This window comes from Rhipicephalus microplus, chromosome X, assembly GCF_043290135.1.
Source record: "Rhipicephalus microplus isolate Deutch F79 chromosome X, USDA_Rmic, whole genome shotgun sequence".
Classification (NCBI taxonomy): Eukaryota; Metazoa; Arthropoda; class Arachnida; order Ixodida; family Ixodidae; genus Rhipicephalus; species Rhipicephalus microplus.
In genome coordinates, this window is record NC_134710.1 from 221523371 (window position 1) to 221811728 (window position 288358).

Below are 288358 nucleotides of genomic sequence, written 5' to 3' on the forward strand. Positions count from 1 at the left end.
CCTATAAATGGTGTGCACGTGTGCGTAACCTTAACAGTTCTTTTTTGAGACTTTGTTATTGAATGGTACATTTCTAATATCATAGCAGACATGTATAGATGGGAAGATTGAACTCCCACAACAAGTTTACAATTAAAATTTCACTTTTCAGTTACTATCTTTAGATCACACAGTTCTGATGCCGGAATTTAATTTGTTCATATTCAACGTCATTTTTTTCGGAGACAGGACTGCGCCGCAACATGCAGTTACATCAACCTCATTTCGGAAAAATTGGCGTCAAAGAAACTTTTGTTTTCTTCGTGATATTGTAATACCAGTGCACTGCACTAAATTACCTCTTGCCCGAATAGACAGTTTTTTATCATCCAATAGACTACACTGGAAAAGATATTGTACACACATTCTAAACGTCAAGTGAATTAATGTTGATCAGCGTTTCGCTGTTTTTTCACCGCATTCGTCAAGAATTCTCATCGCTGGGTGCATAACAACAAAATTAGGTAAACGTATTCGCACCTCTCCAGTGTATCTGCCTTTGCAATAGAACAATGTTGCGAAACCTCACGTTTCGCATAACGGTGTCCCAACAATCTTTTTTTTATCGGGTTTACCATGATCATATTAAATTATTGCGCTAACGTTACGCTATCGAGCTTTACCGGCGCTTTGGTCGAACACACCACAATAAAACGTTTAAGCAGCCATTTAGGCTCCTCAACATGCGCCATTGCTTCGTGCAATTGCATTACAGAACAAGTTATCAGAAGAAGCAATTCATGCTACCACAACACAATTGTTCCCTTATCCTTTAAATAGATTTTCTTTTTATTGTTAAAATTAGTACCAAAGTATGACATACTGGAGGTAATTTGTGAACTCGTCTCTGCATTTTCTGCATAAAGTTTTTAACTAGAATTTTTTTTTGTATATTTCTTAATGTAGCTAGCTATCACGTTGGCGTGGTGCATATTGTTTATTTGTTTTTTGTTATTTCTTTTGCGTTGCGCATTATATTTATTTTTTATTGTTCGTGCATTACTATTAATGTTACATTCATAAATGCTTATTTCAAATAATAACTTACCTGTATATTCTGTTTCTACGTTTGTTTACTTCCATTGACGTAGCCACTCGTGCATGGGCCCCTATAGAGCCTGCAGCACTTGTTAGTAAATAAACATAATCAAGACATTTCATTTGAGCACCGAGAAGACCGTTTACGAGATTTTCAGGTATAAATGAAAGTGAGACAACAGTTCAGCAAGAGTATAATATTTCTGTCAGGTAAGGTTGTTTTTTTTTGTAACATAAGGACAGAACAAAATGTGTTTATTGCGCAAGTCATGCGGTACATTTCCAATTATTCTCACATTCTTTCACTGTATACATAGACTATGTAGGTCGATACTTCTGTAGCCCATACAAGATGGTGGTATACTAGTTTGTTACCATGACGTAAGAAGCGCTCCTGGAATGTTATTGCCAGACAGCATGTATTAGTCTATCAGAGAACAGCTATTGCAAAGCCAGTTTCGATGTAAATAGTATTCTAGGAAAAAAATTATTATTCATAATTACACTCTCATAAATCAGTGTTGTCGCCCTTTATCCTGGAAAACCTCGCATATACTTTTTACCGGAATGTCGTTTACTTGTTTTCTTTCTTTTGATCTAAACGCTAGCCGTGAAAATTGTCGGTAAAGCCACACTGCGTAACATCGATAAACAAAAGTAACTTTTAGGATTGAACTAAATCATTTTTATAATCTCTGAACGGGCTACATTCAGTGATCTTGCATGTATTTTTCTGTGCTCTCGAAAGTATACGAGAAAAAATTTGTTTATGAATATCGCATATCTGCTATTGCTGAGTCTCAGTACTGTGTGGCATGTGTTGTCAAGCTGCTGCCCCCAATGCATACGTTCCGCGTAAATCCCGCCTTTTCCAGTTATTTTAAACTCAGCCATTTTAGAGATGGTAATGCTAGCAAGTTTAGCTATACATTAAGCAGTGTCATAAGCTTCTGTGCCCAGTGTGACCATAAAAAAAACGAAGGCGACAGGGAAATTCAAACGGTTATACGGTGCTATAGCAGCTTGATATCACTCAAAGGGATAGCGTCTTCTAAATTACATATTTGCTTCTAGTTTGTATACATTGCTAACGTGACGGAAAAATTGTAGTACTAACGAGTAACAAGTAGAAGCACGGCAGGGGTTTGGTACAGTCTAAGCTAGCGCGTACTGTGAGGACCTGCGACCAAAAATCGCTCTTACGCGTAACACCGAACGCCACATAAGTGACCGCATCATGCGAAAGGAGCCGCGCACTGCCAGAGAACATTATCTATCTATCTATCTATCTATCTATCTATCTATCTATCTATCTATCTATCTATCTATCTATCTATCTATATAGCTAGCTAGTTAGCTAGCTAGCTAGCTACCTCATTTATGTGTTTCAGCGTAAGGAGGCTGATTAAGATGTGTTGGTTAATCAATGTTCACTTAGAACACTGCAGTGCTCCGTAACAGTCACCAAAAGTAGTTTTATTCTAACATAATCCTAAGTAGCACGCTGCTGCAACAACAAAACTTGCCCAAAGCGAATTTTTGTCCACGTCGCCGAGAGGTGTGGAAATTTGTTATCCTGTATTCATGAGAAAACTTCGGAAGTGTTACACAAGAAAAAATTGACGATAGGCTAGTTGGGCAAACATGATCAACATTCCTTGCGCAAACTTACAGAACAAACTGCACACATCGAAGAAATACATACAAGATGTGTACGTATTAAGGCATACAAAACACATCTTGTATGTATTTCTTTGATGTGGGCAGTTCGTTTTGTAAGTTTGCGCAAGGAAAGCTGATCATGTAACATGAGACCCATCCTCAGTTTCGAATAAGTCTGATTTACATTAACGCGAGAGTCAACTATATATGAGCCACATGGGGAGCTTTTGCGATTTAGGTCAGTTACATGCAGTTAATTCTCAATATAGTTAGTTACGGTATAATTTCTTGATAGGATTGACATAAAAACTGCGTACAAAGTACGAACACGCAGGTCGTGAAATTTCAGTGCAGCTACATAAGACAACGCCTTCTGTCAGGCGTTCGTTTCACAGTTTCGAACTTGTCGGCAGCATGTTGCAACGCGACTCCCTTTCCTGAGATCTCACGCAATAACCATATGCGATAATTCGAAAGCGGGCTTCTCCACGCAGCTTTAACATTATGAGCAAGATGCTTTTTAAACATAACTTTACTTTGTTTTGCCCTCCTTTCACTGTATTTTTGCTGTAGCCGACAAAGCGACACCCAGAGTGAATTTCCACCACCAATGTTACAGTAACGTTCAGTAAGTTCAAGTGCTACAAGTTCCAAGCGACGGTGTGAGCGTGAGGGAGTGCATCGCTATTGGTACCAATGATACTCCATCAATGCGAGTGTGACACTCCGTAGTTTTATTACTCCGCCACACTAAGGGTTATGCTGTGGAAAAGGCCGCTTTCCGTGTGACGCTGATGTACTTGAGGGGCAGGTGTGACTTACTGGATGCCGTGTCTCTGTCTCTGACAGCATGGAGCGCAACGGCCAGTCATCGGAAAAGCCATGGCAGCGGTCCCTGAGCTTCCTTCGTCGGGGTAGCAGCCGGCGGCACCGGCCCCAGGCGGGGCCCCCGCCGCTGCCGCCCACCGCGCCGCCGCCGGCCACCGAGAAGGTGGGCGCCGGCCCTGCGGGCGCCGGCTTGCCTGCCGCCGTTGCACGCTGCATGCGCCGCACCTGCACGCCTCCCGGGGGGGCCTCAGCCGCGCCTCCGCCGCCGACGCCCCCAGGGCAGCACCCGCCGCACTGTGCACGCGAGCGCGAACTGCCTCCGCGCGAGCCCCCGCGCCTGACGCTGCGGCGCCGCGCGCAGGGTGACCGACCGCCGGCCCGCCTGAGGCCGGACTCCATCGCCCTGGGACCGTCGCCGCAGGGGAGCCGCTGTGCGTCGCCGCTGCGCCGGTCACCGTCGCCGCGACGATCAGCCGCGGGGTTCTCGGACGCTGTCAGCGACCTGGTCGACAAGGTCAAGTACGAGACGAGTCGCCGTGGCCGAGCCAGAGGTGCGTCGTCCCTCCTCGGCGTGCCAGTGCCTTCACCACAGCATATTCTAGTGGTGACATAGCAGTTCGAACAACTGTCGGTGCAATCGCATCGATGCGTGCTCGTATTTTTTTCTGTGTTAATTGCGTGAAATCTTGCCTTCATAGTGGTTATGGCAGTGGGGATACTGTTAAAAGCTTGTTTAGCCTAAAACAATCCTGGCTGGCAAAAGCTCCGCCTTAGCGTCACTTTTACGTCATATTTCACCACGAATCACTTGACGTCAGTATATCACGTAAAAGCTATAACCACGCTAGATATTTCCTTTAGAGCCATTCGAAGACCTGGAAAAACAATGTGTTTAGCGTACTCGTGAAATAGCACTCTTTTTGTGATGCCCATGAGCTTTTCAGGGCAAAAGGACTCGTAGGATAAGATGTAAGAGTAGAGATTACCTCCTTCATAGCACCAAATGCATCACGTAGAACCAGAACCACTCACTTTTCATGCAGAAACGCAGACCGTTTTGTTCGTAGTCCCTGTAGCAGGGTTGTCAAGGCCTAGCTGAATCCTCTTGTGACGGACGCGGTGATTTTTGTTAAAAGCGAAAATGGCTTCAAATTATTTCATGTGACAGTTGCTGAGTCACTGGAGCTCTTACTGCCTGCTGTCTTGATCGATCCAAGATGAAACAAACGAATACAATCGGGCCAGAATTTCCTATAACCTAATAACTGATGTTTGCATTATGAGACTTACAAGGCAAAGTGAATTAAAATAACCCGTTGATTTTTTAGATAAAATGGCTGCTTGTGGAGGCATTTTTTAAGGTGTAGTTTTGTAAAACAACGAAGTTGAAGGCTCAGCAAAAATTATGAACCTACATTTTGTCAAGGTTCATGCATATAGGCATTACTATAGATAAATGTCATTGAAAAAAATAAATTTATCACCAACAAATTCAATGTTTAAGTGCTAACAACACTGAGAAGCATTCTTGATAACGACATAGGCGCTGATAGCGCATCTGCATACACCATACAACTGTTTTAATGCGTTACTCTTTAAACACTTTACTTCTTTTCTCATTTTTCGCTTTGCATGTTAAGCAGCACCGCTGTTTTATTTGAACTGATCCACTAAGTGTCCCTTCGTAATGTTGGGTTGATTTTATCGTTATGTAAAAATGTAGGAGAAGGAGAAAACGAAAGGAAAGGGAGGTTATTGTACAAATGTGGAGGAGAGGAATAAGCGGAAAAACAGGGAAGTTAGCCAGTATACTCAGACTGGTTGGCTACACTGTGCTGGGAAAGGGGGAATCAAAGATGATAAAAAAAGAGATGTTACTAGAGAGAGAAAAGACGAAAGATAGTGAAAGAGGAAAAGGAAAATTAAAGAGAGTACGACACTAAAGTATGTCTCCCAGACCGCGAAAAATCGTAATGAAACTTTAAAAGCCTTCTGGGCTGAGGATGGACTCAGCCAATGACCCAGAATCCTTTGTTCCGACAAAGGCCGATTATATAGTCTATCTAGAGTTTTGGTAAGTTCTTGTCTTGGCGCGTTTAAAAGGGTACACTCGCTCACGAGATGGGGGATGGTTTTTCCGCAGCTGCAGTCATATCACGTTGAGGCTCTGACCATTCCTATAAGAAAGAAGTATGCGTTCATGAAGGACATGCCAAGTCACAGGCGGCACAGAAGAGTCTCTTCAGCTCAAGATATTCGTGAGGAAAGACGAAGCTTGAGATTGGAATCCAAGTTATGTAGGCAAATGTTTGTGACGTCCATCGAGTTCCACTGTGCCAATGTGAGGTCACGTGCAAGCGAACGAAGCTTTGTAGCTGTATCAGCTCTTGAGAACGGGATGGCTGTGTATTGCGTACCATCATGTGCAGATCTACCAGCCTCATCTGTGTGATCATTGCCATATCTACCGCAACCACCTGGTATCCATTGATACGATATGCTGGGTTTTCTCTCGATTGTTTGGTGGTGAAGAAGCCTTATATCGGCTACTAACTGTTCATTAGGTCCATGGCAAAAGACTGACATGAGACATTAAAAAACCGTCTTCAAGTCCGAGAAGATGGACCAAGTTTCCGAAGGTTCTTGAACTATACACCCCAGAGCTGCACGTGTGGCATCGAGTTCTGCAGCGATCGATGACGTCAAATGCGATGTCTTGAATTTAATTGTGACGGGCTTCGTGGAAATAACCACCACCCCTGTTGATCTTAGTGAAGAAACAGTCTTCCGTTAAATGTGAAGGCGTCCGTTGTGCTTCTCGTGCAAGAGCAGTTTCAGGGCTAGATGCGATTACTGTTTCTTCTTTTAGATTCCAGGAATGGTAAGAAGAGCTTTGAGCGGGTGCAGACATCACAATGGTAACGGCAGACGTATCGCATACGTTAAGTGCGATGGAAGCTTGGCGCAATGCTGAGCTACAGTTGCACTGAACGCTGAGTGGGGCCTAGAAGTTCGAAGGGAGGCGAGGTAATGCAATGGAATCCGAGCGAAATGTCCTAAGTGCATTCTCAAGGCATATACGGGTATGTATGTGTTGACTGAATAATCACGCGCAATGACGACGGTCACTGCTGTAGATGCGCTTATCGGAAGGCCAAGGCATATTCGCAGTGCTTCAGCTTGAAGCGACTGGAGGACGCGTATGTTCGATATTCGGATCCCGCAGAGTACAGGTAAGCTGTAGCGCATAAAACCGAGAAACAGAACAGTGTAGAGCGGAAGCATCGCCCGCACAGATGCACCCCACGTTCTCCAGCAACGATGGCACAACAACGCATCATTGCAAATGTCAGGGTGTGCGTCGAGGTGGTGTTCTTAGCCCCACACTTTTCAACCTAGCGCTCCTCAGCCTTGTTGACGTACTTCCACGATCAGTTCATCTATCAATACATGCAGATGACATGTGCATCTGTGCACCAGGCATAACACGCCTCCACGTGCGTGCCAGGCTTCAGAGAGCAGCTACAGTGGCGACAAAGTACTTTGAACAAAGGGGACTGAAGCTGTCATCAGAGAAGTTCCTGCTTATAGCATTTACGCATTAGACGATGAGCCCGTATGTCATTAAAATCAACGAACATGTGATCATCTACGTGAATACCCACCGAATTCTCGAAGTCATAGTCAAGTCGTGACCACTCCTGGAGCCTTCACTTCGCCTACATGAAAACGAAACTCACCATAATCACCTACACAATAGAATGTGTCAGAATAATATGTGCATGTAATTCGCATATATTGTGTTACATGTGCAATGCACTGCACTACACAGAGCACCCATTTATATGTATGTTACGTGTACAATGACACCAGGGTATTTTCATATGTATAAGACACTAAACTTTCGCATGAAGTAAGAAGTACATAGTGATGCATTCGTGCACTGGCGTTGCCTTGTTATCGCGTTAGTTAGAGAAATGCTGCCGTTACTAAAATCAGATACATCAAATTCATCTTGCTCATTTCATATGGTACTGTAGATTTTTTAGCAATTATTAGTTTATTGAACCACGCCATTGTTCCTAAAATTCAACTTATACGTGACCCATGCTGCTGATATTGTGTTCAACATGCGCCATCATGGTAGTGATGTGGCGATGTTTAAAGGTCCAAAGTCTTGACCTAGTGCGCATACTAATAAGCAAGAAAATGGACAGCAACACGGTGTTTGTAGTAGACCTATTGGTAGAACTTAAAAGACGCGAGGGTGGCGCACTCACCTTCGTCGACCATTTTTTACATGTTTTTCCCCTTCCCAATCTTTCTGTCACAGAAAATATGGTAGTATCTGGAGTTTACGTAGCAGACTACAATTTAGCACACTTGTCGTCAGATTGAAAAAAAGCAGAGTTCACAGTCAGTGAATTGCGCTTTCCTTTCTCTCTACAGTCTCTGCTTGCCATGTATCCAGATGCCTTAAGAGTCGCATGAACTGAAGCAAAACGATTGCGGATGCTATTGTCTTCGTTACTTTCTTTCCTCTTATACTGTGTCCAAAACAGTAGAAGTAGACATACTATGAACTGGTGCCTCTTTTTCTCACTTAGCAAATGTTGACAGGCTTTTGAAATTGTGATCTAACACCCCATAGATAGCAGAGTTGAATGCCTCTGACGTCTCTTGACAACCCGCTTCTTCTCACTTGCGGGGCTTTCTCCATGTACTGAACGGTGAAGCTATACAAAGCGTATGAGTTGTTAGTGACACTGATGAAAGTTTTCTCATGAACTTTGTCTATTCTTTGACATACTGTCAAGATATTCAGGGTCAGAAGCGATGACGTAGGCGCGTTAGTGTTTTCAGAGGCTTCTCGGCTGAATGTCTAACATTCTAACAAGTGAATGTCTAACAAGTTATCTGAGTAGAGCCGACGTGTGATTGGGACCTATTCGAATGCTCCGTCGTGTGTCGCCCCCGATTGACTCTGCTGTCTCTGTTTCCCAGCGCGTCTCCACGGCGATGAGTTCCTGCGAGATTCTCCGCTGCGCGGCCGCCGCGGGTCGGCAGAGTACCGAAGCAGCACGTGGTTGGGCCAACGGTCCCGCAGTCCCTCGCCCAGCCGCGCGGGCGCCGAGCGCCACTATGGTGGTGCGCGGTCCGCTAGTCCCGCGGCCTCGGCGCAGAGCCTGCCGGCCCAACGGCGCCGGCTACCGCCGACGCCGGCCAAGCCATCGCGGCTACGACTCGACGCTCGATCCATGGAGGCCGGCATCAACTTCCCCAGCGTGTCACAGTCACCCACGCTGCCGGGCGCCCGCTCGCCGGCCGCCATCAACTTCCCCAAAGTGAACGCCTCGCCAACCCACTGCCCCCGACAGCTGCCCTCGCCGCTGCTGCCCAACGGTTACAAGCCGCGCCGCACACCGCGCCGCCGGCGCAGTGGCGACACCGACGACGACGACTGGTGCTAGCCGCTGTTGCCGCCGCTCATGCCGCCGCCGCCGCCGAGCAACTCCCGATGCAACCAAAATATTGCCGCCGATATAAAAAAAGAAAAAAAAAGAAAAAAAAGTTTTATTACCTGAATGAAAATGAAAAACACTTTACTGCGCAAATAAACTAAACAAGTTACATATAACCCACTGGCTCATCTCTGAACATGATATATATATATATATATATATATATATATATATATATATATATATATATATATATATATATATATATATATATGCGTGAGTTTAGTTACCCAGTCTGTTTAAAAACGCCACCGTTCACAAGCCAGTTGAAAAAGACTGAGCGTTGGGCGTCCTGCACACAAAGTATTATTCAATTGCGAGAAAACCTGACATTGTGCAATACCTTTCATTTAGTGAAACGACCTATATATACATATATATATATATATATATATATATATATATATATATATATATATATATATATATATATATATATATATATATATATATATATATATATATATATATATATATATATATATGTGTGTGTGTGTGTGTGTGTGTGTGTGTGTGTGTGTGTGTGTGTGTGTGTGTGTGTGTGTGTGTGTGTGTGTGTGTGTGTGTGTGTGTGTGTGTGTGTGTGTGTGTGTGTGTGTGTGTGTGTGTGTGTGTGTGTGTGTGTGTGTGTGTGTGTGTGTGTGTGTTCTCACAATAGGTCGAAGTGGTTGTGCTTTTTCACTTGCTCTTTGTACTTTTCTCTCAGGCAAGAGGTGCACGTTTCAATTCGCTCTGCGCTAAGGAGCCAATCATATTATTATTATTATTATTATTATTATTATTATTATTATTATTATTATTATTATTATTATTATTATTATTATTATTATTATTATTATTATTATTATTATTATTATTAGCGAAAAGCGCTTAGCGAAACCCCCAGGTCTGGAACAATACCGGCGCAGAAAGAGGGATTAAAAACCAGGAGCGCACACCCGGGACCGTTCGAGGTGAGCTGGGCTGATGCCGTCTCCGGCAGACGCGCGAAGTTCGAAGCTGCTGCCTCCAATTCTAATGCCGAGACTAACAAAGAGTTGGTACAGATTAAGAAGATGCTTATGTAGCTTACTAAAGACAACGCTACCCTTCGAGACGAGATTAGTATTCTTAAGGATGAAAACGCTAGATTGAGAAACGCAGGCAATGACCGTAAAGACGTAGCACAAATAGGGGAGGTTCTGGAGGAAACAATGGATATTGAAGAGGTGACTGTACCCACAAAACATAAGGCTATAGACCTATAGATTCAGATTGCAGTGAAAGAAGAACGTACAGGCAGGAGAGTCAGACAAAACTGGTGCAGTAAGAGGTAGAACTCCGAATGGAGCAAGATAAGAAAGCACTTGAAAAGAAAATAGAGGACATGTTCGTTCAGATTACTAAACTGATGCAGCAACAGTTCACCACAATGCAACAGCAGCAACTGTTAGGCACCATGCAAACGGGAGTAGGTGAGGTTGAAGCGATATTATGGGTGGCAGTCAGTCTACCTAGCAGAGGTTCACAAGCAAGCAGTTGCGGGCCTATTAAAATGACTACAAAACCTTACAGCAGGCTTGCGGTAACAGAGACGAGCGAGGTCACTGGAAAGCCGTAATACCACCATGGCTACTCACAACACGTATTCAATGTGGCAATGGAATTGCAGCGGTTACACTAGGAAACAGTATCATTTGCAGCAATACCTGATCAACAAAGAAAATCCGGATATTATATTATTACAAGAAACTAACGGGAAGGCAAAACTGTCGGGCAGGCCTTACAGTGGCGCCATGCGAGAGAGATCAGCCGTTACTACGCTGGTCAGACGAAATCTTACGGCCGCCCAGCATGATACAGAATTTGAAGAAATCGAACATACTTTAATAGAAATAATACCGACTCAGAAGGTAGCTAGCAGCCCGTTCTTCCTCAATGTTTGCAGCAGTCCGCGACGCAAACAAAGATTCGGCACTCTGATTCGTAAAACGATCGCAATCGCGAACAAACACGTGGCCCTAATTGCCGGGCACATTAACGCTCAACACACCACGTGGGGCTACAAATTTGAAAATGTCAAGGGTAAGAACCTGTGGCTCGACGCCCAGCAAGAGGGGCTGACCCTCGTTACCGACCCCTCCTTGCCAACGCGAAGAGGTAACACCGTTAGCGTTGACACCATACCGGACTTAACCTTTAGGAAAAACATTGTTGATTCACAGTGGATGAACACGCAGCAAAATCTGGGTAGAGGTCATTTCATAATAGAAATTAAAGTCAGAGCAGGACCGGGCAAGACTAGAGGCAAACAGCTTAAATTGGTCGAGTGGGACAAATTCAGAAGAATCAGAGAGTTTAGAAAATCGGAGGAATGAATTACCGATATTGGTGCATAGACCCACTCGCTAAAGCGGATCATTGCCGCGACGACGCAATTAGTCCCGCCTGAGGCAGAACTTGAAATTTTTGACAGCAGACTCTTACATATGTGGGAGGCCAAACCCAGCCTGCAGGCAAGATGGAAAAGGCAGAGGCACAACAGACCACTAAGGAAAGCGATCGCAAAGCTCAATATGGACATTGAGTGTCATGCGCAGCAGCTGTGCAAGCATTAGTGGGAGAATACCTGCAGTCGCATGGAGAACAAACTAGGGTTCGCAAAGACGTGCAACTTACTTAGGTACCTGTTAGATCCGGATGAGACGAAAACTACTCACAGAGAGAACATCAACAGAATCATACATGCGTATGAAGGCTCCGAGCAGGAAATATTACGGGAGATTACGGAACGGTACATCAGTTCTGCCCGGTCGCATGTGCATCCTGATTATGGAGGTGCAGTCAACGAAGTCCTAGACAGACCGATCTGCAAGTCAGAGATCAGGGCAGTATTACAAAAACTTAACACCACATCGGCACCCGGACCCGACGGTATTACAAATAAAACCCTCAGAAGTCTAGACAATAAATAGATAAAAAAATCACGGTGTTTATGAATGCGTGCAGGGAAAAAGAAAAGGTGCCCCAACAATGGAAGACTGCTGACATCGTGCTGATACCGAAGCCGGGTAAGCGACTGCTGTTAGATAACCTCAGACCAATCTTGCTGACTTCATGCTTGGGAAAGGTAATGGAGCACGTGGTTCTTACCAGGCTGACCAACTACCTCGAGGACCACGACCTGCTCCCCCACACGATCTTGGGGTTCAGGCGAAACCTCTCCACGCAGGACGCGATGCTACATATAAAACGCCAAGTAATAGATAGCCCTACGAGGTCCACCAAGGCCATACTTGGCCTGGACCTGAAAAAGGCCTTTGATAACGTAACGCATGCAACCATACTGGCCAAAATGCAGGAACTATATCTCGGCTAACGAACGTACAACTACGTTCGAGATTTTCTCACGAACAGAAAAGCCAAGCTTACTTTCGGGCAGCTTAGTTTCGAGGAAATAGAATTGATAGAATTAGGTAGCGCCGGTACACCACTGGGATCGGTGATATCACCCATGCTTTTCAACATAGCTCTCGTGGGGTTGCCAGTTAAGTTACAATTAATCGAAGGGCCCTATCACAGCCCTTATGCCGACGACATTAGGTTGGGGGTTACGGAGGGCTGCGACGAGAACATAGAACAGACGTTGCAACGCGCGATCGAGACTGTTGAGCGATACATACAGAACACCGGCTTAAGCTGTTCTGCGGAAAAATCAGAACATTTAGTATACAAACCCACGCGAAGGGGCCGCAAGCCGAACGGTGAGGTAAATAATGATCCCGGTAGAGACATACGTCTAACGACATCCGACGTTCGACCTGTGCCTAGGATAGATAATATGCGTGTTCTCGGCTTACACATCGCGGCGAATGGCCACAATGGGGAGACAATCAGGAGACGAGAAGGCGCAGTTGCTCAGACCATCCGACTACTAAAACGCATAAGAAACCGACACAGTGGGATGAAAGAGGGCAGTATGATAAAGCTCGTTCAAGCCTTCGTAATGAGCTGAATAACGTACGTATAGCATCCTACCTCAAATGGCAGGTAGCGGAAAAGACAAAGATGGAAGGCATAATCAGGAAGGCGTACAAACAGGCGATAGGGCTGCCGATGAACACGAGCACGAGTAAATTACTCGATCTGGGTCTCCACAACACGCTGGAGGAATTGATAGAGGCATAGAGCATAGCACAGTACGAGCTCCTTTCCAAAAGCACAATGGGCAGACACATATTGGAGAGTTTAATAATTAGATATCAAGCTCAGCACGGTGTCAAACTCGACGTACCAAGCAACGTGAGAGACAGTCTGGTCATCCTTCCTTTGCCGAAGAACATGCACCCCGAATACCACAAGGGTAGACGGGAAAAGAGAGCACAGGACATACAGAAGAAGTATGGAAAATGTAAAGAGGCGGTGTTCGTGGACGTGGCCAGGTATGCGCGCAGGCGTGGCTTTGCGGCCGCTGTAGTAGATCACCAGAAGGTTTGCAAAAGTAGCGTCACGGTACGCATGGAGCACGTGGAGACAGCAGAGGAAGTGGCTATTGCGCTCGCAGTGGCAACCACTATGGCCGAAGTGGTTATCAGCGACTCTAAGACGGCAGCCCGCAACTTCGCCAGCGGCCGCGTCTCTCCCGAGGCGTTACGAATTTTACTTGCGGGCAAAATTGAAAATAGGGTGTTTACGTATTGTGGGCACCCGCCCACACTTCCTCGCTCGCCGGCAACGAGGCGGCGCACGGGGCGGCTAGAGCGCTTACGAACCGAGCCGCCACCATCACCACCACCGCCTCGGCCGCGACGTCGGATGAGGATTGGGAGTGGGAGGATCGCCTCACCAGTTTTGAAGATATTCCCCAGCATTACAGATTAGCCAGGTGCGAATTTCCGCCACCACACCAAAAAATGAACAAAAGGCAGGCGGTTACGTGGCGACAGCTGCAGACCAAAATGTTTCCGAACCCGCTGATCTTGAATCTCTGTTACCCAGAGCTTTATGCGTCTCGCTGCAAGTTTAGCGAGGCCAGTGCAACCCTGAAACACATGCTATGAGAGTGTGGCTGAGGTGGAGCTCCAGGCGGGGACACAGCCTCGAACCGAACGCGCTGGGAGAGTGCTCTGCTCAGCCATGCCCTCGAAGGCGAACTGTGGGCCGTCCAGCGGGCCGAGGCCGCCGCCAGAGCTCAAGGGCTCGTAGCCCATACCTAGGCGAGAATATCTGCCCGAATCCCTGAAGAACTTACCAGACATTTTTTTTTAATAAAGTTGCGTCTCTATCTCATTCCATCCATTTCTCGAACTGACTATAAATTGAATTGTCTGCCAAGTTCAGCATAACTGGACGCCTTATGTCAATTCAGGTTTACTCACGGCTACATACTCACATATATACAGAAAGAACTGGTGTTCATACGCCATTTCAATATTTATTGACTAGAGGCACCAGTGAGGGGGCTGCTGAGGCGTGAGTGATGGAGGGTCTTTGTTTCTTATCTTCCCTGGGGAAATCTTTGATAGGCAGTAATGTCCTTCAAAAAGAGTCCATACTGAATTACAACCATTGATAATTTGTATTTGAAGCTATGAGATCAAAAGGCGCCAAGTTGCGCACGAAAAGAGTTCGAGTCCGGGGGAGTATACGGCTGAAACAAGTTTTAGGGAGCCTGTGTCTGAGTGAGTCCGAAATAGGAATGGTTTGGCGAATGAGTCTAAGTGAGCCCTAAGAGCAAAATATATTTTTTCAGTGAGTGTAATGGCAAATTCTACTCGTGGAACGGGAGCACGTTTTTTTTTTTTTTTTTGGCTCCGTGGCCGAGAATCTGCATTCCACTGGTAGATTCGGAGCAAGTTCGCGTGTTCCATGGCAGATTAGAGCAACCCACTCTGTGAAGGAGCGTTCCGCGTGCTTCGTCTTGCAGAGAAAGATTTCGCCGGAACTCCGAGAATGCGTTGTCGTCATTTCCGGTAGAATCCGGCAGTGATGTTGCCTTCAGTGCTCTTTAACGCGATAGCGTTAAAGAGCTCGTGTCGCAGTAAACCCACCACCGACGTCGGCCCCGTTGGCTGTGAGTCAAAAATCGTCTGTGCGTCTGTGACCAAAAAATCAAGTTACCGAGATAGCCGCGGGAGGCTGCTACTTATCCACGCGTGCGCGCGCGATCACACTGAAACAGCCGCGCGTTCGAAGAAAATAAAGTGCTCAGCGTCACGAGGCGGGGTAGATTCTTTGCCCTGCCACCCTTCCTTGCTTAGCTATCAGTGCTTTCGTCGGGACGAGAGAAGAGATAATGCAATTGCAGCATGTGACGAAGCTTTGTAACCCCACTCGCACTGGACGGATTCCTGAAGCTTTTGCGGCGTTAAATTGGTGAGGCCATAAGCTCTTCGGGTGAACTCATTTTATGGTTACTTGAAAAAGTGTTTCAGGGCCCCTTTAACGCATTTTGTTCGACAGGTGTCACGAGGAAAACAAGCCCATTCGGCGATAATAGCGCACGCTGGTCCAATCTACTGTATGCGCGTTTGTGTGCGTGCTTGTGTACGTCTCTAAACATATTGATAAGTATGCATTTAACGGTTGAAGGGTACACTATGGGCTGGCTTTTACTATCGCGTTCAACTCTTAAAGGCGAAGCTTAAGGGTTCCCGCCATTTTTTTATTTTTTATATTTTGGGGCGGTGCCCTGTTCACTTCTTACGATTTCTATAATGGCATTGTTTGATGCTGCTGGATGGGCATGCAGCTCGTTTCCTTCTCACTTGGAGCGAGAGCGAGAGCACATAGTTCTGCTAGCAGTAGCACCAGCGGGGATGACGATCGATACGGTTATACGTGCTTTCCCACTGTGTGCACGGCTGGCTATGTCGAGGAAGTTTCCGGTACTGGTTTAGTTACGTATGTGCAAACAACTTCCGGCGTGACCTGGGGTGGGGAATTCACGTGCCCATTCGCGGATCTCGCTTGGCGCAATCCAAGTACTCGCTCCAGGATTTCGGTGGCCGCTCCGGATCTACCAGTAGAATTCGCTCCACATTTTTCGCCGGCCTTTGTCTGCCACACATAGAATGGATTTCCCTAAAGCTTTTCAATCACAAGCGTTCGTAACGCGTGGGTTGTTGACGCAAAACCTCAACCATATATGAATAACTTGGTGGAATACAAAAGACAATGACGCATATTCGGAATGATAGGGCCGATTCGTAGCACGCTATCCTAAAGGCGTGCGCTATAGGTGCGCGTATTGCCGTTTGTGACACACGAGACAAAGCTGTCTGCGCACATTCTTTAGCCACAGTGGCTGACCAGAAATTTGTTAAAATTTGTTTGATTACAGAAGCGAAACAAGCGCTGTGAGAGCTTTCCATTGAGACTGTTCGCCGGCGAGAGTACGAGACGACCACTCCGGCCCACGTTTCGCATCCCATTCGCTCTATTACCCGCTCACAACATGTGATTTTTCTTATTTTCGAAAGTCTGCTCTTAGGCATAATGTTTGATTCAAAAATACACGTGCAAATACACGAAGCTAATTTGCAAAACATGTGCTTGTGCGACATGTCTTTGTGTCAAAGGCCCTTTCGTTGTTGCACAGCCACCGACCCCTCCTTCTCCCTTGATGATGGCAACCCTTTAACAGCTATAGTGACGCGCAAGCCCTAAGGGCACGAAGTGCATGCCATTAAAGAAAAGAATGCAAGATACCATCTGTGTTTTGAGAATACAATATCCGTCGCGCCTGACGCCGTTTCAAATCGGTTCAAAACATGAAGATCAATCTTTATCAAGGTGGAAACAAAGGAAATATATATATATATATATATATATATATATATATATATATATATATATATATATATATATATATATATATATATATATATATATATATATATATATATATATATATAAATATATATATATATATATATATATATATAGTCACCCTCTAATAGTATTCTCATTTTATAACGTTGGTAATAGCAATGACAAAATTATTGAAACATCGCAAAATATTTTACATATTAGGAAAGCCTTAACAGAATTCAGATTAAAAGAGCAAATCTAGTTCACAAGAAAAAAAACTGGAACGAACACGGTGACAAAAGTCCAGGAAACGGGAAAAGCGTATAAAAAGGCCTGGCATTTATACGTAGCATACGGTGTAGTAAGTGGTTCCTTATATATATATATATATATATATATATATATATATATATATATATATATATATATATATATATATATATATATATATATATATATATATATATATATATATATATATATATATATATAGGTATGCACGTACGAGAAAACAGAAAACAAGAAGCAGTTCTTTTATAGATTTACGTGTCGGCCGTAGCACGGCTTTCGTCAGAGAATGAAGCTTTTTCATTCTCTGACGAAGGCCGTGCCACGGCCGAAACGTAACCCTATAAGGGAACTGCAGGCTTTCTCGTACGTGTACCAGCTTCTTTTGTTATACGTACGAGACCCACTGACTGAACTTTCCCACCGAATATATATATATATATATATATATATATATATATATATATATATATATATATATATATATATATATATATATATATATATATATATATATATATATATATATATATGGGAAAGAAGTATATACTTAAGGGCTCGTTTTTTTTCATGTTTTGACAACAATGTTAATGAGATCTAACAATGCCATGGATAGCATTAGGGAGGTTATTAAACCGAATTGTAAGGTAAATATGAAAAAGAAAAGTGGGTGAAAGGATAACTTGCCGTGGGCAGGAACCGAGCCTGCGACCTTCAAATACTGCGTTCGATATATATATATATATATATATATATATATATCTCGGATGTCGTACAGTCTCCCCCCTCCCCCCCCCCTGTTTTTTTTTCTCCTTCTGTAATTTTTAACGCACATTCTGTTCCTTCACTGACAAGGAGCCAATGCATATAATGAATATCGATGGCGGTGCCTCATTCACCGGCTTTTTCGCTCCTCCCGACGCCACCAGCATGCACTTAAAGCGCTTAAGCCCTCCCCATTACCTTTTCATACACTTCAAAGAGGAACGAGCCGCCAGCGGACTACACGGAAAGGTGAAATACAAAAACGGCGGCTCTCTGCCCACTTGGGGAAGTGTGGGTGCGGGGGAGGTATTGTTGACAATGATGACATTCCTCATCTACCTCTGCCCTACTCTGTTGAAATGCTGCCCCTTTCTAATTACGCCGTGTCGGTCTTGCTTCTTCTCCTAGATTTTCTATATTTTATTTAATGTTTGTCCTCCCGTTTCGCTGTTTCTTCTTCTTTTTTTTCTCTCTCTCTCTCAATTGACCCCTCCCCTCCTGTCTCGACAGGATATAAAAAGGCACGGAACATGTGTAAATAGTATTATGCCTTGAAAAAGACAGGGTTCCTGTCGATACGTCGGCACAATAAACAGTTGTTATGTGAAAGCGCATCTACTTTCATATATATATATATATATATATATATATATATATATATATATATATTACAGCAAATAAGAAAAGAAAAAATAATCAGCAGCGCTATGTACAAGAGCTCTCTCTGCATGGGCCTGGATTTTTGGCACCCGCCCAAGCCCGGCCTAGTGTCTGAAAACGAGACATGGGCGCCCATACCCACGCAAAAAAAGTTCACCTACCCGGCCCGGCCTAGCCTAACCGCATATCGGGCTCGACACAGGCCCGAGCCAATAATCTAAGTGGTCTTACGCAAACGCGCAATCGATGACAAGGTGTTTTAAATGGCAAAAATATCTACGCTTTAGTAGCTGCTGCTTCGCTAACAATTATTTCTGTAACATTTAACAATAATCTCTTGTTAAAAGCGGTTCACGGTGAAAACCGCTTAGCTGATATACTGGATGCAATGTGTTTTGATTGGCATTGGTACATTGTACCTACTTTTTCTGCAAATAATATGAGGATGCAATCAAGGCTTCGATGGACAGCTGTTTAGCCAGGAAAAATCGTTGAATAAAAGGATAAATAACCAAATCCCAACCACAATAGAATAAATATGTGTTGACGTTGCTTGCGAGATCCAGAATGAGAGCCTTGTTCCCAAGGATTGTGAACAAGGTTGCCGTACTCGGTGCCGGAACATCAGTGATAATGACCATCAACAGCGTTTCGCAACAGATATTGTAGCAAGGAAAGCGATTTGAAGCATGAGTTCAGCATCAATACAGAGCGCAATAACAACAGAGCACACTAGGAACAACGCTCTCTTCTCTTTGTTTACTTTGCAGTCTATTAAAATTTAAAGCATGCTTTAATATCAAAGCCAATCATACGCCCTTCTGGATATGTCACGTGAATCTTCAGCAATGTAGCACCCTGCCACAATAAGAGAGATGAAGAAAGAAAGCCAAACTCCTTATGTGGTTGTAACTACACAAACCTAAGCAAAAAAAAAAAAACGCCAGGCCTGCAATTAAGGCGCAGTGCAGTCAGGGCGAAAGCTATAGAAGAGCGGCCTTTCAGAGCCGTTTCTAAGCACTCATTGGGTGACTACTGCAAGCACACTTGCTTGATACCGACTACGGCATTATTAATAGAAATTTTTGGTAGAAGGCCGGCATTCGCTATGTTATTTCTCGTCATTCTTCTAAGAAGAATCCGCTAAACACTTGCAAGGAATTTTGTGCCAATTGTTCATGCAGTGGCTGACAACGATGAGGAATCATGCCTGAAGTGGGTGTGCGCCTCAGTTTAATAGGTAAACGAGAACAAGCTTTTGTAATGAATTGGAGCATTGGACGACCCACTCCTAACGCTATTCACACTGTGTGACCACGGGTTGTTGTTTTTTTCGCTGCTTTAAAACGCTTTATAGGTCGTATTAAGATTGCTTTTCCGACATAAAGCCTGGCTAAGGCAAGTTTACCAACGAGTACGAAGTACCGGTGTACGAAGTGTACCGGTGTACCGGTGTACCGGTGAGTACGAAGTGCCGGTTCAGCATTCTGCACTAGTGTTGATGAAGAGGGCAGGTATATATGCTGTGATTTTTTGTTGCAAGGAGTGCCATGGAGAATTATCAATCTATATGCGTTTAATGATGTTCCGAAACGACTTGAGTTATTTGAAAAAGTGCGTAATTTAATTGACGTCGACAGATGCACAGTACTTATGGGAGATTTCAACTGCGTGTGTGAAGCTATTGATCGTTATAATTCGTCTGGAAAGAGAGACAGGAGTGGTGAGCTTTTATCCGGTATTGTAGATAATGCAGGACTAATTGACATCGGGTCTCGAATCGGGCAACAGTATATACAAGAGTACAAGGAAGTTCTCATGCTCACCTTGACCGGATTTACGTGTTCTCATCACTCCTATCTCGTAAAATGTCCTGCAGCACCGAAGCTGTATTATTCTCAGACCATTGTATTGTCATAGCGCAAATTGATGAAAATCGTCGCAAACAATTCCATCCCCAGTGGGCCCTTTGGAAAATGAATGCGAAGCTCCTCTGTGATCAGGAATTCATGAATCGCGTCCAGATGGCATTAAAACAATCTTTTTCGATTGGTTTTCATATCTTCGCTGCTTGGGAGCCTTTTAAACAAGAAGTTCGTGCTATAGGTTTAGAAATTGGGGCTGTTAAGTCTTTCTATCGAAAGAATGATGAAAAGATACTTGTTAAAAGTCTTTGCAATTCTTATGAGATGGAATGCGAAATGCCGGGAAAGTACATCAAAGACATTGAGAATATTAAGTGCCAACTACAGAGACATGATGCTGCTCGCTACCAAGGGGCACGTATTAGATCTCGTATACCCAGCGCACTTTAAATTCTGAGCAACCGACGCGCCAAGCTATACTTGATGAGCAACGCCATGCGATTTCTAAAGTTATTCCAGACTTGTACTTTAACGATGTGCTCATAAAAGACAACGGAGACATTACTTTGGCGTTCGAAACGTACTATAACAGTTTATTTAGCTCTCCCTCTGATAATTTTGACGCTCACATCAAGGGCTAGTTTTGTTTCTCTTGTGAACCCCTTGAAGGACAATGATTGTGCAGTCATTAATGGGCCCATTACTATACAGGAAATCGAGCAAGCAATCGACAACTTGCCTTTATTGAAAACACCGGGCTCTGATGGCATCTCAGGGTAATTTTACAAAGCTTACAAGAAAACACTTGCTCCTATATTGCTGAATATTTTTCAGATGAGTTATGACATGGATACACTTCCACAATCTTTTTGCAAAAGCAACACTGTGTTAATACCGAAAACAACTGACAAGGAAAAACTTCGCTTCGTCGAGGGCTACAGACCAATATCGCTGTCAAACGTGGACTACAAAATTTTTGCAAAAGTATTAGCAAATAGGTTGCAATTTGCTATGTCGATCCTCATTGGGTCTCATCAGACATGTGGGATCAGAGGTCGATCCATACAAACCAATATACATGTCGCTCGAACAGTGCTTCAATACTGTCATGGTTCTCAAAAACATCTTGCAATGCTACAAGTAGACCTTGCAAAAGCTTTTGATCGTGTTCGTCATTCCTTCCTTTTTTCTCTTCTCGAACAAGCTAATGTTGTCAAAGTTGTTCTTAAAGGCGTTAAACTATGCTATAATGAATGCTCAACTCGTCTGATAGTTAATGGTCAACTCTCCAAGCCAGTTTCTATTCGCTCTTCTGTAAAACAGGGATGCCCGATGTCACCTCTTTTATTTGCACTTTATCTAGAACCACTGTGCTTAAGCATAATACAGTCGAGTTGCATTCGTGGCTTTAGTATATTAGGCAGTGAAGTTAAAGTATTGGCTTATGCAGACGATGTCGCATTCTTTTGCACAGATAAACTAAGTGTCGAAAATGTGGTATATACTATTGAAAAGTTTGGCGTAGTATCGGGAGCTCGTTTAAATGCCTCTAAAAGTTTAGGACTGCGGTTTGGCTTGTGGGGTAGCACAACGAACCACTTTGCAGGGATTAATTGGACAAGAACTCCTCCAACATACCTCGGTGTACCATTGCATGCATATAGATTCAGTGCGCATTACTGGAAGGAACGCGTCCCTAAGCTTGATTGACAGGCCCAAACATTTCTTCCCTATCTACTTTCGATATTTGGGAGAGCTGAAGCTTGCAATACTTTCTTAGCGACAAAGCTTTACTATGTATTGCAACTTATTCATTGCGCAAGATTCTATATACAACGCTTTCATCGTATTTTCGCTACTTTCATATGGTCTTCGACTTTTGAGCCCATGCGTCGTGATAATATATTCAAGCCAGTTAGTGAGGGTGGGTTAGGACTAAAACACCTTCATCTATGGCAAATAGTGTCCAGATTCTTCTTTTTTCGAGACAATTTCTATCCTGTAATCCGTTCCTTCTTGCAGGTTACACTTGTTGATTGCTTACCAGATTTAATTGTTTCATCCAACTTCTCCGAACGCCCATGCTTGTGGGGATTCATGCAGGAAGTTTACCTCGCAGTTCAGTTCCTTAAAGCTCTCTTTTCTGTAGAATACCTGTACACAGTATCGCGCAAGGTGCTGTATAAGGACCTACTGAGTACACTCTTCCCACCTCCATTGTACCGTTCACTGTACTCCAATCTTCCAGGCCACGATGTGTTGAAGCGAGTGCGCAAAATGTACATTCCACCGAATTCAAAAACATTCTTCTATAAACTCCACTCTGAAACATTGGCGGTAAACACGTGGTTCGAAAGAAAAGGTATTTTCATTCCGTCTGTTAACTGCCGTCTATGTGATGTGCCGGAAACGATTGAACATTGCTTTGTTAGCTGCAAAGATGCCATACTGTTTTGGGATGTCCTTCAGCGAGCACTGAAAAAACGTTTCATCATTAATTCTCACACAATACGTTATCTTCTGCCAGCAGCGCTTGATGAAGTACCATATGATATGTTTTTCCTCATGGGTATGCACAGCTTGTGGAAGACACGAATGCAAGACCGCAATGCAGAGCCCACCACCTCTTCAAGCGCACACTTCATTCAAATGGCTATCCACCTGAAAAACATTTACGACGAGCTAGACTTTAGACCGGACTGGTACTCCGTCTTAGAGAACTGTTTGACCTCACCCCTTTTTTGTTTGTATAACACGATGTGAAGAACTCTTCATGTGAGGAACTCACGCTGTGTTAGCCATTTAGTGTTTATGAGTAACGCTTGAGCGCTTACTTTGGCGATTTGATTGTACTTTTGTTCGCTTGATTTTGTCTTTATTGCGCAAGTACTTTATTAAATACCATGAAGAAAAAATACCGGTGTAGCTCAGTGGTAGAATACTGGGCTGGAACCCAGCGGACCGGGGTTCAAGCCTCACGGTGTCAGTGGCGCTAGGCATTTTTTTTTTCTAATTTCGTGCGATGCGGTTACGGACACAGGTGGCGATGGCGGCGGTGGGAGAGGCGGCGGCGGCGAACAACTACGGTGGCACGTGACCAGAGTTGTGATCTCATAACATCCTTCGCTGTAAAATTTTAATGAACCGCGTGCACCCGGTGTACTTTCAAAAATACGTGCAAGCAGTCGAAAGAAAAGAAATTATGACATGACATCATTTTCATCTATGACACCGCTGTTAATAATAACGCTCTAGCCAGGTTGTTGTTTTGTGTGTGTGTGTGGCACATACTACAGCTTGTTCCTTCGCATGAGGCATTTTTTTCTTTGAAAAGAGCTAAATGGAGAAACCGAAACTAGGTTAAATTTTTGTGAAGCGTAAAGCATGTATCTTTGATTTGTGGAAAAGGTATAATCAAAATGGGGCAATGTTTTATTGTAACACGAGCTCGCAAAGGCAGTTTCTAATTAAAAATGAGCCAAGTACTGCAACTGTTACAATCGGATTGAGCCACATTTTTCTTTAACCAACACTGTGCCAACAAGCATGATCAAAACAACCAACATATTTCCACTCAAAATGTTTCATTTGTGTCTTAGTTGCTTTGTTATTACATTTTTGTTCCACAATTAAGTTTTCTAGCACAAGTTGGCACTGTCTGAAGGGCATGATAATTATTGAGTCAAAACTTATTTGTAAGGAGAAAAAGACTGACTTGCCAACTTTTTTTTTGCATCTTAGTGATTCTTTTGGACCTTAGCGCAACAGTATCTTGTCCTCAATTCACTCCAACACGGTATACTTGGAATAAAATAGTCATGAAATAACGATATTGGGCTGCTATTTATTCCCTAATGAATAAGTAGTTGTCAGAAATGGTACGGTATAAAGCTAATTGGAACACGTCTCAAGGTCGTAAATAGATGCCATGAACAGGAAAACACTGATGACAGTCCAGAATAGTACGCCTTTTGCCACGAAGGACCACTCGCTATTTAGGTTTAGTAATCGCCAATACGCCCATGTGTCGAAGCACTTCTCCGGCGGAAGCACAAGTTTTATGTCACTTATATCGCAAAATATTGCTATGCGGGATATTATAACCATTTTGCACTTATTTTATCAGCTCATTCAGGTCCAAAAGAAATGTTTCAATCTATATGAGCCAAATACCAACTTTACTCCTAATATTGACGATATTTGGCTATGTAGATTTTAGCCACAATATAGATTTGGGGTATTTAGGGGAGAGGAATACACTGGAAAAAACTTGTTTGTGCAGTCCCAGTCGTATTGCCAGTAGAAAAAAAAGTAAGTTTTTCTCAGTTTCATTTAAGTGAATGTGGCTCTTTTAGTTTGGCTTGACAGGTCTAAGGAATTTTCTAGTGATCCATCCTATTCAGTGGCTCATCCAGAGTGGGTAGTGGTACAGGCTATCGCCCCCACCCCTAAAGGTCTGTGTCATCACCCCCCCCCCCTCCCTTCAGTGCTTGTAGTCCACCTCCTATCCCAAATTAGGACAAACGAGTGAAGCCTCTGTGAGCACACATTGAAAGAATTTATCCTACGAAGGGGTTTTTCTGCTAGTAAAAAACGCCAGGCACAGTCACAGCAAAAGCTGGAAGAGCCGCCTTTCAGAGCCTCTTTTTAACACTCTTTAGGCAACTGCTACAAGTCCACTGGTGGGTACCCAATATACCAGAAATAATTGTAATATTTGTGTAGTAGGCCAGAATTCACTATGCCATCCTTCGTCATTCTTTGGAGAAGTGTGGTATCCGCTACACACTTGTTAGAAATTTTGTGCAACTTTTTTATGCGACGGCTGACGACGATGAAGAGTTATGCCTGAAGTACGTATGGTGGGGCTTGGTTCGCCCGACATTTTTTTTGTCGTGCATCCTAAGGCGTTTCGTGGCACACGGCGTACGTAGGATCGGCCGAACGTGCCCCAGTTGAGCCTGCCGTCACCTTCATTCGGACACGGTCACCACTTCCTCTTTATTAGCGGTGTCTAAGTGCATCCTCCCGGGGGGTGGGGTCTGATCGGGCGGTGCTGAATTAGGCACCACGCAGTGATGTCTCTCTTTTCTCCCGGCCAGGCAAATGCTGCCTGGTCGGCTTCTCTAGCTCCCAGTGAGTTACCAATTGATCTTTTCTTACGCTGCGGTGTGAGCTGCGGTCTAGTGGCCCTGGTTCCCACTAACGGAGATTTCATTCGTATAAAAAATCCAAAAATCATTCAGGAAGAGCTCCGGAAGGTGACTGAACACTACCAGTTGATCACTGAGGTGCTGCAGTTCGGTCGCGGAGGTATCCTTTGCTGTTCGCCGGACCAGGCCTGTGTAGCAGATCTCCTCAAATGCACAACTTTTGCATCTCTAACGGTGATCTGTTTCATACCTCCACATTTGGCATGTGTCAAAGGTTCAGCCCGTAGGGTGGACTTGAGCCCAACTCCCCCAGAGATTTTAGAAATGTTTTCCGTAGCAGGAGCCGTACCAGTGTTCCGGTGCTCACGTATCGTCGACAAAAGGAAGATTCCGACTGAGTCGGTGATAGTTACTTTTGCCGGTACAACTCGACCAACCTAAATCAAAGCGTAGCCACTCATATGCCGGGTTGAATCGATAACCTCTCGTCCACTGCAATGTGCCAAATGCTGGCGTTACGGTCACAGCATAAAGGGGTGTAGATCGGTGGTCCGTTGTCAGATGTGTGCAGGGCAACATAACGCTAAAGAATGTACAGCACATGAAAGGCATTGTTGTCTGTGCAACGAGTCTCACGCAGCTGATGACAACAACTGTCCTGCAAGGGTGTAGAAAATTCAAATAATGGAAATCGATGAGCAAAAACGTAGTTCTAGACGCGAAGCTCAAATCATCATTGTAGAGCGGTCTCGGAGATATGCCAGTGCCACGAGTCGTCTCAATCAGTTGATAGATTCCTCTCTCCTACAAGTAATAGCATCAACTATTGAAAGGTCAGTGGCGAAGGCAGTGGCGAAGGCTATGGAAAATCCTTTTGTAACCTTCACCGAATCATTGGCACAAATAGTGAACGGGCAGATGACACAAATGGTGCAGAGCGTTATACAACCGGGTATAACTTCTTTGTCATTCTCACCACCTAAGGAGCTTAATGCGTGGTCGATAGAATCAGCTTCAACGGTAACCACCCGGAAGGAAATAATACCTGTCGATGAAGAGGTGTGTTCCCCAAAACCAGGTAACATGAACCGTAAGCTAATAATTCCAGGCGAGCAAGACTTGTATACGAGTACTGATTCAAGTTTCCATGAATTGCAAATTGACTCAGAATCTAGAAACATGAAACGGCGTGCGTCGCCTGTAACTCTGCGTTCTCCAGTGAATCACAAGGTCAAGAGTAAAAAATATCAGAACGCAAGCACTTCAAAAGAAGACTTTTTCAAAGATAGTATCTTGGAAAAGGCAGTGCATATTGCTGGTATTTCGTCAAAATATGTGTAATAAAATATTACAGTGGAACTGCTGGTCAATTTTTTCTGCAAGAACTAATTTATACTACCTTTGTAATCAATATTTTCCTGATGTAATTTTTTTGCAAGAAATTTGGCTTTCACAAGAAAAGAGTTTTTATATAAAAAATTACCGCATCTTTAGGTATGACCGCCTCTCTAGAGGTGGCGGCTTAGCCGTATTTATTACTTAAAAAATTCTCAACAAGTTAAAATTACAGATCAAGTAATGAATTTAGACAATGAAATTTTAGCGTTAGATATCTCTCTTTCGGAATGCCCCCCTTTTTCGTTAGTGAATGCCTATTTTCCAGCGGGTGTTCAAGATACTTGTGTGCTTAATTATGTAATTTCGTCATGTAGGAAACAAATAGTATTGGCGGGTGACTTCAATTCTCACCATACATCGTGGGGTTTCCGAACCGATATGAGTGGGAAGCGTTTGTGGGATCTGGTTTCACAGAATAACCTAACAAGCGTTAACACGCGAACACCCACGTTTGTTAGTAGCCGGTCTCGTTCCACGATTGACCTTACTTTCTATAGTACTAACCTCACTATCCTTACATGGTCTACTCTGAACTTGGTTACAAGTACTGACCACTTGCCTATATATTTTGAGATTGTATGTCTGGTGACCTCTGTAACCATTCACTCAATAACTCACGTAAATTTTAGTACATTTGAAAAATCACTACGGACCGCCTGGTCAAACCGAATAGTTGAAAGTGAAGAGCAAACTGCCATGAATTTAAGTAACGTGATAAAATAATCGGTAAATAAATTAAAATTCAACGTAAACATAAAGGGATCTAACAAAGGTCTTTCTGATCCTTGGTGGAATTCAGCTTGTGCACGCGATTACAAGCTAAGAAGAGCTGCGTGGCGTAAAATACTTTACAACCAATGCCCTAGAAATTGGAGTGATTACAAATATGCGGCTGCCATTTTCAAGAGAACAGTTGCCGCTGCGAAAGACAGCTATGATAGTCAGAGTTCTGAGTTTCTGTGAAAACCTAGCAAAAGGAAATCCCTCTTTAATTTCCTCAGAACCAAAAAGCTTATACCTTCATCCAACAACATTGAATCAGTGGTTTATACTCCAAGTGAACTCTGTAGTTTTCTCGAAGGTATTGCAAAAGGACTTGAAAGTCACTTTACGTCTGCCTTCTCAGACCACTCGCGATCTCCCGAGAAAAGTGATGTTTTTGAGGATATCACTGCTTCGGAGTTAGAACAAGTGGTAAGAAACTTGCCCAATACTGCGCCAGGTCCTGATGGCACTACTTCGTCAATAAAAATTATCCATAAAGTTCTACCCCATGCAGGAACTCCTGACATTGGTTAGACATTGCAACAGAAGGTGACAAAAGCTCTGTTGAAATTCTCACGCGACACGGACTTGAACAAGCGGCTGTAACAGCAGTGTCACACACCGCGAAAGACAAGACTGGACAATGACTGAGTGTGCGCGCGTGTGCTGCCGAATGTGCTGTGTTTATCTCCCTTCCCTCCCTGCTCTCTATCTTTCATCTCCCCCATCCCCCTCCCATGCGCAGGGTAGCGAACCGGCTGCCTATAGGCTGGCTAACCTCCCTGCCATTCTTTTCCTCCTATTTTCTTTCCTTCCTTTCCTTCCTTCCTGGCATTGGTTAACCACTCTATCAGAAACTCATGGATTCCACCTGATTGGTGAATTGCTAGGATAATTCCTTTATTAAAAAAACAAGGTTTTGGGTTTACCATAGATAACATCAGGCCTATAGCTCTTATATCTAATCTGGTAAAACGAATTGAAAGGATCTTACGCATTCGGATAGATAATTGGTTGAATGAAAACATGGTCTTGAGCCCATGCCAAATTAGCTTCAGGCGTGGTTGCTCAATTTGGTGTGCCCATGTCGATTTAGAAAGTAAAATACAGCTTGCCCACTCTAAGAAACCGTATGCCGCCTTAGTAACCCTAGACATCACAAAAGCTTATGACAGCGTGGAATATTCAAAACAAATAAATTCACTTAAAAACGCAGGTCTACCACAATACTTTGTAGCATGGGCAGATTCCTTCTTAAACGACAGGGAATTTTACTGTTCTCGATCTGCTTTGTCGTCTCTAAGGCACAAACAAATTAGAGGTCTCCCACAAGGATCGGTGTTATCGCCACTGTTATTTAATATTTTACTATGCGCTATCCCTGTACAGATGGTCGTGCAAGTGTATGTATATGCCGACGATATCACGTTTTTTGCTACAGCTGCAGGTACACATTCACTTTATAGAAGTCTGCAGACGTATATGAACGCTATAGATACGTGGTTAGAAAAAAAATAAATTTATCACTGAATGTCAAAAAAGTGCGATGGTAGTTTTTCCTCTGAGTATTCTGGTCCATGTCCCTTTGCATTACCGGCAAGACGTTATCCCGCAGGTAGAATCTGTTAAGTATTTAGGGATCACTTATAGTGAAAAACTTAATTGGAGTCCACATATAGAAAACATGGCTGCCAAAGAAACACGTGCGCTGGGGATGCTTCGTAGACTCAGCAACAAACGTTCAGGTTTACGCCGTGATGTTCTCATCATGATTTACTGCATGTATATTCACCCAATATTAAGGTTCGGCTACGTCTTGTTTCCTGGTGCACTTGCATAAAAACTACGACCACTGGTTCTTTTAGAACGTGAGTCATTATGATTATATCTTGGACTTCCAAAATTTGTATCAAATACTATTTTATACAAAGAAGCACGCCTGCCTTCTCTTCGTACTCGGTTAAACATCCTAACCGTGCGTACATTTCTAAAGATCTATGCATCGCCATCGAAGAGATCGCATTGTAATTTTCTTGAACATCCGACGGAATTTTTCGGCCATCAGTGGCAAAGATTACGGTGTCCCCAAGCCATTTTCGCACAGACACAATTGGAATCATTACAAGTGCAGCTCCTTGAGATACTAATCATAAGCAGGTCTGTACAAACAAGTCGAATAGAATTTGATGACACATTTCTAAAGAATTGCAAACATTTACCCAGTAGATACTTAAATTGCATTTTGGAGGACCATTTATCTAGATTAGAAAAAGGCTGCAGTGATAGCAACTGACGCTTCAGTTTGTGAAGAAAAGGCAGAGGTGGGAGTTGCATCATTATATTTAGATTGGTCTTTTCAATTCTATTACCTGACTTCACTCCTATTCATCATGCGGAATTACTTGTCATTATATTAGCTCTACAGAAATTACCTCTATCATGGCAGAAGCCGTCATTCTGACAGAGAGCCTATCCGTCTGTTCCTCTTTAACGGCGTCAATTTTTTTTCAATTTCTTTTAAAATATTTTATTTTCTCATTCCAAGACATATGTAGGTATTATGCGCTTGGTATGGGTACCTGGGCACAAATGTATAACTCTAAATGAACAAGCAGATGCACTCGTACTTCTATAATATAATGGTCCGATAATGTGTATTTTGCCGACGTTGGCGTTTGTAGCTGCGGCGCGTTTCGAAAACTTTGCCGTATCGGACAACTTCGCAAAGTCTGCGTTGTCAATTTCCGAGTTCCCTCACCTCAATTATCGTTAGAAGAATCGATGGTGTTCCTCCAGAAAGACCGAGATCGCAGTTACCAAAATGCGATGCCGAGTCCCCCCCCCCACCCCCACTGAATTTTTACCTACACAGGTCTGGTCAAGTACAGTCACCTTCATGCCTCCATTGCAATGAGTGTGAATCTCTTGATCATTTCTTTCTAACGTGCAGATTATTCACCAATAAGAGGAAAAGACTTCTAGACGAACCTATATTCGAAGGTTGAGATTAAATTTATCCCTTCCGGTTCTTCTTTCCTTTGGGGCTACCGTGCTGGGGTTTAGCCACAGGAACGTTCGCGAAGCCGTTTGCTATTTCCTTTGGGAGACGGGAAGAATAGAATGCTAAGTTCGTCGTTAAAAAATTACCAAAATCAAGCATATTAATTAAAAACTTAACACTTCGAAATTATGAACATGTCCTTTTAAATAGCAAGAAACCGTTCATTTCATGGCCGGTCCCCCTTGGTGGGTTGCGCCAGAATAAAAAAGACAAACAAGCAAACAAGTGTGTCACAGTTAATTAGGCCATCCCGTTCCGAGTAAGTAGCTGGTGTTCCTGCAGTAGCTGAGCCTGCCGTCATTTTCGTTCGGACACGGTCACCACTTCCCCTTCGTTAGCGGTGTCTTGGTGCATTCAGTTTCCCTTCAACAGCGGAGCAAAGTCTACCGGCGCGACCCTATCCTGGCATCTCAAGCCCAGGCCTGGCCCTAAGCCCAGAGCTTCAGTTCCGAGCCCAGCTCAGGTCAGCCATCATACCTACTTTGCTCGGCCCGGCCCGTGAGCCGGGCGAGGTCCGTGGTTTTCGGGTAGCCCTGATTCTATGCAGCGCTCTACTGTGTACAGCCGTGGTCACGTCTGTGCAGAGCACGCGAGCAGCCAGTTTTTGACCTAATACGTTACACCTTGAGGCGGTTAATGATTCTCAGCCTGAGTACTATATGCATGCTTTTTTTGACACACCACGTCAAAGTTCGAAACTGCCCCAAGAAGTTGAACCGCAAAGCAAAAACCTTAAAAAAACGGCTGCACGCTCGCGCACTCTACACAGGCGTGTCCGCGGCTTTATGTATTGTCACGGGGTCGTGACGTCAACGAATGGAGCAGGGTGTAGTAAGAAGATGAAACCATAGAGAAACGTACTTACTTAAAGAGCGGACACTCTCGTATGGCCCGGCGGCCGAGCTACTGCGCTGCTTTTAGCGCGAAGAGTGGCTGGTCAGACCCGATAATGTCTTCAGCATAAACAGAATAACAATGTTTCCTATCGGAAGCTGGGAGTTGAACCCGTATCCTCATGCTCCCAAAGCAAGCGTCTTTGCCACTAGGCTACACACCCACGCTTCCTCATAGGGAATACATGTACAGTACATCTAAGCCACATGAACCACGTCCAAAACAAATTCACAAAGACAACACTTTTAGTCAGCCTTTAGTCATTTTTGTGCTAAAGCATTAAATGTCCTTAGTAGAACACAATGTAGAGCGGATATGGAAAATTGAACAGATCAATAACATTTCTTTTTTGCGAAAAATTGATACCAAACTTCGGTTTCCAATGTCCTGCTGAGGTGGCTATAACATGTCTTGACCAAGAAGTACAAGCGAGCATGAGTACCCCATCAATCGATTGGTAAAACCCTTTCTTGCTCAGCTGTGAAAAAGCTTGAGTGGCCACTCTATGTATAGTATATTTCTCTATGATGAAACTGTTTATTCAGCCGAACGTTTATTCGGCACTGAGGCGGGCAGCTTAGGGACTCGAAGAGCCGAGATGTCTTCGGACGCTCTTCTCACTGACGCAAAGGTCGGCTGCTTGGCGACGATCCACTCGGCTTTTTTATAGGCCGGGGGGGGGGGGGAACCCTTACGTCATCAAAATCCAATCAGAAGCGCCACTGGCCTTGGTGTCAGAATCCTCCAGTCAACATCCGCTGCTGGGTTGCACCCACGCATGTACGAGTGATTTTCCACGCATTGCGTAAGGCTCGCCAGACTGGATGGCGCTGATTGCATCATGGGACTGCTATCGGGCCCGTGGGTTGAGAAAGCTCGCTGTGCGTTGCGTAAGACACCGGCGCCGCCGAGTTAGATGACGTCGTTGAGGTGATGGCGTCAGACAGGTTCACTCACTGGCCTTGACACAGATTGCCTTTGCCGAGGCAATGACGTTCGGTCTGCACTCCCAGGCGTAACAGCACCCCCACCGCCAGGCAATGCGCCGGAAAGACGAGCTGCTTCCACGTGGCTCGGATGTCGGGCGCGCTCGTTCGCCAGGTCCATCCCGGTTCGCCTCCAGGGCCATTGGGAGGATGTAGCTCTAGGCTCAGTGCCGTGAACACATCCTATTCTTGAGGACGGACCCCAGCTCCACTGGCTTGTCGCCACAATTTGTCGGCCAGCCTCGCTCGTCTCCTCTGACGATTTTTGGTCTCAGCCCTGGTCGATGGTTCTGCAACTTGTCCAGAACGGTCTGACAACAGACTACACACACCACAAGCAAGTGCCCTCGGTTACCCGACAGAACACCAGACAAAATATAGTACAACATATATCTAGCTACGTGTATATCGGAATTTCGTTTCCTCTACATCAATAGGCACATGTGGGACACAAGACTCTTAAAATAAGAACTCAAATTTTTACACGTACAACAACGTAATGAAATAGAATGCAACATAAAGTTGGCCCCTTCAGATCACTCCGGACGAGACAACTCAGCTAAGGCCGTGATGAGGACAAAATTTTGCCCCAACTCACCAGCGAAAGACCGAAAGGTGGAGAAGGTACTAAATGAAACGCATGATTCAATGCGTCTGCATTAGCGCTTGGCTTTCCTTTTTTGTAGCGAACGTCAAAGTTGTGTTGTTGAAGTATGATGCTCCACCTCAGTAACCGGCCACATTTAGGCGACGATACCTATGCGGTACCAAGAGCTGCTCATACTTGCGACGTTCCACATCTGTGTAACTCAGATACAGGAGCCCTGCCTTCTCGAAAAAAGAAACATTTTGTTTCTTTTTTCCAAAGTTTACGCTTGCCATTAGCGCTTTAATCGAGAGGTCCTCACGCTGCTCTCGAATGAGTGTTTCTCGATGAACCCTCGACAGCTCACTCCAACTTTACGCTACAGGCGAGAGCGTTGCACCCCTCTCGCTCTGACTCAATGGCGCCATGTCGTCTCCTCCGCCGACAGAGACAGCGCCAGTCGTTTCGGCGACGGGCCCCTCGAGGCCATGTAAACTAAGTTGGAGAAGAACTATTTACCCTGCTCTTTGAGAAGCTACTCTGAGTTATTGGAAAAAAGATGAGGAAAACAATCGGGAAGCGCGGCAGACACAGCCGCTTCTGTGCGAAGCTTACCGAGCGGGCCGTCAATTACAACCGTAGCGATTAGTAAGCAAGCACTCTGCTCATCGGTGACTTGTCTGATCCACACGCATTCTCCTGTAAAGTCGCCTGGAGACACCAACGAAGGATGGACAACGTCCATGGTTGCCGCTCAGTCTCGAAGTGCTCGACACGTTTTCCCATTGACACTAAGTTATTGGAGATACGGCTCTAAAAACCACATGTTCTTCTCTGATTCTCGGATCGTTGCGAAAGCAAACTTTCGCTTACAGATTATCGCGATGTGCCCTTCTTTTTTGGAGTTGTAGCAGATTAGTGGCTTCCGTGATTCAAACGCCCGTGTGGTATCAGTGCGTTGTTTAGGAACCTCCCTCGATTTCTCCGCTTTCGTTTGCCCTTCCCCTACAATGTCCTTCGTAAGAGACGGGTCCTTCCTAAAATTACAGTGTGGAATGGATTTCCGCTGATCAGTTTTCTTTGAAAAGCCTTCTTTTCTTTCATGCTTTTCAACGCACACTTTTCTACTATGCAACTTTCGGCTAGTGTATTACTCCTCAGCTAACTCTGCTGCCTTGTTTAGCTCTACTTCCCTAAGTTTGTCCTACAGCCAGAGTTTAACATCCTCCTGGATGCAGTGGTAGAATTTTTCTGATGCAATGCAATCCACCACTTTATCGCGATCGTCAGAAACACCTTCGCCCTTGGGCAATTAAATTAAATCGGTTTTAAGACGAAACTCGAAGTCAACGTGTGACTCATTTCCTTTTTTAACATACCGCAACCTTTGTCTGAAAGCCTCGGGTGACAACTTATAATGTCTCAAGAGCACTTCCTTAACTTCGTCATAGCTCTCAAATGCTTCCCTCGACAAGCGCGTTATGACGTTGGACACTTCACCGGGAAGAAGAGCCAACAGGTTCTGCGCCCAAAGAGACTGCTCCAAAGCATTTCGCTCACAGACGCGTTCAAACTTGACAAGATACTTCGCCGTGTCCTCGCCTACTACGAACGGTGGCAGTTGGTCCCAAATTCTATAACCGCTGACCTGAACTGTTGAAGAAGCTACGCTAGGCGCCTGAGAACGCTGTAGGATTGCCAATTCTATTCGTTTCAACTCGAGGCGCTCCTGTGTGTCGGCCTCCTCTCGCTCGCGACGTTCGCGCCTTTCAGCTTCTTCACGTTCGCGAACTTCTCGCCTTTCAGCTTCTTCGCGTTCGCGAACTTCGCGCTTTTCAGCCTCCTCGTGGCGTGCTTTATTATCCTCCCAGGCCTCATCGACTTCCTCAGCCGACACTCCTTCATCCTTCATAATCTCAAGGATTGCTTGCTTTCGTTTCTCACGGCCCAATGCAATGCCAAGTTCCTCACACATTTTGATAAATTCCTTCACTTTAAGGTTCTCCATCGTCCCCACTAGCCTCTTGCTGTTTGCCCCTGTTAAGAATCTACTTGCTATAACCACTATAAGTCTACTAGCAATACGCTGAAGCAATTTTTAACACTGCCGTGTTTACACCCTGTGAATTAACTTTCGTTTCAAAGCGCTCCAACGTGGCTTGAAACGATCAAAGCTCCCTCTAATGCTTCAAACAGCCCTTCTCTAAACTACTATAACCTGTGCTAGAGCAGTCTGGTGAACTGAGGGGAAAACGTCAGGCACTCACCGCATCGATGTCGCTGACGCCAGCCGATCCCGCAGCTGCCATCCACTGTTACGAAGGCGCGCCGCCGACGAGGTTACAAAGAACACCGGCCGCGCCGACAGCAAAAGGGGCTCGAAGCAACGAGATGTTTTCTTTCGCACGCATACGTCGGCTTCTCTTTGACGCATACGTCAACTTCTTTCTGACGCGTAGGTCAACTACTGGCGACGCGCCGCTTGGCTTTCTTTATTAGGCACCGGCTGGATCTTTGCGTCACCAACGTCCTACCAGAAGCGCCGCTGGCCGTGATGTCAGAATCCTCCAACGGGGACCCGCCGCTGCGCGTGGTTGCACCCAAGGACGAGGGATGTTGCCACGCATTGCGTAAGACTCCCAGACTGGAAGGCGCCGATTGCTTCATCGGGCTCGTGGGCTGAGGGAGCTCGCTGTGCGTTGCGTAAGACAGACCGGCGCCGCCGCTTGATGACGTCGTTGAGTTGATTGTGTCAGGCGGGCTCGATCGCTGGCCTTGACACAGACTGCCTTTGCAGAGGCATTGACGTTCTGTGTGGACTCCCAGGCGTAACAACGTGTGACTTATTGCCCTTTTTTGCATACCAGAACTTTTGCCGGAAAGCCTCGGGTGACAACTTATAACGTCTCAAGAGCTCTTTCTTAACCTCGTCATAGCTCTCAAACGCTTCCCTCGACAAGCACGTTATCCTGTCGGACACTTCACCATGAAGAAGAGCTAACAGGTTCTGCGCCCAAAGAGACCACTCCAAGGCATTTCGCTCACAGAGGTGTTCGAACTTGTCGAGACACTTCGTCATGTCCTCGACTACTACGAACGGTGGTAGTTGGCCCAGAATTATCTGACAGCTGACCTGAACCATCGCAGAAGCTACGCTAGGCGCCTGCGAACACTGTAGGATTGTCAATTCTATTCTTTTCAACTTGAGGTGCTCCTGTCTCTCGGCCTCTTCACGCTCGCGAACTTCTCGCCTTTCAGCCTCCTGGCGGCGTGCTCCGATATCCACCCAGGCTTCATCGACTTCCTCAGCGGTCACTCCTTCATCCTTCATGCTCTCAAGGATTCCTTGCTTTTGTTTCGCACGGCCCAAAGTTAGGCCAAGTTCCTCCCAAATTTCGATGAGTTCCTTCACTTTAAGGTTAATTATGGTTCACACTAGCCTCTTTCTGTTTGCCCCTGTTAAGATGCTACTTGCCGTACCCACTATAAGTCTACTAGCAAGACGCGCAAGTAATTTTTAACACTACCGTGTTTACACCCCCCCCCCCCCCGCATTAACTTTGGTTTCAAAGCACTCCCACTTGGCGCGAAACGATCAAAGCTTACTCTAATGCTTCACACAATCCTTCTCTGAACTACTATAACCTGTGCTAGAGCAGTCTGGTGAACTGAGGGGAAAACGTCAGGCACTCACCGCCTCGAGATCACTGACACCGGCCGATCCCGCAGCTTTTATCCACTGTTAGGAAACTCCGACGCCACGGTTCCGCACGGCGCCGCTGTTAAGAGCCCTCAAGGTTGTTCAGTAGCACGTTTCTCAGCTCGCGGCTGCTTCTGCGCAGAGCTGATAGACGAGCGGACAAGGCGACGGTGAGTTAAGGCAAGATTCATGTACAGCATAGAATAGAGGCGTTAAATATTCGGCACTGGGGCCGACAGCTTAGGGACTCGAAGAGCCGAGGTGTCTTCGGACGCTCTCCTCTCTGATGCAAAGGTCAACTGCTTGGTGACGTGCCGCTTGGCATCAGAAGCACCGCTGGCCCGCTGGCCGTGGTGTCAGAATCCTCCAGTTAGGAACCGCCACTGGGTTGCACCCATGGACTACTGATGTTGCCATGCATCGCGTAAGACTCGCCAGACTAGATGATGCCAATTGCATCATCGGGCTGCTATCGGGCCCGTGGGTTGAGGGGGCTCGCCATGTGTTGCGTAAGACACACCGGAACCACCGGGTTAGATGTCGTCGTTGAGGTGATGGCTTCAGGCGGGTTCGCTCATTGGTCTTGACACAGATTGCCTTTGCAGAGGCAATGACGTTCGGTCTGGACTCCCAGGCGTAACAACCTACTCACTCACATGAGGTTTTCTTCTTCGGTGACGTTGGGTAACACGGCGTCGAGTGTCGTTGCCGGGGTCCTTCCGTAAACCAGCTTGTACAGCGTTATCTGCGTCGCTTCTTGTATGGCGGGGTTGTGCGCGAAGCTCACGTATGGAAGGATGGCATCCCACGTTCTGTGTTGAACGTCAACGTACATATAGCTAGCATGTCAGCAATGGTCTTGTTTAGGCACTCGGTGAGGCCATTGGTCTGTGCGTGGTATACGCTGTCGTACGGCGGTGGCTTTTCTGGCTGTATGCCAAAATCGCTTGGGTCAGCTCAGCAGTCGGTGATGAAGACCTCCGGAGCACCGTGACGCAGGACAATGTTTTCGACGAAGAATTTGGTTACCTCCGATGTGCTACCTTTTGGCAGAGATTTTGTTTCGGCGTATAGGGTAATGTAGTCGGTAGCTACGATGATCCATTTGTTTCCAACAATCCACGTCAAGAACGACCCAATTAAGTTCATACCAATTTGCTGGAACGGTCGGTGAGGTGGTTTGATGGGCTGCAGAAGTCCTCCTGGCCTTGTCAGTGGTATCTTGCGTCGTTGGCAGTCCCGGCATTTCTTATGAGCGACGTTGGCGGCAAGGCATGGCAAGTAGTATTCGTCTTGTATTCCCACGAGCGTGCGGGAAAACCAAAGTGGCCAGCTGTTTGGTCCTCGTGCAGGGCCTGCGGGATTTCTGGTCGCATTGCCGAAGGTACTGCGATAAGGTAGCTTGATCGGGCCGGAGAGAAGTTCGTCTTTGCGAAGACATTTTTCAAAAACAATGACGCCAGTCCTCGCCTGAAGACTTTTAGGACGACACTGGTTTGGTGCTCTAGGTATTCCACTAGCCCTCTCAGTTCCAAATCGCCCCACTGTCACTTGGTGAAGTCGTCGGTACTTATGCTTCCTAAGAAGTACTCATCATTCTGATCGTCCTGCGATGGTGGATTGACGGGGGCAAGAGACAGGCAGTCGAAGTCGGAGTGCTTCCTTTCAAACTTGCACACGACGGTAAAGTGGAATTATTGAAGTCTTTGGTTCCCCCGTGCGAGGCGAGCTGAAGGGTCCTTCAAAGTAGCTAGCCAACACAGGGCATGGTGGCCACTCACAACATTGAAAGGCATGCCGTATAGAGATAAGACAGAAATTTCGACGGTGCCCAGATAATGGCAAAGCACTCCTTCTCTGTTGTGGAATAGTTGGCCTCGGCCTTAGATAGCGACCGGCTAGCATAACTGATAAATGATAACCTTTTCCAGGCCGTCGGTCTTTTCCACAAGAACGGCGCCGATTCCTACGCTGCTTGCATTGCTGTGTACTTCTGTTTCGGCGTATTCCTCAAAATACGCACGTAGCGGTGGTGTCTGCAAGCATCGTTTGTTTCTGAAATGCTTCCATTTGCGCCGTTTCTCATTGAAAAGCGACGTCGTGAGTCTTCATGAGTGGCGTTTGTGTCTCGGCGATCTGTGAAAAGTCCTTGACGAAGCGTCTGTAATAGGCGCACAAGCCGAGAAATCGGCGCACGTCCTCTTTGTCAGTGACTGGTGGGAAGGCAACAATAGCAGCTGTTTTCTGCTGGTCTGGGCACACTCCAGTTATGCTGATCACGTTGCCCAAAACAGGAACTCCTTGCACGCGAAGCTGCATTTCTGTGGCTTTAGGGTGAGTCCAAAGATCGCTTAAAAATGTATTCAAGGCGCTGGAGGTGTTCGTAGAAGCTGGACGAAAACACAACGACGCCATTCAAGTAAACGAGGCAAGTCTGTCACTTCAAGCCAGCCAGGACTGTATCCATTACTCGTTGGGAAGTCGCAAGTGTCGTCAAGAACCAAAGGGCATGACCTTTAACTCTAACAGGCCCTTCGGTGTTATGAAAGCCGTCTTCTTTCGGTCTCTCTCGTGAACTTCGATTTGCCAATAGCCGATCTTGAGGTCCATCGAAGAAAAATACCTCGCATTGTGAAGTAAATCTCGGGCGTCGTCTATCTGTGGGAGCGAGTACACGTGCTTCGTGATTTCGTTCAGGTGGTGATAGTCGACACAGAAGCGTAGAATTCCCTCCTTTACTAACACCCCCGGTGACGCTCATGGACTTTTTGAAAGCTAGATGATGTCGTCGCGTATATAGCATTTCGTCAACTTATTTCTTTAGAACCTCGCATTCTCGCGTCGAAACTCTGTACGGGCTCTGACGGAGTGGCCTGGCACATTATTCTGTTACGATACGGTGTTTCGCGACGGAGTTCTGTTGAATTCTTCCCGATGACGAAAAGCAGTTCTTGTACTTCAGGAGCAGGTTTCTGGGCTGTTCTTGTTCATGCGCCGGAAGGCTTAGATTCACGTCAAAAGTCAGTTGAAGGAATTGAGTCGTCTGAGTGCATTCGGCAGAATAGGTGATGGCGAAAGCGTTGCTTGCTTTCAGTATTTATTCGATGTAGGCAACCGTCGTACCTTTGCTCATGTGCTGGTACTTGTTGCTGAAGTTCGCGAGCATCACTCTTGCGCTATCTCCCCTCAGCTCGGCTACTGCTCTGGTAACGCAAATTTCACAGTTGTTCAACAGGTACTGGTCGCCTTCAATGACGCCTTGCATTTCTGTTGATTCTTGAGTGCCGACGGAAATACAGACGCTGGAGCAAGGAGTAACGGGGCTTGGTCTTCCAGCCCATTCAAGACATGCTTTCCTGACGGCGTGTGTGGTGGCAGTGCTTTTTCTGTGGATAGCGTTATTGCCTCAAACCTTAGGTCGATGACGGCACCGTGTTTACTTAAGAAGTCCATCCCAACTATCACATCCTTGGAGCAGTGCTCCAGGGAAAGCTAGCAGGATAAGTCCGGTTATTGATGGTGACTCTTGCTGTGCAAACACCAGCCGGCGTAATTAGATGACCCGCCGTGGTGTGGATTTCAGAGCCTTGCCAAACAGTCTTCACTTTTTTCAACTTTGTCGCGAAAGGCCCACTGACGATGGAATAGTCTACCCCGGTGTCGAAGAGCGCGGCGACGTTGTAGCTGTCGAATATGACGTCGAGGTCGGCCGTTCGTCGTCATGCGTTGCGGTTTGGTCATGGCGTCGGGCCACGGCTACGTCGGTTTGCTCCACTGCCAGGTCTCCTTCCGGCCGGAAAGTTTGTACTTCAGGGTTCTGTCCTGCTTGGGGCACGTTAACGTTTGGTCGCGTCGTCGGCGGTGGCGGAGGAGGGTCTTCGGTAGTTCGTCATACAGCAACCGCACATCCATCGGTTGCTGCCTTTAGTATTCCGAACATGGGCTCGTACAACGACCCCGTGTAGAGCCGGCGTACTGGTGGCGTTGCGGTGACATGTAGTGGCCTGGCGACGGTGAACTATAAGGTGGTCGGGGTCTCTGCAGTGCTCCTGCAAGGTAATGGGCGAGATCTTGAGGTCGTTCACCATGCTGTGGACGTGGTGCATTGACGTCGGAACTGCGTAGCCCCGTTTGCCGGTACTGGCAGTGGCGGTACATGTGCCCTGCTTCACCGCAGTGGTAGCACAGGGGGCGGTGGTCAGGGGTGTGCTAGACGTCAGTCTTCCTAGGATCGTAGCGCTGGCCGGCAGGTTGGCGGTATGGCATCGATGGTGGCGGTGTTTTGCAGCGGAATTGCGGTGAGGCAGCGTCCCGACACGGCCTTTGATGAGCGTCACGGTGGACTGGATTGGCGTAGCTCATATATCTTCCAGCTCAGGCTGCAGCGCTTCGGGGATTCCAAGAAATTGCCGACCTTCCTCGCGGACGATGTCGGTTATTGAATTCACTTGAGGCTGTGCAAAGGCAGCAGCTTGCACAGCTCCTCCCGCATGACCACTCGGATTGTATCGTGCAGGTCGTCGTTGCTGAGGGCATGAGCCTCGGAGTAGTTGACTTGAAGAGCGGCAGTTATATTTTCTAGTACGCATATCTAGTGCTATCTCCATTGTGATGGTTTCGCTGAGGAATTTTTCGACAGTCTTGGGTGGGTTGCGAACAAGACCCGCAAAAAACTCTTCATTGACACCTCGCATCAGCAATCGGAGCTTCTCCTCAGCCTTGGCGGGCTCAGCGTGACAAAACAGGCGGGTCGTCTCCTCGAAGAAGATAGTGACGTTTTCGTTGGGTAGGCGCGTACACATCTCCAAGATAATAGTGGCACGTTCCTTGCAAACAACGCTCATGAACGTGCTGAGGAACGTCGCCCGAAAGATATCAGCTTTGTAGCGTGGACACCAGGTTATCAGACTACATTTTCGCGGCATCTTTTAGATAATAGTAGACGCGGCGCAGTTTCTCATCGGGGTCCCAGCTGTTCAAGGCAGTGACTCGGTTGTACGTCTTCGAACAGCCAACTTTCTGGGTCTTCCAATGATCATCCGCAGAACGTTGGTGGCTCTTTGGGCTCCTGGTGCACAATTGGTGCAGGTGGCACGGCGGTGGTCGTTGTGCCTGTGGTCAAAGCTACGGTCTTGGTTTGCCTTGGTGTTCTCAGGTAGAAGCCTGAACTCTGGCGGTAGACATTGTTGTCTGCGGATTGTACGCTGCACGGGGTTATCGTCGATGTCTTCACGACTAATGCTGAACTCACGGCTTGACGGAGGCGTCCGGTACATGAAGAGAACAGCACCTCTACCAAATGTCACGGGGTCGTGAGGTCGACAAATAGAGCAGACTGTAGTTAAATAATCAAACTGTTTATTCGACCGAACTTGTGACCCGTGAACTTAAGGTCAAATTACAGCGATCCACTTGCACTCATAGCGGCGAACAGATCATCGGCCGTCAATCAACTGACAAGTGGTTATGCCCGTCGGCAGTTATACACGTTATACAGTTATACAGAATATTCTAGTGTTATCGCTAACGGCCACGTAGGTTCCAAAATAATCGGTAATGTTCATGAAGTAGGCGGAATCTTAAAGAAATGGTCTACTACAGTGCTCAAAGTTTGCGCTGAGAATTGCGTACAGTGTGACAAGGCAATAACAAAACTTGAGGAAGGAATGTGGCAATATACACATAATATATGAGGTGAATATAGCATGAGCACAGTCTATGGACATAGTCCAGTTCGTATACAGCATGGCGACATCATAGATAGAGTCCGTACAGGTAATTTTTATGTACTTGCATGTATCTTGACCATGAGATGTTTTCACGAAGTATTCAGCACTTTGAAAGAGAGCAATGTTGTTGTAGGGGCGGAAACATGTAGGTACAAATGTGCTTCACACAAAGGTGAATTCAGGAAGTGCAAGCTAAATGTGATTTTATATATATATATATATATATATATATATATATATATATATATATAGACGCAAAGAGCAGGTAGAGTGAGAGAGGATAAACCAAAAGTTGAATACTTACGCAGAAGGTCATAATATATAGCTTCGTTTAGGTATACGCGTGCAAGTCTGTGAAAGTCGGTGCAATGTTCCTCCCTGTTGTGACAAACAGTCATTGCTTGATATCGCCAGCCGATAGTAAAAAGGAAACCATTGTCATCTTTGTCACTGCCTTCGACCCATTGTCAGATTAAATGAGGAGTCCAGAAAAATTCATAAGCAATTATAATCATCGTTTCGCTACAAATGACTCTCGATCTCGTTCCAATTAACACTGCTAGATTATTATCATTGCCATTTGTTTGTACTGACGATGAACTCTCGTTGAGCTGTTATTCATTTACAAGCTACTACGGTAATATATTCTGGCCTTTACTTCTCAGTTGCATTAATTTTCGCACTCCACGTAAGTTGACCAGAGAGAATCTTGAAGGGTCAATTTGTCAGCTATTCGGCGCTTCGTGTATTGTGTGCGTGCCTGTCCTGGTTTTTCACGCTGTTTCTGTAAGACAGAGAGAATTGACCGTTTCAGGTACCTGCCAACTTCTTCTAACACTATAAAGTTCCCAAAATACAAAGTCTGTGTAACGTCAACGGTCTTGATCTTGATATTTTTCATAGTCCACAGTCATTTTATATATTCTAAACTTTGCACTGTCCTAACCTTGTTTTGCACACTGTACACATTCTTCCGTTACCGTCTTTTAGGAAGATTTGGGTGCACTTTAAAGAACACCAGGTGGTCGAAATTCCAGGAGTCCTCCACTACGGCGTCTCTCATAATCATATGGTGGTTTTGGGACATTAAACCTCACATATCAATTATTCCGCCGTCTTTCAGGAAGCCTTCTGCACAGTCGTGTATATTCCACAATATTTCTCGCTCCCATTTCATGATTGTCGTCTTGTCTTCTTATTGTTCCCATTTCACGTCGATTCATTTTTGTCTGTGCGTTATCACTCTTTTTAGATGATTTCTTTTTCTGAATACTTGTTTCTTGATATTATTTTATGTTCGCTTGCGCCTGCACGCAAAAGGTTGTTCCTGGGCACGTGAAATACATGAATGATTGGTAAATGTATTATTATTATTATTATCATTATTATTATTATTATTATTATTATTATTATTACACATGCATGACAAGTCCGATGATAATCTAGCTCGAATGTGCCGTGGTAGCGAGCATACGCGAAGCAGCGATTACACATTCGACGAACACCTCTCCCAAAGGTCATGCACCTGCAACTCTCCTCAGCCAGCGCGGACAACTTGAGCCCCATTGTCCCGAAAACCCACCTGACGTCGTATGCCGCTGCTTGCAAAGGGTGGGTATAGTAAAGAATCTGGAAGGGCATCCGTGTGAGACCTCTCCCCGTTTGAGAACAGTGACGTCTTTGCGAACACCATGCCCACCATTCCCTTCCTCGGCGCAGGGGCTGAGTGGTTGGCAAGACGACTCCGCCGATGGGATCTTTCTGCATTACACGGCTGCGTGTGTCTGCTTTCCTCAAGACAAAAATTTCGGCGATTGATTTTTTTAAGCCGCTATTCTGTTAGGTTCACATGCGGTGCCTTGCTCTTCATATATGGCAGCTATTAAAAAAAACCTTTCCTCTTCGAAAGCGAACGTTCTGCATTTTGACGGTGATGGATGCTTTGAGAAATACTGGCATGGTATGCACGTAATATATTGAATTTTCGTGCACTGCAGTTTTAATCGAGGCACATGATTGGCGGCAGCATAGCTTTTGTCTACCGTGCGAGATGTCACGGACAGATTTTGTTAGTACTGTCATAGCACGCATTTCGTGCCGGAAGCACGCATCACCCCACCCCCTTGGCACCCTTCTATGCGCATTTTGCTCGATGGAGGCGGCGGCGTGTTTCACGTCTGGAACCGCGACGCAAACCTCGGGCGCTTTCACACGTATGCATAACAACCGTCCCGCGGCATGATGTTGTCGACTAGGGCATTAACGGAAGATGAGGTTGACGCCGACGGCAAGAATGAGTCTTCAGTGTTCATGTATTTGCTATCCCAATCATGCACTACGTAATACCTGTCGAGAGACGCAGCAGTCACGAATATGGGCAAGGGGAATGGATAGGGTGGCCTTTTTTATTTTGTCAGAGAGATCCGACAATCATATGAAGCCAACAGATATGAGGCCAAGAAAAGGATGGGAGAGGGTTAGGTTTGGAGCGTTGTAGTATTTAATGCGAGTTGTCAGAATTGCACCCATAGTGCAACTTTTGCAGGTTCGCTTCCCACCGACATCACGTGATCATTGTTGATTTTTCGTCCGCTTTTACTTCTCTTTATTTTCTTACTTACTGCCCTTCAATTAGGTATTACAAATTAGACTATTATGTTTCAAAGACGAGTACGATACTACACGAGCTTCTACATCAAGTGCATCTGATCATAATCGTTTAGTATCTCTGTGTCGTATACATATATATTCACCGTAATATGGCCACGGTCTGTAGATGTTAAAGTGCTTCACATTTATAATAATAACTGTTAATGTTTAACGACCCCAGACCATAATACGATTGTGAGAGACGCCGTAGCAGAGAGATCCAGAAATTTCGAGCACATAAAGTTTTTTGACGTGCACCTAAATCTAAGAACACGGGCCTCGATCATTTTCACCTTCACCTAAAATGCGGCTGCCAGGGCCGAGATTCGATCTCGCGACACGCACGTCAACTGCATTATAGCTTTTGTATGGTGTTCTTTTAGACATTACAGGCTTTTTGTAAAAACAAAAAACAAAGACGTCCTGATCTGTCGGCTTCGCACGTGAACTCTACTTCGAGACGAAAACACATTGCTGCTCCTGCAGTTAACTTAAAAATTCCCATTAACAAAAGCTTTCTTCTTTCTTTATTGAACATACTTATCTTTATTTTGATCGTACCGGGCTTCACCAACAAAAATTGTTACACGTGTTGTCACAGGCCACTTATTAGTGCGAAGAAAACTCCTTTCATATTTTCGAATGCTGAATCCGATCATATATGACGCACACTACGCGCGGGAGGGAGTTCATTCTGGAACTGAAGCGAGTAGATAACGAACGCTGCGACGTGTACACACGAGCACACATCTATATTAAAAGCCGACAAGCTTCATCGACCATCAGATTATTGATGAGCGACTGTGTTTACCGCTATCGTTGTTTTGTGAGCGCTGCGTCTTTTGCAGGGCCCAAGTTCACCGAATGAAGGGTTTATAGTTAGTTGGCTTGTGTTCTGCGCGTTTCACCACCGTAATCACGTGGCCATATTCTTCGTCGAATTTCAAGGATGATGCAGGTGATATCAAAAACGATAGAGCGAGGAGCACAGTAAGGACTCGAGCTGGTTCTGTCACGTCAGACCAGAACTTCACGTGACGAAATTCAATTGGAACAGCTTCGCAGCAGAACAGCGTCGCAGCAGAAGCCACGAGTGCGATGACCCCAAGACCGCTGCTCTATACACGACAAACTCACTAGAAGCACGCAGTGGCGAGTCAATCGTTGAAAGAAAATAGAGTCATCAACGCAAACACAAAATGAAATAAACAAAAAAAACTGATCTCCATCAGAGATTCTGTAATTTTCTGTGGGCGACAAGGCGATTATAAGAAACGCCGTAGAGGGGTGCTCCGGAAATTTTACCACTTTGGGTCTTCACTTATATCACAAAGCACGGGTCTCAAGGATTTTTGCCTACATTGAAAATACGACAAGAATTCGATTCCGAGACCTGCGCCTCGGCACCATAACCACTAGACCACCGTGGCGGGTAGTAAAAAAAGATGGTTTGATTAAAATAACTATGCCCTACTTTTCATGCAGCTGTAAGGACGCAAGTTCAACTGATTGAGATATATTGCTGAAAATGACTTTTACATCGTGGCAGAGTGATTATGTTCTCTCTCATTGGCTACTCTTGCTTTTTAGTGGCACCTTTAGTTGCAGGCGTGGTTCACGGATACTAAAAATGTGAACGGCAATGCAACAACCCAAGTTTGCATGGAACAATTTTCTTGAATTTCGGGTAACATACGTGGCGCATAATGTAACATCTAATGTGCGCGATAATCTTCGTGTTCATTGAAAAAGGATAATCGACAGTATTCCTCTGTGTCATAGTGTATGTATTATGCGTGCAACGTTGCTTGAACAGAGCTTATTCTATTTCTTTTAAAACTTATGGTTACTATGTATGTTGCTGTTAATTTTACATAATGACATGTCCATTTATGTTCCTTCACTCGGTGTATTCCTTGTTGTGTGTAACGTTGCTAGTTGTAGAAATTGCTTGGTGTGCCCTTCTAGTCATTTCATTGTAAAGGGACGAACAGATGAAGCGAATCTATCAAAATACTTTAAATTCATCGTATATATCTCTTCAGCTTAATGTTACTTTTTCTTGCGCTTTTTGCCACGCTGTCGAACAATAAAACTTGTGCTCACTACAACTGCCCACACTGCATTTATCAATATGCTGCTTTAGGTTTATCTCCATCTTTTTATTTATCAGCTGTCATTTTATTCGAATGTCAGACGGAAGGCGTGGGTAGCGGAGAAGGTGACAGGCGGGGAGGAGCAGGTGAGAAGAGAGGTCAGGGGGGCGCAGTGTCTGGCCACAGCACGGAGGTTCCGAGACATACAGCTCGTTGGCGCGGCTGTCTTCGAGCAGGGCAGGAACACAGGGCACACGGCAGAGAGAGAAACAGGTGAAGCAAACAGGGGCGCCATCAAAAACAGGAAGCCAGCAACTGGAGTGTAGAAGGTTCCTAGTGGTGGGGGACTCTAACGTGGCCAGGGTTAGGGATGGCGTCTTCACGAGTGAAGGAAGATGAGAGAGTGAGGGTGGAGGCCCAGTCAGCGAAGAGCATGATGAATGCACTGACCAAAGTTCAGGAGGTTGCAGAGGACAGCATAGAGGGCGAAAATCTAGTCATTATTCATGCTGGGCTCAATGATGTGTTGAAGAGCAAGGATTGGAACCTTCAGAGACAGTTAGAGGATGGGATGCGTAAGCCCCGAGAAGCATCTGGGAGTGTGCATGTGACCATATGCACAATCCTAGAGGTCTGGGGGCAGTCTCGTGGGATTGAAAGGAATGTAGTGGAGGCCAACTGTGTGATCAAGCGTATGAGCCGGCAACTCGGATACAGCGTAATGGAAGTTAACCAAGACGTGTATGAGCCCGGCACTCGACCCATCGCACAGGATGACATCATTCACTACAGTGGTGCGACAGGCAGGAGGGCCGGTAATAGAATGGGTCGTTAAGCCACAACTTCTTTAGGGGGACCCAGAGCCCTGAGGCCAACAGTGTAGTTAAAGACAGTTCTCAAGGGCCACAAATATTCAAGCCACATGGAGTCCATAGGAGAAGAAATTGACCGAAGCACAAGGGCCGAACTAAGTCAGACTTTGGCAATATTAACATGCAGGGTTGCAGGAATAGGTTAAAGTGAGAAGAGATAGAAGAGCAGTTCAGGCAGGAGGAGCTGATGGTATATGGGATTGTGGAGACACATCTTCGAGACATGGAGCAACCACCTTGCAATCCGGACTACGTATGGGAATATTGCAATAGAACAGAAGGCAGCAAAAAGTGGGGTGGAATTGGTGCATTCATACATAAAAGTATGGATTGGCAAAGAGTCAAGCAGGGATGCATGAAACATTTATGGTTAAGAGGGAAAGCAGCTGGGCAGATGACACTCCTTGGTTGGGTGTACTTGTGGGCGGGAGCAAAGGCCAGAGAGAAAAACCAGGCGATGGTGGAGTGTATATCAAAGGACATTGAGGAATAAGAAGGAGAGTGTGACATAATTATACTCAGACATATGAATGCGCACGTAGAAGATATCGATAGGTATACTGACCCACCAGGCAAAATTATCATGGATATGTGTGAAAGGCATGGTTTGATCACTTGCAACAGTACTGAGAAGAGTGAAGGGCAAATAACATGGGAGGTAGGAAGCCTGCAGTCAACAATAGATTACGCAATGATGTCCCATAGGATGTATGATAGGCTCAGGGGAATGCACATTGATGAATGTGGCTCCAGAAGTTTGGGTAGTGTTCACAAATGTATCAAGCTAAGTTTTGGAAGAGCAGTGAAAATGGGAAGGAGACAAGATGAACAACTACAGGAAAATTTTTATTCATAAAGGCAAATAGAAATAGCTACTAAACAAATTGAGAAAGTAATCACTGAGGATAATAAAACAGTGTGGACATACACGAATATAATTAGACTGTTTGAGCTAGAGCTAGTTAAGGCACGTGACAAGTCACCCGGAAAAAGAAGACACAAGCCCAAGAGTTGGTGGAATGAGGAAGAGAGCCATAGCGAAATGTCAGGAAGCCTCTAGAGAACACAGACATGCTAAGCAGCGGGGTGAACCGACAGATGATGTTGAAAGAAAATGGGACATCTTTCTAAACTGTAGAAGGGAAGCATCCCTTCTGATCAATGAAAAGATTAGAACAAAGGGGGCTCAGTGGCTGGAAGAAGTACATAAAAAGTATAGAAAGACAGCTGCGAAATTTAAAAACCATCCAAACTCCCTAAGAAATGTGACAAGCCTAAAGCAGAGGTTTATAACTACAGCTCAAGGTGCTAGGCTAGAAGGGGGTGAAGCTATTGAATATATAAGAAGAAGGGTGACAGAAAAGTTTGAACAAAGAAGTGCCTTATGCACCACAATAGACAAGGATGAATCAAGTGGCACAATGGCTCCATTTTCACGAAAGTGGGAAAGGGCTGAAAAGAGGGTTCCTAGTAGTACATCAACAGACCCTGATGGCATCCCAATTACGCTGATAAAAAAATTAGGTCCCAAGTCTACGCAGACTTTGAGAGACGCAGTGAGCAAAACCATAATCGATGATGAAGTCCCCAATGAATGGAAACTTCGCAGGATGAGCATGATCTATAAAGGAAAAGGGGACAAAGCTGACATAAACAACTACCGTCCTATAACAGTGACATCAGTGGTCTACAGGCTGGCAATGTAGATTATAAAGGAAAGACTGCAGGCATGGATAGAGGATGAGGGGGTGCTGGGGGAACAGCAGAATGGGTTTCAGAAACACAGGAGGTTGAAAGACAATCTGTTCTCACTGATGCAGTGCATCGAAATAGCAGAAAAGGAACACAGGCTCCTGTGGCTGGCATTTTTGGATATCAAGGGAGGGTACGATAGGGTGGTTCAAGAGGACTTGAAGGGAATACTGGACACACTAGGTGTGGAAGATTAAGTCACTAATCTTTTAAAAGACATCTATAAAAGTAACACGATAGTTATAAAGTGGTAAAAACAGGTATCCAAGCCCACAGAGGTAGAACGGGGGCTTAGGCAGGGGTGTCCTATGTCACCCTTGTTATTGATGATGTACCTACAAGGATTAGAGGCCAAATTAAGGGGAAGTGGACTTGGCTTCAACCTATCTTTCGTCAAACAAGGAGAACTCATTAAACAGGCACTACCAGCATTTATGTACGCAGATGATATAGTGCTAATGGGCGACAACAAGGAAGATTTGCAGAGATTGATGGATATCTGCAGTAATGAGGCAGACAGGTTAGATTTCAGTTTCAGTAAGAAAACAGGATTAATATAGGGAGCCTAGGATAAAAGAGGTCACACTAGAGATAACAGATAAATACAAATATCGGGGGGGGGGGTGGGGGTATGAATAAGCAAGGGGATCGTGTACCTAAGGGAACATGAAATATACATAATGACTAAAGGTAACAGGAATACAGCGGTGATAAAAAATAGGGCACTTTGGAATTACAATAGGTGTGATGTTGTGAGGGGAATTTTGAAAGGGGTCATGGTTCCTTGTCTGATGTTCGGCAATGCGGTCTTGTGCATGAGATCAGAAGTTCAAGCAAGATTAGAAATTAAGCAACGTAGAATAGGTAGGCTTGCCTTAGGCACTCACGGGAATACACCAAATCAGAGTGTACAAGGTGATATGGGATGGACATCATTTGAGGGTAGGAAAGCTAGCAGCAAAATAAAATTTGAGAAGTGATTGAGAGAAGTGGGGGAGGAGCATTGGGCTAGGAAGGTTTTCAGCTACTTGTACATGAAGAATGTCGATACAAAATGGAGGAAGCGAACCATAAAACTGACGGGTAAATACTTAGGAAACAGCAGGGGGCCACACCAAAAAGAATTATCAGTTAAGAAGAAGGTGAAGGAAGCGGAGACTGATATGTGGAGAATTGACATGATTAAGAAGTCCGCACTAGAGATCTATCGAATTTTTAAGCAGGAAATTGCCAAGGAAAGGATCTATGATAATACTAGGGGTAGTTCTCTACTGTTTGAGGCGAGGACGGGAATATTGCGAACCAAGACATATCGGGCCAAATACGAAGGGGTAGACACGGGATGGAGTGCGTGTGGAGAGGAGGAGGAAACTGCCGAACACTTGATAATGTTTTGTAAAGGGCTTCACCCTATAGTTCAGGTTGATGGCGCAGAGTTTTTCAAAGCACTGGGGTTTAGGAACCAGGAGGGCAAAATAGACTTTAAGTGGGTAGAATTAACTAGAAGGAGGTTATCTGATTGGTGGCTAAAGTCAAGGCATGAGTGAAAATTAAACCCTTCAACCTCACTATTTAAAGGAAAAAAAATTTAGTTTTTGGTTCACTAAGTATCACAGCTTGGTGACGTTAGCCACCGCCCGATCTAAAGGGTACAGCCATATCAATCCATTCATCCATCCAGTGCACTATTGTTTTTCTTCGGGCAGCTCAGTGAACATCGCGCGAAGGGTGAACAGTAGTTCACTATCCTGGTCGTTCCACAAGTTTTTTTTTCAGTATAAGAGGAGGGAGTGATTCAGAATGTTGTAAAAAACGGCACAAAATACCTCACTTCGACATAGTAGCTCCCACTCACGTTATTGCGAATCCAGGCGTCAAACACAAGGTCTACATTAATTTGAAAACAGAAACAGCAACAACAGAGTGCGAGCTTCCCCTACATAGGCGCTTCCTATTTATTTCACTGGGACAGCCTTTCGACGTCATGGGCGAGTGAACTACAGTCAAATGACCCCGCAAAAACCGAATCGAGGGTCGGCATTCTTTTCTTGTATATTCAATTTTATAAGTCGAATAACTTGAGACTGCGTGCCGTTATCACTGCAGCTTTTACTGCATTAATCTGTCTGTACTTCAGCCTACACTACCGACGAATAAAACAAGGGGGGTTGAATGGTGTTGGAGGGCCCCTTCAAATGTGTTTTAACATATAATTCTGGTCAATGCATGAGTACTGCGTGTCGAGAAGTTTAAGAATTGACTTGTGCACATTGATTCTCTACCGAAGGCGAATGTCACAACAGCAGCCAACCACTTGCTTCAGTATGCAAACACAAAAAGTTGAAGCTGAATACAAACAATGCAATGACAGTTATAGAGTCAGCAGTAATTTTTGTTCTCCACCAAAACAAAGCACAACTACGATGCATTTCGCAAGTAGTACTACATGCATCATTTTTCTCACTTGACATTAATGGACATTAGTCAGCAAACAGAACAGCCAACAAGAATTTATTGTCGCAGTAAACAATAAAACACAGTCCAGAGCTAAGAAACAGTTTCATTGAAAACCTATGTGTCATGCCTGGCCACGACTCTTCTGCTGTTCCCAAACACGCACCAATAATTCAGGATCACTGAAGCCATGAGCAGCCACCAAGCCTTCAAAGTCTTGTGGGGACTCGGGCCTGCCCCAGAAACGGAATGCGTCGCTATGCAACGGCTGTAGGCCGGCTTTCCGTGCCACAATTGCTAGGAATATGTCGTCAAAACGGAATGGGCGCGTATACTGGGCCACTTGGTACAAATCTACCAGAGCTGGCTGGGACAGCACAAATGCGCCCGCTGTCACGTAAGGTGGAAATCGCGAAAAAGGGTACTCATCCAACGATAAATACCATTTGCTCCAACGATGCCGCATAGGTCGGGATCGGGCGAACACATAGCCTGCCCAAAGACGACCATCTCCAATAAATGATGCAGGTGTGTTCTCTTCTTCAGAGTCTACGGTCGACAAGCCCCACGGATTTCTGATAAATTTGAGCAGATTTTTCACGGAAACGTAGTAGTCATCGTCTACACACAACACGAATTCAGCTTTCCGACAGTGTTCAAATGCCCACCGGAGCCCCATCATAGTTTTGATAGTGTTGTTGAAATAGGCATCAATGAAATCTGCCTGAATGATGTCTCTATGACGCGCATACTCGGCGTCAACTTCGTCTTGTGTCTCCGGCTTGCCAGCACCAAGCATGAAAATGCGCCGTATGACGACGTCTGAAAAACGGGACTCGAAACCCCAACTCCGACGGATGGCATCCCGCTGTGCTCTGTGGTGCAGCGCAGACTTGACAAGTAAAAGCAGTCGCACAGTGCCGTTGACGTCCGCACACTTGCGGTCGTTGCGAATTTTGAAGCGGTAGCTTTCGTAGGAGTTGATAGGCCGGACAGCAGGCGCGCGACCATCCTCGAGAGCACGCAAGAGTTCGGGAACATCCACTTCAAGTGGGTACGTGAACTGCGAGTAGGGGGTTTCCCAACACATTGTGTACAGTCCAGTAATTTGGACGAGTAATACGATTGCAGACGCGATGATGAGCCATTTAAGTTTAGGCGACTGCAAAGCCCGAAACAACCTAGCACGTCGGATCATGGGCGTCATACACTCACTAATGGGTCCCGCAGTCACCGGCACCGTCTTGACATCGCCGCAGTTGAGTATCAAATATGCAAGTTGTTTCCGCACGGGCTTCACAAACGTAGAAACCGCTAAAATTGAAGCGCTTACAAGGCCAACGCGGTAACCCAACACAAAGACACCTCCGAACACAAAACACGCCAGAACTGAGCAACGCACACACGCATCCCATGTAAGCGTCATGCCGCATGCCGCGGCCGCACCTACGTGAAAGATAGGGGCACGGAGGAAGGATAGGGGCGCATGCTGGCAAAGTCTCATTATACTTTCTCCAGATGGCGCCACATCGACCCACAATTCCGTTTTGATGCCGACGACTGGTCACTGTGACGACCCTGCAACTTAATAACTCTGACTTTCGGTCAGCAAATTCAAAACGAGTATGTCTACAGATTGAGCTCGATCCGAGTACATGGCCACACAGGAGCGAGGTAAGACTGCACAAGCCGTTAACATTTGCCGCTTGTAGCAGACGCGCTTTTCCCTGTTATTAGGTTCACTGACCCAATAGTGTCGGGCTGATGTCCTTCAAGGGCGGCGGTCTATTGTTTACCAAAAGCGTTTACAGTAACTTGTAACATCACTTATCGCCACCGTATACTGAGACAATGGAGTGTGCGAGCAGCATATAAGTGTGGTTTCTCGAAATTTAGGAGCTGCGAGTACGCACATTGATTACAAGCAGCAAGTGTTAACGAGAACTCACTCGTACCCTTCATTGCAGGATCCCCAATCCCTTGCATGGAAATCCTTCCTTGCTTATGCCTGAAGTACGTCTGTGCGCACTCGGGTAAACGGAGTATTTGCGGCACGAGCGCGCGCGTGTGCAGAGAGCGGGCGTTTGTTAGTGGCGCTATGCTCGACAAGCCCGCCTCGCAGCGCGTTGCTGCCGCGCGTATTCACGGTCGAGGAGTCAAAGACGCGCGGTTTTCACCGCTGGGCCGCCGTTGCGTTCGTCACCTTTGGCGTGCCTCCCACGGGGGAGAGAGTCCGGACAGCTGCGCAGCGAGGGTCGGGTGTACTACCTGTACACGGTCGCCACTCAAGGACAACCGACTAGTCCCGAGCTGCGTCACTGCGCTTCCCCGGTGCGTGCGGCAGGCTGCCACTCATCGGCGACTAGTGGTCGCACAACTCTTGTGATTCAGTCGCGGTTGTGATCTCGTGAACCCCGGTCTCAAGGTCAAACCCGAGCGTCGTCGACGTGTGCTCGCGGCCAAGGCCGCCTCGTGGCGCCTCCCCAGCTTAGATCGCGCTACGGAGTGCAGCAGCCGGTTCTCGTGTGCGCACCTGTTGCCGTCGGCAGCATGTACAAGAAGGAGCGGCCGAAGCTTTCCGTAACTGCTCTGTTGTACGGCTCTGCGGGGCCTGCGGCCTCGTGGCCGACGCGACCGCTGCAACCGCCTGATGTTTCTCCCCCGGGCATTCGCACAGCGCCGGGCTTGAACGGCGGGACCTCCAACGGAGTCTCGAGCAGCCTTCCGCCGCAGCCGTCTTTCCTGCTGAGCGGCTACGGCGCACCCTCGGCCAGTCGATCCCCGTTGGACGGTCGTCAGCTGAACAACGGACCACCGGCCGCTCCGCAGCAAGCAGCCACGCGTTATCCTCCCAACCACCCGCTGAGTGGCTCCAAGCATCTCTGCTCCATTTGCGGAGATCGGGCTTCGGGAAAGCACTATGGCGTGTACAGGCGAGTGATTTCATGTGCATATTGTTCGCTTCAAGTTTGAAGTGCACAAAGGTTAATCTGTATGTGCCTTCAGTTTCGAAACCACTTGGTTGCCAGCTGAAAGCACCTGTTTCACTTCGATGGATTTAAAACTAGCGAGAAAGTAGCATATGCAAAACAATGCCTGCCGGTCAATTTATACCAAGTATCGCCTTTTGTGCTGCAGTGAACTTAAAGAGTGGCCACCTACTTCAGGCCAACTCTCCACTTGGATTGATTAATGGGAGAGTACCATACCATTAAAAGCTAGATATGTGAAACAAAATGTGGAGTGACCACAACCCCTTGAGCGGCACTGGCTACGTTTGTGTATGGAACATGTTTTTGCCAGTCATGTTGACTTGTGGCCAAAAAAGAGCAAGATACATTGCTCATTAGACAAATTGAACCCTCTGCGTAGTCATGTCTTGACTTCACCTCAGTGTGCCTCATATGGCTGCAGCCAATCGCTTTCCTGAAGGCACAGCGATGTTCGATAGGATGTTTGACATGCTGCGTTCTGGAACCAATGTTGAAATTCTTGAACTAATGCAGCCGAAAACTAACTGTGCACACATTCCGAGCCTATAATTTCATTCTTTTTTGTCAACATAGAACATAACTGTGCAATGATGAGGTATTTATTTATATGCTAATAACTATTAATTACTGAACTTGTACAAAACAATATATTACTTCATTTTCTTGTGTTGAAATCTTATAAAGTGCTTTGGAATTAGATAATGGAATTGGACACATTCGTTGACAGTGCATTATAATTAATTCATTCATTTAATAATACTGCTAGCCCTCAAAAGGGCAGTTACAGGGTGGAAGGTACACATAGTTTTTAGACAATATTTGCTGCAAAATTTTAGTGATGCTTAGCAGGGTTGAATACAAATGGCAGTAAATATATATACAAAAAAAGACAAAAGCATACAAGAGAATGTACAAAGAGCAGGGTAGAATGCATCACGTTTAAAAAAATGGGAAAAGCATAGGCAGCATCGAGCGACAGTTAAAAGCATATGTGCAGAATAAAAGCTATATGTAGCCACAACGTCATACATGGAAAAGTCATTTCACACTTTCTTCAAATGACATTAATGAAGATCATCTGATACTGGATTCAGGTAAAATATTTCATTCGTGCCTGACGGAAATAGTGTGAGGAGCTCACTTTAAACAGTTATGTTCCAGACTATCTGAATGATTCAGGTAGTCTGGAATATAACTTTTTCACAATAAAGGTGTGCAATAGCCCTACATCCTTGGGGCCCTGAAACTAATGATGGGTCAAAGTTGTGGGAGACATGGCATTTGAAGCATCTGTTGCTTCATATTGCATGTTTACTTTAACTTGCACTCTAACGTTTTGCATATTGTTTACAGAAAGGCTCATGCAAGTGACATTTCACTAAGTTATTCGAATAAATTTTTATTACTCAGAATTTACAAAGAGTATACGACATGCCACAGATTATAAACCTACTAATTGCTCGTTGTTATTATGATGTATTATTAGGAATAGCAGTGTGCCTATTCACTTGTGTTATCTACCAAGCTAGAATTAACTTACATATACCCTGCTCTTATCAAAGATTTTTATTGAGTCAGTTATTATTTGCATCACAGCTTTTGATATATTGTTCTATGTGAGGATATTCTTGTGCAATATATTTTTTAAGCTTTGTTGTCATGCAGCAAAAGACAAGGGCACCAGAAAAAAGATTGGCCCCGTATCTGCATGGTAATGTGCAAATGTCGTCGAAGGACGATAGTCATGTGTGAAGAGAGTGAACAAAGCATTAATTTGATGTTCTGTGCAAGAAAATCGGTGAATGGTATTCTGGAAGCGCTGCGTTAGAGTGTCTTGAGCGTGCAGCGAAGGGGAACGAGCGCATCCAGTCATGTCACACGTGAGACATGAGCGCTAGCTGGCAGTTTTCTTGGAAAACGTAGCGTGCAGCTCTGAGACGGGTGCGTGCCCATCTCATAGGCGATAAGGTGTAGAATGGAAGGCGACGGATAGGTGCCGCCACCGTATCGTCTTAGCAAAGCGTTGGAAACACTTGCTTCTTCGTGCAAGCGCAGCATGATAAGCACTATGGTCGTTAGAATTACTTATGTATGCCTGTTCTAGTAAAAGACGCACATACAGAATATATACATGTTGTTATGGTGCCTCAGATATGTGCAATAATTGCTTTTTATTTGACGATCGCACAAGTATGAACGCTCAGTCTTAAGCAACATTGGTGGGCGCTGCGGATGGGTTGGGCCGTTTGGGGCATTGGCTGCTGCCGTTCAGGGTACTCAATACCGTTAAGGGTGGACAAACATACAAATGTACAGACAGACAGACCGAAATTTCAGTATCGAAGGTCCCCAAGAAAGACAATCGTCTTTAAACATGGACGATACACAGCACTGTGTGTCTTCATTCTTTTCTTTCTGGTGTCCTCTACCTTGCAAGAAGCTTATGCTATGACCCACTACCAACAGTCCCACGTATCCACTCTTAATGCATAGTATATCTCCAAGGTTCTGACTAGGTAGGACAGCCAGACCTAATGAATCTGACTGGCTTATCACGTAAAGCAAATGATTTTATGCCCCTCAGTATTACTTCTGTGTATTTACCTTGTGTTGGCAAATTAGCTTCAGTTAAGTTACTCGTAAATTCTGATTTTGAGTTTTCATGCAGATACTTAAAGAAGTCACATTATGCCTCATTTTGTTATATTGATTGAGGGTGATTTCACACTTTATTAGTGTTTATTTTGCCCATTCTTTCTATTTACCTAATGATTGAAAAATTATTGCAAAGTGCTCACATTGAATATCAACTTAGCATTGTGAGAATTATTGTTGGTGCTTCGTTGTTTACAAATACTGATTGCATTGTTTTGCTTTCCTTCTCACGGACTTTGCTGTTGTTGTTGGTTTTTTTCACTGTATAGTTACTTAGGTGAGACGTTAACTCTCAAAGGATCATGGAATGCACGCGGTCTGCACCAGCTTCTGGTTCGACTCTCCTTCTGCTGTGTCACTCATTAGGTATCGGCAAATGGGTATTGGTGTCGCTCGTTTTCTTCATGGCAACCCAATGCGTATGCTGCAAATTTCCAGGACTTGTTAGCACAGTCGCACCTACGACTGACCACGAAAGGGAAGCATGCACTGTCATTGCCAAATAATATTTTCATTAGAAGCTGCAAACAACAGACTGTACGGGCTATCACGATTCTGTGTTTTTTCTGAATAATAAGTAGTATGGCCTTTGTTGTCGCATATTTCAACAAATTTTACACTTGCATGTTAACAAGATTGTCCACAACAAGCTCATTTTTACGGGTTTTCTTCTGTCGGACGCTCAGCCATTTTTGCATTCGTAGTTACACCGCTCTGTCGCCGTCTCGGATTGTTGCGTAAACAGTAGCTTGTATCAATGTTCATCATGTGCAAAGGGTATCCTGTGTTACTAAATCTACTTATTCAGCGGTGACAGCCTGGCTCAATGTTCAATTGTTCATTCGTTTACTAGACCAGTACTGAAAAAAATCTTTGAAAGCGGAATGTGTTGGCGGGACTTTTTTTTTTTTGGTATGTCGAGCTTGTTTGGCGTTTCCGTATTGCATCTCGTTGGTTAACAGGCTGGCCGAGACGACGCTCGCCTCCTAGGCAGGCATCGTGTTTGTTATGCGTAGTTACCTGTTTTGCTCACTTGTGCACCAAATCAGGTATGAATAAATTGATAACTATGAAAGAAATGCTTGGAGGAACACTTTGAATTACCAGCAACACATTGTATACCTGCTTGGAAAAGAGGGGCGCTTTTTCTTGTCTACATAGCGTTACTGACACATCATTTTCTCCCACTGGTGCGAGGTTGTTGCCTTCAGAACTACCGCATGACTGTGTATACGTGGCTGCAGTTGATGTAATTGACAAATGCTGTGTCTGTTGATTCCGTGGCGTCACTGCTAGCCTGATGTGCTGCTGATGACTGCTGTGTCGAGCTATTTTCAGTACCAGGGTCAGAGCAAGCTGCACGTTGCACGGCGGCCGTGAATTTTAGCATAAACATGGTATGCTTGTCTTAGCTGCGTAGATAGTGATTGTGGTTGTGCTGATGAAAAACTACACTTTAAATGTATTTCATGCTTCTGCCTTGACGCCTCAGTTCCTCTTTCGTCATGCCAAAATGTCAATAGCAGATCTCGGAATGGAATCTTGGTTGCGGCTGCTACATTTCCGATGGAAGCGAAAATGTTGTAGGCCCATGTGCTCAGATCTGGAGGCACGTCAAAGAACCCCAGGTGGTCGAAATTTCTGGAGCCCTCCACTACGACATCTCTCATAATCAAATGGTGGTTTCGGGACGTTAAACCCCACATATCAATCAAAATGTCAGTGGCACATAGTCAACCTACCCTAGTTTTTTTCTGGGAGCCCCTGTGCGTAAATACTGAATGTGTCACACAAACGAAACTATTCATGCAGGATTTAGGACAAATATCACCCATTTGACACTAGGCATCCAAAGGGTCTCTTTGTTGCTGCAAAACCCACTTAAATTTTCTATCTTCGTTCCAAGCGTATCTGAACATCTTTTCCCATTTGGTGCTCGAATTCGAGCAATTGACAGAAGCACTACCGACGATGATTGCACGAGTGATTAGATTGCAACAAAATCGAAAGAAAAGACGTGCGCACAGCTCCAAAAATGCGGCCAGCGAAACGGCACACCGCAGATATCTTGAACCGGAAACCGATGCAGACGGTGAATCTCATGAGCGTTTGTGGGTTTACACCTCATTTATTCCTTCATTCACTCATCTATGCTAGTGGTGCTTGTGTTTATCTTCTTTGGCATTGTTCTGTGCACAGCTGCGAGGGGTGCAAGGGCTTTTTCAAGCGCACGGTGCGGAAAGACCTGACATATGCCTGCCGAGAGGAGCGCAACTGCGTCATCGACAAGCGGCAGCGCAACCGATGTCAGTACTGTCGCTACCAGAAGTGCCTCTCCTGCGGCATGAAGCGGGAGGCTGTGCAAGAGGAACGACAGCGCACAAAGGACCGTGCCGACAGTGAAGTGGAGAGCACAAGTGGTGGCGCACCCCCAGAGATGCCCTTGGAACGCATACTGGAGGCAGAGTTGAGAGTTGAGCCGCACACCGGCACCCTCTCCGAGAACGCCCAACAGCAAGATCCTGTTAGCAGCATCTGCCAAGCAGCTGACCGACAGCTGCATCAGTTGGTCCAGTGGGCCAAGCACATTCCACATTTCGAGGAGCTTCCCATCGAGGACCGCATGGTGCTGCTTAAGGCTGGTTGGAATGAGCTACTTATTGCTGCTTTTTCACACCGCTCCATAGATGTGCGTGATGGCATTGTGCTCGCAACAGGCCTCGTGGTGCAGCGGCATAGTGCTCACAGCGCTGGCGTTGGAGCTATCTTCGACCGGGTTCTTACTGAATTGGTAGCAAAAATGCGCGAGATGAAGATGGACCGCACCGAGCTTGGCTGTCTGCGTGCAGTGGTCCTCTTCAATCCTGGTAAGCAGCACCTTTATTTTTCCTTTACTGTTGTGCTCTCCTATCACTGATGTGCATTCCGTTTCAATTGGTAAAAAACATGACTGATCCCTTCTTTATAGGAGTTGGTATAAACACGAAAGTGAAAACTGTTTTCACAGTAATAGTGCTTATTGTGTAGTGATTTCGATCGTTTGTACAAGATGCATGCACACCTAGTGGCACATCGTCATTGTGATGGCTAACACCCAGGATGATGATTTAATCGTTACGGAAGCTGAAGTTGTTAACTTATATCTGGACACACACCGTATCATGAATCCTGCTCAAAGATAGCATTACAAGCACAGCTGGTACGGGATGTGCTCTTCTTCAAAACGTTTGCTTTGATGTGCGCTTCTTCAAAGATGCGTGCCCCCGAGTAAGAGGGTAACCTACGCCTGTACTCATGCATACACTACTACGCTGTGCTTCAGCAACACAAGAAAAGATTCGTAGCCTGAGCCGTGAACGCATGCAGGCATTCCACGTCCTGCTGGCCTCTGTGTCGCCCCTACGAAGCCCCACATTCCCCCGTTGATATCGTTGCTTCTCTGCAGTGCTTACTGCAGCAGTTTTATTACTGGGGAGTAACGGTTGTTGACACGTCTAGAAGCGGTACTACTCCGGGAAAGAGTTATTGTATGCTAACACGAAGTAAAAGGCAAATAACATGACTGCATCTAGGGAGACTCCACAATACTAGTGAGCCCGTGTTTTTTTGCCATGGCCTTCGAGGTCGCGACCCGGCACACAATCTCGGATGCCATGCTTTAAGTATGTCATTAATGATTCATTCTCTATCACCACTATAAGTGTCATACCACATTACGTACTTCTTGTCACCGCTCACAGAGGGAAGCACCGCCCTTATAACTACCAGAGAGCAATGTGCAAGAGAGAATGGTCGAGCGATATAAGACATGTTAGTAGAGAGATGCTCATCTGCCTCATTAGCTCGACTGGTACAGCACAAGTCAGTTATTATGGCTGGCCAAGGAGTCTGAGGTTAGACTACTGGCGAAGGAAATTTTTATGCAGTTTTTTATTTCTCACTTAGTGACGTTCGTTTTAACAAAGATATATTCGTGAAGAAAATACAGTCGAACGCCATTTTATTATAAGAGACATTGATTTAAGAGAGAAATAGGTACAAGAGAAACCAGTTTGCTTATAGTAAAATACGGGTTGATAAGAAAATGCATACAAAGTACCTTGCTTATATGAGACATCTAATATAAAAGTCTAGAATTGCTGTCCAGAGCATGCCTCTGCACAGCAATTCTGTCCAGAGCATGCCTCTGGACAGAGGTTTAGCTGTACATCACTATATTCTTGGTGGACCCCGGCATAAAACACTGTTGTGTTTAAATAACATATTTTGGCTCTGTAAGAATAGATCTGTCGTGCACGCACTTTTCAGTGTGTTTGAATTACAGTTGAGCCCTGATTCACCGTCATCTGTAAGTATGCCTCATCACTTCTCAGTACAACTACGCTTCGCTAGTCATGACTGAAGGCTGCTGTTGACACTGTGAAGCTTAGTTAATACATACAGTATATGAAGAGTAATCGGTGTTTTGTAATAATGTTTATTTCTTAATATGACGCATGAGGTTGTAAATATGTGCTTTCATTTGTCACGCAATAAATATTGTCAATACTAACTGGTACTGAACTGAAAGCTGAGTAAAAGAATAAATGAGTGAATGAATAAATAAATGGCGTTTTTTTGGCACTGGTATTGTGCATTTCATAAGTCATATTTGTGATATAATGGTATTGTTACTAAGATATTTATAGGGGCCCTGAAACACTTTTTCAAGTAACCATGGAATGAATTCACTGGAAGAGTTTATTGCCTCACGAATTCAATGCCGCAAAAATTTTGAGAATCCGTCGAGTACGAGTGGAGTTACAAAAGTTTGTCGCATGCTGCAATTGCATTCTCTCTTCTTTCGTTCGGAGGAAAGCACTGGAAGCTAAGCAGTGAGGGATGACAGGGCTACAAAAAAACTTCTTCCGTACCTCGCGACCTTGAATGCTTGTTTCTTTTTTATTCTTCGAACGTGACTATCGACAGTAGTTTGAGCAGATTGTGTACATGTATATCAATCATGATACTCCACCCTCCCTCTTCTCATGCATATGCTTGTGAAGAGTGTAAGTAGAAGTAATCGCAGTAAAATACAGTATACGACAAGTAGAGTGACCGTTTGTAGAAACAACCTCTCGTCCCACCATGCAAAGCAGTGGATAGTTTGATATAGCCAAGTAATATTGAGCCTCTGTTCAAAAATGCAAATTTTTATAGTGGTCGTTAATCTGTAGCTTTGTACTACTGATCATTCTTTTTAAGCATAAGTTTGTGTGTTAGTTATGATGTACCTAGAGAAACAAAAGATGAAGATAGAGTGCATTTCTGTCACATGCACTCGTTTTACATCTTTCTTAGCCTTTTTGTGCCACAAATCTGAAACGGAAAAACAGTACCTTGGTACAATACCTTCGTACAATACCTTGGTCTGTGGGCGAGTTGGTCCATCACTAGAGGAAATTTAAAAGCACAAACCATTAAGACGAATTACATTTCTCTTGTATGGGTTTCCAGTCCAGTTGCATGTGTTTCATCTCTGTTGCGTACACTTTTTATGTTTCCGTTTTCTAATCATGTAGCAGAATAGAAATTTTCAGCACAGTGTTTTCAAATATAATGCATAATTAGATGTTGGATTTTCTGCTATTATAGAAGTAATTATTTAGGCAATCAGCTTTCACTAATCAAATAAACATTGCCAAAAAATAAATTTACTGGTATATGCAAGGTTACCACTAACAAAATGCTATTAGTTCCATCTTTTTGCCTCATTACTATTAATATTACCTTTGTCCCAGGTTTCTGGGAGACACTCCATTTGATTGCTCTGCTATTTATCTTAGATTTGTGCTGGAATAAGTGCTACTGCAAACTTCAATCATAATAGCAGAACCAGTCTAGTTGGAAACAATGCTGGGATAAGTATTCATCACCTAGTTTACAAAAGTACCTACTCTTTTTTTCAGCTTTCTAAAATCCACACCACATTATTGTTCGGACTTTTCAGTTATGCATCTGAATGAATTAAGGATGAGCTGTGGGGCTAAAGAACTGCCAGCACAGCAGCTATACTACTAAGCGATAAAGCATAAGTCTGAAGCAGCAAGTACAGAGGCTCATGCTTAATATGGGCAGAGATGAAATAGCTTAGTATATGATATAGACATCTGTTATCACATAAAACTTGAAATTGTCTTTACTCTGGTTACGTTGAATTGAAAAATTTGTACCTGCAATGATAATGTTAACAATGTGCCAGGAAAAAGAAAACTGTTCAATTGTATCTGTACAATATGCTCATAATGGTGGCTTTCATGATACTCCAACATTGGCTAGGTGGTGGTGTAGTCTGATGTGATAGCACATTCCCCCGATAACTGTTAGTAGCTGTTGAAGGCTATGTGCTCACACACTACATAGAAAGCTACTCACCTTTTTATATTCGAAGTGTCTGCAAGGGTGTGTAACAGACAATTTTGGAATTTTAAAATGCCAATGTAATAGACACCATGGCAATAGCAACGACCATGTGCGACTACCACAAGTATGTCAGCGTGGCGATATCATGACTAATAATAATGTATGTTTACTGATTTGAACATGTCCTGCATTCAATCTCGTGGTCTTTCAACTCCATTGTGTTTAAGGTGGTTGTTGTCATATTGTATCTTGTAATTAGTAATGCATTCTAATAGCAGGTGTCATTCTGTTTGCTAGTTTGTAGTCTAGTTGGAGTTTTCTATATTTCTTCCTGTATGGTGGAACTCCGTGGGATAGTCGTCCTCTCTCTGAATTTCTAGGGGTATGCAGATATTCTGCTGTGGGCACTATATGCGCAAAAAAAAAGGTCTTCTGTTTAATTCACTTTCTAAATGAATGGCTCATTTCTAGAACTACTAATTCATTACAAAAGTTGAAACAGTCGGTATATAAAATTTCCGAAGTTTCATGAGCCATTCTAAAATAATTATAAAATTGATATTTCACTCACTTGTGAATGTTCTATGAAAGTTTGGGATTTAAACAGAACTGATGGAGTGGTGGAATACAGGAAATGTGGTTACTACTGCAATCCTAAAGCAATCGGTGACATGTGAAAGCAGTCGGGGCCATATCTGGTTGCTCCTTTAAAAATAAAGGAAAACACGGCCTACATGTTTGCTCGTGGTAACAAGCAGAATCCTCTTTTTTGTTTCTGCGCCTTTGTCACATTCACGGGGGTGATTCTAATATATTGTAGGGAGTAATTTTGTTGCATTTGTTTTGTATCAATCTGCAGTTGTATGAGAACTGAATGCCAAATACACTAAAACCTCAATAATTCGATTTATTTCTGCGGCCCTGCATTTTTCAATATAAATTTGAGTAGATAATTTGAAGTGGCAGCCAGCACTAGTCTGGTTAATTCGAAAACTTTGGGTGTCATGAACCGATTCCGATTTTGCCCGTGTTTGTGGCAAAATTTGGCCCTGGTATTGCAGAAAAATATGACCCTTGGGGGAGGGGGGGAGCTGCGAATTAGACGGCACGAAAACGACCACTTTTAATTACTTTTAATAAATCAGTTTCTTGCATCCCACTTTTTGTATGTTTTGGTTATTCAAAAACCCACTCAATTCAAATATTCTTCACAGTCTTAGTGACTTCTAATTAATGAGATTTTACTGTATGTATAGTGTCAATTTTTATGAAAGGGAACGCGACAGCACGTGGCCTGCAAGATGATCCGAGAAGACACTGTGGTTGCTTTCGCTCCCGCTTGAGCGCGCTGCCAGCACCCGGGGGAGCGCGCAGGCCATGTGCTCCCGTGTTCCCTTTCATGAAAATTGACACTGTACACCTAAGGAACGGCAGAGAAAGTGCCCTTATGTGTCACTTTGTTCAGCTGTAGTAGCAATTTAGTTTGCTCTAAGAGCCACTGGTGCAAAGGTGTCGATAATTCTAACATATATGGTTCCACCTTCTAGGTATTTTATACATTAATCTTTTCCTATTCTTTTTTTTTTCATTAGAAACAACTTTGCAATGGGAAATGTTTTGTTACTTATTGTGGTTGAACAAAGCATCACAGGACGGGACTATTAGTACTGCTGATGCTGAATGCATGAATGTGTAGCCATTGGCTCTAACATGGTTATTGCATACAGATAGGCTAAAAACGCTTAAAATCACTTTTTGGTTCAAGTCGTGACAAGTATCTTCCACTGTGAGAATGTCTTATCTTTTCATATGCACTGGCACTTTTTGTGTGAAAGTCACCATGCAATTAATGTTGCTGAAGAAAGAGATAGAACACAAATTATTATTATTTAGAAATGCCTGCTTAATAAAAAGAGTAATTAGATCATAGGAGGTATTCGGTGACACAGTTTGTTTAATAAAGGTTGAAGAAAGGCGCAAGAGTATGCTAGCACAATTGACACCAAACCTGCAATTCTTATATGATAAATGTAGGGCTCTATGCTGCAGGCATCACTGCAGTAAGCATGGCAAGGCATGCGTACCCTCTAGCTGTCAAAATTGCCCAGTAATGAGAATTATATAAAAAAGAAAATTGCCACATTAAACTAATAAATTTTACGTCAAACACTGAAAGTGAAGCGCTCATCAGTTTAAATCTCAAATGGCACATTAAATTGCAGTATTGACCTGAAATGTGATGGTTGTTTCCACTTGTGGAATAAAAAAATTTGTGACTGTTATGAAGAGAAAGCAATTTGTATGGGAGCCCTTTCATCCTTGAATGTTTTTGTGGGACCTTGATGCAGTGTCCACTATCCTGTGTAACTAGGAAGAGTCTAGGCACTGTTTAGACGTAGACAAGGGTATAGTGTTTCCAGATGTCGAGGAATTTCGAATTAGTCTTTCTCTCAGATAGGGGTCGATAGAGTGAAGGAAGGCACAATGATGTGTCGGAAGGTTCCAGCGTCTCTTATTTTCTTCAAACGCAACTATTTTATCCATCTGAGCAGCATCTAACTTAGTGAAATAAGTTTGTCTGTAATTGTGGTGTCGAAGACCTTTGTGTGCTGCTTCATCTGCTTTTTCGTTGGCAGAATTGCCACAACAAGCCGGTATCCACGGAAATGTTATAGTTCTCTGCGGTAACAGCCAGGTGATGTGGGTATGCGATGTCGAAATAAATGGGGGGAGAATTCGTTATCTTTAAGAGGTTGAACAGTATCTGTATTGCTCATTTGGAGTCGGTGAAAATTACTGATCGGTCTGGCATTTGGCACAAGATGTAAAGGACAGCTTCTTTGATGCCATGAAGTTCTGCTGCTGTCGAGGATGTCTTCCGTTGCAGTCGACAGAATAGCATTTGTCTTGTAGAAGGGATATAAAGTGCATAAGCGGAAGTCTCCCGAGTGGTTGAGGCATCGGTGTAAATATGCGAGTGTTGAGCATAGTTCTTGGCTAAAAAGAGTAGTCTGCAACAGCGCAGCCTGTGACATTAGTCTCTTTGCCCTATTGATGCCAGGTACAACTTGTTTTATAGTTAGAGGCGAAAGTGTCCAGGGAGGAAATGTTGCAGGCATTAATTTTTGCTGCTGAACTAACGGAGGAGAGTTAAAGCAACGCACAGCTTGGCCGAACGCAGAATTGCTGTGCGTTAGGTGAACTCGGTACAGGAAATGCTTTTTACTTTCTAATGCATGTCGAAGATGAGTACGCTTGGGTTCTTAGATAGAGATGGCATCTAGTGGGAGACATCCTGCTTCCGTTACACTTCCCAATGCTGATGAGCTCTTTGGGAGCCCTAGACATTATCGTAGGCAGCTGTTGCGTGCGGCTTCTGAAATTCTCTTATTTACTCGGGATAATCAGTGAAGCACCGGTAGGCAATAGTGTAATGTTCCTTCAATGTATGCTTTCTCAAGCAGTATCATTGAGTGGCATCTACATCCCCATAGTGTTCCAGCCAAGTTCCTGCTACTATTCTAGTTCCAAGTTTCTTCACCTGAGGAGACCAGGAAAGATATCTGTCGATGATGATTTCCAGAAATCTTTGAGACCGTACATAGGTCAGCGGCCGTCCACGAGGAGTAGTGTATCTTGCTCATTTTCTTTCTCGTGAAAGCAATGGCTGTGCTCTTTTCTGGTGAAAGGTGCATGCCTCGAGGCGCTAGATATGTAAAGATGTTTTGTAAAACTTTTTGAAGTCGCTGTTTTTGTGATGTAACGTGACCTTGAAGCGCTTCAGATACAGATGTCATCGGCGTAAATTGTGATGTGTACTCCTCGAGGAAGTGACTTTGTTATGTGTATCAGGGTAAAGTTGAAAAGGGGCGGGCTGAGCACGGCACCCTGGGGTACACCCTTCTCGACTGTATAGAACTGTGTGTGGGACCATTTGGAGTGCTCATATATATTTTCCGCTCTTTTAGATAGTTCTCAATCCTTTTGTATAGATTCCCTCCTAGGCCAAGATCGTCCATGGTTGCGAGAAAGGCATGGTGAAAGACTGATTCGAAAGCTGCTTTGATGACGAGGAATACGGCTGTCGGGATTCGACCTGCTGAGAGGTCTTCTTTAAGGGCAGAGACAAGCGCGATGACATTGTCGATAGTCGACCTGCCTAGGCGGAACCCATTTGTTTCTTGCGGGAATTCATTGCGGTTTTCTAGGAACCATGTCAATCGTTTGTGAATCATTCACTCCATGAGTTTGCCAATGCAACTCAGTAGGGCGACAGGCCGGAAAAAGGTGTAGCTTGTTGGCTGCTTACCAGGTTTCAAAATGGGCACTATTTTAACCAGCTTCCACTCAGTGGGGACCACTCTAGACATCCGCGAGGAATTTTTTTACGCTCGGAGTCGTAGGCGGGATGCGTGGGGTAACTTTGCAATGGCTTCATAGGTTACTTTGTCATGGCCGGGTGATGTGCGCCTGTTTGACTTACTGATAGCAGTGTTCAGTTCCTCGATTGTAAAAGGTATGTCTAGTGCTAGCACTGCCAATGGAAAGGAAAATGATAGGTGTAATCCTAAGTTACAAGAAGAGAGCAGAGTGTATCAAGGAACAAAGGAGTGTTAAGGACATCATAGTGCAAATCAAGAAGACAAAATGGTTACGGACAGGTCACGTAGCATGAAGGCAAGATAACTGCTGGTCGTTAAGAATCACTGGCTGGATTCTAAGACAGGGCAAGCGGGTGATGAGGAGACAAAGTTACGTAGGCAGATGACATTAGAAGTTTGCAGGTATAAAGTGGCAGCAGCAAGCACAGGACCGAGTTGACTGCGGAACATGGGAGAGGCCTTTGTCCTGCAGTGGGCGTAGTCGGGCTAGTAATGATGATGAAAGTATTTGCATGTCTTCATATCTGTTGCCAACGTTAGATGTTCTACACGAACCTTCAGAGATCCCCCCAGAAAAAAAATATATATATATATATATATCCTGGGTAAGGCATATCCCTCTCGTTTCCGCCTCTTTAAAGACCTAATCTGGCAATTTTTTTTAGGTCAATGGATCTCAATGAAGTTCACTGGGTACGTTCATTTGCATGTTTGTGCAATTTGGGCCAAATTTCAGGCTTGAGAGTTTTGCGAATTCTCTTCAAAATTATTTATAGCTTGCCTCTAAACGCTCGCCTCGCTTGCCAGAATTAATGGCAACATTGTGTGTGTGATGTTGATTTTTGTCTGGCAGAATTGACGGAACTGATCTGCCACTGCAGCGTCTGCTTGTCTGCTATGGATTGTGGGGGTTTGGCCAGCAGTTCCTTGGTTGAGTGTGCGATTTCTTTTTCCGTGTTGGTGGGCATGCGATAGGTGGCTAGTGGTGTTGGGTTGTGGGCCGCACATGATTTGCCATATGGTCACCGTAACAGCGTGAGCGTTTTAGCCGATCACGTTAGGCGGTGTGGACACGTCGTACCATCTGTGGAAGGGCATTATGTGTGATCAGGCTGGCTCAGGCATGGTGTCCAAAATGGCGCATGCGCTGTGGGTTTCTCTCTGGCCTTCCCAATCGCACGGAGGCAGGGTTTTCCAGAAGTGGGCGTGGCCCGCTCTTTTCTCCGCACCGCAGTGCTCCTTCGTATGGTGGAAAAGGCTGTTGCGCTGTTGGCGAAACTTGCATGTGGCAAGAAAAAAAAATGATTCGGTGCTTTTATATAACTTCGTGCTCACTTTGGAATTTTGGGCCAAGTTTACCAGAGGCAAAGTCAATTAATTTTTTGACATATATATTCTTAAATGGGCTTTTTTGCTGTAAATTTTCGCCTCCCATATTGGAGCATTTATAACTGCGATGCGTACTTCGAAGTTTGGTGGCTGTATAGCATGGAGGGTGCTGGTGAAGAAAAAAAGTGGCAGTCAGATCAACAAGCGAAGTCAGAAGCGTGCTGCATTCTATGCTCACGTGTTACACTTGATTAAAAGGGTTGCTTTACTCTTTTCTTTTCAGTTTTATTGTAACCCTGTTTAAAGAATCCTCCCATAGAACCTAAGAAGCAAGATACAGGGTGGAGGTTGCAGGCTGTCGCCATGCATCTATACTATGTCTAGACTGAATGTCACTGGTTCAGTGATGACCACGGGTTGGTTACATACATGTTTTGCTTAGCTATAGTCACCCACTCGCAATGTGAACATAGAAAGGTTTTGCTTGTTCAACAAGTACGCAACACGCGTTCAGAGTTCTCTGTACCTGGTATGAAACACTGCAGGATTTCATAGCAGTGACAATTTGTACTTTTCCTTTCTTTAGTAGCCAATCTCGGCAAATATTCAGTTTTTATTAGAAAAGCGCTATCATGCTGTATGTGCGACTCTTTGATTTGGATGCAGTCTAGAGTACAGTAAATGAACCAGACACTGATATTGCCATTGTGCTACCAAAACATAATCAAAATTCAGATGCTGTAAAAGGAGACGGCCACAGCTCGGGCACTTTCACTGTGAAAGACGTGGGAGGTGAATGTAGGTCAGCTAATCGAAGCCTCATACAATATTCCGGCTAAATTACTTCACACGTACCTTAGTTCAATGACATGACCAGAACACCTAGTTATCTAGAGCGTAACTGCGCTTCGGTTGACCACATCGTAAATATTCGTACGCAATACAATATTGAAGTTACGAGTTAGGATAGGAAAGCAATACGATTCAATGATGATAATTAGTCCAGTTTCTTCCATAGAGAAGCCTACATATAGAATGCCTTCATATTTTTCAAATAGAGTTATTTAGCACCGAGAGAAAACGGACTGTAATGGAAAAAAAGGTAATACTTCCACAGACGCTATTGATACCTCCTTAAATTTTTCATCATGAAAATGCAGTAGTTGCCACGGTTTTTTTCATAAATTGGACCAAAGTAAATAGTTTCCTATAGTTATGCAGAAAAAAAGCATGCGCACACTGCAATCCCGTGCGCTCTGCTGTATGCCGCAGTCTCCACCACCATCAGAATCCGCGCCTTCTCACGGCAGCCGGGCGCGCGAGGCAATACTCTGTTTGCTGGCGAGCGTGGCGAATAGGAAGGCTGGAGAAAAACGCGCCACGCACCCACCATCTCGTATGTCATGGTTCGCGCAAAGGATTACAACACACATAGAAGCGCACTCTGTTAGGTTTCTGTATTACGGTTTTTTGCCCATTAAAAATTATTTTCGAATTTTTTGAGCATTTCAGCTATCGGGTGCATCACAAGAGTGTCTTGGGAACATAAAAACATCATTATCTTGACATGGTCAAAAAATCGTCGGTGTTGGCCCTCAAAGGAGTCCTCCAACACTATTCAACTCCCCATGTTTTATTCGTTGGTTGTGTAGACTGAAGTACAGACAGAGTAATGCATCAAAAACTGCAGTCATAACAGCATGCAATCTTAAGGTATTCAACTTAGAAAATTCAAAATACTAAATCAAAATGATTTGGTATACTAAATCATTTGATATCAGTGCTTAGACCTACGCTAAAATTATCTCCAGCTATTGGGCTACGCAAACCACAGATAAAAAAAATGGGTGCTTCAATAGTGTTAGAGGTCTCCGTTAGGTACAGAGCTAAAACTCGATTTGAAAAATTTATGACCATGCTGAACAAACTTCTTAATTCATGAAGTTTGTAAAATCAAGCGGCATTTTTTGGCCGGTTGAGATCTAGAATTTTAATGTAGCGATACATGAAAATTAACTCAGGCCTGCATGTGTGAAAAGTCCGTAAGGGCCGCTTGGACACAGAGCCGCCCATATAACTATGTCGATCTCAGTGTCCAGGCAATGCAGGCCAGGTAGATCTGGCTAATTTTATTACAGCTACATTGTCTACAGATTGCATTTGTTCATTCAACACTGAGTTCAAATGTGGGTTCCCTTTAATGAGTGAAGGAAGCAAAGGTGACATGTTTTCCTAGAAATCAAAGTACGATAAATGTAGTGCTCCATGCTGTAGGCATCACTGCACTAAGCATGGCAAGGCGTGCATACTCTATAGGTTTCAAAACCACCCAGTAATGAGAATCAATCTTTTTAGACATCATCTATGAAGGACTGTCGGTAAACGCGTCAAATCATTGCAGTGTTACTTCAAAGCACTCAATATTCGCTGACCCGCGTGTGCTGCAAGCTCCTTGAGCATGTTGTATATAAGTAAACTTACGCGTGCATCGAAAATGGCAACAAATTTTTTGCCTAACCAACATGGATTCAGGCAGTGCCTTTCCACAACACAGCTTCTTGAAACGGTTAATGAGTTTGCTATGAACTTAAACCAAAAGAAACAGATATATGCCATTTGTCTTGATCTGTCGAAAGCATTCGACAGAGGGCTACATGCAGAATTGCTTGTGAAGTTAAGAGTTATGGGAATAAATGAGAAAATGGGGAAATGGATAACCGCGTACCTTCAGAGCAGAATGCAATATGTAGAAGTGGAACATACTAAATCAGAACCGTTAAACGTGACGTCAGGTGTTGCACAGGGGTCTGTGTTAGGCCCGGTGCTATTCTTGGTCTATATTAATGACATTGCTTCTGATATAGATGAAAGAATCATGGTGCGACTTTTCACGGATGATTGTCTTCTGTGCAAAGAAATTAATAGCCCGGAAGATCAGCAATGGATCAGTGATGCTCCGAGGGCAGTAGAAAAATGGTGCGACCAATGGAAAATGAAAATAAATGAGAATAAAATTGATTTATTGTGCGTAACGAATAAAGTAAATCATGTCTTTGACTTCAATTGCGCCATGAATTCATCAGTACTTTTTATGGTTGATGTGCTGAAATACTTGGGTGTAAACATATCCTAGAAATTAAGCTGGTCCTATCATGTTTCAAAAGTATGTGAAACTGCAGAAAAGAAATTCTGGTTCTTGCTAAGAAAACTGCATTTAGCCTCGCAGTCAGTTAAGCTAACTGCATATTTAACCTATGTACGGCCCACGCTAGAGTATACCAGCCTAATATGGGACCCTTATCAGTCGGGGTTAATTCAGAAACTGGAAAGAGTTCAACATTGAGCAGCAAGGTTCATCTTATCGCAATACTCTTCTACAGATTCTGTCTCCGAAATGCTTAATTTGCTCAACTTGCCCACACTTGCTGAACGCAGGCGCATAGCAAGGCTAAAGTTCTTTTACTATGTCTCTAAAAACGAATTCAACATCAATACTTATCAGTACTTGATAGCACCAGAAGGTAGAATACTGTTAAGAGGAAAAGAGGGTACCTTCAAGGTGCCTCAAATGCACATAAACAGCTACGCGTTTTCTTTTTTCGCAAGAACCATAACAGAATGGAATTAATTGCCTCTACTAACGCGAGAAAGCACCAGTGCATATGAATTTCAAAATAACCTTGCACGAAATTAAGGAAGTATACGCATGTGCTCATGCTCTATCTATGGATGTCTCTGGGATCATTCTTAAGCATTCCGTCTTTAGTTTTGTATCATTCATGTATGTACGGAAAATTCTTCTTATGTCCAGCTGTGTATCCTTGTACTTAGTGCTCGGTTATGGATTGTACCACAGCTGGCGGACTTCGCATGTATGGTGTTTAATAATTTTATCAACCTATAAATGAACTATTTCTTTGTGTATGCCTATCTTTATTTTAATTTTATTTGTTTCTGTTCCTGTTTTATTGTTTACCAATACATTTCTTGCTATTTTTTAATTGCCTTTCGTTATTTATCATGTAATGTGTATCTTGCAAAGTGCTACTTCCGACCCACCCTGTAACAGCCGACAGGCCAACAGTATGAGTAAATAAATTATAGTGCAATGAGAATAATAAGATAAATGTTGCATTTATGTGTATTACAGTAAATCATCCTAATTAAGTTGTAATTAAATATCTCTTTACCTTGAAGTCATTGATATCTACTTTTGGCATAAACAGATTAAAATCTCAGTCTTGGAATGTAGTGCAGATTCATTTTTTACAATGTCCATTTTGAACAAAGAGATATATCTATCAGTACACTACAAAATGAAGTTCTATGAAGGCAAATTTATGATGTAAGCAATTTAATTCGTCCAGTGTATGGCATATCTTGCTCTTAACCTCTACTTGATCAATTATGAAAAACGAGTGGGGTACACAACTGTGTACATAGTGTGAGTGGTCACGTGAACCTGTGAAAGTTCACTGATATGCAGAGAATGAACGCAGTAACTGTGTAATACTGCTGAGCGAAAAATTCGTGAGGAGACGATCAATGTCGTCTGTTGCATAAACCACGAAATAGTGAAAGCAAGAGCTGCGGCTTCTTGTGCCATTTGGTATGTTCCCCAGATGATCAGAATTTTCGGAGCCCTCCACTATGGCATCTCTAACCATGTGGTGATTTTGGGACGTTAAACCCCACATATCAATCATTTGGTCTGTAAGAATTCTGCTGAGTGCTGAATGTATTATTCCATGCATTGTTGTAGCACTCGGTCTCGTCAAGCTAAAGCCAGGTTCGGGACAGAGACACTTGGATGTCTTAATGTGATAGTGCTAAAATGCAGACAGGTAGGAAAGCCTATGTGAAAATTAAAAAATAATTGCCACTTCTTTTCTTAATCATTTGTGGGAAAACTATAAATTGTTTTGGTGGTTAGCATTATTGAGGGGTGTAACATCTGTGCCAATTGGATATATTTTTGCGCCAGGCTGCGCCAAAGCCATGAAATTTGCAGAAATTGTATCACGTTGTGCCAAAGTGCCCCACCAGCCTCAAATTTTTTCAGTTGTGCTAATTTCAGCAAGAAATGTAGGCCACATTGGCCACCTGTAGTTTGCGTCATCAATCAATCCTGGGATTGATTGATGACGCAACCTTAACTTGAAACCATTGTGTAAGAGATATATATATACTCATTTGGCCAGGACAGTCTCAAAACACGATCAACCAGATTAAGTAACAACGCCGTGCGCTCATTGGTCCGCTGACCTCGGCGGATATTTAACGGTGGGACGACGCAACTTCAAGCCAAAAAATGTGTTGCCTTGGCCAGCAACACTTCGTGAGAAATATGAATTTCCTTGTCGGAAAATGCGGCTATAGCATGTTAGAAACTAAAGCTGGAAGCGTGTGCCGCTATTACTGCACGGGAACAAACGCGGCGTACTGTGAACGCGGGCATTGCCGGCGACCTTGTTAGTTGTCATAGTAACGGCACATGCGATAGATATCCGGTACCGTCACCATGCCCGTGGGCATGTGCCATTGCCACTTTATCTTGTGAAACGCGCCTTGCAAGCGAACTGAGAAGCGAGAGGTTGTGCCCTAAACCTAACCTCATTGTGAAAAAAAAAAGTGACTGTGGTGGCAGGGGATAGCGGTCCAAAAATTTCTTGGTCGTGTGCTTAACACTGAGTACTAATATGATCACTGCTGTCTAAAAAGTTATAATCACTTGGAGCACTGTATGACATTTCTGCATCTCTAAAAAATCAAACAAAATTGTGTCAGCTTTTTTTTTCCGCCACTTCTACTCCTGTAAAGTTGACTATTTCCCGAATCTCAAGGTCACCAGCTTGGCCGGTCTGCATATTAATTCTCGGAGTCTGTCAAAGGATTTGACCAGCGTGGTAAATGCTAATGTGGAGTTTATCATTGTTTGCTGAGTGAGGCGATTCAAAATACTACTTTTATTGAAAAAGCAGTGCTCGTGTTCACTCTGCACAATTTAGGGGATGTTGAGTGGTTTGTACAATTTTTTTTCTAAATCTATACCCTTTTCAGTGATGCAACACCTGCCTCGATTGTGCCAATTCGATACAATTCTCATTCGTTGTGCCGAGCTGCACCGAAACCACGAAATTTGCTGAAGTTGCACCACTCTATGCCAAAATGCTCGACCAGCCTCAAAATTATCTCACAGGCGTTAATTTTAGCGAGAAATGGAGGACACATTGGCCGCCTGCACTTTGCTTCATCAATACAATCAAGCGGCAGACCTCAAGCTTAAAACACGGTGCTAGTCGTATACTTGTTAGGTGAGGACACTTGCGAATCGCGATTGATCAGATAAAGTATGAGATAAAGTAAAAACCCCGTGCGCCTATTGGTCCGCGGATTGGCCATAGAGTCTATATTAACTCTATCCCCTTCAGACCTGCATTATGATGCCATTGTTAGAAACTCGTCAAATTGGTGTCGCATGGTGCTATGGCCTTCAGTATTACACTCCAGGAAAAAAAAAAAAGAAATGTTTTTTTTTCTGGGTTTCACTAATTTATGATAAGGAGTGTGCAATTGATTGTCTAATTATTCAGCAACCTGCCAGCTTCAGTACTTGCATAAAAAGAATCAACTATTAGGCACAAAATGCATGTATATTTAGTTTTTTGGTTGTATTCGTTTTAAAAAAGAGAAAAATATACTTTTCATGTTGGTCCTGGACCACGGCACTTCGAACGATTGTCGAACATGGTAGCGTCTCCAACAAAGTTATCGTCTGGAGCAATCGGAGCACAATTAAATTAAATGATCGCTAGTTTTGCACACAGGATGCTTACAGGAATATGCGCTCTGAGTTTCAAGCCATTTGAAGGAACGGGCGGCCAGTGAGACGTCTTTGAAGTTCACGTCCACAATTGTGGATGCCGTGACTGAAAGGGCTATGGGACCCGCCGATGCGCCCATGGGTCAGCAGACCATAGTGGACACCTATCCGCGAGTCGACAAAACATCTAGCCAAAAAAAAAAAAAGCGTTGTCACAGCCACCAACGATTTGCGGGAACTATGAATTTTTCAGTCAGTAAACGCAGGTATGGCATGTTAAGAATGTATGGCACGTTTTCTGCTTGCAAACAAGGTCGGCATTTTGCAAACGCCGTCATTTACAGCCTCCACATTTGTTGCCATAGCAATGACACATAATTTTTCTGGCTTGATATGTGGCAGCGTCCCAGCGATAGATATGTCTCCGGGCCAACAAGCACGCCGTTGTTACTTTATCTGGTCGAACGCGCCTAGAAGTTAGGCCCTAAAGCTAATCCCACTGTCAGGGGAAAAAAAAAAAAGTGGGGGTGGAGTAGTGGTGGTGTTGCGGTTCTTGTTTGGCCTTGTTTTAGCCCGTGCAGAATGCTGCTTAAGCTACCTTCACCGCAGTACACTGGTGTACGGCATAAAAGTGTCTTGGTATTTGGAAGGGGCTGTTAGCGCTATTCATTGAATGCAGCGTATTTTCTTAAGTTACTCATTCGTGTATGTCTCGCGTAATTTTGAATACTAGTGTGAATGCTGGGGTCTAAAAGAGTTGCTGAAAATCATTTGGAGCAGCGAATGACAGTTGTGCTGCCCCCTTCCCCCCCCAAAGAAAAACATTGTGTGCCAGTTTTTCTTTCGCGATTCCTACTCCTCGGTTTTACGAATCTCTCGAGTTTCAAGGTCGCCAGCTTGACAGAGCCACATTTGAATTCGCAGAGTCTGTCAAAGGATTCTGCAGGCACGGCAAATGCTAATGTGAACTTCATTGTTTACTCAGTCGGGTAATTCAAAACACTAGTTTAATTTAAATAGCAGTACTCATGTTCACTATGCACAATCTAAGTGTGTTGAATATTTGGTACATATATTTCTTTAGATGTAAGCCTTCGTTTTCGTACTGCTCCAGATTCGGTCTTTCATCAGAAATTTCTTTCCCACAACCTGCCCCAAATTCTATTTTGGCTGTTGCGCCCCTGGCTTTTCATACTGTTTCAAATTGGTTCTTCGGGATAAAAAATGAATGTTTTTTTCTGCTCAACCTGCTACAAAGTTAGCTTATCGTGCTAGAAAATAACAGTTTGCTGCTCCAAAAGTTGCTCCTAATTACACCCCTCATTGTTACTTCAGGTTGATGACAACATAGACCCCTATGGGGAAATGAGGGGAGGGAATGGTGATTTCTTCATTCGATTGTGAATTCCTTAAAATTGGGTTTCGGTAGGCTAAGTTTTAACTGTATTTATATGTGTTAATGAAGCTCCTCATAGCTTTGTGTGAATGGAAATGGACACTCCTAACTATGCATGTAATTTTTAGCAGCACTAAAATTTGGTGGCAGTCCTGCGCTATCAATATTGTAACTTGTCAGGGTTTGGCCTAAATTTGGTGATGCCTGCATAGATCAAGCTTTCTCGGTATGGCCTTTTTAAAAGCTTTTGGTTCTTTCAGAGTTGGGAGCACCAGTTTCAGTCACATTTGTTTGCATAAAATGTAAAAAAAAGTACTTTTAAGTTTAAGAATGCACAACTTAAAGCAGTGAACTTAAAGCACCAGTTTCAGTCACAATTGTTTGCATAAAATGTAAAAAAAAAGTACTTTTAAGTATAAGAATGCACAAATTAAAGCAGTGAAATAGTACACAGGCATCATAATTCTCGAAATTTAGTAAGGTGCGATTGGGCTTGGATCACTTGTAGGCTGCGGCGGCTGCATTTTCGATGAAGGCGAAAATGCTGTAGCCCCGTGTGCTCAGATTTGGGTGCACGTTAAAGAAGCCCAGGTGGTCAAAATTTCCAGAGTCCTCCACTACGGTGTCTCTCATAACCATATGGTGGTTTTGGGACGTTAAACCCTACATATCAAATCGCCATCAATAGCTTGTACTGAAAGTGGCTGTTTGTCCTTACTGGTCATGCAGAGGCAAAGGGTCTACGCAGCACTAACCAAGTGGAGGCTCTAAGGGAGAAAGTATACGCTGCCCTGGAAGACCACTGCCGACAACAGTACCCAGACCAACCAGGGCGCTTTGCCAAGCTACTTTTGCGGCTTCCAGCTCTGCGCAGCATCGGGCTGAAGTGCCTCGAGCACCTCTTTTTCTTCAAGCTCATTGGAGACACCCCCATTGACAATTTTCTCTTAACTATGCTGGAGACCTCATCTGATGCATGAGGAGCTGTGCTGCGTAAGCTCACCGACGGGATGGTATGCCTGTGCAGCTTGTTTGTTTAATGTTTGTCCAGTTACCTCGGGGTGACATCAGAGCCCTGGCTTCACTGCCACGTGTCTCAGTTGTGAGGGGGAAAGAGGCTATGTGATGCCGTTCTTTTTTAGCATGTTGACTATTGGCCTGCAAAAAAGAAAGCTCCCAACCACTCCTCTGCATATTAGAGGTAACATAAATGTGATACAATGTTTAATGGGCCTTGTTTTAAAAATTTAAAATATTTTAGATGTAAAAAACAAGAGTGGCATGCTTGTTATAGGCCTGTCACTCTTCAAGATCCACTTATAATAATGTAATAGTTGGATGTTGCTATAGGTTTTAGCATTGACAGGGTATTCATTTTAATTTGTTTTTGAGAGGGGAGGGGGGTGGCTATTGTCAGTTATGTTGCTGAATATACTTTTATTATAGTTCTAGTTGGAGCAAGTTGATTGTAGTGACACAGTTAAAACTAGTACATGATTAGAGCCAAAAGAGTAAGAGTGCTTACTGAATGTGTTAGCTTGCAGCAGTTCTTATTATTTGGAAGGAAATATATACAGAACCGTCTTGCAAGTGTGGTTGGCTTGCATCAAGATTAGAAATGTTGAGCTTAGCTCTTTCGAGAACAATGCAGTTGAGTGTTTAAAGCATGCAATGTTTGTAAGGCCTTGCTATATTTTTAGCTCTTTTAATCAACAGCAATTGTTGTATGCACTTCGTCCCTACAATGAGAGACTTAATTCAAGACTCTGGGCTACATGTAAGAAATTGAGGCATTCTTTTTTGGATCTTGTTTTACTGCTCTCTCATGCTGTCATTTGTTTATTGCAATTCAGCCAGCACATTGTGTATCACAAATCAGCACAACCATGTCATTGTTTCTTGTTGTTGAGTACTTTGAAAGGCTACCATTTTCATGGCTTGCTTGTTTTTGTTTTGTTTCTTTTTTCACTGTGAAGAGTGCAAATTTTTTTATTGTTAGCGCACTTGTTTTTTCTTGCACATGCTCTTAGTGTATGTTTGTCACCATGTTGGTTGCACATCATCATCATCAACCTGACTACGCTCACTGCAGGGCAAAGATCTGGCAATCAACCCGGTGTTGTGCTTTCTGTTGCCACTTACCTGCGAACTTTTTAATCTCATCGGCCCACCTAACTTTCTGCCTCCTCTTCGTGTGCTTGTCTTCTCTGGGAATCCAGTCAGTTATCCTTAATGAGCAGCGATTATTCTGCCGAAGTGCTGCGAGGCCGGCCCATGTCCATTCCTTCTTGATTTCAACTATGATATATTTAACCCCGGTTTGCTCCCTGACCAACTCTGCTCTCTTCTCGTCACTTAAGGTTATACCTATCATTTTCGTTTCCTTCGCTCGCGGCATTGTTTTCAATTTCAGCTAAACCCTTTTTGTAAAACTCCAGGTTTATGTTCTGTAAGTAAGTATTTGTGAGACGCAGCTGTTGTATACCTTCCTCTTGAGGGCTAGTGGCAGATTACCATTCATGATTTGAAAATGCTTGCGGAATGTAATCCACCCCATCCTTATTTTTCTAGTTATTTCACTCTCATGGTTTGGCTCCGCGATTAGTACCTGTCCTATGTACACTAGCTGTCTTTTACAACTTCCAGTGTGTCTCCACCTATCGCAAAGTGCTGTTTACGGCCGAGACTGTTGCTCAGTACTCTAGTTTTGGGCATATTATTTTCAGACCTACTTTTCTGCTTTCTTTCTGTGGCCAGTCAAATAATCATGAGCTGCAATTCGTCTCCCCCCCCCCCCCCCCCCCCGAGTTACTCATCCAGGCAATGTCATCAGTGAATCTCGGGTTAGTAAGATACTCTCCTTTAACTGTTATCCCTAACTCTTCCCAATCTAGGGTTCTAAAAACCTTCTGTAAACAGGCAGTGAATATCATTGGAGAAATTGTCTCTCTGTCTTACACCCTTCTTTATTGGGATTCTGTTGCTTTCCTTGTGGCTGTGAATCCACTGTAGATTTCTTTCAGTATGTTTCTGTAGGGTTCAACGATGCTCCGATTTTGTAGTGCCTGCATTACTGCTGATGTCTTGACTGAGTCAAACGCCTTTTCATAATGTATGAAAGCTATGTGTAGGGGTGGGTTGTATTTTGCGCATTTCTCTTTTACCTGATTGATAGTATGAATATGGTCTATTGTGGACTAGCCTGTACGAAATCCTGTTTGGTTAGCAAAGTGAGGTATTAGGCTGGTTGGTTTTTTATGACTGAAAAAATTGCGCTTCAGTTGCTGTGGAGAAAGAAGTTTGGTTGATTTAACTCTAATCTTGCCTTAACTCTATTAGCTATTATTTTTGTAAATAGTTTGTAAATAGTAAATAGTAGACAGTAAGCTAATCGGCCTGTAATTTTTCAAGTCCTTGACATCTCCTTTCTTATGGATTAAGGTTATGTTGGCATTCTTTCAAGATTGTAATACCCTTCCTGTCAAGAGACACTTAATATGTACGGTTTTTGTAACACTATTTCTCCACCCTCTTTCAGCAGGTTCGTTGTTACCTTATCCTCACCAGCGGCCTTGCCTCTTTGCATTCCTTTTAGGGCTTTCCTTACTTCCCCTGTCGGTACTGGTAAGATGTCGAATTCCTCTGGGCTATTATTGCGTCTTGCAATATTATTTTGGTTGTTTCAGCTACTCTACAACTCTCTGTAGAACTCTTCCACAACCTAAACTATCCTATTCATATTAATTATGACATTGCCTTCCTTGTCCCTTCTACATCCGATTTTCGCCTATGCACAACATTGCCTTCGCAGCTTTTAGGCTTCTGCCGGTTTTTACAGCCTGCTCGATTCTCTCCATGTTAGACCTTCTGATGTCGGCTATCTTGTGCCTATTGATTAACTTCGAAAGCTCCACTAGCTCTATATTGTCGGTTGCATGTGAGGCTTTCATGGTTTGTCATCTCTTAATGAGTTTTGCCGATTTCGAGTGGTCACACTGTCACTTAGACGTTTCCTGTCAGCTGACTAGTTCCACGCTCCTGTTTTGCGATCCAGTCAAAGCACATGTATATATGCAAATTATTGCCTTTGGTTAGCAATGCAGCAATAATAAACTTTGGTGAACCTTTCAACACCCGGTGAATGCTGTTGAAACAGAAAAGGTAGCATGGCTAAGTGGCCATTACGCATGTGCTTTCTCTTTTTCTAGTAGATTGGGTTATTCTGGGCTAACTGACCCAAATGATTACCACAGGCAATTCTTTTTATAATGACATTGTATTTGCCATAATTTCGCGTGCATAACCCACACCAAAAACCGTTAAATTTCAGTGGCCAAGTGGGGGTGCGAGTAATATCCGTTTTTTTTTATATAGTGCGGCTTCCTAGCAATGTGTGTTGTGCCGTGAGGCCTCTTAATAGTGTCGCGAAAACTACGGAGGCAGTTTCGGCAAATTCGTGTTGCTCCGCTCGTAGTATAGCAGCTTGTGGCCGATTTAGGTTTTGCTTCCTTGCATCGTTGAAGCGCCCTGCCGCAGTGGTCTAGTGGCTAAGGTGCTCGGCTGCTGACCCGCAGGTCGCGGGTTCGAATCCCGGCTGCGGCCGCTGCATTTCCAATGGTGGCGGAAATGTTGTAGACCCGTGTGCTCAGATTTGGGTGCACATTAATGAACCCCAGGTGGTCGAAATTTCTGGAGCCCTCCACTACAGCGTCTCTCATAACCATATGGTGGTTTTGGGACGTTAAACCTCACATATCAGTCAAATCGTTGAAGCATTTAGAAAAATGTTTGGGGAGAGACCATTCGTCGAGGAATATTTTCACGATGAACATGCACCAACTCGCCCAACTCGTAATTCTGCTTTAGCAAGAGGCCATTCGATTGTTCATTGTAAACCTCACTGTCACAATAGTATGTTTTTTGGACTTTTGCCGCCGCACAGGGATCCTTCACCACCCTCCACATTCTCCTACGTCAGGACGCCATCTTTACCTTGGAAAAGGGCTTGCCGAAAAGATGGTGCTGTCTAAGAAATAGAAAAGGAAAGCATATTTTCAATGTGAACAACACCTGCGTCTTACTTACAACTTCCTGCAACCGTTCGACATAATAAGTGAAGCAGTATTTATTTTAGCAAGGCAAATGAAATGGGATCAGTGAACTTAAGTACCGCTTTTGGAGCTGTGGCAGGCATGCATTTTGGTTCTGTTGGTTCCACGGCGCTGTCAAGCAAAGTTGTCACCGAGTGTAAGCTCTTTTTACCTCGCTGATACCGCAGCGTCCAGCGGCAGTACTTCACCACCCAGCAAAAGCTTAAGACGCCCCGCCGCGGTGGTCTAGTGGCTAAGGTACTCGGCTGATGACCCGCAGGTTGCAGGATCAAATCCTGGCTGTGGCGGCTGCATTTCCAATGGAGGCGGAAACGTTGTAGGCCCGTGTGCTCAGATTTGGGTGCACGTTAAAGAACCCCAAGTGGTCGAAATTTCCGGAGCCCTCCACTACGGCGTCTCTCATAATCATATGGTGGTTTTGGGACGTTAAACCCTACATATCAATTAATCAAGCTTAAGACCATCGCCGTCGCTGAGGAATTCAGTAACCACGAAGCGGGAAACCACGATGTAGATGACTCCTGCGTGCGCCAGTGGAGAAAGAAGATAGCCTATAAGCTGTGCACCGTGATTGTAGGTCTTTTCGTGGCCCCAAGACCAGCGCCTACCCTGAGCCAGAGGTGCAGCTAGTAAAGCTCATCAGAGATATGAGAAGCAGGGGTCACGTCGTATCGACCGAGATGGCCAAAGTGGAAGTGCGGCGACTGTCGAGGGAGCTAAGCCTACATCACAGATTCCATGCAAACCGCGGATGGCTGCATTGCTTTATGAAGCTACAAGGGCTCTCTACTGCTTGAGCAGTAGCTTTTGTACAGGCTTTTCTCTATATCCAATATGCGAACAATACGCAGAAGTTTTTTTTTTCTTTTTTGGTGAGCTGAAAGGGGGGGTGCGAATTGTGTGCAGGGGTGAGTTATATGGGCAAAAATACGATAAAAAAGTTAAATATCTCACATAAACATTCAGTAACAAAAAAGTGCTGTCGCAAGTGATGCGGCAAAATTATCTATACTGAGTCTCACCAACAGATGTCACTGCATGCACACAAAAACACAAACAGCATTTGGAAATAGTGAATAAATATAATTCCTGTAGTTTCGTGTGCTAGAGTCACAGTATGATTATGAGGCACACCATTGTGTAGGGCTTTAGAGATGTTGACCACCTGAAGTTCTACAAGTTCTATAATGTGCACCTAGGTCTAAGGACACAGTCCTCTAGCACTTTGCCTCCATCTAAGTATGACTGACGCATCTTTTATGTCAGCCAAGCACCATAACCACCATACCACTGCGGGGTCTAGGAAATAATTCAGTAAGACTTCTGGGTAGTTGGTGCATGTTACAAGAAAATTATATGACGCAATACAAGTCGACGCTTTTTCCTTTCTCCTATATTTCACCGGTGATTTGTGTTCTCTAATGTTCTTGTAACTAGAAAATATTCTTGGTGGTCTCATATTTACTTCGTTCTGTGTAGTCTCTAGAATCTACTTTTTCTTTGGAATGCAACAAATATAATGAAATTTTATTTCGTGATTGCCAAAAAAAACAATTTCTTTTCTTCCATGTATCTAGATAAGAGTTCCCTGACCAAATCTTTTTTATCCAAGACTTGTTACACGAGCAGTGCACTCCTCAGAAAATTTGGAAGTACGCTTTATTGTTTGGGACAGGATGAAATTATTGTGCATTGCCTTCTATTTCGCTTGCTATGCTTCGTTTCTTTGTGGATGCATCAGCCGTGCAGTGAGGGAAGGAATATCTGTGTGACAGTGGTCACTGTAAACTTCACTAGGACACTTGCCACAAGTACAGCTGTTGTTAAGTATCCTCTACACTATAAAAATATTCACGATTTTATGAAGCTGCAAAGTAGCTAATACGAGGCAATACAAGTGTCTGTCTAGCGGCACACTTTGTTGATGCTGTGGCTGATGATCAATCATTGCTGAGTCCTTTGTAATGAGTGGGCAGCCTTGACCTCCACACTCATGGTGCATTTTGCATGGGGGGATGACTGGTCCAATTCTATGCTTATTTGTTAATATTACTCCTTGCCTCATACACTGTATTTTTCTCTCCATGCAGAATTTCTGCACTTGATCCAAGCTTGAGCTCTGATTTTTATTTATTTTTTGCATTCATTGGGATTTTTAACTGATTAACAATGCTGATGACACAAGGGTTTTCTGCAACACGAGCTTCTTAATATTCTCATGTTAAAACACTTCTCCGTGTTTATAAAAGGGTCTATTGGTCTAGGAATTTATTCTTTGCTTCAAAAAGTTGATGGTAGCTTCTTTCAACCTCACGGTCATTGTAATCAAGATCTGTGGTTCGAATCAAGTAGCATCATTTTCTCGCCAGTTGAGATCACTTGTAAAACAAGAAAATGCAATGTGCCTTTGAGGCCACTTCTGCTTGTAACTTAGTGTACAGCAACAAAAACCCTCCAACTGAGGCACTGACGTCATGTACGTATATAATTAACTACTAGGCTGCATTCTTTTATTGTCCAATTAGTTTTCTGCAGAAATTTTCGAGGTGTGGAAAATTTGAAAGGGGTGTTTAAAAATCTTGCACCAACTGGTTGTTTTCATAACGCATCCATATTTGATTTTTGGTAGGGCGTTTCTCGTTGCCATGACACACATCTTTCACCTACAAGGCATAAGCATTGACTACATGATTAGCAAATAGAAAATGGAAGCAAAGGTGCTTGTGCTCGTACACTCGCACTAGTTCTGGCAATAATTGAGGCCACAAAAGCCACCTTTTCGGGCACCCCACTCCTCTTTTTTTTTAATGGTAACCAAGTGGTGAAAAGCATGGCCACTGTAAAAGAGCATACATAAAGACTACGTCATTAATACGAGTTCTTTATTGAGGCTTTCTACCTGCTAACCCAGGCCTATACACATATAGGCTGGCTAGTTCCTACACTGCACTTTCCAGCCTATGAGCACCTCAAAGATATAGCGATACTTCTGCCGAGAATGATGCTCTGTTTCGCGACATACATTGTATTTTGTAAACAGTCAGCATGTACTTAAGCCATGGTTATTAGCACATCTAGTAGTTTTAGTTGTCTGCAACTTTTTTTTGTAGCAGGAGTACAGCTGTACTATATTGAAATTGCACATATTAGATTGTCACACACTGTCTAAGAAGACGTGTTCTTAAGGCCTGGAGCTACTAAATGTTTAATACATTTTCCATAGAAAATTTTGTTTCGTTGAAGGTTGTCGCGATAAGATTACTACATTATTATGCGAATTTTGAGCATTTTTATGTCCATGCTAAAGTTGAATGCAACTTGATAAGTCTGGAGATGTCCTGCCCAGACGATGGAAGCGTAGCATCCGATCGCCTCCATGACTGGAGAAATAGTCCTGCACATGCACACAGCAATGTTCCAGGATGAATTCTGTCGTATTAAACTATAGGATCACTGACCATTGTGAGGTTATAACATCGGTCGGGATTGCTTGGCCATTGGCGCAGGCTTACATGCATCTACCTTTGAGGAGTAAATTCTGAAGCTGTTGCATTGCCATACCTGCCAAGTCTTGCGGATTTTTCAGAAGGCTCCCAGATTTCAACCACTTCATACGTTTGAACGGTTCTCAGGAAAAGCTCCCAGAAATGGAAATTTCTGCACGTGATCGGGCCCCATGTAGCCCAATCCGATCCAGGCCTTTTGTGAACCCGCAAACTCATTGCGTTTTATTGTAAACAAATTTAGGAGACGTTTTCTAAACACAGTAAAGTCTCAACGGTGCAAAACCGGCAGATGCAAATTTGTGAAATTCCCCTGCCGAATCCAACTATGTTCATTGGGCCAAAATTCGTATGTTCCGAACACTTTTTTTCATCAAGTGTCGTATGAACTTTAGTACTGAAATCGTTGAACGAAGGCCGAGAGCAGCCGACTCAAAGCTTCGAAAAGACGTGCGTGTCCAGTGTGAAAACCGTGGTTATCGTTTGCCGCAACCGCTGTGGACGAAAGGGCAGTCGCTCTTGACATGATCATGTATGACGACGTAAGTGACGGAACTCTGCAAGTGCACGCATGTCCAACGCTTGACCAATCAAATCGACATTGCTTCGACAAACTCTGCGGACAAAACCGTGGCAGATGGGATTATAGATAAAATGACTTGAGGCACGTGCGCAGCCACGGCACGCCGATCGAAAACGGAACTACCGTTTTACACAGCCGCCGTGTGTGAAACCACGGTAGTGGAGATGCTATTATCATTAGAGACTACTAGCTGAGGACACACAGCAGTACATTGAAAGCAGTGACGTATAATAAAGCTAGAAGTGTTTTACCGTTCCTATCCGAAAAATCTAGTAATGTTGTTCCTGCCGATTTGTGTACTCTGGCTATACTTTAGCATTCAGTCTTTAGTTCGCATCAAGTGAAGCTTCAACCGGCGCTTTCCTGACAGCCGGCTGCACCATCCTGTCCCTCCTCATATGTCGCTGGAAGACATACGCGAGTTTTTTTTGCATAAATAGATTTTGCTTGTTGTTTTAACGGCTGGAAATTTTGGGAGACACGAATATTTGCACACCCTCTTTGAGACTCGTACCGTCTACTGTTGGGAAACTCTATCGTCATGTGTTTGGCCATTTCAAGCCATTATAAGACTGCAACGCCGATGTTTACAACCCCCCCCCCCTCCCCCCCTCCATTTTTTAAATGCCAAGCATTTCTTAGCGAACTTCCACGACTTTGAGCATTGAGCATATCTATCTGTCTTATCTATCTATCTTATCTATCTATCTATCTATCTAGCCACCTACAACTTATGCCCTCCTGGCCGTTTAAATAATGGTATCGATACCAAAATTGGTATAGCATAACATAACTGTATGACAAACATAAGTGACTAGTCATAACTTGAAAATCCTTACAAGTGTATCATAAATGTCATGATTTGCATTTCATGGTCTTATTGCTCATACGGTGGTTTTGTTCACATCACATCGTAAAACTGGTATAGTATAGCATGACTGCATGGTGAACATGAGTGACAAACCTTAATGTGGAAGCCATGACATGCATTTCATGCAAGAACATGACTACATGCCGTGCTCATGATTCGCTCGAGGTCTTTTCGCTAGCTTCTCATACACCAAATTTAGGATTACGCGACGCGAAACGGACGATGAAGGTGACTGGTGCGAACATGATAGTCATGACATGCGCGTCATGTAAAGCATCACTGCACGCTAAACTCATGTTCTTGCAGCCGTTTCGCTAGCTTCACAAAGGCCACATGGTCATTCATTCACGCCTCGTAATACGAAAGCATACGACTGGTGGAAACATGAAAATAATCTGCCTTTTTTTTTTTGTGCAAGAAAAAGATGGGAAAATAAATTGGCAGGACCTTTTCCCTCCTTTCCCTGTTGCAGAAATCTCCTGAATTCAATCCTTGAACTTGGCAGGTATGCATTGCTAACACCGTCACCACCCTTTATTTCTCACCTACCAGTGGTAAATTTTTTTTTCTTCAAAATGCATTAGATGTGCAAATATTAAATCGCACAGATGTAAAATTTCCTCTAGCTTTTGATATAAGCAAGTTCTAAAAGCAAGTTAGTCAGTGCTGCACTACATAACGAAGTTATTGAAATGTGTGTACATGCCATTCTGGCTTACACTGCTCTTGTGTTTTACTGTGCGATGTCAGTGCACATTGAAGGAGCACTGACACAAAAACTCCCTTTCTTTTTTCAGTGGGTTCGGGTGAGTGGGCGATGGTTGTTCATTTAGAAAAGTCTTTAGAGCACCCAGTCGCAGTTTCGGTTTAAAAGAGCACCAAGCTAGGCAGGAGCACATCCGGTGGCTAGGTAAACACAGCTGGCCATGTGACGACACAAGATTGTGACATGGGCTCAAAACAACCAGCCAACACAGACTCGTGGCATGTTTGTTTACGCTAATATCATGTTGATAAAGGTATTGCGAGGCGCTGCACGTCTGACTCAGTCACGTGGTAGGCAGTTTAAAATTGATATTAAACATGTTCTAGTATATACGGGGGTGATCCATTAAGTACTTAGCCTTTGAAAGAAAAACCAAAGTTTGGGAATGGTATCTATTTCTCAACATAGTCCCCTTTCCACTCTATACACTTGACCCAGCGATCCTCCAACTTCTTGATTCCTTCATGAAAATAGGTTTTCTCCTGAGCTGCAAAGCAGGCTCTGTGGTGGCAAGTGACTTTTTCAAGTTGGGAAACAAGAAGGAATCATTGTGGGCGAAATCTCCAGAATACTCTGGATAGGGCACCACTTCGTAGCCCAGTTCGACCATCTTGGCCATGGCAATGGTGCAGGTGTGAGCTGGTGCATTGTCATGGTGGAAGAGCACTGTTTTCTTCACCAAGTGTGACCTTTTTTTTTCGTAATTCCGTGTCAAATCGGTGCAGTAATTTTGTGTAGTAGGGTCCTGTTACCGTTTTGTCCTTCTCAAGGTATTCAACGAAGATCAAGCCTTGAGAATCCCAGCAAGTGGTGGCCATTATCTTTCCGGCCGATGCAGTAGTCTTTCGCTTCTTCTGAGCAAGTTCTCCAGGCGTAGTCCTCTGCTTCGAGTGTTCTTTGGTTTCTGGTGTGCATAAGTGGATTCATGTTTCATCGAGGGTCACAAAACGACGCAGGAACTCTTTTGGATTACGCTTAAACAGCTTAAAACACTGCTCTGAAGTGGTCTCACGGACGTGCTTGTCCTGAGTGGGCAAATGCAGCACACATCGTGGAGACGGCTTTCTCGTGCCCAAAATTTCATGCAGGATACGACCCACGCGGTCTTTTGAGATGCCTACTGACTCTGCTATCTCGCGCACCCTTAGTCGGCGGTATGCCAATACAATGTCGTGGATTTTTGCCACGTTATCCGCCGTGGTAGCAGTTTGCAGGGCCCCTGGGCAAGGCTCACCAAAACCGACTTGCGATCTCGTTTCAACTCGAACCGATTTTTGATGGTTGCCATTGAAGGAAAGGACTCAGCGTAGTCGGCATCGAGTCGCTCCTTGATTGGGCTGCGCATTTTCTCTCCCAAAAACTAGAATCGAATCGCCGAACGATATTGGTCTCTTTCTATTGTCTAATGGACACACAAAAATAGTCTGCTTCCTCAAGCAGCCAAAACAAAACCATGGGCCCGATTCGTCGAGACCTTTGCATGTATCTTTCTAAGAGAGCATACTCAATGTTAGTATATGTCTCATGCGATAGCCTCGCGCTCTTACAGTCAGGCCAAGTACTTATCAGAACACTTTCGTATTTTCCCTTCATATATTGTAGATTATGTGTCTGTTCACATAAATCTAGCCGACTCATTATCTTGCCTTCAAAATTTTGTGTCAGTTTTTCTTTAAAAACAAACACAGTCGAAATTTCTGGAGCCTTCCACTACAGCGTCCCTCTTATCCATATTGTTTTCAAATGCGAAATTCTGACAATAATATGATGCTCTTGTATACTGTAGGCATATTATAATGAAAAATAAATGAAAGACATTCAAGTTGAAATGAAGCAGTCGAGGCATTGTAAACCATTTTATGTAAAAATAAACCAGCCCTTGCTTTTTCTTTTTCTCACGGTTTAATTTGGTCATATTTTATAGGTGTATGTTATGTTAGTATATAAACCTAACCTGTAATGGGGGCAGACTGTGACAAATTTTGTTAAGCAAGCTAGTTCCGTTTTCACGTGGCCATCCCAGGTTGACTGAATACGGGTATATAAGTTCTAAAATTGCTTGATGGAACTGTTTACCATTACCTCTAGATAAAAGTATTGGGCGTCTCGGTAGTATTGGGTGCCCTCCCTAAATAAATTGTTCTAATAATTGTAAAGCTATTTTTTCTTTAAGACAGTTTGCCTCTCAAGCATAGTTTGTTTCTATAATATTACATGCACGATACGGCTCTTGTGACTAAACCACGTGTAAGAGTCCCAGCATGTACAGAGAGCACATCTTTTTTTTTCGATGATTATTGCTGTCATTAGTTAGGCAAAGATGTGTTGCTGAGAAGCAAATATGCGAATTGTGAAATATTTTATTGCATGTTTTATGTGAGTGTGCACGGTTGGCCTTGACAGTAGGCAGCTAACACTGTCCACCAAAATAACGTCAAAAGACTAGCCTTCTCACCCCCCTCTCCTTCCCTTTTTTCCCACTTAATATGACGCAGAGAAAGAAGCTACATGTTTGCTCACTGCATACTAGGCATTATTTTATTTCCTGTCTTACTTTAATTAAATTGGCTTAAAAAGAAGCAATGGCACCTTATCAGTGAGGCGAGTGTGATTGCTGTGCACTTTATTTATGGGGAGTTTTTTCTCTTTGTAAAATTGGCATGTGTGTAAGAAGGCCATACATGTTTTCAAAACCAGTTTTCATTGTCAAAAAGTGTACAGAACAGGAACAGCCCTGCCGCGGTGGTCTAGTGGCTAAGGTATTCGGCTGCTGACCCGCAGGTCGCGGGATCGAATCGCGGCTGCGGCGGCTGCATTTTTGATGGAGGCGGAAATGTTGCAGGCCCGTGTTCTCGGATTTGGGTGCACGTTAAAAAACCCCAGGTGGTCGAAATTTCTGGAGCCCTCCACTACGGCGTCTCTAATCACATGGTGGTTTTGGGACGTTAAACCTCACATATCAATCAAACTGAACAGAAACACTATTTGCTTTTGTTAATGGTGCAGGAAAAAGTTTTCTGGGTTTATTCTAGTTTCAAAGCTTCAGTATGGTAAAGTTATGACACGGTTCCTTTTAGTCACTACAGAGGTTATATTCTGTATGAACAGAATATCGCTCTTTGAACATGCAAATTTTTTTTTTCTTTTGTATTGATGCTGATAACTGTAGGAAAGAAATGGAAAAAAGAAAAGAAAAAACACTGGACAAATAAAAGCTTACAGGACAAGTGCTTGTACCGTAAGCTTCTCTCCGCCTGTCCCTCTTTCTGTTCTTTTCTTTTCACTGTTATTATAAATGTATAGCAAGCAGCCCTTATCTTGATGTTTTACTATTAATTTTTTTTTATATGTTATTCATGGCAAGTTATGTACGCCATGGAATTCCTAGTTGCATGTGCATATGGGGGCTCGTGGTGCACTGCTTGCTTTTACTGTGTGTTTGCTTGAGTGTGTCTTAAGTACCTGGCTGTGAGAAAAGAAAGCACATAAATGTTGAAGGGGTCCTGAAAAGCTTTTTCATGTAATCATCAAATGACCTTCATACCAGGTTTTCGATAAACCTTGAAGTACGAACCAACTCGCCCAGCTACAAGTTTTAACTCGTGTGCATAAATAAAGACAGGGACACAGAAAGATTAAATTGGCGTTTATTGCGTCATGAATCAATTGCTGCAAAAATATATTGAATCCGTCACAATGAGCAGAGTTGCAAGAACTGGTTGCAGGCTTCAAGTGCTTTCTCTCTTCTTTTGTCCCTACGAGTGGGATGGAAGCTACAAAGGGGCGAAAGGCTACATCACTGCATGTCATGAACTCTTGCATTGGTCATGAAATGCATTCACTTACTCCCTGAGCAAGTTTAGTGTGTACAAGTGTTGCTGTTATGTAATTTTAGCACACTATAGAGTGTGGTGCCACCATATGCTGACACACCATGGCAAGAAACACAGCTAATTCAAACGCCGCTCTTGATTTCTGTTGGCTATCGACCATTAGCAACAATCTGATAATTCACAAAATATAGCAGACACTGGCAATTTAAAAAAGAGGACAAGTCTCTGTATGAAGAGAGGGCACTCAAAGAAGCGGCAACTTATCGCGCCGCTTATAAAATTTCATGCTGCAAACAACTACAAAATTCAATTGATTTGTTTATAGCAGTGTTGGTTGATATAGACTGCACTTTTACCAAGGCCTAGAGTGGTTCAGGACCCCTCAGAATGGGCATTTACTCTTTAGCATGTCTCATGTTGATCAGCCTTCATGAAGCAACTCTTCGTGGCACAACTGTCTTAGCACAATTTTTGTTTTAATTAGCATGTGTGGTAACTGGTGACATAGACATGTTGGTTTGTGTATTTTTACTAGTACTATTTTTGTTTGTTGTTGCTTATAGATTGTTGACTACTGGTTTAGCAGTCAGGATTGAGTGGAAGATAGTTGTATGCACTGCTAAGAGTTTTATACATTATTCTGCATTGTAGAGCAGTGACTTTTATAGGTGGATTTTCAGTGCATGCTTGACAGTCAAGTATGGGCAGCTTTAGGTTATTTGTCACAGCTGAAACTGTCTTGCAGACAATGTACTGTGTTGTTAAAATGCAAGTGTAGCCAGTTGTAATTTTTTCTCTTTACTGGCTCTTGCTTGTGTTTCATTGTTGTTGTTCGTATGACTTTCTAGAACTGTGATTTGTGGCCATCGTCAGTAATGTAGGTATATATATCTGTGTGCTAAACTGCTCTAGTAGATGCAAGTACCTCTGTGCAACTAAAAGCGTGGCAGTGTAGGAGTAGTTTTTGAGCACCTACTACTTGCTTTTCATCTGTATAAAATAGCTTCTACATTCTAAACAGTGTGAACTGAAGCAATTTATGCTTAAAGCTCTAGCTAGTTATAGGTGGTAAGTTGATGTATGCATTGCTAGAAGCAGAGAATCTCATTGCTTATCTTGTGGAGAACGGCTTAGGCTTTCCTCCTATATGTGGCATGTGTTACTGTATGTATGGACACTTCTTCATTCATGGTAACATTGATTTTATACAGCCCTTTGGTACGTCAATGTGTGCGCAGTTCCTCTCATTCACAAACCAGTGATTCACATGTTATACATAGACCATGTCATTCATGTGGTGTCCAGCACTTTAATGCTCTCATCTTTTATTCTTGATGCAAGTTATCTTCACACAATTACTATCAAACACCCAAAGGGGCAGACTGAGCTAGCATAACTGTCTCCTTACTATGCACCATATGGCTTCAATTATTTTCGACCCCTCCCTCCTTGTTTCTGTGAAGTGTATTGCTTTGCTCTGTCATGCTGCTACTTGCGTCGCTGTGTTTCTGTTGTACTCTTTAGATTTTTCTTTCTCTCCTTGAATCCAAAAAACATAAAAACGCAATATATTACACAACCACCACAACATAGTGGCTTTTTTCATGTGTAATCAACCCTTCCTTATTTTAGGCAAGTTTCTGGTGACACTTTCATCTAAGTCCTACTAACCGAATCAAATCGAACATAAAAAAGGGCAGAGTAGATGGAGGTATTTAATGCTACGCCTGTGGTTAACACGGCAGTTTTAACCATAGGAAATTTACAGGCCTAGTGGCCTACTTACTGAGAGCAATAAAAGTCTTTCACTTGTATCTACAAGACCTGTCAGAGTGAAAAATATATCTGCTTTCTGGCTAGCCTATGCCATGCAACATTTAATTACATGACTGCGTGGTGACATATATTATGATGCCCATTTTAACCTGTACACTGTTTGCCAGGCAATTTATATATATATATTTATATATATACAGTTTACTCTTATTAAATGGAACCTGAAGGGACCTGTAAATCATGTTACATTTAACAGGAGCTCCATTTACTGAGAGAGGAACAGAGGAGCAGAACATATGTACGAAACCAATCGTATCGGAGGCAGTTGTTTCACTTATGCAACAGTTCTGTTAACAGATTTCCATTTACTGAGAGTCTACTGTATATAAAGTGTAGCATGTTTCACTGTAAGAGACAGTTCTCAGTTTGTTCTTTTACACAATGTTGCTGCTCAAAGCTCTGCTCCTGAGCTCGTGTATGTATTCCATACTAGGCAGCCCTCATCAACCGTGATGGTTAGCTAGTTATCATATTGGTGAGACTCATCTTTTGTTTACCTTGCTTGTTCATGTTTCTTTGTTGCACTGCATATATGTGTGCTTTTATTTTTCATGCTCATGTACTTCATAAAGAAATAATGTTGCATGTTTTACACCAGCATGGAGTCATTGTGGTTGTCACCTTTTCACATAAGCATCTTGTAGATAGAACTGTTATGTTGTGTGGGTACTCTATTGAGGCCCTGCCTTGGAGCTTTCCACTTGTTAATTGTGTAGTATCAAAACTCTGTGCTTTTGTGTTATTTTTTGTTGTACTAGTAGATTTTACAGTAATATTCTTGTTCGACACTGCCCTGTAGAAGCCCATCTGATTGTGCCAGCACTCATGCACTGCAGAGCATTAATGCGGTGCTCAGTGGCAGCCAAGTCTGGCTCAAGTGATATGGCAGCCAAGCTGGCAGCGCTCTAGCAGAAGTGTCTTATGCCACGAAAAAAAAAAAAAGCTTCACAGTTCTTATCTCTCTGGCTTGTAACCCTTGCAAGCAATTTCTTGTCAGAGTTCTGCATAATTGTTTTGTATGCACAACAGCTATTAAAAGGATTTAAATATCTCAAAGTTGTGTGTGCTTCCCATTGTATTTTGACAGTAAAAGCAGCATTTTTTACTATCTCTTGACGCAGCACTCACACTGGCAGTTACGTGTATTTGTTCTTTAAAGGTACCATAGCACATATAGATCTCGTGGTGCCAGATTGTTCAATGAATAACAAATTCTTTGTCTAGTCCACAACTTATAGATAGTGCACAAGCTACCAAGCTTTAATGTTTAGTACCTTTGGGCTTGCAAGTAGCCTCGATACATTAGTGTGCTATGCAGCTCACATTAAGGGTGGCATTTCATGAGCGCACAACTGGAAGCACAGCCAACTCTCGTTGAATTTTTGTTTGTATGAAACTGTTTTATATTGGGTAGATACCTAGAAGCAGCATGGAAATTCTATTGTTAAAAATGGCGAGCAAAATCATTGCTAAAAAGTTGTGAAAAGCGTAGTGATGCAAAAGCATCAGGTAATGCATTGCACAAAAACTTTGCATCTTTACCAGCGAAACAGCATGTATTTTCTCATTGGCTTCGATGCGACCAGTGGCAGAGCCAGAATTTTCGTGCGTTGTTATACGCTGCCAATAATAAAATAAATAGAAAGAGCACCTGTGCCTCTTTGTTTTCGCTACTATGTTAGTAATTTTGCTTTATCAAAGCTGTAGAGTTTTTTCATTCTCTTCAATACCTGCATAGCTTTACGTGCAAAAGGGGAGTATGCAGCGTTCAGAAGATTTTGGGAGATGTTCTGACATCAAAGAACCCGCCCTCCTCCTCTCGCAATGGCAGCAAGAACAAAAATCGAGCTATGATGTGCTTTTCACAAAGCCCCACCACTGGCTCCCCACTTCTCAGGAGTAAAGGTGGCAAGTATAAACATGTTATGCAACATTAAGGCTTCTCGGCAGCCAATGTAATCAAACACACCCTGCACATTCAACAATGATGGGACAGGTATGCCTGACTGTAGATATGGGGCAGAATTAGAAGTTAAATAAAGGGGAGGGGGGTGGCACCCCCCTACCACCCACCTCCATGCATGCCATTGGGTCTGAATACATTTTTTAGTTTCTTGTACATTTGAATTTTAATTTAAGTTTCATCCAACTGTAGTATAATTGAGGCTGGATGTTTTTTTTTAACTAAAGGCGTGTACCTTCAGACCATCGTCGATTTTTAAGTTCACCCAATTTCAATAACACTCAATCTAACATTATTGAGGTCAAAAGTTAGCTAATGTTTCATCTCACTAATATTCTGGGTGGATTTCTTTTTTTTTTTTGCCAACAAGATAAAGCTATAATAGCCTTTGGAAATCTAAAGCTTCTGTTTCCTTCTATTTTTCAAAACATTCATTTCTAATTATATCGATTGTGGGGCGCATTTTCGGTCCAAAAATATAATCTTGCATTTCAGATTTGTGAAAGTTTTTATGGCATATTATAAAATTGATTGTGGGTGCATTTCTGACCAAGAAGGTGGGCCTATAGCTTTTGAAAATCTTGTACTTTTCATTTGCCTTCCTTTTTACGGAAGGCTGCCTTTATAAAACGCGTAAGCATTTCTTTGCTGATGGAACGATAGAACTGTGTTTCCGCCGGTCCGGGGTTCTGGCTTTGGAATCTAACGAGGGATAAAACAAGGCCAAGGTTTTCACTCCTGCAAACTAGTTATCACGTTGACAGGTACGTAGTGGCTTGACCTTGTAGAGACTGCATCCAGGTCGTGGCAGCTGCAGTAGCTTCGAGCGCAAAGCGAGCGCTGCCACGCGCAATTTCAGGGGCTTTCAAGGCGTGCCCCACGTATCCGGTGCAGTGCGTTGCTTTTTGACGCGGCGGCGCACCCTTCCCCTATGAAGGGAGAGGGTGCGCCAACTTCGCGTAGCCGTGTGCCCTTTCTCTCCATAGGGTGAGGCTGACGTACTGGAACGGTTTCGTCTGGCCTGACCACACGAAACCGTTGTAGCGCGTTGCTTTTTGACGCGAGCTTGCGCGCCCTCTCCACAGGTCTGCTCTGCGTACGCGCTCCGGGTGTCGCGCATGATGCGCATATGTCGTAAGCGCGCCTAAACCCTTTGCATACAACAGTGGCTGCGGCGATCTGATTTCGGCCTTGAGAAGGCGCGCGTCTAGCCGCGCTGGCCGTGCTGCTCCGCAGATACGGAACAATTCTATAGCTGTACTCAGACATAGACCTAGTGGCGTGTAGGAGCCAATGTAGATTACCTTTTTTAGATGCGGAGCATCTTATACTCGCGCCTTGTAGTGCGCCGTCCGCGCCATCCGCACCGCTTCTCGAACATTCGACAGCTGACGCGCGCGCATGCGCCGTCGCGCCGTCGCCCACTCTTCCACCATCTGTGCATCCCTTCCTCCTCTACACACCGCGCGTGCTTCACTCCTCCACCATCTGTGCACCCTTCCTCCTCTACACACCGCGTTCGACATCTACAATTCTCCTGATTCTCCAGTGGACGCGCATGTGGCGTCGCGCTTCGAGAACATTCAACAGCTGACAGTGCATGCGCCGTCGAGCTGTATATATACTCAAGGTCGGCGCTCGCTCGCTCAGTTGCCGCTCGTCGGTTGGTTTGTACGGCGCGTCGACGTCCAAGGTCGCGGTGAAATGAATTCCAACGAATCCACAAACACAATGATCGACGTCCCTTCGACCAGCGCCGCCCTTTCGCATACGTGTGTACGTGTTCACTCATTTAACACCCCCTCCTACAACCACGTTAACCAATTTAGCCATCGACCCAAGTAAGTCGCAATTTAACACCCCATTTCACAACCACGTTAACCAATTTAGCCATCGACCCAAGTAAGTCGCACTTTAACACCCCGTTAACCAATTATATGCTCCGCATCCTCCTCAGTGTTCCCCCGAGGGAAGCTGCGGGCAATTTTTTTTCGTGCACATTTTACATCCCTACATACAAAACATGTACACTCCCAGTCATATGTATTCATTTACGGGATCTATTCATACATGTTTTGTCACAAGTCTTTTTTAAAACAAAGACTGCGATGCGTAGTCGCCAGCAGCCCAACATCTCTGAGTGCTGCGCCGGTATCACGCTCACCATGTCCTCGATTTTCTCCGAACCAGACCTACGTTAATTATTGATGGCACCACATATTACGATGATAAATGCGCTGATGTCGTAGTCTGGCTCAGGGTCGAAGCCCGAGGCCTCACTGTGGGTGGCGTCGGCCTGTGCCGAGGCCGCCCACAGAGGCCTCGGCACAGGCCGACGCCACCCACGCCACAGGCCGACGCTTATCTTCTCGGTGTCTACGTCGTCGACAACAAAGGCTCCCCGATATGCAGTCCTTGGTCATCTCCGCAGAAGCGGTTACCGATGTCTTTCCTTCAGTCACAGGTGGTGCAGCCATGAAAAACTCTGGTTGGAGCAGGACCAATGATGCTGCAGATTCTGATTGTAAGAACTAGCTCGAGGGCCATGGAGGAACCTGTATGGCTGCGCTGCAGCTGTCCAGGCAGCTGGGTAATATCTTCAAGGATGATCACAGAAATGATGGCGTGGCCAGACCGAAAGCGTCATCTCTGGTCGCGATGTCGCTTCTCGCAAACCCAATGAGAAAGGGTATCGGAGGTGGCATTTGCATAAGAAGGAGCTTCGTTGAGGCATTTGGCAGAAAAGTTGGTCGGTTGGTCGGTTCCTCAACACCTTGGCGCAACCTACCTAGGGGGATAGGCCATTAATGGGACCGTGCCTTGCCTTTTAGATTAATTCACTTCTTGAAAGGGAGGGTTGGACTAATTAGGTAATATAAGTAATAATTTAAGGGTGTTAGATTTCCAAACAAACAACAAAGAAAACCTTGAAAAGAAAAACGTAATAAACACAAAAAAGAAAAAATTCTATACATAAAACAACTGAAGTTATCTATTTTTAGCAGTCCATTCTTTAAGATTTTCGTAGGTAATTTGTAACAGCGGTCAAAACGCTCCTGTGGCTGAATGCAAATGCGACCGCGCCAAATTAAAGAATCACCGGAAGTGTCAAGTTTAAGCCCAACTTTCGTAGGGGTTCTTCTAGTAGATTTTTCCTTTGACTTTTGAATTTTCGGCAAGACAAAAAGAAGTGCTCCAAAGATTCACTCTCATTACGATGAAGGCACAAAGGCGACTGTGCCAGACCCGACCTGTGAAGGTAAAAATTCAATGAAGGGACTCGAAAACGCAGCCTTGTAAATAGCTATTTCTTCCTTTCTTGATACACCACTTGTTCTTCCAAGGGAACTTTAGCTGTGAATAGTCTGATAAAAAGGAGATTTTTCGAAGTTATTTGCCGTTGTGCGTTTTTCAAAGCGTGCTGCTGTGATATATTCCGAAGTAGGCAAAATAGGTAAAACAGGACCATCAAGGGAAGATACAGCTAGTGCATCTGCATGCTCATTGAGAGCTAAACCTCTATGGCCTGGTACCCAAACTAGTCGAACGAGTCGCAGATATCTAGGAATGAGCGAGTAGAAAGTTCCTAAGGTACGCGAAAAGTTGGTGAGCTTAAGGCAGTACCGACCGAGAGACAGTCTGTTAGAACAATAACCGCTGATAGATCTTGGGGCACTTTACGCAATGCTAGGACTATTGCCAGTAGCTTAGCTTGGTAAATAGGGGTAAAGTCGGGTAATTGAATTGAGAAAGACAAATCTAGAGAGGATAATACGATTCCTACGCCAGCCTTCTCTTCATGAACAGAAGCGTCAGTCGCTATCACAATGAATGGTTCTGAATTGGCCAAATGATCTTCCAAAATGCCATTTATATACTGATATGATAATTTTTTTGCATTTTTGGTATATAATCAAATTCAATCCTAATTGCATCTACAGTGTTGAGTACAAGTATTTCCTAAAGGTTAACTCTTAAGGGGTCCAAAAGTTTTTGTGTAAATATTACTTGAGGGCACCGTTTTTAGACCATTGGTGGTTGAAAAATGAGGTCTGCTGGTTAATGAACACATACTGTGACCTCCGCTAAGGTGATGCATAGATTTTAAGGAATATTCGTACTTTTAGAATATGAAATCTTTTGATAAGAGAAGGCACGCGGGATTCTTCATATAGGATAATATTCGCAACATATTTAGGTAGCCCTAGGCATAAGCGTAAAGATTCGCGTTTTAACAGAATCAGTGGTCGAACTTTGTAAGCCGGAGCGCCAAAAAACAAAACACAGCCGAATTCTAATATCAGTCGAATGTACATGCAATATATAATGACGAGCACGTCCATACGCAAACCGGCATGATAATTGCTGAGCCTGCGCAGCATCCCTACGGCACGTGCTCCTTTAGCAGCCATGTTTTCTATGTGGGGACTTCAGTTAAGTGTTTCGGTGTAGGTTACCCCAAAGTACCTAACTGGCTCAACCTGAGGTATGGCGTCTTGTCGGTACATTAGTGAAATTCGCACTGGGGCATTGCGTGCGAAAACTATGATTGTGTTTTTGTTTATGTTGATGCATAGGTTGATATCCTCCAGCCACGTTTCCAGGCTATTCATGTATGTCTGCAGAACCAGATACAGTGTGTGAATGTCCGCCGACGCAGCAAAAAGTGCGATATCATCGGCATACACATAGACCTGTACATCTTGCTGTGTTGGAATGGTACATAGTAGTGTATTAAATAATAAGGGTGATAGTACTGAACCTTGCGGTAGACCTCTCGTTTGCCTATATATTGAAGAGTTGACACCAGATTGCGAGCAGTAAATTTCTCTGTCACCTAAGAAACCATGGATCCAGGCCACAAAGTATTAAGGCAGTCCTAAGTTCTGAAGCGAATCTAGCAGTTTCACATGCTCCACGCTATCATAGGCTTTTGTGATATCTAAGTTTACCAAAGCGGAGTATTGTTTCTGATATCGAGCAAGTTGAATTCTGCTTTCGAGATCCACGTGCGCACACCAAACGGAGCATCCACGTCTGAATCTAATTTGACATGGGCTCAGTGTCAATTTCGCTGACATCCATCGATCTATTTGTCTATATAAAATTCTTTCAACGAGTTTTACTAGGTTCGGTGTAAGTGCAATGGGCCTGATATTATCTAAGGTAAACGCGGCGCCTTCCTTTTTTAATAATGGAATCACTTTTGCCCTTCTCCAGTCGAGTGGAATCCAAGAGCTTCTAAGTGAGTGATTAATAATTTCGAGAAGGCCAAGGGGGTATATTTTATGTACTGATTTTATCACCGACGTCGTCATGCCATCAGGGCCAGGACCAGAATGGGGTTGTGTTCTGACTACGTTTGCTAGTTCTGCAGCTGTGACCTCTTCAAAATCATTGGCCCTATGGGGGGACTGGGCTTGGTATGAGAGAATTGTCGTAAAGCGACTTTTTAGACCCTGAGCTATATCTTCTAGAAAGGCCTTGAGTTCAACTGGTGATGATACTACAGATTCTATGTTTCTTAGTACCGGAAAAACTTTCTTATTTCTCAGAAAGCGAAAAAGTGCTTTTCTATGGACCGGCTTTGAAAGGAACTCACATCGGTTGTTAAATTTGTCCTTCGCATTAGTGATGGTTCTCTTTAAAAATAGCGGCCGCGTAATTATAATCATTCCAATTTCTGGGACACCGGTTGAAAATTAATTTTTTCCATGCAGCTTTTTTTAGTCTATAAGCCCGCGAACAGTCTGCATTCCACGAATGGTTGGTATAGAAGGTTTATAGCTTTCAATGTTGAATTTTGAATTATTCAACGACACTTTTAAAATGTCGCTTATTCTGATGGCGCCTAGTTCCGCATCATTCGTTCGGTTAGATAAAGCGCCTCGTAATGATTTCTCGAATGTAGTAAAGTTTACATGCGTAACCGATGATCTATTCTTGGAGGTTATTGGACATACCACCTCGAACAATATTTGCATATGGTCACTACTTGTTCCCGAGTTGATCGCAGACCATGATAAGATGGAGAGGTTAGCGTTAGAAAAAGTTAGATCGAGTACTGAGGAGGACTGATTACACATAAAAGTAGGAGTTTTTGTGTTTATGCATTAGTTATTATTGTTCACCCAATCCCATAAACGTTTGCCATTCAGATCAGTTTTAAAACCCCACGAAATATGATGAGAATTGAAGTCACCTACTGATACAGTATCTTTTTGGCAATAGTAATTTGCAGTATCTAGAACGGAAGAATTTAGAACACCCGCAGGAAAATAAGCATTAATAAATGAGAATGGGAGGAACCCAGGAATAGAAATGCTTAATGCTAAAATCTCACTTTCTGAAGTAATTGACTGATAGATAATTTTAGCTGTATGGGCGATTTTAGATGAGATAAATATTGCCAAACCTCCACCCTGAGTTGGGTGGTCTAGACGAAATGTGCGGTAATTTTTAGTTCTAAAATACTTACTTTCTGCAAGCCAAGTTTCTTGTAAAGCAACAATATCAGTGGAAGAATTATAGCAAAGATGAAGTATAAACTGTAGCTGCTGAAAAAATGGAGCGGCAATTCCACTGTTGTACTTTTGAATTCTCTATTTTGAAGAGATACCAGCAGCACTCACTGCTTTGTCTAAGATGCTATCCTTTAAAAAAAACAAAAACCTTTTTTGATGGATTTTCCTTCTGATATTTTTTATTTCTTGATTGAGGGCTAACTGAAGAGCGTTGTGCCTCAGGAGAAGCACGTCTTTTCATATTTCTTGAGTCAGAGTCCATTTGTTTTGGTTGTGAGACATGGGAATCGGAGTCCGAGCTCCAATCTAAGTCCTGCACAAGAGGCATAATTATTCTACGGCCAGAGTTCGGCGTGTCTGGCTTTAACTTCGAAGGGCCTGGTTCTGATTGAATATCAGTAACCTTAACTTGTGAAAGTAAAAAAGGGGGCACGGTAGGTTGGTGACCTCCCTGCAAGATTTGAGTCAACTGAGTGCTCACTATTTGTGCCAATGACTCCGTTAGGCACACGAATTGAGAATACATAAGCTTCGTCCTGGCCCTTGCCACCGTTTATGTTATTAAATCAGGCAACGACGACTCAAGCATCTGGTTTGCCCGGTTGGCAACGGTGACATAGCCACGTGAGCGCTCAGAGAGAATAGATCGGGCCTCACGCCGGGAGCATCGTTGTTGTTTGATGATCTCTAGGCAACTCATATGTCTTCATGGGGCAACTTTCATCGTCAGCCGCGTGATTTCCTCTGCATAGACAGCATCTCATGTCTTGGGTTGAACATTTATCGGGTTTATGTTGGTCAGTACATGTGCGACACCTCACGTCCGATCTACATCCCTTGATGGTATGCCCATACCATCAGCATTTTTTGCACTGCAGTGGGCGAGGGGATAGTGCATCTACACGATAAATTAGTGGCCATGCCTTAATTTTAGTTGGTCGAGCCGTGCCGGCAAAAGTCACGATTACTGATTGTGTGGGGACCTTTTTGTTCTCAACGTTTCGCGAGCATCGAAATACAGAGACTGCTCCTGCAGCCGCAAACATTTCAAGTATTTCAGGTGGTGTAAGGCTCAAGTGCACTCCTCGAACTAGTCCCTTCACACAGGCCAAATGGACAGGCACGAAACAGCTCACCGGATTTGAGGCAAACGTTGTGCATTTTAGGAGATCTGTGATGCAGGCCTGGTCCGGCGAGACGCACAGGATGCCTCCACGTCCAAATTGACGCACCACGGTAATCATTTGGTAATAATCGGAAATCTTCTGGAGTTCTTCCTGAATTAGTTTCGAATTTTTCATGCGAATGGACTCTCCGTTGGTTGGAACCAGGGCCACAGGAACACTCTTCAGACCACTGCGCAAAAACAGATTGATTGGCAAATCACTGTTAGGAAGGGAAGCCGACCAGGCAGAATATGCCTGGCCGGGAGAGGAGAGAGACATCGATAGTGCGCCTAAGCCGATAGGCTTTGGCGCACTATCGATGATGATGATAATGCCTCCGCTATTGCTCTTGCCCAATCAGGGAGATTGGCCAAGAATGGAGGATATGAAGTTTAAAGCCTTTCGAATGATACCTAATCCTAACAGGAGGAGGATAAAACACACGTAAATACAAAAAGAGTGCAATTTTTTTTGCCAGTTCGACCACACAGAATAATATATATCTCGAATTGAAATTGAAGTAATTTCGAACATGTTTAAAATTGATGTTTAGAGTTTGCTTAATAATATTATAATGACAAATATGCAAATTGGAATTTAGAGGCGTATTCGTTTTGTTTCACGTAGATAGCTGCAAACGGCATTAAAGGCATTGCTGTGGCTGTAGCCCAGAACTGAAGCACCAAAGGAGAGTATATTCTCAACGATGAAGGGCAGCCCAAGGTTAGCAAATGGGATGGCAAGGAGACGTTTTCTTAATAGACTGTAACGGCGACATGACAAAAAATAATGGTCTATTGATTCCAGATCTGTACAAAAGCTGCATAGGGGAGATATTCCCAGACCAGCCCTGTGTGAATATAGATTCAAAGGGGGCACACGACATCGCAGTCTTTTTAGCATGACTTCCAGTTGTCTAGTATGACACCAGCCGGATTTCCATCGATATTTCAGATGTCTAAATTCAGAGCATAATGTTACCGATTCTATGGCATCAGCTTGAGTGCAAACTTTCGATATCTTATAGCCGTTATACTGAGCAGCACCGGAATCACAGAAAGTATTGGGCCATTTAATGCCATTCGAGCTAATGAGTCCGCCATTTCATTTAACTCTAACCCGCAATGTCCAGGTACCCATAATAATTTTAAGAGCTTAAACTGTAGAGGAATTAGCGTAAGGATTGTCCTTAAGGCATCTGATTGAGATGAAGCTCTCAGTGACGCACATACGGACAGGGATTCTGTTTTTATTATTGCAGTGTGGGCGTCCAAAGTTAGTTTTTGTAGTGCTAGGACAATTGCCAAAATTTCAGCTTCAAAAATAGGTGTAAAGTCTGGTAGTCTTACTGAAAACGACCAGTCAAGTGACGTAGAGTAAATACCTACTCCTGCCTTCTCATCTATTACTGACCGACGTCAGCTCCTTCTCCTCTTCTGATGGCTCTTACCCAATGCCGAGTGTTAAGGGAGTTGTTAGGGGAGTTGACCGAGTGTTAGGGGAGTTTTTTTTGTGTGTGTTTTTTCGCATTACCACTCATGTAAGCTTGGGATAGGTGATATAACAAATTTAATTGCTGCATATAAATATTTAAATGGTTAAAAGCATGACGAATTCAGCGCAATATTTTTTTTTTCAGTCTGATAAATTCCTCAATGGCGTAGTAAACATCCCTGTGACTGTAGCCCAGTGTAGAGGCGCCAAATGATAGAACAACTGATTCGGATAGTTCCAGACCCAAGTTTTGAAGAGGTGGTGCTATGAATATTCTCCTCAATGAGGTGTACCGGCGACAACATAGAAAGTAATGACTGATTGTTTACTCCTCCTTACACAAGATGCACAAAGGAGACAGCGCTTGACTTGCTCTATGCATGTAAAAGTTGAGGGAGGTAACCCGGCAGCGAAGTTCGGCTATGTCCACTTCCATTATTCTCGACCGCGATAACCCAATGCACTACGGAAATAATAGGTGCTTATATTCTGGAGAAGCTGTCAAGACAGGGTCTGATAAGCATTTTTTGAAAGTTAGGGTGCGGAATCGTGCAATTGTAATGTATGTTGTCAGTAGGAAAACCGGAATGATTGGCACCAAAAGCGCCGCCTTTGCTAAATAATCAGCGCTTGCGTTAAAAAACAAACCATTGTGTCCTGGTACCCATAATAAGTGGAGACATCGTAGGTGCGCAGGAACTAGTATTCTGAAAAGCTTTAAAGACGTGTTTCCCCAGATGCAGAGAGAGAACACACAGATAATGAGTCAGTGATAATTGCTGCTACTGTATTTAAACTGGACAACTTTTCGAGAGCTAGTAATATGGCCATGAATTCAGCTATAAAAACTGGGATAAAATCCGGTAGTCGTAAAGAAAAAGACATGTCAAGTTGAGGGCAGAATATTCTTATGCCAGCTTTTTCTTCAGTCTGCGATGTATCTGTTGCAATAACCACATTCGTTGGCAGATTATTTAGATGCTCTTGTAGCAGTCTCTTTAAAATTCCGTGAGCTAATAATTTCGCGTTGTTCGCAAAGATGTCGTGGTAGACAATGCCTGTGATATTAGGTTGCATGGTTAAAAGACGCACATCGTGAATATGTACATTTAGGAAATCCAGTAATGTTTGTACAATTATGATTTGTGGCTTGCGGAATGTAGGCCAGTGCTTGTAGAAAAATATATCGGGATTGGAGATGAAAATTATTTGGGTGTAAGTAGACAGTGTTTTGTACAACCGTAAGAAACTCTGCACCGGAACTAGGTTAATTAAATCGGCTTAACAGGGCTGGTGTTCTCGCTTTCAGGTATAATACTGCGTCGTGGTCAAACGTCGTCTTCGTCATCCACGCACTAATACACGTGGCTTCATAATGTTGTCGAAGATATCTGATTTTCATAATGCATCATATCTGCCGGAATTTTCGTATTTTCTCTTTCATTTTTCTTATACTGGCAGATATGCGAAGTAAACCAGACTTTCATATCCTTGCTTTTATGGGTCTGATTGCCACATACGTCGATACGTTGTACGCGCATCACAACTATAAAAGAAGTAAGAAAAACTAGCGTCCTTCCGTTTAAGCCTAATAACTGCTTGTCTCGTACTTGATGCGTTGATTCTGCAAGTTTTCGGAAACGTGATCTGCAAAAAAGCAAATAAATAAATCTTAAAATTGTCTTTTTCGATCCTAAAAGCTGTATTTTATTTTCTTGTCATCGTCATCGTCGTCGTTGTTATGTGGTGGTGGTGGCGTTAGTGTTTTGCGCAAGTGGCTCATACCCATTAGGCGGTATTGACCAATACTCTGGTGATAAACATGCATGAATTTCTAGAATAAATAACACTCGTATGTTTTCTAAAATAATAAAATTTTTATAACGCATTCAAGACAATGAATACTTCAGTGTAAACAAATATTTCCTACATTCACAGTAGTCTTTCGGTATTTACTTGCACAGTGCTTGAGTGATGAACCCGCTGAGGACCAAGCCTTGTTCAAGCTTGTGGCAGATGTTGCTCTTCAGCTTTGCAGGCTTCTTCTTTATTTTTTTTGTCTGACTCATACTCCACGTAATATTCTCCCCTCGCAGACGATCCGCGCCGCGCGTTTCATGCAGCATCGGACCCACTAACAGGTTTAGGAGGGTCATATGCGCTACTTATGCATTGGTAGAGCATTTTTCATTTTTTTTTCACAAGAACAGTTCAGACTCTACTTGTTGCAGGGGGGGCTAACAAAGTACCGCGGTATGTAGCAGTGTGACAGTTAAAAACGAAATGTTTGGCACATTGGTTCTTCCCTTTAAAAGGTTACAATGTAAAGAAATTTAAAGGTTACAATGTAAAGAATAAGTTGCGGCAATAACAGATATCCGAGAACATCATGGTGTCACACACTGACCTCCACTAGGGAGCTGGATGGCGCACCGGCGCTACCCGAAGCGGGAGCTTGCGAAGCCACCGGAAGTGCCGCCGCTTGTCCCGGAAGGAGGTCGTCTGCTGCGCTACGCGGTACGCGCGACGCGAGTTATGCCGGCGTGCTGCTGTTCTTTGGACCGCGTTTTGTTAATTTCTTTTTTGTAAATACTTGCTCGTGGTTAGAAGAGTAAGCCAAGTAACAATAAGGGCTATGTAGGCGCAGATCAGGGTTTGTTTAATGCGCTTTTAATGAGACAGCGTATGCACGTAAAACTGCCTTTTTTATGACGCGCGTCCGTTTTCTTTTTCTCAAGATTCGGAGTGGCTGTCCGGTCTTGTACAAGGCGTGGGATCTAGCGACGCAGGCCGCGTTCATAGAAGCTTTTACGGCCGCTTGCCCGTGTCTCTGCGGGTTTCTGAGTGTTTGTTGTATTTGTTTGGTTTGCTCTCGATCTTTTCCTTTTTTTTTCTCGTGGTAGAGAGTGGCCCTCGCTTGAGGGTTACGGGGGGCGTTGCCAACAGTGTTTTCAGCCCGGATTTGGTAATCCACCAAATCAAGTCCCCAGGAGACAGTGATTGGTCTGTGTATCGGGGGTTGGAGCCTAAGTAACCCATCAAAACCACGACACAAGGTCATAGGGTCGAATCCTCAACTTACCTTAACCTTTACTGCACCTAAATGAGAACTTTAGCAACAAAGTTTCCTATAACTCAGACCAAGCTGTTCCCTGTTTCAGTATAACCAGTGTGTTTTATAATAAAAACCGTGTGAATAGAATTCACTCCACATAAGCTTGATATCGATTTATAGTAACAGAGAACATGAAACTGAAGAAAAGGACCTGAAGGCCGAATGGCCTGTTTATTGGAGCTGATGTAGAAGACACGTACTGGTCAATTTGTGTGAATGTTTTACTGGTGCTTGAATAGGATAAGCTTTGTCAGCTGCTTGCGGATGTTTGATTCAGTTATCTTGGCCGTCGCCGTCTTCGCGGTGTGATGCATCCTTATCTTTATATAGGAGGCGATCACACACTTTACCAGTCGCACAAAGCGGTTTGAGTCAGCCGCGGATTCGAACTTGTGATTATGTAACTCGGGGTATAGCTTCTCAAGGTGACCGGAAAGCTCTGTCATAACTGAAACTGTCAATGAATCGGAAAGATTCCCCTTCTTTGGAAGGCTTGTGTCATGCAAGTTGTCTTCTCTGCGTATCACTTTCTCTGTGGTCTGGCAGATGTAAATTGTAGATGATGACGGCTTCTGCAGACTACCACGGTTTTTCCGGTCAAAGAAGGCCGACGGACTTATCTCCGACACAGTTGCTGCGTGGCATGTAGCACAAGGGATCCTTCTGCGCACCATCAGGCACACAAAGCCCGCAATGTAGCCGGTGATGTTCCCGATGTACGGCGAGAGCGAAGGAAGACGCTCAGCCTCCCTTTCCAACTCGCTTTCCTCGGAAAGCTCGAGATCATGCTGGAGATCTCCACCACCATTCTGCTTTGCCACAGTCATGTCCAGCTCATCATGAGCCCCGATCCCGCTGCTTACATACAAAATCCGGGTTTCATCAAGAGCGTCACAATTTCCTCGTCCTCCTTTCACCTCAGTGTGCACAACTAGGCGTTTATAAGCTGCCACAAATTGCGCAACTGTGGGGTTGTTGTTCCACCCTCCTTCGCAGTTCTTATATTTCACAATTTATTTGTACCTCATTGTTAGCGCTTATCTGAAAGTAGTACCCGCCGCGGTGGCTCAGTGGCTAAGGCGTTGCGCTGCTGAGCACGAGGTTGCGGTTTTGATTCCCGGCCGCGGCGGCCGTTTTTCTGATGGAGGCGAAAAGCAAGTACGCGCGTGAGTACGACATTTCGGCGCACAATAAAGATCCCCAGGTGGTCAAAATTAATCCTGAGCCCTCCAGTACGGCGTGCCTCATCATCTGCGTTGTGTCGGCGCGTTAAACTCTTCAATCAATCAATCAATCAATAATCTGAAAGTAAGCTTACACTTCCTGATGGCTCAGGAGGCGGTGCTGGTGGGCTGCTGGGTGCCTCATCTGACGTGGATAAGTCAGGAATTGGGGCTCTATCCTTGGGTGGTTTTCGTTTCGGAGTTTTCTGAAAAATGGCATGATTTTCGTTATAGTGACCATCACAACTCAACCATCAATTTATGCACAAACAACAGCAAATCTTATAAAATAAACTTATTTGCATACATGAAGGAAGCTGCAGTTACAGGTGACACATCCAGGCATGAAAAAGTACTTGTGTATACAAAACACCGCAATAATGCAAGAAAAAGAAGACTTTTCCAGAAGACTTTTCTGGCCTGCTTGTGCAATTAACAGCACAGCAGGCAGGCATTCTTTTGAGAGAAGTCCAGAAAACACGCACGCCGGCAGCAGTCAGGCGAGAGCAAGCACCGGCTTCCGGGACAAGGCCGCCGACTTCCGGTGGCTTCAAGCCGGCGCGCTCTAAGCGCCATCCAGCTCCCTAGTGGAGGTCAGTGGTGCCACATTCCTGCTAAGTGACGTGAGCGACGAAGACGAGGTCTGCCCCCTGAGCGTTTACGAGCCATGTTAGAGGCTACAGCTACAACTTAGGAGGCAGATAAAGGTGACGTCCCAAACAGTATGCTGCGCCCCTTTCCGTTTCAAATGTTTCATTCTGTTCCCAAAGCTGCTCGGGCCGCACATGGCAATTCAAGCGCTCGAAACGGCAGACCAGCAACAATCAAGCTGCCTTCGATACAGCGGCAACACCACCATGATCTTTCTGGAAGATATCCTCTTCCTACCTGTACCACGGCACTGCTGTCATGGAGGTTTCTCCTTTGGCCTCCACAGAATTGCTTCAGCAAGATCCTATGGCATCGTTTGCCATGTTGCAGTCCGAGCTTGTAGCCTATACGCCACCTGCGACTCAAGCAATGCTACCAGTAACCGTAGCTGTGGAGCCCGCCTGTATTGGCCGAGCGACCGGGTAGGCTTGGTTTTCGACAATGTTGACACCACCACTATGACTCCGCGGCAACGGCCGAAGACACTTGCAGCGAACTCTCAATCATTGAGCAGGCTCGCAGTTAGCAAATTCATCGCCTTTCCTATCTACTCGGCCACCGTGTAGCCGACGGCGTTGTGAGGGCAGGCAGATGCTGTCGAGTAAAGCCGCTCTCAGTGCGCCCTGCTGCCTGAATTCGCCGGCGAAGGTACTACAACGTTCTCTTTCTCCATTAGGACGCCGGCGCTGCCGGTTGCCTTGGAGACGCCATCGACTGTGACGGCGTTTGTGAAAAGGGCGGGTGCCTTCAACTTCTTGTGCGTATCACTCTACAGCTGTGCCGAGTAAGGCATGGGGCTGTTGAAGTGCTTGTCGCAGACCAGGCAACAGAATCCTGACGAAGCCATGCCGATGCGAAAGTGATGCTGCGCTGAGAGACTGAAGCTTGATCAATCAGTGTGCTCCCTATCGAAGCCAAGGAGAGGGTGATGAGCGACCCCTAGTCGCCTTTTCGCGGAGACTGCGATGTTGGCGTGGGCCCTCGGACTGAAATAACTGCAGTGCATATTGCATTTACGGTTACGAGTCCCCATAGTGTCTTGAGAAATCGTGACTGAAGCCGCAGCGTTGTCCTTTGTGTTTGTAATATTTGACTGCGTCTGAATGTCATGTTTAACAATGCCTGCAAATGTTAGTAATTAAAAGACTAGAAACGAACGTGTGTCGGTTTTGGCACCTCAGTTCGCTTTTTACCCTCATTTTCTTTTCCCTCCTCTTGTTCTTTTATGAATGGCTATGATGTACTTTACCTTCTGCTTTCTCTTCTCTTCCTCCTCACGTAACCGTTCTTGCCGCCTTGCGATGTTGTACCGTACATGGCTATGATGTATGCTCTGCTCTATACCTTGCTCCTTTCCTTCTCCTCACCCAAACATCACTCTTCGCTTCCTTTACCCCTCCCCCCATCCCGTCATGATAACTATAACAGACATGTACATGTGCTATGCTAGGAGGTGCGTAGCACATACCTGGTAGGTTAAGTAAAAACGCCCTCTTCGCGTTTTGTGAAGTGATTAGTCGATCTTGGCCGATTTCCGGGGCACATACCCGCTTCGTTATAGTACGAACAAGACCGACTGCGTTCAAGCCTGCCTATAACACGCCTGTTGTAAAATATATAACATTTTTTTTATTGAGCCGCTTGAAAAACTAGTGAATTCTTTTTTTTTCGCAGTGCTGCTTTGCCATACCCACACGTTGATGAGAAGGACGTTTCCTTGAGCTTAGCTTACTTGGTGGAGCGAATACCCATGAAGGTGCGTCCTGGGTTCGAACCCCGGACCGGGACGAATTTTTCGGCAACTAAGAAGGTTTTCTTTATGAGAAGTTCGTACGGATGTCCTTCTGGCTTTGTGCTATAATCGGGTGGTTGTATATTTTCTTATTAACATTTCATTCGAGCCCCACCGCGGTGGTCTAGTAGATAAGGTACTCAGCTGCTAACCCGCCGGTCGTGGGATCGAATTCCGGCTGTGGCGGCTGCATTTCCGATGGAGAAAATGTTGTAGGCCCGTGTTCTCAAATTTGGGTGCACGTTAAATAACTCCAGGTGGTTGAAATTTCCGGAGCCCTCAACTACGGCGTCTCTCATAATCATACGGTGGTTTGGGGACGTTAAACCCCACTTATCAACCAGATCGACGTTAGCCAGGCCGTGGACCGCATGCACCCGGACGCTCTCGAGTTCCTCCTGAGAGACTGCACCAATGTGTCTAAGTTCTTCCAAAGACAAGGCCTACCTGACGTCCTGAGCCCCAAGGATCTGTTCACGCGCGTCTGTGGCCTCAACCTGCCTGGCGAAGAGGCTGAACTGCTTTCCCAGATTCAGAATTATGAGAAGAACAAGGAGCTGCTGACAAAGAAAAACCAGCGGAGAGCAGATCTCTTCAACACACTGTTCGAGAAGGGGAAAAAATCAAGGATAGGCAACGAATCTACTGCCAAGCCATTTCAGTTGATAGTCGTGGTTTGTGTTCTGTTCATACCCAATCTTGCGTCCGCGTCTCCACACCTACCTTCTTTTATAAGAAATTCGTAACAACTAACTTTGCCTGCAGCTATTATAGGTACTCACATGCCGTGGCAACTTTCGCCTCCCAATCAAATCAATACCACGCGAATATGATCCTCAGCATTGAAATGTGGTATTTTTAATACGGTGACGCATGTTTGCCAGTTGTTGGTGATGTGTGCAGAATTTATTACCGCGTTATTTAAATCATTATCACCTTTTATCAATAACGCTTGTCATAGCCGACGCTGGGTTTTAGCCGACACGGTGCGAGTCTCATCATCATCATCATCATCATCATCATCATCATCATCATCATTTATATGTGCCCCCATTGAGTTCAGCTTTTAGCAGCGCTCATACCTGAAGGCGTGATGCACGAGCCGTACATCATATGACTGTACACAGACGCCGGCAAGACAAGGCGCAGAGACCGCCACAACTCCGCTTCGCCTTTCGCAGCGTATGATGTAAGAAGAATGGAGAGACCACTTTCTGGACCATGGCGCGTTGTTCCACTGCGCATTTTTCTACTTGGGCAATGTTGGTCTATAATTATGACAGTGGTGATATATTTGAAATAAGTCTAATAACCGATAAGGGCAAGCGGTTTATCAATAGATATTATTAGGGCACTTTTGAGCGACAGCAGTAAAACTCACGGTAGAATCCTAAAAAAACGCCTCTGTGCGATCATTTGACATTTGAGCTCAGCCTAGGTCAGCACCGGCGTGCTGTTCCTCACCAAACAATGTAAAACAGAGCTATCGCTCGAAAAAACTCGCCTCACTACGTTCAATTACGGCTAAATTTTTACTCAAAAAATAGAATTCAAGTTGTGTAAAATGTGCTTCCCATGCTGTCCGGTAGCTCCTATGAAGAGTATACGGTGAGGCAAAGTGAAAGAACGCGCAAAACTCGACATCTTGACTTTGCCGGCTTTTGTAGGTAATACGAAAAGTACTTTTCTTTGTTTCTCTATTTCACCATGAGGTGCTTGTAGTTGTCCATCTTTTTATTAGTAAATGTTTATCATTGTTCACAGCGTTCGCGTCAGAAAAATTACACGACTAGTGTCGGTGTGTCCGTGACCAGTCATAAAAGGGGCGAACTTCTTAGCGGTTAAGTTTTTGGATATGCGCATTAAGCTACTCCGAGTCAGTGCAACTTACGTATTATGCTGCAGGCCCGTGGGCTCAGATTTTAGGTGCACGCAAAGAACCCCAGGTGGTGGAAATTCCCGGACCCCTTCACTATGGCTTCTTTCATAACCACATGGTAATTTGTCGGCGTTAAACCTGCACATGTCTATAAACAGCTTTATGGCCATTATATATTTATCTATCAGCTTAAGCTGCATGCTGAGTATGTTAGTAGGTTTTTCTTATGTTATGATTGGCCTGCACGTTTACCTGTGCTGCACATTCGTCATTAGACACTTTGGAGTGCCTTTAGCCATTAAGACATAGAATATTGTAGTGTCGAATATGTTGTACACTCGGGTATACAAGAGAAGTTTGGTGTATCAGCCAAATATTTAGTCGCGCGTGCGTGTGTGTGCGTGTGTATTTAGAAGTTAGCAGAACCTGCGAAGGTTCAATATAAATGTTATTCTCTGGCTTAGGAATTTCTTAGCTCATGTACGAAGAGTCACACTGTAATATCAGACCTTGCCTGTGTCAGGCTTTCACCATTAAAACGAATCTCTGCCTAGTGAAAATTATCGTAGCGATCGACCCCAGCGAGATCTGTTCCGACGGGTACTCGTATGACCACTACTGAATACACTCTAACCGCTGCAGCTTTAATCCCGTCGCTGAGCCAACTTACTGTGCTCGCGGCTGAGATTCCATCCTAAAATCTCCCAGAGTGCCGAAAACATTGACGAACACCTTGACACATTTTCCTATGTGCAGATAGATTCACTGCAAAAGCGCCCAGGAATGATATCGTGATTAGTCATCATCATCATCATCGTCATCATCATCATCAGCCTGACTACGTCCACTGCTGCGCAAAGGCCTCTCCCATGTTCAGCCAGTTAACCCGGTCCTGTTCTTGCTGCCGCTAATTAATACCCGCAAACTTCTTATTCTCATCTGCGCACCTAATCTTCTGTCTCCCCATAACCCGCTTGCCTTCTCTGGGAATCCACTTAGTTACAATTAATAACCAGCGGTTATCCTGTCTATGCGCTACATGCCCGGCCCATGTCTGTTTCCTCTTCTTGATTTCTACTCTGATATCCTTAACCCCCGTTTGTTCCCTAATCCGCTCTGCTCTCTTCTTGTCTCGTAAGGTTATACCTACCGTTTTTCTTTCCATTGCTCGCTGCGTCGTACTCAATTTAAGCTTAACCCTCTTTGTAAGTCTCCAGGTTTCTGCTCCGTAGCTAAGTACCGGCAAGATACAGCTGTTATATACCTTCCTCTTGAGGCATAGTGGCAATCTACCTGTCATTATTTGAGAGTGCTTGCCAAATGTGCTCCACCCCATTCTTATTCGTATAGTTACTTCAATCTCGTGGTTTGACTCCGCGGTCATTACCTGCCCTAAGCAGACATAGTCTTTTACAATTTGAAGTGCACTATTACCCATCTCGAAGCGCTGCTCTTTTCCGAGGTTGTTGTACATTACTTTCGTTTTCTGCAGATTAATTTTAAGACCCACCTTTCTGCTTTCCTTGTCTAATTCCGTAATCATGAGCTGCAATTCGTCCCCTGATTTACTGAGCAATGCAATGTCATCGGCGAAGCGCAGGTTACTAAAGTACTCTCCATTAACTCTTATCCCTAACTGTTCCCATTATAGGCTTCTGAAAACCTCCTGTAAGCATGCGGTAAATAGCAGTGGGGAGATTGTGTCCCCCTGCCTTACACCCTTCTTGATTGGTATTCTGTTGCTTTCTTTATGAAGCACTATGGTAGCAGTTGATCCCCTGTAGATTTCTTCCAGGATATTTATATATACTTCATCGACGCCCTGATTCCGCAGTGTCTGTATGACGGCTGATATTTCTACTGAATCAAACGCCTTCTCGTAATCTATGAAGGCTATGTATAGTGGTTGGTTGTATACTCTGTCCATTTCTCTATTACCTGATTTATAGTATGAATGTGGTCGATTGTTGAGTAGCCTGTTCGAAATTGTGCTTGTTCCTTCGGTTGATTGAATGCCAATGTTTTCTTTACTCTGTTAGCAAATACTTTTGTAAATAGCTTGTATACTCCGAGAGCAAGCTTATCGGCCTGTAATTCTTCAAGTCCTTGTCATCTCCTTTCTTCTGTATTAAGATGATGTTAGCGTTCTTCCAAGACTCTGGTACTCTTCCCGTCAGGAGACACCTCGTAAACGGGGTGGTTAGTTTTTCTAACACAATCTGTCCTCCATCTTTCAGCAGATCTGATGTTACCTGATCCTCCTCAGCAGCTTTGCCTCTTTGCATGCCCTCCAAAGCTTTTCTGACTTCTTCTATCGTTACTGGTGGGGTGTCATCTGGGTTACTCCTAGTTTTTATAGTAATTAGGTCGTGGTTGTCTACTGTACAGATCTCTGTAAAACTCCTCCGCTATTTTAACTATCATATCCATATTGGTAGTGATTCTGCCTTCTTTGTCCCTTAGTGCACACATCCGATTTTTGCCTATCCCAAGTTTCCTCTTCTCTGCTGTGACGCTTCCTTCGTTTTTCAGAGCGTGTTCAATTCTCTGCATGTTATACCTTCTTCCATCGTATGCCTTACGCCTATTAATCAACTGCGAAAGCTCTGCCAGTTCTATTTTGTCTGTTGCACTTGAGGCTTTCATGATTGGACGCTTCTTACTGAAATTCGTCGTTTCCTGGAAAAGCTTGCCAGTGGCCTGTCTAACTACCCTGCCTCCAATTTCCACTGCACACTCCGTAATGATACTCGTCAGATTATTATTCACTGTATCTACGCTAAGGTTGGTTTCCTCACTAAGAGCCGAGTACCTGTTCTGAAGCGAGATTCTGAATTCCTGTACTTTCCCTCTCAGTCCTAGCTGATTGATTGGCTTATTGCGTATCAGTTTCTGTCGTTCCTTCTTCAAGTCTAGGCGAACTCGAGACCTTACCATTCTATGGTCACTGCATCGTACCTCAGGAAGCATCGATGTTGTATTACATAAATGACTACTCCACATCAGACGGAAGACCCCTGTTAAACAGAAGTTGCACGGAGTCCTCAATAGTAGCCACCTTTGCTGACTGCAGATTCGTCTTCACGGTTGCCATTGGGCGGGACACGGTGACGAAGGCGCTGGCGCAGCACTGGCGCGCAGGCCCGACGCCGTGACATTTACAGAAGGCGCCTTCCACGTAGGCCGAAGCGATCGAGAAAAATTACTGGCTTCAGCATCGTCGAAAACGAGGCCGAGTCGATGTAGCTCACACGGGTAGCGGGCTGGGTAGCTCCACAGCCGCGGTCACCGATGCCATTGGTTTAGTCGCAGGTGAAGGAACATCGACAGACTCGAGATGAAACAGGACCAACCAACGGTGCTGCGGATCTTGGCGGGAACAACTCGGTCGAGGCCAGTAAAGGAACACCCGTCGTAGCTGTAGAACGTGCCAGGCAGCAGGATGATGTCCTCCCCAGGGGCGGGTAACGGAGATCCATAGCTACTCGGCTGTTGTCGATGTACCTCGACCGAAACGCGGAACATCGCCAATAAGGAAGGCCACGCGATTCGGCATCTGAACCCGAAGCAGCTCTTCTGTGGAAGTGGGAACGTGCAGAAGAAAACGTAGCGCAGCGTTCCATGGCGAACTTCCCCTTCTTCTTCATCATCTTCTGATGGCTCTTACCCAATGCAGGGAATTGGGTGAGTATTAGGTGAACTTTTTTTTGGTTGTTTCTTCGCATTACTCCTCTTAAAAGCTTGGGATAGGCAGTACAACAAATTTAATTACTATATATTAATATTGAAATAGTTAGAAGGATGAAAAGTCTAGCTCGATATACTTTTATTCTGACTGATAAATTCATCCATGACTTCCCCTTCACTTGCCACGTGAGGCGACATCGTCTTCATCGTTCGCGTTCCATTGTAACAACAAAAGAGGCGCCATCAAATTGCCGGATATCCGTGATTGTCACAGTACTGATTCTTGTATTTTTTTAGGTCGCTGGTAGGGAGGTAAACTATGTGCAAACATGTGTGTATGTGGTGGTTCTTGGGCCCTCAGACGCAGAAACCCAAGACAAGGACAAGAGAAACATTTATTGACTTCACACACAAAACGATCACAACACGGTGGCTATCTGTACAACACACTGGCTCCATAATTCAGTCATACAGTCCTTATGTCTACGCGCCCGCGAGTAACCCACGCGTCCTCACTACTCGGAAGTCTAATTCCGTCGGGTGCCACTCATGCTCCCGCTGAAGACGATGGCGTCGATGACGCAACCTCGCCACGCGAAGGTTGCCAAGTGCACGGGAGCTCACGAGCAGACCATCAGCTGCTCGTGCTGGACCAGGCGGCCCCACGCTGCGGCCGACGCAACACCGAGGTCGCACCTTCAATTGGCGGTTGTGCCGGACCGGCTCCGACGTGGCACCGTGAACACGATCTCGGTGACTGGTTGTGCCGGACCCGAGTCTGGACAGAATCAGCCGCTTGCCCTGGCCCGCACGCTCGTCCGCCACAGGAACAGCATGTCAGGCCCGGCCCGGAACCGCCACTCGCCTCAGGAACATGCCACGCTCGTCCCGGTTGGGTTGGTGACACCCGCTCGTTGGTTCGGTCCCCTGAGGCCCAACGCCTAGCGCTCTTGCTAGCTGGCCGCGTTCTTCCTCTGCCCGTCGCTGTTCCGAAACTCACGCGCTCACGTTCGTCTGACCCCGTGCACACTTTCGTCTTCGTCGGTTATTTTCCGCTGTTGGTTTCACTTCCAGTTTCAATTTTGGTTGTGAGAAGCACTCTTATTACACTCCCCCCAACTTCCAGTACGTTGTACACACGTAACACACAGTTCCCGAATATAACAAAGGTTCCGCACACTTTAAATATCACAGTTTAGATGTAAAGAAAAAACCTATTGCACTATGATGACAACATGATAAAAAAAATTGTGTACAACGGCAATAAGTCTCTGCTCGGTAAAAGCCGCACGACTTATATAGTCGGCACCAACGTTGTTCACACCACGAATGTGTTCCACGTGAAAGTCATATTCCATAAGAAGGAGACTCCACCGCAGGACTCGATTATTTAGGTGCCTAGCTGACTGAATATAAGTCAATGGCTGGTGGTCACATTGCAACGTGAACGGCTTGCCATAGAGAAAAATGTGGTATTTGCGAACAGCCCAGACTACGGCAAGGCCTTCTCTTTCAATTGTGGAGTAGGCTGCTTCGCGGGGTAGTAATTTACGGCTCGCGTAGGAAACTGGGTGCAGACGGCCTTGGTGTTCCTGGAGCAATACTGCTCCTAAGCTCCGCGAAGACGCATCCGTGCGCAGAACAAATGGCTTATGCAAGTCGGGTGACTTCAGCACAGGCTGCGTGGACAATATATTCTGCACTTGTCGAAACGCTCTCTCATGTTCTTCACCCCATAATAACTTATTGGGGTGGCCTTTCTTTGTAAGTTCTGTGAGCGGAAATGTCAACTCAGCGTAATTGGGCAAAAAGTCGCGGTAATAACCTGATAGGCCGAGAAAGGCTTTCAATTCCTTCTTGGTGCTTGGCGGCACAGCTGCTTGTATCTTATCAGTAATGCTCTTACTCGTCTGCAGCATACCTTGCCCAACAGTGTGGCCCAAAAAAGTGGTAGTCGGACAGCCGACCGCACATTTCGCTGGTTTTATAGTTAGACGAGCCGCTCTGACGCGCTCAAACAATCTCTTTAGGGTTACCAAGTGTTCTTCCCAAGTTTCAGTAGCGACGAGCACATCGTCAAAGTAATGTAGCACATTGGGAATCCCCTCGGTGACGACTCGCATTAACCGATTAAATACTTCCGGCGCAGTCTTGATGCCGAAGGGCATAAAGTTGAAGTGGTACAAGCCAGATTCACATGAGAAAGCCGTGAGCTCTTTCGACTGACTGGCCATAGGTACCTGCCAGTATCCTTTAGTAAAATCAAAGCGCGAGAAGTAGTTGCATCCCGTAAGCTTAGCTAACATCGTATCTGTGCGAGGGATCGGCTCACAATCCGGAAGTATGACCTTGTTCAGTTGTCGGAAGTCAATACACAAACGCATGGTGCCATCTTTCTTCTTGACGACCACTATTGGTGAGTGATAGGCTGACGTTGACCTTTCAATGACACCTAACTGCAGCATGTCCTTCACTTCCTCCTCGACGGCACCTTTGACAGTAAAAGGTAGCGGGTACTGTCGGACCTGTATGGGAGCCTCTGATGTAAGCTTCAACTCACAGTGAACAATGTCAGTCTTCCCAGGTACATCTGAGAAAACGTCTCTGAATTCTTTAAGAACCGCTGTGGCTTCCTGTCGTGCATCAGCGTTGAGCTCCGATGCTATGGTAACATTCGTCCAGTCCTGTGTCTGTTCTAGTGTGATATGGGGCACTTCGTCGGACTGAACCTCGTCTGTGTCACTTGGCAACGTCGTGGTAACGCCTGCAACCGTTCGTTGGCTTAGTGGCTTGCGCTCCTCATACTTCTTTAACATGTTGATGTGAAAGAGTGTAACCTTGTGGCCCAGGTTTACTAGGTAGTCCAGTTCGCTGCGTTTCTCAATAACAGGGAAGGGGCCCTTCCAGGAAAGCACCAGCTTGTTAGCATCGGCTGGTAACAACACCAGCACCTGGTCACCAGGTACAAGTTCGCGCTGTCTCGCTTTCTTATCGTAGTACCCTTTCTGCAGCTTCTTCGCCTTCATCAGTTCTTCGTGTGCGAGCGCACAGGTGCGTTCTAAACGTTGCCGCAGCTTCATCATATGCGTGTATGTCCTCTTGGTCTCGTCATCGAGGCGAGGGTTTGTCCAGAGCTCCTTGAGAACAGCCATTGGCCCTCGCACGTATCTACCATATAATAATTCAAAAGGAGAGAATCCAGTGCTACATTGGGGAAGCTCTCGGTAGGCGAACAGTAACGGACCAATGTAACGGTCCCAGGTTTTCGGACGCTCTTGACACATTCGCCCTATCATGCGTTTTAATGTCCCATTAAAACGTTCAATCAAACCATTGGCCATCGGATGGTATGGCGTAGTAGGCAGTTGTTTGAATGAAAGCAGTCGGCTGAATTCCTTCATAACTGCTGACATGAAAGACGTGCCGCGATCACTGATGATCTCTTTAGGTATGCCAACGCGAGAGAACATTTCCAGGAGACCTTCCGCAACCTGTCTCGCTTCAATGGAGGGAAGTGCTACCGCGTCGGGGTATCGCGTCGCAAAATCTATCATTGTCAGTATGTAGCGATTTCCCTGTTCAGATGTTGGTGACAATGGGCCGATAATAACAATGCCAACTCTCGTAAACGGTGTCTCGATGATAGGCGTGGTGCCCAAGGGAGCGCGTCCCACCAGGTGGCGTGGCACCATCCGTTGACAGATGTCGCAAGATTTCACGAAGCGTTTTGTGTCGGATTGGACACCCGGCCAGTAGAACTCTCCAGTGACCCTGCTTACTGTCTTCGTGATACCTTGATGGCCGGCTAAGATGCCTTCGTGGGCTAGTTTTAGCACCAACTCACGCAACTGTCGTGGTACAACAAGTTGCTCCAAATTAGTTCCATCTGGCAAGTTGTGCTTGCGGAATAAGGTTCCGTCCCGAATGAAAAACACCGTTTCTCGATCGTTCGACATGATTTTCTTGCCAACCGCCTCGAAACACTTTCGCAAAGTTTCGTCATCCACTTGATATTTTTTAAGCGCCTCACTTCCCACTTGTAAAGCAGGCAGAGTCATCACAGGTAAAGAAGTGTGCTTCTTCGTTTCTCCTGCTTTTCCCACGAGGACTTCTTCAGGTAGGGGCCACTTTTTCATGGCTTCATGCGGTGGCTCATACGCTTCCTATGCATTCGATCTTGGTTGGGTTGCGTGTGAATTGCCAGATACATCCTGCTCACCATTGACAGCATTCCCTTTGCTAGAGTCTGTGCATGGTGCACGCCTTGTTTCCACATGGCCATGGTCATGCTGTGGTGCTGACTCATTCATAGGTAACGTATCTGGCAATGCCGCGCCCTTGATGTTGCCCAAAATTACGTCGTATAATGGGTCGGTCATACACTTAACGAGTACTTCCCCAGTAAACAATGTACATTGCAAAAGGACTTTTGCGTCCTTTTGCCTCTGGGAGGTATCGCACAGTACGGTCCAGTAAGTACACTGGGCTCGTCGTTCCCGTGAACTTCTCCTTCGGAACCAAGGATTGCCGCACGACGACCGTGTTGCAGCCGGTGTCTCGAAGCACATGCACTGGTCTGTCCTCTAGGAACCCCTCCACAACAGGCATGTCAGCGACTCCAACGTTCGCGGATCGTCGGCTTGATGTGGCATAGACGATGGGTATTGTTCCGCCGTCTTGGAGAACATAGTAGCCACTCTTATGGTGTTCAGGTGTCAAGTCTTCGCGTTTTCCGATAGCATACATGATGCCTGGTCTTTGCCAAATTTTCTACCAGGGCATCTGTCACTGCTGTGTCCACTTTGTTTGCATACTCCGCATCGGCTGAAAGTATTCCCTTTCGTGCAGGACCAGCAGTCGGCTGCGCGATGGCCTGCCTTGTCACAAAAGAAACAGCGACTTGCAGGCTTCTCCGTCTTCTTCGCGGACTCCAGCTTGGACACCGAAGGTCCCGGATTCTTGGGAATCCGTTCTCTTCCTATGTTTGTGAGCGCCTGTGCTTCCATGAAGTTATCGGCAGTCTCGCAAAGCGAACTCAGGGTTTTGCAACTTCTCTCCTTGAGAAAGATCCTGAGTGCCGGAGAACAACCCTTCATGAATTGCTCACTTATCATCAGATCTCGCAGGCTAGCAAAGCTTATCTCCGTTTTTCCCACTTCAAGCCAACGGTCAAAGTAGCCGGAAAGTCTTGCAGCATACTGCAGATCAGTCTCGTTTTCTTCGGGCTTCGCTTTACGAAATTTTTCGCGGTAGCCTTCCGCAGTATAGCGGAACCTCTGAAGAAGCGCCGCTTTCAGCTGATCATAATTCAGCACAGCTGTTGGATCTAACCGGCCTATGACTGTTAGCGCTTCTCCTGTCATGCATAGGCTAAGCGAAAGAGCCCACTTTTCACGTGGCCACCCTTGACATGTGGCGACCCGTTCAAATCGCTGCAGGTACGCGTCGAGGTCGTCCCGAGCCTCATTGAAGGGCGGAATCAGTTTATGAGGACTGCAGACCTCTGTTATTCCTCTGACGCTCATGCTGGATCCTCCTTGTTCGTCAGCCACCATTGGCTGTACCCTGCTTGCGCTCTCCTGAAGTCGAAGCTTCAGTTCGAGGATCTTCAGCTCTTGTTCCTGCACCTTCTGCTGCTGCTCTAACAGCTTCTGCTGCCTCTCAGCGTTTTTTTTCGCGATCTCGCGCTCCCTAGCACGCTCATCTCGAGCTTCAACGCACTCTCGCTCAACCAACTCTCTGAGCTCCTCGTTCTCCAACCCTAGCTGTCAGCCAAGTGCAATAAAATTCTCCCTGTCCATGACAAAGGCTGCGTCTGAGTAATGGCTTTAGATTTTAATAAGCCATCCTGGAATCTTCTGATCCTGGCAGGCTCGCCAATTGTGGTGGTTCTTGGGCCCTCAGACGCAGAAACCCAAGACAAGGACAAGAGAAACATTTATTGACTTCACACACAAAACGATCACAACACGGTGGCTATCTGTACAACACACTGGCTCCATAATTCAGTCATACAGTCCTTATGTCTACGCGCCCGCGAGTAACCCACGCGTCCTCACTACTCGGAAGTCTAATTCCGTCGGGTGCCACTCATGCTCCCGCTGAAGACGATGGCGTCGACGACGCAACCTCGCCACGGGAAGGTTGCCAAGTGCACGGGAGCTCACGAGCAGACCATCAGCTGCTCGTGCTCGACCAGGCGGCCCCACGCTGCGGCCGACGCAACACCGAGGTCGCACCTTCAATTGGCGGTTGTGCCGGACCGGCTCCGACGTGGCACCGTGGCCACGATCTCGGTGACTGGTTGTGCCGGACCCGAGTCTGGACAGGATCAGCCGCTTGCCCTGGCCCGCACGCTCGTCCGCCACAGGAACAGCATGTCAGGCCCGGCCCGGAATCGCCACTCGCCTCAGGAACATGCCACGCTCGTCCCGGTTGGGTTGGTGACACCCGCTCGTTGGTTCGGTCCCCTGAGGCCCAACGCCTAGCGCTCTTGCTAGCTGGCCGCGTTCTTCCTCTGCCCGTCGCTGTTCCGAAACTCACGCGCTCACGTTCGTCTGACCCCGTCCACACTTTCGTCTTCGTCGGTTATTTGCCGCTGTCGGTTTCACTTCCAGTTTCGATTTTGGTTGTCAGAAGCACACTTACCACAGTGTATATTATTATATGAATATTCTTACGGAACCGTATGGTGATGGTAGTGATTTGACCAGAATTTATTACCGCGGTATTTAAATCATTATTACTTTTTATCAATAACGCTCGTCATAGCCGACGCTGAGTTTTAGCCGACACGGTGCGAGTCTCATCATAATCATAATCATCATCATCATCATCATCATCATCATTGATATGTGCCCCCTTTGAGTTCAGCCTTTAGCAGCGCTCATACCTGATGGCGTGATGCACGAGCCGTACATCATATGACTGTACACAGACGCCGGCAAAACAAGGCGCAGTAACCGCCACAACTCCGCTTCGCCTTTCGCAGCGTATGATGTAGGAAGAATGGAGAGCCCACTTTCTTGACCATGGCGCGTTGTTCCACTACGCATTTTTCTACTTGGGCAATGTTGGTCTATAATTATGACAGTGGTGATAGAGTTGAAATAAGTCTAATAACCGATAAGGGCAAGCGGTTTATCAATAGATAATACTAGGGCACTTTTGAGCGACAGCAGTAAAACTCCTGGTAGAATCCTAAGAAAACGCCTCTGTGTGATCGTTTGACATTTGAGCTCAGCCTAGGTCAGCACCGGCGTGCTGTCCCTCACCAAACAATGTAAAACAGAGCTATCGCTCGAAAAAACTCGCCTCACTGCGTTCAATTACGGCTAAATTTTTTCTCAAAAAATAGAATTCAAATTGCGTAAAATGTGCTTCCCATGCTGTCCGGTAGCTCGTATGAAGAGTTGACGGTGAGGCAAAATAAAAGAACGCGCAAATTTCGACATCTTGACTTTGCCGACTTTTGTAGGTAATACGAAAAGTACTTTTTTTTTGTTTCTCTATTTCAGCATGAGGTGCTTGTAGTTGTCCATCTTTTTATGAGTAAATGATTATCATTGCTCACAGTGTTCGCGTCAGAAAAATTACACGACTGGTGTCGGTGTGCCCGTGACCAGTCATAAAAGGGGCGAACTTCTTATCGGTAAAGTTTTTGGATATGCGCATTAAGCTACTCCGAGTCAGTGACACTCACGTATTATGCTGCAGGCCCGTGAGCTCACATTTTAGGTGCATGCAAAGGACCCCAGGTGGTAGAAATTCCCGGACGCCTTCACCACGGCTTCTCTCATAACCACATGGTCATTTGTCGGCGCTAAACCTGCACATGTCTATCGAACAGCTTTATGGCTATTATATATTTATCTATCAGCTTAAGTTGCATGCTGAGTATGTTAGTAGGGTTTTCTAATGTTCTGATTGGCCTGCACGTGTACCTGTGCTGCACATTCGTCATTAAACACTTTGGAGTGCCTTTAGCCATTAGGGCATAGAATATTGTAGTGTCCAATATGTTGTACACTCGGGTATACAACAGAAGTTTGGTGTATATGCCAAATATTTAATCGCGCGTGCGTGTGTGTGCGTGTGTATTTAGAAGTTAACAGAACCTGCTAAGGTTCAATAGAAATGTCATTCTCTGGCTTCAGTATTTCTCAGCTCATGTACGAGGAGTCACACTGTAATATCAGACCATGCCTGTGTCAGGCTTTCACCATTAGAACAAATCTCTGCCTAGTGAAAATTATCGTAGCGATCGACCCCAGCGAGATCTGTTCCGACGGGTACTCCTATGACCACTACTGAGTTTACTCTAACCGCTGCAGCTTTAATCCCTTCGCTGAGCCAACTTACAGTGCTCGCGGCTGAGATTCCATCCTAAAATCTCCCAGAGTGCCGAAAACATTGACAAACACCTTGACACATTTTCCCATGTGCAGATAGATTCACTGCAAAAGCGCCCAGGAATGATATCGTGATTAGTCGTCATCATCATCATCATCATCGTCATCATCATCATCAGCCTGACTACGTCCACTGCAGGACAAAGGCCTCTGCCATGTTCAGGCAGTGAACCCGGTCCTGTGCTTGCTGCCGCCAATTAATACCCGCAAACTTCTTATTCTCATCTGCCCACCTAATCTTCTGTCTCCCCATAACCAGCTTGCCTTCTCTGGGAATCCAGTTAGTTACCCTTAATTATTAGCGGTTATCCTGTCTTCGCGCTACATGCCCGGCCCATGTCCGTTTCCTCTTCTTGATTTCAACTATGATATCCTTAACCCCCGTTTGTTCCCTAATCCACTCTGCTCTCTTCTTGTCTCTTAAGGTTATACCTACCATTTTTCTTTCCATTGCTCGCTGCGTCGTCCTCAATTCAAGCTGAACCCTCTTTGTAAGTCTCCAGGTTTCTGTTCCGTAGCTAAGTACCGGCAAGATACAGCTGTTATATACCTTCCTCTTGAGGGATAGTGGCAATCTACCTGTCATATTTTGAGAGTGCTTGCCAAATGTGCTCCACCCCATTCTTATTCGTATAGCTACTTCAATCTCGTGGTCTGGCTCCGCGGTTATTACCTGCCCTAAGCAGACATAGTCTTTTACAATCTGAAGTGCACTATTACCTATCTCGAAGCGCTGATCTTTTCCGAGGTTGTTGTACATTACTTTTGTTTTCTGCAGATTAATTTTATGACCCACCTTTCTGCTCTCCTCCTCTATTTCCGTAATCATGAGCTGCAATTCGTCCCCTGATTTACTGAGCAATGCAATGTCATCGGCGAAGCGCAGGTTACTAAAGTACTCTCCATTAACTCTTATCCCTAACTCTTCCCATTCTAGGCTTCTTAAAACCTCCTGTAAGCATGCTGTAAATAGCAGTGGGGAGATTGTGTCCCTCTGCCTTACACCCTTCTTGATTGGTATTCTGTTGCTTTCTTTATGAAGCACTATGGTAGCAGTTGATCCCCTGTAGATTTCTTCCAGGATATTTATATATACTTCATCGACGCCCTGATTCCGCAGTGTCTGCATGACGGCTGATATTTCTACTGAATCAAGCGCCTTCTCGTAATCTATGAAGGCTATGTATAGTGGTTGGTTGTATACCCTGTGCATTTCTCTATAACCTGATTGATAGTATGAATGCGGCCGATTGTTGAGTAGCCTGTTCGAAATTGTGCTTGTTCTTTCGGTTGATTGAATTCCAATGTTTTCTTTACTCTGTTAGCAAATACTTTTGTAAATAGCTTGTATACTCCGAGAGCAAGCTTATCGGCCTGTAATTCTTCTAGGTCTTGTCATCTCCTTTCTTATGTATTAAGAAGATGTTAGCGTTCTTCTAAGACTCTGGTACTCTTCCCGTCAGGAGATACCTCGTAAACGGGGTGGTTAGTTTTTCTAACACAATCTGTCCATCATCTTTCAGCAGATCTGATGTTACCTGAACCTCCTCAGTAGCTTTGCCTCTTTGCATGCTCTAAAAGCTTTTCTGACTTCTTCTATCATTACTGGTGGGGTGTCATCTGGGTTACTGCTAGTTTTTATAGTATTTAGGTGGCGGTTGTCTACTGTACAGATCTCTGTAAAACTCCTCCGCTATTTTAACTATGATATCGATATTGGTAGTGATTCCGCCTTCTTTGTCCCTTAGTGCATACATCCGATTTTTGCCTATCCCAAGTTTCCTCTTCTCTGCTTTTACGCTTCCTCTGTTTTTCAGAGCGTGTTCAATTCTCTGCATGTTATACCTTCTTACATCGTATGCCTTACGCCTATTAATCAACTTCGAAAGCTCTGCCAGTTCTATTTTGTCTGTTGTACTTGAGGCTTTCATGATTTGACGCTTCTTAATGAAATTCGTCGTTTCCTGGGAAAGCTTGCTAGTGCCCTGTCTAACTACCCTGCCTCCAATTTCCACTGCACAGTCCGTAATGATACTCGTCAGGTTATTATTCACTGTATCTACGCTAAGGTTGGTTTCCTCACTAAGAGCCGAGTACCTGTTCTGAAGCGAGATTCTGAATTCCTGTACTTTCCCTCTCAGTCCTAGCTGATTGATTGGCTTATTGCGTATCAGTTTCTGTCGTTCCTTCTTCAAGTGTAGGCGAATTCGAGACCTTACCATTCTATGGTCACTGCATTGTACCTTGCCAACCACTTCCACATCCTGCACTATGCCTGGGTGTGTGCTCATTATAAAGTCTATTTCGTTCTTATTTTCGCCATTAGGGCTCCTCCCTGTCCACTTGCGGTTTTCTCGTTTTTGGTAGAAGGTATTCCAAATCCGCAAATTATTGCGTTCTGCGAATTCTACTAGTAGCTCTCTTCTGGCGTTTCTAGTACCGATGCCATAATCGTGATAGTAGCACCGCTCAATTTGTAAATCACACCAGCGTGTTGGAATGAAAAGGGGCATGTAAGTGGCAGAGTGGGGGGTCACTTAATAATTTAATCTTCGGGGAAGGTATTAACCCCCACCCCCCTGGCTACGCCACTATGCAACATCGTGGCATGCATGACATTTCACGTCTCCAGCAGAATAACTTGAAAAATAAATATTTAAGTAAATTAAATTACCAATTACCGGTGTGGCATACTTTTCTTCTTCTTCTGGCATGACACACTTGGGACATAAGCTAGTAGCGGGTAGTCTGCTGAGAAGAGAAAAGGAGTTGGAACAATGGCGGAGATGCATTAATAAACCACGCTGTGTTTTCGGAACCGCGTTTCAGAGTGCTATATTTATTGGTGACCCTAACGTGATTTGTTTGTTTGTGTTCGTTTGCTTTGTATCTTTACTCGTAAACAATGTCGACAAGCAATCTTCGATTACAATATTTATGCATAGGTGTGAACGTAAATTCCTTGTATTTTCGGTTCTTGAAGCTATGTGTTTAAATTTAGGTGCAGGTTAAGATTCTCCCGGTGGTCAAAATTCGCAAACCGCATGTCTTCAGCGTGTCATTATCATACGGTCTGTTTTTGTGACGTTAAATACCAATGATTACAATTATCTGTGTTCTAGTGCTACAGAACAAACACAGTCTTGGATCAGTGGGAGAGTATAGAAGGGTAGCACTTTGAGCACACACCTACCTTTGGGGATAGGTTATGAACAAGGTAGTGTTTTTAAGTTGTTATACTGAGTGTCTTCTTTTTGAAGATCCGGTTGTTCATTTTTCTGTTTTCCCGTGAAAGAGGGAATGGCGTTCTTGATCAAATGTGAACTGTAATTATTGTTTCAATATATTTATGAATTCGTTTGTTTTACACACATTGGCTTTACAGTGAAGAAGAAATGTGGGTATGTAGCTAATAAAGAAAAACATGCAACATCATGGTCACGGCATATTCACGTCTCCAGCAGAATATACTAAAAAATAAATATATATATGTATAGATAGATAAAGATACCTAACACCGACGCTGTCTATGCAGTCCGAGCTTACCGTGCACAGTATTCAGAAAAGTGCAATCTACATGCAGAGGTGTGTGCATGTAAACAGTTGAGGTTGCAACTTTACCAAAGACAAATGCAAGACAGGTTCGCTAATAACGTTTTAATTAGTAACATATCTACAAACTGCTAAAGAGAACTGTGAAAATTACTCCAACAATAAACATGTCAAGTCACACCACTGCGCCTTCCGTCGAAATCATTCGGGACTATAGCGCGAAAATAAAATCTTCGGAGCCAGCCCTCAGGAAGCATCGATGTTGTATTGCATAACTAACTACTCGACATCAGACGGAAGACCCCTGTTAAGCAGAAGTTGCACGGAGTCCTCAATAGTAGCCACCTTTTCTGACTGCAGATTCGTATTCACGGTTGCCATTGGGTGGGACACGGTGACGAAGGCGCTGGCGCAGCACTGGCACCCACGCCCGACGCCGTGACATTCACAGAAGGCGCCTTCCACGTAGGCCGAAGCGGTCGAGGAAAATTACTTGCTTCGGTATCGTCGAAAGCGAGGCCGAGTCGATGTAGCTCACACGGGTAGCGGGAAGGGTAGCTCCACAGCCGTGGTCACCGATGCCATTGGTTGAGTCGCAGGTGAAAGAACGTCGACAGACTCGGGATGAAAGAGGACCAACCAACGGTGCTGCGGATCTTGGCGGGAACAACTCGGTCGAGGCCAGTAAAGGAACACCCGTCGTAGCTGTAGAACGTGCCAGGCAGCAAGATGATGTCCTCCCCAGGTGCTGGTAACGGAGATCCAAAGCTACTCGGCTGGTGTCGATGTACCTCGACCGAAACGCGGAGCATCGCCAATAAAGAAGGCCACGTGATTCGGCATCTGAACCCGAAGCAGTTCTTCTGTGGAAGTGGGAACGTGCAGAAGAAAACGTAGCGCAGCGTTCCATGGCGAACGTCCCCTTCTTCTTCGTCTTCTTCTTCTGATGGCTCTTACCCAATGCTGGGAATTGGGTGAGTTTTAGGTGATCCTTTTTTGGTTGTTTCTTCGCATTACTTCTCCTAAAAGCTTGCGATAGGCAATACAATAAATTTATTTACTAAATCTTAATATTGAAATAGAAGGATGAAAGTCTAGCTCGATATACTTTTATTCTGACTGATAAATTCCTCCATGACTTCCCCTTCACTTGCCACGTGAGGCGACGTCGTCTTCATCGTTCGCGTTCCATTATAAGAACAAATGAGGCGCCATCAAATTGCCGGATATCCGTGATTGTCACCGTACTGATTCTTGTATTTTTTTAGGTCACTGGTAGGGAGGAAAACTATGTGCAAACTTGTGTGTATATTATTATATGAATATTCTTACGGAACCATATGGTGATGGTAGTGATTGGTCCAGAATTTATTACCGCGGTATTTAAATCATTATTACTTTTTATCAATAACGCTCGTCATAGCCGACGCTGGGTTTTAGCCGATACGCAGCGAGTCCCATAATCATCATCAACACCATCATCATCATTGATATGTGCTCCCATTGAGTTCAGCCTTTAGCAGCGCTCTTACCTGATGGCGTGATGCACGAGCCGTACATCATATCACTGCACACAGACGCCGGCAAAACAAGGCGCAGTAACCGCCACAACCCCGCTTCGCCTTTCGCAGCGTATGATGTAGGAAGAATGGAGAGGCCACTTTCTTGACCATGGCGCGTTGTTCCACTGCGCATTTTTCTACAGGGGCAATATTGGTCTATAAGTATGACAGTGGTGATAGAGTTGAAATAAGTGTAATAACCGATAAGGACAGGCGGTTTATCAGTATATATTATTACGGCACTTTTGAGCGACAGCAGTAAAACTCCCGGTAGAATCCTAAGAAAACGCCTCTGTGCGATCATTTGACATTTGAGCTCAGCCTAGGTCAGCACCGGCGTGCTGTTCCTCACCAAACAATGTAAAGCAGAGCTATCGCTCGAAAAAACTCGCCTCACTGCGTTCAATTACGGCAAACGTTTTTCTCAAAGAATAGAATTCAAGTTGTGTAAAATGTGCTTCCCATGCTGTCCGGTAGCTCCTATGAAGAGTTGACGGTGAGGCAAAATAAAAGAACGCGCAAAACTCGACATCTTGACTTTGCCGACTTTTGTAGGTAATACGAAAAGTACTTTTTTTTGTTTCTCTATTTCAGCATGAGGTGCTTGTAGTTGTCCATCTTTTTATGAGTAAATGTTTATTATTGTTCACAGCGTTCGAGTCAAAAAAATTACACGATTGGTGTCGGTGTGTCCGTGACCAGTCATAAAAAGGGCGAAATTCTTGTCGGTTAAGTTTTTGGCTATGCGCATTAAGCTACTCCGAGTCAGTGCAACTTACGTATTATGCTGCAGGCCTGTGTGCTCAAATTTCAGGTGCACGCAAAGAACCCCAGGTGGTAGAAATTCCCGGACCCCTTCACTACGGCTTCTCTCATAACCATATGGTAATTTTGCGGTGTTAAATCTGCACATGTCTATCAAACAGCTTTATGACCATTATATATTTATCTATCAGCTTAAGTTGCATGCTGAGTATGTTAGTAGGTTTTTCTAATATTATGATTGGCCTGCACGTTTACATGTGTTGTGTGACGTCCCCGCAAACACGGACTGAACCCCACTCCTTTCAAGATGTGTGCGCTCGTTTCTCAAACCCACGCATAATAAAAAGGAAAAGAGAAACCTTCGGTGTAACGAATGGGCATTCCGAAGTGAAGTACCAGAAGGATTATTTCTACTATTGTCGCGGGCTCCCCCGCGCAAACATGAGGACCGGGCGGCGCCTTGTCGTCTACAGACCGTGGGACAGTGTACGGTGGAGATAATCGGCGCGCACCCTTCAGATCTGTGGCATGGGGGAGCAGAAGAGCACCTTTTGTTGATTCGGGGAATGCGACCTTTGCGGCAAGCGCCTGTGCCGGGTCCGGTATGCCTTTCCGTCAGCATCCGCGGCTCCAGGGCTCATTACTGCGTTCTGCGCGGATGGCCGCCCGCGGCGGTGAACGACGAAGAAGCGGCGGCTACGGGGAATTTCCCCGAAGACACCGAGCTGCATGGAAACATTGAGACTTGGTCTGGACATCGGCTCGCCAAGTACCGAAAGCATCGGGACCATTGTTCGCCCGTAATTAAAGTGTCTTCGGATGGCTCGCCTATCACTATCCCTGAGGCTTGAGTTTGTACATTGTTACTTGTTCGGCTTTGTGGGAGAGGGTTTTCTACTGGTGTAGGCCGCGGGGGCGGCCGCTGAAGACGATACACTCGGAATGAGAAGAAAAGATATGCCGCGTTGAGTGGCGACTAGTTTGGTGCCCAGGTAGGGTGGAGTCAGGTTCTACAAAATAGGGACTACGAGACGTTACGAGGGGGTCAGAGATACGATGCGAAGAGAGTCGAAGAGATAGCGATGAGGAGCGATGAGATGATGACTGGGGCAAAGACTGTACGATGAGGAATGAAAGTTGGGGATAGGAGGCGAGTGAATGGAGCATTCTGAGAGGCACGACGAAGGCGACGATGACGAAGCGATGAAGGCGCCGACGAATCGGACAATGACACCAGGAAGAAGCCCGGAGCCCCAACTCGAACAGCCAGCTCCGAGGCCCCCGTCAACATGGACAGTCTGTGAGACGAACTTCATCTCTCTTACTTAAATGAGCTTTGCGGGTAGGGATGCGGCATATTGAGACATTGCGCGGTTTTATTCATTGAAAACTTCATCATTTGTGTCGTCGTGTGTTTATTCTGTATTATTCTGTATTCTGTCACCATTACTTCGCTTATGTATCCTGTTTCGCGTGTCGCGAGTATTTGCTGATGTGTTACAATTTTGTGTAACAGAGATGTCGTTCACGGGCAATATGTGTGTACGCCATTTGCACTTAGTATTCAATTAAAAGCGTCCATGATTAAGAAAAAATCGTGACGTCTCTTACTTCCCGGCCCCAGCACGAATCCCCGTATGTGGAAAGTGATTGAGACACGTAGCCAAGAGGGAACTGGATAAAAAGGGGTTGAGTGGTCTTTCCTCTCTTTGGCAATCGGTGGCGTAGCGGGGGACGTCTCAAGTGGTGGCAGCGGTGGGATTACTGCTGGGGCAACGGTGCGAGATTTCACCCTCGTACTAGGGAAGGAGAGGCGGAAAAATGAACGAGCAGGCTACCAAGATGACCGACAGAGACGACCCACTAGAAATGAGCGCGTTAATTTTAGCGGACATGTTTCCGTCGTTTACAGGAGGTGATACGGTTCCGGATATTGGGGTTTTCTTGAAAATTTTGGAGCAGGTTGGTTGCTTGGGTGGATGGCGGGATAATGAGCTGATCTGCATAGCACGATGCAAGATGGTAGGCGCGGCGCACGATTTTGCGTGGCGGGATGATGGCGTTGCTGCGGCTTCAAAATTTTCTGAGTTCAAATATTTGGCCCTCAAGAGATTCGATACGGAACCACTTATCTTTAAAACGAAACGGTTTTTAAACGCGAGGCAGAAGGCAGATGAGGAGGTGAGGTCATTTGCAAGTCGCTTGCGCATCCTCGGGACCGCCACCCTGGCGAGCTCCGATAGTCAGGATCCTGTGAAAGCTTCACTTCGCCGTGAAATTCTAGCCGAACAATTGCACCAGCAATTTTTATGAGGCCTAAGGAATCCGGTCCGCAGATTTGTCCTCTCTCGAAACCCAAAGACGTTTGACGAGGCCATTGCCATAGCGGTCAAGGAGAAACAGAATGAGAAAGTGTCCAGCAGCCATTCGTTACCCATTCGATACGTAGAAGAGGACACGGATGTTCATGAGATGCATAACCGCCTTGACCGCCTCGAAAAACTTGTTGAGAGCTTGGCAGTACACAAAAAGGTGACACAAAATTGGCAGGAATTACCGAACCAGCTCCCTTATCCCGGCATGTGCTCTAACTGTGGCAGGTTTGGTCACATTCGGCGAGAATGCCACCGGTACCGGCGACGAAATCGGAATCCGATGGGTGACAGCCACATTCACAAAGACAAGGAGATGGTGACAAAAATTGAATCTGAAAACCTAGACGCAACTCCTCCTCATGACGGTGACGCACAGAGGTCAATCGCGACCGTAAATATTCGCGAGGAAAGAAGCTCCGTAAAAACGAGTCGCGGTTCACCGTGTATGGGTTTGGTTAGTGTAGCTTCCGTGATCGAGGAGGATGTTCCGCCATTGGGTGAGTGTGTGTTTGGGGGGAACGCTGGCACACCGGTGCCACTGGGTGAAAGAAAAGTTGTCGAGGTTGCTGGAGCAGATACAGACGGTTTAGCTGTGGTTTCTACCACGAAAATCCCACGAGACGATGAGGCATGACCAGTAGGAGTAGCAGATACGGAGTTTGATGAGAATGGGTTTTCTGAGGATGCAGCTGTCGGAGTCTTGGTCGACACGGTCGTAGACTGAACGTTAGAGGGAGAAGATAAGATTGAGGAATGCCTAGATCGCAACGGGGTGGTTTTTGTGGGGCCAAAGTGGAACTGCAGCACACTCGATGTACACCGCACCAAACCCGGGCATGCGCATCGGTGGCCTTATAAGATAGCTTCGCATATGCCCCAGTCCGTGACTGAGTTGAGTAGGTTGAAGTTCGCACCATCTAATGAGGGTCCGAATCTCGGAGTCGGGGAAGAGGTCTGCATACGGGTAGACGCTGAGCGCTCGGGGATCGGCTAGGTTCATAAGAGTCCGCAATGTTGCATGCCATTTTATGTCCTATAATTTCTACTGGTCATTGTGCATGTGTGTAATGAAAGCGTATTGAAATGTGTGTATCTTCTGTTTGGTTGTGCCGAGAGTGGACAGTGCAGGCGAAGTGTGTGTTGTGCTCGCATGGTAGTGAACCTTCCGCACACATGACTGAACGTTATGTGCCAAACCATCTGACGAGCAGCTGTGACCAGTGTGCGTTTTGTCCACGCGTCATCCACGAATTTCTGCAGTGATTCTGAAGGTTTCAAGTGTGTTGTGCGCAGTATAAATACGGAATCAAACTGCTTCGTGGTGGGTGATGATTCAGCGACAATCACAGATTGGTTCCTCTCAGCGACGCGCCACCACCACGGCTGAATCACAAGTGTACTGTATTCGCATATCGTATTCCTAAGACTGCCGCAATGTCTCAATTTCGCTACGCAACCCGAAGGCGTTATGCGCCCGCATTTCTCGTGTTTGAATTTCCCCGCTGGGAAAATTCTGCAAGATGAAGGGATTGTAACGTCCCCGCAAACACGGACTGAACCCCACTCCTTTCAAGATGTGTACGCTCGTTTCTCAAACCCACGCATAAAAAAGGAATAGAAAAACCTTCGGTGTAACGAACGGGCATTCCGAAGTGAAGTACCAGAAGGATTATTTCTACTATTCTCGCGGGCTCCCCCGCGCAAACACGAGGACCGGGCGGCGCCTTGTCGTCTACAGACCATGGGACAGTGTACGATGGAGATAGTCGGCGCGCACCCTTCAGATCTGTGGCATGGGGGAGCAGCCGAGCACCTTTTGTTGATTCGGGGAATGCGACCTTTGCGGCAAGCGCCTGTGCTGGGTCCGGTATGCCTTTCCGTCAGCCTCAGTGGCTCCAGGGCTCATTACTGCGTTCTGCGCGGATGGCCGCCCGCGGCGGTGAACGACGAAGAAGCGGCGGCTACGGGGAATTTCTCGGGAGACACCGAGCTGCATGGAAACATTGAGACTTGGTCTGGACATTGGCTCGCCAAGTACCGAAAGCATCGGGACCATTGTTCGCCCGTAATTAAAGTGTCTTCGGATGGCTCGCCTATCACTATCCCTGAGGCTTGAGTTTGTACATTGTTACTTGTTCGGCTTTGTGGGAGAGGGTTTTCTACTGGTGTAGGCCGCGGGGGCGGCCGCCGAAGACGATACACTCGGAATGAGAAGAAAAGATATGCCGCGTGGAGTGGCGACTGGTTTGGTTCCCCGGTAGGGCGGAGTCGGGTCCTACAAAAAAGGGACTACGAGACCTTACGAGGGGGTCAGAGATACGATGCGAAGAGAGTCGAAGAGATAGCGATGAGGAGCGATGAGATGATGACTGGGGCAAAGACTGTACGATGAGGAATGAAAGTTGGGGATAGGAGGCGAGTGAATGGAGCATTCTGAGAGGCACGACGAAGGCGACGATGACGAAGACGATGAAGGCACCGACGAATCGGACAATGACACCAGGAAGAAGCCCTGAGCCCCAACTCGAACAGCCAGCTCCGAGGCCCCCGTCAACATCGACAGTCTTTGAGACGAACTTCATCTCCCTTACTTAAATGAGCTTTGCGGGTAGGGATGCGGTATATTGAGACATTGCGCGGTTTTATTCATTGAAAACTTTATCATTTGTGTCGTCGTGTGTTTATTCTGTATTATTCTGTATTCTGTCACCATTACTTCGCTTATGTATCCTGTTTCGCGTGTCGCGAGTATCTGCTGATGTGTTACAATTTTGTGTAACAGAGATGTCGTTCACGGGCAATATGTGTGTACGCCATTTGCACTTAGTATTCAATTAAATGCGTCCATGATTAAGAAAAGATCGTGACGTCTCTTACTTCCCGGCCCCAGCACGAATCCCTGTATGTGAAAAGTGATTGAGACACGTAGCCAAGAGGGAACGGGATAAAAAGGGGTTGAGTGGTCTTCCCTCTCTTTGGCAATCGGTGGCGTGGCGGGGGACGTGTCAGTTGCACATTCGTCATTAGACACTTTGGAGTGCATTTAGCCATTAGGGCATAGAATATTGTAGTGTGCAATATGTTGTACACTCGGGTATACAAGAGAAGTTTCGTGCATAAGCCAAATATTTAGTCGCGCGTGCGTGTGTGTGCGTGTGTATTTAGCAGTTAGCAGAACCTGCGAACGTTCAATAGAAATGTTATTCTCTGGCTTCAGTATAACTTAGCTCATGTACGAAGAGTCACACTGTAAAATCAGACCTTGCCTGTGTCAGGCTTTCACCAATAAAACGAATCTCTGCCTAGTGAAAACTATCGTAGCGATCGACCCCAGCAAGATCTGTTCCGGCGGGTACTCGTATGACCACTACTGGGTACACTCTAACCGCTGCAGCTTTAATCCCGTCGCTCAGCCAAGTTACAGTGCTCGCGGCTGAGATTCCATCCTAAAGTCTCTTAGAGTGCCGAAAACAATGACAAACACCTTGACACATTTTCCCATGTGCAGATAGATTCACTGCAAAAGCGCCCAGGAATGATATCGTGATTAGTCATCTTCATCATCATCATCAGCCTGACTACGTCCACTGCAGGACAAAGGCCTCTCCCATGTCCCGCCAGTTTACCCGGTCCTGTGCTTGCTGCCGCTAATTAATACCCGCAAACTTCTTAATCTCATCTGCCCATCTAATCTTCTGTCTCCCCCTAACCCACTTGCCTTCTCTGGGAATCCAGTAATCCAGTTAGTTACCCTTAATGACCAGCGGTTATCCTGTCTACGCGCTACATGCCCGGCCCATGTTCATTTCCTCTTCTTGATTTCAACTATGATATCCTTATCCCCCGTTTGTTCTCTAATCCACTCTGCTTTCTTCTTGTCTCTTAAGGTTACACCTACCATTTTTCTTTCCATTGCTCGCTGCGTCGTCCTCAATTTAAGCTGAACCCTCTTTGTAAGTCTCCAGGTTTCTGCTCCGTAGCTAAGTACCGGCAAGATACAGCTGTTCCTCTGGAAGGATACACCTTCCTCTTGAGGGATAGTGGCAATCTACCTGTCACAATATGAGAGTGCTTGCCAAATGTGCTCCACCCCATTCTTATTCGTATAGTTACTTCAACCTCGTGGTTTGGCTCCACGGTTATTACCTGACCTAAGCAGACATAGTCTTTTTACAATTTGAAGTGCTATATTACCTGTCTAGAAGCGCTGCTCTTTTCAGAGGTTGTTGTACATTACTTTCGTTTTCTGCAGATCAATTTTAAGACCCACCTTTCTGCTCTCCTTGTCTAATTCCGTAATCATGAGCTGCAATTCGTCCCCTGATTTACTGAGCAATGCAATGTCATCGGCGAAGCACAGGTTACTAAAGTACTCTCCATCAACTCTTATCCTTAACTGTTCCCATTCTAGGCTTCTTAAAACCTCCTGTAAGCATGCTGTAAATAGCAGTGGGGAGATTGTGTCCCTCTGCCTTACACCCTTCTTGATTGGTATTCTGTTGCTTTCTTTATGAAGCACTATGGTAGCAGTTGATCCCCTGTAGATTTCTTCCAGGATATTTATATATACTTCATCGACGCCCTGATTCCGCAGTGTCTGCATGACGGCTGATATTTCTACTGAATCAAGCGCCTTCTCGTAATCTATGAAGGCTATGTATAGTGGTTGGTTGTATACCCTGTGCATTTCTCTATAACCTGATTGATAGTATGAATGTGGCCGATTGTTGAGTAGCCTGTTCGAAATTGTGCTTGTTCTTTCGGTTGATTGAATTCCAATGTTTTCTTTACTCTGTTAGCAAATACTTTTGTAAATAGCTTGTATACTCCGAGAGCAAGCTTATCGGCCTGTAATTCTTCTAGGTCTTGTCATCTCCTTTCTTATGTATTAAGAAGATGTTAGCGTTCTTCTAAGACTCTGGTACTCTTCCCGTCAGGAGATACCTCGTAAACGGGGTGGTTAGTTTTTCTAACACAATCTGTCCACCATCTTTCAGCAGATCTGATGTTACCTGAACCTCCTCAGTAGCTTTGCCTCTTTGCATGCTCTAAAAGCTTTTCTGACTTCTTCTATCATTACTGGTGGGGTGTCATCTGGGTTACTGCTAGTTTTTATAGTATTTAGGTGGCGGTTGTCTACTGTACAGATCTCTGTAAAACTCCTCCGCTATTTTAACTATCATATCCACATTGGTAGTGATTCTGCTTTCTTTGTTCCTTAGTGCATACATGTGATTTTTGCCTATCCCAAGTGTACTCTTCTCTGCTTTGAAGCTTCCTCCATTTTTCAGAGCGTGTTCAATTCTCTACATGTTATACCTTCTCACATTGTATGCCTTACGCCTATTAATCAACTTCGAAAGCTCTGCCAGTTCTATTTTTTCTGTTGTACTTGAGGCTTTCATGATTTGATGCTTCTTAATGAAATTCGTCGTTTCCTGGGAAAGCTTGCCAGTGCCCTGTCTAATTACCCTGCCTCCAATTTGCGCTGCACACTCCGTGATTATACTCGTCAGATTATTATTCATTGTATCTACGCTAAGGTTGGTTTCCTCACTAAGAGCCGAGTACCTGTTCTGAAGCGAGATTCTGAATTCCTGTACTTTCCCTCTCAGTCCTAGCTGATTGATTGGCTTATTGCGTATTAGTTTCTGTTGTTCCTTCTTCAAGTCTAGGCGAATTCGAGACCTTACCATTCTATGGTCACTGCATCGTACCTTGCACATCCTGCACGATGCCTGGGTGTGCACTCATTATAAAGCCTATTTCGTTCTTAATTTCGCCATTAGGGATCCTCCATCGTTTCGGTTCTCTCATTTTTGGTAGAAGCTATTCCCAATCCGTAAATAATTGCGTTCTGCGTATTCTCCTAGTACCTCTCCTCTGGAGTTTCTAGTACTGATGCCATAATCGTGATAGTAGTACCGCTCCATTTGTTAATCATACCAGTGTGATGGGATGAAAAAGGGCATGTAAGTGGCAGAGTGGGGGGTCACTTAAAAATTTATTCTTCGGGGAAAGTATTAACCCCCAGCCCCTGGCTACGCCACTATGCAACATCGTGGCATGCATGACATTTCACGTCTCCAGCAGAATAACTTGAAAAATAAATATATAAATAAATTAAATTAGCAATTACCGGTGTGGCATACTTTTCTTGTTCTGACACGACACACTTGGGACATTGCAGGTCAGTGGTTGCTCACATGTTTGGGGACTCGCATACTTTTCTTCTTCTTCTGGCACGACACACTTGGGACATAAGCTAGTAGTGGGTAGTCTGCTGAGGAGAGAAGAGGAGTTGGAACAATGGCGGAGATGCATTAATCAACCACGCTGTGTTTTCGGAACCGCGTTTCAGAGTGCTATATTTATTGGTGACCCGGATGTAGTTTGTTTGTTTGTGTTGATTTGCTTTGTATCTTTACTCGTAAACAATGTCGACAAGCAATCTTCGGTTACAATATTTATGCATAGGTGTGAACGTAAATTCTTTGTATTTTTTGGCTCTTGAAGCTATGTGTTTAAATTTAGGTGCAGGTTAAAATTTTACTGGTGGTTAAAATTCGCAAACCGCATGTCTTCAGCGTGTCATTATCATACGGTCTGTTTTTGTGACGTTAAATACCAATGATTACAATTATCTGTGTTCTAGTGCTACAGAACAAACTCAGTCTTGGTTCAGTGGAAGAGTATAGAAGGGTAGCACTTTGAGCACACACCTTCTTTTGGGGATAGGTTATGAACCAGGTAGTTTATTGTTTCTAGTTGTTATACTGGGTGTCTTCTTTTTGAAGATCTGGTTGTTCATTTTTCTGTTTTCCCATGAAATAGGGAATGGCGTTTCTTCATCAAATGTGAACTGTAAATATTACTTCAATATATTTATAAATTCGTTTGTTTTACACACATTGGCTTTACAGTAAAGAAGAAATGTGGGTATGTAGATAATAAAGAAAAACATGCAACATCATGGTCACGACATATTCACGTCTCCAGCAGAATATACGAAAAAATAAATATATATATTGTGAAGAAGAAAGAGCATCGTTGGCAAGCAACATCGCCACCGCTTGGGTACTGGGTGCTGGGCTTCGCTCGCTCGGCTCGTGCTGATCATCGCCGGCATCTGCTGGACCGTTGCTCTTGCACATTCGTGTTTCTTCGTAGGACCACCATCGCAACAGTCGCCAATAAACCCTTTTTCAATTGGTGGACGGTGCTGACATTCCCCGTCGCCTGAACCTGGGTGCTGCCATTCGCCGTCGCCTGAACCTGGAGCTGCGCAACCGAACGCTACCTCCCATCATGGCTACCAACAACGCGCAACCTGGCTCTTCCACTCCATCCCCCAGCAACCCCGGCGTTCTTCGTTTGCGAGAGCCCAAGGTCTTTAGCGGAGCTGATGAGACCGACGTGGAAGACTGGTTCGCTAACTACGAACTGGTGAGCGCAAACAACAAGTGGGCTGACGCGGACAAATTGACTAACGTCATCTTTTACGTCACTGACGTGGCCGAAATGTGGTATAACAACCACAGAAACGACATTACGACGTGGTCCATCTTTAAAACCTTGTTTGCTGACGTTTTTGACCGACCCGCAGTCCGCAAGTCCAGAGCCGGACAACGCTTGCGGACTCGCGCACAAAAGCCAACGGAATCTTTCACCAGCTACATCGAAGACATTATTGGTCTTTGCAACCGTGTGAACACCACCATGCCCGAGTCGGAGAAGATTCAACACATCCTCAAAGGGATAAATGACGGTGCATATCAGCTGCTCCTGGCTCGTAATCCTGCTACGGTTGCGGAACTTGCCACTTTGTGTCAAAGTTTCGACGAGTTGAGCAAGCAGCGCGCCCTGACTCGGCCATTTTCCTCACATGCCGACTCGCTATCCAGTCTCACTTCTGTTCCCGACCACTCACCAACCCTGCAAGAGATTAAAGACTTCGTGCGTGAAGAAGTAGCTCGGCAACTGTCGTTGATTCTCTTCACGCAGCAGCCGCCGTCCTCTCGTCTGCCCTCACCACTCCGCGACGTTATTGCCGAAGAGGTAGCTCAGGCTGTTCCCCTCGCTGCCCACCAGCAGCCTGTGGCCAGGCCTGTTGCCCATGCGCCGGCTATGCAGCCCGTGGCCGCGCCTCTTACGTATGCCCAGGTGGTACGCAGCAGACCCCGCCAGCAGCATTTGCCACCCATGTCTTCAGTCGCTCCCCACTCCGCCCCTTTTTCGACACCTTGGGCCGCACCACGAGTCAGCGATTCCTGGCGCACTCCTGACAATCGACCGATCTGCTACGCCTGCGGTACTCCAGGACACGTGGCACGATATTGTCGCCGTCGCTTCCAACCACTCCACGACGCTACTCGGCCGTTACCGTATGACCCACAGCCCATGCACATACCTGCTCCCTATCCCTCACCGCAGTATGGATACACTAACCTTCCTGAGTCTCGGTCACCCCAGCCCTCACCTCAAACTCACTCTCTCCGCTCCCCATCTCCTCGCAGGCGATCACTGTCCCCAATGCGTCCTAGACCCGCTTCCTCCAACCGGGAAAACTGAACGCCGCAGTTCCAGAAGCAAGAACTGCGCCATCGTCGAAATGCTCAAGTCCTCGCACTTCACCAGCTAACGTCGTCGCTATATCTGTCAATGGTGTTTCTACCTTTGCCCTCGTCGACACAGGTGCTGCCGTTTCTGTTATAGCCGCCCAGCTCTGCCGCTCCCTACGCAAAGTGACCACGCCGCTCTCTGGAATATCGCTTCGTACAGCTAGCGCACAACAAGTTCGACCTCTCTGCACCTGTACGGCCCGCATATTCATCCAAGGCTCTATGTACGTTGTCGACTTCATCGTCCTTTCGGTGTGCTCGCATGACGTTATCCTCGGGTGGGACTTTCTGTCAAATCATCATGCCATCATCGACTGCGCACGCGCTGAAGTTCAATTTTCGCACCTGTGTGACGAACCTTTGCACGAAACCCTTGAGCGGTCGCCAAAACTTGTCGTGCGTGAGAACACTGAAATTCCGCCAGCCTCTCTTGCCGTTGTCCCGGTTTGCTGCGATGACTATAATGATGCTACAGTAATGTTTACACCTTCCGACATTTTCATGAGCCGCAGAGCCGTTTCCTTGCCTTTCGCTACACTCGACGTCACTGCGGGCCGAAGCAATATTTTCGTCCACAACCCCCTTTCTGCACCGCTTACGCTACTTGCCGGCGAATGTCTCGGTCGAGTGGAGTACCTCGATTCCTCTTTATTCCTTAACATGCCAGACGAATCGTGCAGTAGCGCCTCGACCGAACTTCATGCCCTTTCCCCACTGGAATGCTCATCGAGTGACACCTTCTCGAGTTCCATCGCCGACACCTGAAGTGCCCATGAACGCGCCGAGCTTCTTAATCTCCTCCAGCACTTCGCGAAGTCATTCGACGTTTCTCAGCCGCAATGGGGTCGGACTTCCGCAGTGCACCACTACAATGACACCTGTTCGCACCAGCCATTGCGTCAAAGACCGTACCGTGTCTCTGCTGCAGAACGTCACGTCATCAACGACCAGGTCGAAGAGATGCTACGCCGTCGCGTTATTCAACCATCGCACAGTCCTTGGGCATCTCCTGTCGTTCTAGTTCGAAAGAAAGATGGATCGATTCGATTTTGCGTCGACTACCGGCGATTAAACAAGGTGACGCGGAAAGACGTCTATCCATTAGCGCGCATAGACGACGCCCTTGACAACCTCCAAGGAGTCGAATTCTTCTCCTCCTTAGACTTAAGATCTGGATACTGGCAGGTTCCTATGGCAGAAGCTGATCGCCAGAAAACTGCGTTCATTACACCAGATGGCCTGTACGAATTTAACGTAATGCCATTTGGTCTTTGTAATGCTCCTGCCACGTTTGAACGACTCATGGACAACACACTGCGTGGACTGAAGTGGTCTGTGTGTCTATGCTACCTCGACGACATTGTCGTTTTCTCTCCCGATTTTCCTACGCATCTGCTTCGGCTCCAACTGGTTCTGACGTGTTTAACCAACGCTGGGCTCCAACTGAACCTTAAAAAGTGCCGCTTCGCCGCGCGAGAGCTGTCCACCTTAGGGCACATCGTCTCCAAGCATGGTGTTCGACCCGACCCTGCAAAACTGCGAGCTGTCGCTGAGTTCTCGAAACCTACTACACTGAAAGAATTACACAGTTTTGTCGGACTATGCTCGTACTTCCGGCGCTTCATGCGAAATTTTGCATCGATCATGTCACCACTGACCAACCTCCTACGCGGTGATGCAGACCTTTCATCCTGGTCTTCTGACTGCGACGTCGCGTTTGCCACGCTCCGTAGTCTGCTAACATCTCCTCCAATTCTTCGGCATTTCGACCCAACAGCTGCAACGGAAGTTCACACAGATGCTAGTGGGGTTGGTCTAGGCGCCGTCCTCGCCCAACGCAAGCCGGGCTACTCCGAATACGTCGTCGCTTATGCGAGTCACACACTTACTAAAGCTGAGGCCAATTACAGCGTCACTGAAAAAGAGTGCTTGGCGCTAGTGTGGGCGCTTCGCAAGTTCCGCCCTAATTTGTACGGTCGCCCATTCGACCTGGTAACGGACCACCATGCACTTTGTTGGCTCGCCACATTGAAAGACCCTTCTGGCCGCCTAGCTCGGTGGGCACTGCAAATTCAGGAGTACGACATTCGTGTCATCTATCGCAGTGGACGCAAGCATTCTGACGCCGAGGCCCTGTCGCGTTCGCCTTTACCTCCCGACTCGGCCTGCGGAACCACTGGTACCAACTCCATCGCATCTCTCGACCTCGACTCCTTTACCAGTGAACAACACAAGGACCCGTGGATCGCTTCCCTTTTTAACTGTCTTTCTGGATCGTCAACCACTGCGGTACCACGATCTCTCCGACGTCAAGCTGCTCATTTCGCCATTCGTGATCGGCTGCTACACCGACGCAACTACGCCCCCGAAGGTCGTAAGTGGCTCTTGGTTGTCCCGCGCAGCTTGCGATCACAAATCTGCGCCTCCTTTCACGACGATCCCCAATGTGGTCATGCCGGAGTTTTAAAAATTTACGAACGCATTCGCCATCGCTTCTACTGGCGCGGAATGTATAATTTCGTTCGAAAATTCGTTATGGGCTGTCCTGACTGTCAACGCCGCAAATCACCGCCTTTCCACTCGTCCGGTGCGCTTCAACCGCTTCCGTGCCCTGCCAAACCTTTCGATCGGATCGGAATTGATCTCTATGGCCCTCTACCGACAACATCAGATGAAAATCGGTAGATCATAGTCGCTGTGGACCATTTAACACACTACGCTGAGACCGCGGTCCTTCCAAGTGCCACTGCGTGGGACGTAGCATCCTTCATCCTTCATCGCTTCATACTACGACATGGTGCACCTCGAGAACTACTAAGCAACCGAGGTCGAGCCTTCCTATCAGAAGTCGTCACGTCTCTGCTTTCTGAATGCCATGTTGTTCATCGCAAGACCACGGCATACCACCCGCAGACTAACGGGCTCACGGAAAGATTAACCGCACCCTTGGCGATATGCTCGCCATGTATGTGACATCCGATCATACTAACTGGGATCGCATTCTTCCATTCATCACGTTCACATATAACACCGCGACACAGTCTACCACTGGATTTTCACCTTTCTTTCTTCTTTATGGACGCGAACCATCCCACACCATCGATACTCTCCTTCCATACCGTCCTGACGCATCCGAATGCCCATCTGTGTCCGAAGCTGCCCGAAATGTGGAAGAGTGCCGTGAACTCGCACGCACCTTTACGTCACAAGAACAACAGCGCCAGAAAGAAAACAACGCCAAATCTTCACAAAGCCCCAGCTATTCCCCGGAATCACTTGTATGGCTGGCTGTTTCTTACCGAACCCCCGGCATTTCCTCAAAACTCGTTCCAAAGTACTAGGGCCCATACCGCGTTTTGGAGCAAACCTCGCCGGTGAATTTTCTCATCGAGCCACTTTCCCCATCTGACGACATGCGCAGCCGTGGACGTGACATCGTCCACGTCGCCCGCCTTAAGCCATATCATAGCCCTCTGCTTCCAGACTCTTAGGTCGCCAGGATGGCTCTTTTTCGGCGGAGGCAAATTGTGAAGAAGAAAGAGCATCGTTGGCAAGCAACATCACCACCGCTTGGGTACTTGATCATCGCCGGCATCTGCTTGACCGTTGCTCTTGCACGATCGTGTTTCTTCGTAGGACCACCGTCGCAACAGACGCACATCAACCCCTTTTTATATATATATATATATATATATATATATATATATATATATATATATATATATATATATATATATATATATATATATATATATATATATAAAGATACCTAACACCAACGCTGTCTATGCAGTCCAAGTTTACCGTGCACAGTATTCTGAAAAATGCAATCTACATGCAGAGGTGTGTGCATGTAAACAGTTGAGGTTGCAACTTTACCAAAGACAAACGCAAGACAGATTCGCTAATAACGTTTTAATTAGTAACATATCTACAAACTGCTAAAGAGAACTGTGAAAATTACTCCAACAATAAACATGTCAAGTCACACCGCTGCGCCTTCCGTCGAAATCATTCGGGACTATAGCGCGAAAATAAAATCTTCGGAGCCAGCCCTCAGGAATCATCGATGTTGTATTACATAAATAACTACTCGACATCAGACGGAAGACCCCTGTTAAGCAGAAGTTGCACGGAGTCCTCAATAGTAGCCACCTTTTCTGACTGCAGATTCGTCTTCGCGGTTGCCATTGGGCGGGACACGGTGACGAAGGCGCTGGCGCCGCACTGGCGCCCTTGCCCGACGCCATGACATTCACAGAAGGCGCCTTCCACGTAGGCCGAAGCGATCGAGCAAAATTACTTGCTTCAGCATCGTCGAAAACAAGGCCGAGTCGATGTAGCTCACACTGGTAGCGGGAAGGGTAGCTCCACAGCCGTGGTCACCGATGCCATTGGTTGAGTCACAAGTGAAAGAACGTCGACACACTCGGGATGAAACAGGACCAACCAACGGTGCTGCGGATCTTGGCGGGAACAACTCGGCCGAGGCCAGTAAAGGAACACCCGTCGTAGCTGTAGAACGTGCCAGGCAGCAGGATGATGTCCTCCCCAGGGGCTGGTAATGGAGATCCAAAGCTACTCGGCTGGTGTCGATGTACCTCGACCGAAACGCGGAACATCGCCAATAAGGAAGGCCACGCGATTCGGCATCTGAACTCGAAGCAGCTCTTCTGTGGAAGTGGGAACGTGCAGAAGAAAACGTAGCGCAGCGTTTCATGGCGAACGTCCCCTTCTTCTTCATCTTCTTCTTCTGATGGCTCTTACCCAATGGAGGGAATTGGGTGAGTATTAGGTGAACGTTTTTTGGTTGTTTCTTCGCATTACTCCTCTTAAAAGCTTGGGATAGGCAATACAACAAATTTATTTACTATATAATAATATTGAAATAGTTGGATGAAAAGTCTAATTGGATATACTTTTATTCTGACTGATAAATTCCTCCATGCTTTCCCCTTCACTTGCCACGTGAGGCGACGTCGTCTTCATCGTTCGCCTTCCATTGTAAGAACAAATGAGGCGCCATCAAATTGCCGGATATCCGTGATTGTCACAGTACTGATTCTTGTATTTTTTTAGGTCGCTGGTAGGGAGGTAAACTATGTGCAAACATGTGGGTATATTATTATATGAATATTCTTACGGAAACGTATGGTGATGGTAGTGATTTGTCCAGAATTTATTACCGCGGTATTTAAATCATTATTACTTTTTATCAATAACGCTCGTCATAGCCTGCGCTGGGTTTTAGCCGATACGGTGCGAGTCTCATCAGCATCACATTATCATCATTGATATGTGCCCCCATTGAGTTCAGCCTTTAGCAGCGCTCATACCTGATGGCGTGATGCACGAGCCGTACATCATATGACTGTACACACACGCCGGCAAAACAAGGCGCAGCAACCGCCACAACTCCGCTTCGGCTTTCGCAACGTATGATATAGGAAGAATGAAGAGGCCACTTTCTTGACCATGGCGCGTTGTTCCACTGCGCATTTTTCTACTTGGGCAATGTTGGTCTATATTTATGACAGTAGTGATAGAGTTGAAATAAGTCTAATAACCGATAAGGGCAAGCGGTTTATCAGTAGATATTTTTAGGGCACTTTTGAGTGACAGCAGTAAAACTCCCGGTAGATTCCTAAAAAAACGCCTCTGTGCGATCATTTGACATTTGAGCTCAGCCTAGGTCAGCACCGGCGTGCTGTTCCTCACCAAACAATGTAAAACAGAGCTATCGCTCGAAAAAACTCGCCTCACTACGTTCAATTACGGCTAAATTTTTACTCAAAAAATAGAATTCAAGTTGTGTAAAATGTGCTTCCCATGCTGTCCGGTAGCTCGTATGAAGAGTTGACGGTGAGGCAAAATAAAAGAACGCGCAAAACTCGACATCTTGACTTTGCCGACTTTTTTAGGTAATACGAAAAGTACTTTTCTTTGTTTCTCTATTTCAGCATGAGGTGCTTGTAGTTGTCCATCTTTTTATGAGTAAATGTTTATCATTGTTCACAGCGTTCGCGTCAGAAAAATTACACGACTGGTGTCGGTGTGTCCGTGACCAGTCATAACAGGGGCGAACTCCTTATCGGTTAAGTTTTTGGATATGCGCATTAAGCTACTCCGAGTCAGTACAACCTACGTATTATGCTGCAGGCCCGTGTGCTCACATTTTAGGTGCATGCAAAGAACCCCAGGTGGTAGAAATTCCCGGACCCCTTCACTACGGCTTCTCTCATAACCACATGGTAATTTGTCGGTGTTAAACCTGCACATGTCTATCAAACAGCTTTATGGCCATTATATATTTATCTATCAGCTTAAGTTGCATGCTGAGTATGTTAGTAGGTTTTTCTAATGTCATGATTGGCCTGCACGTTTACCTGTGCTGCACATTCGTCATTAGACACTTTGGAGTGCCTTTAGCCATTAGGGCATAAAATATTGTAGTGTGCAATAAGTTGTACACTCGGGTATACAGAGGAGTTTGGTGTATAAGCCAAATATTTAGTCGCGCGTGCGTGTGTGTGAGTGTGTATTTAGAAGTTAGCAGAACCTACGAAGGTTCAATGGAAACGTTATTCTCTGGCTTCAGTATTTCTTAGCTCATGTACGAAGAGTCACACTGTAATATCAGACCTTGCCTTTGTCAGGCTTTCACTATTAACACGAATCTCTGCCTAGTGAAAATTATCGTAAAGATCGACCCCAGCGAGATCTGTTCCGACGGGTACTCCTATGACCACTACTGAGTACACTCTAACCGCTGCAGCTTTAATCCCGTCGCTGAGCCAACTTACAGTGCTCGCGGCTGAGATTCCATCCTAAAATCTCCCAGAGTGCCGAAAACATTGACAAACACCTTGACACATTTTCCCATGTGCACATAGATTCACTGCAAAAGCGCCCAGAAATGATATCGTGATTAGTCATCATCATCATCAGCCTGACTACGTCCACTGAAGGACAAAGGCCTCTCCCGTGTTCAGCCAGTTAACCCGGTCCTGTGCTTGCTGCCGCCAAATAATACCCGCAAACTACTTATTCTCATCTGCCCACCTAATCTTCTGTCTCCCCACAACCCGCTGGCCTTCTCTGGGAATCCAGTTAGTTACCCTTAATGACCAGCGGTTATTCTGTCTACGCGCTACATGCCCGGCCCATCCCCATTTCCTCCTCTTGATTTCAACTATGATATCCTTAACCACCGTTTGTTCCCTAATCCACTCTGCTCTCTTCTTGTCTCTTAAGGTTATACCTACCATTTTTCTTTCCATTGCTCGCTGCGTCGTCCTCAATTTAAGCTGAACCCTCTTTGTAGGTCTTGAGGTTTCTGCTCTGTAGCTAAGTACCGGCAAGATACAGCTGTTATATACCTTCCTCTTGGGGGATAGTGGCAGTCTACCTGTCATAATTTGAGAGTGCTTGCCAAATGTGCTTCACACCATTCTTATTCGTATAGTTACTTCAACGTCGTGGTTTGGCTCCGCGGTTATTACCTTCCCTAAGCAGACATAGTCTTTTACAATTTGAAGTGCTCTATTACCTGTCTAGAAGCGCTGCTCTTTTCAGAGGTTGTTGTACATTACTTTCGTTTTCTGCAGATTAATTTTAAGACCCACCTTTCTGCTCTCCTTGTCTAATTCCGTAATCTTGAGCTGCAATTTGTTCCCTGATTTAATGAGCAATGCAAGGTCATCGGCGAAGCGCAGGTTACTAAAGTACTCTCCATTAGCTCTTATCCCTAACTGTTCCCAATCTAGGCTTCTGAAAACCTCCTGTAAGCATGCGGTAAATAGCAGTGGGAAGATTGTGTCCACCTGCCTTACACCCTTCTTGATTGGTATTCTGTTGCTTTCTTTATGAAGCACTATGGTAGCAGTTGATCCCCTGTAGATTTCTTCCAGGATATTTATATATACTTCATCGACGCCCTGATTCCGCAGTGTCTGCATGACGACTGATATTTCTACTGAATCAAGCGCCTTCTCGTAATCTATGAAGGCTATGTATAGTGGTTGGTTGTATAATCTGTGCATTTCTCTATTACCTGATTGATAGTATGAATGTGGTCGATTGTTGAGTTGCCTGTTCGAATTTGTGCTTGTTCCTTCGGTTGACTGAATTCCAATGTTTTCTTTATTCTGTTAGCAAATACTTTTGTAAAGAGCTTGTATACTCCGAGAGCAAGCTTATCGGCCTGTAATTCTTCAAGTCCTTGTCATCTCCTTTGTTATGTAATAAGAAGATGTTAGCGTTCTTCCAAGACTCTGGTACTCTTCCCGTCAGGAGACACCTCGTAAACGGGGTGGTTAGTTTTTCTAACACAATCTGTCCTACATCCTTCAGCAGATCTGATGTTACCTGAACCTCCTCAGCAGCTTTGCCTCTTTGCATGCTCTCCAAAGCTTTTCTGACTTCTTCTATCATTACTGGTGGGGTGTCATCTGGGTTACTGCTAGTTTTTATAGTATTTAGGTCGTGGTTGTCTACTGTACAGATCTCTGTAAATCTCCTCCGCTATTTTAACTATCATATCCACATTGGTAGTGATTCTGCCATCTTTGTCCCTGAGTGCATACATCCGATTTTTGCCTATCCCAAGTTTCCTCTTCTCTGCTTTGACGCTTCCTCCGTTTTTCAGAGCGTGTTCAATTCTCTGCATGTTATACCTTCTTACATCGTATGCCTTACGCCTATTAATCAACTTCGAAAGCTCTGCCAGTTCTATTTTTTCTGTTGTACTTGAGGCTTTCATGATTTGATGCTTCTTAATGAAATTCGTCGTTTCCTGGGAAAGCTTGCCAGTGCCCTGTCTAACTACCCTGCCTCCAATATCCACTGCCACTCCGTAATGATACTCGTCAGATTATTATTCACTGTATCTACGCTAAGGTTGGTTTCCTCACTAAGAGCCGAGTACCTGTTCTGAAGCGAGATTCTGCATTTCTGTACTTTCCCTCTCAGTCCTAGCTGATTGATTGGCTTATTGCGTATCAGTTTCTGTCGTTCCTTCTTCAAGTCTAGGCGAATTCGAGACCTTACCATTCTATGGTCACTGCATCGTACCTTGCCAACCACTTCAACATCTTGCACGATGCCTGGGTGTGTGCTGATTATAAAGTCTATTTCGTTCTTATTTTTGCCATTAGGGCTCCTCCCTGTCCACTTGCGGTTTTCTCGTTTTTGGTAGAAGGTATTCCAAATCCGCAAATTATTGCGTTCTGCGAATTCTACTAGTAGCTCTCTTCTGGCGTTTTTAGTACCAATGCCATAATCGTGATAGTAGCACCGCTCAATTTGTAAATCATACCAGCGTGATGGGATGAAAAGGGGCATGTAAGTGGCAGAACGGGGGTCACTTAATAATTTAATCTTTCTGGGAATGTATTAACCCCCACCCCCCTGGCTACGCCACTATTCAACATCGTGGCATGCATGACATTTCACGTCTCCAGCAGAATAACTCGAAAAATAAATATTTAAATAAATTAAATCACCAATTACCGGTGTGGTATACTTTTCTTCTTCTTCTGGCACGACACACTTGGGACATTGCAGGTCAGTGGTTGCTCACATGGTTGGGGACTAGCATACTTTTCTTCTTATTCTGGCACGACACACTTGGGACATAAGCTAGTAGTGGGTAGTCTGCTGAGAAGAGAATAGGAGTTGGAACAATGGCGGAGATGCATTAATAAACCACGCTGTGTTTTCGGAACCGCGTTTCAGAGTGCTATATATATTGGTGACCCGGACGTGATTTGTTTGTTTGTGTTCGTTTGCTTTGTATCTTTACTCGTAAACATTGTCGACAAGCAATCTTCGGTTACAATATTTATGCATAGGTGTGAACGTAAATTCTTTGTATTTTCGGCTCTTGAAGCTATGTGTTTAAATTTAGGTGCAGGTTAAGATTCTACCGGTGGTTAAAATTCGCAAACCGCATGTCTTCAGCGTGTCATTATCATACGGTCTGTTTTTGTGACGTTAAATACCAATGATTACAATTATCTGCGTTCTAGTGCTACAGAAGAAACTCAGTCTTGGTTCAGTGGGAGAGTATAGAAGGGTAGCCCTTTGAGCACACACCTACCTTTGGGGATAGGTTATGAACCAGGTAGTTTTTTTTTTTAAGTTGTTATACTGGGTGTCTTCTTTTTGAAGATCTGTTTGTTCATTCTTCTGTTTTCCCGTGAAAGAGGGAATGGCGTTCTTGATCAAATGTGAACTGTAAATATTACTTCAATATATTTATAAATTCGTTTGTTTTACACACATTGGCTTTACAGTGAAGAAGAAATGTGGGTATGTAGCTAATAAAGAAAAACATGCAACATCATGGTCACGACATATTCACGTCTCCAGCAGAATATACTAAATATATATATATATATATATATATATATATATATATATATATATATATATATATATATATATATATATATATATATATATATATATATATATATATATATATATATATATATATATATATATATATATATATATATATATATATATATAACTCATCCCCTGATGAAGGGAGGTCCCCTCCCGAAACTGTTGGGAAATAAATATATTTTTCCTTGTTGACAACGCTCCCGTTGTGCCATATCCCATACCTTCACGAAGACTAACTGGCCCATTGAATTATTACTCCCACTATATATATATATATATATATATATATATATATATTAATTTATTTATTTAGGTACCCTAAGGGCCCAAATGGGCATTACATAGGGGGGGAATGGGTTGAAAGCCGACACAACATACAATATTGTAAAACGAAAGAATCAACACAACAAAAGTGACATACAATATCATAAAGGCAGCAAAAGTACACAATTGCAAAGTACAGCGTGAAACATATAAAAAAAGTGTAAAAGTGACAGAAAATCTGGTATTTGGAAGGCAGGAACACAAATTTACAGCCTATAAAAGATGAACATGATGAAGACAAGTTACAGGGTATTTAAATAGCTAGAAAAGCGAGGAGTGCGGTTTGAAAAGAAGAGGTGTCTGTTTGGTCCACTAGGCTACTAGGTAAAGAATTCCATTCATTGATTGCCAGAACAAGGGGCGAGTTCTGATATTTGTTTGTTCGGGCAAAAATGGGGCCAACTTTGTGAGCGTGGTCAGCGCGTGCGGACGTATAGGGTGCCGGGAGTATAAATTTGCGAGCGAATGGTGTTGGATGATGGTACAGGGTGTGAAAAAAAGTTAATCTTGACAACTTCCTGCGTTGGGTGAGAGGGGGTAGATTAAGTTCGTCCTTCAAGGCAGATACACTCTGGTATCCTGAGTACGATGACAGAATGAAGCGCGCGGCCTTGTTTTGTACGGATTCAAGCATGTTAGTCAGACACATCTGATGTGGATGCCAGATGATTTGCGCGTATTCTAGTGAAGAGCGGATAAGAGCATTATACGCGTGAAGTCGTGTCTCTGAATTAGCTAAATAAAGGTGACGCTTGAGCAGGCCGAGCTTTTTACACGCCTTCGTAGTGATTTTTTCTATATGGGGGGTCCAGCTTAAATCGGAGGTGAATGTAACTCCCAGATATTTGAAAGATGAAACTGTTTCTATTTTGGCATTATTTATTAGGTAATTATATGTTTCGGATCTTGTCGTAGAAGAAAATTGCACATGCTTAGTATTTTCTACGTTTATTTTCATCAGCCATTTTTCGCACCATTCAGTTAGAGTAAATAAATCATGCTGGAGTGTAGAAACATCATCGGAAGTTACTATTTCTCTAAATATCACACAGTCGTCGGCAAAGAGACGAATTGACGAGGAAATGTTACATGCGAGGTCGTTTATATAAATCAGAAACAGTAAAGGGCCAAGTACTGACCCCTGGGGGACTCCTGATGAGACACCCACTGGGTCAGAAACGTGGTCATTTAATTTTACAGATTGAAAACGGTATGTTAAAAAACTACGAATCCAGTGGGTTGTTTTGTCATCCAGATTAAGGTTACAAATTTTAGCCATTAGACGCTGATGTGGAACCCGATCGAACGCCTTCGACAAATCGACAAAAATGGCATCGGTACAAAGCAACCTGTGCTGCGAAACGTGGAGGTCAGTGACCAGCTAAAAAAGTTGTGTCTGACATGAGAAATGTTTCCGAAATCCGTGTTGATTGCTAATGAAGAAGTTATTCTGATTAAGGTGGGTTACAACATGTGTGAAAAGAATATGTTCCAGCAACTTGCAGCTGATTGAAGTGAGTGAAATGGGCCTATAGTTAAGGGGATCAGACCGGTCGCCAGATTTGAAAAATGGTAGGGTATGGGCAAATTTCCAATCGTCCGGCAAGCAACCTGAATCTAGGGATTGCTGAAGTAACAACGAAAGCAGGTAAGCTGAGTAAGGAGAAGTTATTTTCAAGAGCTTCGCTGTTATACCGTCAGGCCCGGGGCTAGTCTTGGAAGCTAGGTGGTCGATAGCGCATGCCACGCCATGGGCTGTAATTACAATGGGCGTAAAACTGGAATCTATGTTTGGTTTCGACGGATCAAAAGAGTCATTTAAAGGTAGCTCGGTAGTGAAAACTTTGGCAAAGGTTTTGTTAAAATGTTCGGCACATTCTTGCAAGGATAACTTAACCCCGGTTGCATTGGTTAGGACGGGTACCGTGTTTTTCTTCTTGGGGTTTATAATACTCCAGAATTTGCTTGGGTCGGTTTTCATAATACTTGGGAGCGTAATATTAAAATACTTATGTTTTGTCTCACGTATTGTTTGTTCAGTTAAAGTAGAAATCTGTTTGTAGTTTTGCCAGTCATCAGGATCGTTGGTTCGAGTTGACTTTCTGTAGGCCCTTTTTTTCCTGTTTAAAAGCCGTTTGACGTCACGGGTAAACCATGGGTCGTTAGTCCTAGAGGTTATTACCGTTTTTGGAATACAAGATGCCTGAATTTCTTTGAGCTTGTCGCGAAATAGACACCAGTTTTCATTCATTGTACGATCCTGCAACCCAGTTTCAAGATTAACAGTTAAGGTTTCCAGCATATCGTTAATTTTTTGTAAGTCAGCGCGTCCGTAGTTGAAGATTTGTTTTTCTGTTTTAGTTTTGATAGTGCGTGCCACTGATAGTGTGCAGTGTATGGCCTTATGGTCACTTATTTCGTCAATGACGTGTGTGTTAGTAATTTCGGGTTGATTTGTGAGAATGAGGTCAAGCAAATGTGCGCTCCGCGTTGGTTCGCATACTATCTGCGTAAGTTGGTGGTAATCAATACATTGAATGAAGCTAAGGCATTCGAGGCGATTATTTTGCGCAGTGACGGAGTTTGTTGGCCAGTCGATACCCGAGTAGTTAAAATCACCACCTATAACTAACAATCTACTTGGAAATTCGTGCAAGATGGTGCCAATTGTATCGTTTAAACTGTCGACGAAATCTGCGGGACCATCGGGGGGACGGTAACAAGCGCCTAAGACACAAGGTGTATGGCCAATGTGAACGCTGACCCAGATAATTTCTAATGGTGAATCGATGTCTATTTGTAATGGGCGATACTCTTCTTTAACTGCGATCATTACGCCGCCCCCGCGAGAGCCGCACCTGTCCTTGCGAAAAACTTCGAAGTTTGAAGGAAGGGTAAGATGTTTATTATATATATATATATATATATATATATATATATATATATATATATATATATATATATATATATATATATATATATATATATATATATATATATATATATATGCATGCAGTCCGAGTTTACCGTGCACAGTATTCTGAAAAGTGCAATCTACATGCAGAGGTGTGTGCATGTAAACAGTTGAGGTTGCAACTTTACCAAAGACAAACGCAAAACAGGTTCGCTAATAACGTTTTAATTAGTAACGTATATACAAACTGCTAAAGAGAGCTGTGAAAATTACTCCAACAATAAACATGTCAAGTCACACCACTGCGCCTTCCGTCGAAATCATTCGGGACTATAGCGCGAAAATAAAATCTGCGGAGCCAGCCCTCAGGAAGCATCCACGGTGTATTGCATTAATGACTACTCGACATCAGATGGAAGACTCCTGTAAAACTGAAGTTGCACGAAGTCCTCAACAGTAGCCACCTTTTCTGGCTGTAGATTCGGCTTCACGGGTGCCATTGGGCGGGACACGGTGACGAAGGCGCTGGCGCAGCACTGGCACCCAGGCCCGATGCCGTGACATTCACAGAAGGCGCCTTCCACGTAGGCCGAAGCGATCGAGCAAAATTACTGGCTTCAGCATCGTCGAAAACGAGGCCTAGTCGATGTAGCTCACACGGGTAGCGGGAAGGGTAGCTCCACAGCCGTGGTCACCGATGCCATTGGTTGAGTCGCAGGTGAAAGAACGTCGACAGACTCGGGATGAAAGAGGACCAACCAACGGTGCTGCGGATTTAGGCGGGAACAACTCGGTCGAGGCCAGTAAAGGAACACCCGTCGTAGCTGTAGAACGTGCCAGGCAGCAGGTTGATGTCCTCCCCAGGGGTTGGTAACGGAGATCCAAAGCTACTCGGCTTGTGTCGATGTACCTCGACCGAAACGCGGAACATCGCCAATAAGGAAGGCCACGCGATTCGGCATCTGAACCCGAAGCAGCTCTTCTGTGGAAGTGGGAACGTGCAGAAGAAAACGTAGCGCAGCGTTCCATGGCGAACGTCCCCTTCTTCTTCTTCATCTTCCTCTGATAGCTCTTACCCAATCCAGGGAATTGGGTGAGTGTTAGGTGAACTTTTTTTGGGTGTTCACATTACTCCTCTCAAAACCTTAGGATAGGGAATACAACAAATTTAATTACTAAATATAATATTGAAACGGATAGAAGGATGAAAAGTCTAACACGATATACTTTTAGTCTGACTGATAAATTCCTCCATGACTGGCCCTTCACTTGCCACGTGAGGCGACGTCGTCTTCATCGTTCGCGTTCCATTGTAAGAACAAACGAGGCGCCATCAAGTTGCCGGATATCCGTGATTGTCACAGTACTCATTCTTGTATTTCCTTTTTAGTCGCTGGTAGGGAGCAAACAATGTATAAATCTGTGTGTATTCTATTATATGAATATTCTCAGGCAACCGTATGGCATAATACCATTCGTCAAGACAGCGAATTGAAAACTACGCAAAGTTATTTTTTACCTCTTATCCCTGATTTGTCGCACGCTAAAATTGTCGCATTCAATCTTGATTACTGCAGGTTATTGCCGTTGTTCTTCTCGTCGTCATTTTTATTGGTGATGATGGCATTCACTTCAAATTAGTGGAACGTGCCCTCTATAGGGCACCGGTGGATAAAGCGCTATCAGAGTATAAGAAGATGTTCCATTTTTACATTTTGGAAAACATGCACAACAAATGCAAGACAATGAGTGGGTAATCTTAAACTGAACAGTATGGCTTTGTGTTTCTTTCTTTTTGTTTGCATTTATTATTATTATTATTATTATTATTATTATTATTATTATTATTATTATTATTATTATTATTATTATTATTATTATTATTATTATTATTATTATTATTATTATTATTATTATTATTATTATTATTATTATTATTATTATTAAAGGCAGTACGTTTAAACAGACATCTTGTATGCACATAATTTGCCTCCTGAAAATGTCAGTGAAAAAATATGCGTAAATTTGCGATGAGAGAAAAAGACAAATTTGAAAAAATAAACACTTTCCCGTTTTTCCTGCGTAGGCATTTATTTTTCACTTACATTAACCGCCAGATTCTTGCCCAATCCCCCTTAGTTGGTAAGGGCAAGAAACTAGGTGCAACCAAGCAAGGTGGCGTCGATCACGAATTGCTGTGTTCCGTTCTCTTATTCGCGATTCGTGAGACACGCTGCTTCTTATTAAGATGTCGACACGTGCTTACTTTCTTCAGGTCTGCGACTGAAAACATTGCCGCCAGTCGAGCTGCTCTCAATCCGGCCGACCTATCTGCACGATCTTCCAGGGATATAACCTCCTGCTACATAGAACGTTGCACTGCTGCCATGAGGGTCGCTCCGTTCACATAGAAATAGTTGTTCTATGAGGATTCCACAGCATCATTGGCTATGTTCCTGCCCGAAAGCATCGCCGTTATACGCAACCTTTGGCTCAATAAATGTCATCGAAAACCACTGCGTTGGTGTCAACTTAATGCTGCACACCAGTTGCTTTAGGTTTTCGATGACGTCAGCACCAGCCTTTTCATATCATCGCCTCGGCCAAAGCCACCTGCTGTAAAGCCTGCGGCTACGGAACCTGCACCGCACTGCTATGCCGGCCTATTTGACGGTCTTTCTCGCCCCGCGGAACCCTCGAAGCGTACTAGCGGCCTGGGCAGGACTGTGCCTTTGAGCACCCGGTGCAGCCTTTATGTTTTAGCAGAATTCTATCTCATGTAGAACCGCAGTGAGAGCTTTTCTGGCTACGAAGATTTAACACAGTGTCCCGAAGCATGGCTACGAAAAGCGCCGCGGTAAAGTTATTTGTTGGTGTCATTTACTTGTATTAAACTATTTTCTGTTACTTTACGTATAAATGTTGGCAAATAAAAAGTTAGACTGAGTGGACTTACAACCTCCATTTTCATCGGCATGTACGTCAGTTTCTGGTGACGTGTATAGCTTACTCGGTTAAAATACGGTGCACTGTGAACTCTGAACGAATCAGAAAACGCCCAGAAACATAACACACAGCGTACAGGATATTGGAGTTTTTATTATTTTCTTATTTTTTTCCAGGAGAGGTGGGTGGGGCAAGACTATTGTGTCACAGTGGGCTAGACCCTGTATAGAATATCTAAAGGCATGGTTTTCGTTTCGCTGCCATGAATGTCAGTGCAGGATACTGATTTACAATGCGACCTCAAGCTCAAAGGCGCTCCCTTGTTTACTTGTGCTGCTCGGATACGAAGTAAGTAAAGGCATTGCTTACACCTGTTCACACTCTGTGTTGCAAGAATATTTCTTGCCATCAATCTCGAGGTGCATTACACTTCTCCAGTGAGCATCTTGTAGACGCGTTTATTTTTGCGCTGTTTTAAGCTATGAATATGTCACAATTGACTTGCATTCAGACGTTATTCATCTGCCAGGGTACACCCTATACATAAACCTTGATTTTAGGCAGATGATAGCGTCATCAGCGGAGTTTCCAGAACTAAGCCGCAGCTTTTCGCTAGACTGCAAATCACTACAATGATTATATAAACTCAGTTCATCGTAAATGGCCACCGATTGCTACAAGTAAATCATCTTAAACATGAAACTTGCATCGATGTAACACATGACTAAATGTATTGAACGCTATCACCAGCAGCATCCACCGACAATGAAACCACTTTCAATTATTCGCCAGCCTACTGTATTATGAAAGTGTATATACCTCGTAATCAACACAAGAATGCGCTGTTCTGCTTTCTGCGCACATTAGTTGCTCACATTCTACGTCATGGAGAATACGATTCATGTCGACTACAGGATGAGGCATTCATTATCGAGACAGCGCGGCGAGCGAGCAACCAAGCAGGAATAGGTTTCAAATGATGAATGAGAAGTTTCTCAACTCACATATATCTCGGCTGAATGAGGCAAAGTTTGCAAAAGAATGGTGTGTGTGTGCATTCAGCAGCCATGCTCATACACAACTTCCGGTAAGAACCCTGCCAGTAAATCATATGCACTTGAAAACGCTGCATTAACACCTGACAAAGTTGCGAGCAACGTTCTTTCACAGAGAACATATACCAAGAGGGGCATAATAGGAATAGAAAAGTGACACTGTGCGTGGAAGGTGTCCTAGCCAAGTCAACGCTTTATGTACAGTTTCTGAAAAGAGCCATACAGAGCTACCATGTAGTACCATATAGGAGTTGTGTTAACGTGTAACCTAATATTACATGGCGGAAGCGTGGCTCGCCCCAGTCGCCCCACCACGTGAAATGCGCAACCAACGCGTGGCTTAAAGCTGTACCACTTACAAAGTGCCTAAGCGTATTTGAAAATCCTTATCAGTCACGGGATCAACAAATTGTGGAGCTGTGCAGCTCACGGACGCCTGGGTGCTTCGGCACTTACCAAACGATGAACTGTGCGCACAGACCGTGGCGAAACGAGCGGCCGCGGCTATCTAGGCATCACCTTCACCGTACGTCAGCATTTTTGGCGCCACACATGGCAACGAACCGCTGTTATTTCTGATAAGCGATAGTTGACGTTCTGCACGCAAGGTAGTTCCACTCGAAGCAGAGTTGAGAATGGTTGAGTACAATAGCGCGTAATAGTATTTATCAAAATATTAATTTTGTAACACTGCGATATCAGTATTAGAAACACCGTAGTAGAAGACTCCGTAAATTTCGACCGCCAGGGGTTCTTTCACGTGCACCTAAATCCCAATACACGGGCCTCAAACATTTTCGCCTGAATGAAAAATGCAGCCGCCGCAGCAGGGACTCGATCCTGCAATCTTCGAGTCAACATTCGAGCACCATTAAAACTAGACCACCGCGGCGAGGCTAACACGCATACCGCCGCGCATGAGTGCATTCACGGGGTATTGAACAGACTCACATGAGCATCCGCAGCAGCTATGTGGACGCATTCAGGATAGAAATCGCTGCTATCGTACGTCGGCAGAGCCGCTGCGCACGTCCAGTTAAAACGGTCGGTGCTACTTTTTAGCACACAAAAAAACGAATTAAACGAAGCATATACGCCAGAAATTAAAAAAAAAAATGGGATTGGTTGGTGACGCATGCTCTGTATAACGAAAGAAACGCACTTGGTCAAAGCGTTACATATAAAAAATCGAATATTATTTCTAAGTAATGAGCTCGTGAGCTTTTAAAAATGGCCGAAGGATGGCCACATGACGGCAAACCCAAATAGGGCACTGCTTCAAAGGGAAGCTGACGGGATTTTAGAATTCTATCAAACTTCGTGTTTAGAAAGGACCGACATTATTGTGTACGATGTCATAATTGTTTTCGCGTTTGTTGGAGCAGGAGCTTTAGCACAGGCGGAATAATAGCTTGCCTTGCTCCGCCCCAGCGAGCGCGATGAAAGACTGGGCGTGGAAACCTACGTCATCTTCGTTTCCTCTGGCCCGGAGCAGGTGTTCTTTTTTATCTTCGAGCACGGCCTCCGTGACTAACCCATGACATGCCGTTGCCGGAACTAATCGAAGAGGCCACAGTTCAGCAGTGCTGCAGTTGCAGATGACGTGGCATGCCGAGAATGACGTCACCGTGTTTGCTCGGCGTCTCAAGAAGCCTGGTGGCCACAGCCACTGTTTTTTCACCAAAAAGTGCTATTGGCGTTCAATTTTGAGAACTCACACATCGCTTTTCTAATTCAGCAAAGATCAGGTTGTCCTTACACGTTCCTAAGTAATTTTTTTAGAAACGTGCTTCAGCATCCTTTTAATCAAGTGCATCAAATACGTGTTTTAATGCTTGTTTAGAGTTAGGTGAAACATCCTGTGTAATTTTGTGTTTACAGAGACAAAAAACAATTTTGTATTAAGTTCCTCTCCTCTACAAAATAATACACAGGTAATATTACAGCCTACTTGGTTGAAGAGTGCCAGGTGGATAGCTCATCGCATGAGCAATAACAATCGTGGATTGGTTAATTCTCTTAAAGTGGAGGGGCCTAGTAATTTTTCATATCCTTTTTTCCATGCTTGTCCTTCAAACGTGTTTCAAACCTGGCAAACATGATTGATGGGAAGCGACGTCGTGCACAATTCCATGATTGTTCTCTACCAACTTATTCAGCATTGGGCCATCGGGAAATTCTTTAAAGTGGGAATGTGCGACGTTACTTTCCCATCATAATCATCATCATAGAATGTTGTGTTCCGTTATCTTCTGCGAGATTCCTGAGAGAAACTGGTTAACCTGTGAAATCTGACTGGTGTTCCTTTGGGGGTTAGACTAGCCGCAATATTCACGACTACCGATCGAGTTATATTCGAACCATCCTGGCAAGATCGTCCTACCAGCGGCATTGGACGATTATCTCCTGCTGCATAGAACACTCCACTGTTGCCGTGCAGCTTCCCTCATTGGCCTTGACCGATTTTTTCTTGCCAAATTTTGAAGCACCGCCTGTTCTCTTCCAGCCCGGCTGCGTCACCGCTACACCACCTGCGACTCAACCAATGGCATCGGTTACCGCTGCTGTAGAGCTACACAGTCCGTCATCTAAGAACACCGGGCCCGATTTGCCAATTGCTTTCAAAAATGATGACACTGGGGTCCTCGCTCTACGCCCGCTGTCTCGGCCCAAGCCGCCTGCCGAGAATATTTGGTCTTCAAGCATACCCGGCATTGCGACAATAACGTTTTTCCTATAAAGAACTATATCATAAACGAGAAACGTTATGTAAGTTTTCAGAAAATGCACAACTCTGGACAGTGATTTCGATGGGGCAGCGGGGAGCATTTGCAGTTAGTTGCGAAGCTGTTAAGTTGTATCGCTCCGCAGAGCAACGGGCGCGAGCGTTCAGCTGGAGCCAAGGCCAACGGTACTGCCGAGGAGCCCAAAACGAAAAAAGCGAGGACAGCCTCCGAGGTACGACAGCCAGCAGAGGAGGAGACGCAGCAACGTAGCTTTGATCGGGAGCTAGAGGCAGAGTGGGTCATATATGCTACAGACTCCCATGGGGAACTCATATTCCTGATAAAATAAAAAACAGCGATGAGGCAGACGTGGTTCCATGTCGGCTGGCCAATGTCAAGTGTCCCCAAGAGGTGATCCAATTCAATATACACGCAGAAGTTGACCTGCGCCACAAGCTCAATGACGGCCAGGTCCGAAGACGCCGAGGAAGCTTCGTTGGGGACACAGTGGGTCCTGATCTTTTCCGGTCGTCCATCCACGGTCCACGAATAGGCTTTAATCATGTGGTGACCTCCCCAGCGAAGATGATGGACCTGACAACAGTAGCCTTGGGACGACAGCATTGAACGGACGAATTCGGCAATGTCTCTGCTGGTGGTGAAATGCATAATTAGCCACTTGGAGCCTCGACACGGGCCGCAAACAGCGATATCTTGAGTAGCACTATTTTGCCTCTGGTAGCATCATCTTGAGGTAAAGCGAGTGGCCGTAACTTTATTGACCACTAATGCGCAGAAAGCTGGACGTATTGTTACGTGGAAAATAACAGTTGTCACTCCGCAGCCCCAACGCAGCTCACCGACAACGTCCACTTCTTCACTCTCAGTCTGAGGCACCTTTCTTGGGTATGCCCCACTATGGCCTCTTTCAGTAATACGAAATCACGTAACACGACCCCCGGCGGCCAAAGCGCCGACCCGGCGAGTTTACGGGGCCACAGCAGGAGCAGTGTGGTAACGCTTGAGCCTTGATACGTGGACAATGTCGCTTGACAGCAGAGCGGAACAGGTTGATGAATTATCAGGGACAATTTCATATGTGTTGTCGGTCACTCGTCTGAGCACGCGGTATGGGCCCGTGAAACGAGAGAGAAGTTTTTCTGAAAGGCCTGCATGTCGCGTAGGGGACCAAGGAAGAACGAGGGAACCTGTTGGAAAGTGTTCGTCGCGATGCCGCTCGTCGTAACGTTGCTTCCGCGAGTCTTGGGACGCCATTAATCTGCTGCGGGCAAGCTGACGAGCGTGGTCAGCTCGGGTAGTAGCGTCGCGTGCATATTCAGAAGTAGACTGCGCAGCGGCTGGCAGGAAGGTATCCAACGGCAATGTTGGTTCGCGTCCAAACAGAAGGTAAAATGGCGAGTACCCAGCAGTGTCATGCCGGGAGGAATTGTATACGAACGTCACGTAGGGTAGTGCAAGGTACCAATCACGATGGTCGGCCGAGACGTATTTCGATAGCATGTCTGTCAGGGTGCGGTTTAAACGTTCTGTAAGCCCGTTTGTCTGGGGGTGGTAAGATTTCGTGAGCTTATGTTGGGTAGAGCAGGAACGCAGGATATCGTCAACCACTTTCGAAAGGAGCGTACGGCCTCGGTCTGTCAGCAGTTGACGAGGGGCTCCATGCACTAAAATGAGATCGCGTAGTAGAAAATCAGCGACGTCTGTAGCGCAGCTTGTTGGCATGGCTCGCGTAACTGCATAACGGGTCGCGTAATTAGTAGCCACCGCGACCCACTTGTTTCCGGAGGCGGATGCTGGGAAGGGACCGAGAAGGTCCAAACCAACACAGAAGAATGGCTCCGATGGGATGTCGATGGGCTGAAGATATCCGGAAGGTAGGTCCGACGGCTTTTTGCGACACTGGCAAATCTCACAAGCGTTGACATAGCGACGTACCGAGCGTGAAAGGCCAGGCCAGTAGAAGCGGCGGCGCACACGGTCATATGTGCGAGAGACACCAAGGTGACCCGCGGTTGGCGCGTCATGGAGCTCGCGTAGGACTGTGGAACGCAGGTGCTTTGGTATGACCAGAAGTAGGTCGTGACCATTTGGCGATAAATTACGCCGATATAATGTGCGGTCCTTTAAGGTAAACATGCGAACAGAAGCGTCTTGCGGTGAAGATTCGAGCTGATGTATTAGGCGGCTGATATCCGGATCGCGACGCTGCTCGTCCCCGAGATGAAGCAGCTGGGAGATGGAAAGGACGCAGCCCACAGAATCAATGCTCGTAGGATCGCAGTCGGCCACAGGGTAGCGTGACAGACAATCCACATCTTTGTGCAGTTTTCCTGATTTATACACTACGGTGTAAGAATACTCCTGGAGGCGGAGTGCCCAGCGGGTGAGACGACCTGTGGGATCTTTGAGGGAGGCGAGCCAGCAGAGAGCGTGGTGGTCGGTGAGAACTATAAATGGTCGGCCGTATAAGTAAGGGCGAAATTTCGCGACTGCCCACACCAGCGCTAGGCATTCGCGCTCAGTGATGGAATAATTACGCTCCGAGGTGGACAGCAGCCTGCTGGCATAAGCTATCACGCAATGCTGCCCACGTTGTCGCTGAGCCAACACAGCGCCTATTCCGTAACCGCTGGCATCGGTGCGCACTTCGGTCGGTGCCGTAGGATCGAAGTGAGCCAGCACAGGAGAAGAAGTGAGCAAAGTGGTCAGGTCGGAAAATGCTGCTGCTTGCGAGGGACCCCAGGTAAGCGTCTCATCTGGTTTGAGTAAATCTGTTAGGGGCCGAGAGATTTCCGCGTAGTTCTTGATGAACGGCCGAAAATAGGAGCAGAGCCCCACAAAGCTGTGGACATCTTTGGCGGTTTTTGGCACAGGAAAGTCCTTCACAGCTCGAACTTTTTCTGGGTCAGGCTGTACGCCGTAAGCGTCAACAATATGTCCAAGTATTGTAATGCGACGGCGACCAAACCGGCACTTGGATGAATTCAGCTGAAGGCCGGCGAGACGGAATACATCAAGAATTTTCGACAGTCTCTCAAGGTGCGCTTCAAAAGTGGGAGCAAACACAATCGCGTCATCCAGATAACAAAGACACGTAGACCACTTGAATCCATAGAGCAGAGAGTCCATCTTTCGTTCAAAGGTGGCGGGGGCATCACATAAGCCGAAAGGCATGACTTTGAATTGGTAGAGGCCATCGGGTGTTACAAAAGCCGTCTTCTCTCGGTCCATGGGGTCCACGGCAATCTGCCAATAACCAGAACGAAGATCGATGGAAGAAAAGTAGGCGGCACCATGGAGGCAATCAAGGGCGTCGTCAATGCGGGGCAGAGGGTATGCGTCTTTCTTGGTGATGTTGTTAAGGTGGCGATAGTCCACACAAAATCGGCACGATCCATCCTTCTTTTTAACTAATACCACCGGGGATGCCCAGGGACTGGAGGATGGTTCAATAATGTCCTTCGCTAGCATCTTGTTCACCTCCTACTGAATTATGCTCCGCTCAAAAGCAGAGACTCTGTAGGAACGGCGGTGAACAGGGCTGGCATCACCTGTGTGTATGCGATGCTGGACAAAGGACGTCTGCCCAAGAGGGCGGTCGCCAAAATCGAAAATATCCTGGTAGGCCTCGAGAAGATGTTGTAGGGCTTCAACTTGCGGAGGCGGAAGATCAGTGGCGATCATGTCTACAAGTTGACGGCTGCCCGAATGTGTTGCGAGTGATGTGCGTTGCGGTGAAACAAGTGTGTCTAAGGCAAGCACTTTAATTTGTGAATCGAACAACGCACACAGGTGGGCCACAGAAATGCCTTGTGGAAGCACGTGATTCATGTAGCCGAAATTGACAAGAGGTAGGGCAGTTTTGTTATCTGTGATGCTGAGCACCGTATAGGGCACTGCAACATTGTGCGCAAGGAGTACGTCGGTGAGAGGCATAGCGTAATAGTCACCGTCGGGCACAGCTGGTGAGCACAGAAAATCGACGTACGTCACAGTTTTAGAGGGCAGGCGAACAAAGTCGCTGCATTGTAATCGGCATGTAGGCTGGTACGGGGCGGCACTGATTTGTGGCAGTTCAAGGCGGAGCACACCAGCGGAGCAATCAATCAGAGCAGAATTGGCGGCAAGAAAATCGAGGCCTAGTATGAGGTCGTGGGGACATGTTGCAAGCACGGTAAAAAGGACGACCACTTGATGACCGGATACGGTAAGTTGAGCTGTGCACATACCGACGACAGGGACTGTTGCACCATCTGCAACTTGGACGACACTGGTCAAGGGGGGCGGGAGGACCTTCTTCATGCGACGACGAAAACGCAAACTCATGATACAGACGTGAGCACCCGTATCTATCAAAGCTTCAACAAGTGTGCCATCAACATATACTTCTAGGGTGTTCCGGTTCAAACGTAAGGGCAACAGAGGATTTTTGGGTAAGGTCGACAGGGCAGCTTCACCTCCAGAAGCTGCGCAGCCTAGTTTTCCGGGGACATGCGGCGGTTAAACGATGGTGAGGGAGAACGGCGACGCGTATTTGAACGAGAAGGGCGGCTTTGAGGCAGTGGCGACGACGGGACAAGGTGGCCGTAGTCCTCAGGGGCCGTAAATGCTGTAGACTCAGTGCGGGTCGGATAACGGTGGTTTGGTGGACGGAATGAGTTACTGTAAGCGGGATACGAGCTAGAAGACATAGATGGCCATTGGCTGCGGCAGTAACGAGCGAAGTGTCCAGCGCGACTACAGCGGAAGCAGATTGGCTTATCATCAGCTGTTCTCCATTCAGCCGGGTTCCTGGTTAGAATAGAGTACGGACGGCGACGTCTCATGTCCACAGAAGCTATCGAGGGACCAGTATTATCCAGGGTGGGTGCAGTGGACAGGATACCAAGGTTAGCGAATTCCTGGTGGACAACAGCCTGGGTCAAGGCGGCAGCTGGCGTTGAGGCGTCGGGCAACGTCGGTTTGTTGGCAGCCGGGTAAGCGGCCTCGAGTTCACGTCGGACAACGCGTCACGTCTTCGGTTGTAGACGGATGACAAGGAGGGGCTTCGCAAGACGACGTTGCCGCGGTGTTGGGTAGGCGCTGAAACTGCTGCAAAATGCGTCGACTTTTCGCCTGCTCGAGACGGCGGCACTCTTTGATCACGGCGTCGATGGTCGTTACCTAGGTAAATACAAGCAGGTTGAACGCATCGTCGGCGATTCCTTTTAAAACGTGCGAAATCTTGTCGGCCTCAGTCATGTTGGGATCGGCCCTTTGACACAACGCTAAGACGTCTTGAATATAAGTCAAGTAGGGCTCAGTGGACGTCTGTGTACGTACAGCCAATTGCTTTCGGGCATCAAGCTGTTGACCAAACGGGTTGCCAAAGAGGTCGCGGAGCTGTTGTTTAAACATTTCCCAGCTTGTGATTTTGTGCTCATGGGTCTCAAACCAGATAAGAGGGGTCTTGTCAAGATAGAAAATGACATTCGCAAGCATAACGGTTGGGTCCGAGCCATATTGCTTGCTGACGCGCTCGTACGTGCTAAGCCATTTGTCCACAATCGCGTTGTCCTCTCCAGTAAAGGTACCGGGATCACGAGGTTGCGTTAGGGCGACGTACCGGGTTTCTGTCGTTGCTGAGGTAGGTGGCGAAGCCGTATCCTCACCCGGAGCCATAGTAGCAGGCTTAAGGAGGCGTCCACTGCGTAGCTCCATTGTCAGAAGAGCACCCAGCACTTCCACCAAAAATGTTACGTGGAAAATACCAGTTGTCAGTCCGCAGCCCCAACGCAGCTCACCGAAAACGACCACTTCTTCACTCTAAGTCTGAGGCACCTTTCTTGGGTATGCCCCACTATGCCCTCTTTCAGTCAGACGAAATCACGTAACAGTATAGTGCTGCATTGGGCAGGGACACGTGCTGGGGTCCATTGGCCTACTTCGTAGTGGATGCGGTGGCTTTCAACTTACAACTGGCTGTCGAAATGCGGGAACCCGTTGATGATTGTCATTGCAATCTTTCGTTTTCATTATTCTGGGGACAAATAATGTATACGAGAAGACAAATAGTATGAAAATAAAAAACCAGATGAATACAGTTTCTTCTCGGCATTTTCGAACATTTTACCTTCCCCTTTCTTGTCCACTGTAAGCAGGCTTCCAGTGTGTCTGCGAAAAGTCAAACCACGTGTTTCTTTTTATACATTCATCCTGTTTCATTTCGTCATATCACGCTCATTTATGTGCTATAGTTTTAGCGATGGTTGCCGCTGCTTCTTTAGGCCATATCCAGAGAGTACGAACGAGGCTGCGTTCCGTTAGGCCACCTTTCATTCCATGTAATTGTATTGTACTTTTTCTTTTTGTGCTTCATCTCACGTTGGTTCCATCTCGTTCGTTGACATAAGCAGTTCGGCGTCCGCGTCGGCCTTGCTCTCGTCCGTTGCTCTGTGGCACGATATAACAAGTATTTTGCGTGAATAGAACATATTGATCCACAATTTGCTTTGTTAGATGAAGGAGCACAAGCAGGTTCGTTTTTGTAACTGCTCTATAGCTTTACTTCTAAACCATGTTGAAAATACAAACTTTCTAAAAAAAGTGAAACATTCTGAATAACTGTCAGCGTGGCAAAATAATTGAAACAGTATGGGTCCCTGATCACTCGGGGAAGACTGGAAACGAGGCGCACAGCGTAGCCTTAGATATCTAATAAACCAGAAGGCACGTCTCTCGAACCCGGTCTTCCTTGGTTAGGCACAGATTTCATGTACTGAAAGATATCTGTAAAATAATGGTTTCTGTGTCTACTTATCACCCAGTAAAAACCTCACAAAAATGCAGACCACGATCATTTGCTGCATTCAAACTTACTCGTTTCCTCTTTCTCTCCGGTTGGCTTTTACTACATGCGGGAAGGTTAGCCCAATCTGCCAAAGTTGTAACGCAAAAAAAGTGGCGCCTCAAAATCACGTGGCACTGTGAAGGACTTACTTCCCCGACAGTGATCTTGTCAGCTCACTCACGTTCAGCCTGGGAAAGACTTGCTAAAACTCCCACTAAAAGGCCACTCCCCAGGTTCCCAAAATACCAAAAAAGAGCGCAATATTCCTTTCTAATATTCCTCGTCCTTGGCGCACTACTGCGACGCAGACAGTAGTTTCCGTGACATTTACAGCATACATGCTCTCGATTGGTTGATGTTTGCGAAATATAACATGTGATTTGTCTCTTGCACTGCTTTGCCATCCAGCCACCCATCCGTTCTTCTTTGTCTTGAATGAATATTGTCCAGAATCAACTGATCAAACTTCATTTTGTGTGTGCAAAACTGTGCAAGCGGCGATAACTGCATGCAGCCGAGAAGCGCTAAATCATAGGCTCGAATGTTTAGTGCTGATATTGCTCACGTACATTCAAGAACTAAGGGGCGTGGAGGATGCAACGTGTATATGAAGGAGAGGCGAAAACCACCCCCTCGTCTTTAAACGCGGATTTGTGAGTGGTCCTATAAGGCACAGCAGTCAGCGATCGCTACCAGGGTCGAAAGGATCCCTGCCCAAGTGAGGCCGCACTGAAACCCGCATGTGGTGTATGAATAGTTTTTTTCCTCCTCAACAATACTCTAAAAAAGCTCGGTTCACATCGGCGGACAATTCAAGTTGAGCGTTTATTAACGTGATTTCGTTGCACTATCTTTTGAGCATACCACTCTACTACTTTATGCACCACGAGTTTTATGGAGAAAGTGAACCCTAAAATTGCCATTTGCACCCTTAATGGCCACAGTTATATTCGTGTTTCTTTCGTTGTGATTGTTGGTGGTGGTTATTTGAACAAGTATAAATGCTTGAAGAATGCCTATAAGTGGGATTTCCCAAAACTTGAGTGTCGATAGCTGCGTCCAGATGGAGAATTAAGATTTCCTTGTATACCTACAAACACGTCCTCATTCATTGTAATAGGTTCCATGCAATAAATTATCAATCTTTAAATTAGGCACACTACTTTTTTTGATGACAAGAACAGTGCTAGTAATGCACGTTAACTGTATGCAAACATCAGACCCATAAATGTCATGATTTTAAACAATTGCCTTGTTTATCTATAGTTTGCTCCTTTAAAATCTATTAAGGAGTAAACACGGAAATTTCGACAGATGCCATGCACTTCGATATTCGGAGGCTACATGAAGAATGCGACGTGATGATGCGAGAACGACAAAGATGACGTCCGATCACGAGGGAGATGAAGGTGACGTCAGCCATGGGATGTTGGGCTCCGATCTTTTCAGCACCACTTCCGAGAAAAGCTGGATTCGCCTGTGAATTGCGACTTGTGTTCCCTTGCGGGTTGGATTCGCCGAGAAATTCACGACTACCAATCCAGGTGCCTTCAATTCAGTGGTACCACTGACACGGTCGTTCTGCCAGCGGCTTTGAACAATGTCCTCCTGCTGCATGGAACACTCCACGGCTGCCATTCAGGTTCGGTCTTTGGCCTCGATCGAAGCTCAGCTGGTCCCGTTCCAGCCCGGGTCCGTCGCCGCTACACCTCCCGTGAATCAACCAATGGCGTCAGTAATCGCTGCTGTGGAGCTCTATACGCAACCTTTCATCCGAGACAGCCAGGCCTGGCCACCAATTTCTTTCAATAATGATGACACTGTGACCCTGAACCATGCCCTTTGTCCATGCCAAACCGTCTTCCGTGAAAGTTCGGGCATCGAGGATGGCCAGTAGTAGACACCAGAGTTTTTTTTTTATGATGAACAATTTGGTAAGCGAAAATCCTAGTGACCAGTACAAGGAGTGCCTCAAGCACCAGATCCTGGAGAGTGGCCTCGCCTCCCACATGGAGAAGCTGATGGTCGACACGCCTGACAAGACCGCGGTGACCGGCGTGGTTGCCGTCGGGCATGAGGCGTTTACAATCAACCACGACGTAGAGGGGCCCGTCAACCTCGTCTTCAGCATTTGGAGCCTGGGCTGTTACCAGATGGTCTTCAAAGTTCTGGCTCTCAAAGTTCTGGGTGCATGACAAAGCATCAAGCGCCGTTCGGCATCGTACCCGGTAGTGGCGTTCGAGATGCGCCAGCGAATGATGCACTTTGTGAAGAACCTGCAGTATTTCCTCACCGTAGAAGTCATCGAACCCAGCTGGCACATATTGCAGGTTCCTACGCAGAAAATCCAGACGCTAGACGAGGTGCATGAGTTGCACACGGACCTGATAGACTCGTTTGTCAACCTCGGCATGCTGACCGACTACCCGGTGTTTAAGCTCATCCACGAAACGCTGCGGCAGTGCCTTCGGTTCGTTTCGCCAAGACGCAGTATATTTCTAAGTCGTATTGTGTGTGATTAGAACATATTTTGCAAAATTCGTCTTTGTTACTAAACCACACGTGTGTGGCGCAGCTTCACGCACGTTTGTGTACGTATGCCTTGTATCTTTTCTCGTAAACAATGTGAACAAGGAATCTTCGGTTACACTGTTTATGCATAGGTGTGAACGGAAATTCTTTGTATTTTTCGGCTCTTTAAGCTATGTGTTTATATTTCGGTGCAGTTTAAGACACTACCGGTGGTTAAAATTCGCAAGCTCCAAGACTTCCACTTGTCATTATCATAGGCTGTTTTTTGTGACGTTAATTACCAATGATTACAATTATTGGTGTTCTAGTACTACAGAACAAACTCAGTCTTGGTTCAGCGGGAGAGTATAGAAGGGTAGCACTTTGAGCTCGGTTCACATCGGCGGACAATTCAAGTTGAGCGTTTATTAACGTGATTTCGTTGCACTATCTTTTGAGCATACCACTCTACTACTTTATGCACCACGAGTTTTATGGAGAAAGTGAACCCTAAAATTGCCATTTGCACCCTTAATGGCCACAGTTATATTCGTGGTTCTTTCGTTGTGATTGTTGGTGGTGGTTATTTGAACAAGTATAAATGCTTGAATAATAATAAAGTTATTTTAAGAAAAGTTGTTATACTTGGTGTCATCTTTTTGAAGATCTGGTTGTTCATTTTTCTGTTTGCCCGTGAAAAGAGGGAATGGCTTTCTTGATCAAATGCGAACTGTAAATATTATTTCAATATATTTATAAATTCCTTTGTTTTACACACAGTGGCTTTACAGTGGTAGAGAAAGGGGGGTATTTAGCTAATAAAAAACATGCAACATCGTGGTCATGGCATTTTCACAACTCGAGCAGAATATACTAAGAAATGAATATATAAATAGATAACAATACCTAACACCGACGCTGTCTATGCAGTCCGAGTTTACTGTGCACAGTATTCCGAAAAGTCCAATCTACATGCAGAGGTGTGTGCATGCAGACAGTTGAGGTTGCAACTTTAACAAAGACAAATGCAAGACAGGTTCGTTAATAACGTTTTAATTAGTAACATGTATAAAAACTGCTAAAGAGAACTGTCAAAAACTGTCCAACAATAAACATGTGAAGTGACACCACTGCGCCTTCCGTCGAAATCATTCAGGACTTTAGCGCGAAAATAAAATCTGTGGAGCCAGCCCTCAGGAAGGATCGACGTTGTATTGCACAAATGACTACTCGACATCAGATGGAAGACTCCTGTAAAACTGAAGTTGCACGGAGTCCTCAACAGTAGTCACCTTTTCTGACTGCAGATTCGTCTTCACGGTTGCCATTGGGCGGGACACGGTGACGAAGGCGCTGGCGCAGCACTGGCGCGCAGGCCCGACGCTGGGACATTCACAGAAGGCGCCTTCCACGTAGGCCGAAGCGATCGAGCAAAATTACTGGCTTCAGGATCGTCGAAAACGAGGCCGAGTCGATGTAGCTCACACGGGTAGCGGGAAGGGTAGCTCCACAGCCGTGGTCACCAATGCCATTGGTTGAGTCGCAGGTGAAGGAACGTCGACAGACTCGGGATGAAACAGGACCAACCAACGGTGCTGCGGATCTTGGCGGGAACAACTCGGTCGAGGCCAGTAAAGGAACACCCGTCGTAGCTGTAGAACGTGCCAGGCAGCAGGATGATGTCCTCCCCAGGGGCTGGTAACGGAGATCCAAAGCTACTCGGCTGGTGTCGATGTACCTCAACCGAAACGCGGAACATCGCCATAAGGAAGGCCACATGATTCGGCATCTGAACCCGAAGTAGCTCTTCTGTGGAAGTGGGAACGTGCAGAAGAAAACGTAGCGCAGCGTTGTTGTTGTTGTTGTTGTTGCCCCTTCGCACTGGCACATACCCACTATGGGGGATTGGCCATGAAATCTAGAAGTATCCTATATGAGATATATTAAAAGGTTTATCCTTAATGAAAAAACTAATGATGTAATAGAAAATAATAATTAACTAAAAAGGAATATTAAACTAAACAAATAATTGAAGATTGAATCAAGAAGAGAAAAGGTGAGGTAATACTACAGTGGAAGACAGAAATTTTGAGTAGACCAGACAATCGAGCTTATCTCACCCGGTCACAATCAAATGAATATGCAAATTTCATTCAAAATTAGACAAGTGTCTTCAGAAATATATTTAAGCAGGCATTATTATGACATGCGCTTTGATTCTCGAATGAAATTGCATACAGCATCGAATACGCTCCTGTGGCAATGTCCCAAGCTAAAGGCACCGAAACTTAGAACATTATCTGCAGTTAAATTTAAACCTACTGCTTGAAACGGAACAATTAAAAGTCTTTTCCTAATTAATGAATAGTTTTTACATGTTATAAAGTAATGCTCTATTGTTTCCGTTTCTTCACAGAATGGACACAGGGGGGATATCGCCAGACCAGCTCTGTGCAAGTAAAAGTTTAATGGAGGGACACGACATCGAAATTTGGTTAAAAAAACTTCTAACTTTTTAGATTGACTCCACTGAGGTTTCCAGGGGTATGTTAGGTGCTGATAGTCCGTATATTTAGTAATATTTTCCATAATATCCGTATAAATAGCCCATTTTCTATATCTGATCGACACTATGTGTTCCGATTCTGGTAGTACCGAGATCACAGGGCCATCAAGTGTGGCTCGAGATAGTGAATCGGCTATTCGTGAATCGGCTATAAGTGAATCGGCTATAAGCGCAGCGTTCCATGGCGAACGTCTCCTTCTTCTTCTTCTTCTTCTTCTTCTTCTGATGGCTCTTACCCAATGCAGGGAATTGGGTGAGTATTAGGTGAACTTTTTTTTGTTGTTTCTTCGCATTACTCTTCTTAAAAGCTTGGGATAGGCAATACAACAAATTTAATTACTATATATTAATATTGAAATAGTTAGAAGCATGACAAGTCTAGCTCGATATACTTTTATTCTGATTGATAAATTCCTCCATGACTTCCCCTTCACTTGCCACGTGAGGCGACGTCGTCTTCACCGTTCGGGTTCCATTGTAAGAACAAACGAGGCGCCATCCAATTGCCGGATATCCGTGATTGTCACAGTACTGATTCTTGTATTTTCTTTAGGTCGCTGGTAGGGAGGTAAACTATGTGCAAACATGAGTGTATATTATTATATGAATATTCTCAGGCAACCGTATGGCATAATACCATTCGTCAAGACAGCGAATTGAAAACTACGCAAAGTTATTTTTTACCTCTTATTCCTGATTTGTCGCGCGCTAAAATTGTCGCATTCAATCTTGATTACTGCAGGTTATTGCCGTTGTTCTTCTCGTCGTCATTTTTATTGGTGATGATGGCATTCACTTCAAATTAGTGGAACGTGCCCTCTATAGGGCACCGGTGGATAAAGCGCTATCAGAGTATAAGAAGATGTTGCATTTTTACATTTGGAAAACATGCACAACAAATGCGAGACAATGAGTGGATAATCTTAAACTGAACAGTATGGATTTGTGTTTTTTTCTTTTTCTTTGCATTTATTATTATTAATATTATTATTATTATTATTATTAATATTATTATTATTATTATTATTATTATTATATTTATATTATTATTATTATTATTATTATTATTATTATTATTATTATTATTATTATTATTATTATTATTATTATTATTATTATTATTATTATTATTATTATTATTATTATTATTATTATTATTATTATTATTATTATTATTAAAGGCAGTATTTTTAAACAGACATCTTGTATGCACATAATTTGCCTCCTGAAAATGTCATTAAAAAATATGCGTGAATTTGCGATGAGAGAAAAAGACAAATTTGAAAAAATAAACACTTTCCCGTTTTTCCTGCGTAGGCATTTATTTTTCACTTACATTAACCGCCGGATTCTTGCCCAATCCCCCTTAGAGTGTAAGGGCAAGAAACTAGGTGCAACCAAGCAAGGTGGCGTCGATCACGAATTGCTGTGTTCCGTTCTCTTATTCGCGATTCGTGAGACACGCTGCTTCTTATTAAGATGTCGACGCGTGCTTACTTTCTTCAGGTCTGCGACCAGGAACATTGCCGCCAGTCGAGCTGCTCTCGATCCGGCCGACCTATCTGCACGATCTTCCAGGGATATAACCTCCTGCTACATAGAACAGTGCACTGCTGCCTTGCGGGTCGCTCCATTCAGATAGAAATAGTTGTTTCATGAGGATTCCACTGCATCATTGGCTATGTTCCTCCCCGAAAGCATCGCCGTTATACGCAACCTTTCGCTCAATAAATGTCATCGAAAACCACTGCGTTGGTGTCAACTGAATGCTGCACAGCAGTTGCTTTTGGTTTTCGATGACGTCAGCACCAGCCTTTTCATATCATCGCCTCGGCCAAAGCCACCTGCTGTGAAGCCTGCGGCTACGGAACCTGCACCGCACTGCTATGCCGGCCTATTTGACGGCCTTTCTCGCCCCTCGGAACCTTCGAAGCGTACTAGCGGCCTGGGCAGGACTGTGCCTTTGAGCACCCGGTGCAGCCTTTATGTTTTAGCAGAATTATATCTCATGTAGAACCGCAGTGAGAGCTTTTCTGGCTACGAAGATTTAACACAGTGTCCCGAAGCATGGCTACGAAAAGCGCCGCGGTAAAGTTATTTGTTGGTGTCATTTACTTGTATTAAACTATTTTCTGTTACTTTACGTATAAATGTTGGCAAATAAAAAGTTAGATTGTGTGGACCTTACAACCTCCAATTTCATCGGCATGTACGTCAGTTTCAGGTAACGTGTATAACTTACTCGGTTAAAAAATGGTGCACTGTGAACTCTGAACGAATCAGAAAACGCCCAGAAACATAACACACAGCGTATAGGATATTGGAGTTTTTATTATTTTCTTATTTTTTTTCCAGGAGAGGTGGCTGGGGCAAGACTATTGTGTCACAGTGGGGCTAGACCCTGCATAGAATACCTAAAGGCATGGTTTTTGTTTCGCTGCCATGAATGTCAGTGCAGAATACTGGTTTACAATGCGACCGTGCTGCTCGGATACGATGTAAGTAAAGGGATTGCTTACACCTGTTCACACTCTGTGTTGCAAGAATATTTCTTGCCATCAATCTCGAGGTGCATTCCACTTCTCCAGTGAGCATCTTGTATACGCGTTTATTTTTGCGCTGTTTTAAACTATGAATACGTCACAAATGACTTGCATTCAGACGTTATTCATCTGCCAGGGTACACCCTAAACATGCACCTTGATTTTTGGCAGATGATAGCGTTATAAGAGGAGTTTCCAGATCTAAGCCGCAGCTTTTCGCTAGACTGCAAGTCCCTACAATGATTATATAAACTCAGTTCATAGTAAATGGCCGCTGATTGCTACAAGTAAGTCATCTTAAACATGAAACTTGCATCGATGTAACACATGACTAAATGTATTGAACGCTATCGGCAGCAGCATCCACCGACAATGAAACCACTTTCAATTATTCGCCAGCCTACTGTAATATGCAAGTGTATATACATCCTAATCAACACAAGAATGCGCTGTTCTGCTTTCTGCGCACATTAGTTGCTCACATTCTACGTCATGGAGAATACGATTCATGTCGACTACAGGATGAGGCATTCATTATCGAGACAGCGCGGCGAGCGAGCAACCAAGCAGGGATAGGTTTCAAATATTGAATGAGAAGTTTCTCAACTCACATATATCTCGGCTGAATGAGGCAAAGTTTGCAAAATAAAGGTGTGTGTGTGCATTCAGCAGCCATGCTCATACACAACTTCCGGTAAGAGCCCTGCCAGTAAATCATATGCACTTGAAAACGCTGCATTAACACCTGACAATGTTGCGAGCAACGTTCTTTCAGAGAGAACATATACCAAAAGGGGCATAACAGGAAGAGAAAAGTGACACTGTGCGTGGAAGATGTCCTAGTCAAGTCAACGCTTTATGTACAGTTTCTGAAAAGAGCCATACACAGCTACCATGTAGTACCATATAGGAGTTGTGTTAACACGTAACCTAATATTACATCGTGGAAGCGTGGCTCGCCCCAGTCGCCCCACCCCGTGAAATGCGCAACCAACGCGTGGCTTAAAGCTGTACCACTTACTAAGTGCCTAAGCATATTTGATAATCCTTATCCGTCACGGGATCAACGAATTGTGGAGCTTGGCAGCTCACGGACGCCTGGGTGCTTCGGCACTTACCGAACGATGAACTGTGCGAAGACCGTGGCGAAACGAGCGGCCGCGGCCATGTAGGCATCACCTTCACCGTACGTCAGCATTTTTGGCGGCCGCACATGGAAACGAAGCGCCGTTATCTCTTATAAGCTATAGTTGACGTTCTGCACGCAAGGTAGTTCCATTCGAAGCAGAGTTGAGAATGGTGGAGTACAATAGCGCGTAATAGTATTTATCAAAATTTTAATTTTGTAACACTGCGATATCAGTATTAGAAACACCGTGCTAGAGGACTCAGTAAATTTCGACCGCCAGGGGCTCTTTCACGTGCACCTAAATCCAAATACACGAGCCTCAGACATTTTCGCCTGAATGAAAAATGCAGCCGCCGCTGCCGGGACTCGATCCTGCAACCTTCAGGTCAACTTTCGAGCACCATTAAAACTAGACCACCGCGGCGAGGCTAACACGCATACCGCCGCGCATGAGTGCATTCACGGGGTATTGAACAGACTCCCATGAGCATCCGCAACAGCTATGTGGACGCATTCAGGATAGAAATCGCTGCTATCGTACGTCGGCAGAGCTGCTGCGCACGTCCAGTTAAAACGGTCGGTGCTTCCTTTTAGCACACACAAAAAAAAAAACGAATTAAACGAAGCATATACGCCAGAAATCGAAAAACCGTGATTGGTTGGTGGCGCATGCTCTGTATAATGAAAGAAAAACGCACTTGGTCAAAAAGTTACATATAAAAAATTGAATAATGTTTCTAAGTAATGAGCTCGTGAGCTTTTAAAAATGGCCGAAGGATGGCCACATGACGTCAAACCCAAATATGGCACTGCTTCAAAGGGAAGCTGAAGGGATTTTAGAATTCTATCAAACTTCGTGTTTAGAAAGGACCGACATTATTGTGTACGATGTCATAATTCTTTTCGCGTTTGTTTGAGCAGGAGCTTTAGAACAGGCGGAATAATAGCTTGCCTTCTCCGCCCCAGCGAGCGCGATGAAAGACTGGGCGTGGAAACCTACGTCATCTTCGTTTCCTCTGGCCCGGAGCAAGTGTTCTTTTTTATCTTCAAGCACAGCCTCTGTGACTAACCCATCACGTGCCGTTGCCGGAACTAATCGCAGAGGCCACAGTTCAGCAGTGCTGCAGTTGCAGATGACGTGGCATGCCGAGAATGACGTCACCGTGTTTGCTCGGCGTCTCAAGAAGCCCGGTGGCCACAGCCACTGTTTTTTCACCATAAAGTGCTATTGGCGTTCAATTTTGAGAACTCACACATCGCTTTTATAATTCAGCAAAGATGAAGTTGTCCTTACACGTTCCTAAGTAATGTTTTTTAGAAAAGTGCTTCAGCTTCCTTTTAATCAGGTGCGTCAAACTACGTGTTTTAATGCTTGTTTAGAGTTAGGTGAAACATCCTGTGTAATTTTGTGTTTACGGAGACAAAAAACAATTTTTGTATCAAGTTCCTCTCCTCTACGAAATAATACACAGGTAATATTACAGCCTACTTGGTTGAAGAGTGCCAGGTGGATAGCTCATCGCATGAGCAATAACAATCGTGGATTGGTTAATTCTCTTAAAGTGGAGGGGCGTAGTAATTTTTCATATACTTTTTTCCATGCTTGTCCTTCAAACGTGTTTCAAACCTGGCAAACATGATTGACGGGAAGCGACGTCGTGCACAATTACATCATTGTTCTCTACCAACTTATTCAGCATTGGGCCATCGGGAAGTTCTTTAAAGTGGGAATGTGCCACGTTACTTTCCCATCATAATCATCATCGTCATCATCATCATGCAGAAACACGATTTTAATGCAAGATACAATATTCTTATCATTATTGCAAAGCTCAATTCTTTTGAGCCACCGACGTTGTTTTTAAGAAAAAAGCCAATGAAGGATTACACGCAAACACGCTGCCACATTTTGCAGAACGTTTCCCTTGTGATGCACACAAAATAAAGCGAGTCTGGTACAGTAATGCTTATTTTGTTTCCGAAATATTGGTTGCGAGGTTACAGATCTCAAGGTCTGCGGGTAGCACATCACCTTCCAGTAATCCTGGAGAATAGGCGACAATTATCTCTCAGCCGATTATGAACAAAGTAAACCCTAAGATCTTATTGTGCTCCTGGTTCTGCGTAGCGTAAGGGCGAAACCGACCAGCTGCCCAAAATGGAGGTGCTGAGGAAAGAAAATTACGTACACATCTTTTTTTCAAATCTGTGAGTTGTTTTGACAAAGAGCAGGAACTAAATAAACTGTGCGCTAGGCTTCCATATTGAAGCATGTGTTACAGATGCCGAATTTCTATTGCGCCGTGATTCGAGAACACCTGGACGTTCATCGTATGGATCTACTGTTTTCTGTTTGTACCGTATACGCAAAACTTTTACACATTTGACACAGTAAATAAATAAAAAAATTTACGGCCGTCTGGTTAGTCCGATCGGCTCTGAAGGACCCATTAATTATTGGCAAAGGTTCAAATCCCAGCTAATCTAAATGAATATAATTCAAAATGAGAGGATAGCGATGCTTTGCATTTGGCTTTGATGATGTGTTCTGACGAAGACAAAAGTCGCCAAAGCATTAGCACAAACACAAAAGAAACCAATTTCTAGCCCTCAACTGCCGTTGTATTCAACAAGGAGCAGTAAAGTTACGCCTCCACGTACGCAAGCTCTGAAGCATAATATAAGAAACAGCCGTGAGCGGACCATGAACGTAGCATGTAGTCATGTTGTACGTGACAAGCATGCCTTGGTTATCATGCTTGTACGTGTCATTTACTTTCGTCGTCCCTTGGCATCATATAATACCGAATTGAATACTGAGCGAAACGCCCGACAGCACATCATGAGCATGGTATGTAGTCATGTTCTTACATGACATGCACGTCATGATTATCATGTTTGCACTATTCATATATTTTTGTAATCCATTCACGTCGTGTATTTACAAATTTGGTACATCTGAAGCTAGCAAAACGGCTGCGAGTGCATCATGAGGGTGGCACCTATTCATGTTCCTACATGACACGCATCTGACGATTTGTTGTTGATTTGTTGACGCATCTGACGATTTGTTGACGGGAAATCATTCGGGAAAAAAAAATCTGCTGCCTGTGTCACTGACAATGCTGGAGAGTAAAGTATTTCTAGACCATACAGAATAAAAATCACAGTTAAAGCCAAAAGTGAACGCAGGCATCCTGTGAAGTAGCCAATTTTTCTACCACGACTGCTTAAAGTTGCGTCCACCACGGTGGATCAGGGGCTAAAGTGCTCGCCTGCGGACCCAAAGTTCGGGAGTTTGATCCCGTCTACGGCAGTCACATCTCTACGACTTGTTACAATGCAACAAGTGAGTACGCCTATGAAGAGTTATTATTATTGACAAAGTGTTAGCCACAACGAGCTGGTTCAGGCAGAAACCCAGCAAGCACGAACTACATGAACGTCGTCTTATTTCACGCTGGCACATAGCTGGCACCGCTTTGCTCCGGTACATATTATTTGCTTTGTAAGAGGGTGCCTAATATATGAAATCAGTGCCTTCCAACGTCTCAATTCTGAAAGCTTGATTACCGCGTGTATTCAACTTTAAAAGAAAGCTGTGCCTTATTTTCATCGTGCTTCACATTGCCGCAGGGAGTAGGAGAAGGTTCATTGTCAGTTATACTATGGTATGCACTGTATTCTATCGCAGATAGATTTATTGTCCTCTTGTCTATGAAGTGGTCTCCAATGCACCCAAAAAAACACTCGTACATTTAAAGCCTCACTTGTTGGGTGCCTTGTCTAGCACTGCATTCTTGCTATGGCAAAGGGGCTAAGAAAGCATGTGTTCCTGGAGAACAATCACGAAGTGGCTTGTAACGAGCCTCTAATCAGTGTGTCTTATTTCATGTGATTTCCATGTTGCACAAATCACTGGCTCTTGCCTTCTTGCTGAACGAGTTTGCAGCAATGAAGAATTTTGTAACTTGTTCAGAGTATGTGTGAAAAAAATTGGATTCCTCAATCCGTTACCTGTCAGTATCGAAGTTGAATGTGACATTTTTATTTGCCTTGAAATAAACTGATGCTCTTAATTCTGTCTCCTGTGTGGTTTTGTCGATACCACACATGCATGCACAGTCCATGTAGCGTTCTAGCCATGTTTTATGCAATGGAGCAAATAAAAAGCTTTCTGCGGTACGGTAAATGTTCGATGAAGCAATATCTGTGCAAATCACAACACAGGTGACAAATTGCTAGCAGTGCTTTTTCCACGTTATACAGAATTATGTAGTTGCATCAACATAGAAACAGATAAAAACCAGTTCCAAAGTAACACAACACTGAAATAATGCCCTGTTGGGTGTAATTATTTTCTATTGGTATAACTAATTTCCCCAGTAATTTTTTATAACGTGTCTATGCTGAGCATCTTCTGATACACACTGGGGCAAAAACATCCTGCGTCTTTAGCTTCAATCAAGCTCTTTTTTTCTACAGCACTGCCTGCTCTACAAGAATTATGTACAGTAGCCTGTATCAAGATGGGACTGTGCTGCATTTGACAATACTGAATTATGATGTGTTTTCTTATGAGAAAGAAACGAAACAAAACCATAATTAAAAGATAACTTGAAAATGGCAGACTCATTTTGTGTTTGTTGCCTTCTCTAATTTATCCACAGTGCTGCATGATTATCCCTTAAAATAGATGTATTTAGTAGTACAACCTCGGTGTGTGCTACTAACACATTGTAAGAAAGTGCTCCACACAATAAATAAGGGAGTTATTCATTTCAGAGTCTAGTATAGGAGTAGGATCTCCACTTTGGTATACATAGGATATATAACAAAAAAACTGAAATTGAGTATACCACTCTTGCAGGAAGTTAAAAACAGGCCAGAAATTCTTAACACTGAAGAAGAAAGGGCAAATGATTCCGAAGACCTACCACTCATATATAGTAAGATATCACAATCTTGTGCATTTAAAATAAAGCAATATTCATACCCTGGTTTCCTCTATGGCTTTGTTAATGCCAGGGATGTATGCATTGCACCTGTACTGCTGTAGCCATGTATAAAACACAGAAAAGAAATTCTTCTCTACAGTATAAGTACGTCCCAAGAACAAGTATGGATTTAGTAATTAATTGCTAATTGGGTTATTTAGACAAAGAACAGAGTATACATATGTCATTATTTCAACAGGGAAAGAGAGGAAACCAGAGACTAAGGTTACAAGCAATGTTGCACCTATGATGTCCTCAATATAGCTATTTCCTTTTGTTATGATCTATGTACCAGTCATTTCTTAGCGTGTGTCTATGCCAAGCATTATTACGTCTCATAATAGAGCCAAAATATGCTGCATCAAGTTAGGGCAATGTTTGCACGGTCACAATAATATAGCATCTCAATTATTAGACTGCATTTGCATAGACTTCATTTAGCCATGAATTTATGATCAGCACTATATAAAGAAAAAATGTGGTGAAAATTACAGACACAGCATGTGTGTCCCATTGCCTTCTTTCTATTTCATCAACAGCGCTGTTATTTAATACTACTAAAAAAAGTAGTATTAAATACTACACCTGCATGCACTGTGCATGTGCCACCAAGAACATTCCAAACAAGTGCTTCACAAAAACTGTGTAAGTCACTCCTTTCAGAGCCAATTACATCTTGTATGTAATAAGTATGCCACTTTTGCCAAAAATTTAAAAAAGCCAGCAATTCTAAAGCTGGACAGAAAGGAGATTTCTTTGAAATGCTAGGTATTTAATTGGTGAAAAACTTTGAATATAGCTTTCTGAAAGAATCAGAGTTGCAAGGAACAGCAGGGTTAGTACTGTTTAGTTAATACTGCAGATGGCTTAAAGTATGAATATTCATATCTCTTAACGTATGTGCACATATTATGTGCAACGTCACTGCACAACAAAAGTTATTGCAGTTGATGAATCAGGGAACCAAGTTTTTTGTATTGAATGCAGCTACATAAACTGCATGCTTAGTGCATATTGGGTTCTCTCGCGAGAACCCAAGATGCACTTTGCACCCAGAAATATTGTTGCAAAACGAACTTGTACTGCAAATGAAGCAAGTTGTACAATAAATACGTGTAGGCGATAATTAACAGCATGATGTAAAAGCAATATGACAATCACAACTGTATTAGTTATAACAGCAGAGTTTATTTTATGACTTATATTTATGGTTTATTTTCCCGGTGGGTATGTGTAGAAAAGTTGTGAATGAGCCGTTGAAAGAGATTTCGTTGTATACAGTAGCGGTGATATTCCACACTCGCTCATTTTTTTTTTTATATGATTGATATACCCATAACAAACTGATTGATGCAGGCAGCGCCAGAATGTTTGAGAAACTTCTAGATTGTTTTACACTGTTTTCATGTATGACACGTACTAGGAGTCAGGTTGCTAACACAGATTTTATAACTGCTCCCAGTGTGAGCCTCCGCGATAACGTTCGTTTCTTCTTTAAACATCTACTAAGGCCACCTTTCTCATAAAACGGTATACCGTCATAAACACTCATGACAATCGATACTGCACAAATTAGATCATCAGATGAGAAGCGGTTCTGAATGTCTGATAAATGATGTACATGTACTTCGAACTATATATAAAGCATGTGAGCTAGCTGAAGTGCGTTGGTGGGCTAGTTTGTTTATCATACTTGTATCCGCAATAACTTGAGATAATCACGTCATGTCATCACGAATCTGGTCTCTAGAGATAATGTTAACTTTGATCTACTCGTTCTAGTCAAAATTGCGCCGTTGTGACCAGAGTTGAAACGGTGGAAACGAAAACATGTGCGTTACTTAGTCCTGAATTGTCAGGTAATAATCTGTGCATTTCTGTGTGCATTCACACCTGTAAAAGTGCATGGAAATATCAATTTGATGTGCAAGAGACGTTAACTCTTATTAGTCTGCTTGCCATGAGCAACCCAACAGGGGCAATACCTTTCGTTACATGTATAGCTAGATTTTTGACAGGCACACCTTCGATCAATGATCGTGCACCAAGAATGTTTATTCTATGTGGGTGTTTGTCCTTGTTCTCTTCTGTCCGCTTTCAATCGCGCTGTTCAAACTTAGTGGTAGCTTGCGCAAGAAGCTCCTACAAGTTGTATACATCAGGGAGGGCCGCTTTCAGTATGCTCACAATAAATGTGCTTTACCACAAAGCAAATATGCTTCACCGTGTGACATTTTTGTTTTGCAGTGAAGCAAAAGGCATGCTACGTTGTTTTTGAACGCATATAGATCGGCCCTTCCCGATGTACTGATATGTATGTGTGTAATGACCATGGTGATATTCTATGATTGTGACAATATCTGTAGCTCCGGCTCCTTTTTCTATCTCGATAAGGGAAGTTTATATTGAATTTGAGTCAAGAGATATTTCGCGTTGCATGCACCTTTCAGCGTCTAAATAATGACTGCTCTTTTATTAATTTATAGGTACACCTATAACCGAGCAGGGCGGGACAGTGAGTAGATAACGTTATAAAAAAATCAATTGACTGAGGAGGAAAAATTGACTTCATTGGTCTGTCTATCTATCTATATCTAGCCGCCTACGTCTGGTTGCTCTCGTGATCACTCCCTTATCTTTCGGTAAACCAAATCAGTATGGAAGGGTAAGATGGTTTGACGAATATGATTGCCCGCCAGGTCATGAATAATGCCGCAATCCCATCGCGTATATTGTTAAAGCCTTTCTTCCAGACGTGTGGCACACATATTGAAGGTATGCGTTTATGCCACGGGTGATTGACAGTTCGTCTACCAAAGAATGGCAAGAAATAATATTGGTAGTTTTAACGCGACAACGTCGAGACAAGTGTCAGTGTTGACCCTTAGAGCATCAATTAAAGTATCAAAGGTAACATGTGCAGGAGAATAAAAAGGTGCACGCATATACGAAAAAAAAAACCCTGACAATTTCTATGTGGAAATAAAAGAGTACTGTCATAAATCGAACTTATACACACATATATGTTAACATAATATATAGATCATATATACTCAATAAATAATAGGTGCACAAAGCCACTGTACTAGTGAACAAAAATTATATATCTATGCACAATTAGGAATATTGTATCTGTGCTAGCGCATGTACATTCAAAATTCATTGTGAAACATTGCATCAAGTAAATTTTTAATAAGTTCGAGGAAAAATGATTAATTTTCACGTGAATGCTGCATGCAAATGACGCGTTGCTACAGGTTACATATAGCTGAAGAAAGTGTATTCAAATAAATGAATCAGTGCATGCATAGCACTCGATCAGTTTAAAACAACTAAAGCAAATATCTTTAGTTTAGATCTTGATAGTAAGCATGTTGTGGAAGAGAACCTAAATAATCGCGGCTACGGCTGATGCGAAATTCTAGACAAACTGCATGAATGAGCATTAATCGAAGATGTGCTTATCAAAAGTTAAATATATATGACAAAATTGGTGTCAGACCTTTGGATATGGCTTTTGACAAGCATTCCAATAAGAATTAACACCTCGTGCACATCAAAGTGATATTTGCATGTGCTTTTTCAAGTCTGAATCCACATAAAGATAGTTGCATGTACAGCACTCCGTCGAATTGAAACAGGACAATTTATGTCTAAGTAACGCACATACTTTCATTTCCACCGGTTTCACCTCGGGTCAAGTCAGTGTAATTTCGACTCCAGCCTCTAGATCAGAGTCAGCGTTATCTTTAGAAATCAAATTTGTGGAGATGTAACGTGGTTACCTCGAGCTGTGTCGCATATCAGTATGATAATCAAACTAGCCCTTCAACGGTTCAGTCTCTGTACAATGTTTAATACAATCCCTAGTCCACAAAGTTGACTGATTGGGACCCCATAGAATACATGTCGTTATCGGGTAGGCTCGCGTTTAGACTTAGACTACTCATGCCATGGGCGCAAATAGGTTAAAACAATTTAGTAGAAGTTTTTAAAGATTCTGGTATGGCCATGGCGGTGGAAGGTCTAAAAATGAGCGTGCCCGCCTCTTACAGAAAAGCAATAATAAATATTATAAAAAATATACAATGAACTTGGTTGTTATAAACTACAGTTGTGGCTCTGATGTAGGCCGGCTCTGGGATTCATAATATATTATGCAGTGAATTATCACCTGCATGCCCTGCAAGCTATGGTTGTTCATACTTCGTTGACGCCTTCACATAAACGCCATTAATGACTTTGCACAACTTGTTTCACTTGCATCTACATCTTACATAACATATTTCAAGGCTCAAAAAAGAACTCACGGCAAGCCGTGTTTCTTTAGCTGCAACAAATATTGAAAGAAAACTTTATTGGCTTTATTCTCAAATGACACACATGTCATGTTTATAATGTTTGCACCAGTCATATACCTTCGTTATCTATTGATGTCATGTAACACCAAAATTGGTGTATGCGAAGCCAGGGGAGGATTCAGCCACTCATTTTGGGGGGGTGGCGGTCACCTAAAGTAACACTGTAGAGGGGGGCGTGGTCATGACTTTTTTTGTTTTTACTAGCAGAAAAACCACTTCATAGTACAAATACTGTTAATATGTGCTCACAGTGGTTTAATTGACTCATGAAATGAAAATCAAACATTCTGCGTGGCAATCAAGTATTCTACTACAGAGCCACACTAGGTCTCGACACTGCTGTGGAAATAGGCACTACTCAGGCACAATGTTGCTTGAAAGGTCAACTGCAGTTGCAATGCTAACTATAGAATTTTCTAAATATTACACATGCACTCCTACGATGCAGCCGTCATGACCAGTTCACGTCGATTGTAAAGTGCCATACACTTTGGTAGATTTATGTAGCAGTGTTTGGGGTATCACCCTTCAAAGCGCAAGCCCTACATATTAGCTTACTGTAACAAATGTTGATAACACACGTGTTGCTTCTGGCAATATTATGCAAATGTAAACAGCTGATTATATAAAACATATGTAACTGTTGAACATACATCTGTGCGTACAACATTTGTTCAAATGTTTAATGTCATTTAGTACGTTTTGCTAAATACACCACAGTCACCTTTCTTCAATTATATACGTAAGTCTCAAATTGTAAATTATGTCATTGTACCACATTTTTATACATTAAAAGTAGTCACCATTTTTTCAGTGCTTTTTTTGCTGTCATCCTACATGGACGAAGTTTTTTTCCCCTTATATATTCACTTACTTTCCAATTACAGAAAAAACAAAACAGGTGCCTATCTGCTTTTTTATTCTTCATAAGGGGTTGATACTAGTTTGTTAATAGCATACAAGGGTGGCATTTCACGCCTGAAAATGAGGCACGCGTGGGCAGAAAAACCTGCGGTGTGCAAACCGCACTTACGACATACCAAGGCACGGAACACTTGTTTATGCGCAACTATCAATCGTGCAGCTATATGAGGCTTGAGTGATGCCATACAGGCTCTTTCAATTTGATTCGTGTTTCTCAACCATGAACGACTCGCTTCTGCATTTTTGCACGATCGTCGAACAGACATCGAAGGAAGTTTTTGAACAGATTATCGCTAAGTATGAACTGCACTATCTTTTTACATACCCTATGAAGTATCTAGCCCTCATAACAAACATGTTTTGAAAAATTTTTTAAATAAAGCGTACTTTAAAAAAGGTTTTCTTGAAAACTAGGTTCCAAAGAAACATTTAAAAAGAAAAACGAATCACACTCAAAAAGAAATTAAAGAATTTTGATCGCACAAGAATTGTAGTTGCGTAACAGTGAGCCTACGCTTAAAGAAAAGCCTAACATGATAGCGTGAAGTGTACGGCAAGCTTTTAATAGACAACAAAAGCGTGCTGTACCGCCGTTCGCGGCCACCTGGTGCGGGACCACCTTCAAGAGTGCTGCGCGTAAACCAAGAACCGTCTATCTTGTAAAGCGCGTGCGTATGGCACTGATAAGCCAACGGTACTGATAACGCCTCTGCAGGCCAGCAACCAATCAATATTATTACGACCCATGTTGGCCTGTTCTATTTTCTTTAATATCGTAGGTCATCCACATCGGCTTAGGACTCCCGAAAATAAATAGACTTGCAATTGCCGTCCGCCCTACTCCGCTACTCGCGCAGTGCAGCTAAGAAATCCGTGTCTAGGATAACGAACTACCAAACGCACAGCCGCTAGTTTTATTGCAAAAAATATAAGAATAGAAACAAAACGAAGTACGCCCGTCACACTGTTGAACGGCCGCCGACCGAAACACCGATCGAATGTAAAGCTAAGCCTAAAAGCTCGTGTAGCTCAGAGCTGGCACGTAGCGACACCTCTTAAATTGCTTGTTGTGAGTTACGATTACAAAATGAAGCAGTGGCAAATCCAAGGTGCCTACCAATTAGATATTTTTGAATTCCCCGACTTTTTTAAGGTTTTCCATGATGCTGAAAAGCAAAGTCCATGACGACGACATCTCCATGGAAAACTCCATGCACTGTAAACAAACCCTTGAGTGGTAAAAAAAACACAAAAAACAGGCACTCCATGGAAGTAAACACGTTTACTAGACGCACTCAGAACGTTCTGAACGTGTGTATTAAATGTAAAAAAAAAACACGTATGTTTGGCGAAAATAAAACTACTGAGCCAGGCAGTGAGCAAGTCAGCTGTTAGATGTATCAAATAACCAGGAAGCAAACACACAAGTTAAAAGTAACCACAGATGAGAGTTTGAAGGAGTCTGCGATAGTTCGGCATCACAGTCAAAGCTGCTAGGAAACGTAGAAGTTGTGTCATCTCGCGGCATACGTGTAAAATGAGGACACGGGAGCCTGGCCGGTTCTGCCACTGAAGTATAATCTGTTTTACTATAATGGATGTAGCCCACATTGCTTAGGATGTGGACGAGATTGAATTAAATCAACCTGAACTACTGTATTTACTGACTCAACTATTTATGATGTGGATTGAATTTGATCTGATTCGACCTGGATTGCTGTATTTACTATTGATTTGCATCGCCACTTATATTGCACACCTCTAAAATATACTTTTCAGCAAAAAAAAAAAAAAAAAAAAACTACTAGCGTATTTTGTGTACCTTGCCTTGACAACGAGTAACGACAAAGTTGCAAGAATAAAGCTGTACTGCAAAGTTTTCCTTCTTTATTTTTCTTCTTTCAGACAAGCACATGCATGCTTGTATTTTATGTTTCTGGGTTCTAATATTTGAAATGCAACGAAAGTCTTAGGACGGCTGCAATGAAATCTGGGGACAGCGTTTAAAGTGCCAACGTTTGAATATGTGCAGGCAAGAAAGAATATGTAAAAATGCAACAGCTTCCTTGATTCCACAGATGAATCGCGAATGTCGGCACGTTACTTTAATTTGCGTACTCTGCTGGGGATGCGACGCTGAAAAATAATTGCAGCTTTATTTACAAAATCTTGCGATACTGAAACAAAAAAATTACCTGAAGTTAGCCAAGTGCTACCCTTGAAACACGGGCTACCAGCAATAAGTGTGTAGCTGAGGACGTTTGCTGTTGCATCACCAATAATAATAATAATAATAATAATAATAATAATAATAATAATAATAATAATAATAATAAAAGAAATTAGTAGCCTGGCAAGCTTCTGCTGATGGCTGTTCTTGTTTAGACAAGCAACACAGCCTTCAACCAGAGCCGAAATCATGGTGTAGACAAACATGCATAAATTTACAGACGTAGGTAAAGTTGTAGTTCAAAAGTCAGGTATGCCGTGTAATATGTAGAAGCAACAGACATCAAATTGGTGGATGTATCAACGTAAAAGCTAAGGAATGCTTTAGCCAATGTGAAGGACAAGTTGCCAAGCAGAAATTTTCTTGGTCTTGCTTAGCCATAGGATGCCACAATTTGACAACCAGTACAGCGGTGAAACTGGTGATTTCAAGAAATGTTAAACAACACGAATATGATGTCACGAAACTACGGGTGGCGTTGACTGCCCTCGCTGAGCATGCGGAATGTACACAGCACCATGGAGACTTATAAAACTTTTATGTTCTGGACAAAGAAAAAACCTGCATCTTCCCACCGAGGGGAAGGGGAGGAGACTTGAGTAAATGCATCATGGAGTAGTGGGGGTATGGTGTGAATATTGTGTGATTGGGTAAGGTTTGGGAATGCCTAATTGTTATTTTGTCTTTATTATTCGTATTTGTTGAATGAAGGAGAAGCATTGGTTTCAAAAAGTGGTGGGACACTGTTGGATTGTGCCCCACTACTGGCTGAAGGTACTGTTACTTCCATCGCATCTACTCGAGTCAATCAAAGTGTCAAGTGAAGCGAAAGTCAAGTAAGGACGCTCTTGTATGATTTCCGAACGCCCGATCCAGTGCCTAGATATACGGGGTGGTCAGTGAATGGTTGCGCAGTGCGAGCAGTTGGGTTTTACTAGTAGATGCTGCCTGCATTGGCCTTGCGAGGCGAGAGAGTGGGAGGAGCGACAGTTGGCACGAGACGCGAGCATGCGCAATAGGGGTGTAGACTCCACCGCGACGCCGCATTTGCTAGTAGGTTAGACTATAAAATGCTTAGTATTTAAAAGAAGCTTGCATCATGCCTGCACCTGCAATCCAGATACAGACAACTGTACATACAGTGAACAGGAATGATGGACGGCTTCCGACAATGTACCGTATTTACTCGCATAATCCTCGCACTTTTTTTGCCGGAAACCTGATGCAAAGTTCGGGGGTGCGAGAATTACGTGGGGAAAACTTTCCACGAAAACGCAGAGAGCGAAAAAAAAAAACGAAGTGGCCGCAAATCGGGATTCTCACACCAGCAACTTACAGCAAGCTTTACAAAGTACTAATTAGAACTTACCTCAACAATAAAAGCAGAGATTCAATACAAGGCAAGATTTATTTGAGAAATAAAAAGTGGAAGCAAATAGTCGAGAATTAGAATACCATACGCGAAGCTTGTGGGCGTTGCGGGCGTAGCGGTAGCGGTCGGCGCTCAACAGGAGCCCTCGAAAGGTAAGCGTCAGTATTGGGCTGATGCACGGAGGTGGGGCTGATGGCTATTTAACAGAATCGTCCGCAGTTTCCTTCTGAAGAAATAAAGTTTACCATCAATCCCAGTTTTAGGCACACGGCAGGCCCAACGCGTCTCGGTGGCTTTCAGCTGCCGTCACCAGTAGCGAACACAAAACTCGTAGGCTCTGAAGGGCCTACCGGCGGCCCTGTTGCCGTTGTTTAGCGTATGATCTATCACTTGCAACTTGAAGCAGCCGTGTAGCTTTAGTATCGCCCCATAACGTGCTAAGATAACCGACACAACATACAAAACACGCCGCAACGCGCACTGGCCACTTCGGCTTGGCTTGGATTGAATTGAGTTTCCGTGCAATAGTATGCTTGATGCTTAAGAGATGGCGCCAAATGATGCGCGCTATCATCATCAGTGGCTGGAACGAGCAGACGACATTATTGCGGCAGTTTTCGGGGGTGCGATAATTACTGGAGGAAAAAATTTTTTCGTATTTTTCTTGGGCGATGTTGGGGGTGCAAGAATTATGTGAGTGCGAGGATTATGCGAGTAAATACGGTACTCTCGCTGTTTACGTCACCTATTTAGGCATACTTAAGTACGCTGTGCCTTTCTTGTGGCTTTTATTGTGAACAAGGCTCCCTCCCATATCAGGTACTAAAACGTCAGTGAACTTTGTGTTCTATGGACCGGTGTATCCTTTTACGTTTACACTAAGGAGCAAGACTTATATACACTGTCTTGTTTTTTTCACACGCCTTCTAGCAGCTGATTGTAGCTGCAGCTGAGAGACAGACTTTTTAAGCTTTGATCAAAGGTAATGCTTATTTTTGTGACGGTCACACATAACTGCTGTCAGTTTCCATGACCTGGCCAGGTTTTTCGAAAATTCCCTTACCTTTCCATGACTTTTCCAGAAGGGTCCAAATCCCCTGACTTTTCCAGGTTTTCCAGGTTGGTAGACACCCTGCTGATGGTACAGCTAATGGAAACTGCTTTTGACATCGCTACCGAACAGTTTTTTTTTTTTTTCGTTTCTCCAAGCCATATACAGCTTTCATTGTAGAATGGAATAGGAGGCAGGACACCAACATTCACAAGTAGCGACATATAAACGAATGAGTTCCCTTTTTAACCATTTTTAACATGAAAATGTTTCTTGCCGGGGTCCGCCACGGCTCTACTGACATATTTTTGTCATTTATATGATGTTGCAGAAAAAACTATAAGAAAAAAGTTGTGCCCACTCCGCAGCGCAGGACGCGAACAGACTCGGACGACGACACATTCTTCAGCTAGCTAAGGACGAACTATTTATTTACACCGCTTTCCGCCGCCAGTACTTAGTGATAATTGATTTCAGCCTGTTCTTGTTATCACTGGCGAGATGGTGCGAATGGTTCGCAAGGCGGTCTTTAAAAGTCTTCGTCCCACACATTGCGATGCGCGCGAGCCTGAACAGGGCGTGGTCGCTTTTGCACCTGCGCTTATCGCGTGATTGCGGCAGTGTTTGTGCGTCTTGGGCTTTCACCGCAAGAGTGCATTGAAATTACAGAGAGCCCAAAGGTCACTTCGCTCGCTGCAGCGGTCGCACTTGCAAAAGGAGCATGCTGCTCACGCACAAGTAACAATTATGAAAGTTTTTCGCACTCATACTGTGTATATTTGCGAGTTCGTTGCGTTCGAGCAGAGCACTCTAAGTATCGAGCTGTGGCAGTAAGTTTGTGCTCATCCTGTGTATGTTCTTTTCATGCGCCCTTTCTGCTACAGGAACAAGCTGCAAGTTTTAAACAGCTTGTCGTTCTTCGTGCGACCTTACAATTCGTAGCTTTACCATTTATTCCTTCAAACTTGTGGCAAAACAATGCACAGTAAATGCTGAAACACCTCTGTGAAGACACGTTTCACTTTCGTGTTACACCGAGTCTTATGACAGAGAAATGAGTCACGTTTTTTTTTTCCTCTCATAAACACTCGGCCAAAATATACGTGTCAATGACTGTGGCTGAACAAAGTGTCACAAAATGTAGACAATATCATTCGATAACCTGGTATTTTTGCACTCCTCTGCATATGCCAAGATAAACACCAAAAACCTCACGTGATTAGTCTGCAGCAGTGATTGAGTCTATTCAAATCAAATGTAGCCTAAATGCAGTTATAATCAACATTTAGTGGTTTGCACAAACATAAAACTATGCCTTTTGGCACAAACATAAAGTACAATTCTAACTCCTGACAGAGAAACATTTATGAACGTTTGTAAACGTTTCCATACAGAGAGCTAAATCTTTTCTAAAACATGCATTCTGGCAACATGGTAATGTTGAAAGGTATACATACAAGCAAAAGGTCTCTAGTAATGAGGTTATTCTATTCCAACTCAAAGTGTTGCAGGGTCCTTTCAAAAATTTGTGGATGGTGTAACAATAACAGTAAAAGCCATACTACGCCTGATGATCTATTTCTGGTACAAATTCGCATAAAAAATGAGGCACGCAGAAAAGCATCCCTTTTTTTAAAACATGTGAATCAACTTTTTTCATTTTTTGTTATACCTATCTAGATGATCTATCATTAAATCTGCTAGCCATAAGTTTTTGTTTCCATGTAATGAAGAGGCACTTTATTGAGTACAAACATGTGGGAAAATGCAAAATGCCTGTTGTATGAGAAATATGTATTTTAGAAACATTATGTAGACGTACGTATATCTTTTAGTAGTATTTTTTTCCATCTAAGAAATGCACAAATTTATATTTTGCGAAAAAATAGGTGCACACTGATGTAACAAGAACAATGTTACACCTATGCATGTAGTGTTGCTAGTGTTAAAAAGAGTCAAAATACCTACACTTGTGAAGCTGCTTTACCAAGTGGGTAGCATGCTAGAGTATAAAATGTGCAGTGCTCCAGTAACATATATGCCGCATGTGACATTATATTTATGCTTTCATGCAGATTGCTGAAATTGAATGAATTGGTCCTCTACTGTAAAAACATGTTTTATTGCTAAGAGTAGCATGTTGCAGAAAAAAGTTACTCTTTCATAAAAGAACAGTCTGTGACATTATTTCCTTATACCTTCAGAGTTTAAAGATTTAGTGCACAATTTTAGTGGTAAAACACAAACCTAGTAATAGTAACAACATAATTCTCCAGCCAAGTTATAGTCCAAACATAAAATGTAAGGACTGTGCACTGACCCAGCGTTTGGGGACCAATTCGGTCCCTTCTTCAGTGGTGACTGCTCGGTCGGCTCTGAAGCTTGCGATTTTTCTTATCGCGAGCTTCAGAGCCGATTGAACCGTCACTTTTGAAGAAGAGACAGAATTGGTCCTGAAATGTCGGGTCAGTGCACAGTCCTTACCTTTTATGTTTAAACTATAAGTTGGATAGAGAATTCATGTTATTAGTATTAAAGTTCAACCAGCCAGACCGATATCTGTCGAAGATGTCCACCTTTAAACCTAGTAATGCATGACATCGAATGATCCAAAAGTTTGATCCATCACACAAGGGGAATCAAGTCAGTAATTAGTATCAAAAAATAATTTATGATACTTTTAATTATTATACAGTGGCTCCTCATGGCACTGGCTCAGTCCATCAGTCGTCATTCACTACACACCTCAAAAGGAGTCTAGAGTGTTGTGCTAGCAGAAGCACTCAGGCAGGCACACCAGTCGTGGACTGAGCTTCCCATAGCAGGCCGGAACTTGTAACGACTTCCACGACCAGGGTCCAACAACTGGAAGGAGTCTGAGTCTGGGGAAGCAAACACCACCCAGCCCGCAATGCAGCTCTGCTTACAGGACTGGCGTTTGAACTGAAAAAAACGTTTTCATGACGCTTCAGCACAGTTCCATGTGGCAAAAAATGCAAGTTGAAAAATCGCCTTAAAAATATACATTCTGACAATTTGAGAGCAAAATTACACTTTAACATTTCATCTTATTGTGTAAAAACATCAAACATCTTCAGTCAAAGGACTCAAAATTAATTCTAAACGAGCCGTAGTAGCAGAAGGTGTTTCATTGTTTCATTCATATTCAAATGAATAGATTCCCAAGTATCTCTCACACGACAAGTTTTTTTTTAATGTAACATGCAAACGGTTGAGTCAGCACCAGCTAATAATGACAGCGTGCATTTGGCACCAAACACGGCTGCCATTCCATCATTTAGCATGCTTGCCAGCGTGGAGGTCGTTCTGCAGTATTGTGGCGAATCACTGTGACATTTTAACATCCAGCTTCAAGCCTGTAATGCGCCCAGCATCTGCAGTGTGATGTCTCCATCAACCTCATGTGTGCCTATCGGTTCCAGGAATCATTAAGAAGGCATTCCTGTCACCACTTGCACAGAAGCAGTTGTAATTGCGTCTCCTAAATGAAACCTTCTTTGACAATGCACGCATTTACACAAATGGGTCCACTAATTCCAACAACTCTACCGGAGCAGTGGCTGTTCCATCTGGCAACCTATGAATGCAACACTTGAGTTTTTCCACGACACAACATCAACACCAGCAGACCTCACAGCGCTACGAGGTGCGGTCAAGTACATACTTCGGCAGCCACCCAATCAATGGGTCATCTTTTGTGACTCAGGTCAGCCTTACAAACACTACAGTATGCTCTACGGCATAGATTACGCGAGCAGCTAGTGAATAAAATTATGCAAGACTACTAAGAAGCACTCGATAACAGACATGATATAGCCTTTCAGTGACTGCTGAGACATTGTGAAATTGCCGGCAATGACCGGCAAGCAGCATGATCGGCTCATGAAAAATACCTGCCTATACTGCTCTACAGAACAGACAGGGCACAACAACTGCAATCACTTGTTCATCACGTCACACTTCTACAGTGGAATACCCAGGGTTTCCCTTACTCACACATACGTTCTCTTGACCCTAATTTATGATTTTGCCGGCCGTCTGGACTCTCCTGTAGAGATAAAACGTTGTTGTGTCCCATCTGGCATTTTATTCTCATAGGAATGGCCGACAGTCCGGCATGAAACTCGTGCAGCTATGAGGAGACTACTGAACACGTTTTATGCCACTGCCTATCCTACCAGACTCATCGACGTGTTCTAGGAACCAAACTTGATCGTCTTGGTACAAGACCACTGCCCGAAAAGAAGATCCTGGAACCTTGGCCCTCTGTTTCAGGCATGCACTGGCCACGAAAGCTCTGCTGAGCTACGTGAAGGCGAGCAGACTTCACGAGCATCTGTGAACTACCAGGGCGTGTTTGTGTTGTGTTCTCACTAACTTTTCATTTTTCTTCCTACTTTCTTTTCTATCTTATCTATTATTTCCCTTTCTCCCAGCCCAGGAGTAGGGAATACAACCAAGCCTATCAAGGTTAACTTCCCTGCCTTTCTGTTTCGTTTCTCTCTCTCCTTATCACTTCGGACTTGTTCCGTAAATATTGGTCTAATTTAGTAAATAATTTTAGTATGAATTGATCATATTCTACAATAAGAATGCCTTAAGAACTTTAAGCCTTATTCTTCCACTCTATATTTAATGTTACACTGTTCCTACAAATTGAGCACACAATTTTTTGCCCTGAATAGGACTGCGACAGATCTGGCAAGCACATTATGAAGGACGTATAGAATACAATTATTTTGGCTTTATTGCAATTTGCATTATTAAAGAGATTTGCACTCTAAAAAAACCAATCAATGCTCTCGACAACTATATAGTCAGCACAAAAATTTTTCTGTTGAGGAAAACTACTGTTGAGAACAAAATATCTTTCTTCAAGTTATGCAACACCATTTGTATGTGAGCAATACCGACTCTCTCATATCACTCTCCTATGCCTACTATAATGTAGAAACATTCTACAAGAGACCTTACTTTTCCAGCCCCTTCCAGGTGGCACATAGAAACACAAGCACAAGAACAGCGAAATACAATATTGAGGCGAAGCTGAAATTACAAATGACAAAAATTAGCGCAAAACTCACATTGCAAAAAATTTAATTTGAATAATCATCATAATAATAGCAAAAATAGACCCTTGAGGTGCATCTCCCCTTCAGTGCATCCTCATCACACACACACATGTCCCCACGCAACAAAATTAGTAGAAGCTTAATTTTTACAATCATGCTGAAGGGGTAGGGCAATTACCTATTTTGTCATGGCCATGCACTTGCCTACGTGGCTGCATTCAAGTAGCGTGGCTCGAAGGATAACAACTAGTATATTTATAATTCTGAGCACGTGCCCTCTGCAATGTCAATGCTAATTTCAATTTTCTATGCCATTCCGCAAAAACGTCTACCCCAAATCTCTTTCACACACCTATCACGCACCGCATCCATGCAACACTAGCCTGCCTGAATCCCATCTAATGCTGCTAAGCAGCCCAAATGTGCCTGTGCCTGAAAGTTGTCATAAAAATTTCGGTCTTTTGTATTCCTCTATGATGATTGCAACGTAAATTTAGCGAGAGGCACCAATGCCGATGTTTACGATCCCGTGAAAAAAAGCACGGTCTTCAAGATCTGTATTTGAAAATGGTACCTATGACGAGTATTCAACAAAAATAGGGTCTCCGAGACCTATGTCTGTTTGCCCAAAGCTGTTGTGTCGGCGTAGGCTCAACGAAGGAGCTTTCAAGCCATTCTTCCCGAGGTCTGATTGCGGTTTTTTGCGTTTTTTATGTCTGTGAGCTGTCATAATGTGCTGCACCGCGAATCAGAGTAAGAAGACTTCGGAGAAGTTCTTGTGCGCTCAATTTTTTTGTGGCAAGATGTGCGGCAGGTAAAGCTTGCCGCCGTCATATTGCATTTTGGTGCCATTATGGGCAAGTACCACCCTTCCACTTTGCCAATAATTTCAACTTGCTGAATGGAGATTGGGTGGGGAGTGCTTGCTAAGAATTTCACAGTAGAGTAGACCCTCAGTAAATGGAAATCTGTTAAATGGAACCACTGCTTAAGGAAGCCAGCACTTGGCCCCAGTCAGTCTGAGCAGAGAGAAATCCAGTTCACAGCACTGTTCAAAGCTCATCACTGTGTTATTTGCAAACAAATGGAGGCTTGCTGAGCACGTCTGCAAGTGTGGTTTGTAACAAGTGGGAGGGGATAAGTTGGGAATATTCTCAAGCCAAGAGCGACTTGCTTTAGGACACATGAGGGCACTTGTGCTTTATTTGAGGCTGATGGTGCAGCTGAGTTTTTGTGTGTCCTTGTTTGCCACCACATTATGTTGGTTTCACAATCAAAATGCACAACGAGCGCTCCAATGTGTGCGAGGAGCAGCCACACCACTCTGCACCTCCAGATGCGCTCTATGCAGACAATTAGGCTTAGCGTTACAATAGGCATCTTTATTTCATGTGAAATATCAAACTTTTGCATGCCCTATCTTCGTTTGCGTGAAGTTGTTGTTTACAGCATGCAGATGAGCAAGATTTTCCAGTTTGGCCATGACACAATATGAACAGTGACTTGCGAGACAAAAAGTAAGAAAAGAAAAAGAAAACGTCTTCATTTCATTGATAGTTACGTAACAAGAGAGACTATTGACATCATGCTAAACTTTCAACAACAGAGGTGCACGTGGTGGCACAGAGACTTTGCTTAGCCTGAGTATGATGATAAAAAGCACGTTGCTAGAATGGATAGAATAGAATGAAATGGACTGAGTATGCAGCATTACAGAAAAGCTCACGGTGCCTTCGGTACCAGGCTATGAATATACAGTGAACTCTCACTTGAACAAACATTCCCCAGTTTAACGAATATTTCAGAATACCAAACTTTAAAAAAAATCGCCTACAGTTTTCCTATAAATTCTACAGAAAAAATATTTCAGTTGACCTTCTGAACAGTGAATATTTCAGTGGAATGAACTTGGTCTGCAGATGCGGGCTCATTTTTTAGTTCAATTCGATAATGTTTTGCCCCTTTTAGCACTGGCCTAGGCGATGCGTGCCACTCCTCAATTGCCCGTACATCATTGGTATTGCAACATCGCTTGTGCACACAGCATCACTGAGGGGAAGCAGCCATGCGGGAGACGAAAATGAGCCACATGTGGTTCAGTGCCTGCACCTAGTAGTAAGATACAGAAATTGTTTTGAGTGTTCGTCCGAAACCAAAAAAAGAAGAGCACGAAAAGCAAGTTGTAATGACTGAGGCAGGTTCAAATCCTGTATGTCTAGCTGAGACTGTAGGATATATAAGAATGTTGCGAGACTTCATGTTACAGCAATAAGCTGTGCCAGGGGCAGTGCACAAAAATCTAGGCTCTCAGGACAGCTTTGTCTCATATGGCGCTTCAAGGGCACCAGTGCAATGACGATTGAAGCATTGTTTTCAAAATAAACTACGTCTCACACGTTTCATTGTTTTTCTACTGTCCCCAATGCTGTTCCATATTCCAGTGAATATTCAGTTTAGAGAACTTTCAGTTATGTGAACTACTTCCTTAGGTCCCATGGAGTTCACTCAAATGAGAGTTCACTGTATTCTGACCTGAAATACTCCATTGCCATGTAAAGAGCTGGAATGGTGAACTTTAGCATAGTTGGTGAAAGCTGCACTCAAATGTGTGCAGCAAGGCACAGGGAGATGGGATTACAGCAAAATAATTCAACAGGCACAGTTAAAACACTGCTGAACATCACAAGAGTTCAATAGAAAACCAAGGCAAAATGCCAGTCTTGATATCACTATATATTGAACCTTGAAAGTGTACGCACAGCAATTTTTATCTACCATGGCAACAGGGGCTAGCGAATTCTCCTGTACTACAGTGGCTAGAATAGAGAAGTGTGATGAGAGGCAAACAGCGCCTACGGAGCGCACTGAAGTCTCTGAGGAGGAGCCGCGTGGGGGCGCATACAGTCGTTACACTGTGGAATTACAATAGGTATGATGTTGTGAGAGGAATATGGAAAGGGATCATGATTCCTGGTCTGACGTTTGGCAATGCGGTGTTGTGCATGAGATCAAAAGTTCAAGCAAGATTAGAAATTAAGCAACGTGGAATAGGTAGGCTTGCCTTAGGAGCTCACGGGAATACACCAAATCAGGGAGTACAAGGTGATATGGGTTGGACATCGTTTGAGGGCAGGGGAGCTATCAGCAAGATAAAATTTGAGAAGCGATTGAGAGAAATGGGGGAGGAGCGTTGGGCTAGGAAGGTATTCAGCTACTTGTACATGAAGAATGTTGATACAAAATGGAGGAAGCGAACCAGAAAATTGACTAGTAAATACTTAGAAGACAGCAGGGGGCCAAACCAAAAAGAATTATCGGTTAAGAAGAAGGTGAAGGAAGCTGAGACTGATATGTGGAGAATTGGCATGATTAAGAAGTCCGCACTAGAGATCTATCGAACGTTTAAGCAGGAAATTGCCAAGGAAAGAATCTATAATAATACTCGGGGTAGTTCTCTACTGTTTGAGGCGAGGACGGGAGTATTGCAAACCAAGACATATCGGGCCAAATACGAAGGGGTAGACACGGGATGCAGTGCGTGTGGAGAGGAGGCGGAAACTGCCCAGCACTTGATAATGTTCTGTAAAGGGCTTCACCCTATAGTTCATGATGATGGCGCAGAGTTTTTCAAAGCACTGGGGTTTAGAGACAGGAAGGGAAAAATAGACTTTAAGTGGGTAGAATTAACTAGAAGGAGGTTATCTGATTGGTGGGTAAAGTCAAGGCACAAGTGAAAATTAAAACCTTCACTGCAAAGTACGAACCCTCAACATCTGTATTTAAAGAAAAAATAAATAAATCTAGTTATTGGTTCATTAAGTATTACAGCTTGGTGGCGCTAGCCACCACCCGATCTAAAGGGTATAGCCATATCCATCCATCCATCCATCCATACGTTGTTTGCACGTTTCAGACAGTTTCGTCGGCCGCGTTCGTCCTCTCTCTTTTTTTTTTTTCGTAGCGGTGGCACTTTGACATTAATGCTTCTGTATGCACTCTCATGGCACGAAAACAAAGTCATTTCTTCGTATCAGGGTGCACAACAGGCTACAAGCCCGCTAAAAAGAAGCATGCATTGTTTGGTGTTACAAAGGACAAACCTCTGTTAGCGCAGTGGCGAAGAGCGATATGCCACGCGCTGGCAAGCTACTGTATGAAAATTTGGCTGTGTGCGAGCTGCACATCCGCGAGAGGTACGGCACTTCGAGCACACGGTGAATGGTAAAATTGTTCGTTGTCCGTATTGAAAGGGACAAGTGTGCGCAGGATTCCCGTTCAAGGGGGGGGGGGGAAGTTCATTGCACCCCCTCCCTATGAAATCAATATACGAGGCAAATTTCGCAACCCCTTTTAGGTGACTAAAAGAGTGCCCCGCTGCCTAGTCAATGTATTAAAGCAGATTTAGCGCCCCCTTTCCAAGTGACTAGGGGGGGCATCCGCCCCATTTGCCCACCTCGTACGGACGCCTATGGATAAGCCTTTCAGAGAAGCTCTTCGCATTCGTAGGGGCCCTTGAAATCTTTCAAAGTGGTTATTCTACAATGAGCTTCACCCTGACAGCTTGGAAGAGCTTGTTTCTTGCTTGAAAAAAACATATATGTGTCACATTGGGCTGCGCACAGCATGATCCAAGCCTTACCAATCAAGTGACCAAGTTTTTTCTGCTCACCCATTTACATTTTTATACCAAGACAAAAATACGGGCGACCAAATATGAAGAATGCATTGTTGTAAATGGATAGTGAGTCACTACTTGGAAATGTGTTCTATGACATGTGTGCAGAAAATAAAATATTTTCATCCAGATACCACTCGTGATTCTCGTCTCCGAGTTTGACGTTACGAATTATGGGGGTTCATTTACAGATTAGTGCTTGAGGAAATGATGGTTCGCCGTGGAAAGTGTTACAAGCAATGGCTCACAACTGAGTTCATCGCTCTGCTCTTCTACCACTTCACATCGATAAAATGTTTCAGAGCCGTCATGCGCTCACTTTCAGTACCCTGTCAATATTTCAGTTCAGTCGCGCATCCGCGTAGGCATCCTGTTATTCCAGAATCTAATTAACATATTTTCCCGGTCGCAATATGAGGCCCTGCACCAGCAACAAAATATATTTTAAATGTTTCACATTGCCCGCACGCGTGACTGATTTACGTCTCTGCGCAGCGCGTCGCCGCCTTGGGTGACGTGCAAACATGTGCCAGCGCCACCTGGCTGTTTCCTCTCAAGGCGCTACACGCTAGCCGGCGCGTTCACACATCTCTATTCCAGCCACTGTACCTGTACATAGTGCATGTGGCCTGCTCTACAAACTTTGTGTGATAACATCACTCACATCAGAACGTTCTTTGGCAAGTAGTGACTTGGGAGAGTAGAAGACTAAGGAGTTTCCTCGCAGCTCCACCCAGTACCGCAGCCATGCAGAAATCTGCAGAAGATGACACAGTGTTCAATAAAATGCTTAGAGCTTACCCTAAACCAGGCATTCTCAAGCTTCCTAGCTTCAGGGATCTACAATTGCCACCAGCGTGCTAAGAAAAAAAGCCTAACAACATTTTACCAACATGCTTATGCATAAACTCACAAAAAATGCTACACTGAGTTGGCCAAAATGAGAACGATCAAAATGAATACACTAATAACTTGTTAACTCGAAGTCATAAAAACCAGGAAAAATTTCCAGATAAATGAATTTTCGAGATAAGCAAAGTTGTGCTAATCGCCAGAAAAGATGAGCGCTTTCAGAAAAATCTCTTCTACTTACCAGCTCTACAGCAGCAGTTTCTAATCTTTCTTTTTGTACAGGTTTAAGATTAAAAAAAACACACACACAAGAAACTTTAGCTGGCTGGGTTTTGCTACACTGCCATTTAATTTAGCACAGAAAAACTGCCTATTGCTCGTCTGCTTTGAGGTCGTACTCAGGCCTAGAAAGGCATCCTCCAGCTGTTTGACGCATCGCATCAGTCGATCTTCCCCGCCGTAGCACTCAACCTTATTGCGAAGCAAGCGCGGCGAATTTCTCGTCTTAGAAGATGTCGGCACCTTTTGCCGACATTTGCTGCGTTTGGCGACTTCATCCCTCGAACCCGCTTCCGCTGATTGGAGCTCTGATGAAATCCATCCGGCACCTTCTGCTTGTTTTTCAGCACCGTTGAAAGCATAGACAAAGGGATGCCGATTTCTGCACGATCCTCGATTTCGTTCAGCCTCCTTTCTCTACTTCTGTAACTAAGGCAACCTTTTTCTCGAGCGTTACCGACTTGCACTGCTTTGACCCCATGCTTGCCGCACTCGCGCTAAGTTGCCGCTCCTCACAGTCAGCGAAAAATCCGCACCACTCGCTTTGCGCAGATGAACGGAAATCACACCTCAGGAAAATCAAGAGCACTGCACTCACAGTCAGCCAAAAATCCATACCACGTGGTTTGCACAGATTAACGGAAATCACACCCCAAGGTAAATCATGCAGATTGGACAAAGTGAACGAGACAAACTACGCCAAGCGTGGGCAGAGGGTCCAAGCTAGATACAACTGGTAGTGAAGGCTCCGTAAAAGCCCATATGTTCAGAAAATGGCGGCTGATCAGCTGATCATGGGGCTTTGCACCATCTCTGAGAGGAGGGAACACTTGCAGCAGAACAAAACAATAAAACGGATGTGACACAATAGCTGGTAAGCAAGTGAGGTCCTTTTGTGTGCACTGGCATGAAACTTGATCACAAATTACTTTTCGTAGGCCCCTGATCGCTAAAGACTTACGTTAAGGCGATCACCGGCGAATCCTCCACGAGTGCGCTTCAAGTCCACGCTAGCTAATCTAATACCGACTCATGATTAGCTAACGATGTTTGATCCTTTGCTGCCAGATGTTGCGACATACCGAAAAACATTGAGCAAGTAAGTCACGAAATGCATTCCAGCTTTATTGCTGGCTGTAAAGTACTCACAAGGCATGTAGCTTTCAGCATGAAAAATTTAGCGCTGTCTCGTCTAAGGTATTTTAGGCTAGAACCGATTGTTTTAGAGCTGATGGCGAAAAGGGCAAAGCGCGTGCCACAGCTCTCACTTCGTTTTTTCTCGTCTTGGTACCATAAGTTCTATCTTCAATAATTTTGTTTATTTGGTGTGTGCACACTCAAGAGGTGGCACACAACATGTTGCGTAGTTCTGAAGCGTGTTTTTTGTTCTAAGGTCCTAGCTTGTGTGGCATATGGACAATTCGCGACCTACACAAAAGTATGCATTAAAGTTGCATTTTAGATAATTTAACCGCGACATCATTTAAAGGGTGCTCTTTAAAGCTGGACAATGAAAACAATTTCTATTTTGCTCGGCAGTTTCATAATTCAGGCATTAAAAAGGATTAGCTGTACTACCGTTCACTTCGCCTTGGTTCTACAAGCAAACTTATTCTTCGAACTTTTATTCCGCGCTGGTGGCATCTTCTGCAGATGGATTAAAGCAACCAACAGCGTATACCTGTATTATCTACAGTGTTGCTGATTTGCTTTACGTAGGTTCTTTAGCATGCACAATGCTTGTGTGTTTCAGTTTTAATGGGAAGAAATGATGCCTAGTCATGCATAATTATGACTTTACAGTTTTATTCAATGGTCACAACAAGTCAAATTTATTACACTGCACACAATAGTAATAAGCACAAAAAACTCTGTGGACACTACTTGCGTTATGCGTTTTCGCATTATGCTCCAATAAATTACCGCTACGCATGTGAATGCAGACATTCAAATTGTAGCGTGATAGATAACTAACTGTGCGATCTGCTCAACGACAATGCAAATAATAGTAGGCACTGCATGCTCGAGAAGGAAACCGGGCTGCAGGAATACTGATTGATAGTCCAGCGAGCATTGTATTCCAAACCATTGCCCTTGTTTCTTATCTAGAAGACATGGGTCACCAGGCGTACGTTCGTTGCTACTGCGTCCTTGAACGGCACATCGTTTCCGGAGTTACCAACGAAAGCACTCTGCATTAAATGTAAGACGCATCGTTCTGCTCCTCCTTGCACACTGCACTCATGACATTCATTAACGATAAAATGCACCTCACAATTTCGTGCGCAGCAGAGAATGCAAGCAAGTGTGGAACACTAAAACATGTGAGGGGGTGTGTCATCGCAGACAAATTTTACGAGCGTGCCTTTTCATGCAGTGCAAGGGCTGCACTGAGTAATTAATTAGAATGGGCAGAGGGCGCCAGAAAAAATATTTTTTGTAATAATAAAAAAACTGTCATAAATTCTTTGTTCATTACACCTACATAATATTGCTGGGGGAAAGAAATGTCATTTATAAAACATAGTGATTGCTTCGACTTTCAATCAAACTTTGTTTTTCACTATTACTGTTTATTCCCTTCACACATAGTCACGCTTCAATCACAGCTCCCATAACTCCCTATGTTGATATTGCTGGCAATATCTTCTGAATCGCTTTTCGCATGAACTTTCATGGCCTATTTGAATAGACCTTGGAGGGCCTCTCTGCTCAGCGCATGTGTCACATGACATGCCATAGGGTTGCTTAACAAGGTTGATATGTTGCTGGGCTGTGACTTCGCGCACTTCGCGTTTGTAGAAAGCATCGACATAGTAGCAGGCACAGCTAAATAAGAAAAAAAAAAAATCAACAGACTTCAGGAGTCACAGTACCATCGTAGTCTTGTGAAATGGTCTGGAATCAAAAGTTTTATTCCACTTCCAGTCAAGATTTTAAGTTATCCACAATCCAATCCAAAAATACTCCGAGATAAAGGAAAAAATATACGTGGGACGAATGGGAAAATGTTCGGTGCTGCGGAAAATTTTGACACAGCCGACTTGTCAAGATATGTGAGTTCGAGTTAACGAGGTATTACTGTACTACCAAGCTACTTCCTCGGAAATTGAATGTGCAGTGCAACATCCGTAAAAACGACCTAAATTTGCTGCTACTCGAAACCTGGGTCTACAGAAATTTGTGCTTGAAGACGGGAACTTCAATAACTAACCATTTGTCAGTGGTTTTATTTTAGTAATGCAGTGCACTAGCAAGAAAAAAAAAATATGTTTCGATGTGCTGGCATAAAAAGTTCTATTGATAATTGTCTTGTGTGTAAAGCCATTACAACAAAAAAATGGGGATACTTCAACTTTGCCTTTAAGAGTTGAACGCAATAGCGATATCCTGTGCCTACAGTGCGTACTTCAAATACTTAGTGCACGCTTTTTGTTGTATGATGTTACTCAAGAAGTTTAAATTGTGTATTACTACAATGTAATCGATAAAGTTGAAAGTGGCTTGTGTCAGTGAAGCTTTCACATGTAACTGCATTCTGTGTAATAAGTCGCATGGTTTAATATGCGTCAAATATTTTCGAACTTGCTATGTACCCACTACGCTGTCTCAAGAAAATATGTGCAGTAACGTGTATGCCTTTTGCCGTGGGTGGCTAGCTTTAAATCACAAAGTCGTTCTGGAAATCGCATGCTCTATTCCCCTATCGTTTGTAGAATGCACTATTACTGCGATATTAGATGTTGCATAGTGAAGCCTGTATACAGGACATGCATGTTTGTAAAGCATCAAAGTTATTTTCACTGCACTTCTAAGCAATGGTAGAACACCTGCTTGCCGGGCAAACGACCTGGGTTCGATCCTCACTCAGACCCGAAAGCTTTCATAATTTATTTTCATCATATCTTTCTCATTTTTTTTTCAGTCATAAACAAGATGATTTTTCACTCACCACCAACGACGCCCGAGCTTACACCAATACAGATGGCGGAAATACTGCTAAATGAGCTCTTTAACGCTATCCCGTTAAAATTTAGCAGAAACTTAGGTCTCAAGTCTTGACAAAAAAGAACATTGATTAGAAGAGATATCTTACATGCAATAACCCACGTCACAAAATTTGAACAAACTTGAAGGGCTCGTTTAGGGGAATGTTAGCAAGTACAGAGGATGTTACAACTGCCTTAAAAATGGGAATATAGGTAGAATTTTTTGAGAAAAAAAAAACCGCAATGAGAAGTCCACTCTTGTCTTATATAGGGATCATTGGCAGAAAAGAATGTGAAAGTCTCACAACAATGGGCATTTGAAGCCGAAAGCCTCCATTGCCATCGTGAGCATCAGCTGCAGCCCCGTTGGGCAAGGCTAGATAAGGCCTACAGTGTAGGCCTTAGCAACGCCATTTTGCCTTGGTTATGTGCTGTCAGTCTGCTGTTTTCTTTTTTCTATTTCCTTCAGAAATGAGTGGTACTCTGACAGCAGTTTACGATAGGCTTTAACAAAAGGGTATAGAGTATGTCAAAGCGCACGGCAACCTCGTGGCACAACGGAAATTAGGTGCATCGGAGAAAAGCGTCCGATACTGGAGGAGCCAAAAGCAGTGCATCGCACCCTGCCGCAAAAAAAAAAAAAAAAAAAAAAAAAAAAAAAAAAAAAAAAACATCGTTTGTGGACGGGCTGCAATGCACCCCAAACTGGAAACGCTATTAGCCGAAGTTGTCCGGGAGCTGCATACAAAGCCGCTACCCGTAATAGCAGAGTGCATCCGCCTGAAAGCCCTCGAAATAGCGCATGACTCATTTTGAATTCCAATGGCAGATCGCGAGCGCTGAGTCGGATTGCAAATGGAACGCTCAGATCCGAGCAAGATTGCTTTCGCCAAATCTGCGATTGGAATGCGCGCGTCTTGGCGGGAGCTCTTGGTGAGCGGAAATCTAGCGAGGGAGCATGAGAGGGTGCGAGAGAGTGCAAAGCGCTTTCCGGACATCCATAGGAGATTGGATGAAAGGCGGGCATGCACAGAATACGTCACTTGAACTTCCGGTCTGTAGTGCCATCATCACCATCATCATTTTTCAATCACCGCGCCGCACCTCTCGCGCAGCTGATGCTAGCTTGAGCTGCGCGAGGATTAGAACAAGCTAGCGCACTTGGTGTGTCGGACGTGGAAAGCCACGCGGCTCTGCTTCAGGCGTGGAATAAAGTGGCGAGAGAACGACATGACCACGTTGGCCACCGTCCCGTCTTCCTCTCTTGCTACATTGGTGACCCGGAGAACACGCCCTTCGCGGAGCGGCCCGCTGCCATGTTCCCGCAACTCTGCCCGCCAGTGCCGGCGTTCCAGTCGACCTACCCCAAGGTATGGTTCATGCAGCTCGATGCCGTTCTTGCATTGAATGGCGTCACGGACCAGCTGCTGATGCACGCCATTCTTCATGACGCCCGTCCGGTAGAGTTGCGTCATCTCTCTGCCACTTCAACTTCAGCCAGCAGCCTTACGATGACCTCTGCTCTGCGGTGCTTGCCAGCTATGGCCTCACGTACCGACCACTTCCAACGACCCGCGACTTTCAGGTTTTCCCTGCGTCGCAGCATGCTGGACCCTCCGGCCCGAAGCTCTCATCTGACCGCAACCTAACTTCCCCGACAACGTCGCCCTCCACCTTTGGTCCGGCCACTAGCGCAGTGATTCTCGCACCCGGTCACAGATCCGACGAGGTTCTTGAAGTCGTTCCTGCTGCCGACAACCTGTCCACCACGAAGTGCGTTTTTTCGAAGTCCTCGGCCGATGGTCCTTCTGGCATGCTTGCTATCTGCACGTTTTCCACGAAAGCGATGGCACCCGACACCGCGGCCCCACCAGACTCCATGACGACCACCTTGCCGCCCGCCTCGGAGTCTGGCACAGGTGACCTTTCGCCTGTTATTGACTTCCCGACCTCGAAGCTTTCGCCTTCAACAACGTCCGATAAACGAGACTTAACCTCTTGTCTGGCCACTAGCGACGCGTGTCCTGCGCCCGACTGCCCATCCGCCAAGGTTCTCGACACTTGGGCTGAATGCAACCAGTCAGCCACGAGGTTTGTGTTTTCATCGTCCTCGGCCGACGACGCTGCAGGCATGCTTACCACCGGCTCGTCTCGGCCGACCTCCATGGCTCACAACATGGCCGACACGTCAGGCTCTACGACGGCAACATCACCAAACGCCCTGGTGGCTACCACGACTATGGGCATTGTCGCGCCCTCTATTCACCTCTTGGTTGCGGAACCTTCACCCTCCCCGATGTCCGAAGGCGACTGTCGACCAGCCTCAATGCTCTGCACGTCCTGCCAGCAACGACCACCATCGTCCTCGCAGTTTCCCGCAGCTGAAGTTAAAGCCACCAGCCATCAACCACGGCCAAGCTTTCAAGACGCTGCGACTATGACTGACGCGCTTGAGGACGACGTGCCCGGTCCGATTCAGACAGGGCTCACCAGGCATACCACGCCTGTGGTGGAGCAATCTAGGGGGTGTTGGCTAGAGGCAGCCATCAATTATGCAGACCTGCACGCCAACCCTCGTGTGCAGACTACCGGAGGTCATTACACGAACACAGGTGTCCCGTCCAATACTCCGGGCGAGCCCACGCAGACTGGGTTCCACCACCACCATTCCCCGGAGCCTTTGCCTCCGGACGGCAACAACCAGACATGTGTCCACAATGCCAGCTCGTGTGTCACAACCGCGACGACGCTCATACCTCATACGTGTCTACCACCCATTACCCTACGTCGGCAACGACAACGTGCTTAGCGTCACACATTGCGGCAACTTTTGAGCCGCCCTGCTACGCAGCCACGAGTTGCAGTCACAGCCCTGAAGACGGCGCAAGCGCCTACTCGGCCTATCTGACGCAATGTCCCATCACTAGTCGTGTACCCGACTACCCACCGTACACTTGGCGGCATTGTTAGGGCCCGTTCCTGCGGGCGTCGGCACGTCTATCTATACCGGCACGTCAGACGCCGCTCGACTTTGAGGTCTGTGTTGCGTCGACCCCAACAACAAAACCCGCACTGCCGCCCCTCTGCCGACGTTAGCAGCATGACCTCGCGACACACGGTCCACTCTCGGCCTGTCCGACCACGTCATCGTGAGACCCGCTTGTCGGCGACCACAGCAACCCGGCACTTCCTTCTTCTTCCCTTGCGCTTCTCCCAGAGTCGCCCGCCGGAGACACACTGCTTACCGATGGCCCATAAACGTTGACAACCTGGACTTGCTAAATGAACACTTTATGGAATGTCGTTCATGTATATAGTATTTGTCGCTCTCTTTCTTTTTTCATATGCCTTCAAATGGCGCAAAGCGCTAGGGGGGAGCCCTGTAGTGCCATCATCACCATCATCATTTCTCAATCACCGCGCCGCGCCTCTCGCGCAGCTGATGCTAGCTCGAGCTGCGCGAGGATTAGAACAAGATAGCGCACTTGCTGTGTCAGACGCGGAAAGCCACGCGGCTCCGCTTCAGGCGTGGAATAAAGTGGCGAGAGAACGACACGACCACGTTGGCCGCCGTCCCGTCTTCCTCTCTCGCCACAGGTCAAATCCGCCGATTTCAGCGGAGCAGGAATTCTTGCTCCACGGAGCAACCTGTCATCTGCGGTTGCTCTCAATCTGCCATTGGAACACACAATTCTTGCTCCCGATCTGCCATTAGAATGTGATTGCTCCACTCAGAGCAGAAAAATTTGATTTGGATCTGCCACTGGAATTCAACATCAGGGTCACGAGGGTGCAATTCAAGTGATCTCCATCGTGGGTGCGCCGAATTATGAAGCGGAAGGGCTTTGCGCTGAGGCGGCGTACTTCTGTCTTTCTGCAAATGCTGCATCAATAACACACTGAATGGAATGGAGGATGATGCACTCTGGGACGTTACTAGTGAAAAACAGACATCGTTGCACTCAAGTTCGGACGAATCTAAGTGACAGCACTTTGTGGCCTTCTGGCGTTTAACTACATAAGATTAGTGTCAGAAAAAAAAAAAATGACACCACAGTGCGTATCTACAGCTACAGTAAAATCTCGGTATAATAAACTTCAAGGGACCGTGGCAATTTGTTCATTATTTTGAAAGGTCGTTATAGTGAAAGCCCAAAAATTGACTATAAATGCTTATTTTCCGCTGGCCAAAACGACTTACCTTTACAACGGTGGAACTTGAACTTGTTTTTCACGATAAAAACACATGCGCAAATGAACACCAAAAAATTCACGTTTTTTTTTTTTTGACACGTGCAGCACAAACTTTGCAGGGCGAAGATTTCCAGCTCATTCACATTTTCCACTTTCTCCTTCGCGAAAACTGCTTCCCGCTTCCTTGTCGCAAGCAGAGATAACTCAGTGTAATAGCATCGCAGCGCAAATGCCGGCTTCCTTTGTGGACACAATAAGTATTTACCAAAAAGATGAACACGACTCACAAGGCCTCCTCAGAGAACACCTATAGACGTCAGACTCTGGAGATTTACGGACATGCAGCGCCACCTGTCGACGCAGTTTTGAGTAGTGGAAAGCCCGACTTCCGTGCACGTTTTGCTACGCAACCGGATGCAACTACAGTGTACGAAACAAAGATTCACTTTCCAGAACGACGGCGAGAACAAGAGCATATGCAACAGCTCCACGCTCTACAAAACCTACCCTAGTCGACGCTACTGTTGTGTTGTGATTTGCCACGAACGTAAAGGACTTCAGTTTTGCTGACTTCTGCAGCTTTTACAAAGCAGAACGGTGAGAACGCTGAATAAGGGCCATTGCAAACGTGTTAGGTAAGCGAATTACTCGCATTCTCAACAGCCAGCCGCATGAGAAAGTGTGATGATGAAAGTGATATGATTGTTACCACGGATCGTTCCCATGGTCATTACCACGACCGTGGTAACGATTATAGCCTGATCATTACCACGAAGAACCATGGTAACGTTGATTATGAAGCTTAACAGAGCCTCTGACCGCGGTGCACGCAGTGCAATAGTAAACAAGTGACGCGCGTGATAAAAATCGCACAAGCTGCACCCACCAATAATCTGAAATAGTCGCAACTGCACAGCATTACGCATGCAGGGCTTTGAAGGCTCTAAGTTCCCGCTTTAACTAGGAAATGTGAACACTTACGTCACGCAGGTAAATCGCAAAATAATCGCGACCACAATCAGGCTTTTTTTTCTTTTGCCGTTTGTCTCCGCAATTGCAGGAGCTCTCTCAAAGGCCTCGGTTATGCCTTTCGTTATTCACTGAGAAAGCGGACACGCATTTATGCCCATTTGCAGTATATAGAAACGAAAGACAACCGTCAACTCAACACACTAGCAACAGTTCAACGCACAGAAAACCAGAGATCGATAGAGAATGCACCTGCAAAGACGAAAATCGTCAGGGCCATTCGTACCGGATAAAGCGAGCTTCGTACCACTGATCTAAAGATAGATTGCTCGTGTATGTACTTGGTCAATTTAACGTCACGTGTATGCCCAAGTTTAACGCATTTAGGCGCTGAAGAACGCACTTCGAAGTGCTCGCCTCGAACTCGATGTCATGCGATGCTTGGTTGCGCTTGAATTGCAGCACACCGAAATAACTGAAACACCTTTTGCGTTGTACCCACAGTTCGCTTTCATGAGCTTCCTACCTTTGTGAAGTGAGGTTGCATTGACTGAAGAAGCTTTCCAGGTCCTTGATTTTCAAGAAACCACGCCTCAAGACTGACAAAAAAAATGGCCCTATGCACATTCGCTTGCGGACAGCTCTTTTCTCACTACCCATTAATGGCCGCGTGTCGATGGGGGCGCTGGTGGCAGCGTTTTTCGCCTGGAGAGAGTCTGACGTCCATAACCCTTTGGCCTCCTAGACACAGAACATCTACCAGTTTCTCCCGTTATAAAATAATTAAATGATTACTGTTGTGATAAAAAACTATGCTTTACTTGCTTGTTTCCCTAGCGTGCAGCCAAGAGTGACCACTGTCGAAAGTGGGGGGGGGGGGGGGCTCAGCCCTTTAACTTTCCTCAGTGGGGAGGCTAGCGGCCCCCTTGCCCCCGGCTGGTGCGCCTATGCTTCTGGACTACTTGACTGATTTTGTTTGGACTATTTGATTGAATGATTGCATTACCTGAATGCACCCTTACCTATGTTACGTCTATTAGGTATTTCATTTTCATCAAGTTTCATTTATCCAGTGTCTAATATACTTGACGTCCATTCTTTTATACTGAATCGTGCTGCATGTTTTGAATCGTTAATTTAGTGCGACAAGGGTGTTAGCTAACTCTAACAAAGCCTTTGAATTGAGAATTCAATGCAACAAAGGTGCTAGGCAATCTATATCTGGGGTTTTACGTCCCAAAACCACGATACGATTATGAGAGACGTTGTAGAAGAGGGCTCCGGAAATTTAGACCATCTGGTGTTCTTTAACGTGCACTAACATCACACAGTACACGGGCCTCTACCATGCCGCCTCCAGCAAAATGCAACTGCCGCGGCCAAGATCGAAACTATGACCTTCAGGTCAGCAGTCGAGCACCTTAGCTACTGATCCACCGCGAAAAATTGCTAGTCAACTTCAACAACACAGCAGGGATACTTTGTTTTTGTGCATACAGGATCCTCAATGATTCAAATTACAAACAGTATGAGCTAACATAATGAGGAAACACTTACAGCAGGTCGACGTCCATCTTTAAGAAGAGTTTTTCTACGTAGAAAACCTTCGCAGCTAGCTGGTTGGGTGACCATTTCTTCTTCCCATCTGAAAATAGAAAATGCAAATGATTGATTGATATGTGGGGTTTAACGTCCCAAAACCACTATATGATTATGAGAGACGCCGTAGTGGAGGGCTCCGGAAATTTAGACCACCTGGGGTTCTTTAACGTGCACCCAAATCTGAGCACACGGGCCTACAACATTTCCGCCTCCATCGGAAATGCAGCCGCCGCAGCCGGGATTCGAACTCGCGGACTGCGAGTCAGCAGCCGAGTACCTTAGCCACTAGACCACCGCGGCGGGGCGAAAATGCTAATGAGGAAGCCTGCTACCCAGCATGACTAAAAGACATTTATTGGCACTCAATACAAGGTTGGTTATACAGCAATGTTATTGTATTTAACTACAAAGTGGGTAACAATTTTCTTGCCACTGCATTCCTTTGCAGCACCTACCCTACCTTATCCAACACTACTCCAAGCAAACACAACCTGGGATGCCTGACCACAAAGAATACATAAATGACTTGATAGTGCCTTTTTTTCTCTCTCTCCATAATTTTCTTTTTACATACGATTATAGAGTTCCTATGGAGGCTCACATCGAAGCAATTGGCTTTCGACAGCCAATAGGCAACACCATAAAAGTCAGATGTAAACATGAAAATGACTGAGATTTCAAGCTTTGTTTTTTAACAGCAATAAAACAATCAAGATATGTGCATGCCATCACCATCATCAACACTCCCGTGCTATTCAAGGTGTGTACTGCTGTCCCTTGTCGGCCATGTGCAACTAAAGCTGGGCTCGCAGGCACATGTGCTGTGTGGGGTGCCATGGGACCTAGGACCTTACGACGCATCTCATATGAGGCATAACGGCAACAGTAAAAATTTGCCAGGAATATTCATATAATTCTTGCCGCAATAAAACAACAATGAAAAAACTGGCTTTACTGAACAAGTGCCACCAGTTGATTTTTGAAGCATTTGTGTAATAAATTGTAAACGTTTTCAGTTTCATCACATGATCTGAACTGAAATTCAAGCAGACATTATTGCACATGACCAAAATGCTTCAGAAATGTCAATCAACAAGTTTTACCAGCCACTATGGCAGTAAAATGCAGCATTATTTCGAGCTGATGGCGTTAAATGCAGAAAGCATTGGCTACTTTGACACAACTCATGATCCACAATCTTCTCACATTTGTTATCTTAAAGTAGCCCAACAACACTTGTATAGGTATTCATCAAATGGCTTCCTTTAAAAGAGTTTATTGCCCCACAAATCTACTGCCACAAAAAAAAATTTAGAATATGTCAAGTCACGGTGGATCAACAGGGATTTGTAGCATGCTTAAAGTGCTTTCCCTTTCTTTTTGAATGAGTTAGCGATCCGAAAGCTACACAGGGGTGGGGTGGAGGCGGAGAAAAGGGGGGCACGATGTGTCTATGCGTGAGCATGCGCCATGACTTTGAGCACTTTTTCTTTTACTGTGAAAGCAATTATATGAACACTCTTGTAAATCTTTCTGTCATCGTTGTCATGTCTTGGATATGTATATGTACGTATATACATAAAAAATGCACAAAAAAAAGAAGTCTGAAGAAAGAAGATCTCGACGCACCCGACCGCGGATTCGAACCAGCGACACCTTGTTTCGCAGTGCACTGCGTTTGACAGCTCGACCATGTGCCATGCATGTTTCAGTGTGATAACCGTGAGCTATTTACACTATTTACCGCTGGTGACATGGAATTCTCGAAGGAGCTTGGGCGTGTTGCTATCACACAATGCTTCTATATCTTGTTTTAATTGAAAAACTGCCCTTGAGACATGCACGAAAAAGTGGCCCTTTTCTATGCCCACTCGTAATGTAGAATGACAGAGAAAAAAAAAAAAAAAACGCTGGGAACACCCTGTGTCAGATGCCACCATGTGGCAGGAGACACAGAAGGGTCACTCCGTGCGCTGCAGTTAAAAAAAAAAAAAGAAATATCCAAGAGCGCCGAGTTCTGCATATTCGACACTTGCATATCGAGCATCCCTCTTTGTTCTTCAGCAGTGTGCTACGAGTATAGAGCCACTTGTCGTTCTTCATGGGACGTTACCATTTCTTGCTATCATATTTGTTTTCCCTTGTAGCAAAACTGCCTTTTTTTTTAATGTGCAGCTTCTTTTCAGAGTGATTGCACGCATGTGCGCGAGCACGTGGTGGCATCCCACTATGGCCACAGTAGCTACGCAGCACACAGTTTCTAATAAGCAGAAGACCACGGACGACTAAGATTTATAATGCCACCCTACCAGTTCATGGCATGATTTCTCTCATCTCAGCAGCCTTTTCTGGCTCGATCAGCAGCGCTTTCTGAATGCGCCGAAAAAGTGTTGAAGGGCCCTTCTAAAGAGAGTTTAAAGGCAAATGTCAAGTTCACGGGGAGTTTTGAAATGGCATTCCAAAAACGTCATAACACTACTTTCATAACGAAAGGAAGAAACAAGTAATTAAGAGTTGACGTCAAGAAAGAACAACAGACGATACACTACTAACAACAATTTTTATTGCGGCAAGGCAGTAAATATAAAAGCATGCCTCCTGGCACATACACACATTCTACCGTCACCAAAAACAACATCAAAAGAACATCAAAAGAACATCAAAAGAACAACATGAATGTTTTTAAAAACAGATGAACAATACACTTCACTATGGTGAACTCATGATTAACACATCCACTAAGTACACGCAAACCTAAAATGTATCTAAGAAATTGATTTTTGTGTTGCTCAGGGATAACAAGGCTGTGCTGACACATGTGTTGCCTTTACTGATAATTGCGTGAGCTTCAACAACGAGCTGCCCGAACTCTTGCTGATAACTGGCAAGCACCTTGATTGAAGAAAAGTCTGGAGTACATCTGCATTTTGCACAATGTAGAGCCATGCTGCTTTCCTGTTTCTGGTTCAAATTATTTGCGAGAGCTGTATCTGCAATAGATTTTTCTTTTCATTATGCAGTACCAATAGGCATAATGTCATTCACTTTTACACTTTTCTTTCATGCCAACTAAGTGCTGAGGTTGCAAAAAAAAAAATCATGCTTAGTATAGTATACTTCCTTTTACTCCAACGTTCTTTGTTTTGGTGGACCGCGTTCTGTTAGCGCACTTCAAACCACCTGCATTAGAACAGACTCGTGACGTAACATTCCTAAACCAAACCTTTAGCCGGCACTGCGCAGGCACTTTCCTTTCTCTGGTAACTTTGTCCCCGCATCGAAAACGTATGCAAGCATGCTTCCTGTTATGCTTATTCTCATACACTTTACTGGCTGCTGCTCCTTGCCCTTGCCCTGTATTTCAATGTTTGCAAGGAATTGAATAAATCTAATGATGCACTTCATACTAAGTCATTGCTCTGTAGTGTGTGTCTGTCTATCAGTGTGTCTGTGAGCATGACTGCCCCACGTGTGTCTTTTTTGTGCTGACGCTATTCAGCGAGCTACGGTACTGTTTAAGTTGCTGGTGCGACGCGCTGCCAAAATGCAACACAATCAACTCATGTATACCATTAAATCTGTGTGAGCTGCATTCACTAGTGTGATCCATGTTGAACCAATGCCCATCCCTCTGAAGAGTCTAATGAAAAGCATCTGATGACTCAGTTGGCTTCAAGACACTTATTGGGATGGGTCATGAAAGCAGTCACGAGACCCGTAAGTAGCCCTTCCTATTGAATACAGTTTTATTTTTCCCGTCCTTAAAAACATTTTTTTTATTTTGTTTTTGTTCTTGTCCATCTGTTTCTTTTACACTGGCATACAGTATTCAGACAAGACCTATCAAACAGCGCTGCAGAAAAGCAGGGCAGGTCACGTTACGCGACTTGCTTTGTTACGGTTGGTTTTGCAGTCCTTTACACAAAAAAGCAGCAAGAACACAAGTCGGTTTTTCTTGTTGCTCAGTGCACAGTCGCAGAAGTACACAAATTCAAGCAATTTGAACGTAGGAGTTTGCTCTATGGCGCCTATTGGAAAGTCACGTTGATTTCGTTGCTGCAACCTCTCTTGATCAAGTGGCATACATACACAGTTTGATACGAAGACATCACTTGGATATGGCATTTTCTTTAAATTGTAATTAGAGGAAGTGCTACAAAGCATTAAAGGTCATGCAGCAATTAGCGATAACAAAACTACTCTTGAAAGGCACCCCATGAGAAATTGCTAGTAGTAATGTTATTCTTTGCATGAGCACTTTTGTGTGTTTCCATTTAGTCAGCATTTGATTTTCTGGACTCCATAGAGACTACAAAAGAAAAGTGCAGCAGTTCAAAGAGCAACGCATGCAAAAAATGTACGATTTTATAGGTATTGGAGATGGCCAAAGAAAGAGTAGAAGGTCTCTACCACTCTGCCAAAATATTGGCGAGGTCAGTGAAGGGCCGCAAAAGGCAAATATGTCGGGTGTCGGGCAAACATGTTGGGCATGTCGAAACTGTCATTGTTGTGTACCGTCAAAAGCAATGTCCGAAGCTTTTTCTGTGAATCGAACAAAAAAGCATAAGCAGGATTTTATACTGTCCTCTGACTCATTACAGTAATATTTTATTAAGGGTAGTTTAAATACTTGTGGTTATATATATAATAAGGACCTATGACGTCATATTGAGCTAGTACTAGATGTCTCACTGGTGGTGCAAATGGTGTTCTACATTTACCCCTGTTTCTTGGCTACTAAAATGCTGCTGTACACACTGATGCTGTACAGTGACAGCTTAGACATCCTCAAGCATTAACCTTTCCCTCTAACATAATTTAGTATTTGCCTTTCGTGTCCCTTTAGTGAGCGCAACAATTTTTTGGCAGACCTGCAGAAATCTTCTACTCCCTCTGTGGCCATCTCAAATACTTATAAAATGGTGCTTTTGTTTGCATGCACGGTTTCTTGAACTGCTCAATTTTTCTGATGTTTTTGTACCCCCTAGGAAGTCCAGAAAATCAGATGCTGGCTGGCTGAATGGAAACACACAAATGTGCTCAAACACAGAATAATATTGTTACGGGGTTAGAGACTTCTGTACAAAATGCGTTTACAGAGGAAAACCCACAGGCAAGAGTCACAATGGCTGATTGCCACACTCGCGTGCCTATCAGCTGCTTGAGTTCTTCCTCTTCCTTTACTTCATCTCCGTGACAGGACCCCCAGGCGTTGGGAGCGCCGTCTTGGCGTGAGTCCGGAGAAGCGCGAGAGAAGTAAGGTTTCATGCGCGAAACATGGACAATGTCAACAAGTGACGAACTTGATGTATTAGAGTGCAATGGTGCTATCTCGTTGACGTCACTAACTTGACGTAAGACTAGGTAGGGTCCTGCGTATCGGGACAAAAGTTTTTCAGAGATCCACACGGCGACACGATGACCAGAGGAGCACGCGGTCACCTGGGGTAAACGTTATATTACGATGCCGGTGGTCGTAGCGGGCTTTTTGCATATCCTGTGACCTGGTGAGATGAGACTGGGCGATTTGACGAGCCGTGTGAGCCCGACCAATGGCTTCACAAGCGTACTCAAAGGCAGATGCCTTAAGAGGCAAGGTGGTTTCAAATGGCAATATGTGGTCGCGACCATACAAAAGATAAAAAGGTGAGAATCCCGTGGTGTCGTGTCGAGAGGAATTATATGCGAAAGTCACATAGTCCAACGTGGTGTCCTAGTCTCGATGATCTTCAAAGACCTACATCGAAAGCATCTCTGTGAGCGTGCGGTTGAGGCATTCAGTTAGGCTATTAGTTTGTGGGTGGTAGGCGATAGAGAGCTTAGGCACTGTGGCACACGATCGAAGGAGGTCGTCGACAACTTTGGACAAGAAAGAGCGGCCGCGGTCCGTAAGCAGCTGTCGGGGTGCACCGTGGTGTAAGATGACGTCATGAAGAAGAAAATCCGCGACGTCAGTGGCGCAACTGGTTGGCACGGCCTTTGTTATCGCGTAACGGGTCGCATAATCTGTGGCGACGGCGATTCATTTATTTCCCAGTGTCGTCGTCGGAAAAGGGCCAAGAAGGTCGAGCCCCACGCGATGAAATGGTTCCGAGGGGACTTCAATTGGGTGAAGATACCCAGCTGGCAGCAAAGAAGGTCTTTTCCGGCGCTGGCAGAGGTCGCAAGTGGCGACATATCGATGCACGTTGCGGTACAGTCCTGGCCAGAAGAACCGACGTCGCACGCGGCCGTATGTGCGGGAAACACCGAGGTATCCCGCTGTTGGTGCGTCGTGAAGTTGTTGAAGTATGCCAGGCCATAGATGACGAGTAATGACGAGCAGAAGTTCATGGCCTTCAGTGCTGACAATGTGGCGGTAGAGGATGCCGTCCTGTAGTACGAACATATGGGATTCAGTGTTATGGCTGTCAGACTGAATGGCGTCGATGATAGTGCGCACTGACTCATCCAGGCGCTGTTCAATGCGCATATCGCTGATGTCAGTAAATGCCATTTTGCTGCTCTCCACGTCAGGCGCAACGAGATCAGGAGGATCCACCGGATGACGAGAAAGACAGTCTGCGTCCTTGCGCAAACGGCCAGATTTGTGGCTGATGTTAAACGAAAATTCCTGGAGCCTCAGAGCCCAGCGACTCAGACGTCCAGTCGGATCCTTCAGAGAAGTCAGCCAGCAGAGGGCGTGGTGGTCCGTAACGACAGAGAATATGCGATCATATAAATATGGCTGGAACTTGGCGACGGCCCAAACTAAAGCTAAACACTCTCTCTCGGTGATGGAATAATTCCTCTCAGGGGGAGAAAGCGGGCGACTGGCGTAAGCTATCACGCACTGTCTGCCGTGGTGCCGCTGAGCGAGAACTGCGCCGATACCATGGCCACTGGCGTCAGTGCGAACTTCTGTGGCAGCAGAAGGATTAAAGTGGGCAAGTATGGGGGGGGGGGGGTTAGTTAAGTAACCGATGAGAGCGGTGAACGATTGAGCCTGCTCAGGGCCCCATGAGAATGCGGTATCTTTCTTCAGCAAATCTGTGAGTGGCCTGGCAACGTCGGCAAAGTTTTTCACAAAACGACGAAAGTATGAACGTAAGCCGATGAAGCTCCGGACATCGAATGTAGAACGGGGCACCGCAAAGTTAAGGACGGCACGGATCTTTTCGGGATCTGATTGGACGCCATCGGCGTTTACAGGATAGCCCAGAATGGCAATCTGACGGCGGCCAAATTGAAATTTCTTAGAATTGAGTTGTAGCCCAGCTGTTCTGAAGACTGCGAGAATTGCAGCAAGACGGGTCAAGTGGCTATCAGAAGTAGGTGAAAAGATTATCACATTGTCTATGTAACAAAGACAAGTAGACCACATATAACCACGCAGGAGAAAGTCCATCATTTGTTCGAATGTGGCAGGGGCGTTACATAGTCCAAAGGACATGACCTTAAACTGGTATAAACCATCTGGTGTAACGAAGGCCGTCTTCCCGCGGTCGATTTCATCAACAGAAATCTGCCAGTAGCCGGACCGAATATCAATAAACGAGAAGTATATAGTGCCGTGCAGGCAGTCCAACGCGTCATCGATGCGTGGTAGCGGGTATACATCTTTTCGCGTGATCTTGTTGAGGTGGCGATAGACAATGCAGAAGCGCCAGGTACCGTCCTTTTTCTTCACAAGGACGACAGGGGAGGCCCAAGGACTACTTGATGGTTCTATGACACCATTGTTCAGCATTTTGTCAACTTCCGCTTGGATAACTCTGCACTCAGTGTGGGAGACAGGATAGGGGCGTCGGCGAATAGGACTGGCATCACCAGTGTTTATATGGTGCTGAACGGTGGACGTTTGCCCTAGAGGTCTGTTGTTGAAATCAAAAATGTCGGTGTATGACGCGAGAAGGCGATGGATGCCGTTGGCTTGCACAGGATTGAGGTCGGGTGCAATAATCTTCGAGAAATGATTTGGCAGAGAATAGGTGCTCTTAGCTACAGAACACTGAAGTAAATCCATCTCCGTTGTGAGAGCCGCTATTTCGAATTCGTCAGCATTAGATACGGTGGCCAAGAACATGCCACGAGGAAGCACTTGAAGGCACAAGCTGAAAGTGAGAAGTGGGAGCGAGGTACAGTTGTCAGTGACAGTCACAAGCGTATGGGGAATGGCGATGTTGCGGCTCAAAAGGATGTCGGCGAGAGGAAGGAGGACGTATTGACCATCAGGAACCTGTGGCTGTGCGGTCAAAACGACGTAGGTGGCTGCCTGAGATGACAGTCGCACATCCTGCATAGAGCACAGGCACGGCGGGGCAGTGTGGGGTTCAGCGACTACCTGAGGCAGCTCTAATAAAGGACGCCGGTAGCACAATCGATAAGAGCAGAATGATTTGACAAGAAGTCCAGACCTAGGATAACGTTATAAAGGCAGTGGTCAATCACGGCTAAAATGACAGAAGTAGTGCGATCCTTTATACTTAAGCGGGTAGCGCACAGACCGAGAACTATTGGTGTGCCGCCATCGGCCACATGGAGCATTTGTGCAGCCGCTGGTGTCAGAACTTTCTTTAAACGTGCGCGTAGGCTTGAACTCATCACCGAAATGCTTGTGCCGGTGTCTACAAATGCTTGTACAGGTACACACACCATCTGCTTCAACGTCTATTACACTTCGCATGGTGGGAACGGAGAGAGGATTTGCTGCAGAAGTCCTCAATGCAGCACCACCTCCGGGGGCTGCATTTTTAAGTTCTCCGAGACGATGCGGCCGGAAGCCACAGAGACGAGAAGCGGCGTGGCTGCGGCAAACGGGACGTTTGGCAACATATTTGCGGAAAACGACACTGGTGCCCATGTGGTGAAGGCGAGCGGCTGTACCAAGTGTTCCGAGAATGGCCACCGGCAATGGAATCTTGGGCAGGTGAAAACGTGCAGGCGGCACCATTGAAACGGGTCACATTGGTCGTTGCACGAGGTGCCGAGGACCATGTGTTGCAGCAGTAACGAGTAATATTTCTGACGTGGTGGCAGTTGAAACATATAGGGCCGTCATCTGCAGTTCACCACTCAGCAGGGTTGAGAGTACGCGGAGAAAACCATCGGTCGGAAGAGGGCATCTCGATAGGGCGTTCGCTGACTCTGGACGCGGTGACATGGCACAAGGAATGCACTCCGATGTTTTCAAGCTCCTGGCGCACGATGGCTTGAACAAGAGGAACAGTAACAGGAGTGGTATTGGCACTGTGTGAATAGAACGCCGAGGGTGCCATTGCTTCGAGTTCGCGACGAACAATGTGTGTCAGGTTTCCTGGCGGCGATGGACGTTGTGTTGCGGAATGATCCTCGCAAGTCGATGTTGCAGCAGTGTTTGGAAATCGGGTGAATGTTGGCATAATGCGGTGACTTTTCACTTGCTCAAACTGACGACATTCTTTGATGATCGCGTCTACGGTGGAACAGCCCTTGCACATCAGCAGATTGAACCCGTCATCGTCAATCCCTTTCAGGACATGCCCGACCTTGTCACTCTCTGTCATGTCGCTTTCGGCTTTTCGGCAGAGGGCCAGCACGTCTTGAATGTATGTGAGGTAGGATTCCGTGGGAGATTGGGCACGGCAGGCCAATTCCTTTTTGGTGGCGATCTCGCGACTCGCGGTTTTGCCAAACACCTCTCGCATCTTTTCTTTGCATTGGGCCCAGCTTGTGAGTTCGTCTTCCTTGTTTTCATACCACACCTTAGCCGTGCCTCTCAAGTAAAACAGTACATTAGCCAATTGAAGTGTGGAATCCCATCTGTTCGGCACACTCACTTGTTCGAACATAGATAACCAATCGTCAACGTCGACGCCATCGGTCCCGCAGAATGTATCGGGATCCTTAAGTGGCGCGAAAACGTATGGTTGCGACGCCGTGTTCGTGGGAGACGCTGACGTTGACGCGGACGGCTCAGCATTGGCCATGGCTGGAAAACCGATGCGACGTCCGCTGTGGAGCTCCGTTGCCTGATACCCAGCACCTTTCACCAATATGTTACGGGGTTAGAGACTTTTGTACAAAATGTGTTTACAGAGGAAAACCCACAGGCAAGAGTCACAATGGCTGATTGGCACCCTCGCGTGCCTATCAGCTGCTTGAGTTCTTCCTCTTCCTTTACTTCATCTCTGTGGCAATATAACTACTGCCAATTTCAAGAAACTTAGCATGCATGCACACACATAAAGGAAATCGACAAGGGCATGCAGTTGCTTTCCTTTGTGTGCATCAGTATTTTGGTACTTGGGTGCCTGTTGCATTAAAACCGTATTTACTCGCGTAATCAGCACACTCGCATAATAAATGCACCTGTAACTTCAGTCATCAAAATTTGGATTTTTTTTCTCCTAGCATAATAAACACACCGCCTACATTCACCTGCAGCACTCCCGCAAAACAAACTCCCTTCGTTCACTTCCTCCCCCGAACTTCCCCCTTATCTGTGCGCGACGCATCCCCTTCTTTTTGAATTATTTGTGCACCAAAGCGGGATTCATGAATGGTGCCAGTGTAGACACTGCAGCTCACAAGCACACAGCAAGCAAAGGTCACGTAACTGCCCACACTATCTAGCGATTCTTTCCTGCAAATACGAAACTTTGAGTGCCAACTCTGTCGATCTTTCGAGGTAAGCGAGTCTCAATAAAATTAACTGGGTGCGTTCATTTGCACGTTTGTGCCATTCATGCCAACTTGCAGGTTTGAGAGTTTTGCAGATTGTATTCAAATGAATTTTATAGCTTGCCTCCAAATGCCACCTGGCTTACCTGAATTAATGAAAACATTGTGTGCGTGACATTAATTTTTACAAGCAACGAAAGTGACAAAACTTATGTGCTCTTGCAGTGTCTGCTTGTCTGTTATGGATCCTGTGTGTTTGGCTGGCGCCCCCTTCTTTGAGCATGCGGTTTTCTTTTACATGTGGGTGGGTGTGCAATGGGTGGCAAGTGATGTTGCCTTGTGGGCCACACAGCGATTCGCCATATATTCACCATAATAGGGTAAGCATTCTAGCCGATCGCTACAGACACAAACTTGGACGGCGTAGACAAGTAGTGCCATCTAGCAGCATCATGCGCAACTAGGCAAGCAAACACGAAAAATCTGTTCTGCTCAGTCAAAGAGGAACGGCGATGCTTGTTGACATCCAAATGCGTTCGAATTGTAGCTGTCATTGTTTGACAGCTCCGAGGAGCTTGTGCATGAGGCACGGTCAGGCACAGATATGGTGTGGCGTTGTTGACATGGTAACCTGTCTGCTGCTATTCGTGGCTTTCGCAGTTTTCATACTCTGCACAGGCAGGACTTGCATGTCTTGCTAGATTTCCAGTTCAGGCAAAGTAGTACGTCATACGTAAACAGTGCACTAAGTTGGGTTTCTGTTTCAATATTGCGGTTTCTTCATTATTAAAAATTAATTTCAAATTTGTTGAGCATTTCAGCTATTGGGCGCGTGAGCATAGTGTGTCTGGAACATGAAAGCACTATTACCCTTACATGGTCGAAAAATTGCCGAAGTATGCCTTTAGGGCCAAACCCACTGCCCATGATTTTCGAGCGACAGCCACTGGATTAGGTAACTGTTGCGAAGGGCCATCCGGCGCCATTGCGTCGCAGGCATGTCACGGGTTTCTGGAAAACCAGCAACCAAATAAGGGACACATCTCGAGCTTGAAATTTTATGTCACCACTCCTTTAAGCTTAAAGAGGCCATGACACCCCAATTTTCGCTTGTAATTTGTGCTATGAAGGTTAATCTTTCTGTGTTCACAAACAAGCTGGTGAAACTTCAGCACAGTTGGTCGAGAAATCAATTTATAACGAGCATTTTTACAAACACGTGGGCGAAGCGAGAGTCTAGCAGTGGTGCACTCGGGAGCCGTGATGTAACAAGATGCTAAACAGGTGGTTGTGTATTTTCCCTGTATTAACCCTACCGCCACCTTGCAGGCTACTGGAGAACCCATTAGAAATAACAAGACACTTGGTTTGCAAGCGTCTGAATTTCAGTCAACGATGTTGTCTCATGGTCAGCTGTGCATGCAATGCACTAGAGTTGCAGACTGATTTTTTAATAGCTGACAGGAACCACAAAATAGCCAAAAAATTTAACAGCCCCAAAAAATGCTTAAGACATGATAATGAAGTTTATTTGGAATAGAGCAGCCAAAAAAATACCCAAGAACGCCTTGCATCCTGCTGTGCTTGGGGACGAGCAGATTTGGTTGTACTTGGATTGTGCTAACACTGCCAGCAGTTGGCAATTACTGCCGCCGACCATTGCGGGCCGCACAGTTGGTGGCTCCATGGTATCAAGCAAACAACTTTTGATGCCAGTCACAAAAAGATGCATACAATGTCTCGTTTGTCTGGTGGGATTTAACGATGTGGTCTGAGATTTTTTAACCTGCACTGACATAGCAAGCACACAAGCCTTCAACATTTCACCTGCACTGAAACACTACTGGTGCGGCCCACGTGCTTCAGGTCAGTAGGCAAGCACAGTAACTACTGAGTGCTAACATGCGACACACACATCGGCTCAACAACTCTTGACACAGTACCAACAGGACCACGTGCGAAATGGCGACAAAAAAGAGAAAAGGAAAAAAAGAGGAAAAGAAAAAGGCCTCCTGGCATACTAGTGATGATGGTAAAGCTGACTGACAAAGAAAAGTTGCGCTCCCTAGACAGTCTTGATTGATATGTGGGGTTTAACGTCCCAAAACCACCATATGATTATGAGAGACGTTGTAGTGGAGGGCTCCGGAAATTTCGACCACCTGGGGTTCTTTAACATGCGCCCAAATCTGAGCACACAGGCCTACAGCATTTCCGCCTCCATCGGAAATTCAGCCGCCGCAGCCGGGATCCCTAGACAGTCTTGCTAGCCAAGAAAGATTGGACACGGCCTCTGAAGCTGGAAGGTTGTGCACGCTTCCAATCTTGGAAGCCCCACAACTAGTCACTAGAAGCCAAACTCAACCCCACCAACGCAAAATCCCACATGGCAGCTTTTAAAATTGAGAGGCATGGCTTAAAACGAGTGATTCAGAAAGGAAAATATAACTTTAGGGTATCAGCTCGCCCGAAAAATTAGTCGTACACGCATTAGTGCTATGGGAACCTTGACGGTGAACTTATGCAGTCCGAAATATCCAACAAGTGCAACCTTTTGGAGGGTGAAAAATCCATTGGCGGCTATATTAGAACTGTCCTCAGTTCGCATTGAAAATTGAACCATCTGCAACAGCTAAAACTTTCGTAGATGATGATGGCTCCACTCCGTAAAGCACATGACATCCCACACAACCTAGAAAAATGGCGGTCGCCGGCGGTGAGCGGGAGAACATTTCATTATGCAATGAAATATTTTTGTAATATTCATTTTTCATACATGTACAAGCACTATAGACCTTCTATATTTCCCTGAAAACCACAATTGGGTAAGTGACAATGTTGTGGGCCCTTTAAGACTGTGACAAAGCAATTGTCGGCTTTCCGTGCTTAAGATGCAGAGTCAGAAGCATGAATACAATACATTCTCATTAAACGGAACCTGAAGGGACTGGGAAAATGTGTTCCATTTAACAGGAGTTCTACCCTCTGAAAAGTAAAGTGAATTCAAGCATTCAAGTATGAAACCAATCATATCAGAAGCAGTTGTTCTATTTACTAAGCAGCAGTTCCATTAACAGATTTCCAAATACTGAAAGTTTCGTTCACTGAAAGTCCACAGTAGTTCTAAATATAAAAGTGTCACACAGTGCTTTTGCAGAGTGCCACAAACTTGGTCACCCAATAGTACTAACCCATAAAGTGGCGCAGGAGGCTCCCAGAGCTCCAGGGCTGCTGGCCGCCACAGGACAGTGCCGGCACCTTCAGCCACACTGTCATCCAGCAGCAGCCGGCCTTTCTGTTCAGGAGCAGCAGCCTCTCCCCATCCACTGCACCATTAAATTCACATGTGTAAGGAGGAAGAAGAGCAATATGTCGTAGTGGGCCACGACCTTAGCACGAAGAGCCTAGCGTGAGCTGTTGTGATCCACGCTGTCATTCGTGTGCCGGTTGTTGCTGCCCGCTCACAGCGTCCGTAAGCCTCTTGCTTAAGTGCTGTATTTGTACCAATAAATCTCTTTTCAGAGTGGTAGAGGTGCTAGGTATTCATTTTGGAACTTTACAACAGGAGACTGCCCACTCCCCCAGAAATGGCCAAAGATGACACCCAGCCAGAAGGAAGAACCCAGAATCAGCCTCGGATGGTCATCGTGCCCACCCCGTTACGTATGCGCGACCCCTCTTTCGTCAATGACACATATGAACAAGAAGTCAAATATTGCCTGTCGACCTTTGAAAAGGTGGGCACGAGCAACAAGTGGCACGATCCTTCGAAGCTTCAATATGTTACTTTCTACCTGAAAGAGGTCACGAGCCCCTCATTCAACAACCACCAGTCCGAGTTCAGCACCTGGAGTGCTTTCAAGCAAAGAATTCTCGATGTCTTTGGCTGCCCCGAGCTATGCAAGCTCCAGGCTGCACAGCACCTACGGGGTCATTGCAGCTACAGGAAGAAGGCTTTGCGAGCTACATTGAAGGCGTGCCCAACTTGTGCAAGCGCATTAACCCTTAGATGGCCGAAGCAGACAAGATTCGACACATCTAGAAGGACCTAGACGATGACTTCCAGATGCTGCTGACCAAGGGCCCACGGACCGTGTCTAAACTAGCCACTCTGTGCCAGAGCTTCAAGGTGCTGCGAAAACAACAGGTCTTCACATGTCGGCCAGTAGCTACAGATGAAACTCTCGCTACGTAGACCCTCAATAGTGAGCAAAAAACAACGCTAATGTCAGAAATTAGGCGATTTGTTCACCAGAAAGTGGCTCGACAGGTTTCATGTCTGCCGTACTTACGGACAGCGGACGCCACTACCAAGCATCTTGCACCCGCCAGTCGATAGGTGATACAGGAGCATGTCTCTGAGACCCCGCTGTCCGCCTCTCAGGCTACACCTGTCACCGCGCCCCTAACTTACGCGGACGTTGCTGCAAGCCCACCGTGACTGCTACCTTTGTCGACGTCTCAACCAGTGCGAGTGCCAACGACGCCCAGTACACAGCAGTGGTACAGAAACCCCTGGCACACAGCTGACAAACGCCCAATCTGCTACGCGTGCAGGTATCCGGGCCATGTCGCACGCTTCTGTCGTCGGCGCTTCGCAGTGACCTCGGCTGCACCGATACACCCTGACTGCTCTTACCAGGCTCCATACAATGCGCTGTACTTGTACCAATAAATTACTTTTCACATGTACCATTTAAAATGTTCAAAGTTAACTCCAACCAAAAACTTGCAGTTTAGCTGCGCAGTATAGCGTAGCTTCTAAACAAGTCTAGGTGATGCAAGTGTAGTTCTCTTCTAATCAGTTCTCCCCTCACCTACTCAGCTCCCTCACCATGTGGAGAAGAGAAGGGCGATACGAGAGAATTGAGCCAAGGATTCAGTCAGTTGAGAGTTGGGATTCATGCTTTCCAGTTGTCGTTCTTCATCTTGCATGCGTACAGGTGTCCCAACAAAGTACAAAAATAATTTGTGCAATCGAAATGCTAAATTCAGTGAGCCAAAAGGTGCCTTGGTTTTGTTATTGGCATCTAAGAAGTGCTAAATTTATGTAACAGTGCTGATACAATTTATTAAGCCACTTACTTGCTAGTTGATGGGCCGCACAGCAACACACTGGGAGGAAACAAAAGACAATCATTGCACACCTTTTAATAACCACTAGAAACAGTACTATAGGCGGCACATTTTGATAAACTGCTATGCAAAAGTAAACATGACACCAAGTTACTAGGTTCAATGAACAGAATAACTGAAAAAAAAAGGTAAATTTAAAAAATATAAAATACCACCTCGGTGGTTGTGGATGTGCCTTTTCTACAGGCAACACAAGCAATGAGAAACTGCTATAATGTTCTAACGGAGCTTTTACTGTTGTTGTGCTGCCTGGAGTGACTGTGGTCATAAAACAACAAGAGACTTTCCACTCGTGCATCATTATTCAACGAGCATTGTCAGCTGCTCTAAAAAGCTTGCAAAATGGGTGTGTGGCTTGCCCAAATAAGCGAGTGGAGGATATTTGTTAACACATACAGATTTGGCTTGTGTATGATGTCAGTTTGAAGAGCGAATCTCAAGCAGTGCACACCGACAAATGCACCAAGTTGAGCAGAGAGGTATAAGTTGCATGGTGACGATTCAACAGCTCATAATAATGATGTAAGCTTAGAAAACAAAAGAAAGACAATGCCTGTTATTTTTCCTTTTCTGTACATCCGTTACAGTGGGTGCTGCTGAATTGAGGACAAAAGTTTTGCATCCTGTGAACAAGTGCCAATATCACAGCCATATCAATGAGATTCTCACTTTCATGTCAGAGTTTAATAGTAAACACATTGGAAAGAGACCTGTCTGAGGATGGACAGGAAAATAAAAGAAAATTGCTAGCTTCGAAGCCGGCCAGACAGTCATTCTCTGAAAAGGAGACCGAATGGGTCTGCAAGGTCGGGAGAGTTTGTAATAGTTATACCTAAAGACTAAACATGGCTAGAGAGTATGTTTATTCATATAATAATTTAATGGTTTACATTTACACATGTGCTTCATTATGAAACATAACAAAATAACTGGTGTAAGAAACTTAATATTCCCCTTGAAAGCAACATGTATTTGGAACTTATTTAGTATTCTTGCTGCCTGTTATCAATAATTGTTTTATTGTACTAATGACTTTTTTAAACTTTTAGATAATACTTAGTTACAGTTATATAACCGTACTTCTCCCCTTACCCAATGCCTTTTTGAAGGCTGGTAAGGTACCTGTAAATAAATAAACAAACAAATAAACAAACAAATAAACAAGTGTCTCGTCAATAAAAATGAAGAAAACTTGTCAACAATACGCAAAAACACAATTTTATGTCAACACTATTACTTTAAGCAGTGTTTGGCACTCGTTTGCCGTGTAAGCTCTAAAGTCCCATCATGATGAATAGTATTTTTTTGGCGCAAGGGGTAAAAATGGCCAAAGAGCAACATGACATTTGGTGACAAATTGCAACATGTTGTTCTTCAAAGGCAAAATGAGTTACATGTGGTAGATAAGACATGGCTGTATATTGGCCTAAAACAAATTCTGTACTAAATGGTGCAAAATGAGTGACTATAAAAATAATGTGAGCAATGGGTGCAATAGCCACAGAAGTTAGTAATGAAAGATCATAAAATGATTTGATGACAGTAATGCAAGTGCCTCAGGAGGACCCTCGAATAAATAACAATATCTGGGGTTTTAAACGCCAACACAATATCGTTATGCGTCACGCCACAGTTGAACGCTCCCGAAAGGCCAATAATTTGATGTTCTTCGAGACGCACTGACATCGCACAACACGTGGGCCCCTAGCATATTGCTTCCATAAAAATTCAAATGCCATGGCCAGGGCCAAACCTGTGACTTTCAGGCGAGCAGCCCGACAGTAAAGGACCCGAGCACAAGGGCTGCTAAGAATATGTTCTGTAGAACTGATGGCATTGCAGCTCCAGATAGGATGGCCAAATGATTTCTATTGTATAAGTTACTACCTAAAGCTTTGTTGCTGTGTTAACATTAAAAATTGGACCACCACTCGAAGAAAACGCTGACTGCTGAGGCATACTGCAATGGTATAGAGAAAGGTAAGAGAAGGGTAGTACTGCTTTTCTTGCTGGTGCCACTTCTTGACACTGAACAAGAATATGAAGGAACGCAAGCCTTCATATTCATATTCACTTCATATTTTACGGTCACTTTCAGTAAGCAGTTAAAAGTGAGCACTGCTACAAAGTGTCGCTTAGTCATTTCTTGTTCTCTCAGATATCTAGTTCTATAATCTTGGTTTTATTACGTGCATAAAACATAATTTCCATGGTATGAATGACATACAGGGTGTGTCTGGGAAATTCATGCAGTTTGCAGTGTAAAAGAAAATCTTTCAAGGTATTGTTAGAAACGTTTATATAGTATAAACAAGGGGCATAGCAAGGGTGTGGCACACCGTGCCCTTCGCGAAATTTTTTTTTCGCCATTACATAGAGACCAAATTTTAACCATTTGAAGTGGGTACCCCTTCCGAAATCAAGGAGATGCCCTCCCACGCAACCCGGAAAAAATTTCTGGCTATGCCCCTTGTATAAACTGCTTATACATTCAACCCCTTCATAAGATATGTGTACCACGGAGCATCAAACCTTTTATATGAAGTGTCTCTCATAAGCAGGGTACAATGTTTGCATTTTTTCATCAACTACTATTTCCAAGTAGGCACGTGCCTTTTATACCCATTTGTATATTACATCAGTGTCTCTTATAAAGGGGTTCAACTTAACGTAAGTCGCCAGAGTTATGAGTATTCACACCACAATCAGTACTGCATTGTAACCAAGACCTTATTCACAGACTGCACATGTGCATACCGGGTGATTCCACGAGAGATCGACACGGGTCCAAAAGTTGATATTTTAGATTTCATTGAGTATTTTATATTTCGTGCACCTCTCACCAGGTAGCCCAAAAGTCAACTTTGTTTTATGATTAAGGGCATAACTTACGAGAACAAAAATATCAAACTTCACCAACACGGAGGCACCAATTTCGTCACCTGTCATTTTCGAAAATTGCGGATGCTAAAAAAAGACAAATATTTTTGTTTCAAGGAAGATATTTTTTACGTGAAATGCATATCTAATGAAGAATGAATTCGTACGGTTTCAAGTTTGTAGACCTTAAAAAAATAGCTTTTCAAAATGTCTAATCTTGCGACAATTTAAAATAAGTTACGTATTCTTCATTTTTTTTCTCCGAAAGAAATGCAAGCAGCGTTTTCAAACTTCACACGTTTTAAGAATATAGTGTGTTCATTAGGTACATAAATTATTGCTATCGTAGGGCAAATATAAATTTTTATATATTGCCTTAAAGTTCTCATATTGGCAAAAGTGTACTCCACTGAAATTTGAATATTAAAGAAACCCCATCTTCGATTTTTCTTAAAACTTCGTAAATAGACAACCGAAGGCCATCATACAGTAATATAGAAAAACATGTTGCATTATTTTGTTTTTAGCGACAATATTCGTGGTACAAATCAAAGCTTTTCGAGAATGCGCTGATAAGTTGAGAAATCTAGAAATCGGAACGGAAAAGCGGCAATGAGTTTCAAACGCAAGTAAACGTGACCGCATTTGGTAAAGAAAGGCTGTTTTAGCACTGTGACAAATACGTACCCATGAAGGCGCATTTATGCTGCTGATAACACAGATCTAATGCAGGAAATCTTCGACACTGTAACTCATTTGCAAAACATCTGTCTATATTTGCAGACAAACTCAAACATGAAAATGTTCCAACGCAAGTGTTGGGTCTCGCTAGAAAAAGCATATGCGCTTGAAGTACCCTCACTGGTATTTTGGTAGTGACTGCGTGAAACAAGAGATGCGCTCAAAATGGCTGCATCTTTTGCAGATCACATTAAGCAGTACGTGACGCTAACAAAACACGACCACGATCAATGCCCTCAGATGTGCTTAGCCAAACATGCCAAGAATGTATGCCTGCAACACGTGGCAACAATTTCCACTGGCTCTTCTTAAACTGACGGAATGTTTCTAGCTCGTCTGCATTTGCACACAGCAGCTTGACATTCTTGAGCTTTGCACTCATTTGCGCCACCATTTGGGATGCTGACATAATCACAGCTGAGCTTGCCGCTCTGAGGTTGTAGAGCGTAGCCTGATACTTTAGTAGGCCACCAACGCCGTCACAAGAGTTCTTGCCATGTCCTGTGGCCGAAAACATCCACTTTGTTGATACATGATTTTTCTGACATAACTCGAACAACTGGTACTTGTTTTTGAAGTGACAGCATGCACCATCAGAAACATAAGTAACATGCGTGTCAAGCTTAAGTTGTTCCTTCATATAACTGTGGATTATTTGTAGAGCAAAAAAGGCATGTGCAGCATCATGGCATATGTCATCACTGATGACGGCAAAACTTTGAATTGATTGCTTCCTTGTGACGACACACGTGAATATAGACACCTGTTTTTTGTGCCAGTGATACGACTATACCTCATTCGGTAAAATGGCTGTCCAATTTTCGGCGAAATCAAAGTGAAAAATGCAAGATTCTTTTTTTTTGATTCTCTTTCGCCTGGCGTATTGCTGATTCTTGAATGTATCTTATGTAATCATGGGTAATCGACTTCACGAACCATAGACTTAGCTCTCGCAGAAAAGCACTTGCCTGGGCTGTTTTTTTGTACTAGATCGCCATTTTGCCATACTGCATAGGCTACCTCAATATCTTCAGGGATTCCTAAACATGTGGCTGTCAGAGCGTCCTCCTTAGCCCAAGAGTCACAATGGCCTAAAAAGCAATCACTGGTAGGGGAGCTGCAAAGACAGTTCTTTCAAGAAATCCGCCGTGTAGGCAGCATCGGTGACGTCTTGTAGGGTAGAAACACACTCCGTGGCATTAGCACAGAATATACAAAGGCACACTTCTTGGTGTGGTGCAAGAAGAACCCACTTCGGCCTCAGTGAATAAAACTTTGAGAGCCCAATAGACGTGTTCGGATTAGCTTCTCTAAAGAGACTGTAAGCCTCTCGCACCGAAAGGGTCATAAACCTTTTCGAAACAAGCTCCTTTTTTCCGTCAATGATAACAGATACTACATCTTTTTTGTTGGGACTCTGTCGAGAGCAGCTATACTCATCTTTGGAGTAGTAAGCCATAACTGACTGGACGTCCATTGGGTTCAGCCATGTCCTTTTCACGGCATTTGGTGCTAACCATATCCTGTGTTTTGCGCGCCAGCGTCGGGCTCTGTATATCATGTAAGCTGACAAGTTTGGTATAGGCACTTGGAGTTTTCGGCGCTCTATTTCGCTCGGCAACAGTGCCAACAAACGCATGCACTCTTCATATGAAGAACACGCTTCATAGGCTTGCTTGAAGTTCTTGAACCACTGGGCACACACACTGCATTTTAGATCTGATGGTTGAAAGTGGTGGTTACACACGTTACGGTGGCATTTCAGGGTTACTGTAAAATTGCTGCTAAGTTGTCTTGGCTCTGCATGAACTTTGCTATTTTGTGCATGCAGCTTCTCCAGTTGCATATGTGACAATGCTTCAGGCGTGTTTACGCACAGCTCTTGACTACTGCCTTTTTCTTCTTCCGGCAAAAACTCATAAGCTGTTTCAGCTGAGAAGCCATTACACGAAGACAGCATATCTCTGAGGCGTCTGAAGCAGTTCTGGCAGACGTGGTCGCTGTTATGTGCATGGCGGGCAGCTTGCGGCAAAAGCTTCTGGAGGGCAAACAGGCCGATGTCTTCGACCTTGCGGAAGTTTCCTTGATAAGGTATTTTCTTTTTATGCAACATGAGGTAATCTGAACAAAAAACTCTATGCAAGCTGAAGCGGTCAGCCATCGCCACGCTCCTTGAGGCTCAAATTACTGGCAATGCAACTATGCGTGAAACCAGCAGCATGAAAGTGATCTATCTGTCGTCTGTTTCTATGTCTCTCACCTTTAATGAGAGCAGACGTAAAACAGCGTGCGCAAGTATCCGCAGTGCGAAAGCAAAACTGAAGTATAGTACGTTAAAATGAATTTCACAATGTTTTTGTCGATAAAATTACGGGAGGCATAATCTTTGTCCCTACTTTGAACCATATGATCTAAAGCATTGCCTCCGAGATGCGGCGCAAAGCTATTCATCTGTAGAGCAGACGACGGATGACAACTTGCCCTAAAGCATGTTCTTCAGTCTAATGCGGCAGTCTTCGTGCCCCAAATGATAAAAATTTGTTATAAATCGTTTGTGAACTCATTCAACATTCAATTCTCTTACCCAACGTGTTGCAAACACATGGCCGTCACAGCAGCTCCATGTGTGTGTCAGTAATGAAGAGGCACCACATATTAGAAGTCTCAGTGCTTACGTATAAGAGTGAATTCAGATACTGTAGAATATCGTGTTCAAAATAGTTACTCCTATTTGCTAAAACAGCCTTTCTTCACCAAATGTGGTCACGTTTACTCGTGTTTGAAGCTCATTGCCGCTTTTCCCTTCCGATTTCTAGATTTCTCAACTTATCAGCGCATTCCTGAAAAGCTCTGATTTGTACCACGAATATTGTCGCTAAAAACAAAATAATGCAACAAGTTTTTCTATATTACTGTATGATGGCCTTCGGTTGCTTATTTACGAGATTTTAAGAAAGATCGAAGATGACGTTTTTTTAATATTCAAATTTCAGTGGAGTACACTTTCGCCAATATGAGAACTTTGAGGCAATATATAAAAATTTACATTTTCCCTATGGCAGCAATAATTTATGTACCTAATGAACACACTATATTCTTAAAACGTGTGAAGTTTGAAAACGCTGCTTGCATTTCTTTCGGAAAAAAAAAATGGGGAATACGTAACTTATTTCAAACTGTCGCAAAATTAGCCATTTTTAAAAGCTGTTTTCTTAAAGTCTACAAACTTGAAACCATATGAATTCATTCTTCATTAGACATGCATTTCAGGTAAAAAATATCTTCCTTCAAACAAAAATATTTGTTTTTTTTTAGCATCCACAATTTTCGAAAATGACAGGTGACGAAATTGGTGCCCCCGTGTTGGTGAAGTTTGATATTTTTGTTCTCGTAAGTTATGCCGTTAATCATAAAACAAAGTTGACTTTCGGGCTACATGGTGAGAGGTGCACGAAATATAAAATACTCAATGAAATCTAAAATATCAACTTTTGGACCCGTGTCGATCTCTCGTGGAATCACCCTACCGTATTTACTCGCTTAATCCTCGCACTCACATAATTCTCGCACCACCCACAACGCCCAACAAAAATAAGACTTCTTTTTTTCCTCGAGTGATTATCGCACCCCCAAGAACTGCCGCAATAATGACATCTGCTCGATCCAGCCACTGATGATAATAGCACGCGTCATCTGGCGCCCTCTCTTAAGCATCAATTGTACTATTACTGCACAGAGATTCAATCCAATCCATGCCAAGCCAAAGTGGCAAGTGCGTGTTGCGGCGTGTTTTGTATGATGTGTTGGTAATCTTGTCACGTTATGGGGCAATACTGAAGCTACACCGCTGCTTTCAAGTTGAAAGTGATAGATCATGCACGCACTAAACAACAACAGGGCCGCCGTTAGGCCCTTGGGAGTCTACGAGTTTTGTGCTCGCTACTAGTGACAGCAGCTGAAAGCCACCAAGATGCGCTGGGCCTGCCGTGTGCCTAAAACTGGGATTGATCGTAAACTTTATTTCTTCAGAAGGAAACTGCGGACGATTCTATTAAATAGCCATCAGCCCAATACTGACGTCCTACGCTTACCTTTTGAGGGCTCCTGTTGCACGACGAATGCTACCGCTACGGCCGCAACACCCACAAGCTTTGTGTACAGTATTCCAATTCTCGACTATTTGCTTGCACTTTTAGTGTCTCAAATAAATCTTGCCTTGTGTTGAACCAGTGCTCTTAATGTTGAGGTAAGTTTTAATTAGTGCTTCTCAAAGCTTGCTGTTAGTTGCTGGTGTGAAAATCCCGATTTGCGGCCACTTCGTTTTCTTTTTTGCACTGTACGTTTTCGTGGAAAGTTTTCCCCGCCTAATTTTCACACCCCCCAACTTTGCATCGGTTTTCCGCCAAAAAAAGGTGCGAGGATTATGCGAGTAAATGCGGTATTACATATTGACCAAACAGCCTCACATATCCAATGACTAAGGCATGCGAGTGGGGTTTTCGAAAACATTTACATTTCTGAATGTTCAAAGGTCGACGTTCAAGCACCTGATTACATGCACAGCGCCGAAACTATGTCAAATGACAACCAAAATTCCGTGCACTGTATGGCAGATTTCAAGGTCATGTGCACAATGTCCAAAACACTGCAATTGAACCGAACCACCATTTAAGTGTTACACATGCCAGCCACACCCTTGCTTTCATTCATGATGTGATTCCTCTGTTTTCCAAGTACTGCCACCACAAAGGTTTTCGATGATAGCACACGAAACCAACTCTGATCGTTTACGGAAACAACCAACAAGGCTGCTAGCGTTCACTAGGCCTAGCCTGCGAGTCTGCATGCTGCCGTGGGAAGCTCACCCATGAAAACATAGAGACTGGACATCTAGAATATCACACGCAAACCCTGAAAAAAGGCCACAGTATGTGTGAAACATGGCAAACGTGTGCAGAAAGCCTGCCAAGCTTGTAAGTGCTCGTACTGGCAGCAAAGGCAAAAGCTTCAGTCATACAGCCATAAAGGTTTCAAATTTGTGGAGAAGGATGCAAGCACAATATCCGATGCACTCTGTGAAGATGCAACTACCGTATTTACTCGCGTAATTAACGCACTTTTTTTCTAGAAAAATCAGAGCAAAAGTTGGCAGGTGCGTTTATTGCACAGGATAAATTTTATGAACACTTTTTTGGGAGGAGCAAAAAATACGGTAATGCAAAAAAAGTTAGGTCACTTACACTGTTTCAAAACAGCTTCTTTGTTGCACTTTACTCATCTTCGGTGGTTGATGGCACTATCTTCTGCAAGGGGTCCCCGAACCGCCCACGCACGCCATAAAAGGGTTTTGTGGCTATCTTTTTTCACAATCGTTTAACCTCAACAGTGCTATCTACTGTGATCTCGAGGCACCCAGAAGCGTGCACTACGACGCTACGGCGCACTTTGCGAACTTCGCGGCAACATCGTACAACGACCACAACGCTGCCATTAACACTGTAGCAAGTAACCAACATTTCAGCAAGCTACCCCCGAAGCATCAAAACAAACCGTCGATAACAAGATTAACGACAACATACGGCTGCAGCCTCGCTTTTACACAAGAGGTTCCTCTACGCACGAATAACAAACAAAGCGAGAATTGGGGGTGTTACCATGTTGCAGAAATCGTCACGATCTTTTGCGGATGACAAGCGATTCCTTCTGGTTTTCCAGAAACCTGCGACGCGATACCGACGAATGACCCTTCGCGACAGCAAATCTTGTCGTCATTGCTCAAAAATCGCGTGCACGTGGTTGGGCTCTTTCGTATTCACAGGAAGCGGCCGTCAGTTGGTGCGGGCAGCTTCGTGACCTCAGCACGCTGTGGTGCTTACCAGCTGCGACATCTCTACAATCGCACCGTTCGTGAACCTTGTTGTAGCGCACAGATAAAAAAGACGGGAGACGTGCTGCGCACAGATAGAAAGAAACACAATATGGCCCGCAGCAAAGGGCGAAGGGGAGGAGGGAGCAAGCCCAGATGGCCAAGGGGGATTGGCAAAATAATAAAAAATGAAAGAGATCCAACGGGTAAGGTGTCGGCTAGTAGGACTGGATGAATGTAGAGGGTGCGTGGGGGTGTAGGGGGTGCGAAAGTAGGATGAATGTAGGGGGTGCGATTATTAAGTGAGTCAATTCATTTGGCAAGTAAATACGGTATTAATTTTCCTGACAGGAAACTTAAAAGCCACACTGCAGTAATACCCACTTGATGCATAAGTAGGTACGCACAGGCGAGTAGCAGCCAGAGCCGCGTAGGCACGAGTGCAGAGGCTTCTCCGAAATTTAGACAACTACCCTTTTTCCTTACTCCACAAGCCAACAATCTGCTGTCACTGAGGCCTTTTTTTTTGCTCTCTCCTCCTTCTGTTCCTCGTCTGTTTGTTCCACATATACTCCTTCGTAACACCTTGTCGCTTTCTCCTTGGCTTGTGCAAATCATTCGAGAAGAGAACTCACTATCTCACTTGTTGGCGAGATTTCCAGCAACTGCATTAGAACAGCTCTTTGATCTTAAGGGACTGCAGAATAAGCGGTATGTGAATACATGGAGTTCTATGGGATAATAAACAGGAGTCCGAAAGGACTGCACTGTAGCAGGTACTGCACTATAAACGGTTGAACTATATGTAATCTATGCTGTAGTCCCCTTTGACATCAATACATTCTTGCCAGCGATTCACCATGCACTGTGTAAACATCCCAAGAAGTGCCGATGGCAATCTCATTTAGAGTCTTGTAGCAGCGGTGTGGGCTACTTTACAGTCCCAAAGTGTCGCTACCACTGCTCCCATTTTCTCTGCATGCTCTCATATCATTTGCACAGCAAGAAGCAGCTTTTTGAGCCGCCAGTACAGCTTTTATTTTGAGGTAGTAGTACTTACTTAGTTCCTAAGCTGCGGGCTTTTCTATGACCAGGAATGAAGCGAGGTGGCCTGGTGGCACTTCCTGAAGCGGGGCTGAGTTCTGATGGAGGTGCTAGCAGTGTCAAGCTGGCTTGTCGCCCAGGAGGCTCCAGGCGTAGAGATTCTCTACACAAAGCAAATATGGTTCAAGGAAAATAAAAACACAGCAAGCTCTCAATAATTTAAACTCATGAGGACCCCAGGAGATCTCATAAATAGGGCTGGGGTAATACAGTTGAACCCCTCAACAACAAACACCCCAAAGAACAAAATTCTCAGAGCAATAAAGACATCTGGTGTTTCTGGCGAACATCGATAGAGTTCAATAGATTTGCCTTTTCTCAATAACGAAGAGATTAAGAAGCACACCTGCAGTAACAAAAGTTTCAGGTAGTGACCTGCCACATTTTTTTTTTTAGACTCTTGAGCTAGCAGGAGACAGGGAAGTTCGAAAATTGAAGCACTGCTCATTCGACAAGTCTGGCACTTACATTTTCCCCATCAAGCATCGGTGTGACCATCGCTGTTTACATCAAGTTGGACGATGATGATAGCAACAAGACTTTTTTTCTTTTGCAACAAACAGTTTTTACAAACGCCCCTGTTGACTCGCGACGTTTTAAGTGACGACACCCAGAAAAGTGATGTGACGTCGACTCACATTCTTTAGACTATTTAACAGCTTGCTGCAGCGTGTCCACCCGTTCTCCCACGCCTTGTTTACGTGCAGTGGTTGGTCTTTTGAAATGACGCTGCCTTCTATTAAAAAGAGCAAGATTTTGAAGGCTTAAAGCATGACAATATCTCCAGGAGTTTGCCCCCTTGTGCAACCTGCTGTCTACAATATACGAATCGAAAAACAGCAAAAGATCAGCCACTACTTTACTTTAAGTAAATTTTGGTTGTGCGAAGTAGCTGATTAGTGTGCATATTTTAGTATTTTCACGACAACAAAATTTTCACAAAATGAAAAAAAAAAATCTTCTCCAGCAATTTCGCCATCGAGGGTTTTGATTGTCTACCAACTTGTGCTATAATATCTATTGTTTCTTATGGTGCATTCAGACGACGGACCGAATCCGGATTTGTCGTGGACGCGGACAGCTAATCCGCGGATTGTCCGCCTGCACGCGCATCCACACGACGGACGGTGTCCTAGGGGAAAACAGCCGGATTACCCTCGACAGCAGATTCGGCGCTCACCTGCGCCCGCTGGCAGCAGACCGGTTTGAGAGTATTCAACATGGATGCCCGCAAGAAGTGAAGCTTGGCTGCGATGTCTGTCGTGTTGTGACAAATGAACGAGTAGTGTTATTCTTTCAGGAGAAAAGGGAGTTGCCAGCAGGATATTCTTTCAACTACATTATTCCCCACTTGTACAACTTCTAAACGTGTCTCCCGCCTTTTTTTTTTTTTTTTTAGAAGCGGCACGTCGCCGGTTGCAGAAGTTGGAATATTTCACTACTATGACGGCTAAGAATCTCGCGTGTTAAGCGACGGCGGCGACATTTCCCGAACCACCAAAAGTGATTTCTGCATATTTAATCACCTGAGAACAAAGTCTATGGAAACTAAGTAAACAATGCTCAAGCGTAGATGATGCCGACCAGTCATGCAGCTGTCCGCGAGCCATGGAGGACATGCCGCGAGCAGACGAAAAGTGTACTGGTTGCCACCGACCCCAAGCTATTCCGCTGAAGTACTGGCTCTCCCCCGCCAGAATCCCGATGTGAGAAACAGGTTGGGTTCATCCGTCCGCGAGCCGCGCGGACGAGTCGCGGACGAGGGGAATCGCTGATGTGAGGTCACGTGACGCGCTGTCCGTCCCGCCACATCGGGATTCGATCCGTCGTCTGAATGCACCATTAGGGCCACAGCAGCATCATAGACAGCTCTTTATGATTGCCAGTGAAGTTTTCAGCCGACAGTGATTGTACTGATACTCATAATTACAGTTAAACCTGGATATATTGAAATTGACAAATTCCTGAAAAAATTCGTTATGAGTAGGATTTGGTTATATGCAGGTGCAATACAATTTGGAAAATAAACGTGCAAATTATACAAAAAAGGCACAAACGACAGAGCTAACCCCAAACATTTATTTTACAGTAAAAAAAACCTGTGTTATTATTGCCATAGCAATTATATGGACACTTTTGGCGGGTGTTTGCCGTCGCCACCATGTTCCATAACAAGTCCAAATAGATAACATGCCCCCGCGCATTGCAACTTTTATGAGCCCGTAAAAGAAAGCGCGTGAGCACTGCTGAAGTCGAGATCAAATGAGTCGGCCCATTCCTATTGCCTGGAAAATGCGTAAGATAACACCCCCCGTGTGTTAGAACTGCTGTGGAATGCTCAAACAAAAAGTAAACCACCCGTCTTGAATGAGCATGAAACAACGTGAGGAGGAGGGGGGGGGAATCACTTGAGTAGCAATAATGGACTTGGATTTTGAAAGCGTTTGCGATTGCTGGCACACTTGCTATCTTGACGAGTATCAGTGCGATTTCAATGTGAAGGAACAGTGAAAAAAGAGCATGTCCCTCTGGAGCGACCGTATCTGCTCACACCAGCGTTTTGTAGGAGTTCCGCAATACCGGATCCAAAACAGTTGGCTGGCAGCCTTATTTATTGAAAACATTGAAATTTTTTGCTATTGTCTGCATTGCATAGCATTGAATGTGCCTTCCTGTGGTTGCCAGAACTAATTGGCTAATCGACAAAGCTTCCAGCCTGCGAACTCGTGGCGCGACGCAAGACGGAAGCACATGACGAGTCAACCTCCGAAAATTCGTCATCACTGGTCTCGGAGAGTTTTCATCAGCGCCTAATCTGACATCCCCTCGGTGGTGACGACACAGTTGTCCGAAAGTGAGAAAAGTCCCAGTTTCGCCACAACAGCAAAGCAGTGAATGCGATAGCAACAACTTGGAATGTAACGCTGAGAATGGCAATTAGATTGAAACGTACAGCACACTGCTCACACACAAATGACGCATGAAAACAACATACACAGGAAGACAGCGAACTAATAATGTTTACCGCTCGACGCTTAACTCGCTGTTTAAACAAGAACGAAGCACGAAACACCGTCAAAGGTACAGATATGAGTGCAAACTAATAAGTGCCCCAGTTCTTACTTCGCTGTGCTTGAAAAGCGCACCCTTTCCACAAACGGCGCCTGTCCAGCGAGCGAAGGGATCTTTTTGTGCCTGGCAACTAAACGCAATCATTCTAATCAAAGTCGAAGGCACGCGATTCTCCCAATCAAAGGATAAGCACGTGCGCACAAGTATCCAACCCCCACCCCAACCCCCATTCGCTGGGCAAAGTATGAAAAGACAGGCTCATTAGTTACTGTATACAGTCGAGCCCGCTTATAACGAACCTGAGCGTGACACGGCATCCGTTCGCTGTATCCCGCATCGTTCGCTGTATCCCAAAGTTCGTAGTAAATGAAACACAGCCTTTAAAAAATAGTTACGAGTGAAAACACAAACTTTTTTTGCCCCAAAAAGTCCGTGATGCATGAGTTTCGAAGAGTAGAAACGATAAGGGCAGTCTTGAGCTCACTTAAAACGGCAGGCTGCTCGTTCGCCGAGGCCCATGGCATAAGCTGCATGAGGCGCTGGCTCCAAAGGTTCGTCGTTCTCGCAATCCGATTCCTCCAAATCGCTCTTGCCACGTACTTCATTCACAATGCCCCAATCCATGCACGGTTCCATAGTGTCGGCATCATCATCGGCCGTAATTAAATCATCGCAACACATTTCCCACTCGCTCTCACAGGTCAGAGTCGACGACACGCTGCCACAAATCGCCGCCGCAGTGGTCCTGTTCGGAAGCTTCAGGTTTGGCATCGGGTTCAACATCTCCACAGCTGAATACCGGGACGCCTGAAGCGGCAAGTTGGCTGCCAGATGGTCAACTGCTATGAACAAGCGCTCCGCAACGCACTTAACACGCGGATTACGCTCAAGCGAAGCGGTCACACTTTCGACGTTTTGTTGAGCAGCACGAAAAAGCGTGCTAGTCCTCCCGTCGGCCATCATGACCACACACACACACCAAGAGCGAGAAGACGCGCACACGCGTGGAACAGCTCTGGGCGCGTTTCCAGTCAGAAAACGAAACTAATTCGAGCTAGCGTGGCGGGCGTCGCAGAGCGGTGGAGACGGGCGAAGGGGTTGTGATCAAGAGAGGAGAGCAGACTTGCGAGAGAAGGGAAAGGAGTTGCGATAAAACATGGGGGAATGAAAGATTCCTTCCTCCGTGTGATAAAGAGAGGGGAGGATGCGGCGGGCGGGCGACCTTGAAAACCAAAACACACGGGAAGGAAGCAGGTTGGGTAGCTTGCTTGAAAAGTCCGCGAAACTCGCATGTAGAAAAACTTGAAAAGAGTGCCAGTGCGCGCAGAAGTCAAAGCATGGCCGCCTCATTCGGTGCGCGCGGCGGCATTCGATGAATCGGCAGCTGTGATAAAAAAAATCGTCTTGTTGCGCGGGCGGGTTTGCGTGACCTCACAAACTTTGATATTTCGCGATTCATTGCGCGCAAATTAACCGCCGTTCTCGCGCTTCCGCACGCGCGTGGAAGCCATGCTGAGATGAGTGCGAAGTTAGCGAGAACAAGTCCTAAACACGAAACGAATCGCAAATTGTCAGAGTCGGTAGGGTAGCGTACACGCATGCACTAGACGCAGACTATCGGATACAGTCGGTGGCCGACAATGTTGGCAAATGGTCTGGTCACTCCAGGCCGGTGACGCCAACGACAGTCATCATCATTATCATCATCATGACTACGTCCACTGCAGGACAAAGGCCTCTCCCATGTTCCGCCAGTTAACCTGGTCCTGTGCTTGCTGCTGCCAATTTACACCCGCAAACTTCTTAATCTCATCTGCCCACCTAACCTTCCGTCTCCCCCTAACCCGCTTCCCTTCTCTGGGAATCCAGTTAGTTACCCTTAATGACCAGCGGTTATCCTGTCTACGCGCTACATGCGCGGCCTATGTCCAGTTCCTCTTCTTTATTTCAACTATGATATCCTTAACTCCCGTTTGTCCCCTAATCCACTCTGCTCTCTTCTTGTCTCTTAAGGTTACACCTACCATTTTTCTTTCCATTGCTCGCTGCGTCGTCCTCAATTTAAGCTGAACCCTCTTTGCAAGTCTCCAGGTTTCTGCTCCATAGCTAAGTACCGGCAAGATACAGCTGTTATATACCTTCCTCTTGAGGGATAGTGGCAATTTACCCGTCATAATTTGAGAGTGCTTGACGAATGTGCTCCACCCCATTCTTATTCTTCTAGTTACTTCAATCTCGTGGTTCGGCTCTGCAGTTATTACCTGCCCTAAGTAGACTTAGTCTTTTACAACTTCAAGTGCACTATTACCTATCTCGAAGCGCTGCTCCTTTCCGAGGTTGTTGTACATTACTTTCATTTTCTGCAGATTAATTTTAAGACCCACCTTTCTGCTCTCCTTGTCTAACTCCGTAATCATGAGTTGCAATTCGTCCCCTGAGTTACTCAGCAATGCAATGTCATCGGCGAAGCGCTGGTTACTACGCTTACCAACGACAGTACCAGCAATCAAAAACAGGGTACGTGGCCGACCGGTCTTTGAAAGATCGTTGGCAGTGTGAAAACATAGGCCTCGTCTGGCGATGTGGGGTTTTCAGAGTAGCGGGGTGACAAAGGACGGAGGGGTGCGTAACAAAAAGTGGTCGGGGAGAGCAGCAACTAGAGGGGTGCGGGGGCAGAATCGGCGTTTAACAATAAGAATGTATGGGCACCTCGTCGATGCCTGATCGGTGGTCGAAATTGGTTTCCCGGGAAGTCGGCAGACCACTGACTCCGTTCGCTGTAACCGATCAGCGGCGCTCGAAGACGTTCGTTGTAAGTGTGATTTTGTGCCATTGAACCAACGTATATTTTGACGGTCATGCAAATATTGTTCGTTTTAAGCGAAAGTTTGTTTTAAGTGGGCTGTTATATGTGGGCTCGACTGTATGCTGAAAAAAAAAACAAAACGATGGCAATAAAAAAATTCGAACGTTTCGCGAAATTAGACATGGTTATCAGGGGCGAACCTCATTGTAACGAAAAAACATGCTCGATCTTACTAATTTTTCTTTATGGCTGCCTTGGCGCCCCCCCCTCACGCTTTTCAACTCATTTACATGGCAGCAGCTGTATATCACCCGCACCAAAACCATAATATCATTAGGAGGCACGCCGTGCTGTGAGGCTCCAGATTAATTCCAGCCACCTGAGTTTTTTTTTATATATATATGATGAAGACCAAGCTAGCTGCCAAAACAACTGAAGCAACATTCAAATCAGTGAACACGCTGCATGATCAGACATGCATATTATTCGAAATGAAACATGCACTGCAGCAAACGTGCATGATCAAAGTGGGCATAAAACACTTTTTTTTGCGCATCATTATGCTTTCAAAGGAGCTGTGAAAAAAAAATTCAAGGTGGCATTGAACCAACATTTTTGGATACAGTATCTAAAAACATTGCGTTGAATTACGATGCGACGTTAACATCCAATGAAAATCTCGGCAAAAGTGAAACTCCTAAGAAACTGAACACTGCGCATAGCAATGTTGCAAGCGACTCAACAGGGCAGATGTAAGTTTACGCTCTTCACACTGACCTCCAAATAAATTTAAAGCGGCAGGTGGTGGTGGTGGTGGTTTAAAGCCTGGTGGTGGTTTGCTGGCAGCTCTGAAAAGACACAACTGCCGCAGCAAATGCGCGTTTTATCGGTAGCATACATGTATCATTCGCCGTTACCTCACTTTTAATGTCTTAGAAATGCGGCTGTTCACCATTGACAAGAACAATGCACTCGCTCAAAGACCGTGTTTCATTTGCTTGGTCCCCCAATGGTTGTCAACTAATCGCTCTCAGTTCTGGTGAGATTCACATCGTGAAAACATTTTTACTATCCCCCCCTTTTAAACCAGTGGTTTTGAGATGTTAAACCCCACATATCAATCATCAATCTTTTTAACTTTCGGAGCAACTCACAAGTGACACTGCACGTGCAGGGCGACCTGACACCAGCGCGTGCAGAGCGCACGAATGTGCTGAGAGAACGCAGGCAGTAGGCGGGAGCGGAGCACCAAGTGACCGATTTTCGCTAGAAAAGTGGTGAAATTTGCGCGATGCAGCGCCCCCTGGCCGAGGTTGGGAGGCCTATAAGGGTGCGTCAGCGCATCGGGACGAGCTGGGCGCCGAGCCCGGTCATTTTTTTTGTTTTCATATATGTAGTTACATATACATATACCATGAGTGACAGCCGCGGTGGCGGCGATGGCAGAAAACCAGCGGAGCCTGTCCATATAATTGCTATTGCAAAAAAAAAAGCTGAACATTGTCGGGGGCCACACCATGCGCGCAGTGAAACTGTGCACGCGCACACGGCGTCGAAAAGAAATAGCAAACGACACAGACACGGACATAAATATTGCGGAAGACTATTCGATAAAGTGCCCTCCATATGCAGCGTGGCCCCACATAAGTGGCGCTAACTTAAAGCGTGGCACTGCCAATGCACAAAAGTAGTTTTCTATTTTTTTTTTAGTTTGGAGTGATGGGTGGGGCACACCCACACATGCGCCCGTGGGAGCGATAACGGTGGCTCAAGGGGTGCAGGCCCGCCTGTCCGCCTCCCGCTCGCCCGCGTGCAATAACGAGTGCTCGCTCTCGCCTGGTGCGCGCCGCCACCGCTTTGCGCTTCGTCGGCGGTGGGGCAGCCACGGAAGATGCATGCTCGTACCAAAATGCCAGAATGAGGAGCGAAATTCCTAGATTGTCCATAAAAAAAATTTGCTATAACAAGGTTGTCTTCCGCTGTTACTTTGTTACATAGAGGTCGCAAATACCCATGCTTCTATAGAGCAAAAGTGGGGAACAGAAAAAATTTGTTATATCGAGAAACTCATTATATGGAGGTTCGTTATAAACAAGTTTAACTGTATATGGTGGCATGCATGTGTGTGCAATTAAGGGACAAGATGCGCTGGGTCCAGCGACAGCTGGTAGCCCCTTTCCAAACTTGTAATGCTTTTCCACGTAACATTTCTGTACTGTGGCAAAAGTGACCTAATCTTTTGCAGTTTATTGTTGGGCCCTTCCTGAAAACACAACCGGCTGCAGTGGTCTGCTGTTAGATACCACACACAGATCAAATATTGCTGAAGACTTATGCACAATATCAACAGCAAAAAATAGGTCCCAATGAGCTTTTCTTGCACATTTGTTGTTTTCTTTCAGAGTGCTTAAAACTGATAAAATATTTTCAAGCAGGCCGGAAAGTGGAAATTTCAAACTGTGAAGGGTAAGCAGCATCGACCCAAATTAAACCAAGACCAGACCGTCTTATTTTTTTTATTTTTTTTCTTCAGTCAACATGCGAGTGCTGGTGCCCAAGGTTCGGCAAGTTTAACCACTTTGTAGGCACGCAATCCACTTTATGTCTGTGACATGAAAATGCTAATGTTAAAAAACCCCTGACAGCGAAAGTTTTGTTTGCTTGCAGTAATTTATCATGTAAATTATATTGTTACGTGGAAAATAACAGTAGTCAGTCAACAGCCTCAATGCAGCTCACCGACAACGTCCACTTCTTCACTCTCAGTCTGAGGCACCTTTCTTGGGTATGTCCCATTATGCCCTGTTTCAGTCAGCCGAAATCACGTAACACGACCCCCGGCGGTGAAAGCGCCGACCCGGCGAGTTTATGGGGCCACAGCAGGAGCAGTGTGGTAACGCTTGAGCCTTGATACGTGGACGATGTCCTTTGACAGCAGAGCAGAAGAGGTTGATGGATTATCAGGGACAATTTCATATGTAGTGTCGGTCACTCGTCTAAGCACGCGGTATGGGCCCGTGAAACGAGAGAGAAGTTTTTCTGAAAGGCCTGCACGTCGCGTAGGGGACCAGAGAAGAACGAGGGAACCTGTTGGAAAGTGTTTGTCGCGATGCCGCTCATCGTAACGATGCTTCTGCGAGTCTTGGGACGCCATTAATCTGCTGCGGGCAAGCTGACAAGCATGGTCAGCTCGGGTAATAGCGTTGCGTGCATATTCAGAAGTAGACTGCGCAGCGGCTGGCAGGAAGGTATACAACGGCAATGTTGGTTCGCGTCCAAACAGAAGGTAAAATGGCGAGTACCCAGCAGTGTCATGCCGAGAGGAATTGTATGCGAACGTCACGTAGGGTAGAGCAAGGTTCCAATCACGATGGTCGGCCGAGACGTATTTCGATAGCATGTCTGTCAGGGTGCGGTTTAAACGTTCTGTAAGCCCGTTTGTCTGGGGATGGTACGATGTCGTGAGCTTATGTTGGGTAGAGCAGGAACGCAGGATATCGTCAACCACTTTCGAAAGGAACGTACGGCTTCGGTCTGTCAGCAGTTGACGAGGGGCTCCATGCACTAAAATGAGATCGCGTAGTAGAAAATCAGCGACGTCTGTAGCGCAGCTTGTTGGCATGGCTCGCGTAACTGCATAACGGGTCGCGTAATCCATAGCCACCGCGACCCACTTGTTTCCGGAGGCGGATGTTGGGAAGGGACCGAGAAGGTCCAAACCAACACGGAAGAATGGCTCCAATGGGATGTTGATGGGCTGAAGATATCCAGACGGGAGTCCTGACGGCTTTTTGCGACGCTGGCAAATTTCACAAGCGTTGACATAACGACGTACAGAGCGTGAAAGGCCAGGCCAGTAGAAGCGGCGGCACACACGGTCATATGTGCGAGAGACACCAAGGTGACCGGCGGTTGGCGCGTCATGGAGCTCGCGTAGGAGTGTGGAGCGCAAGTGCTTTGGTCGTGACCATTGGGCGATAAATTACGCCGATATAAGGTGTGGTCCTTTAAGGTAAACATGCGAACAGAAGCGTCTTGCGGTGAAGATTCGAGCTGTTGTATTAGGCGGCTGATATCCGGATCGCGACGCTGCTCGTCCCAGAGATGAAGCAGCTGGGAGATGGAAAGGACGCAACCCCCATAATCAGTGCTCGTAGGATCGCAGTCGGCCACAGGGTAGCGTGACAGACAATCCACATCTTTGTGCAGTTTTCCCAGATTTATACACTACGGTGTAAGAATACTCCTGGAGGCGGAGTGCCCAGCGGGCGAGACGACCTGTGGAATCTTTGAGGGCGGCGAGCCAGCAAAGAGCGTGGTGGTCGGTGAGAACTATAAATGGTCGGCCGTATAAGTAAGGGCAAAATTTCGCGACTGCCCACACCAGCGCTAGGCATTCGCGCTCTGTGATGGAATAATTACGCTCCGAGGGAGACAGCAGCCTGCTGGGATAAGCTATCACGCGATGCTGCCCACGTTGTCGCTGAGCCAACACAGCACCTATTCCGTAACCGCTGGCATCGGTGCGGACTTCGGTCGGTGCCGTAGGGTCGAAGTGAGCCAGCACTGGAGAAGAAGTGAGCAAAGTGGTCAGGTCGGAGAATGCTGCTGCTTGCGAGGGACCCCAGGTAAACGCCTCATCTGGTTTGAGTAAATCTGTAAGGGGTCGAGCGATTTCCGCGAAGTTCTTGATGAACCGCCGAAAATAGGAGCAGAGCCCCACAAAGCTGCGGACATCTTTGGCAGTTTTTGGCACAGGAAAGTCCTTCACAGCTCGAACTTTTTCTGGGTCAGGCTGTACGCCGTAAGCGTCAACAATATGTCCAAGTATTGTAATGCGATGGCGACCAAACCGGCACTTGGATGAGTTCAGCTGAAGACCGGCGAGACGGAATACATCAAGAATTTTCGACAGTCTCTCAAGGTGCGCTTCAAAAGTGGGAGCAAACACGATCACGTCATCCAGATAACAACGACACGTAGACCACTTGAATCCATGGAGCAGGGAGTCCATCATTCGTTCAAAGGTGGCGGGGGCATTACATAGGCCGAAAGGCATGACTTTGAATTGGTAGAGGCCATCGGGTGTTACGAAAGCCGTCTTCTCTCGGTCCATGGGGTCCACGGAAATCTGCCAATAACCAGAACGAAGATCGATGGAAGAAAAGTAGGCGGCACCATGGAGACAATCAAGGGCGTCGTCAATGCGGGGCAGAGGGTATGCGTCTTTCTTGGTGATGTTGTTAAGATGGCGATAGTCCACATAAAATCGCCACGATCCGTCCTTCTTTTTAACTAATACCACCGGGGATGCCCAGGGACTGGAGGATGGTTCAATAATGTCCTTCGCTAGCATCTTGTTCACCTCCTTCTGAATTATGCTCCACTCAAAAGCAGACACTCTGTAGGGACGGCGGTGAACAGGGTTGGCATCACCTGTGTGTATGCGAAGCTGGAAAAAGGACGTCTGCCCTAGAGGTCGGTCGCCAAAATCGAAAATATCCTGGTAGGCCTCGAGAAGATGTTGTAGGGCTTCAACTTGCGGAGGCGGAAGATCAGTGGGGATCATGTCTACAATTTGACGGCTGCCCAAATGTGTTGCGAGTGATGTGCGGTGCGGTGAAACAAGGGTGTCTAAGGCAAGCACTTCAATTTGTGAATCGAGCAACGGACACAGGTGGGCCACGGAAATGCCTTGTAGAAGCACATGATTCATGTAGCCGAAATTTACAAGTGGTAGACAAGTTTTGTTATCTGTGATGCTGAGCACTGTATAGGGCACTGTATAGGGCACTGTAACATTGTGCGCAAGGAGTACGTCGGTGAGAGGCGTAGCGTAATAGTCACCGTCGGGCACAGCTGGTGAGCACAGAAAATCGATGTACGTCACAGTTTTGGAGGGCAGGTGAACAAAGTCGCTGCATTGTAATCGGCATGTAGGTTGGTACGGGGCGTCATTGATTTGTGGCAGTTCTAGGCGGAGCACACCAGTGGAGCAATCAATCGGAGCAGAATTGGCGGCAAGGAAATCGAGGCCTAGTATGAGGTCGTGGGGACATGTTGCAAGCACGGTGAAAAGGACGACCACTTGATGACCGGCTACGGTAAGTTGAGCTGTGCACATACCGACGACAGGGACTGTTGCGCCATATGCAACTTGGACGACACTGGTCAAGGGGGGCGTGAGGACCTTCTTCATGCGACGACGAAAACGCGAACTCATAATACAGACATGAGCGCCCGTATCTATCAAAGATTCAACAGGTGTGCCATTAACATATACTTCTAGGGTGTTCCGGTTCAAACGTAAGGGCAACAGAGGATTTTTGGGTAAGGTCGACAGGGCAGCTTCACTTCCAGAAGCTGCGCAGCCTAGTTTTCAGGGGACATGCGGCGGTTAAACGATGGCGAGGGAGAGCGACGACGCGTATTTGAACGAGAAGGGGACGGGACAGGGTGGCCGTAGTCCTCAGGGGCAGTAAATGCTGTAGACTCAGTGCGGGTCGGATAACGGTGGTTAGGTGGACGAAATGAGTTACTGTAAGCGGGGTACGAGCCAGAAGACATAGATGGCCATTGACTGCGGCAGTAACGAGCGATGTGTCCTGTGCGACCACAGCGGAAGCAGATTGGCTTATCATCAGCTGTTTGCCATTCAGACGGGTTCCTGGTTCGAATAGAGTACGGACGGCGATGTCTCATGTCCACAGAAGCTATCGAGGGACCAGTATTATCCAGGGTAGGTGCAGTGGACAGGATACCAAGGTTAGCGAATTCCTGGCGGACAACAGCCTGGATCAAGGCGACAGCTGGCGTTGAGGCGTCGAGCAACGTCGGTTTGTTGGCAGCCGGGTAAGCGGCCTCGAGTTCACGTCGTACGATGCGCGTCACGTCTTCGGTCCTAGACGGATGACAAGGAGTGGCTTCGCAAGACGACGTTGCTGCGGTGTTGGGTAGGTGCTGGAACTGCTGCAAAATGCGTCGACTCTTCGCCTGCTCGAGAAGGCGGCACTCTTTGATCACGGCGTCGATGGTCGTTACATTGGTAAATACAAGCAGGCTGAACGCATCGTCGGCGATTCCTTTTAAAACTTGCGAAATCTTGTCGGCCTCAGTCATGTTGGGATCGGCCCTTTGACACAACGCTAAGACGTCTTGAATATAAGTCAAGTAGGGCTCAGTGGACGTCTGTGTATGTACGGCCAATTGCTTTCGGGCATCAAGCTGTTGACCAAACGGGTTGCCAAAGAGGCCGCGAAGCTGTTGTTTAAACATTTCCCAGCTTGTGATTTCGTGCTCATGGGTCTCAAACCAGATGCGAGGGGTCTTGTCAAGATAGAAAATGACATTCGCAAGCATAAGGGTTGGGTCCGAGCCATATTGCTTGCTGACGCGCTTGTACATACTAAGCCACTTGTCCACATTCGCGTTTTCCTCTCTAGTAAAAGTACCGGGATCACGGGGTTGTGTTAGGGCGACGTACGGGGTTGCTGTCCTTGCTGAGATAGGTGGGAAAGCCGTATCCTCACCCGGAGCCATGGTAGCAGACTTAAGGAGGCGTCCACTGCGTAGCTCCGTTGTCAGAAGAGTACCCAGCACCTCCACCAAAAATGTTACGTGGAAAATAACAGTAGTCAGTCAACAGCCTCAATGCAGCTCACCGACAACGTCCACTTCTTCACTCTCAGTCTGAGGCACCTTTCTTGGGTATGTCCCAATATGCCCTGTATCAGTCAGCCGAAATCACGTAACAATATCATAAATGCTCCAACACATCATATAATTAATGCTAGCGGCGTTGATACACAACAATTTTGCGTCAGTTCGAAATGCCCGCCTAAATACTATAAGAAACTGGCGCCCCACTGCGGAGCAGCGCCTGAGACTACGTGCGCTCAAGCTTCGATGACACTGAAACATGCTGTCTTCAAATAGGGGGAACCATTGGTGGTAAAAAATGAAACGACGTAGGTGCTTTGAGTGTGTTCCCCTCAGAAAAAGAAAAGCATTTCTGGGGTAAGCAGCCTAAGTCACCTTGAGAGCAGTCCGACAGCAGAGCGAGAGGGGTGACGAACAATAGTCCGCGCTAGGTGCCAGCCGGGGTATCTTGCGCACCCCACACATGTTTTGGACCTCTGCAACGTCACAACGGAATATCCTGTCTACGTCAAACCACAGTAAATGTTGATTGCACCTGAATACTCGGATGAGCATGCACTCTTACTTTGAAACCAAATTAAAATATTTTCTAGGCAACACTCGCCACTAATAATCGGCCAGAGGTGCCACCGCATGCAGGACAATCAAACAACACAAAAACCTCGAGTTTCCAAAGTTGGTGTCAAGGGTCCTTTTAATAAGGACACAGATCAAAATCTTTGCCACCATGATTTTCAACCAAATTGAAAGATTGGGTACTGTTATCGATAGAGACAACCTTCATTCCAGGTAGAAACTACAGGAAAATAATGAATTTAATGCATTTTTTACAAACGGCCGCATCTAGCGGCCAGGCCGTGAACTACAGGAAGTGACGTTTGGCGACGTCAAACCCACCTGAAACAGGCAAGCCAATAATGCCAACCGCCGCTTGCAACCCTTGGCTCGCTGATTTCTCCCTCTGGTTTCCAGAACCAGTACGAACAGCACCAATTGTTCACGATTCCAAACAATGCATTCGGCTGAAGCAAAGCACAAGTGCTTTTGTGGAAGGAAGAAAGTGGAATGAAAAGAGAGGTGGAGAAAAGAAACAGGAGGACGGGAACTCGTGCACTCTGCGTGCGCCTCAGCGAATCTGAGGTCATGGCTCTAGTCCGCGTGAGCTCGCTGCGCGCTGACAATCCATCAAAAATGCAGTCAACTGTTAAAAAATATGGGAAATTAACTCTGTTTATGAAAATGGTTGCATCTTTTGAGTAAAATTACAAAGCTTTATCAGTTTTCCAATTATTGTTCAGTATCACTTCAAGCCAGAACTGACAAAGGCAACAAATATTTTGTGCATGGACGAGCAAAAAGTATGAATTAACCGAATTTATGCAGTGGAACAGTTTCAATTAAGTGGCTAGTGGCTGTAAAATAAACTGAAAACAAAGCAGGTGAACCAAAAAATTTAAAATTAGCTTGAATTAACCAAAAGTCTTCTATTATAAGCAAGACATTCAAGCAACAGCACCACCATTATGAAAAAGTTGAGTACCGTATTTACATTTACTTGCGTAATCTTCGCACTCGTATAACTCTCGCACCCCCCCCCCCCCCCCATCGCCCAGCAAAACTAAGATTTCTTTTTTTTTCTGCGACTAATTATCGCACCCCTGAAAAGTGCCACAAAACATAATGTGGTCTGCTCGCTCTAGCCACTGGTGATGATAGCGCACGTCATCTGGCGCAATCTCTTAGGCATCAAGCGTATAATTATTGCGCGGAGATTCAATCCAATCCAAGCCAAAGTGGCAAGTGCGCGTTGCAGCATGTTTTGTACATTGTGTCCATAATGTTGTTACGTTATAGTGCGATACGGAAGCGACACGGCTGCTTTCAAGTTGAAAGTGATTGATCATGCACTAAACAACGGCAACAGGGCCGCCGGAAGGCTCTTCGGAGTCGACGAGTTTTATGTTCGCTACTGGTGACAGGAACTGAAAGCCACCAAGAAGCGCTGGACCTTACGAGTCCCTAAGGCTGAGATGTATGAAAATCTTTATTTCGTCAGAAGGCAACTGTGAATGATTCTGTGCTAAATGGCTATCAGCCCAATACTGACGTCGTACGCTAACCTTTTGCAGGCTCCTGTTGAGTGGGCAACGCTAACGCTATGCTCGCAATGCCCACAAGCTTTGCGTATGGTATTCTATTTCTCGACTATTTCCTTGTGCCTTTTGTGTCTCAAATAAATCTTGCCTTGTGGTGAACCTGTGCTTTTATTGTTGAGGTAAGTCTTAATTAGTACTTCTCAAAGCTTGGAGTTAATTGCTGGTGTGAGAATCCCGATTTGCGGCCACTTTGTTTTCTTTTTCGCTCTGAACGTTTTCACAAAAGTTTTCCCTGCGTAATTCTCACACACCCGAACTTTCCAACGGTTTCCCGCCAAAAAAAGTGCGAGGATTAAGCAAGTAAATATGGTATTTCCTTGACACGCCCAGCGAGCTATGTAGTAAGCCATGTTTTCGAAAATAACCAAAATGCTTCATCCAAAAGACTGTCTCAAAAATTTGAAGGACACTTGAGCCTGACCCTCAAGAATATAACATGATAGCTTAATTGGCATCTGTTTGCAATGATTTTTCTATCACTAGCCCAGCTTTGCTTCTTGGTGGACACGTAAATGGTGCCACAAGGAAAAGACAGATCTTTCAAACTATGCCTACTGCAAGTACAGTTGCAGAGTTCCCACTACGAAATTATTCCTTTTGCAAGTTGGCAAAGTACCCCCTACGGGTCCATAAGACAATATGTGCTTCTTATGCAGCTGCACACGTTGATGCTATAGTTCATAATGAGTCTAATGACAAATATGCCTGTCTGCTTTACAAATTGATGGCCCTTTAAACTAACCACTCCTCACAGAATTCACATGTTTTAATGCCTGGGACTCTATGCTTCTGCCACACAATATTAGATGTGTTAATGACACTCCTCGCACTGCACAACATTCATACAGTGTTTTTTTCCTGAGCGATTTCAAGCCCAGGCCTAGCTCTGTAGTAGAACACTTGCTTGCAGCGCAGTATTCTTGGGTTCAATTCCCGCACTTACTGATTTTTTTATTGTTTATTTATTTACATCTATTTCAAATTTTCGCTAAGTGAGGACAACACTGATTAGGCGCTCTGAAACTACACCGAAACAAGGGTTTCTGCGAGCAGGAGCTCTTGAACACTGTCGTGTTAAGACTCCTGCTTATATGCATTAACACCCTGTGTGGGCGCTATCTCAAACATCTCAAACATTTTGTGTGGGCACTATCTCGAAATTTATTTTCTTAATATATGCAGAACAACAGTTAGGATGACTTAAGAAAGTGTTTTGACACCATATTAAAGAAAGTCGGGCCAATAGTTTGAGAAAAAAGTGGTACATATGTGTACCACTGCCTTTATGGCATGGCATAAAAAGCAGTACAGATTACTATATGTACTGCTGTTTTCAGGTATGTACTATCAACTGGAAAAAATGTTTGAACAGGAACATTATTCATAAAGTACATATTCATAAAGTTAATGGGGCTGTTTGCTTTTCAAATACCGTTCAATGAATAGTGTCACTTGGTAATTTGCTGCACAAGTAGGAACTATACATTTATGACAAGCACACGAGTAGGAGAAGGAGCACAGGCAAAGTAGACTTTTCCTATACCTCAGCAGATGGTATGACCAGTAATAGCAGTGACAGCTTTGACCATTTTTTTATTATTGGCATTTGAAGCACAGCAAAGAAGTGGTACACATTTGTACCACTGTCCTACAAAGGGTCTCTTTGTTCTAATTATACTTTATCCCGTAAGCTTGTTGCCAAGGTGGAAGTTACAAGATGTAAGCAAGCCATATAATTGTGTAACAAGACATATTTCTGTTTGGAAATGCCTTACGATATGAGAGAATACGAGAATTAATCCTGAAAACAGAGCAAGATAGTAACAAATTCACTCCTGCCAATGTGTAAGGACACGAATATAAACTGGGCCCTGGAACACTTTTCCAGCATGGTCAGAATACGTTGCCGACTGGTAGTCGAGCCACCCGAGAACAGGCGAGCAAAACACTATATGCTGCCTACAATTTGAAATCAATTCCTGAGGTCAGCTGGAAATCGTTCCCTCGCATAAACCCAAATAACTGTACCATAAACACAAAGCACTCGGCCATTGGCTGATTTGGGCATTGTGAGCTGCACAGTTACCATAGCCATCGTAAGACGGAGCCACATGCCTGCACATGCATTCGTGATCACGCTGAAAGAAATGTGCATGTTCGAAGAACAAGAAGAGAAGAAAGTGCTCAAGGTCATGACACTTTCTGACAAAGAGAGGCATCTTCTTGCCTACCAGTGATCCCCCTCGTTGTGTAGCTTTCAGCACGCTCACTGGCATCAAAAAGAGAAATCACTTGAGGCATGCGATAAATACTTTAAGTTTGCTTGTACTTGATGAATTTTAAGAATTTTTTCAACATGTTATTCGTGAAGCATCAAGTGGTAATAGTGAGACTCTTCCACCATAACACAGAAAAGAGTTGCAGGGCCCCATTAACACAAACACAAGTATTGGTTAAGAACTCACTGTGCATGATGATAGAGTGCATGATGATAACCTTATTAATTCAAAGCAAAAGAAACCAGCTTCAATTGGTGCTGCCACGTTTTGTTCGTTGTTTCCAAGCACTGCTGCTGCTGCCCAACACTGCAAGCATTGTTTGCTGCCGCGAGTTAGCTTTACTTGCTCAATACATATGCGCAGACGCTATGAGGTCACCAAGCAGAGGAGGCAGCGTGAATGAATACACAGTGAGGGATTTTTGCTCTTCCTGTTGGCTAAGCAGCCTCATAACCTCTGCAGTGCTGCAACCGGCTAGCGGAGAGCGGATGTACTACAGTCGAAACCCTCAATAACAAAATCGCCGGGGAAACCAGAAAATTTCGGTTTTGCAAGAATTTCGTTGCCGCGAATATGAGACATAAAAACAGTGATACGGCCAGCAGAATGAAAATTTATTGCCAGAAGTCGGTCAACTTACTTTGCCGACCCTTGCCATGCAACAACTTCAAAGCTCTCCTTTCGCACTAGAAAATGTGGTCCATTGCTACATTGTCGTCATGTGCGCCAAAGAAGGAGCGAAGGTTGTCCAGCGCATCCAAAACAACCCGCGGGCTGTTTTGGACGTGCTAGCACGTCGTTCCTGACCGCAGTCTCACTGTCAGTGGAGTTGGGGCTGAAGCGGACTCCGAAGACGTGCCGCGCTTGTAGACTGCGCACCCGCTCGTAGTAATCTGATCGTGCATCAGGTGCGGCTACTCGTAGTAATCCGACCGTGCCGCCGCTTACAGCTTCGTTGCTTGCGACGAAGCCACGAGTGCGCTAGCACGTCGTTTCTGCTCGTAGTCTCGCTGTCGGTGGAGTGAGGGCTAAAGACGACTCCGATGACGCGCTGCGCTCGTAGTAACATGGTCGCGCATCCGCCTACTGCTCCTAACTAAAGCGTAATTATATCTTAGGTGATCATCGAGCCGTGAACATGTCACAAAGTAGCAGTTTTCGAGAGCCATGTCCTCACGACGCACAAGCAGCGGACGACATTCTCCCGGAGCGAGCATCGGGCCAATGGCGAGGCGAGCTGAGGCAACATGGCGGCCACAGCCAATCAAGGGCCTCAAAACGACCTTCGAACACTTGCTTTTTGTGCACTTGTTTTTAAAGAGAGGAGCCAGCTGAGGCGGGAAAGTTAAACACGGAGAAATGCTCTTTCCGATGAGCCCAAGAAGCCGGCTCCCGGCCCCGCCATCGCGAAGCCATAATTTTTTGAAAATTGCTGTTTTCTCGCGATTTCCAGAAAAAGTTTCGCTACCTAGGTGGGCGAAATGAATTATTGAAGCACTTCTGCGCGGTTTTCAGTGTAGATATTTTGGAATCAGATAGAAAAAGGGTTCCAGAAAATGAAAACTTTATTTTCAAAAAATCGATTTTTTGCCATTTTTCGCAATCCCTAAGCCGCGTCCTCTCTTAAGTAAACAAAAATGGCTGTACCCACGCTAGCGCGGCAAAAGCAGGCGTATCCAAATTTTGAGTGCGCATAACACGCATACGAGCATATTTTCGACAGTTAACCTTTGGCGGGAGGGTAAAATAAGGGCCGCGCCATGGTAGAAAATTCGTTAATGTGGGATCGCTGTCCAAAAACATTTCGTTGCCACGAGATACGTAATACATGGGCTTCTATGAGCGTTTGCCAGGTATCCGGAAATATTTCACTGCTGCGGAGTTTTTGTACTCGCGTGGTTTCGTTATTGTGGGTTTCGACTGTATACAATAAAACCTTGTCAACTTAAAGTTCACTGGACCTGAAAAAAATGTTCAAATTACCCGAATGCCGACCTAGTGAAAGCGTCTCGATAGCAACAAATCTTTGTGATATCAGGACACAAATTTTCTTAATAAATTTGTAAATGCTCTACTCATTTTGCAGACAAACAGTGTAAAAGCCACAATTTTTGTCATTCTGCACATCACTCTTAGAGGGACACTTAAACACTTAAAAAGAAAAAAAAAACAGATTATGGTGTCATGATACATAATTTCGTGTGGCGAACTCGAAAATCAAGTCCAAAACATGCATAAACCAACGCAAATACAGTAACATTATTTTGCCAAAAACAAGGAACAGGCGCTGTGGCTGCCATCGCGAGTTTCGCCGCCACTGTGATTGGTCGAAGCTTTATGACGTCACTGCAGTAAGGTGAGGACAGCTGACTGCGCTCACCGGTACTCAATGCCGTGTTTATCTATTGAAATCGGGTAGTTGCTGTAAGTTGTGGGGTCTCGGCGAGGCGAACGCGCGCCTCGACACGCCACGCTCTTGGAGTGAACGGACACAGTGGACACGGTCGGTACAAAGCACACAACATACATACATTTATTAACTAATTTAGACGACGATATTGTCCGCCGAATGATACACCAATTTCAACTAACTCGCTACCATACAAACAACATAACCCAGTGACACACTAAACACACAATAACATGATGAACACACACTAACACACTCAACACACTAGCACATACCCAAGACGGCGTCGCCAACGCCTGACTTTCCACGTGGGACCCCGGCGCAAAGCCCGCGGTGCCGAGCACCGGGGACCCGCGCTACAGACAACCGTTCGCGGCAGCCGCCACGCGCAGAAGAGACTCGCTCAACGCTCGCCCACCACCAAGGCCCGCCTTCCGCCAGGGGCCACCACCGGCGCTACCACTCTACCAACAGTGGTACTCAAAGCGAACACAACGCCATCTATCGCCCGGTGGTGGTCACCACCGAAATAACGCCCTGGGGCGAGACACGTGCGCCACGCGGCGCAGACAACTTTACAGGGGGGGGGGGGTGTCAGCACCCCCACATTCCCCCAACCTTAAATCAAACCATATCCCGAAATCAGAAATTAGCTCCACAAGCTTTAACAAAAAAATGATATCGCACGACCATAATGTCCTTGCACCACGACACCGCCGCAGGTCGACACTGCTGCACTGTCCGGCTAGACTTCACCTCAACACCGGCCCCGCAACCGCAACGTTGCCGTCGGCGCGACGATCCGTCGCTAGCGCCGACACGTCTTCCAGTTGCGACCAGCACTCACGAGGGCGCCGGACTGCAGGCAGTTGCGCAGGTCCCAGGCATCTTCATCGCCCGAACTCACGACCGCATTCCTGGCCAGCGACGCTGACGATGTGCAGGACAACCGGCCGTGGATGACATCCCTCCCGCTGAATACATCAACAAAAAACAAAACTCGAAAGAAACAAAGGAGCGCGGCCCCGGGGAGGGAGCTTCAGGCTTTTCGGCCACGTGGTACGGTGGTTAGTACTGCTAGCTAATACATCGGTGGCGGCCGAGACGCCCATCAAAATAAAAACAAAAATCACTTTTCCTAACTCGTGCTCACAAGAAAAAAAAAGTGAGGGAAGCAGAGCGCAACACCTCAACGCTACGATCCACCTAGTTGTGCCACGTGCGACAGGCGGCTGCGCAGAGTCTTAGGCCTAATGAGTCGCTCGGCAACAACCGGCATCCACCCAGCACCCAGCCTAGGCGCAGAAGAGGCAGCCGCGAGGAGACGTCCACTCTGTGAGGTGGCCCTATCGCTCGCCGCACACAGCAGCTTACCGTGCGAATGGCGTCCACCGCCCCGGGCGGTGTCACGACGCCCCGGCGTCGAGCCGCAATACAAGTCAGCAACGACGCCCGGCTTCCTGAGCCCAAAGAGATAGAAGAAGCTATTTACAGAAAATCGGACCACCCACGAGGCTTCCGTACTCACTCGCTTCGGGCCTGGCCTACAAACCACGTGCTCTAGGCCTTGCTCACCCCAGGATGCGGACCGCATGGCTCTCGTCCTAATTCAACAACGTTTTTGAAAACTAACAAAAAAAAATAACAACACTTGCGAGCAAAAAAAAAATAAATAGAGTCAACTTGCCGACAAATTGAAACACGTTACAAAACCAATCTCCTCGCTTCTCAACAAAGCACACCACCGACGCTAGCAAAGAAGTCCCCCCTAGGCCTACTCTACTCCGGCTCTAACAAAATCCCTGTACTGAACCGCAAAAACTGTCGTCCGATTCTTCAAGAGCTCCACGTTGGGCAGCCAGTGTGGGGGTCTCGGCGAGGCGAACGAGCGCCTCGACACGCCACGCTCTTGGAGTGAACGGACACAGTGGACACGGTCGGTACAAAGCACACAACATACATACATTTATTAACTAATTTAGACGACGATATCGTCCGCCGAATGATACACCAATTTCAACTAACTCGCTACCATACAAACAACATAACCCAGTGACACACTAAACACACAATAACATGATGAACACACACTAACACACTCAACACACTAGCACATACCCAAGACGGCGTCGCCAACGCCTGACTTTCCACGTGGGACCCCGGCGCGAAGCCCGCGGTGCCGAGCACCGGGGACCCGCGCTACAGACAACCGTTCGCGGCAGCCGCCACGCGCAGAAGAGACTCGCTCAACGCTCGCCCACCACCAAGGCCCGCCTTCCGCCAGGGGCCACCACCGGCGCTACCACTCTACCAACAGTGGTACTCAAAGCGAACACAACGCCATCTATCGCCCGGTGGTGGTCACCACCGAAATAACGCCCTGGGGCGAGACACGTGCGCCACGCGGCGCAGACAACTTTACAGGGGGGGAGGGGGTGTCAGCACCCCCACAAAGTATGGCAAACTGGGAAAGTCGGAGCGAGTTCGCTGTACATCAGTAAATGTTCGAGCTGGTCGCCATGTTCAGGCCGGTCGTCCCAACCAGCCACCTTCACCAGTGTCAGAAACAGACTGGTATGTATGAGATGCATGCCAGTGCTTACCGTATTTTCGCGCGTATAACCCGCACCAAAAGCCCAAAAATTTCAGTGGCAAAGTGGAGATGCGCTTATTACGCGGGGTTTTTCCTATAGTACTGCTTCACAGCAATGCGTGTTGTGCTGTGAAGCCCCTTAACAGTGTAGCGAAGGCTACGGAGACGGTTTCCGCAAATTCGTGTTGCTCCGCAAGTAGCACGGCAGCTTGCGGCTGATTTTGGTTTCGCTTGCTTGCATCGTTGAAGCGTTTAGAAAAACATTTGGGGAGAGACAATTCGATTTTTCAGTGTAAAATCTCACTGTCACACCACAAGTATATTTTTTGGACGTTCGCGGCCGCTCAGTGACCCTCCACATGTCCCTACGTCACGGACGCCATGTTTACTCTTGGAAAGGGCTTGCCGAAAAGGTGGTGCTGTCTAAGAAAGTTCCATAATAAATAAAGTAAGTTCCATAATAAATAAAGCAATATTTATTTCAGCAAGGCAAATGAGATATTATAGTGCCTATAGAGATATTATCAGTTAATTAATGTACTACTTTTTAACGCGGTAGCAGGCATGCATTTCGTTTCTGTTGTTTCCAGGGTGCTGTTACAGTATACTAGAAGGGGTAGTGCTGTCAAGTTATCGCCGAGTGTGAGCGCTCTTTACCTCGCTGATACTGCTAGTTCTCCACATCTCGACCCGTTCGCCAAGCCTAAGTCGATCTGTTCTGTCACCATGAGTAGCGTACGGCGGCAGGCCTTCACGGCACAGCAAAAGCTTAAGATCCTCGCCGTCACCGAGAAATTTGGAAATCGCAAAGCGGGAAGACGGCACGATGTGGACGAGTCCTGCGTGCGATTGTGGAGAAAGAAGAAAGAGAGCCTACAAGCCGCGCACCGCGACCGTAGGTCATTTCGTGGCCCCAAGACCGGTGCCTACCCTGAGCTGGAGGCGGAGCTAGTAAAGTTCATCGAAGATGTGAGAAGCAGGGGTCACGTTCTATCGACCGAGATGGCCTAAGTGGAAGCGCCGCGCACCGCGACCGTAGGTCATTTCGTGGCCCCAAAACCGGTGCCTACCCTGAGCTGGAGGCGGAGCTAGTAAAGTTCATCGAAGATGTGAGAAGCAGGGGTCACGTTGTATCGACCGAGATGGCCCAAGTGGAAGCGCGGTGACTTTCGAAGGAGCTAGGCCTACCTCAAGAGTTCCGTGCGAGCCGCGGATGGCTGCACCGCTTTATGAAGCGGCAAGGGCTCTCAATCAGATGGCGGACTAGAATATGTCAACGCTTGCCGGTTTCTTATGAGGAGAAACTGCTCAAGTACCAGAGATATGTAACTGGCCTGCGAAAGCAGCACAATTACATTTTCTCGCAAATCGGCAATGCGGATGAAACTCGTGTTTATTTTGAAATGCCGTTGGACTCAACGACTGAGAAGACGGGCAGCAGTTTGGTGAGCGTGCTGACCGGCGGGAACACGAAACTGCGCATCACAGTCTTGCTTTGTGCCCTCGCCGACAGCACGCAACTGCGACCGTACGTCATCTTGAAAAGAAAAATTCTACCAAAGGTTCATTTGCCTGCCGGTGTGGTGGTGCGCGCACACGAGAACGCGTGGATGAACAGTGACTTGTTCGTAGACTGGATCAAGACGGTATGGGAGAAGAGGCCCGGTGCGATGCTCGCAAAGAGGTTCGTGCTCGTTCTTGACTCGTTCCGCGGCCGCACAACTGAGGAAGTGAAGGACCGCTTTTAACGCAACGGCACCGAATTAGTTGTTATACCCGGTGGAATGACGTCAATGTTGCAGCCTCTAGATGTGTCGCTTAACAAGCCCTTCAAAGCGCATGTCAAGCACTATTACGCCGTGTGGATGGTCGAAGGCTGCTATGACTTGACGCCGACAGGACGAGTCTGAAGGCCTGATATTGCCCTATTTTGCAAGTGCATTCTCGAGGCATGGAAAGCCATTCCTGGTGAGATGGTGCCAAAAAGTTTCAAGAAATGCTGCATCACAAACAACATGAATGGAGATGACCTTGTGCATAATAGTGAGGACTGCGGCTCAAGTGATAGCTCTAGCGAGAGCAGCGACAGTGACTGAGTTGTGACTGGCCTTGCAGACAGCATATTCTGCTTGCTAAATAAAGCTTTTTCTGTCTACATATGTGCTATGTTGCTTGAGCAGTAGCTTTTCTACAGCCTTTCCTGCATATCAAATGTGCGGGCGATGCGCGAGATTTTTTTTTTTCTTTCTCGGTGAGCTGAAAGTGGGGGTGCAGATTATATGCAGGGGCGGGTGATACGCGCAAAAATACGGTAATTTAACTGTAGTAAACTCTTACAAATAATACGATTATCAGTGGACATCAAATTCGATAAGAAACAGCAACATCAGCACTAGCTTTTAGTCGCGAAATGGCCCGGTTTGCGCTAGGCGCGGGCAGCGTGCAGGAAAATCAGCTGTTCATGAATTTCACTACTTTGAGTGCATCGTTGTAGTCAGTATCGTACTTTGTAGCGGGCAAGGCGCACACGAGTCAAAATGCTACCGCGAGAAAAAAAGAAAGAGCCAGACGAGTGCCGCTCTTGCCTCAGTGGTGATATGTGCTCTGAACTAAGCTGAAAATTGCACAAGAATAGTCTGGCTCATATATTGCAGTTTTGTTTTTTTACAATACTGTCGCTTTTTTTAAATTCTGCCCAGTACTATGTACATTGATAACGTGTTAAAATGAAAATGGTATATTAGCTGCGCTAGAAGCATGCGATTGTCGTGTAGAATAACTGATTTCGATTATGCATACTGATGTCTTCGTACACGTGTTTACACCATAAGTGCTCATGCCCGCACTGTGTGCAAATGAGAAAAAAGGAGAAGTACTACTGGTGCCTCGAAATTCGGCAGATTCGCGACCACCACAGCTCGCTTCATCTCGTAGGTTTCAAGTATTTTCTTTTAACTGCAGCGACCCATTTTGCAGCCATCTTCTGATCCCGAGGAAACCTGTGAAAAGCGACCTCATCGCGACCATAAGTGCTGTAGCAGCCATAACTCGGCATCTCGAGTCCACTTCTACCTTGCACAAAGACAACTAGTGAATATTGCATGGCGAAAACCTCTAATCAGGAGAAGAGAACGGCGCAATGGCAAGAAAACCCTACGAACTGGCAGAACTGATGTTTTGCCAGGCATCAGATCGCAGCTGAAACGAGGCACAACCGTGAAGTAAACAAGCTAAGCTGACTGAGCTACGCAGGCGGCCCGGCGCAAAGTTGCCCGCCAGGCGGAGGCTCGACCCTGAAGGTGACGTCGCCTCCCCACGTGTTCATCTCTCCCGTGCTCCGCCCTTGCACGCGCGCGTGCTGGGGAGGAAGGCATTTCCTTGGTCAAAGTTTACTCGCTTATAGCGCCACTGTTTAATCACTCCTTGTGAAAAAAACTTCTGCAGACATGTTGTAAGAGGTCTCAGATACTTAATTCGTGAAATCAGAACCTCATCCGTGTCACTTTAATGCGACAATGGCACCAGACTCTAGTGTTTCATTAGCTGGAAATGTGCTCTGCACTCCTCTCAAATACCGTACGGTGCTACCACTACCACGCTGACAACGGTCTTTTTGCGGGTAAAATAGCCAGCAACTGATAGTTCATTCTTCACGATGTAGCAACTGAATTTTATGCTGGCATGCTGATCACAATTGAAAGCTCTTCACCTTCACCAGCTTCCACCATGTTTCAGTTTTGTGACAATGCATGCACATTGCATCAAGTTAAATACCATAAAAACCGCAATATAGATCGAATTTTCTTAGAAAAAAAACGCAATGAGAAGTTGAGCCTTGTCTTATATACAGGTCATTGACAGAAAAAAAATGTGGAAGTCTCGCAACAATGGGCAACTGAAGCTGAAAGCCTCTATTGTCATCGTGAGCATCAGAAGCAGCACCGTTGGGAAAGGCTAGGCAAGGCTTACAATGTTCTAGCAACAGCATTTTGCCTCGGTTATCTGCTGTGACTCTGCTGTTTTCTTTTTTCTATTTCCTTCAGAAATGAGTAGTACTACGACGGCAGTTTACGAAAAAGGTTATCGAGTATGCCGAAATGCACAGCAACCTGGCAGCACAACGAGAATTCAGTGCATTGGAGAAAAACGTTCGATACTGGAGGAGCCAAAAGCAGTGAATCACATCCTGCAGCAACAACAACAACAAAAAAACATTGTTTCGTGGACAGACTGCAGTGCACTCCAAACTGGAAACGCTACTTACCAAATTCGTTCAGGAGATGTATGCAAAGTCGCTACCCGTAACAGCGGAGTGCATCAGCGTGAAAGCTCTCGAGATAGCGCGTGAATCGGGGCTCACAAGGGTGCAATTCAAGGAATTGCTATTGTAGGTGCGCTGATTTATGAAGCGGAAGGGCTTTGTGCTGAGGCGGCGTACTTCCGTCTTTCCGGAAATACTGCATCAGTGATGCAGTGGATGGAATCAAGGACGATGTACTCTGAGACGTTACTAGAGAAAAACAGATGTCGCACTCAAGTTCAGACGAGTCCGAGTGACAGCTCTTTGTGGCCTTCTGGCGTTTAACTACACAAGATAAGTGTCCAAATACAACGAAATGTGACCACAGTGCAGCTGGTTGTGTTGCGTATTTAGCAAGGTTAACGGTGCACCGCGATACTTTGCGATTTTAAAATTTTCTTTTTTGGAGATTCAAAGTTTGGGGAGTCCTATATTCCGGTCTGACTTATCTTCCAGTTTTCTTGGTATAAACTGTTGAGTGTATGATCCACATGTGTACGAAACAGTGGTTATCAACTGTGGAAGATAAATAGCGTTGTCTCATTTCAGTTGTCTGCGAAAGCCATTTTCTCTCCTTTATGATGCATATTTGCGGCACTTTGCACTAGTCGCGCTCCGAGTATCGTCTGAATGAACCAGGTTATGACTAAGTATGACTGAATTAATGAGAATTTTATGCCATTTTACAATGCATATGCTGGCTGCAACTAAGCAACTTGTCTGATTTATCCGATTTCCCAAATTAGCAAGCATTCACTATATACTTTTAGACATACTTAGATTTAGTCTTCATTTAACAAGTAATATTTATAAAATGATATTGAATAGATGGTTAATAGAACCTGCAAGAATGATTGCATTTCACAACGTATGCAAGAACCTTTGGGTAGCTCAGATCCTTTCCGATAAATATTGCATATGCTAATACAAGTGCTATCTACTCGTATAGCCCTTAAACTGCTATATACTGAGGATGATTAAAACTTATGAAAAGACTCTGAGGGCTATAGTGCAAGTTTTCATTAAAAAAGTAACGTTTTAATCAACATTCAACAGTGAAATTTGAAGCAAGAATGCTAAGGCAATGTTACTTGTGGATTTTTATCAGCCAAGCTTATGCAAATAAATTTATGCAACATAATTATTTACACTAGCATAGCCAGAAAACTTGTAAACTCGCACACATCATTCTGCTTGCCCTAGATGATGATTGCACAGCAGCTGTTTACACAAAAATGCATACCGGTAAGAATCTTCCTGAAAAAACTTCTGTAATTCCTCAAGATAGAAGGGCTGCACAAGTTGCGTCTGGAGGCTCGCATTTGGGTTCAGAGCAAAGCGCTGGCAGGAAGTCTGTAGAGCATCCAAGCAGCCCAGAAGAGAGACATTTGTTGCTCCACGATCACCCTGAAATCAGGAATATGTATGAGCAATATACTACACCATGCACAAGAAAGTCTGGGCCTGGGAATTCTTGGCTCCCACATAGCCATAGCACTGAGTAACTATATATTTTGAGCATGCCTTTTTTTATTTTTTACAGTCACAACTGAAGAAATGGGGTGACATTCTGAAGCCCTGTGCCATAGCTCTTCATAGTGCAGTGAAACACAGATAACTGATCTCACAAATTCAAGCCTAGCTAAGGCGAAAACCCCAAATTCCTCACCAGGCACCAGGCCATGAAAAATATGAAATGCAGTACAGAAGCTGCATGACATCCAAGTGTAACCTTACAAAAAACGGGGTATACGAGCTACTATCGTACCCAGGTATTCTTCACAGCACTCAAGTGTTCTACCAGAGAGCTCCACTAGAACTTGAAACTGCTTTAGAAAAAGACCTTGTACAGGTATGTTGGGCGACGATGCACAACTCCAGACGTAGCAAAGTAAAACCTGATTAGTTCAAAACTCAGTTATTTCAATATCCCACTTAATTAAGAAGAATAGTATATCCTTCATTTTGCCATGTAAATTTCAGTGAATAACTAGACCCAGCCCAGTTAATTGAAAAATGTTTTTCTGAATTAAAATGTCTCCATACGGAAACCAAGGCATTAAAAAAATTAACTCTGTTATGATGTGTGGAGGGATATTATGTCACACAAAAAATGTTGAATTAAAAAAAATAGTCAACCCTACTTTTGACTGTACTTATCTGAACACATCCAGATTCTGGTTGGGGGTCACTCATTATTCTTGTATGCACTCAAAAACTTGTAATAACAAAATCACATATGCCATGAAAATACCTTGTTATATCCGAAAATTCGTTATAAGTTATTATTAGTAACACTGTATTTATGGCAAAGCTAGTGGTTGCTTACTTCGTTATAACCAATAGGTTTTTATTTGAATTCACTACATCGAAATTTGAGTGTATATGATTCAATAAATGGTGGTTCTCTCAGCCAAGCTGAATGTAAAAAAAAAAAAGAAACTTTCCTATTTGGCTAGCTTCAAAAGCTTCAAAAGTAAATAGCTCTGGAATGCTTTTAAATCACCTTGAAAAAGTACTAAGCAAAAGTCTGATTTATCCGCAAAGTTTTTGAATGCTTTAGGCCCCCCCTAAGTTACCATGTATAAGGCATCGTGCAAAAATAAAATTAATCATCAGATCGTTTTTAAATGACTTTCTAGTACATTTTTATCGCTGTTGAAGTTAATTTGAAAATGTAAATATAAAAGCTGTGGTAAGAAAATGTGTTCCATTTAATTACCACAGCTGTTGAACATCCAAAGCAAGGCATTCAAAAGAGACAGATTTGAAACTTTTTTATCTTCATCATGAATACACCCAGAAAATTTATTAGTTAGTAGAATCAGGTTATTTAAGGATCACTATCACATGCATTTACAATCAGACCTACACATTGGTTGGACAAGGTTGCTAATAGTCAAGCCCAACCCAGTTCGATTTCAAATATATCGAATTATCCTCAACTATATTTGAAGGAGATGATGCTTTAAAGTCCATGCATAGCAAAATTTACGGCTACACTGGACAAAAATAGATGAAACACTCCATACATAAAACATTGGGCAGTGCAAATGCCTCAAGAAATTGGCTTTTCCTTATAAGAAGCTAGTCTTTTCTTATAAAAGGGGGGCAAGTGGTGTGATTAGGGTGTTCAGACGGTGTCACATAGAGCAAGCAGAAAGTACTGCTTGCTACCACGTGCTTTTCATCGTAAGATGTTTTGTGCGGTTGCCGTTCTTTTCTCCATGATTCTTCACTCCCTTTGTTAACCTGATGGCTGCTGTAAAATGGAAGAACTTTCTATTCACTACAAAGCTAGCAATAACACTGCCAAACGTGGAAAAAAGAATCCTGATCTAGCTACTGCGTACAGCATCCAGAGAAGCATGCTAAGCACAGCATTGAAGAACAAGGCTGACATCAGGGTGAAGGTGGACTATAGGCTTCCAGCTCTCAACAAGTACACAGAGCTGCGTATAAAGATGTTAAGTGCTGTTTACATCGATACTGTATTTTCTCGAGCACAATAGGACCCTCAATGTAATCTGCGCTCCTAACTACCCACCACTGAAACATTAAAGCTAGTGAAAAAAAAGGCACATTCTTTGCATTAGTATTGTGAAACAGTGCCATGAATCGAACTAGTACACTGAAATTCCTACCGAAATTCACACCTGAAATATCGTAAATTCTTTCAAATTTACATTGAATTATACAGTGTATCGGACTCATTCTTTTTTTTCAAGTGGTATGCGTGCAAGCTTGAATGTAGTGTAAAGTAACAGCCACCTGGGAAGCACAAAGTTCCATATGAAGCAAGTCTCGCAAGTAGGGCCCCAGATGCGGCACAAAGGGACTGCCACGGGACAAAGCACTCCGCAGCCGACTTCGCTGGGCACCAAAGTTATCCTCTTCCGAAAAAAGGGAAGCGAGGCGCTGCAGCAGCTGGCGTTCACGACGGCCCACCTACATAATGAGAGCAGGCGTCACATGTATTACCAGGAGCCAGCCACGCAATAAACAGAGTTCAAAAATACTACAAAATCAACACACTAAAATTAGTACAACTGCAGCTAAACCTACATATTATAGCGAATTCAGTAAAATTGACACTTTTTCATATAGACAGTGAACGCAGATTTTCAGGATTTCCTCAAAACTGAGAAATCATCTCAAAAAATGAATTCATACTTTTTTTAACTTCGCTCGAGTGATTAAAGCCAAAGTCACATCCAAAATAATACTGAAGGCATGCAGTACACTTATCAGAGATTATGGTGCTCACACAGGCTCTCGTGAAAACGTTTAATACCTGCTGAAAGCGCACTCAGCCAGGTACAGTCGAATCTCATTATTTCGAACATGCTTAATTTGAACTTCCGATTAATTCGAACTCACGATTAGGTCCCGTCAAAGCTATGTATATTCCAATGGGCGAAAACGCCTGGTAATTCGAACGCCCAAGCACTTCCGATGGTTAATTCGAATAAAGCGCGCTCCGAAAATGCTCTCAGCACCCCACCCAATCCCGCGGTGGCATTTGCGACACCTCAACACTGCACGCGAAAGAAATGAAAAGGAAAAAGGCTGCGGTGGAATGTTTGCTCTCTCTCAAATGCCGATCTGCCCGCGTCACGGTTTTCCTTTTTCTGTCCCTGCCGCGCCCGAAGAGAGAGAGAGAAAAAAAAAAAGAAAGCTGTGGCTGGGTTGTTGAAGGAAAGGAAAAAGGCACTATATTCTACAGCCCTTGCCCTTTGCGGGAGCATGGCTCTGCACCTTGAGGGGGGGGGGGGGGGGTTCTCTCAAGAGCCGGTGGCCGGCTTCCCCCTTTTCCCTCCCTGCCACGTAATCCTTCTCCTTCAATAACGCGCGCCAATAAAGCAAAAAAAAAAGCTGCCGTAGAGTGTTCGTTATCTCTCAAATGCCGATCTGCTTCTCTCTGCATGGAGATGCCTCTCCTTTCTCATCATGTGCTGGCCATGCTGCGGCTGCGTAGCGGAGAGCGGGAGACTCCAGGAGGCTCCGCTACGCAGTCGTTGTTGTCGTCGTCTTTAGAAAGTGTCGGCGCTGGACATTTCCGCGCGCAACTTCTCTTGCCAGGAGAATGCTGAAGCCGAAGAAGAATAAATGCTTTGCAAGCTGCGTGCGAAATCGATTGACTCGCTGCAAGGCAAACGTGTGCAGACGCGCACCACTGATTACTTCAATTACCGTAATTACTCGAATCTAACGCGCACCTTTTTTCCGGTTAAGCGAGTTCATAAATCGCATGCGCGTTAGAATCGAGTACGAACAAAAAAATTACGGTCAATCTATTGCCATCGGCAAATCCAAAATGGCCGCCCCCTACGTGCGTCGGCATGGCGCGTCGACCATTCCTGCCTATGTGTTTCCCATGTGCGGGACTTCGTACGTGTGCTGAGTAGTTCGTCATCTAGTAGTGCATTAGCATCGACGGCGTGGAAGGGCCGACTCTAAAAACTCGAGTGCACCACGATGCCGATTTTAAAAGAAAAGTCATCGCGTGTGCAGAAACGGACGGAAATCGGGCCGCATCTCGGTCGTTCGGAGTTCCCGAAACATGCGTGCGGGACCGGCGGAAACAAAAGCAGAAGATTGTCGACAGCAAAGCTTCACGCAAAGGCTTCAGTAGACCACAGCAAGGTCGGTTTCCGCAAATTAAAGAGCTGCTCGGCGAGTATGTGCTTGAGCAGCGAGTGGCACAGCGGCCCGTGACGACAGAACTGCTCCAAGTACGGGCTATGCAATTAGTCTTAGAAAAAGGTCTAATGCGGAGCCAGTTTAAAGCGAGCAGGTGCTGGACAACTAACTTTATGAAGAGGAAAGGCTTTTTCCTCCGAAGGGGAACATGCATATGCGAAAAGTTTTGCGAAGGAGTACGATGAAAAGCTTCACAGTTTTCAGAGGTTCGTCCTAAACTTGCGGCGCAACAACGGCTACCTGCTTGGGCAAATCGGGAATGCCGATCAGATGCCTCTTTACTTCGACATGCCTGGCACCACAACCGTCGAGAAGAAGGGGGCAAAGCAAGTTCGTGTGCTGACATCGGTCCACGGTAAAACTACAGTGACGGCAATGCTCTGTTACACGTCAGATGGGCACAAGTTTCGCCCGTACCTCATATTTAAATGGAAGACGCTCTTGAAAGGAGTCGTTTTTTCGAGTGGTGTGATCGTGCGGGCCAGCGAGAAAAATGGGTGCGCGTTGCAATCGATGTCTTACGTTTTTTGTTTTTTTTTTCGCGGTGGAAATCGGGTGCGCGTTACAATCGAGGGCGCGGTAGAATCGAGTAAATACGGTAATAACGGATGTCCTGTGATTTGTGAATAAATGCAAGTCTTCTGAAGTTCCCCCTTGTGTGTTAGCTCAATGCACATGCGTCTTTGCATGGAGAGCCCTCGGTTTATTTCACTTTCATTAATTCGAACTTCTTTTAATTCGAACTAATTTTTGGGCGCCTTCAAGTTCGAATTATCGAGATTCGACTGTACTAAGCAGCATTATGAGCACTGCAGATACCCCCAAAGTGCAGAAAAAAAATAATAGCCACGGAGTGAACGATGATGAGAGGGGCGAAGCGTCTGTTTGTGTGTCCATCCATCCGTGCGTCTAGACGGACGGATAGTCAGTCCGAGGCACGGATAAACGGAAACAAGGACGCACAGACGGGTGCACGTACGGAAGCACGGATGGATAGACAGACAAACAGGCAAAAAGATGGATAGACGGACAAAAGCATGGGTGGATGGACAGACCGACGGACGGAAGGACGAACATACAGAAGCACGGACGGATAACAGATTGGCAAACAAACAGACAGTTGGACACACGAACGAATGGACGCTTTGCCCCATTCATCCTCATTCACTCCGTGGATATGCTGTGAAAACCACTAACGCCATCTTGTTATATTATTCCCAAGGACACATTCACACAACGCCATCTATTGAGGAAGTCATAATCTAGAAGTGGCTGGCTACATACTACACACAGAGGAGGGATCGAACATCGGCCTAAGGAGCTTCGCCCCTAAAATTCTGACCCTCTTCGAAACAATGGCATAGAACACGATGGCTGTGACGGTAGAGCGGACAACTCATCCGGCTTGCCCCAGTGTGTGTGTGCGTGTAAACAGTGTGATGCTGTATTAAAAACTCTCCTGCGTCATCAAAATGCAGCATTTGTTGCTTTTCATATACGGCAGAGATTTTTATACAAAACCACACCATTGACCACAGCATTTCCTGGGAAACCATTGAAACCATTTGCGACCAAACCATCAAAACGCAGCATTTGCCGCGTTTCAATAGTTTCAAACCTTCAAATAGAGAATTTCCTAATAGAATACAAATGATAGGGTACAAACTGTTCAATTTGTATCCCAAATTTCGAATACAGCCATGTTAATTCTGTCGCGAGCGCTGGCGGACCACCAAGGGAGAGGATGAAGTAAGAACAAGTGCAAAAAAAGAAATGGGGTCCTCCGAGTATTAGCAGGGTCCCAATGGCTTCATATGACTACCTTGACAGATTCGAGTACTTCTAAGGTTGCTCCATGCCATTTTCCCACATTTTGGTGCCAAAACCCTGGATTGACCAACCGACGGCTACGAGTGGCCTGGAAGACATGGAGAAGATCAAGGCGAAGCAGACATCGCCGAGCCCTGAACAGCCGGATCATCAATGAGGCAAGTGTCGTACTTTGCAATGACTTCGTGACGCAGGAACAGCTTGTTTCTATATACGAGAGGCTAAAGACTAATAACGATGAGCTGAACAAGATCGTTGAATTGGAAAGTCTAATCTGAGACGAGGATTTCGAAGCCGAGTGCAATACAATTCAATTCTAAAATACGAGGACCACGTGACGCGTATCCTGTCCGAGCTCCTAACCAGGCAGAAACGCACTCCAAGCGCACAAGCAGAAAACGGATCAGAGACGGCTACCCATACGGGCGCTACCCCACCTGACATGGCAATAGCCAAGCTACCGAAGCTCACAATTGTGCCTTTTTCTGGGGATGTGTATAAATGGACGGAGTTCTGGGAGCAATTAGCCCAGCTTGTCCATAACAATGCCACCCTGACAACGATGGAGAAATTCCATTATTTGCAGTAGTTTTTGAAAGGAGACGCTGCTTCAGTGGTAGCTGGTCTTCGAACGACGGAAGCATGTTACAAGGACGCTGTAGACATGCTACAGAAGCAAGATGCGCCAAGACAAGACGCGCCAAGAACAGGAATATTTTGCAAGATTGCGTCATCTGCCTCCTGTTCATACATCTCCCACAACTCTGTGACCAAGCGCTCATCAACATCTGAGGGCTGGAGTCACTGGGTGTACAACGGGTTTTATTTTCATCGATGCTTTGCGATATCATACTTAGAGCATTGCCCCGAGACATCGTGGTCCTATATCACTGTACCTGTGCTACACAAGGGGCTACAAACCATGCTGCTGATCCTTTGGGGCTTGACGGTCTCCTGACCTTCCTTTTAATCGAACTGGAGAGTTTGGAAAAAAGCGTTTACAAAGAGAGCAGATGGGACAGCGGGCCTCAACATGTGGCGACCCATCCAGCCCGTAGTCGCCATTGGAAGCAGCCTACGTCATCTGTTCTCCACATTCTTGGAGTGTCGGACGACAGTTTTAGCGGTTCAGAACAAGCTTTTGTTATAGCCGGGGTAGAGTAGGCCTAGGGGGAACTTCTCATTGCTAGCGTCGGCGGTGTGGTTTGTTGAGAAGCGAGGAGACTGATTTTGTGACGTGTTTGAACTTGTCGGCAGGTTGAGTTTCTATTTTTTTTGCTCGCAAGTGGTTGTTTTGTTTGATTGTTTTTTTTAAGAACGTTGTTGAATTAGGACGAGAGCCATGCGGTCCACATCCTGGAGTGAGCAAGGCCTAGAGCACATGGTTTGTAGGCCAGGCCCGAAGCGAGTGAGTACGGAAGCCTCGTGGGTGGTCCGATTTTCTGTAAATAGCTTCTTCCATCTCTTTGGGCTCAGGGAGCAGGGCGTCGTTGCTGTCTTGTATTGCGGCTTGACGCCGGAACGTCGTGACACCGCCCGGGGCGGTGGACGCCGATCGCTCGGTAAGCTGCTGTGTGCGGCGAGCGATAGGGCCACCTCACAGAGTAGATGTTACCTTGCGGCTGCCTCTTCTGTGCCTAGGCTGGATGCTGGGTGGATGCCGGTTGTTGTCGAGCGACTCATTAGGCCTAAGGCTCTGCGCAGCCGCCTGTCGCACGTGGCACAACTAGGTGGATCGTGGCGTTGAGGTGTTGCGCTCTGCTTCCCTCACTTTTTTTTTATCTTGCAAAGCAGGAGTTAGGAAGAGTGATTTTGTTTTATTTTGATGGGTATCTCGGCCGCCGCCGATATCTTAGCTAGCAGTACTGACCATCGTACCACGTGGCCGAAAAGCCTGAAGCTCCCTTCCCTAGGACCTGCTCGATTGTTTCTTTCGAGTTATTTTTGTTGTTGATGTATTCAGCGGGAGGGATCTCATCCACGGCCGGCTGTCTTCTGCACATCGTCAGCATCGCTGGCCAGGAGTGCGGTCGTGGGGTCGGGCGATGGAGATGCCTAGGACCTGCGCAACTGCCTGCAGTCCGGCGCCCTCGTGAGTGCTGGTCGCAACTGGAAGCCACGTCGGCGCTAGCGACGGTTCGTCGCGCCGACAGCAACGTTGCTGTTGCGGGGCCGATACTTAGATGAAGTCGAGCCGGACAGTGCAGCAGTGTCGACCGGCGGCAGTGTCGTGGTGCAAGGACATTATAGACATGTGATGTCATTTTTTTTTTGTTAAAGCTTGTGTAGCTGATCTCTTTGTTTTCGGGATATGGTTTGATTTAAGGTTGAGAGAAGGTGGGGGTGCTGACACCCCCTGTAAAGTTGTTTGCGCCGCGTGGCACATGTGTCTCGCACTGAAGCTGTATTTCGGGGGTGACAACCGCCGGACGATAGATGGCGTTGTGTTCGCGTTGAGTACCATTGTTGGTAGAGTGGTAGCGCCGGCGGTGACCCTTGGCGAATGGCAGGCCTTGGTGGCGGGCGAGAGTTGAGCGAGGCTCTTCTGCGCGTGGTGGTTGCCGTGAGCGGTTGTCTCTCGCGGTGGGTCTGCCGTGGACGGCATCACGGGCCGCCTGCGGTAAATCCACGTGATGAGTGAAGCGTTGGCGACGCCGCCTTTTGTGTGCTCTCACGTTGTGTGTTAGTCGTTTTATTGTGTAACAATGTCCTAGCGTGTTAATTACAGTTGATGTATCATTCGGCGGACGATATTGTCGTCTAAATTAGTTAAATAAATGTATGTATATTGTTTGGTATGGTACCGACCGTGTCTACTGTGTCCGTTCACTCCAAGAGAGTGGCGTGGCGTGCACTCGCCTCGTCAAAGACCCCCACAACATGAAATCGACTTGCGATTTTGAGCATTGCGAGATGTGTGTGTTCTGTTCATTTAAGAAGCACTCCACAAACGTGTCCTACCAACATGTTCCTGACGCAGAAGAAGGAAGTGCTGTCGGGTTATAAACGGTGCTTCCGATGTACCACGAAAGGCCACAGGGCATGCGACTGTAAGCAGAGAATCTCACGCTCGAAGTGAAAAGTCCACCATGCCTCCAGTATGTGTGACCCAGATAGGGCTCCTCCGGACTTTCACCAAGCTTCGCGGATGGACCGTGCAAGTGCGACAGTTTCCTCATCACTAGGGAGAAGACGTTGAAACAGCGATGCATCCAATGCTTGTCATCTTCCTCCAAACATTCAGAGCCTGGGCGGTAAGCGACCACAACTAACAACTACTGCTACGTGTTTTCGTCAGTGGTAGTCAGTGTACCCCAGTCACCGAGGAATTATGACATTTCGGCTTAAAGTGTGTTAGATCCATAAACATGGCTCTCAACACCTTCGTAAGTGCTCAAACCAAGCTGCTCAAAACCACCGAGTAGTGGAGCTTCGCTTACGAAGTCAGTTTTCTGACATAAAGGTTGTGCTCAGTGCCATTGAGATTTTGCACATCTGCCAAGACATCGAGGAAACAAGAATGGAAATGTCATTTGTCACTTCTTTTAATAAATAGGAAAGAGACATAGCCAATGGGCTGGCACATGCGTGATCACGCAAAGTGGAATCAGTGTGCTGATCGGCTCTGATCAAATGTGGTGAGTCCTGACCGGTGAAGTCCTACGGTGCGATGACAATGATTCACAGATTACCATGAACTCCAAGCATGGCTGGACTTTTCAAGGACGCACCACCTTTTTGACACCACAATGTGCACTAGTGAGAATGATGATTTGCGCCTTGAAAACTCATGTAGTGGAGTCGGATGAGTTTTTACGGATGTTCTGGAAACTGGAGCACATTGGCATATTTGACACAGGTGACAGACCTAATGAAGCCAGCAAGGTGATGCAACATTTTGAAAGCAACATCACATACTGCGATTTTAAAAGCAACATCACATGCTGCGATGGAAGATAAGGTGGCATTACCTTGGAAAGACAGATTTGAGCTTTCGGACAACAAGCAAGTTGCTGTGACAAGGCACGTAAGCTACTCACACATCTAGCAAGGCAGAAGGGATTATTAGAGACATAGGACGACACCATATGCATATACGTACAAGCGAGACATGCCGAAATTGTTGACATCATTCATCCGGAGCCGAACAAGTTGTAGTACATGCTACACAAGGAAGTCATCAGAGAGCAGGCGTTGACTATTAAAGTTCGGGTGGCTTTCGACGCATCTTCTCATGACAAGGGATGCAAGTTCCTCAATGAGTGCCTTGAAAAGAGAGACAACCTCTACCAAGACCTTGGGAAGATACTTCTGCCTTTCAGGACACATTCCATAGCGTTAATCTCTGACGTGGAGAAGGCATTTCTACAGGTATCTATACCTGAACAAGACAGACGCCTTTCACTTTTCGTGGTTCGCCGAAGGCGACTTAATAGGTACTCAGCTCCAAGAATGGAGAATGATGCGTGTACCCTTTGGAGCTACATGCAGACCATTCCTGCTGACGACAACCATCCTTTACCATTTGAGGAGAACGCAAGGTGCCAAAGCAAACACAGCAAACAGATTAGCAGAGTCCTTACGTTGATGACCTGGTCACGGGTGCTGACACGGAAGACAAAGCTGAAGAATTTCGTCGCGAGGCGCAAGAAATCATGAAATCAGTGGGAATGGTCCTACGCAAGTGGACCACAAACTCTACGAATCTGATGGTTGCCCTAGAATGGAAGAAAGAATCAGCAAGTAAAGAACTGGTGGTCCTTCATGAGCAACCTGTTAATGTCCTTGGCGTTGCCTGGAATCCCGCAAAAGACGAGTTCAGCTTCTCTGTCAACAGACTGTTAAATTTTATGAAAGGAAAACTTGACACTAAACAGTCCGTCTTGCAGGCAATGTCGAGAATATTTGACCCACTCAGAATCGTTTGGCCGTACACTATTGCCACACGGATACTATTCCAAAAACTGTGGACACGTGGAATAACCTGATGACCTGCGACATGAATGGCAAAGCCTAGTCCGGCAGAATCCACAACTGCAGGAAATATCGATTCCTCGCTATCTCGGCAGAGGGAGCAAGTTGCCAAGTGAAATTCGACTGCACGTCTTCTGCGATGTGAGCCCAGCAGCATACACAGACATAATCTACGTCGTCACTGCTATGGCAGAACGACCCATCGCGATGATCTCAAAGGCATGGGTGGCTCCCTAGCTAACTAACTTTATGAAGAGGAAAGACTTTTCCCTCCGAAGGCGAACGGGCATATGCCAAAAGTTGCCGGAGGAGTTCGAAGAAAAGCTTCACAGTTTTCAGAGGTTCGTCCTTAACTTGCGGCACAACAATGGCTACCTGCTTGGGCAAATCGGGAATGCCGATCAGATGCCTCTTTACTTCAACATGCCTGGCACCACAACTGCCGAGAAGAAGGGGGCAAAGCAAGTTCGTGTGCTGACATCGGGCCACGAAAAAACTAGAGTGACGGCAATGCTCTGTTGCACGTCAGATGGCCACAAGCTTCCCCCGTACCTGATATTTAAACGGAAAACGTTATCAAAGTCGTTTTCCCGAGTGTTGTGATCGTGTGGGCCAACAAGAAAGGTTGGATGACGACGGACCTGGTCGCGGATTTGATCCATCAAGTCTGGGAAGCGGCCTGGCGCCGGTTTGGGCCTGCGAGTGACGCTCGTGCTCGACGCGTTTAGGTGCCATCACGACCAGCGGATCAAGGACAAGCTCGCTACGTGCAATACGGACCTTGTAGTCATACCTGGCGGCATGACGTCACAACTTCAACCGCTGGATGTCTGCCTGAACAAGCCGGTGAAGGACAAGATTCGGGCGCTTTACACCGACTGGCTGATCAATGGACGACATAATTTCACGCCAGGCAACAGGATGAAGCGCGCCTCTCTGCAAGACTTCGCTACGTGGGTGGACGCGTGGTGTGCAACACCATCTGCCATGGTCATCAAGGCATTCAAGAAATGTGGCATCTCGAATGCCATGAACGGTACTGAGGATGAGATGCTTTGGGCAGTTGACAGCGATAAGAAGTTGTCCGACAGCGACAAGGACTGACCTATTACACGACTCATAACGCTGCCATAGTGGTCACAGTTAAAGCTGCAGGGCCGGCTGTTTGTCTTTGTGTTTTATCTTTCGAAACTTCAGTGCATCAAAACACAAATACTTGTTCTTAATGTGCGAAAGTTGTCTCCTACGGACTTTTTTTTCTCTTCCGTCACAAAAAATGGGTGCGCGTTACAATGTCTTACTTTTTTTTGTTTTCATCGTGGAAACCGGGTGCGCGTTACAATCGAGGGCGCGGTAGGATCGAGTAAATACGGTAGTCCAATTATAGACATTGCATACGGTAGTCCAATTATAGACATTGAGTATTTCAGCAAGCTTCAGCACCTCTTGCAAATCACAGCTTGGATTTTTCTATTTACAGACCAATGCCGTCGCAAAACAGAAGAAACTATCCACCTGACAACGGCGGAAATTCTTCGGACTGAGCACTACTGGGTTAAGCACGTCCAAAAGCAAAAATTTAATTCGGAATTGAGCTGCCTAAAACATGGACGTACGCTCGAACATACGTCCATCATTGCAGACCATCCATTTATAGACGCCGGCAGAATTCTCAGAGTCGGTGGCAGTTTATCGCTCCTCAATTCCCCACCAGGAGACAAACACCCAATACTTCTCCCAGCAAAGCATCATTACTCCGCTCTGGTTGTCATCACAGCCTATCAGCAAGTCCTACATGGTGGTGTACAAGAGATGCTTACTCAGCTCCGAGAGTGCTACTGCATTTCTCGCGCACATATTTTCGTGAAAAAAGTTATTTGCAACTGCAACGTGTTCACACAATTCTCTGCCAGACCAGGAAGTGCCCCGACAGGGCCTTTGCCAAGTCACCGGATAGAGTCAAAAAACCCTTTCAAGGCTGCTGGTATAGATTTCGCCAGCCCACTCTTAGCACGCACGCAAGAAGGCGACGCTAAGTGTTACATGGCCTTTTTCACCGGTGCTGTTTCGCGAGCGATTCACCTTGAGCTTGTCTCCAGCATGAAAGCTGAGACATTCATCTTGTGCTTGCGACGATTTGTCAACTGAAGGGCATTGCCTCTCGTTATCTATTCGGATAACGTGAAAAACTTTAAAAGGACATCAGCGGATTTAAAACGCCTGTTCTACATGTTCAAAAAAGTCAGCGTCGCGAACCATCTCACCACCAATGGTATTCTCTGGAAGTTTATCGTGCCCAATGCACCATGGCGGGGTAGATGGTGGGAGCAGCTGATCAGATCGGTAAAGACTTCGTTGTGTAAGATTTTCGGCAGAGCCTGCCTCAACTAAAGAACTAATGACAGTGCTGACAGAGGTCGAAGCAGTAATCAACTCTAGGTCGATAACCTTTGTCAAGAAAGACACAACGGAACTGTGCACGTTGACTCCAGCCGACCTAATGCTTGGACATCGACTAACTGTGATGCTGTATGATACAGTTGAAGGTGACGCCAGCTCGAGCCGATAGGATACTATTCGCCACCATGTCTACAAAAACTTCTAGCTGAGAATTTTGACTTCACTGCACGGCCAGGAATGTTAATTCTGTCGCGAGCAGTGGCGGACCACCGAGGAAGAGGATGAAGTAAGAACAAGCACAAGAGAAGGAACGGGTCTTCCGAGTATTAGCAGGGTCTCAATAGCCTCGTACCTGTACATAAAGTCTCTTTTAACTACTTCGACAGATTCGAGTACTTCTAAGGCTGCTCCACACCATATCCCCCGCAGCCACATCTCAGTAGATAAGTCATGCTTAAAGCATTAAACTTCATCGTTTCATAAGGAGGTTCCCAAGTATCAGAAGTAATATAAACACACAGGTGTCTGGAGTCCTATAATCTCATCAAGTAAGTACACTGAAGCAGAGGAGACAGAATAACATGAGTGCTCACCATAAGAGCCAAGACAAAACTCAGTGCACAGAAAAAGGAGCAGTTTTTGATGGCAATACCACAAGAAATATGGTGGCTGAATGTACGACTTACCCAGCTTTCCCAGAAGAGCGTGCACACTTGTACAGCACTATGCAATTGAGCAAAGACAAGAACTGCCTTTTTTTTTGCCATAGCCAATGACACAGCCCCTGAGCCCATAATGTACCACTAATACTGTGACTCAAAATAAACCACCTTTATTAATGGGCAGCATGACACCACTATTACTTCACTACATCAACACTGGCTTTGAACTGACCATCACGACCATTTAAATTTAGACTTTCTAAAGATGACCTGATGCCACCTCTTCAAGCTACAAACAGATTTTTAAAATAATCAGTTTTTACCCCCTCAAACTAAGCTAAAAAAAATCAGACTTAATGAAGTCACTATGCATGTGTGCTAGCTCAACAAGAACAAATATACTATAGCAATTAAAGGAAAGCTGCATAATCAGTGTAATCAACCTATGGCTGCAAGGGATTTATACTTCCAGTCTCAGCTGTCACCCTGAATGACTGCACATTGAATAACCAAGATTTATTGCATCTTGCTATGAACACATCTCTGAGCCTGATGCCCATACTTTTTGCAGTCCAGTGGATTCTCATTAAATGGAATCTGAAGGAACCAGGAAAATAATTTCTATTAAACCAGAGTTCCGTTCGCTGAGAGATGAACAAGGATGTGGAATACAAGTACGTAACCAGTCATATCAGTAGCAGTTGTTCCATCTAAACAGCAGTTCCGTTTAACAGGTTTCCATTTCATGATTCTCCACTGTAGTTGAAACACTCACTGTATATTTGTATAGATGAGCAGACAATTCAAAGACAAACACAGTGAGAATATCAGTGCTCTGATGAAATTAACAGTCCTAAACAATATGATTATCTTACGCAAAACTGAAGTGCACTCTGCAGCAGAGCACACTGCGTTACCTGTGCCCAGGTCTTAGTGAGACGAAAAAGTGGAGCACTCTGAAGGGCTGACACGACGGCGCAAGCACCATGCAGGTTGCCCAACAGCTGCAGCTGCTGGGCCAGCCGTACAAAATAGCCCAGCAGTTCTGCCCGTCGCCCCACTGACCGCTCACACAGCACTGACTGCACCACCCACAAGCTCACCTGCAAACGAGAGTCACTTATATTGACAGGTACAATCATGAAACCTTTCAATGAAGTGCTTCTGCTTTTGGATCTGGCTCTCTCCTTGTCACTGGTAGCCATTCAAGAAGAAACATGTACATGCACTGCATGCGCAAGTCATACACAACCAAACAGAATCTTTCTTTTCGTTGTTCTTCCTCCGAGAGAATATGAGCGTGCTGCTTTTCTGCTCAGGGTGTGTCAGAAAAGCCTATCTTCTGCGATGCTGTCGGTGTCCCCTAGTTTTATCCTTCATTCATATCTTTCTATGCTCTTAATGTCTTGTGTAATAGAGTACCAAATCACCCAAACCTTCATACTAATAGATGCTAATAAAGGAGTCAAACACATAAACAAGCTAAAAGAGGTACAGCCCCATTTCAGAAACAGTGCAATGTGCAAAGAAGTGTATTGGAAAACCACAAATTGTATTAAAGTAGGCTTTCTTTTTTGTTTTGTTTTTTGCATGAAAACCACATTCACACATTGCAAATATGATAATCCAACCTTTGCAAATAATATTTCAGCAGCAGAACTTGTTGTTAGGCTAGTTGCTGCATGTCTGAATTCAATAGTCGATTTCGCTCCTAAATCTGAGTGACAAACAACATAGGAAATAATTGAAAAAAAAAAAAAAATTCTGCAAACTAAGTTAACCTCATAAACATTCAAATAAAAAAAATGGGCAGATCACATTTACAATAGGAATCGACGATATGATATACAAAGCACGAATGAACAAGGTTGATATTTCACTTTAAAATCAGCACAACGTTACGAGGTCGACGAAAAATTATTCCGTACATGACTATCATGTTATGATAATCATGTATGGACGTGTCGTTTACCTTCGTCTATTCACATCACGTGGTACCAAACTTAGTACATGTTGAGCTAGGCAAACGGCCGCGAGAATGCTATGAGTGCAGCATGTAGTTATGTTTTACATGACACGCATCTCATAATTATGTTCGGACATGTCATTTACCTCAGTAGTCCATTCACATCACATAATACCAAATTTGGTATACTATGTCGAGCTAGCGAAACGACTGCGAGCATGCTATAAGTGCAGCATGTAGTCATGTTTTACATGACATGCATGTCATGTTTATAATGTTTGAACATGTCATTTACCTTCATCGTCTATTCTGGTCATGTGATACCAAATTTGGTATATGTGGAGTAAGGGAAACGGCCGCGAGTGCGCAATGAGCATAGCATGTAGTCATGTTTTATATGACAGGCATGTTATGATGATGATGTTTGGACGTGTAATTTACAGTAGACTCTCAGTGAATGGAAATCTGTTAAACGGCACTACTGCTTAGCCGGAACATTGCCTCTGCAATGCTTGTTTCGGCTTGTAATCTGTCCCCATGTTCACCTCTCAGTAAACATATTTTCATATTTCCCGGTACCTACAGGTTCCGTTTGCTGAGAGTCTACTGTACTTTCATCGTCTCTTCACGTCTCGTAATACAAATTTGGTACATGTGAAACTAGCAAATCGGCTGCGAGCGCATCATGAGCGTGGCATGTAGTTATAACTTTCATAACATGCCTGTCATGATTTCCACGTTAAGGTCTGTCACTTATGTCCGCGATGCAGTCATGTCATACGATACCAGTTTTGCAATATGC

The 288358-nt window shown here is 45.0% G+C and overlaps 5 protein-coding genes across 11 annotated transcripts in view; 3 read left to right on the plus strand and 2 right to left on the minus strand.

Annotated features, from left to right (window-relative positions):
- The window catches only part of cac (calcium voltage-gated channel subunit cacophony), a 664159-nt gene extending 654954 nt beyond the window's left edge, over nucleotides 1–9205 (plus strand). For both annotated transcript variants that reach the window (XM_075878685.1, XM_075878684.1), the window contains exons 46-48: nucleotides 3589–3730; nucleotides 3929–4118; nucleotides 8572–9205. In XM_075878685.1, the coding sequence (XP_075734800.1) occupies nucleotides 3589–3730; nucleotides 3929–4118; nucleotides 8572–9038 (799 nt within the window). In that variant the 3' untranslated portion in view covers nucleotides 9039–9205. The remainder of the gene's footprint in view (nucleotides 1–3588; nucleotides 3731–3928; nucleotides 4119–8571) is intronic.
- A 43378-nt stretch (nucleotides 9206–52583) lies between these two features.
- brn (beta-1,3-galactosyltransferase brn) lies at nucleotides 52584–54057 on the minus strand. The gene has a single exon (XM_037435679.2). It carries the CDS (start codon nucleotides 54055–54057, stop codon nucleotides 52678–52680), a length of 1380 nt encoding a protein of 459 aa, XP_037291576.2. The 3' UTR covers nucleotides 52584–52677.
- Nucleotides 54058–54088: 31 nt separating this feature from the next.
- On the plus strand, nucleotides 54089–177754 carry LOC119187558 (retinoic acid receptor RXR-alpha-B). 4 transcript variants are annotated; one of them, XM_037435698.2, is made up of 4 exons: nucleotides 54089–54227; nucleotides 55231–55486; nucleotides 60401–61068; nucleotides 79263–96092. In XM_037435698.2, the coding sequence occupies exons 1-4, from the start codon at nucleotides 54209–54211 to the stop codon at nucleotides 79511–79513; spliced, it is 1194 nt and encodes a 397-aa protein (XP_037291595.1). In that variant the 5' UTR covers nucleotides 54089–54208; the 3' UTR covers nucleotides 79514–96092. The 4 variants fall into 4 exon arrangements, with proteins under 4 accessions (XP_037291595.1, XP_075734801.1, XP_075734802.1 ...); XM_075878686.1 differs by lacking the exons at nucleotides 54089–54227; nucleotides 79263–96092 and adding an exon at nucleotides 177625–177754 and having other exon boundaries at nucleotides 55104–55486; XM_075878687.1 differs by lacking the exons at nucleotides 54089–54227; nucleotides 79263–96092 and adding an exon at nucleotides 159740–160041 and having other exon boundaries at nucleotides 55104–55486.
- Nucleotides 172436–173755, plus strand: LOC142777098 (uncharacterized). Its single transcript, XM_075881392.1, has one exon. It carries the CDS (start codon nucleotides 172877–172879, stop codon nucleotides 173234–173236), a length of 360 nt encoding a protein of 119 aa, XP_075737507.1. The 5' UTR covers nucleotides 172436–172876; the 3' UTR covers nucleotides 173237–173755.
- A 19622-nt stretch (nucleotides 177755–197376) lies between the features above and the next one.
- The window catches only part of LOC119187532 (ras-specific guanine nucleotide-releasing factor RalGPS1), a 99357-nt gene continuing 8375 nt past the window's right edge, over nucleotides 197377–288358 (minus strand). For 2 of the 3 annotated variants that reach the window (XM_037435670.2, XM_037435669.2), the window contains exons 5-13: nucleotides 286508–286693; nucleotides 273793–273969; nucleotides 271265–271428; nucleotides 242703–242849; nucleotides 232105–232134; nucleotides 230211–230345; nucleotides 216334–216421; nucleotides 205158–205250; nucleotides 197377–197668 (exon numbers count right to left, since the gene is read on the minus strand). In XM_037435670.2, the coding sequence (XP_037291567.1) occupies nucleotides 197483–197668; nucleotides 205158–205250; nucleotides 216334–216421; nucleotides 230211–230345; nucleotides 232105–232134; nucleotides 242703–242849; nucleotides 271265–271428; nucleotides 273793–273969; nucleotides 286508–286693 (1206 nt within the window). In that variant the 3' untranslated portion in view covers nucleotides 197377–197482. The remainder of the gene's footprint in view (nucleotides 197669–205157; nucleotides 205251–216333; nucleotides 216422–230210; nucleotides 230346–232104; nucleotides 232135–242702; nucleotides 242850–271264; nucleotides 271429–273792; nucleotides 273970–286507; nucleotides 286694–288358) is intronic. The other variant, XM_037435671.2, reaches the window with a different exon arrangement.

Bases quoted from the DNA above. Each gene is read 5' to 3' on its own strand.
- brn (XM_037435679.2), bottom strand. From the start codon at position 54,057: ATGAGACTTTGCCAGCATGCGCCCCTATCCTTCCTCCGTGCCCCTATC.
- LOC119187558 (XM_037435697.2), top strand. From the start codon at position 55,104: ATGTACAAGAAGGAGCGGCCGAAGCTTTCCGTAACTGCTCTGTTGTAC. The intron at 55,487-60,400 runs GCGAGTGATTTC...TTCTGTGCACAG, and splicing joins AAGCACTATGGCGTGTACAG to CTGCGAGGGGTGCAAGGGCT. The intron at 61,069-79,262 runs GTAAGCAGCACC...CTGGTCATGCAG, and splicing joins AGTGGTCCTCTTCAATCCTG to AGGCAAAGGGTCTACGCAGC.
- LOC142777098 (XM_075881392.1), top strand. From the start codon at position 172,877: ATGCCCTTTGTCCATGCCAAACCGTCTTCCGTGAAAGTTCGGGCATCG.